General features: G+C 42.3%; 2 protein-coding genes across 2 annotated transcripts; both read right to left on the bottom strand.

Annotated features, from left to right (window-relative positions):
- Positions 1-111,360: 111,360 nt before the first annotated feature.
- LOC126474266 (uncharacterized) lies at positions 111,361-220,168 on the bottom strand. The gene is made up of 7 exons (XM_050101731.1): positions 220,157-220,168; positions 217,751-218,476; positions 201,729-202,271; positions 159,623-160,147; positions 139,643-139,879; positions 113,600-113,737; positions 111,361-111,651 (listed from the first exon to the last, which is right to left on the bottom strand). Exons 1-7 carry the CDS (start codon positions 220,166-220,168, stop codon positions 111,361-111,363), a joined length of 2,472 nt encoding a protein of 823 aa, XP_049957688.1.
- A 19,376-nt stretch (positions 220,169-239,544) lies between these two features.
- Positions 239,545-288,094, bottom strand: LOC126474265 (uncharacterized). The gene is made up of 5 exons (XM_050101730.1): positions 288,083-288,094; positions 285,423-285,638; positions 275,140-275,361; positions 257,044-257,265; positions 239,545-240,300 (listed from the first exon to the last, which is right to left on the bottom strand). The coding sequence occupies exons 1-5, from the start codon at positions 288,092-288,094 to the stop codon at positions 239,545-239,547; spliced, it is 1,428 nt and encodes a 475-aa protein (XP_049957687.1).
- Between the last annotated feature and the right edge of the window lie 264 nt (positions 288,095-288,358).

Genomic DNA, 288,358 nt, shown 5'->3' with positions numbered 1-288,358 from the left:
GGAACCACGGTGTTGGCCGTCGAATGGCGCTAGCTGCGCAGCATTTGTGCACCGCCGCCGTCAGTGTCAGCCAGTTTGCCGTGGCATACGGAGCTCCATCGCAGTCTTTAACACTGGTAGCATGCGGCGACAGCGTGGACGTGAACCGTATGTGCAGTTGACGGACTTTGAGCGAGGGCGTATAGTGGGCATGCGGGAGGCCGGGTGGACGTACCGCCGAATTGCTCAACACGTGGGGCGTGAGGTCTCCACAGTACAACGATGTTGTCGCCAGTGGTCGGCGGAAGGTGCACGTGCCCGTCGACCTGGGACCGGACCGCAGCGACGCACGGATGCACGCCAAGACCGTAGGATCCTACGCAGTGCCGTAGGGGACCGCACCACCACTTCCCAGCAAATTAGGGACACTGTTGCTCCTGGGGTATCGGCGAGGACCATTCGCAACCGTCTCTATGAAGCTGGGCTACGGTCCCGCACACCGTTAGGCCGTCTTCCGCTCACGCCCCAACATCGTGCAGCCCGCCTCCAGTGGTGTCGCGACGGGCGTGAATGGAGGGACGAATGGAGACGTGTCGTCTTCAGTGATGAGAGTCGCTTCTGCCTTGGTGCCAATGATGGTCGTATGCGTGTATGGCGCCGTGCAGGTGAGCGCCACAATCAGGACTGCATACGACCGAGGCACACAGGGCCAACACCCGGCATCATGGTGTGGGGAGCGGTCTCCTACACTGGCCGTACACCACTGGTGACCGTCGAGGGGACACTGAATAGTGCACGGTACATCCTAACCGTCATCGAACCCATCGTTTTACCATTCCTAGACCGGCAAGGGAACTTGCTGTTCCAACAGGACAATGCACGTCCGCATGTATCCCGTGCCACCCAACGTGCTCTAGAAGGTGTAAGTCAACTACCCTGGCCAGCAGGATCTCCGGATCTGTCCGCCATTGAGCATGTTTGGGACTGGATGAAGCGTCGTCTCACGCGGTCTGCACGTCCAGCACGAACGCTGGTCCAACTGAGGCGCCAGGTGGAAATGGCATGGCAAGCCGTTCCACAGGACTACATCCAGCATCTCTACGATCGTCTCCATGGGAGAATAGCGGCCTGCATTGCTGCGAAAGGTGGATATACACTGTACTAGTGCCGACATTGTGCATGCTCTGTTGCCTGTGTCTATGTGCGTGTGGTTCTGTCAGTGTGATCATGTGATGTATCTGACCCCAGGAATGTGTCAATAAAGTTTCCCCTTCCTGGGACAATGAATTCACGGTGTTCTTATTTCAATTTCCAGGAGTGTAGAAGGGCTGAAAATGCGTAAGCAGCCTTTGCTGCTCCGGATAACGCTCAAATTTCGTGGAATGGTTCTGAACGCTCCCTAGTGGTTACTGCCTGTACATGAGAGCAGAAATCGCGGTTGCGCTTCTCTCTAAAGAGGGTCGATGCCGTTCATTGGGGATGCAGCACGACAATGTCCTTAGGGTGGAGTTGAAACGTTCCTCCCAGTTGTGTACAAGATTGACAAAAATATCTTTCTGTTATTCACCACAATGCAATGTGTCGATTCCGACCGCGGTCTGTGTGGGAATCAACGGCCCAGGGAAAGGGGTCGTTTCATTGACGCCGCTTATGCCATCCCCTGAGGACCCTTCGTTTCGATTCTGACCGGTGGTGTGTCTGAAATGACACCTGTAAGAAAATCGCTTCATTTCGACAGTGGTTGTCGGGTTATGACCTCCTTCGCAGAGACTTCAATAGAAGGGATGAAATGTGAATTAGAGGGGGTTGTCACTACCTCATCACCGTGTGACATGTCCACCGTGGCACTGGGCAGAATTGTGGTGAAATTTGCTGCCAATGTGGCATCAGTAACCCACCTTACACTCAGATGAACTTCCCGGCAGTGGCTTTTTTTCACCATTTGTCGACAACTTGCCGTCCGATGCGTGGCCGAGACCGAGGATGACGTCACAGGGCGCCACGTCTGCACCATTACAGAGGGATATGCTACGCACCTTCGAGCCAAATTTCAAATTTCCGCGTTGCAGTGGAATGCAGTTACATGGTTTCTAAAAAGTGGTCCTTTCATTCTGTTGCACTGTGTAATTTGCGAGTGATTTTCCTGTGGCTGGCCTAATACACCTGGCGTGTAAGCGCTTGTTTGCATCTGTATTGGGCTATCTCTAGCTGTTTTTGGCATGTTTCGCGACTTCTGGAGGACGTGAGTTAGCCATCAGATTTACTGTTTTCATACTGCTGAATGGAGTGGTCTGTTAGTGTTTGTGCATACTCCTCGTTTTATTATTGTCTAGGGAGCTGCATGCTCGACTAATTTCTCTACAACTTTCTTGATGGTTGTATTTCTTGTACTCGCCAACGTGGCCCCACTAGTGGGTGCCCGTGTTTTCTTGATTTTATGGTGTAGAATGTATGCAGTTTGTATATTGCAGGGTAGCTGATTGTTATTTCATAATTGTTGTACTGAATTTAAGAGGAACCCCGAAGCAACCTTGCTGTATTGTTCTGTCTGTCTACGAATGGAAATACGTTCAGAGATACTTTTGGAAAAAATAGGTTAAAAGATTCACTACAGGGTATGTTTAATCCCATATACACCATTAGACAAATGCATTATACGTCTTTGTGGCCATCTAATTTCATGTATGTACTTCGGTATAAGTTGTTTACTGCTGCACTACGTTTGATAATAGTCGCCTCGTGAGCTGTTATCGCGTTGCGTGATTGTCTCCCTCTGTTACCCCGGAGAGCTTAAATGATGTATTTAGTGTTTGTATTACTGGCTGTAGACATCTAACTGTTTGAACTGTTAGTATCTCTAATTGGGCACTAAACGCAGTTTTTTTGCCTCAAGGTGGTTCTGTTTTAATTTTATGGCGCTAGCAGGCGATCTTTTGCTATGATGTCTGATAGTGCTCACAGTTGATTTTATAACTGTATTAATAATTACTGGTATTATGGTTAATTATTCATGCCTGTAACGTCAAGTCCTGCCGTTAAAGCTATTTGTGAACATCTTTGAGAGCGCCAACTCCATTTGCCGATGGCAGAGTATTTTAAATTGTAAAGTCAATTTCACGTTCACATTTGGTCTCATCTGTAGCTAAATTCATTACTCGAGAGATATCACTTATTACAAATATCTGATCGACCGTTAGCCAGGAAATAAACTGTGTTGAAAAAAAAAAAAAAAAAGTAATCAGTCCGCCAGCTGGGGTGTATTTGGATTAATATGATATACATATTTATGGGGGGCATTCTTGTATTCTAGTGAACTATTTTGTAACAACCTTATTAGACCTAGGCCACTTATTATTATTATTCAAATGGTTCTGAGCACTATGGGACTTAACATCTGAGGTCATCAGTCCCCTAGAACTTAGAACTACTTAAACCTAACTAACCTGAGGACATCACACACATCCATGCCCGAGGCAGGATTCCAACCTGCGACCGTAGCAGTCACGCGGTTCCGGTCTGAAGCTTCTAGTACCGCTCGGCTATCGCGGCCGGCTTATAATTAAAATAATTATTATTATAGTTATTATTATTATTATTATTGTCGTTCGACTAGAAGATGTTGGTCGAAAATTGCTAATGTTGTCTTAAATTGTTTTTGTACGTATATTATTTCAGGGCGCTGCCCTGCTCTTACATTTCTTTTGTGCTTTTAAAATTGTGAAAATTGTACTTCGTTGTGTCTGAGTTAAAATTTTGCGTAATGGATACTGACTCTCGCAACTTAACTGCTATTCTTTGTTGGTAACAGACTGTTTTGCTTAAGATATAATAAATTGTTATTATTGAAATGTCATTTAATTTGCCCAGCCCCTTACGACAACCCAGCCAGCTCATTACCACTTCAACTGTGTGTACAGGGTGACAATAACTATATGAAGAAAATCGTACATTAGTAACAAACTACGACGTGCACAAACTTTATTCAACACAGACATTCGGATTTAGATTATGACATGTCCGATAATTGTCACCCCGTATGTACCTTTTATCAGTCATTTAGCGAATGGTTCGTGCATAATACGCACCACCATCGGTTTTTAAAAAATTTTGAGCTACATAGGACATGGACATATAGCCTACAAGGAGAATGTGGACATGTGAGTAAGCAAATCTGATGTATATTATAAAACCGTTGGTCATTTTATTCAGAGTAAAATCAACACAGAATCCAGAAAGCTGGATCAGGTTTTCTCCATTCCTGTTATTACGTTGCTGAAGCATGTGCTCACATTCATACTTTGTTTTAACATGCACCGCACTTTGCTAAATAACAAAACACTGTCTTCACAAGGACTCTTAGTTGATGAATACTTCTCAGAAACACAGCAAAATTATGTCTGGGACAAGTTAGTTACGAGTAGCCAACATTACAGGAAGTGGTATTGGAGCAAAGTTGATAGTATCTTTTAATGTACTCAGAGATGCAGCACTAACAGGGACACCGGCCAAGTTAATGGTGTGTGGATACCAGCTGAGTGGTGCTGCGGCGACTTGCGCCCCTGGGTGAAGAGCGACTCCACCGGAGTTGACTTTGCCAGGGTACTGGCTCACTGGCATGGCTGCGGTCTGCACAGCTCCGAACACAGGGACTCCAGCGACGTTTATGGTGTAAGGATACTGGCCCACTGGTGCGTCCTGGGGCTGCACACTGCCGTAGACAGGGACACCACCGAAGGTGACGGTTTCTGATGACGAAGATCCTAGTACAGCTGCTGGTCCAACCTGGATGGCAGGCGAAGGCACCGTGACGGCAGTGTTTGTGGTGCCAGGCTTACCGAGGTTTGTTACCTGCACAGAGATTTCCGTACATATAGATATCTGTTGGCACTCCACTAAATCTGAAAAAGGCGGCCATGATTAAGCTCTGAAGTATTTCATATAACAAGCAGGCAGTTGTAGGTAGAGGCGATCTGAAAGAGACATCAGTTCACCAACAATTAGGCTCACTTTGCAAAAGGCTCAGTGGTTTGTCAGTGAAATGAAGATGCTCTTACAAACTATAGTGTACGGAACGGCTAATGACCAAAAAAAATGAGACAAAATATATGATTTACCAGTATGTGAACCACCTGCATGTTGAAGGAAAAAAGATAAAAGTTTAACGTCTGAACAACGAATGGATCATTGGCGTGAAGAAGGAAGTAATATGTTTTACCAGTAAGTGAACCACCTGTATCTTGAAGGAAAAAAGATAAAAGGTTAACTTCTGAACAACGAAGTGATCATTCGAATGAAGAAGAATCCCCGATTGGGGAAGAAAGAGAAAGCAACCGAACCATGCTCTTTGAAATGAACCATCGTCGCACTCGTTATATGTGGTACAAGGAAATCAACTAAAACTTTAATCTCGATGTTACGGGGAGTTGAACCACCCTCATCCTCAACACAATTCCTGTGTTTCAATACTTCAACACTTCGCGTGGTATTTACATTTTAGATAGCTAAGTATCATCCAGTGACGACAGCTATCCTATTACTACTGTTGTTTAGGTAGACCAGCACAACTATCCAGAGTGACAACCACATAAAATTAATATTGGGAAAAGCTGATGCCAGATTCACATTCACAGGAAGAATCTTGGTTCCACCGATTCTTGGTATTGTTCTTCTGTCTGAGACACCTACCATCCAACCAAAAGAGGTGCGTTTCGTCATGGGATCGTTTTGCCGGTGCGAGAGCGTTTCGGTGACGCTCAACAAACTCCATTCGCAAAGGGACGCGTCGTGCATCACGGGGAGATTTACTACACAAATTTCAAGAGAGCACTTTTCGGGAAGCGACGGACAACACATTACTTACCCCCACACACAACTCGCGTAATGCCCACGAGGAGAAAATTCCACAAAGTAGAGCAAAGACAGAGGCTTAGCGACAATTATTCTTCCCACTCGGTATTCACGAGTGTAACAGAGTTGGAGAGCTGAGTTAGCGGTACGAAAAATATCATCCGTCACATACCATTAAGTGACTTGAGGTGTATGACGTAGACCGACATTTTTTCGATTGTTAACTGTCGTTTCAAAACGTCTGTTTGTAGGAAACGAAACAATACTCAACGTATACACGTGCCAGCACACACACACATACACACACATATGTTCAAATGCAGGCACATACGCATACGCAACAGGCCTTTCGGTATTAGTCTTTGAATTCACGATCAGTTTTCTCGGTAGACTATTGATTTATGTGATTAGGGTTAGATGACTAAGACAGACGTTTAGGATTCCCTGAATACAGACCGGATAGGTGTAACATTTCGCCGCTTTTAGTTTCAAAATTAACTTTACAGAGTTAGTTACTGAACGTAACAAGCGAAACATTTCCTCTTTCCATCAGTTCCTCAGAAGTATCGTACTCGTATTTCACACCATTACTTGATTACATAGAACGCCAGAGACCCTGTGATTGACAATGATTAACTCTGGTCAGTGCTGTCTCACATTTACACTTCACTCTGTCGACAAAAGATTAAAAACAATATCTAAAGGACGTCAAGCCAGTTGTCTGCAAATGTTGGTGTATTATACAGGTGATTAGTAAAATCAAAGAACGTCTTAAGTAGCCATGTTATGAAAACATAAAGATAGAAATATGTCACTCAAAAAGTCTCAAGTATTCTCAAACATGTAAGAATGAGGTTAGTTGTGCAGAAAGAAGTTACACATTATTTTCAGAATCCACAGATAGTACAGAAATACACCAGTGAAAAAATTTCGTACCTTATACACTTCATTAAGCTGCAGTTGTTGAGGAACACCTGCATAGGTGGTATGCCAGTTATTGAGGACTGCTCCTTGTTCAGTGTTGATGGTATTCAAGGAGTCAGGCCGAAGAAGAGAGACAAAGGGAGTACCAATAAAAGAACTGACAGGGAAGTTGACACTGGAACTCTGAATAGGGAGACAGTACCGAGCAATTGCATCGGTTTCGCTGGGAAGGGGAAACGCGGGCAGGGGAGTGAAGGGCGGGTATACGCTAACGCTGCTGCCAGGAAAGTTGTAGGATAGCTTACTGCAGAGGGACACGATGTCGGCACTGGTCCAAGGAAGTGAGGTAAGTGGGTTATTTTCAGGTACAGTAACTTGGATGGATTTGTCAGAGGGTTTAGTGCCAGTCATTTCAGTCAGTCGTGGATTGACTGGTTCAGAGTGTTGGAGTTTAACTGGTACGGCAGGTTTACTTTCTCCACTGTCGGCTGCCTTATCCTCGAGGCTGACAGCGAGGGATGTTTCGGCCGATGTTTCACACTCAACTTCAGCGTCGACAGGAATGGCGACGGCTAGGGCGAGCACTGCACTCAGGATCACCTGTGACAGAACGAGTCGACAAATTTCGTTACAGATTTTTGTATAATGTTTTGTTTCCAAAGTGAAAGCGACATTCATCATTTCATTGTCATAATAATGGTTGCTTTGGCTGTCAGCGGAACTACTATCTGTTACGTAGAGGTACAACTGACTTCATGTTAATTCAGTCTACAATGGAATGGGGTGTATATTAAGTGTTGTGTTAGACTTTCAAGTCTTTTCATGCGTGAACAAATGCATAACACATGTACAGTGGTTTCCCAAAATGAATGCACAAGAATAATAATTTTGTCAAACGTGAACGTAAAATAATCTTAGTGGAAATTTATATAAGTTTCGAAGCCTAAATGCTTACATTTTATTGCCTATGACGACATAAAAGTAAAATATAAGCACGCTCTACATTTTATTTCCTTCTGTTTCCGAAGCACAGGTTGTCGGAATTTGTTTTGTCTGCTGTGTCTTTATTTTTATGCATACGTAGTTTTCACACCAATTATGCCAAAGAGGTGAAACGAACTAGCTTAAAATTCTTCGTTTTTTAATATTTGGTTCATTTGTCTGTTATAGACTACTTCCTATTTGTTTAATAAATTTTGTTTATGTTATTAAACTGTGGTGGGTGCGATGGGGAGGTTCCCTTGTTAGGTTTAAGTAGTTCTAAGTACCAGGCGACTGGTTACCTCCGCTGTTAAGTCCCATAGTGCTCAGAGCCATTTCTTGATGACAAACAGCTGGAGGCAACGTCTTCCGTAAAATATCTAGGCGTAACTGTCCAGAAGGACACTTAAGTGAAATGCCTACTTAAAACGGATAGTGCGAAAATCAGACACTAAACATAGATTGATCGGAAAAATATTAAGGAAATGTAACTCATCCGCGAAAGAAGTGCCTAATAACGCGCTTGTTCGACCGATTCTTATTGGTTAAAAAGGTTCAAATGGCTCTGAGTACTATGGGACTTAACATCTGAAGTCATCTGGCCCCTAGATTTAGAACTACCTAAACCTAACTAACCTAAGGCATCACACACATCCACGCCAGAAGCAGGATTTGAACCTGCAACTGTATCAGCACTGTGGTTCCGGACTGAAGCGCCTAGAACCGCTCGGCCACCACGGTCGGCTGACTCATATTGTTCATCTATCTGGGATCCCTGTCAGGTAGGACTGATAGAGGAGGTAGAGAAGATCCAACGAAGACCGGCGCGTTTCGTTACGGGATCGTAAAGCTGGCGAGAGACCGTTACGGAAATGGTAAACAAACTCCACTGGCAGACGTTACAAGAGAGGCCTTGTACGTCACGGAGAGATTTACTACTGGAATTTCGGGACAGAACTTTTCAGGAGGAGTCAGACAACGAATTACTTTCGCCCACATACATCACGCATATTGACCACGAGGAGATAATTTGTAGAAATTGCAGCCAGTACAGACGCTTACCAGAAATCATTCCTCCCACTCACTATTCGCGAGTTTGAAAGGATCAGATCGCGGTACCGAAAGTACCGTCCGCCACACACAATTAGGTGGCTTGCAGAATATGATGTAGATGTACATGTAGATGTATAAGCCAGCGTGAGTAAACGTCTGTCGGTACTGCCACTGATTCACTTCACGCCCCGACGTATATTTACCGCTCACTCAGCATTGCTCTCGCATCCTGACGGGTATCGACCTAGAATTTGCCGTGCCTCTGTACTTCTGCATCACCATGTATGTGGCTAAGTCAGACCGATATATAGGGCGGTCCATTGATCGTGACTTGGCCAAATATCTCACGAAATAAGCGTCAAACGAAAAAAACTACAAAGAATGAAACTTGTCTAGCTTGAAAGGGGAAACCAGATGCCGCTATAGTTCGCCCGTTAGATGGCGCTACCATAGGCCAAACGGATATCAACTGCGTTTTTCTAAATAGGAACCCACATTTTTATTATATATTGGTCTAGTACGTAAAGAATTATGAATGTTTTATTTGGAGCACTTTTTTCGCTTTGTGATAGATGGCGCTGTAATAGTCACAAACATATGGCTCACAATTTTAGACGAAAAGTTGGTAATAGGTAGGTTTTTCAAATTAGAACGTAGGTACGTTTGAACATTTTATTTCGGTTGTTCCAATGTGATACATGTACCTTTGTCAACGTACGCTGTTACAGCTTGATTACCTGTAAATACCACATTAATGTAATAAATGTTCAAAATGACGTCCGTCAACCTCAATGCATTTGGCTATACGTGTAAATACATTCCTCTCAACAGCAAGTAGTTCGCCTTCCGTAATGTTCGCACATGCATTGACAATGTGATGTCGCATGTTGTCAGGCGTTGTCGGTGGATCACGATAGCAAATATCCTTCAACTTTCCCCACAGAAAGAAATCCTAGGACGTCAGATCCGGTGAACGTGCGGGCCATGGTATGGTGCTTCGACGACTAATCCACCCGTCACGAAATATGCTATTCAATACCGATTCAACCGCACGTGAGCTATGTGCCGGACATCCATCATGTTGGAAGTACATCGCCATTCTGTCATGCATGAAACATCTTGTAGTAGCATCGGGAGAACATTACGTAGGATATCAGCATACATTGCACCATTTAGATTGCCATCGATAAAATGGGAGCTAATTATCCTTCCTCCCATAATGACGCACCATACATTAACCGGCCAAGGTCGCTGATGTTCCAGTTGTCGCAGCCATCGTGAATTTTCCGTTGCCCAATAGCGCATATTATGCCGGTTTACCTTACCGCTGTGGGTGAATGACGCTTCGTCGCTGAATAGAACGCATGCAAAAAATCTGCCATCGTCCCGTAATTTATCTTGAGCCCAGTGGCAGAACTGTACACGACGTTCAAAGTCGTCGCCATGCGATTCCTGGTGCATAGAAATACGGTACAGGTGCAATCGATGTTAATGTATCATTCTCAATACTGACGTTTTTGAGTTTCCCCATTCTCGCGCAGTTTGTCTGCTAATGATATCCGGCGAACGGTCCGGAGACTTGGATGATGTCCAGGATACCGAGCAGCATACGTGGCACAGGCCCGTTGGGCATTTTGATCACAATAGCCATACATCAACACGATATCGACCTTTTCCGCAATTGGTAAACGGTCCATTTCAACATGGGTAATGTATCACGAAGCAAATACCGTTCGCACTGGCGGAATGTTACGTGATACCACGTACTTACACGTTTGTGACTACTACAGCGCCATCTATCAAAAAAGCGAAAAAAGTGGTCCAACTAAATTATTCATATTTCTATGCGTACTACACGAATATGTAATAAAAAATGGGGGTTCCTATTTAAAAAATCGCAGTTGATATCAGTTTGACCTAAGGCAGCGCCATCTAGCGGGCCAACCATAACGCCATCTGGTTTCTCCCTTCAAGCTAGAGAAGTATCGTTCGTTGTAGTTTTTTCGTTTGACGCTTATTTCGTGAGATATTTGCCCGGTCACGATCAATAGACCACCCTTATTTACTGGCGGTTAGTTATCAAAAGTGTCCAGACACCTTTTAGCGGCCATTAATATGGCGTGTGTTTTCCTGTCGCCTGTATGGCGGCTTGAATTCTGCTGTAGACACTTTCAATGAGATATCTGAATGTTCGTTGACGAATGACAATATTATTGGGCACACGTTTGTTGGGGGTGCAGCACCACAATGACCTTAGGGAAGAGTTGAAACGTCACTGCCAGCAGTGTACAAGATTGTCAAGAACGTCTTTCTGTTACTCATCGCACTGCGACGTGTCGTCTCCGACCGCGGTCTGTTTCAGAATCAACGGCCCAGGAAAAGATGTGGTTTCATCGATGTCATTTGTGTCGTCCCATACGGAACTTTCGTGTCGATTTTGACCGACGGAGTGTCTGAAATGACACCTATAACAAAACCGCGTCATTTCGACAGTGGTTGTCACGGTTCTGACCTCCTTCGCAGAGACTTCAATAGAAGGGAAGAAATGTGAATAAGAGGTGGTTGTCACTACCTCCTCATAGTGTGACATGTCCACCGTGGCACTGGGCAGAATTGTGGTGAAATTTGCTGCCAATATGGCATCAGTAACCAACCTTATACTCAGATGAACTTCTCGGCAGTGGCCTTTTTTCCGCGTTTGTCGACAACTTGCCGTCCGATGCGTGGCCGAGACCGAGGATGACGTCACAGGCCGCCACGTTTGCACCATTACAGAAGGATGTGCTAGGCACCTTCGAGCCAAATTTCAAATTTCCGCGTTGCAATGGAATGCAGTTACGGGGTTTCTAAAAAGTGATCCTTTAATTCTGTTGCACTGTGTAGTTTGCGAGTGATTTTCCTGTGGCTGGCCTGATACACCTGGCGTGTAATCGCTTGTTTGCATTTGTATTGGGCTATCTCTAGCTGTTTTTAGCATGTTTCGCAACTTCTGGTGGACGTGAGTTAGCCATCAGATTTACTATTTTTATACTGTTAAGTGGTGTGGTCTGTTAGTGTTTGTGCAAACTTCGCGTTTTAGTATTGTCTAGGGAGCTGCATGCTCAAATAATTGCTCGACAACTTTCTTGATGGTTGTATTTCTTGTACTCGCCAACCTGGATTCACTAGTTGGTGCAAGTGTTTTCTTGATTTTTATGGTCTAGGATGAATGCAGTTTGCATATTGCAGGGTAGCTAATTGTTATTTTACAATTATTGTACTGAATTTAAGAGGAAATCGGAAGCAACCTTGCTGTATTGTCCTGTCTGTCTACGAATGGAACCAAGTTCAGAGATAATTAAAAAAAAAAAGAAAGGTTAATAGAGGCACTACAGGGTATGTTTAATCCCTTATACACCATTAGACAAAGGCATTATACGTCTTTGTGAAACAGCTGGCCATCTAATTTCATGTATGCACTTCGTTATAAGTTGTTTACAGGTGCACTACATTTGAGAGTGGTTCCCTTTTGTGCTATTACCGCGTTGCGTGTTTGTTGGTCTCGCTCTCTTACCGCAGAGAGTTTAAAGCGGTGTATTTAGTATTTTTATTGCTGACTGTAGACATCCACTAACTGTTTTAACGGTTAGTATCTCTAATTGGGCACTGAACGCAGTTTTTTGCCTCAAGGCGGTTCTGTTTTAATTGTAAGGCGCTAGTAGGTAATCTTCTGCTGTAATGTCTGATAGTACTCCCAGTCAATTCTACAACTTTATTAATAATCTGAATTACTGGTATTATGGTTAATTATTCATGACCGTTAGAGTCAAGCCTTGTGGCACAAGCTAATTGTGAAAATCTTTGACAGCGCCAACTGCATTTTCCGATGGCAGAGTGTTTTAAAATGTAAAGTGAATTTCACGTTCACAGTTGGTCTCATCTGTACCTAAGTTCAGTACTCGAGAGATTTCACTTACTACAAATATCTTATTGACCGTGAGCCAGGAATTTATCCGTGTTGAAAAAGAACTTGTAACCTGTCCGCCAGCAGGGGCGTATTTGGATTAATATTATACACATATTTATGGGGGGCATTCTTGTATTCTAGAGAACTATTTTGTAACAACCTGATTAGACCTAGGCCACTAATTTAGTAGTGCAAGATTATTCAGCAACACGATAAATCAGTCTAATCTAAAAGCTGTAAATTCAACTAAATACCTAGGTATTACAGTTGCGAACAACATAAATTGGAAAGAACACACAGAAAATGTTGTGGGGAGGGCTAACCGAAGACTGCGTTTTAAAGGCAGGACACTTAGAAAATGTAACAGAACTAGTAAGGAGACTGCCTATACTACGATTGTCCGTCCTCATTTCAAATACTGCTGCGTGGTATGGGATCCTTACCAGATAGGACTGACGGGGTACATCGAAAAAGTTTAAAGAAAGGCAGCACTATCGCGAAATATGGGAGAGAGTGTCACAGAAATGAAACAGGATTTGGGCTGGAAATCATTAAAAAAAAGATGTTTTTCGTTGCGACGGAATCTTCTCATGAAATTCCAATCATCAACTTACTCCTCCGAATGCGAAAATATTTTGTTGACACCGACCTGAATAGGGAGGAACGATCTCAACGATAAAATAAGGGAAATCAGAGCTCGTACGGAAAGACATAGGTGTTCATTCTATCCGCGAGCTATACGAGATTGGAATAACAGAGAACTGTGAAGGTGGTTCGATGAACTCTCTGCCAGGCACTTAAATGTGATTTCAAGAGTATGCATGTAGATGTACATGTAGACTATTATTATTATTATTATTATTATTATTGTCGTTGGACCAGAAGATCTTGGTCGAAAATTGCTAATGTTGTCTTGACTTGTTATTGTATATTATTTCAAGGCACTGCAATACTCGTACAGTTGTTTTCTATTTAAAAATTGTGAACATTGTACTTAATTGTTTTTTAATTAAAACTTTTGGTTAATGGATATTGACTCTTGCAACTTAATTGCTATCCCTTGCTAGTAACAGATTGTTTTGTTTAAAATATAATAAATTTTTATAATAGAAATGGCATTTAATTTGTCAAGCGCCTTACGACAAACCAGCCACCTCATTATCACTTCAATTGTGTGTGTGCAGGGTGACAATTATTGAACTATATCAAGAAAAGCATAAACTAGTAACAACTTACGACGTGCACACACCTTATTCATGTAAACGTCACTACAGATATTTGGATTTAGATTATGGCGTGTTGGATAATTGTCACCCTGTGTGTACCGTTTATCAGTCATCTAGCGACTGGATGGTGCAGAATTCGAACCAACATCGTTTTAAAAAAAGTTTAAGCTACATAGGGCATGGAGATATAGGCTACAAGGAAAATGTGAACATGTGTGTAAGCAAATCCGATGTATATTATAAAACCGTTGGTCATTTTATTCAGAGTAACATCAACACAGAATCCAGAAAGCTCATCAGGATTTCTCCATTCCTGTTATTATGTTGTTGAAACATGTGCTCACATTCATACTGTGTTTTAACATCCACCACACTTTGGTAAACAAGAAAACACTCTCTTCACAAGCACTCTCAGTTGATGAATACTTCTCAGAAACACAGCAAAATGATATCTGGGACATGCTAGTTACGACTAGCCAACATTACAGGAAGTGGGATTGGAGCAAAGTTGATCGTATCTTTTAATGTGCTCAGAGATGCAGCATTAACAGGGACACCGGCGAAGTTAATGGTGTCCGGATACCAGCTGAGTGGTGCTGCCGCAACTTGCGCTCCTGGGTGAAGTGCGACGCCACCGAAGTTCACTTTGTCAGGATACTGGCTCACTGGCAGAGCAGTGGTCTGCACAGCTCCGATCACAGGGACTCCAGCGACGTTTATAGTGTCCGGATACTGGCTCACTGGTGCGCCCTGGGGCTGCACACTGCCGTAGACTGGGACACCACCGAAGGTGACGGTTTCTGAAGACCAGGTCCCTGGTACAGCTGCTGGTCCAACCTGGATGGCAGGTGAAGGCACAGGGACGGCAGCGTTTGTGGTGCCAGGCTTACCGAGGGTTGTTACCTGCACAGAGATTTCCGTACGTATAGATATCTGTTGGCACTCCAGTATATCTAAAAAAGGCGGCTATGATTAAGCACTGGAGTATTTCATATAACAAACAGGCAGTAGTAGGTAGAGATGATCTGAAAGAGACTTCTTATCAGTTCACCAACAATTAGGCTCACTTTGCCAAAGGCTCAGTGGTTTGTCAGTGAAATGAAGATGCTCTTACAAAGTATACTGTAGGAACGGCTAACGACCAAACAAAAATAACGGAAATAATATGCTTTACCAATGTGTGAACCACCTGCATGTTGAAGGAAAAAGAGATAAAAGTTTCACTCCATGAAGAAGGAAATAATACGTTTTACCAGTAAGTGAACCACCTGCATGTTGAAGGGAAAAAGATAAGAGGTTAACGTCTGAACAACGAAGGGATCATTAGAGTGAAGAAGAATCCTCGATTGGGAAAGAAAAAGAAAGCAACCGAATCATGCTCTTGGAAATGAACCATCGTTGCATTCGTTATATGTGATACAATACAAGGAAATGAACTAAACCTTTACTATCAATATTACAGGAGCTGAACCACCCTCATGTCCAATACAGTTCCTGTGTTTCAATACTTCGACACTTCCCTTGGTATTTACATTATAGATACCTACGTATCATCCAGTGACTACAGCTATCCTATTCCTACTGTTGTTAAGGTAGATCAGCACAACTATCCACAGTGACCTTAAGTGGAATGAACACATAAAATAAATATTTGGAAAAGCACACACCAGACTCATATTCACAGGAACAATCTTAAGGAAATCCACGAAGGAACTGGCATGTAAGGCGTTTGTTCCACCGATTCTTGGTACTGTAAATCTGTCTGTGACCCCCACCAGGCAGGACTGATAGAAGAGATAGAGAAGATCCAACTAAAAGCGGTACGTTTCCTTATGGGATCGTTTACCCGGTACGAGAGCGTTTCTGTGCTGCTCTAAAACTGCATTTACAAGGGAGGCGTCGTGCATCGCGGGGATATTTACTATTCTGATTTCAAGAAAGCACTTTTCGGGAAGCGACGGACAACATGTTACTTACCCCCACATACTACTCGCGTAATGTCCACGAGGAGAAAATTCCAGAATTTAGAGGCAATACACAGGTTTAGCGACAATTATTCTTCCCTCTTGGTATTCTCGAGTGGAACAGGGTTGGAGAGCTCAGTTAGTGGTACGAAAAGTACCATCCATCACACACCATTAGATGGCTTGAGAAGTATGACACAGATTTAGACGAACATTTTTTTGATTGTTAACTGTCGTTCAGAAGATTTTCTTTGAAGGAAAGGAAACATAATACTCAATTTATTCACGCGCCAGCACACAAACACAAACACACACAAACAGACATACACACACACACACACACACACACACACACACACACACACACACACATGCAAACATACGAGGGTTATTCCAAAAGTAAGGTCCGATTGATTGCCAAATTGAAACCACAGTGAACATCAGAAATGTTTTACTTGTAACAATTAGCTACACCTTTCAGTTACTTCTCTACGTAGTCGCCGTTCTGACTTAGACTTTTGTCATAGCGTTGTACCAACTTTTCAATAGCCTCATCATAGAAGGCAGCCGCCAGTGCTTTCTGCCAATTCTCCACGCTGGCCTACACCTCGTTGTCTGTGTCAAAATGTTGTCCTCAAAGACAGCGGTTCATGTGACCAGAGATGCGGCTGAGAATTGTCGTGAAGACGAAACAGCACGACAGTTATGTAATGTTGGCTGCATAGCTTCAGGCGAAATTTCTCACCAGGCCCTCGTACTTGGCGGCAGACACTATTTTATAGACATCTTTACGCACTCACTGCGAGCTCAGAAATGAGAAGAGCGACGTGATGCTAACTGGGGTTATACTAGTGACACTACCCAACACATCTGTGCAAAGCTTTATCGGATTTTCATAGTCGTTTCCATTTCGCGACCGATCGGACCTTACTTTTGGAATAAACCTCGTATGTTCAACCACAGGCACATACGCAAACCCAACAGGCCTTTCGGTATTTGTCTTTGAGTTCACCACCAGTTTTTTCGGTTGACTATATATTTGTGTAATTAGGGCTAGATGACTAGGACGGGCGTTTAGGATTCCCTGAATACGGACTCAATAGGTGCAACATTTCGCAGCTTTTAGTTTCAAAATTAACTTTACGGAATTAGTTACTGAAAGTAACAAGCAAAACATTTCCTTCTTCCATCAGTTCCACAGAAGTATCGTACTCGTATTTTACACCAGTACTTGATTACATAGAACGCCAGAGACCCTGTGATTGACAGTGATTAACTCTGGTCAGTGCTGTCTCACATTTACACTTCACTCTGTCGACAAAAGGTTAAAAACAAGATCTAAAGGACGTCAAGCCAGTTGTTTGCAAATGTTGCTGTATTATACAGGTGATTAGTAAAATCAAAGAACGTCTTAAGTAGCCATGTTATGAAAACATAAAGATAGAAATATGTCACTCAAAAAGTCTCAAGTATTCTCAAACATGTAAGAATGAGTTTAGTTGTGCAGAACAAAGTTACACATTATTTTCAGAATCCACAGATAGTACAGAAATACACCAGTGAAAAAATTTCATACCTTATACACTTCATTAAGCTGCAGTTGTTGAGGAACACCTGCATAGCTGGTATGCCAGTTATTGAGGACTGCTCCTTGTTCAGTGTTGATGGTATTCAAGGAGTCAGGCCGAAGAAGAGAGACAAAGGGAGTACCAATAAAAGAACTGACAGGGAAGTTGACACTGGAACTCTGAATAGGGAGACAGTAACGAGCAATTGCATCGGTTTCGCTGGGAAGGGGAAACGCGGGCAGGGGAGTGAAGGGCGGGTATACGCTAACGCTGCTGCCAGGAAAGTTGTAGGATAGCTTACTGCAGAGGGACACGATGTCGGCACTGGTCCAAGGAAGTGAGGTAAGTGGGTTATTTCCAGGTACAGTAACTTGGATGGATTTGTCAGAGGGTTTAGTGCCAGTCATTTCAGTCAGTCGTGGATTGACTGGTTCAGAGTGTTGGGGTTTAACTGGTACAGCAGGTTTACTTTCTCCACTGTCGGCTGCCTTATCCTCGAGGCTGACAGCGAGGGATGTTTCGGCCGATGTTTCACACTCAACTTCAGCGTCGACAGGAATGGCGACGGCTAGGGCGAGCACTGCACTCAGGATCACCTGTGACAGAACGAGTCGACAAATTTCGTTACAGATTTTTGTATAATGTTTTGTTTCCAAAGTGAAAGCGACATTCATCATTTCATTGTCAAAATAATGGTTGCTTTGGCTGTCAGCGGAACTACTATCTGTTACGTAGAGGTACAACTACTTCATATGTGTTTAATAAATTTTGTTTATGTTATGAAGAGATTATATCGGAGGAAAAATAATTTTAAGTCCATTAACATTGCAAATAAAGCTAGTATCTGCAAGTACATCTGGATACTTGACTATAATAACAAAAAACAATACAAATAATCTTTGTAAGCAACCAAATCGAAAGCGATGTGATGGTGGATATTGTATGAAACAAATAGAGAAATTTACAGTTACATATGATGACAATGCCTAAACTCGTACGTGTCTTCAGTAAAGGTGAAACTGAAAGCTTATATTAGTTGTTTAGAGTACCTAGATATTTCGTAGTTGAGAATACTGAGTTGGAGAAAACTTCTCAACTACGAGAATCGTCTCTGGCAAGTGTATCACGTTGTAGAGGATCCCACAAACTTATTAACAAAGGAAATGAATATCTGTATGAGTCTGCGATCATTGCGGACCTTTCGTGAACTTCTCAATTAGGCATATGTTTCAGTACTGACACAAACTCTTTTTCTGTATTTATAAGCCTTTTCGTGATTGTACCTTTAAAAATATTTTTAACCTTACAATTAGTTATCTCTTATTAGCTTGTCGTTACGTTACAAAGGGCTAACTCTCAGTGTGTTCCTGTCATCTTAATCTGGTGATGGAAGTAGCCGAAACGTCGCAAAAAAACAAAAAAGTATTTTAGTAAGCGATCTAGACGTTCCTCTTCACCACTAAGTTAAAACTGAGCTGTAGTGTATTCCTCGGTTCTTCACTCACCAGAGTCCTCATGTCTGCTGGTGTGGAATTCCTGCACTGTGCTGCGTAGCCTCCTGTGATGGCTTAAATAGCTGCGGAGAAGGGGGAATCACTGTCCGGTGTGTTATCTCTCACGTCCCCCTACCCTGTTATCACAAACACAGTCAGATGTACGTCTCGTATCGTAGCATTAAGAATGTGCACGTACCGTTGATAATGCCTACCTCCATTCCACTTTCTCGTCCGACTGAAACCGACGTCCACGCATAACTTTCTTCAGGTCGCAGAAGGTGCGAAAATCCTACGGTAAAAGATCCGGGCTGTACGGAGGATGTTGAATCGTTTTCCAACCAAATCAGTGAAGCATAGCCTTCACCCGACTGGCAGTGTGGGGGCGGGAGCTATCGTGCAAAGGGATGATTCCGTCCGACAGCGTTCCTGGGCATTTTGACTTTTTGGCACATCGCAGTATTTGGAAAGTGTTTTCATAGCGCTGCGCATACGTTGTGGCTGCACGCTCTAGAAACTCGACCAACAGAGGGCCCCTGCAGTCGAAGAAAAAGGTCATTATTACCTTACGAGAACTTGGGGAAACAGCGTTGCATTTCTTTGGCGGGGAAAGTGTGGTATCTTTCCACTGTTGGCTTTCCCATTTGGCCTCTAGCTGTTGGGATGCCGTCGGAAGGAATCACCCTGTCACACGGTAATGGCCGCCCCCACACTGTCAATTGGACGAAGGCTACGCTTCTGCGATTTGCTTGGGAGACCCTGCAACATCCTCTGTGCAGCCAGGATCTTTCAGCGTGTGATTTTCACGTCTTTGGCGACCGAAAGAAAGACATGAGTGGATGCTGGTTTCAGTCGGACGAAGAAGTGCAAGAGTTGGGGCCGTTGTGGATACCTCAGCGGCCGACAGAGTTCTACGAAACAGTGGTTGATACTCTCGCCTCCAGGTTGGGTAAATGACTTAACGCGTGCTGGGACTACTTTTTAATGGAACTATTCCGTAGTCCATTGTGGTGAGTGTTTGGTTTTCATTTGACTGCCCCTCATAGCTATTTTAAGTCATTACGGTAGAGGTTGTTACTGTCAACATCACATGTAATGTGCTCTTCATACAAGTTCAGTTTACTCTCATTTTCAAAGCAATTAAGTACAGATTGTTGTCTATGGAATCGAAACCAGAAATATCATATTTTAATCAAACTGAACACCGCTAGTACCTTATACATATACAGGGCTATTACAAATGATTGAAGCGATTTCATAAATTCACTGTAGCTCCATTCATTGACATATGGTCACGACACACTACAGATACGTAGTAAAGCTCATAAAGTTTTGTTCGGCTGAAGCCGCACTTCAGGTTTCTGCCGCCAGAGCGCTCGAGAGCGCAGTGACACAAATTGGCGACAGGAGCCGAGAAAGCGTATGTCGTGCTTGAAATGCACTCATATCAGTCAGTCATAACAGTGCAACGACACTTCAGGACGAAGTTCAGCAAAGATCCACCAACTGCTAACTCCATTCGGCGATGGTATGCGCAGTTTAAAGCTTCTGGATGCCTCTGTAAGGGGAAATCCGTGCGGGCAAGTTTCACGCGTAGCCCGCGGAAGTCGACGAATAAAGCAAGCAGGGAGCTAAACGTACCACAGCCGACGGTTTGGAAAATCTTACGGAAAAGGCTAAAGCAGAAGCCTTACCGCTTACAATTGCTACAAGCCCTGCCACCCGATGACAAAGTCAAACGCTTTGAATTTTCGGCGCAGTTGCAACAGCTCATAGAAGAGGATGCGTTCAATGATAAACTTGTTTTCAGTGATGAAGCAACATTTTTTCTTAATGGTGAAGTGAACAGACACAATGTGCGAATCTGGGCGGTAGTGAATCCTCACGCATTCGTGCAGCAAATTCGCAATTCACCAAAAGTTAACGTGTTTTGTGCAATCTTACGGTTTAATATTTACGGCCCCTTTTTCTTCCGCGAAAACAACGTTACAGGACACGTGTATCTGCACATGCTAGAAAATTGGCTCATGCCACGACTGGAGACCGACAGCACCGACTTCATCTTTCAACAGGATGGTGCTCCACCGCACTTCCATCATGATGTTCGGCATTTCTTAAACAGGAGATTGGAAAACCGATGGATCGGTCGTGGTGGAGCTCATGATCAGCAATTCATGTCATGGCCTCCACGCTCTCCCGACTTAACCCCATGCGATTTCTTTCTGTAGGGTTATGTGAAAGATTCAGTGTTTAAACCTCCTCTACCAAGAAACGTGCCAGAACTGCGAGCTCGCATCAACGATGCTTTCGAACTCATTGATGGGGACATGCTGCGCTGAGTGTGGGAGGAACTTGATTATCGGCTTGATGTCTGCCGAATTTTTAAAGGGGCACATATCGAACATTTGTGAATGCCTAAAAAAGCTTTTTGAGTTTTTGTATGTGTGTGCAAAGCATTGTGAAAATATCTCAAATAATAAAGTTATTGTAGAGCTGTGAAATCGCTTCAATCATTTGTAATAACCCTGTATGTATATATCTATAAAAAGAGGTTATCATTTCCCCAACGGACACCAAGCTCGTATTTCTCAAGCATAATATTGAAAATTTAGGCGAACTTTCGAACGCGAAATGAAATTTTGAATTTATTCTTGCTGCCATAACAATCTAAGCGGAAAATGAAGTGCTAAGGAAAACGGAAAGATTATTAGGAAGAAAGGAAGGTGTCATACGTTATGTTTCATTTAAATGATTTTGTTGGCTGTAAAGTTCTTTCCTAATCATTTAGATTTAGATTCAAATGACATTGTCCAACTTAAATGTGCCATCCTTGTGACACCTGTAGTAGAAAGAAGTTATTCGAAGTACAAAGCTTTGTTGGCTGAGCTCTTTTAAATTTGAAAATATGCTCAGGGTCTTGAGTGTATATTGCAAGTCAGAGCTTGTAAATTTGATAGAAAATGAGGATGTGAAAAAAAATTTGTTCTGATTACGTTAATAAAAAGCGAGATACAATATCAAATTTCGTAGTATAGCTTGCTTCTCATTTTTGTTCATATCGCGATCATTTTAGGTCATAAAAATCATGACCCTACTGATCAGCACTAATAACACGTACGGTGACGTAACATGTACTGAATAACCTCACTCAGCAGTGCTATCTGTCGCCAGATTTTGTGTAGCAGTACTTACGACTGATGAAATAACGAACACCGTGGTTACATGAAACATAAATAGAACACGGAAAATATGATCACTTACTTTAAATATTCTACGTCACTATGCATTGTCAATATTTTGAAGTTACTTTCTTATTGTGCCCCGTATTCTGTGATCATCAGAGACTGCATTTAGAACCGCTGCATTGTAACACGAATTTGAGTAGTTGTCAATGCTTCTCGCAGCTGAATCAATTGACTTCCATTTTAAATTTAAAATGAATTTTATCTGTTCTACTACTTCATCATACTATGTAGTGCAGGTCCATTCCTGCCTTTATTTTCTGCATCAGTGGCAGGGCGTTCATAAGAAGAAGAACAACACCAAAAATGCAACAGGAGTGTAATATGTAAGAAACTGTCCACTCAACCTGCCACTGATGATGCCTTGCAGAAAATAAAGGCGAAACGCGTATGGCACTAAAATTGTTTTTTTTTTCAGTTGCTGTCAGACGGTCCCCCAAGTAAAAATTATCAATATACCGCAATATTACACGCAACTGAGGAAGACAGGACTACAAAAGTTGAAGATGTCAATGCATTCCCTCTTCGCGCGTATGAATTCCGTCATTACAGCATTGTGTGTGAATGCTTCGTTACACGTATCCATTATACTTATTCAGTTAATGATAATTGCTGACTAAATATTAAAATACTTTTATCTTCAGAAAAGAAAATTAAAATTGCAGAAGTAAATGAAGTTTGGGGGCATTGTGAGTGCTTTATTTATATTTACTGTACTATAACTACGATTTGCAAAAGCCCGATTTAAGCATCCATAGAGCATAATAAAGAAGAGATGTGAAGCTGAAAGTGAATAAGTGTAGAACTGGTTATGCAACACAGTGGAGCTAGATTCTTATCGTGGACACGTGCACGCTCTTTACGCTACGATACTAGAGAGGACTAAAGTTGGTAATCATATCATGTCCGCTGACGCAGCAGGTGCACACCTGTCTGTATATGTGATAGCAGGGTAGGTGAACGTGAGAGATAACATACCAGGCAGTACATACCCTTTCTCTGCAGCTATTTAAACCCTCGCGTGAGGTGACATAGTATAGGGCTGGTACCTCCCGCCAGCAGAGTGAGTGAGAACCGAGGAGCATGTTTCTTCTCGGGATTTTAGGATGATTCTCAACGATGTGTAGCTCTTACCAGAGCGAGCTGTCGTAGCTCAGGAGTTTTTACAAGCTCAGTTTTCCTATCGAAGGATTATTTAGCTGATTTACACAGCGTATTTGAACTTTCGATTTCATTTTCTCACAACACTCAAATAACTTCCAGTATTGGAAACAAGATTTTTCTCTTCGATTCATACATCACATTCTGTTCAAATGGCTCTAAGCACTATGGGACTTTACATCTGAGATCATCAGTACCATAGACTTAGAACTACTTAAACGTAACTAACCTAAGGACAGCACACACATCCATGCCCGAGACAGCACGATACCACCGTTCATCGAGAGTACTGACTGGCGTATTGTGACGAGCTAGTTCTCGCCCACCATTGACCAGACGTTTTCAATTGGTGAGAGATCTGGAGAATGTGCTGGATAGGGCAGCTGTCGAACATTTTCTGTACAGGACCTGCAACATGCGGTCGCACATTATCTTGCTGAAATGTAGCGTTTCGCAGGGACCAAATGAAGGGTAGAGCCACGGGTCGTAACACATCTGAAATGTAACGTCCACTGTTCAAAGTGCCGTCAATGCGAACAAGAGGTGACCGAGACATGTAACTAATGGCACCCCATTCCATCACGCCGGGTGACACGCCAGTATGGCGATGACGCATACAGGCTTCCAATGTGCGTTCACCGCGATGTCGCCAAACACGGATGCGACCATCATGATGCTGTAAACAGCACCTGGATTCATCCGAAAAAATGATGGTTTGCCATTCGTGCACCCAGGTTCGTCATTGTGTACACCATCGGAGGCGCTCCTGTCTGTGATGCTGCGTCAATGGTAACCTCAGCCATGACCTCCGAGCTGATAGGGTCCATGGTGATGCAAACGTCGTCGAACTGTTCGTGCAGATGGTTGTTGTCTTGCAATCGTCCCCTTCTGTAGACTCAGGGATCTAGAGGTGGCTGCACGATCCCTTACAGCCATGCGGATAAGATGCCTGTCTTCTCGACTGCTAGTGATACGAGGCCGTTGGGACTCAGCAGTGCGTTCCGTATTACCCTCATGAACCCACTGATTCCATATTCTGCTAACAGTCATTGGATCTCGACCAACGTGAGCAGCAATGTCGCGATATGATAAACCGCAATCGTGATAGGCTACAATCCGACCTTTATCAAAGTCGGAAACGTGATGTTACGCATTTCTCCTCCTTACACGAGGCATCACAACATCGTTTCGCCAGGCAACGCCAGTCACCTGCTGTTTGTGTATGAGAAATGGGTAGGAAACTTTCCTCATGTCAGCACGTTGTAGGTGTCGCCACCGGCGCCAACCTTGTATGAATGCTCTGAAATGCTAATCATTTGCATATCACAGCATCTTCTTCATGTCGGTTAAATTACGCGTCTGGAGCACGTCATCTTCGTGATGTAGCAATTTTAATGTCCAGTAGTGTGTCAGGGAATAAGTAATCGAGCTTAGGAGCTAAAAGCGTTCGGTCACGCCGCCATTCTGTCTGCATCTTCAAGCGTCAAGAATGGTGGGCTTTTGAGTTGCAGAAAAAGCAAGACCAACTTTTGGTGATGGAAGTCGCTAGGCAACCTGTCTGCTGATTAACTCATCGAGTTCCACCACGAGGCTCGCCATACTTGTGCATGGCGGCTGCAGGAGCTGGGGAAGTTTCACCAATGCGGGGAGCTGGTATCTAGCCAGCCTCTGCCCTCTGAGCGACTTCAGCCGACGGTCTTCAAACTGTCCACTATCCGGGTGGAGGAAACGCAACCTCGCGGCCTCCCAGCCACCTAGACTTCTTCAGGCGCCGTCCCGGTCGGCGTAGGAGGCGACTAGGACGTCGCTGCTCGCCAGCGGGACATCCAGCGCCGGCTAACGCACGCAGGCGCACGACATGGGGCAGCGAGTACGCACAGGATGCTCACCGCACACGACTCCGCAGGGCCTGGGCAGCCGGCGCGCGACTTTGCGCCTGGCGTCCCACGGGCGCCGCGATAACAGCCACAGCGACCCAAGACAGGCGTGCGTGGACCTGATCGAGGCGGCAGCGCATTCCGCAGTCGGCTGTGTCTGCATGCACACACTTCTGCTCTGAGGCTGGACGTAGTGGTGTGCGTACACAGGAAAAGAAATCCACTGCTGTACAGCTGCACTGTTGATGACAGGCCGGCCGGAGTGTCCGTGCGATTCTAGGCGCTTCAGTGTGGAACCGCGCGACCGCTACGGTCGAAGGTTCGAATCCTGCCTCGGGCATGGATGTGTGTGATGTCCTTAGGTTACTTACAAGGGAACCTCCCCATCGCACCCTCCTCAGATTCAGTTATAAGTTGGCACAGTGGATAGGCGTTGAAAAACTGAACACAGATCAATCGAGAAAACAGGAAGCAGTTGTGTGAAACTATGAAAAAAATAAGCACAATATACAAACTGAGTAGTCCAAGCGCAGGATATGCAACATCAACGATAATCTGAGCTCAGGAGCGCCGAGTCTCCGTGGTTAGCGTGAGCACCTATGGAGCGAGAGGTCCTTGGTTCAAGTCTACCATCGAGTGAAAATTTAATTTTTTGTTTTCAGACAATTATCAAAGTTCAGGCACTCACACATAATCAACTTCGCTCTCCAAAATTCCAGGACATGTTCAGATTTGCTTGGACACACGCAGGATTTGACGGTCTACACACGGAAAAAATTGAAAACGTTAAAAACGTACGTTTTGACAGAGCACAGGTAAAACTGTGCGACTGTGAAACTGTTGCATTCATTTGTTGCTGTGTATGTGACAAACTCTTATGTTTTCATCACTTTTTTGGGAGTGATTATCACATCCACAAGAAAACCTAAATCGGGCGAGGTAGAAGAATCTTTTTACCCATTCGCCAAGTGTACAAGCTAGGTGGGTCGACAACATATTCCTGTCATGTGAAGCACATGCCGTCACCAGTGTCGTATAGAATATATCAGACGTGTTTTCCTGTGGAGGAATCGGTTGACCTATGTCCTTGCGATCAAATGTTTTCGGTTCCCCTTGGAGAGGCACGTCCTTTCGTCTACTAATCGCACGGTTTTGCGGTGCGGTCGCAAAACACAGACACTAATCTTAATACAGTGAACAGAGACGTCAATGAACGAACGGACAGATCAAAACTTTGCGAAAATAGAGAAATTAAAATATTAACTCGAGGGAAGACTTGAACCAATGACCTCTCGTTCCGCAGGTGTTCACGCTAACCACGGGACCACGGCCCTAATGACCTGTAACTATCCTTGATGTTCCTTATCTTGCGCATGCACTACCCAGTTTGTATATTTTGCTTATTTAATTCATGGTTCCACACAACTTCTTCCTGTTTTCTCGATTGATCTGTGTTCAGCTTTTCAAGGCCTATCCACTGTGCCAACTTATAACTAAATCTGAGGTGGGTGCGATGGCGAGGTTTCATTGTTAGGTTTAAGTAGTTCTAAGTTCCAGGCGACTGATGACCTCCGCTGTTAAGTCCCATAGTGCTCAGAGCCATTTGTTGATGACAAACAGAAGGAGGCACCGTCTGGCGTAAAATATCTAGGCGTAACTGTCCACAGGGATCTTAAGTGAAATGCCTACTTAAAACGGATAGTGCGAAAATCTGACACTAAACATAGATTGATCGGAAAAATCTTAAGGAAATGTAACTCATCCGCGAAAGAAGTGCCTAATATCGCGCTTGTTCGGCCGATTCTTATTGGTTCAAACGGTTCAAATGGCTCTGAGTACTATGGGACTTAACATCTGAGGTCATCTGGCCCCTATATTTAGAACTACTTAAACCTAACTAACCTAAAGCATCACACACATCCACGCCGGATCAGGATTTGAACCTGCGACTGTATCAGCAGTGTGGTTCCGGACTGAAGCGCCTAGAACCGCTCGGCCACCACGGCCGGCTGACTCATATTGTTCATCTATCTGGGATCCCTGTCAGGTAGGACTGATAGAGGAGGTGGAGAAGATCCAACGAAGACCGGCGCGTTTCGTCACGGGATCGTAAAGCTGGCGAGAGACCGTGAAAGGTGGCTACACTGAGCCACTGCGCCAGAGATTGCGCCAAAGAGTATTATTCTGCCGCCTCCACAGTGCTTGGAGAGAACTCGTAGCAGTCAGTGCCTGTTAAGAACTCGTAGCAGTCAGTGCTGGTCGAGAGCTCGTAGTAGGCAGTGCCTATCGAGGACTCGGAGTAGTCTGTGCTGAGATGTTGTAGCAGAGGGTGTTTGTTGAGATGTGTTATTAGGCAGTGCTTGCTGAGATGTGATATTGGAGAGTTCTGGTTGAGATGTGATAGTAGAGAGTCGGTGTGAGATGTAATGTAAGGATTATAGTGATTTTCATCAATATAAATGAGGTAATAAACTCCGTTTCTTTTTATTTCAGTATCCTATCAGGTTCAGTCAACAAAGCATCTGGCGTGTGTTCTTGTATTAGAGTTTAATTCTGCTTTCCTTACGCAATTATAGTATTTGTAATTTTCTATGGTAGCGCCATCTAACGGGCGAACTATAGCGGTATCTGGTTTCCCCCTTCAAGTTAGACAAGTTTCATTCTTTGTAGTTTTCTCGTTTGACGCTTATTTCGTGAGATATTTGGCCAAGTCACGATCAATGGACCACCCTGTATATCGGTCTGACTTAGCCACATACATGATGATGCAGAAGTACAGAGGCACGGCAAATTCTAGGTCGATACCCGTCAGGATGCGAGAGCAATTCTGAGTGAGCGGTAAATATACGTCGGGGCGTGCAGTGAATCAGTGGCAGTACCGACAGACGTTTACTCACGCAAGCTTATACATCTACATCTACGTCTACATCTACATCATATTCTGCAAGCCACCTAATTGTGTGTGGCGGACGGTACTTTCGGCACCGCGATCTGATCCTTTCAAACTCGCGAATAGTGAGTGGGAAGAATGATTGCTGGTAAGCCTCTGTACTGCCTGCAATTTCTTCAGATTATCTCCTCGTGGTCAATATGCGTGATGTATGTGGGCGAAAATAATACGTTGTCTGACTCCTCCTGAAAAGTTCCGTCCCGAAATTCCAGTAGTAAATCTCTCCGTGAAGTACAAGACCTGTCTTGTAACGTCTGCCAGTGGAATTTTATTACCATCTCCGTAACGGTTGCATGGGGGCTTAATTAAATATGATTGAAAATACTTTTAGTTTTTAATAGCTGTATGTCCGATTACGCTGTGTCTCGTAATCGGTTGGCCCTGACTAGTACTATTACGCAATCTGACTGCATAGAACAACAACAAAGAATGAAATGAAAATTTTCGTTAACACAATTAGTTAATTAAGTCCCCAGCAACTATAAAACCTACAAAACCAAAGCACAAATGTAATTGTTCTGTTTGTGGGAGTGTGACTCAACGTACACATCTGGCACGGTTCTTCTTCAACAAGACAAGAAATTTCAAATACCATTTATACTGACGTGATAAAAGAAAATTACAAATACTATAATTGCGTAAGGAAAGCAGAATTAAACTCTAATACAAGAACACACGCCAGATGCTTTGTTGACTGAACCTGTAATGACGCATTATTTAGGATACTGAAATAAAAAGAAACGGAGTTTATTACCTCATTTATATTGATGAAAATCACTCTAATCCTTACATTACATCTCACACCGACTCTCTACTATCACATCTCAACCAGAACTCTCCAATATTACATCTCAGCAAGCACTGCCTAATAACACATCTCAACAAACACTCTCTGCTACAACATCTCAGCACAGACTACTCCGAGTCCTCGACAGGCACTGACTACTACGAGCTCTCGACAAGCACTGACTGCTACGAGTTCTTAACAGGCACTGACTGCTACGAGTTCTCTCCAAGCTCTGTGGAGGCGGCAGAATAATACTCTTTGGCGCAATCTCTGGCGCAGTGGCTCAGTGTAGCCACCTTTCATATGCCCCTCCTCCACAGGCCAGAATTTGATGGTATTTTTGCCAGCATTGGTGGTGAAAATACCACCAAATTCGTCCACAAAAATACAGACAAAAATAAAAGATAATATTAATACCTAAATATCACATAATTAGTTAAAATTTTGGCTTTGCACTGACCTTTCAATAACCTAATATATAAAATACAGTAGGCAACACAAATTCTTTTCATACATGTGGCTTTACATAATAGTTTGCACAATACACAGAAAATCAGTTTATACAAATGTTCACATAAAATACTTTTAATTGTTCAAAAAAAAAACAAATAGTTGATAATTCCAGCCCAGCAATGGTCAACAGGTGCAAACACCAACAAGTGACATCATTTCAGCCGAAACAGTCCATCAGTTGCACCCAGCAATGTTGAGAGCAGGTGCAGACACCAACAAGTGACATCACTTCAGCAGAAGCAGTCCATCAGTTGCACCCAGCAATGTTGAGCAGGTGCAGACACCAACAAGTGACATCATTTCAGTAGAAGCAGTCCATCAGTTGCACCCAGCAATGTTGAGCAGGTGCAGACACCAACAAGTGACATCATTTCAGTAGAAGCAGTCCATCAGTTGCACCCAGCAATGTTGAGCAGGTGCAGACACCAACAAGTGACATCATTTCAGTAGAAGCAGTTCCATCTGTGGCACCCAGTAAAGTTGAAGAGGTACACACAGCAACAAGTCACATTAGTTCAGTAGAAGCAGTCCATCAGTGGCACCCAGTAAAGTTTAGCAGGTGCAGACAGCAAGAAGTAACATCATTTCAGTAGAAACAGTTCTAACAGTGGCATCCAGCAATGTTGAGTAGGTGCAGACACCGGCAAGTGACATCATTTCCATAGAAGTAGCTTCATCTGTGCACCCAGTAATGTTGAGCAGGTGCAGACACCAACAAGTGACTTCATTTCCATAGAAGTAGCTTCATTTGTGCACCCAGTAATGCTGAGCAGGTGCAGACACCAACAAGTGACTTCATTTCAGTAGAAGCAGTTCCATTAGTGGCACCCAGCAATGTTGAGTAGGTGCAGACAGCAACAAGTGACATTATTTCAGTAGAAGCAGTTCTAACAATGGCACCCAGCAATGTTGAGTAGGTGCAGACACCGGCAAGTGACATCATTTCCATAGAAATAGCTTCATCTGTGCACCCAGTAATGTTGAGCAGGTGCAGACACCAACAAGTGACATCATTTCAGTAGAAGCAGTCCATCAGTTGCACCCAGCAATGTTGAGCAGGTGCAGACACCAACAAGTGACATCATTTCCATACAAGTAGTCCATCAGTTGCACCTAGCAATGATGAGCAGGTCCAGAGAGCAGTCCATGATATTCACTATCACTGATCACACTGTTCATCAGAGTATATAAGCACAAATTAAACATGTCCTAGTGGCACCAATCATGTAGAAAAAGCACAAGTAACAGTCCATAATATTCACTATCCCTGATCACACTGTTCATCAGCAGAAATTAAACATGTCCTAGTGGTACCAATCATGTAGAAAAAGTACAAGTAACAGTCCATAATATTCACTATCACTAATCAGACAGTTCATCAGCAGAAATTAAACATGTCCTAGTGGCACCAATCATGTAGAAAAAGTACAAGTAACAGTCCATAATATTCACTATCACTAATCAGACAGTTCATCAGCAGAAATTAAACATGTCCTAGTGGCACCAATCATGTAGAAAAAGTACAAGTAACAGTCCATAATATTCACTATCACTAATCAGACAGTTCATCAGCAGAAATCAATCATTCCTAAGTGTCACACATTATGTTGAAAAAGTGCAGGTAACAGTTCATAATATTTACCATCACTAATCAGACAGTTCAGGCATGAACAATAGTTTGAATGCACATACAAATGCTTTTACACTAAACATACAAATCATAACAAACACACAAATGATGTCAGATAATTTTCATATTAACTATTACAAATACTCAAATATCAGTAAACCTATAATATTTATGGGTGTCAGTGCAAGCCACAACAAACAAATAAAATAATATTTAGGAGATAGGTGGGTAGGATTAGGAAAGGAAAACACACAAAACACACTCACTCATCTTTCATCCACATTAAGTACTACTGTGTAATTGAATAGTGTTAACTGTGTAAATGCAATTCTGTCAAAATCTGATGTTCATCATGTGTATCAAGTAGTAGTGACATCAATGTATAACAGTCAATAATAGTTAAGTCAACGTCATAGTCATCATGTCAAGACCAATGTTTGCCAAGCCAGATCAAATGTACTGTTGTTGAACAACTGTCAGTGACCCAAGATATGCAAATACTTCCTCTCTTCAAAAAAAAGTATATACTGCTTAGTGATTTAACAAAGTGTGTGTATAGACTATCTTCCTTCTACTTTAGTGTTCTAGTCTGCTATCTTCATCCTCCTTGTTCCATAAGACCAACAAAAAAAAAAAAAATATGCTCCTCACTTACTTTACCTCTTATATACCTAAACTCCAATAATCATCAGCATCACATAATCTCAATACTTCAATAATACCTCTTACGTCGATACATATAAACCTTATTATCAATATCATTTACCTTACCTCTTGTCCACAAAAACTCCAATAATCATCAACTTCACATAATCTCAATAATACCTCAATAATACCTCTTCAATACGTCGACACATATAAACCTTATTACCAATATCATTTCACTTCCATAACAACTCTTTCCTCTAGTCAGTCTCCTCGAACAAGTACAGATAAAATCCTAATGCAAACCTCATCATCCCATACAATCCGAAAACACATTGTCAACACACAACCTCTGTGTAATCCGTCTGACCCAAATCTTCTACTCATTATGAATTATAAACAAAAGAAATGCATACATGACCTCTGACAGACTTAGTTCGAATAACTTTCAGTAATTAAGTACGATTACGGAGTGTGAATGATCATAATATTTCACAGTGTGTACACCACTTCAAGAATTATGGCAAACAGAAGCAAACATGTGGAGTATTTCTTGTGTCAAGTGTCACTTCCTATTTCAATTGCTCACGAAAAATGCAGTGTAATAATTGTCAATGGTCTAAACCTAGTTTCGGTATGTCATGTCGTTAGCTTCCTTCCTATTAGCATAAATTTATACAGCTTCCATAAAACCTCCAGCTCATGTGACTTCAACGAAGTTCTTTGTACCAATGTCGTTCGTCGAATTATAGCAGTTCATTTTCTTATCTTAAAAATATAAGGCACTGAGCGTAAGCAAAACAAGCAATAGCGAGTAAATATACCAGTAGAGAACAGAATGTCAACAAGTGGATGCAGCACAATCCTTACAACGAGGCTCTGTCAAGCGAACAATCTATAATTAACACCATACTGTGGCCTAAACTCCATGTTCGCACATCTTACATCAGCATTTCTATATACCAAATTAAAGAGCAGTTATGACAACAAAACATAAATGTGTAAATATGCAATCCATACACATAGCAGCAAACAGGTCATTAGCATCATATCAGCATAAGCAAATAAGTGTTCATATGTCATCTTAATAAGTAAACATGAAGGCGCAAGCAGATAAATCACAAAGTATAACTTACATACATAATCACAGTCAGCACAATTAATCAGGTGACAATTATAATTTAAATAAGTAAGCACAGCAGGCACATAATTAAAAAGTATGACATCAGTGAAAAAGCAGTGCAGCCAAGCGATGCATAATATACACAAGTTACAACCCAGTTCATTAATAATCATTGTCAAAATCAGTTAACGTACGCAAGCACGTGGCTTCACAAGTAAATTCATAGAACATGAAATTAGCACAAAGTATGAATCACGTAATTGCGAGCAGCAAATTACGTCTAAAGTACGTACCCAAGTGGAAATATGTCACGTGAAAAAATAAACTCAATTAACAGTTACCTTTTTTTTAGTTTATTAGTTTCTTCTTCCTGAAAATTTCTCGATAGCAAGTCCTCTTAACGTCGGAGACACACAGAATTTACCTGAAGTTCTTAAATATTTTATACAACCGTATCCTGAAAAATACTGAATGTTAATAACATAATTAATCAAGTCACTATAGCTTTATACTGAATTTAATCGGAGAAATTAAACTGTGTATTTGTTTACGGCTGTCAGTGCATTCGCACTGAGCGCTCGATCAGCTGTAGGCGCGTGACGTAGGAAGCAGTTGTTTGCGGTCAACGACTGCCTTGTGCGGCGCGCAGACTTGACTGTTGCTTTGAGTATGTGCCGCCGCCAAAACACAGCGCGGTATCCTTGTACTCTCCGCATGTTTACATCTAGCTGTGAGTTTCTCACAAGTATGTCATTCCACAAAAATTTTTACGTTAGATATATGATGTATTCCTTTAGAGCGTCGTGATTTAAGAGTTTCTACTTCAACAGTGTTATCATGTATAATTTTGCGAATTCTATATGGCCCGTTATAAAGCAGAAAAAATTTGCGACACAAGCCTTTTCCTTTGTGAGACAAACGGTGGGACTTAATTAACACCTTCTGACCAACTGACAAGATTTTTAAACGACCAGGACGCTTAGCTGATTTCTCTCTTCTAGCAGCCGCAGATGCAATATTTTGCAGAGCCAGGTTGACAACTTCAGAATGCCGCAGTTTCCGTGAAGGCGGAAAAGGAACGATTTCAGATATGCGATTTGTCGGTGCTTTGTTTTTTAATATCAGTAAAGGCGGTAAAGAAGTTGAATCATTAGGGAGTTCATTCAGAATGTTTTGAAAAATATGAAGATACTGATCCCAAGTTCTGTGATTCTGATGACAATAAAGTCGACACAATTTATTGATTTCCTTCATCCATCTCTCTGAAGCGTTAGATTGAGGGTGAAAAAGTGAAATGAAGATTGGTTTAATTTTACGACGCTGTAGAGTACGAAGCCAAATTTTAGAACGAAACTGTGATCCATTATCTGATATAACCTTATCAACATGACCAACTTCTTTAAGAAAATGTTTGATGAAAGCGTTAGATACTAAACGAGCTGTTGCTTTGCGTAAAGGTGTAAAACACACATATTTTGACGTCAACTCCACTGCTACGAAAATGTACGCAAAACCATTAATAGAACGAACCACTGGACCGAACAAATCGACTGCAGCCATCTCCTTTAATTTCGGTGGAATGATAGGAAACAACGGTGCTCTGTGAGAAACTGTTGGCGGCTTAGCCTTTTGACATAATTTGCATTTGGCCAGAACAGATCGAATACGTTTTTCCATATTACTGAAATAACAATTTTCTCGTAATTTATGAAAGCATTTTCTGGGACCAAAGTGTGCATAACTGAAATGCGTATACCAAATCAGCTTATTAACCCACTCATCAGGAATACAAACTAACCAAACAGAGTTGTCGACCGATTTTCGTTTAAAAAGAATGTCATTGCGGACTAAATAATGCTGTCTAATCGCTACGCTTTCCTTTCTCCTCCACTTCTCCTTAATGTCCTTCCAGATTGGATCCTTATTTTGCTCCTTAGCAATGTCCTGGAGCGAAGACGAAATAAAGTTCTCGAACGCAACACCTTGAACATACATCAAACAATAATTGTTTACCTTGCAGTCCTCTTCAGCACTTTGTTTCAAACCCATAGGTGCACGTGATAAAGCATCGGCAACAATATTTGAAGAACCCTGTATGTAAACAATACTAAAATCAAATTCCTGTAGGTACAGCGCCCATCGTGACAATCTGCCGTGAGTTAATTTTGTTGACATAAGAAATTCCAGAGCTCGATGATCGGTGTAAACCTTAGTATGTCTGCCAAAAAAAAAATGTGCGAAATTTTGTAAAAGCCCAAACAACAGCCAAAGCTTCAAGTTCCGTAATCGAATAATTCTTTTCTGATTTAGAGAGAACACGACTTCCAAATGCAATAGTCTTCTGTACTACAACGCCGTTTTCTTCTATTTCTTGAAATCAGTGTGCACCTAGGCCCTTGTATGATGAGTCCGTCGCCAAACAAAAATCTTTAGATAAATCCGGATGTGGAAGAAGTGGAGCAGCAACTAAAGCATCACGAAGTTGTTCAAATTCTGACTGAGCTTCCTCATCCCAACAAAAAATTAGATTTCTTTCCAGATAGTTCACATAAACGAGGTGTGGCCAAATCGTCCAATTTAACAAAGCGTCGCAGAAAATTACAGACACCAAGGAAACTACGAACATCACGTTTTGTAGTAGGAACAGCATAGTTACGAATAGCGTCTAGTTTTTCTGGATCAGGGAGAATACCTTCTGTAGAAATAATGTGACCGAGAAATTTCACCTGAGAACGACCAAATTCAGATTTTTCTAAGTTCACTGTAATGCCAACTCTTGCAAAAATACGCAATAATGAATTCAAAATTTTGTTATGCTCACTCCAAGAATGTTTAGCAATAAGAATATCGTCAACATATGAAGTAATATTATCACGAAGATAAACAGGTAAAATTTCGTTTAAACTACGAATGAATGCTAATGAAGATACAGTAAGTCCAAACGGTAATTTCCGAAGTCACTTTTAGGTAAATTAGTCATATCCGGTTATTGTTTACTTACTCACTAGATAGATTGATAGTCGAAGAGTTGGTTTGACAGATGCAAAGAATAGTAAAAGAGTAGGCAGTGGTACAGAAAACTAAAAGAGAACTAGCACCACTACAGCTCGGGGCCCTATGCTCGCTACGGCACATATTCACTTAGAGTAGTGAATCCCCTGAGGACCTTAATAGCCGCACACAATTTCAAGTTTGTGACTTAGTGACAAATCTGGCGGAAGTGCGTACATAAATTGATCTAACCATGCACATGGATGTATGTCATTCTTAGAATTGCGAAATATCTTAATCTTCCGAACAGTTAAGAAGTGTTTATAGTCAATGTTTGCGCCTCGTGGCGACAAAGACCTACCGCGTCTGTCCCAGTCCCAATGACGATTATTGTCAAGTTCGCGCGCCTGGCGCTCTCTTGTCGCATCCCGTAAATGAAACAAATTATTTTCTTCAAACCCCTCTGATATGTGTGATTCCAAATTTCTTTTGCTGTCTTTTCCTACAATTTCGCCTTCGATCTGTTTGACTTACTTTCGTAATGCCTCAACTTCCCTTTTAACGCGTTCATTATATTTTCCCTGGTTTTCAACATGTTTATTTATGTTCTGGTACTCTTCGGTTTCTGCGAATGGTAATGGAGCTGTATCATCCGAATCTCTGTCCCCATGCAAACTAAGATTTGTCAATTTATCTGATATCTCCTCAACTCTTTCCGCTAAATCACCTATTTTTTCTTTCTGTTTATTTACGTCTTCCGTAAGTGTCGCGACTCGGGTTTCAGTATTGACACATTTGGTAGTTAACTGTTCATATTGTTGTGTTAGATTATTTATTCTGTCATTTGGTACGATTCCTCGATTCTCTCAAATATTTCTTTCTTATCGTGTGCACGTTGTAAATTTAACTCTGAAAATTTTTGTACTATCACGCGATCTCTTTCTTCCTGTTCTCTATCCTGTTCCCTTTGTCTAATCTCTACTGCAATTAATCTATTATTGTGAGAATTCAAAATCGGTTGTACTTCTTCTCTGATTTCTTTCTTTAATTCATCTTTCATATTTTTGAAACATGTCCCTATTCGTGAATCTAACCGTGTTTCCATTGTTTCCATCTCTTATTCTAAACGTGTTGCCACTGTTTTTAATTCAGATCCCAAAGTTCTCATCTCTGTTTTAATTGTTCCAATCTCTGTTTTAAATTCAGATCGAAACTGCTCCATTGTTCCCCTATCTGTTTTTAATTCAGATCGTAATTGTGATCCCAGTGAGTCTAACCGTTTTTCCATTGTTCCCATTTGTGAGTCTAACCGTGTTTTTAATTCTGATCCCAAATTTAATATTACACCCATCAACTGCTCCATGTTAAATGGTTCAGAATTCTTTTCGCCCCTAACATTTCCCGCAAAACTAACTTCCTTCTGCATAGCCATAAGGCTATCTGTGTTCGATACTATTCCAGAATATTCTGTCGTTAATCTCGGATTCTGTGAATTTTCTGACTGAGAAAAATTTTGAAATGGTTCCGGACTATTTTCCCGACTTATTACATTGTTTTCCACTTCATTATCCATCATACTGTTTTCCTCTGTTGGCGAGTTCGCCATGTTAACAATTTCGTCATTCTCACTATTCATCATTTTCGCCTTTTTCATTGATCGCGTAATCATTTACAAAACATAAAAAAATTCGTCACTGTTCGAAAATCACACACAATGACTCCTCATCTTCAACAATACCATTCACACGAAATATTTCCCTCAAACACGATTAATCGAACAATTGAAATAATTGCACTAAATTGTCAAACGCGTATACAAGACCACAAATCAAATTCTGAGGAAAAATACCATTAGAAGAATGACAATTACCAAATCTACACATGCAAAATAGACTACAATAACTAAACTCCAGATTACTACAACAATACTACTGTCTACTATTTTTACAATCAGAAGAATTTCAAGGGACAATCCGAACAGGCGGTCGCCACGTGCATGAGGGCTTTATTAAATATGATTGAAAATACTTTTTTTTGTTTTTTGTAGCTGTAAGTCCGATTACGCTCTGTCTCGAAATCGGTTGGCCCTGACTAGTATTATTACGCAATCTGACTGCAACAAACAATGAAAGAAAATTTTCGTAACACAGTTGATTAAGCGTCAAACGAGAAAACTACACAGAATGGAACTTGTCTAACTTGAAGGGGGACACCAGATACCGCTATAGTTCGCCCGTTAGATGGCGCTACCATAGGTCAAACGGATATCAGCTGCGTTTTTCTAAATAGGAACCCACATTTTTATTATATATTGGTCTAGTACTTAATGAAATATGAATGTTTTATTTGGACCACTTTTTTCGCTTTGTGATAGATGGCGCTGTAGTAGTCACAAACATATGGCTCACAATTTTAGACGAAAAGTTGGTAATAGGTAGGTTTTTTAAATTAGAACGTAGGTACGTTTGAACATTTTATTTCGGTTGTTCCAATGTGATACATGTACCTTTGTGAACGTACGCTGTTACAGCTTGATTACCTGTTAATACCACATTAATGCATTAAATGCTCAAAATGACGTCCGTCAACCTCAATGCCTTTGGCTATACGTGTAAATACATTCCTCTCAACAGCAAGTAGTTCGCCTTCCGTAATGTTCGCACATGCATTGACAATGCGATGACGCATGTTGTCAGGCGTTGTCGGTGGATCACGATAGCAAATATCCCTCAACTTTCCCCACAGAAAGAAATCCTAGGACGTCAGATCCGGTGAACGTGCGGGCCATGGTATGGTGCTTCGACGACTAATCCACCCGTCACGAAATATGCTATTCAATACCGATTCAACCGCACGTGAGCTATGTGCCGGACATCCATCATGTTGGAAGTACATCGCCATTCTGTCATGCATGAAACATCTTGTAGTAGCATCGGGAGAACATTAAGTAGGAAATCAGCATACATTGCACCATTTAGATTGACATCGATAAAATGGGAGCTAATTATCTTTCCTCCCATAATGACGCACCATACATTAACCGGCCAAGGTCGCTGATGTTCCACATGTCGCTGCCATCGTGGATTTTCCGTTGCCCAATAGCGCATATTATGCCGGTTTACCTTACCGCTGTTGGTGAATGACGCTTCGTCGCTGAATAGAACGCGCGCAAAAAATCTGTCATCGTCCCGTAATTTATCTTGAGCCCAGTGGCAGAACTGCACACGACGTTCAAAGTCATCGCCATGCAATTCCTGGTGCATAGAAATATGGTACAGGTGCAATCGATGTTGATGTAGCATTCTCAACACCGACGTTTTTGAGTTTCCCCATTCTCGCGCAGTTTGTCTGCTATTGATATCCGGCGAACGGTCCGGAGATTTGGATGATGTCCAGGATGCCGAGCAGCATACGTGGCACAGGCCCGTTGGGCATTTTGATCACAACAGCCATACATCAACACGATATCGACCTTTTCCGCAATTGGTAAACGGTCCATTCTAACATGGGTAATGTATCACGAAGCAAATACCGTTCGCACTGGCAGAATGTTACGTGATACCACGTACTTACACGTTTGTGACTACTACAGCGCCATCTATCACAATGCGAAAAAAGTGGTCCAACTAAATTATTCATATTTCTATACGTACTACACGAATATGTAATAAAAAATGGGGGTTCCTATTTAAAAAATCGCAGTTGATATCAGTTTGACCTAAGGCAGCGCCATCTAGCGGGCCAACCATAACGCCATCTGATTTCCCCCTTCAAGCTAGAGAAGTTTCGTTCTTTGTAGTTTTTTCGTTTGACGCTTATTTCGTGAGACATTTGCCCGGTCTCGATCAATAGACCACCCTTATTTGCTGACGGTTAGTTATCAAAAGTGTCCAGACACCTGTTAGCGGCCATTAATATGGCGTGTGTCTTCCTTTCGCCTGTGTGGCGGCTTGAATTCTGCTGTAGACACTTTCAATGAGATATCTGAATGTTCGTTGAGGAATGACAATATTATTGGGCACACGTTTGTTGGGGGTGCAGCACCAGAATGACCTTAGGGAAGAGTTGAAACGTCACTGCCAGCAGTCTACAAGATTGTCAAAAACATCTTTCTGTTACTCATCGCACTGCGACGTGTCGTCTCCGACCGCGGTCTGTTTCAGAATCAACGGCCCAGGGAAAGATGTGGTTTCAGCGATGCCATTTGTGTCGTCCCATACGGAACTTTCGTGTCGATTTTGACCGACGGTGTGTCTGAAATGACACCTATAACAAAACCGCGTCATTTCGACAGTGGTTGTCACGGTTCTGACCTCCTACGCAGAGACATCAATAGAAGGGAAGAAATGTGAATAAGAGGTGGTTGTCACTACCTCCTCATCGTGTGACATGTCCACCGTGGCACTGGGCAGAATTGTGGTGAAATTTGCTGCCAATATGGCATCCGTAACCCACCTTATACTCAGATGAACTTCTCGGCAGTGGCCTTTTTTCCGCGTTTGTCGACAACTTGCCGTCCGATGCGTGGCCGAGACCGAGGATGACGTCACAGGCCGCCACGTTTGCACCATTACAGAAGGATGTGCTAGGCACCTTCGAGCCAAATTTCAAATTTGCGCGTTGCAATGGAATGCAGTTACGGGGTTTCTAAAAAGTGATCCTTTAATTCTGTTGCACTGTGTAGTTTGCGAGTGATTTTCCTGTGGCTGGCCTGATACACCTGACGTGTAAGGGCTTGTTTGCATTTGTATTGGGCTATCTCTAGCTGTTTTTAGCATGATTCGCAACTTCTGGTGGACGTGAGTTAGCCATCAGATTTACTATTTTTATACTGCTAAGTGGTGTGGTCTGTTAGTGTTTGCGCAAACTTCGCGTTTTAGTATTGTCTAGGGAGCTGCATGCTCAAATAATTGCTCGACAACTTTCTTGATGGTTGTATTTCTTGTACTCGCCAACCTGGCGTCACTAGTTGGTGCATGTGTTTTCTTGATTTTAAGGTCTAGGATGAATGCAGTTTGCATATTGCAGGGCAGCTAATTGTTATTTTACAGTTATTGTACTGAATTTAAGAGGAACTCCGAAGAAACCTTGCTGTATTGTTCTGTCTGTCTACGAATGGAACCAAGTTCAGAGATAATTTTAAAAAACAGAAAGGTTAATAGAGGCACTACAGGGTATGTTTAATCCCTTATACACCATTAGACAAAGGCATTATACGTCTTTGTGAAACAGCTGGCCATCTAATTTCATGTATGCACTTCGTTATAAGTTGTTTACAGGTGCACTACATTTGAGAGTGGTTCCCTCTTGTGCTATTATCGCGTTGCGTGTTTGTTGGTCTCGCTCTCTTACCGCAGAGAGCTTAAAGCGATGTATTTAGTGTTTTTATTGCTGGCTGTAGACATCCACTAACTGTTTTAACGGTTAGTATCTCTAATTGGGCACTGAACGCAGTTTTTTTGCCTCAAGGTGGGTCTGTTTTAATTGTAAGGCGCTAGTAGGTAATCTTCTGCTATAATGTCTGATGGTACTCCCAGTTAATTCTACAACTTTATTAATAATCTGAATTACTGGTATTATGGTTAATTATTCATGACCGTTAGCGTCAAGTCTTGTGGCTCAAGCTATTTGTGAAAATCTTTGACAGCGCCAACTGCATTTGCCGATGGCAGAGTGAATTTCGCGTTCACAGTTGGTCTCATCTGTACCCAAGTTCAGTACTCGAGAGATTTCACTTACTACAAATATCTTATTGACCGTGAGCCAGGAATTTAACCGTGTTGAAAAAAAAGTTGTAACCTGTCCGCCAGCAGGGGCGTATTTGGATTAATATTATACACATATTTATGGGGGGCATTCTTGTGTTCTAGAGAACTGTTTTGTAACAACCTGATTAGACCTAGGCCACTAATTTAATAGTTCAAGATTATTCAGCAACACGATAAATCAGTTTAATCTAAAAGCTGTAAATTCAACTAAATACCTAGGTATTACAGTTGCGAACAACTTAAATTGGAAAGAACACACAGAAAATGTTGTGGGGAAAGCCAACCGAAGACTGCGTTTTAAAGGCAAGACATTCGGAAATTGTAACAAAACTGCTAAGGAGACTGCCCACACTACGATTGTCCGTCCTCATTTAAAGTACTGCTGCGCGGTGTGGGATCCTTACCAGATAGGCCTGACGGGGTACATCGAAAAAGTTCAAATAAAGGCAGCACTATCGCGAAATACGGGAGAGAGTATCACAGAAATGAAACAGGATTTGGGCTGGAAATCATTAAAAAAAAGATGTTTTTCGTTGCGACGGAATCTTCTCATGAAATTCCAATCATCAACTTACTCCTCCGAATGCGAAAATATTTTGTTGACACCGACCTGCATAGGGAGGAACGATCACCACGATAAAATAAGGGAAATCAGAGCTCGTACGGAAAGACATAGGTATTCATTCTATCCGCGCGCTATACGAGATTGGAATAATAGAGAACTGTGAAGGTGGTTCGATGAACTCTCTGCCAGGCACGTAAATGTGCTTTCAAGAGTATGCATGTAGATGTACATGTAGACTATTATTATTATTATTATTATTATTATTATTGTCGTTGGACCAGAAGATCTTGGTCGAAAATTGCTAATGTTGTCTTGACTTGTTTTTGTATATTATTTCAAGGCACTGCAATACTCGTACAGTTGTTTTGTATTTAAAAATTGTGAACATTGTACTTAATTGTTTTTGAATTAAAATTTTTGGTTAATGGCTATTGACTCTTGCAACTTAATTGCTATCCCTTGCTAGTAACAGATTGTTTTGTTTAAAATATAATAAATTGTTATAATTGAAATGCCATTTAATTTGTCCAGTGCCTTAAGACAAACCAGCCACCTCATTATCACTTCAACTGTGTGTGTGCAGGGTGACAATTATTGAAGCGTAAATTAGTAACAACTTACAACGTGCACACACCTCATTCATGTAAACGTCACTACAGATATTTGGATTTAGATTATGACATGTTGGATAATTGTCACCCTGTGTGTACCTTTATCAGTCATCTAACGACTGGATGGTGCAGAATTGGAACCAACATCGTTTTAAAAAAAGCTTGAGCTACATAGGGCATGGAGATATAGGCTACAAGGAAAATGTGAACATGTGAGTAAGCAAATCCGATGTCTATTATGAAACCGTTGGTCATTTTATTCAGAGTAACATCAACACAGAATCCAGAAAGCTCATCAGGATTTCTCCATTCCTGTTATTATGTTGTTGAAACATGTGCTCACATTCATACTGTGTTTTAACATCCACCACACTTTGGTAAACAAGAAAACACTCTCTTCACAAGCACTCTCAGTTGATGAATACTTCTCAGAAACACAGCAAAATGATATCTGGGACATGCTAGTTACGACTAGCCAACATTACAGGAAGTGGGATTGGAGCAAAGTTGATCGTATCTTTTAATGTGCTCAGAGATGCAGCATTAACAGGGACATCGGCGAAGTTAATGGTGTCTGGATACCAGCTGAGTGGTGCTGCCGCAACTTGCGCTCCTGGGTGAAGTGCGACGCCACCGAAGTTCACTTTGTCAGGATACTGGCTCACTGGCAGAGCAGTGGTCTGCACAGCTCCGAGCACAGGGACTCCAGCGACGTTTATAGTGTCCGGATACTGGCTCACTGGTGCGCCCTGGGGCTGCACACTGCCGTAGACTGGGACACCACCGAAGGTGACGGTTTCTGAAGACCAGGTCCCTGGTACAGCTGCTGGTCCAACCTGGATGGCAGGTGAAGGCACAGGGACGGCAGCGTTTGTGGTGCCAGGCTTACCGAGGGTTGTTACCTGCACAGAGATTTCCGTACGTATAGATATCTGTTGGCACTCCAGTAAATCTAAAAAAGGCGGCTATGATTAAGCACTGGAGTATTTCATATAACAAACAGGCAGTAGTAGATAGGGATGATCTGAAAGAGACTTCTTATCAGTTCACCAACAATTAGGCTCACTTTGCCAAAGCCTCAGTGGTTTGTCAGTGAAATGAAGATGCTCTTACAAAGTATACTGTACGGAACGGCTAACGACGAAACGAAAATAACGGAAATAATATGCTTTACCAATGTGTGAACCACCTGGATGTTGAAGGAAAAACAGATAAAAGTTTCACTCCATGAAGAAGGAAATAATACGTTTTACCAGTAAGTGAACCACCTGCATGTTGAAGGGAAAAAGATAAGAGGTTAACGTCTGAACAACGAAGGGATCATTAGAGTGAAGAAGAATCCTCGATTGGGAAAGAAAAAGAAAGCAACCGAATCATGCTCTTGGAAATGAACCATCGTTGGATTCGTTATATGTGATACAATATAAGGAAATGAACTAAACCTTTACTATCAATATTACAGGAGCTGAACCACCCTCATGTCCAATACAGTTCCTGTGTTTCAATACTTCGACGCTTCCCTTGGTATTTACATTATAGATACCTACGTATCATCCAGTGACTACAGCTATCCTATTCCTACTGTTGTTAAGGTAGATCAGCACAACTATCCACAGTGACCTTAAGTGGAATGAACACATAAAATAAATATTTGGAAAAGCACACACCAGACTCATATTCACAGGAACAATCTTAAGGAAATCCACGAAGGAACTGGCATGTAAGGCGTTTGTTCCACCGATTCTTGGTACTGTAAATCTGTCTGTGACCCCCACCAGGCAGGACTGATAGAAGAGATAGAGAAGATCCAACTAAAAGCGGTACGTTTCCTTATGGGATCGTTTACCCGGTACGAGAGCGTTTCTGTGCTGCTCTAAAACTGCATTTACAAGGGAGGCGTCGTGCATCGCGGGGATATTTACTATTCTGATTTCAATAAAGCACTTTTCGGGAAGCGACGGACAACATGTTACTTACCCCCACATACTACTCGCGTAATGTCCACGAGGAGAAAATTCCAGAATTTAGAGGCAATACACAGGTTTAGCGACAATTATTCTTCCCTCTTGGTATTCTCGAGTGGAACAGGGTTGGAGAGCTCAGTTCAAAAATGGTTCAAATGGCTCTGAGCACTATGGGACTTAACATCTGTGGTCATCAGTCCCCTAGAACTTAGAACTACTTAAACCTAACTAACCTAAGGACATCACACACATCCATGCCCGAGGCAGGATTCGAACCTGCGACCGTAGCAGTCGCGCGGTTCCGGACTGAGCGCCTTAACCGCGAGACCACCGCGGCCGGCGAGAGCTCAGTTAGTGGTACGAAAAGTAACATCCATCACACACCATTAGGTGGCTTGAGAAGTATGACGCAGATTTGGACGAACATTTTTTTGATTGTTAACTGTCGTTCAGAAAATTTTCTTTGAAGGAAACGAAACATAATACTCAATTTATACACGCGCCAGCACACAAACACAAACACACACAAACAGACACACACACACACACACACACACACACACACACACACACACACACACACACACACACACACACACACACACACACACATGCAAACATATGCTCAACCACAGGCACATACGCAAACGCAACAGGCCTTTCGGTATTTGTCTTTGATTTCACCACCAGATTTTTCGGTTGACTATATATTTGTGTGATTAGGGCTAGATGACTAGGACGGGCGTTTAGGATTCCCTGAATACGGTCTCGATAGGTGCAACATTTCGCAGCTTTTAGTTTCAAAATTAACTTTACGGAATTAGTTACTGAAAGTAACAAGCAAAACATTTCCTCCTTCCATCAGTTCCACAGAAGTATCGTACTCGTATTTTACACCAGTACTTGATTACATAGAACGCCAGAACCCTGTGATTGACAGTGATTAACTCTGGTCAGTGCTGTCTCACATTTACACTTCACTCTGTCGACAAAAGATTAAAAACAATATCTAAAGGACGTCAAGCCAGTTGTTTGCAAATGTTGCTGTATTATACAGGTGATTAGTAAAATAAAAGAACGTCTTAAGTAGCCATGTTATGAAAACATAAAGATAGAAATGGCTGACATCGAAATAAGTGTCCAAGGAATAGAAAAGCAATTGGAATCACTCAATAGAGGAAAGTCCACTGGACCTGACGGGATACCAATTCGATTCTACACAGAGTACGCGAAAGAACTTGCCCCCCTTCTAACAGCCGTGTACCGCAAGTCTCTAGAGGAACGGAGGGTTCCAAATGATTGGAAAAGAGCACAGATAGTCCCAGTCTTCAAGAAGGGTCGTCGAGCAGATGCGCAAAACTATAGACCTATATCTCTTACGTCGATCTGTTGTAGAATTTTAGAACATGTTTTTTGCTCGCGTATCATGTCATTTCTGGAAACCCAGAATCTACTATGTAGGAATGAACATGGATTCCGGAAACAGCGATCGTGTGAGACCCAACTCGCCTTATTTGTTCATGAGACCCAGAAAATATTAGATACAGGCTCCCAGGTAGATGCTATTTTTCTTGACTTCCGGAAGGCGTTCGATACAGTTCCGCACTGTCGCCTGATAAACAAAGTAAGAGCCTACGGAATATCAGACCAGCTGTGTGGCTGGATTGAAGAGTTTTTAGCAAACAGAACACAGCATGTTGTTATCAATGGAGAGACGTCTACAGACGTTAAAGTAACCTCTGGCGTGCCACAGGGGAGTGTTATGGGACCATTGCTTTTCACAATATATATAAATGACCTAGTAGATAGTGTCGGAAGTTCCATGCGGCTTTTCGCAGATGATGCCGTAGTATACAGAGAAGTTGCAGCATTAGAAAATTGTAGCGAAATGCAGGAAGATCTGCAGCGGATAGGCACTTGGTGCAGGGAGTGGCAACTGACCCTTAACATAGACAAATGTAATGTATTGCGAATACATAGAAAGAAGGATCCTTTATTGTATGATTATATGATAGCGGAACAAACACTGGTAGCAGTTACTTCTGTAAAATATCTGGGAGTATGCGTACGGAACGATTTGAAGTGGAATGATCATATAAAACTAATTGTTGGTAAGGCGGGCACCAGGTTGAGATTCATTGGGAGAGTGCTTAGAAAATGTAGTCCATCAACAAAGGAGGTGGCTTACAAAACACTCGTTCGACCTATACTTGAGTATTGCTCATCAGTGTGGGATCCGTACCAGATCGGTCTGACGGAGGAGATAGAGAAGATCCAAAGAAGAGCGGCGCGTTTCGTCACAGGGTTATTTGGTAACCGTGATAGCGTTACGGAGATGTTTAATAAACTCAAGTGGCAGACTCTGCAAGAGAGGCGCTCTGCATCGCGGTGTAGCTTGCTCGCCAGGTTTCGAGAGGGTGCGTTTCTGGATGAGGTATCGAATATATTGCTTCCCCCTACTTATACTTCCGGAGGAGATCACGAATGCAAAATTAGAGAGATTAGAGCGCGCACGGAGGCTTTCAGACAGTCGTTCTTCCCGCGAACCATACGCGACTGGAACAGGAAAGGGAGGTAATGACAGTGGCACGTAAAGTGCCCTCCGCCACACACCGTTGGGTGGCTTGCGGAGTATCAATGTAGATGTAGATGTAGATGTAAATATGTCACTCAAAAAGTCTCAAGTATTCTCAAACATGTAAGAATGAGTTTAGTTGAGCAGAAAGAAGTTACACATTATTTTCAGAATCCACAGATAGTACAGAAATACACCAGTGAAAAAATTTCATACCTTATACACTTCATTAAGCTGCAGTTGTTGAGGAACACCTGCATAGCTGGTATGCCAGTTATTGAGGACTGCTCCTTGTTCAGTGTTGATGGTATTCAAGGAGTCAGGCCGAAGAAGAGAGACAAAGGGAGTACCAATAAAAGAACTGACAGGGAAGTTGACACTGGAACTCTGAATAGGGAGACAGTAACGAGCAATGGCATCCGTTTCGCTGGGAAGGGGAAATGCAGGTAGGGGAGTGATGGGCGGGTATACGCTAACGCTGCTGCCAGGAAAGTTGTAGGATAGCTTACTGCAGAAGGGCACGATGTCGGCACTGGTCCAAGGAAGTGAGGTAAGTGGGTTATTTCCAGGTACAGTAACTTGGATGGATTTGTCAGAGGGTTTAGTGCCAGTCATTTCAGTCAGTCGTGGATTGACTGGTTCAGAGTGTTGGGGTTTAACTGGTACGGCAGGTTTACTTTCTCCACTGTCGGCTGCCTTATCCTCGAGGCTGACAGCGCGGGATGTTTCGGCCGATGTTTCACACTCAACTTCAGCGTCGACAGGAATGGCGACGGCTAGCGCGAGCACTGCACTCAGGATCACCTGTGACAGAGCCAGTCGACAAATTTCGTTACAGATTTTTGTATAATGTTTTGTTTCCAAAGTGAAAGCGACATTCATCATTTCATTGTCAAAATAATGGTTGCTTTGGCTGTCAGCGGAACTACTATCTGTTACGTAGAGCTACAACTGACTTCATGTTAATTCAGTCTACGATGGAATGGGGTGTTGATTATGTGTTGTATTAGACTTTCAAGGCTTTTCATGCGTGAACAAATGCATAACACATCTACAGTGGTTTCCCGAAATGTATGCAAGAATATTAATTTTGTCACACGTGAACGTAAAATAATCTTAGTGGAAATTTATATAAGTTTCGAAGCCTAAATACTTACATTTTATTGCCTATGACGACATAAAAGTAAAATATAAGCACGCTCTACATTTTATTTCCTTCTGTTTCCGAAGCACAGGTTGTCGGAATTTGTTTTGTCTGCTGTGTTTTTGTTTCTATGCATACGTAGATTTCACACCAATTATGCCAAAGAGGTGAAACGAACTAGCTTAAAATTCTTCGTTTTTTAATATTTGGTTCATTTGTCCGTTATAGACTACTTCATATGTGTTTAATAAATTTTGTTTATGTTATGAAGAGATTATATCGGAAGAAAAATAATTTTAAGTCCACTAAAATTGCAAATAAAGCTAGTATCTGCAAGTACATCTGGATACTTGACTATAATAACAAAAAACAATACAAATAATCTTTGTAAGCAATCAAATCGAAAGCGATGTGATGGTGGATATTGTATGAAACAAATAGAGAAATTTACAGTTACATATGATGACAATGCCTAAACTCGCACGTGTCTTCAGTAAAGGTGAAACTGAAAGCTTAAATATGTTGTTTAGAGTACCTAGATATTTCGTAGTTGAGAATACTGAGTTGGAGAAAACTTCTCAACTACGAGAACCGGCTCTGGCAAGTGTATCACGTTGTAGAGCATCGAACAAACTTATTAACAAAGGAAATGAATATCTGTATGAGTCTGCGATCATTGCGGACCTTTCGTGAACTTCTCAATTAGGCATATGTTTCAGTACTGACACAAACTCTTTTTCTGTGTTTATAAGCCTTTTCGTGATTGTACCTTTAAAAATATTTTTAACCTAACAATTTGTTATCTCTTATTAGCTTGTTGTTATGTTACAAAGGGCTAACTCTCTGTGTGTTCCTGTCATCTTAATCTGGTGATGGAAGTAGCCGAAACGTCGCAATAAACAAAAAAGTATTTTAGTAAGCGATCTAGACGTTCCTATTCACCACCAAGTTAAAACTGAGCTGTAGCGTGTTCCTCGGTTCTTCACTCACCAGAGTCCTCATGTCTACTGGTGTGGAATTCCTGCACTGTGCTGCGTAGCCTCCTGTGATGGCTTAAATAGCTGCGGAGAAGGGGGAATCACTGTCCGGTGTGTTATCCCTCACGTCCCCCTACCCTGTTATCACATACACAGTCAGATGTACGTCTCGTATCGTAGCATTGAGAATGTGCACGTACCGTTGATAATGCCTACCTCCATTCCACTTTCTCGTCCGACTGAAACCGACGTCCACGCATATCTTTCTCCAGGTCGCAGAAGGTGCGAAAATCCTACGGTAAAAGATCCGGGCAGTACGGAGGATGTTGAATCGTTTCCCAACCAAATCAGTGAAGCATAGCCTTCACCCGACTAGCAGTGTGGGGGCGGGAGCTATCGTGCAAAGGGATGACTCCGTCCGACAGCGCTCCTGGGCATTTTGACTTTTTGGCGCATCGCAGTATTTGGAAAGTGTTTTGATAGCGCTGCGCATACGTTGTGGCTCCACACTCTAGAAACTCGACCAACAGAGAGCCCCTGCAGTCGAAGAAAAAGGTCATTATTACCTTACGAGAACTTGGGGGAACAGCGCTGCATTTCTTTGGCGGGGAAAGTGTGGTATGTCTCCACTGTTGGCTTTGCCGTTTGCCCTCTCGCTGTTGGGATGCTGTCGGAAGGAATCATCCTGTTACACGCTAATGCCCGCCCCCACACTACCAATCGGAGGAAGGCTACGCTTCTGCGATTTGCTTGGGAGACCCTGCAACATCCTCTGTACAGCCAGGATCTTTCAGCGTGTGATTTTCACGTCTTTGGCGACCGAAAGAAAGACATGAGTGGATGCTGGTTTCAGTCGGACGAAGAAGTGCAAGAGTTGGGGCCGTTGTGGATACCTCAGCGGCCGACAGAGTTCTACGAAACAGGACTTGATACTCTCTTCTCCAGGTTGGGTAAATGACTTAACGCGTGCTGGGACTACTTTTTAATGGAACTATTCCGTAGTCACATTGTAGTGAGTGTTTGGTTTTCATTTGACTGCCCCTCATAGCTATTTTAAGTCATTACGGTAGAGGTTGTTACTATCAACATCACATGTGATGGGCTCTTCATACAAGTTCAGTTTACTCTCATTTTCAAAGCAATTAAGTACAGATTGTTGTCTATGGAATCGAAACCAGAAATATCATATTTTAATCAAACTGAACACCGCTAGTATCTTCTACATATATGTATATATCTACAAAAAAAAGTTATCATTTCCCCAACGGACACCAAGCTCGTATTTCTCAAGCATTCATACCTAATATTGAAAATTTTGGCGAACTTTCGAACGCAAAATCAAATTTTGAGTTTATTCTTGCTGCCATAACAATCTAAGCGGAATAGGAAGAAACGAAGGTGTCATACGTTAAGTTTCATTTAAATGATTTTGTTGGCTGAAAAGTTCTTTATTAATCATTTAGATTTAGATTCAAATGACATTGTCCAACTTAAATGTGCCATCCTTGTGACACCTGTAGTAGGAAGAAGTCATTCGAAGTACAAAGCTTTGCTGGCTGACAATAGGAGCTCTTTTTAATTTGAAAATATGCTCAGGGTCTTGAGTGTATATTGCAAGTCAGAGCTTGTAAATTTAATTGAAAATGAGGATGTGAAAGAAAAATTTGTTCTGCTAATAAAAAGCGTGATATAATATCAAATTTCGTAGTATAACTTGCTTCTCATTTTTGTTCATATCGCGATCATTTTAGGTCACAAAAATCATAACCCTACAGATCAACACTAATAACACGTACGGTAACGTAACATGTACTGAATAACCTCACTCAGCAGTGCTATTTGTCGCCAGATTTTGTGAAGCAGTACCTACGACTGATGAAATAACCAACACCATGGTTACATGAAACATAAATAGAACACGGAAAATATGATCACTTACTTTAAATATTCTGCGTCACTATGCATTGTCAATATTTTGAAGTTACTTTCTCACTGTGCCCCGTATTCTGTGATCATCAGAGCCTGCATTTAGAACCGCTGCATTGTAACACGAATTTTAGTAGTTGTCAATGCTTCTCGCAACTGAATCAATTGACTTCCATTTTAAACTGAAAACGAAATTGACTGTTGTACACTTTCAACTTACTATGTGGTCCAGCTTCATGCCTGCTGACTCTGATAATGCATTCCATCTTCGCCCGGAAGTATTCCCCTGTTACAACATTGTCTGTGAGTGCTTTGTTATACATATTCATTATACTTCTTCAGTTAATGGTAATTGCTGACTGAATATTAAAATACTTACTTTTGCCTACAGAATATAATGATAATTGCTGACTGAATATTAAAATAATTACTTTTGTCTACAGAATATAAAATTAAAATTGCATAAGTAAATGAAGTATAGGGGCATTGTGAGTGCTTTAAATATATTCTCTGTACTATAACTACGATTTGCATAAGACCGATTTAAGCATCCATAGAGCATAGTAAAGAAGAGATGTGAAGTTGACAGTGAATAAGTGTAGAACTGGTTATGCAACACAGTGGAGCTGGATTCTCATCGTGGACACGTGCACGCTCTTAACGCTACGATACTAGAGAGGACTAAAGTTGGTTATCAGATCATGTCCGCTGCCGCAGCAGGTGCACACCTGTCTGTATATATGATAGCAGGGTAGGAGAACGTGAGAGATAACATACCGGGCAGTACATACCCTTTCTCTGCAGCTATCTAAACCCTCGCGTAAGGTGACATAGTATAGGGCTGGTACCTCCCGCCAGCAGAGTGAGTGAGAACCGAGGAACACGTTTCTCCTCGGGATTTTAGGATGATTCTCAACGATGTGTAGCTCTTACCAGAGCAGGCTGTCGTAGCTCAGGAGTTTTTACAAGCTCAGTTTTCCTATCGAAGGATTATTTAGCTAATTTACACAGCGTATTTGAACTTTCGATTTCATTTTCTCACAACACTCAAATGTCTTCCAGTATTGGAAACAAGATCTTCCTCTTTGATTCATACATCACATTCTGTTCAAATGGCTCTAAGCACTATGGGACTTTACATCTGAGGTCATCAGTCCCCTAGACTTAGAACTACTTAAACGTAACTAACCTAAGGACAGCACACACATTCATGCCCGAGGCAGGATTCGAACCTGCGACCGTAGCGGTCGCGTGGTTCCAGACTGTAGCGCCTAGAACCGCTCACCCACAAGTGGCGGCCGAGTGCATTAAAAGACACAATCAACTTCGTTCGAACCCCTCTTCTTCTCAGGGCGGCTAGCCGTAACTAGTTGTCACAGATATGTTCCTCTGGTTTTATAAGTAATCAAAAGCTAAGGGTGCGTGCGAAAACAGTATTTTTGTTGTTTAGCCAAATTTTGATACTGTTAACGCACAGTGTGAAAGACAGCATATATTCCATCAAGATAATAATAGAAATGGAGGAGACCTGTTACTTTTTTCTGGATTCTGTGCGGATATTACTCTGAATAAAATGACAACGATTATGTAGCATATATAAATCTTGCCGGATATTACATGGACATTTTCTTGTAACCTACCTTTCCCACTTCTTTTACTCAGATATTGACCGAAAATGGTTGATAAACTGATAACATTGTGAAATACAAAAGGGAGGTATTGAAATTAGTATAAGAGTTGCACATGTACAGAATTATAGTTACTAAAGAATAAGAAATATGAAAATGACAAACTAACTGAGACGTAATTGTCTGTGGTTAGAGATGCTAAATCGTAGTGTCCAGATAGTTTCAGTGAAGGCCATGGCAAATTCTCCCAGTATCACAGAATGTTCAAAAGGCTGTCGGTATAATCAGTTGAAACCATAAAGTCTGTAAATGAGTCTGCCATCATGTTATGGTACTTTATTTGAAAAGATCCGTGTTGATGACGTAAACTGTAGATTTCATAATTACCGGTTTCGCTATTGCTTCGCAAATCTGTTACAATTAGAAACTATCTAAGTTCCATTAGCTGAAGCAAAATTTAAAACAGGCCAAGAGATACATAACAAAAATGAGATACGATTATCAGCTATGCGTACGAGCCATACATAAAATACAAGTATTTTGGTGTAGGTATCAACGTAAAAATCTAAATATCTAGGTACACACTAAGTGCTGATGGTGGGCTGGATCCGTCCAGTATTTATACATTTAATTGGGGCCCAGTTTGGGGCACTAATTAAAGTTTGTGTGGCCAATATGTATCGTAAATTCAGTAGTTAAAATGCATTGTGCATAGTCGCAAATAATATTATTTCTTACGACAAAATGAGAGTCTTACAGTAAAACACCGACTTAAATAAAATATCTGAAAAGCAAACCAATACTGAAACACACGTGAAACGTGTAAAGATTAATAATATAAAGCTGCTAGCTTGGCAGCGTAAATAACAGATAACTGTATGAAAGCCGTCCACAGCTCGTGGTCTAGCGGTAGCGTTCTCGCTTCCCGTGTTCGATTCCCGGCGGGGTCAGGGATTTTCTCTGCCTCGAGATGACTGGTGTTGTGTGTCTATCATCATCATTTCATCATCATTAACTCGCAAGTCGCCGAAGTGGCGTCAGCTAAAAAGGACTTACAAAACGGCGGCCGAACAACCCGACATTGGGTCTTCCGGCCCGCAATGCCATACGATCATTTCATTTCATTTTTTGTGTAAAAGCCAGAAAAAACTTATCCATATGTGTAAGATAATTAACAAAACAGTGACCCTTAATTAAAATCTCGACTGTAGAAGACACAGTCGAATAGGAATCCCAGTGGCGCAACCACGAGGCTTCTCTGTAGGAAGTTTTTGTTTTGCTGTAGGGGAGCTTACAGAAGAAGGCCTAGTCTCCCCAAAGCTGGTGGCCGGCGCACACCACCGCACACCAAGCTGCTGAAACGATGGATTCTGCTTAAACTAGTAGGTTTCTGAATCTATCAGAATAAGTATTCAAGTTCAACTCAATCTGTTCATTCAGCAGTAATTAGGTTTGCCTCTTTCTATGTACGTAAATCCCCATTTCTTCCTGTAGGATCAGTAACTGTTCTTTTGGCGCCTTATATTATCTTCTAAATTCCCTTCTATCAGTTTTTTATTTATGCACAATGTACGTAATATGTATATTCTGTAAAATGCGTCCGGAATTTTCTTCTTGTCTGACAATATAAAACTTTTCACAGACTTGGCAGTTCATCTTGTAGACACTCAATTCTAAATATTGGTTGCTATTGTTGCCAACATTGTTACATGGCCTACAACCAGCTGTCCTTTAGTTTGAAATAAGATGTTTACTTTTGTTTTTCTTAAGGCTTGTGCAACTCTGCGTGAAACTGCACCATTGTATTACATAGCGAGAAGAAACTTCAAGCCCACTGTATCTATTGTCTCCATCTTGCCAAGAATTTTTCGTTTTAGTTTGCTATAAAGGTTCGTTACATCACGATCCCTATACCCGTTTGTCCTGGCTATTTGTTTAACGCATTTAATTCTTCCCCTTTATTGTTATGGGAGAATGTTAGATTTAACATCCTGATGATCACGGCTCTGAAGTACGCCCGTTTAGGCTTCTTAGCATGACAGGATTTCGCGTTTATAATCGTGTCAGTAGCGTCGTCTTCCTAGATATGCTAATCTTATACCTTCTGTCACTTCTAGTTAACCTAAGATCCAAAAATATCAGTACTTCCTTCTTCTCTCAGTACCACTGTGAAATTAAATTTTTCGTGCACCCTACCCATTCATTCTGCTACCTCACGTATTTCATTTTCATTACCTTTGTACAGTAGTATGATGTCGTCTACATAACGGCATCTTTCTCCGTTTGCTCTTCGCCGCTCACTCTGTTCGTCTACAGCACACCCCCTCTCTCAGTATCCATTTCCTTCTCCCTCCTCTCTCTGTTTATCTCCTTCCCCCTCATCTTTCTGTCCAGTTCCTTCTCTCGCTCTCCCCCTCTGTCCATCCCCTCCTCCCCTCTCTGTCAATCTCCTCCTCCCCGTCTGTCTCTATCTCCTCCTTCCCTCTTCGCTTTCTGTCCATCATATTGACTGCCTACCTTCTCTGTCCATCTCCCTTTGTGCTCCATTCTTCTGCCTGTTGATCTCCTCTTGAACCCTCTCTCTGTCCATCTCCTCCTTCTCCTATTCCTGACCATTTCCTCCTTCCGTCTCTGTTCATCAACACCTTGCCCCTCTCTCTCTACACATCTCTTCCTCTCGTGTTCTCTCTGCCTATCTCCTCCTCTTCCCTATCTCGCTGTCCGTTTCTTTCTACCTCTCTGTCTATGCGCCTCCTCTTCACCATCCTCTCTCCATCCATCTCCTTCCGATCCCTTTTTGTTTGTCCATCTGTGTCTTAGTCCACACCATCCTCAGACTATCTGTCCATCTCCTTCACCGCATTTTCTCTATATCTCCTGCTCTTCACCTCTCTCTATAACCACCACCTTCTCCTCGCTGTCTATCTGTCCATCTCCCTTCCCTCATACCTCTGTCCGCTTCATCCTCACCCTTCCCTCAGTGTTCATCACCAGCCATCACCCCTCACTCTGCTCAGCCATGCCCCTCCGCAGATGTAACCATTGCAAGCGGTATGTGTACCGTATTTTGTTGACAATGAGGCAGTGTTTTCGGAGGAGATATTGAACATATACATATACATGTATACCTCTAGTTTTATACATACAAGAATAAAGATACTATTAAATTTTACTTACGAATTAGTTCTGCTATTTATCACACCAACAATGTTTACAGTAGGTGTACACAAGAGTTGCCTTATAGATTGATTGACGATCTTTCTGTTTACTGCACCACAAAAGCATTTGGCACACGAATGCTGAATTTTTAAGGTTTTATACCTACACGCTGCCAGGCAGTATTTACCAGTTCAGCCGATATGCTACTCGAGAAATCCACTTGACGGTATTATTGGCACTATGACTAAACACTTCGGGCAGTCGGGACTTCGCGATACCCGTCCATGGTAGAGTGCATGGAACCGCTAACGCAGTCTGCCCTAGAGTGAGGTAATAGTTTAAACATGGGTACTTACGTATTACCGATAAAATCCCACGTTTCGAATTTAAACGGTCCTGGCAACTCGTTCCGAAGCAAAGGAGGCCAGGAAAAGCAGACGGGACAAGTACATTGAAGCTGACTTACTCGTCCCCCTCCAGTAGGACTACGTTAGATGCGTGGCTACACTACTGGCCATTAAAATTGCTACACCAAGAAGAAATGCAGATGATAAACAGGTATTCATTGGACAAATATATTATACTAGAACTGACATGTGATTACATTTTCACGCAATTTGGGAGCATAGATCCTGAGAAATCAGTACCCAGAACAACCACCTCTGGCCGTTATATCGGCCTTCATACGCCTGGGCATTGAGTCAAACAGAGCTTGGATGGCGTGTACAGGTACAGCTGCCCATGCAGCTTCAACACGATACCACAGTTCATCAAGAGTGCTGACTGACGTATTGTGACGAGCCAGTTCTCGCCCACCATTGACCACACGTTTTCAATTGGTGAGAGATCTGGAGAATGTGATGGCCAGGGCAGCAGTCAAACATTTTCTGTATCCAGAAAGGTCCGTACAGGACCTGCAACATGCGGTCGTACATTATCCTGCTGAAATGTAGGGTTTTGCAGGGATCAAATGAATGGTAGAGGCACGGGTCGTAACACATCTGAAATGTAACGTCCAGTGTTCAAAGTGCCGTAAATGCGAACAAGAGGTGACCGAGACGAGTAACCAATGGCACCCCATTCCATCACGCCGGGTGACACGCCAGTATGGCGATGACGCATACAGGCTTCCAATGTGCGTTCACCGCGATGTCGCCAAACACGGATGCGACCATCGTGATGCTGTAAACAGCACCTGCATTCATCCGAAAAAATGAAGTTTTGCCATTCGTGCACCCAGGTTCGTCATTGTGTACACCATCGGAGGAGCTCCTGTCTGTGATGCTGCGTCAAGGGTAACCTCAGCCATGATCTCCGAGCTGATAAGGTCCATGGTGATGCAAACGTCGTCGAACTGTTCGTGCAGATGGTTGTTGTCTTGCAAACGTCAACTTCTGTTGGCTCAAGGATCGAGAGGTGGCAGCACGATCCGTTACAGCATGCGGATAAGATGCCTGTCATCTCGACTGCTAGTGATACGAGGCCGTTGGGACCCAGCACTGCGTTCCGTATTACCTCATGAACCCACCGATTCCATATTCTGCTAACAGTCATGGGATCTCGACCAACGTGAGCAGCAATGTCGTGATACGATAAACCGTAATTGTGATAGGCTACAATCCGACCTTTATCAAAGTCGGAAAAGTGATGGTACGCATTTCTCCTCCTTACACGAGGCATCACAACAACGTTTCGCCAGGCAACGCCAGTCAACTGTTGTTTGTGTATGAGAAATCGGTAGGAAACTTTCCTCATGTCAGCACGTTGTAGGTGTCGCCACCGGCGCTAACCTTGTATGAATGCTCTGAAAAGCTAATCATTTGCATATCACAGCATCTTCTTCATGTCGGTTAAATTTCGCACCTGTAGCACGTCATCTTCGTGGTGTAGCAATTTTAATGGCCAGTAGTGTGTCAGGGAATAAGTAATCGAGCTTAGGAGCTCAAAGCGTTCGGTCACGCCGCCATTCTGTCTGCATCTTGAAGAGTCGAGAATGGTGGGCTTTTGAGTTTCGGAGAAAGCAAGACCAACCGCTGGTGATGGAAATCGCTAGGCAACCTGTCTGCTGATTAACTCATCGAGTTCCAGCACGAGCCTCGCCATACTTGTGCATGGCGGCTGCAGGAGCTGGGGAAGTTTCACCAATGTGGGGAGCTGGTATCTAGTTAATCAGTGCCCTGTGAGCGACTTCGGCCGACGGACTGCAAACTGTCTACTATCCGGGTGGAGGAAACGTAACCTCGCGGCCTCCTAGCCACCTAGACGTCTTCAGGCACCGTCCCGGTCGGCGTAGGAGGCGACTAGGACGTCGCTGCTCGCCATCAGGACATCTAGCGCCGGCTAACGCACGCAGGCGCACGACATGCCGCAGCGAGTACACACAGGATGCTCGGCGGACACGACTCCGCAGGGCCTGGACAGCCGGCGCGCGACCATGCGCCTGGCGTCCCACGGACGCCGCGATAACAGCCACAGCGACCCAAGACAGGCGTGAGTGGACCTGATCGACTCGGCAGCGCATTCCGCAGTCCTCTGTGTCCGCATGCACACACTTCTGCTCTGAGGCTGGCCGTAGTGGTGTACATACACAGGAAAAGAAATCCACTACTGTACAGCTGCACTGTTGATGACAGGCCGGCCGGTGTTTCCGTGCGATTCTAGGCGCTTCAGTGTGGAACCGCGCGACCGCTACGGTCGAAGGTTCGAATCCTGCCTCGGGCATGGATGTGCGTGATGTCCTTAGGTTACTTACAAGGGAACCTCACCATCGCACCCCCGTCAGATTCAGTTATAAGTTGACACAGTGGATAGGCGTTGAAAAACTGAACACAGATTGTTGTGGACTGGCAAGACAGCCAATCCACAATGACGGGTAGCCGAAAGGCACGCGTTTAAGCTCACGCAGACTGGCGAGAGGTCTGGAACAGGTAAGGGAATTTATAGTAGCAAAGAACGTAAGTAACTACTGGAATACTTAACTTTAATTCATAATTGGTGAACAGCGGTCTGACGGTACATGCATCACAAGATAAATAGCAATTGATAATGGCGCCTTGCTAGGTCGTAGCAAATGACGTAGCTGAAGGCTATGCTAACTATCGTCTCGGAAATAAGAGCTTATTTTGTCAGTGAACTATCGCTAGCAAAATCGGCTGTACAACTGGGCGAATGCTAGGAAGTTTCTCTAGACCTGCCGTGTGGCGGCGCTCGGTCTGCAATCACTGTCAGTGGCGACACGCGGGTCCGACGTATACTAACGGACCGCAGCCGATTTAAAGGCTACCACCTAGCAAGTGTGGTGTCTGGCGGTGACACCACACAGATCAATCGAGAAAACAGGAAGAAGTTGTGTGGACGTATGAAAAAATAAGCACAATATACAAACTGAGTAGTCCAAGCAAAGGATATGCAACATCAAGGATAATCTGAGCTCAGAGGCGCCGTGGTCCTGTGGTTAGCGTGAGCGCCTACGGAGCGAGAGGTCTTTGCTTCAAGTCTACCCTCGAGTGAAAATTTAATTTTTTGTTTTCAGACAATTATCAAAGTTCAGGCACTCACACGTAATCAACTTCGCTCTCCAAAATTCCAGGACATGTTCAGATTTGCTTGGACATACGCAGGATTTGACGGTCTACACAAGGAAAAAATTGAAAACGTTGAAAACGTATGTTTTGACAGAGCACAGGGAAAACTGTGCGACTGTGAAACTGTTGCATTCATTTGTTGCAGTTTATATGACAAACTCTTATGTTTTCAACACTTTTTTGGGAGTGATTATCACATCCACAAGAAAACCTAAATCGGGCGAGGTAGAAGAATCTTTTTACCCTAAAATATTAACTCGAGGTAAGACTTGATCCAAGGACCTCTCGTTCCGCAGGTGTTCACGCTAACCACGAGACCACGGCGCTAATGACGTAAAACTTTCCTTGATGTTCCTTATCTTGCGCATGCACTACCCAGTTTGTATATTTTGCTTATTTTTTTCGTAGTTCCACACAACTTCTTCCTGTTTTCTCGATTGATCTGTGTTCAGTATTTCAAGGCCTATACACTGTGCCAACTTATAACTAAATCTGAGGTGGGTGCGATGGGGAGGTTCCCTTGTTAGGTTTAAGTAGTTTTAAGTTCCAGGCGACTGATGACCTCCGCTGTTATGTCCCATAGTGCTCAGAGCCATTTGTTGATGACAAACAGCTGGAGGCACCGTCTGGCGTAAAATATCTAGGCGTAACTGTCCAGAGGGATCTTAAGTGAAATGCCTACTTAAAACGGATAGTGCGAAAATCAGACACTAAACATAGATCGATCGGAAAAATCTTAAGGAAATGTAACTCATCCGCGAAAGAAGTGCCTAATAACGCGCTTGTTCGGCCGATTCTTATTGGTTCAAATGTTTCAAATGGCTTTGAGTACTATGGGACTTAACATCTGAGGTCATCTAGCCCCTAGATTTAGAACTACTTAAACCTAACTAACCTAAGGCATCACACTCATCCACGCCAGAAGCAGGATTTCAACCTGCAACTGTATCAGCAATGTGGTTCCGAACTGAAGCGCCTAGAACCCTCGGCCACCACGGCCGGCTGACTCATACTGTTCATCTATCTGGGATCCCTGTCAGGTAGGACTGATAGAGGAGGTAGAGAAGATCCAACGAAGACCGGCGCGTTTCGTCACGGGATCGTAAAGCTGGCGAGAGACCGTTACGGAGATGGTAAACAAACTCCACTGGCACACGTTACAAGAGAGGCCTTGTACGTCACGGAGAGATTTACTACTGGAATTTCGGGACAGAACTTTTCAGGAGGAGTCAGACAACGTATTATTTTCGCCCACATACATCACGCATATTGACCACGAGGAGACAATTTGTAGAAATTGCAGGCAGTACAGAGGCTTACCAGCAATCATTCTTCCCACTCACTATTCGCGAGTTTGAAAGGATCAGATCGCGGTACCGAAAGTACCGTCCGCCACACACAATTAGGTGGCTTGCAGAATATGATGTAGATGTAGATGAAGATGTATAACCCTGCGTGAGTAAACGTCTGTCGGTACTGCCACTGATTCACTGCACGCCCCGACGTATATTTACCGCTCACTCAGCATTGCTCTCGCATCCTGACGGGTATCGACCTAGAATTTGCCGTGCCTCTGTGCTTCTACATCACCATGTATGTGGCTAAGTAAGACCGATGTACACGGCGGTCCATTGATCGTGACTTGGCCAAATATCTCACGAAATAAGCGTCAAACGAAAGAGACTACAAAGAATGAAACTTGTCTAGCTTGAAGTGGGAAACCAGATGCCGCTATAGTTCGCCCGCTAGATGGCGCTACCATAGGTCAAACGGATATCAACTGCGTTTTTCTAAATAGGAACCCACATTTTTATTATATATTGGTCTAGTACGTAAAGTAATATGAATGTTTTATTTGGACCACTTTTTTCGCTTTGTGATAGATGGCGCTGTAATAGTCACAAACATATGGCTCAAAATTTTAGACGAACAGTTGGTAATAGGTAGGTTTTTTAAATTAGAAGGTAGGTACGTTTGAACATTTTATTTCGGTTGTTCCAATGTGATACATGTACCTTTGTGAACGTACGCTGTTACAGCTTGATTACCTGTAAATACCACATTAATGCAATAAATGCTCAAAAAGACGTCCGTCAACCTCAATGCATTTGGCTATACGTGTAAATACATTCCTCTCAACAGCAAGTAGTTCGCCTTCCGTAATGTTCCCACATGCATTATCAATGCGATGACGCATGTTGTCAGGCGTTGTCGGTGGATCACGATAGCAAATATCCCTCAACTTTCCCCACAGAAAGAAATCCTAGGACGTCAGATCCGGTGAACGTGCGGGCCATGGTATGGTGCTTCGACGACTAATCCACCCGTCACGAAATATGCTATTCAATACCGCTTCAACCGCACGTGAGCTATGTGCCGGACATCCATCATGTTGGAAGTACATCGTCATTCTGTCATGCAGTGAAACATCTTGTAGTAACATCGGTAGAACATTAAGTAGGAAATCAGCATACATTGCACCATTTAGATTGCCATCGATAAAATGGGAGCTAATTATCCTTCCTCCCATAGTGACGCACCATACATTAACCGGCCAAGGTCGCTGATGTTCCACTTGTCGCAGCCATCGTTGATTTTCCGTTGCGCAATAGCGCATATTATGCCGGTTTACCTTACCGCTGTTGGTGAATGACGCTTCGTCGCTGAATAGAACGCGTGCAAAAAATCTGCCATCGTCCCGTAATTTATCTTGAGCCCAGTGGCAGTACTGTACACGACGTCCAAAGTCGTCGCCATGCAATTCCTGGTGCATAGAAATATGGTACAGGTGCAATCGATGTTAATGTAGCATTCTCAACACAGACGTTTTTGAGAATCCCCATACTCGCGCAGTTTGTCTGCTATTGATATCCGGCGAACGGTCCGGAGACTTGGATGATGTCCAGGATGCCGAGCAGCATACATGGCACAGGCCCGTTGGGCATTTTGATCACAATAGCCATACATCAACACGATATCGACCTCTTCCGCAATTGGTAAACGGTCCATTTTAACATGGGTAATGTATCACGAAGCAAATACCGTTCGCACTGGCAGAATGTTACGTGATACCACGTACTTACACGTTTGTGACTACTACAGCGCCATCTATCACAAAGCGAAAAAAGTGGTCCAACTAAATTATTCATATTTCTATACGTACTACACGAATATGTAATAGAAAATGGGGGTTCCTATTTTAAAAATCGCAGTTGATATCAGTTTGACCTATGGCAGCGCCATCTAGCGGGCCAACCATAACGCCATCTGGTTTCCCCCTTCAAGCTAGAGAAGTTTCGTTCCTTGTAGTTTTTTCGTTTGACGCTTATTTCGTGAGATATTTCCCCGGTCTCGATCAATAGACCACCCTTATTTGCTGACGGTTAGTTATCAAAAGTGTCCAGACACCTGTTAGCGGCCATTAATATGGCGTGTGTCTTCCTTTCGCCTGTGTGGCGGCTTGAATTCTGCTGTACACACTTTCAATGAGATATCTGAATGTTCGTTGAGGAATGACAATATTATTGGGCACACGTTTGTTGGGGGTGCAGCACCAGAATGACCTTAGGGAAGAGTTGAAACGTCACTGCCAGCAGTGTACAAGATTGTCAAGAATGTCTTTCTGTTACTCATCGCACTGCGACGTGTCGTCTCCGACCGCGGTCTGTTTCAGAATCAACGGCCCAGGGAAAGATGTGGTTTCAGCGATGCCATTTGTGTCGTCCCATACGGAACTTTCGTGTCGATTTTGACCGACGGTGCGTCTGAAATGACACCTATAACAAAACCGCGTCATTTCGACAGTGGTTGTCACGGTTCTGACCTCCTACGCAGAGACTTCAATAGAAGGGATGAAATGTGAATAAGAGGTGGTTGTCACTACCTCCTCATCGTGTGACATGTCCACCGTGGCACTGGGCAGAATTGTGGTGAAATTTGCTGCCAATATGGCATCCGTAACCCACCTTATACTCAGATGAACTTCTCGGCAGTGGCCTTTTTTCCGCGTTTGTCGACAACTTGCCGTCCGATGCGTGGCCGAGACCGAGAATGACGTCACAGGCCGCCACGTTTGCACCATTACAGAAGGATGTGCTAGGCACCTTCGAGCCAAATTTCAAATTTCCGCGTTGCAATGGAATGCAGTTACGGGGTTTCTAAAAAGTGAACCTTTAATTCTGTTGCACTGTGTAGTTTGCGAGTGATTTTCCTGTGGCTGGCCTGATACACCTGGCGTGTAATCGCTTGTTTGCATTTGTATTGGGCTATCTCTAGCTGTTTTTAGCATGTTTCGCAACTTCTGGTGGACGTGATTTAGCCATCAGATTTACTATTTTTATACTGCTAAGTGGTGTGGTCTGTTAGTGTTTGCGCAAACTTCGCGTTTTAGTATTGTCTAGGGAGCTGCATGCTCAAATAATTGCTCGACAACTTTCTTGATGGTTGTATTTCTTGTACTCGCCAACCTGGCGTCACTAGTTGGTGCATGTGTTTTCTTGATTTTAAGGTCTAGGATGAATGCAGTTTGCATATTGCAGGGCAGCTAATTGTTATTTTACAGTTATTGTACTGAATTTAAGAGGAACTCCGAAGAAACCTTGCTGTATTGTTCTGTCTGTCTACGAATGGAACCAAGTTCAGAGATAATTTTAAAAAACAGAAAGGTTAATAGAGGCACTACAGGGTATGTTTAATCCCTTATACACCATTAGACAAAGGCATTATACGTCTTTGTGAAACAGCTGGCCATCTAATTTCATGTATGCACTTCGTTATAAGTTGTTTACAGGTGCACTACATTTGAGAGTGGTTCCCTCTTGTGCTATTATCGCGTTGCGTGTTTGTTGGTCTCGCTTTCTTACCGCAGAGAGCTTAAAGCGATGTATTTAGTGTTTTTATTGCTGGTTGTAGACATCCACTAACTGTTTTAACGGTTAGTATCTCTAATCGGGCACTGAACGCAGTTTTTTTGCCTCAAGGTGGGTCTGTTTTAATTGTAAGGCGCTAGTAGGTAATCTTCTGCTATAATGTCTGATAGTACTCCCAGTTAATTCTACAACTTTATTAATAATCTGAATTACTGGTATTATGGTTAATTATTCATGACCGTTAGCGTCAAGTCTTGTGGCTCAAGCTATTTGTGAAAATCTTTGACAGCGCCAACTGCATTTGCCGATGGCAGAGTGAATTTCGCGTTCACAGTTGGTCTCATCTGTACCCAAGTTCAGTACTCGAGAGATTTCACTTACTACAAATATCTTATTGACCGTGAGCCAGGAATTTAACCGTGTTGAAAAAAAAGTTGTAACCTGTCCGCCAGCAGGGGCGTATTTGGATTAATATTATACACATATTTATGGGGGGCATTCTTGTGTTCTAGAGAACTGTTTTGTAACAACCTGATTAGACCTAGGCCACTAATTTAATAGTTCAAGATTATTCAGCAACACGATAAATCAGTTTAATCTAAAAGCTGTAAATTCAACTAAATACCTAGGTATTACAGTTGCGAACAACTTAAATTGGAAAGAACACACAGAAAATGTTGTGGGGAAAGCCAACCGAAGACTGCGTTTTAAAGGCAAGACATTCGGAAATTGTAACAAAACTGCTAAGGAGACTGCCCACACTACGATTGTCCGTCCTCATTTAAAGTACTGCTGCGCGGTGTGGGATCCTTACCAGATAGGCCTGACGGGGTACATCGAAAAAGTTCAAATAAAGGCAGCACTATCGCGAAATACGGGAGAGAGTATCACAGAAATGAAACAGGATTTGGGCTGGAAATCATTAAAAAAAAGATGTTTTTCGTTGCGACGGAATCTTCTCATGAAATTCCAATCATCAACTTACTCCTCCGAATGCGAAAATATTTTGTTGACACCGACCTGCATAGGGAGGAACGATCACCACGATAAAATAAGGGAAATCAGAGCTCGTACGGAAAGACATAGGTGTTCATTCTATCCGCGCGCTATACTAGATTGGAATAATAGAGAACTGTGAAGGTGGTTCGATGAACTCTCTGCCAGGCACGTAAATGTGCTTTCAAGAGTATGCATGTAGATGTACATGTAGACTATTATTATTATTATTATTATTATTATTGTCGTTGGACCAGAAGATCTTGGTCGAAAATTGCTAATGTTGTCTTGACTTGTTTTTGTATATTATTTCAAGGCACTGCAATACTCGTACAGTTGTTTTGTATTTAAAAATTGTGAACATTGTACTTAATTGTTTTTTAATTAAAATTTTTGGTTAATGGATATTGACTCTTGCAACTTAATTGCTATCCCTTGCTAGTAACAGATTGTTTTGTTTAAAATATAATAAATTGTTATAATTGAAATGCCATTTAATTTGTCCAGTGCCTTACGACAAACCAGCCACCTCATTATCACTTCCACTGTGTGTGTGCAGGGTGACAATTATTGAAGCGTAAATTAGTAACAACTTACAACGTGCACACACCTCATTCATGTAAACGTCACTACAGATATTTGGATTTAGATTATGACATGTTGGATAATTGTCACCCTGTGTGTACCTTTATCAGTCATCTAACGACTGGATGGTGCAGAATTGGAACCAACATCGTTTTAAAAAAAGCTTGAGCTACATAGGGCATGGAGATATAGGCTACAAGGAAAATGTGAACATGTGAGTAAGCAAATCCGATGTCTATTATGAAACCGTTGGTCATTTTATTCAGAGTAACATCAACACAGAATCCAGAAAGCTCATCAGGATTTCTCCATTCCTGTTATTATGTTGTTGAAACATGTGCTCACATTCATACTGTGTTTTAACATCCACCACACTTTGGTAAACAAGAAAACACTCTCTTCACAAGCACTCTCAGTTGATGAATACTTCTCAGAAACACAGCAAAATGATATCTGGGACATGCTAGTTACGACTAGCCAACATTACAGGAAGTGGGATTGGAGCAAAGTTGATCGTATCTTTTAATGTGCTCAGAGATGCAGCATTAACAGGGACACCGGCGAAGTTAATGGTGTCTGGATACCAGCTGAGTGGTGCTGCCGCAACTTGCGCTCCTGGGTGAAGTGCGACGCCACCGAAGTTCACTTTGTCAGGATACTGGCTCACTGGCAGAGCAGTGGTCTGCACAGCTCCGAGCACAGGGACTCCAGCGACGTTTATAGTGTCCGGATACTGGCTCACTGGTGCGCCCTGGGGCTGCACACTGCCGTAGACTGGGACACCACCGAAGGTGACGGTTTCTGAAGACCAGGTCCCTGGTACAGCTGCTGGTCCAACCTGGATGGCAGGCGAAGGCACAGGGACGGCAGCGTTTGTGGTGCCAGGCTTACCGAGGGTTGTTACCTGCACGGAGATTTCCATACATATAGATATCTGTTGGCACTCCAGTAAATCTAAAAAAGGCGGCTATATTAAGCACTGGAGTATTTAATGTAACAAACAGGCAGTATAAGTTAGAGATGATCTGAAAGAGACTTCTTATCAGTTCACCAACAATTAGGCTCACTTTGCCAATGGCTGAGTGGTTTGTCAGTGAAATGAAGATGCTCTTACAAAGCATACTGTACGGAACGGCTAACGACCAAACGAAAATAACGGAAATAATATGCTTTACTAATGTGTGAACCACCTGCATGTTGAAGGAAAAAAGATAAGAGGTTAACGTCTGAACAACGAAGGGATCATTAGAGTGAAGAAGAATCCTCGATTGGGAAAGAAAAAGAAAGCAACCGAATCATGCTCTTGGAAATGAACCATCGTTGCATTCGTTATATGTGATACAATACAAGGAAATCAACTAAACCTTTACTCTCAATGTTACAGGAGCTGAACCACCCTCATGTCCAATACAGTTCCTGTGTTTCAATACTTCGACACTTCCCTTGGTATTTACATTATAGATAACTAAGTATCATCCAGTGACTACAGCTATCCTATTACTACTGTTGTTAAGGTAGATCAGCACAACTATCCACAGCGACCTTACGTGGAATGAACACATAAAATAAATATTGGGAAAAGCAGACACCAGTCTCATATTCACAGGAAGAATCTTAAGGAAATCCACGAAGGAACTGGCATGTAAGGCGTTTGTTCCACCGAATCTTGGTACTGTAAATCTGTCTGTGACCCCCACCAGGCAGGACTGATAGAAGAGATAGAGAAGATCCAACTAAAAGCGGTACGTTTCCTTATGGGATCGTTTACCCGGTACGAGAGCGTTTCTGTGCTGCTCTAAAACTGCATTTACAAGGGAGGCGTCGTGCATCGCGGGGATATTTACTATTCTGATTTCAAGAAAGCACTTTTCGGGAAGCGACGGACAACATGTAACTTACCCCGACATACTACTCGCGTAATGTCCACGAGGAGAAAATTCCAGAATTTAGAGGCAATACACAGGCTTAGCGACAATTATTCTTCCCTCTTGGTATTCTCGAGTGGAACTGGGTTGGAGAGCTCAGTTAGTGGTACGAAAAGTAACATCCATCACACACCATTAGGTGGCTTGAGAAGTATGACGCAGATTTAGACGAACATTTTTTTGATTGTTAACTGTCGTTCAGAAGATTTTCTTTGAAGGAAACGAACCATAATACTCAATTTATACAAGCGCCAGCACACATACACAAACACACACAAACAGACACACACACACACACATACACGCACACACACACACACACACACACACACACACACACACACACACACACACATACAAACATATGTTCAACCACAGGCACATACGCAAACGCAACAGGCCTTTCGGTATTTGTCTTTGATTTCACTACCAGTTTTTTCGGTTGACTATATATTTATGTGATTAGGGCTAGATGACTAGGACGGGCGTTTAGGATTCCCTGAATACGGACTCGATAGGTGCAACATTTCGCAGCTTTTAGTTTCAAAATTAACTTTACGGAATTAGTTACTGAAAGTAACAAGCAAAACATTTCCTCTTTCCATCAGTTCCTCAGAAGTATCGTACTCGTATTTTACACCAGTACTTGATTACATAGAACGCCAGAGACCCTGTGATTGACAGTGATTAACTCTGGTCAGTGCTGTCTCACATTTACACTTCACTCTGTCGACAAAAGATTAAAAACAATATCTAAAGGACGTCAAGCCAGTTGTTTGCAAATGTTGCTGTATTATACAGGTGATTAGTAAAATCAAAGAACGTCTTAAGTAGCCATGTTATGAAAACATAAAGATAGAAATATGTCACTCAAAAAGTCTCAAGTATTCTCAAACATGTAAGAATGAGTTTAGTTGTGCAGAAAGAAGTTACACATTATTTTCAGAATCCACAGATAGTACAGAAATACACCAGTGAAAAAATTTCATACCTTATACACTTCATTAAGCTGCAGTTGTTGAGGAACACCTGCATAGCTGGTATGCCAGTTATTGAGGACTGCTCCTTGTTCAGTGTTGATGGTATTCAAGGAGTCAGGCCGAAGAAGAGAGACAAAGGGAGTACCAATAAAATAACTGACAGGGAAGTTGACACTGGAACTCTGACTAGGGAGACAGTAACGAGCAATTGCATCCGTTTCGCTGGGAAGGGGAAATGCGGGTAGGGGAGTGAAGGGCGGGTACATTCTAACGCTGCTGCCAGGAAAGTTGTAGGATAGCTTACTGCAGAGGGACACGATGTCGGCACTGGTCCAAGGAAGTGAGGTAAGTGGGTTATTTCCAGGTACAGTAACTTGGATGGATTTGTCAGAGGGTTTAGTGCCAGTCTTTTCAGTCAGTCGTGGATTGACTGGTTCAGAGTGTTGGGGTTTAACTGGTACGGCAGGTTTACTTTCTCCACTGTCGGCTGCCTTATCCTCGAGGCTGACAGCGCGGGATGTTTCGGCCGATGTTTCACACTCAACTTCAGCGTCGACAGGAATGGCGACGGCTAGCGCGAGCACTGCACTCAGGATCACCTGTGACAGAACCAGTCGACAAATTTCGTTACAGATTTTTGTATAATGTTTTGTTTCCAAAGTGAAAGTGACATTCATCATTTCATTGTCAAAATAATGGTTGCTTTGGCTGTCAGCGGAACTACTATCTGTTACGTAGAGCTACAACTGACTTCATGTTAATTCAGTCTACGATGGAATGGGGTGTTGATTATGTGTTGTATTAGACTTTCAAGTCTTTTCATGCGTGAACAAATGCATAACACATCTACAGTGGTTTCCCGAAATGTATGCAAGAATAATAATTTTGTCACACGTGAACGTAAAATAATCTTAGTGGAAATTTATATAAGTTTCGAAGCCTAAATGCTTACATTTTATTGCCTATGACGACATAAAAGTAAAATATAAGCACGCTCTACATTTTATTTCCTTCTGTTTCCGAAGCACAGGTTGTCGGAATTAGTTTTGTCTGCTGTGTTTTTATTTCTATGCATACGTAGATTTCACACCAATTATGCCAAAGAGGTGAAACGAACTAGCTTAAAATTCTTCGTTTTTTAATATTTGGTTCATTTGTCCGTTATAGACTACTTCATATGTGTTTAATAAATTTTGTTTGTGTTATGAAGAGATTATATCGGAAGAAAAATAATTTTAAGTCCACTAAAATTGCAAATAAAGCTAGTATCTGCAAGTACATCTGGATACTTGACTATAATAACAAAAAACAATACAAATAATCTTTGTAAGCAATCAAATCGAAAGCGATGTGATGGTGGATATTGTATGAAACAAATAGAGAAATTTACAGTTACATATGATGACAATGCCTAAACTCGCACGTGTCTTCAGTAAAGGTGAAACTGAAAGCTTAAATATGTTGTTTAGAGTACCTAGATATTTCGTAGTTGAGAATACTGAGTTGGAGAAAACTTCTCAACTACGAGAACCGGCTCTGGCAAGTGTATCACGTTGTAGAGCATCGAACAAACTTATTAACAAAGGAAATGAATATCTGTATGAGTCTGCGATCATTGCGGACCTTTCGTGAACTTCTCAATTAGGCATATGTTTCAGTACTGACACAAACTCTTTTTCTGTGTTTATAAGCCTTTTCGTGATTGTACCTTTAAAAATATTTTTAACCTAACAATTTGTTATCTCTTATTAGCTTGTTGTTACGTTACAAAGGGCTAACTCTCTGTGTGTTCCTGTCATCTTAATCTGGTGATGGAAGTAGCCGAAACGTCGCAATAAACAAAAAAGTATTTTAGTAAGCGATCTAGACGTTCCTATTCACCACCAAGTTAAAACTGAGCTGTAGCGTGTTCCTCGGTTCTTCACTCACCAGAGTCCTCATGTCTGCTGGTGTGGAATTCCTGCACTGTGCTGCGTAGCCTCCTGTGATGGCTTAAAAAGCTGCGGAGAAGGGGGAATCACTGTCCGGTGTGTTATCTCTCACGTCCCCCTACCCTGTTATCACATACACAGTCAGATGTACGTCTCGTATCGTAGCATTAAGAATGTGCACGTACCGTTGATAATGCCTACCTCCATTACACTTTCTCGTCCGACTGAAACCGACGTCCACGCATATCTTTCTTCAGGTCGCAGAAGGTGCGAAAATCCTACGGTAAAAGATCTGGGCAGTACGGAGGATGTTGCATCGTTTCCCAACCAAATCAGTGAAGCATAGCCTTCACCCGACTAGCAGTGTGGGGGCGGGAGCTATCGTGCAAAGGGATGACTCCGTCCGACAGCGCTCCTGGGCATTTTGACTTTTTGGCACATCGCAGTATTTGGAAAGTGTTTTGATAGCTCTGCGCATACGTTGTGGCTCCACACTCTAGAAACTCGACCAACAGAGGGCCCCTGCAGTCGAAGAAAAAGGTCATTATTACCTTACGAGAACTTGGGGGAACAGCGTTGCATTTCTTTGGCGGGGAAAGTGTGGTATGTCTCCACTGTTGGCTTTGCCGTTTGCCCTCTCGCTGTTGGGATGCTGTCGGAAGGAATCATCCTGTTACACGCTAATGCCCGCCCCCACACTACCAATCGGAGGAAGGCTACGCTTCTGCGATTTGCTTGGGAGACCCTGCAACATCCTCTGTACAGCCAGGACCTTTCAGCGTGTGATTTTCACGTCTTTGGCGACCGAAAGAAAGACATGAGTGGATGCTGGTTTCAGTCGGACGAAGAAGTGCAAGAGTTGGGGCCGTTGTGGATACCTCAGCGGCCGACAGATTTCTACGAAACAGGACTTGATACTCTCTTCTCCAGGTTGGGTAAATGACTTAACGCGTGCTGGGACTACTTTTTAATGGAACTATTCCGTAGTCCCATTGTAGTGAGTGTTTGGTTTTCATTTGACTGCCCCTCATAGCTATTTTAAGTCATTACGGTAGAGGTTGTTACTATCAACATCACATGTGATGTGCTCTTCATACAAGTTCAGTTTACTCTCATTTTCAAAGCAATTAAGTACAGATTGTTGTCTATGGAATCGAAACCAGAAATATCATATTTTAATCAAACTGAACACCGCTAGTATCTTCTACATATATGTATATATCTACAAAAAAAAGTTATCATTTCCCCAACGGACACCAAGCTCGTATTTCTCAAGCATTCATACCTAATATTGAAAATTTTGGCGAACTTTCGAACGCGAAATCAAATTTTGAGTTTATTCTTGCTGCCATAACAATCTAAGCGGAATAGGAAGAAACGAAGGTGTCATACGTTAAGTTTCATTTAAATGATTTTGTTGGCTGAAAAGTTCTTTCCTAATCATTTAGATTTAGATTCAAATGACATTGTCCAACTTAAATGTGCCATCCTTGTGAGACCTGTAGTTGGAAGAAGTTATTCGAAGTACAAAGCATTGCTGGCTGACAATAGGAGCTCTTTTTAATTTGAAAATATGCTCAGGGTCTTGAGTGTATATTGCAAGTCAGAGCTTGTAAACTTAATTGAAAATGAGGATGTGAAAAAAAAATTTGTTCTGTTTATGTTAATAAAAAGCGTGATATAATACCAAACTTCGTAGTATAGTTTGCTTCTCATTTTTGTTCATATCGCGATCATTTTAGGTCACAAAAATCATAACCCTACTGATCAACACTAATAACACGTACGGTAACGTAACATGTACTGAATAACCTCACTCAGCAGTGCTATTTGTCGCCAGATTTTGTGAAGGAGTACGTACGACTGATGAAATAACCAACACCATGGTTACATGAAACGTAAATAGAACACGGAAAATATGATCACTTACTTTAAATATTCTGCGTCACTATGCATTGTCAACATTTTGAAGTTACTTTCTCACTGTGCCCCGTATTCTGTGATCATCAGAGACTGCATTTAGAACCGCTGCATTGTAACACGAATTTTAGTAGTTGTCAATGCTTCTCGCAGGTGAATCAATTGACTTTCAGTTTATTCCATTTTAAACTGAAAACGAAATTTGACTGTTGTACACTTTCAACTTACTATGTGGTCCAGCTTCATGTCTGCCGACTCTGATAATGCATTCCATCTTCGCGCGGAAGTATTCCGCTGTTACAACATTGTCTGTGAGTGCTTCGTTATACATATTCATTATACTTCTTCAGTTAATGGTAATTGCTGACTGAATATTAAAATACTTACTTTTGCCTACAGAATATAATGATAATTGCTGACTGAATATTAAAATACTTACTTTTGTCTACAGAATATAAAATTAAAATTGCATAAGTAAATGAAGTATAGGGGCATTGTGAGTGCTTTAAATATATTCTCTGTACTATAACTACGATTTTCATAAGACCGATTTAAGCATCCATAGAGCATAGTAAAGAAGAGATGTGAAGTTGACAGTGAATAAGTGTAGAACTGGTTATGCAACACAGTGGAGCTAGATTCTTATCGTGGACACGTGCACGCTCTTAACGCTACGATACTAGAGAGAGACTAAAGTTTGTTACCAGATCATGGCCTCCGCCGCAGCAGGTGCACACCTGTCTGTATATGTGATAGCAGGGTAGGAGAACGTGAGAGATAACATACCGGGCAGTACATACCCTTTCTCTGCGGCTATTTAAACCCTGGCGTAAGGTGACATAGTATAGGGCTGGTACCTCCCGCCAGCAGAGTGAGTGAGAACCGAGGAACATGTTTCTTTTCGGGATTTTAGGATGATTCTCAACGATGTGTAGCTCTTACCAGAGCAGGCTGTCGTAGCTCAGGAGTTTTTACAAGCTCAGTTTTCCTATCGAAGGATTATTTAGCTAATTTACACAGCGTATTTGAACTTTCTATTTCATTTTCTCACAACAGTCAAATGTCTTCCAGTATTGGAAACAAGATTTTTCTCTTCGATTCATACATCACATTCTGTTCAAATGGCTCTAAGCACTATGGGAGTTTACATCTGAGGTCATCACCCCCCTAGACTTAGAACTATTTAAACGTAACTAACCTAAGGACAGCACACACTTTCATGCCCGAGGCAGGATTCGAACCTGCGACCGTAGCGGTCGCGTGGTTCCAGACCGTAGCGCCTAGAACCGCTCACCCACAAGGGGCGGCCGAGTGCATTAAAAGACACAGTCAACTTCGTTCGAACCCCTCTTCTTCCCAGGGCGGCTAGCCGTAACTAGTTGTCACAGATATGTTCCTCTGGTTTTATAAGTAATCAAAAGCTAAGGGTGCTTGCGGAAACAGTATTTTTGTTGTTTAGGGAAGTGTGGATCCTGTTAACGCACAGTGTGAAAGACAGCATATATTCCATCAAGATATTAATAGAAATGGAGGAGACCTGTTACTTTTTTCTGGATTCTGTGCGGATATTACTCTGAATAAAATGACAACGATTATGTAGCATATATAAATCTTGCTGGATATTACATGGACATTTTCTTGTAACCTACCTTTCCCATTTCTTTTAATCAGATATTGACCAGAAATGGTTGATAAAACTGATAACATTGTGAACTACAAAAAGGAGGTATTGAAATTAGTATAAGAGTTGCACATGTACAGAATTCTAGTTACTAAAGAATAAGAAATATCAAAATGACAAACTAACAGAGACGTAATTGTCTGTGGTTAGAGATGCTAAATCGTAGTGTCCAGATAGTTTCAGTGAAGGCCATGGAAAATTTTCCCAGTATCACAGAATGTTCAAACGGCGGTCGGTATAATCAGTTGAAACCATAAAGTCTGTAAATGAGTCTGCCATCATGTTATGGTACTTTATTTGAAAAGATCCGTGGTGATGATGTTAACTGTAGATTTCATAATTACCGGTTTCGCCATTGCTTCGCAAATCTGTTACAATTAGAAAATCGATGGATTAACTTTCTAAGTTCCATTAGCTGAAGCAAAATTTAAAACAGGCATAGAGATACATAACAAATACGAGATACGATTATCAGCCATGCGTACGAGCCGTACATAAAATACAAGTATGTTGGTGTAGGTATCAACGTCAAATTCTAAATATCTAGGTACACACTAAGTGCTGATGATGGGCTGGATCCGTCCAGTATTTATACATTTAATTGGGGCCCAGTTTGGGGCACTAATTCAAGTTTGTGTGGCCAACATGTATCGTAAATTCAGTAGTTAAAATGCATTGTGCATAGTCGCAAATAAAATTATTTCTTACGACAAAATGAGAGTCTTACAGTAAAACACCGACTTAAATAAAATATCTGAAAAGCAAACCAATACTGAAACACACGTGAAACGTGTAAAGATTAATAATAGAAAGCTGCTAGCTTGGCAGCGTAAATAACAGATAGCTGTGTGAAAGCCGTCCACAGCTCGTGGTCTAGCGGTAGCGTTCTCGCTTCCCGGGTTCGATTCCCGGCGGAGTCAGGGATTTTCTCTGCCTCGAGATGACTGGTGTTGTGTGTCTATCATCATCATTTCATCATCATTAACTCGCAAGTCGCCGAAGTGGCGTCAGCTAAAAAGGACTTACAAAACGGCGGCCGAACAACCCGACATGGGGTCTCCCGGCCAGCCATGCCATACGATCATTTCATTTCATTTTTTGTGTAAAAGCCAGAAAAAACTTATCCATATGTGTCAGATAATTAACAAAACAGTGACCCTTAATTAAAATCTCGACTGTAGAAGGCACAGTCGAATAGGAATCCCAGTGGCGCAACCACGAGGCTTCTCTGTAGAAGTTTTTGTTTTCCTGTAGGGGAGCTTACAGAAGAAGGCCTAGTCTCCCCAAAGCTGGTGGCCGGCGCACACCACCGCACACCAAGCTGCTGATGCGATGGATTCTGCTTTAACTAGTAGGTTTCTGAATCTATCAGAATAAGTATTCAAGTTCAACTCAATCTGTTCATTCAGCAGTAATTAGGTTTGCCTCTTTCTATGTACGTAAATCCCCATTTCTTCCTGTAGGTTCAGTAACTGTTCTTTTGGCGCCTTATATTATCTTCTAAATTCCCTTCTATCAGTTTTTAATTTATGCACAATGTACGTAATATGTATATTCTGTAAAATGCGTCCGGAATTTTCTTCTTGTCTGACAATATAAAACTTTTCACAGACTTGGCAGTTCATCTTGTTGACACTCAATTCTAAATATTGGTTGCTATTGTTGCCAACTTTGTTACATGGCCTACAACCAGCTGTCCTTTAGTTTGAAATAAGATGTTTACTTTTGTTTTTCTAAAGGCTTGTGCAACTCTGCGTGAAACTGCACCATTGTATTACATAGGGACAAGAAACGTCAAGCCCACTGTATCTATCGTCTCCATCTTGCCAAGAATTTTTCGTTTTAGTTTGCTATAAAGGTTCGTTACATCACGATCCCTATACCCGTTTGTCCTGGCTATTTGTTTAACGCATTTAATTCTTCCCCTTTATTGTTATGGGAGAATGTTAGATTAAACATCCTGATGATCACGGCTCTGAAGTACGCCCGTTTAGGCTTCTTAGCATGACAGGATTTCGCATTTATAGTCGTGTCAGTAGCCGTCGTCTTCCTAGATATGCTAATCTTATACCTTCTGTCATTTCTAGTTAGCCTAAGATCCAAAAATATCAGTGCTTCCTTCTTCTTTCAGTACCACTGTGAAATTAAATTTTTCGTGCACCCTACCCATTCATTCTGCTACCTCACGTATTTCATTTTCATTACCTTTGTACAGTAGTATGACGTCGTTTACATAAGGTCATCTTTCTCCGTTTGCTCTTCGCCGCTCACGCTGTTCGTCTCCAGCACATCCCCTCTCTCAGTTTCCATTTTCTTCTCCCTCCTCTCTCTGTTTACCTCCTTCCCCCTCATCTTTCTGTCCAGTTCCTTCTCTCGCTCTCACCCCTCTGTCCATCCACTCCTCCCCTCTCTGTCAATCTCCTCCTCCCCGTCTGTCTCTATCTCCTCCTTCCCTCTTCGCTTTCTGTCCATCATATTGACTGCCTACCTTCTCTGTCCATCTCCCTTTGTGCTCCATTCTTCTGCCTGTTGATCTCCTCTTGAACCCTCTCTCTGTCCATCTCCTCCTTCTCCTATCCCTGACCATTTCCTCCTTCCGACTCTGTTCATCAACACCTTGCCCCGCTCTCTCTGCACATCTCTTCCTCTCCTATTCTCTCTGCCTATCTCCTCCTCTTCCCTATCTCGCTGTCCGTTTCTTTCTACCTCTCTGTCTATGCGCCTCCTCTTCACCATCCTCTCTCCATCCATCTCCTTCCGATCCCTCTTTGTTTGTCCATCTGTGTCTTAGCCCACACCATCCTCAGACTATCTGTCCATCTCCTTCACCGCATTTTCTCTATATCTCCTGCTCTTCACCTCTCTCTATAACCACCACCTTCTCCTCGCTGTCTATCTGTCCATCTCCCTTCCCTCATACCTCTGTCCGCTTCATCCTCACCCTTCCCTCAGTGTTCATCACCAGCCATCTACCCCTCACTCTGCTCAGCCACGCCCCTCCGCAAATGTAACCATTGCAAGCGGTATGTGTACCGTATTTTGTTGACAATGAGGCAGTGGTTTAGGAGGAGATGTTGAACATATACATATACATGTATACCTCTAGTTTTATACATACAAGAATAAAGATACTATTAAATTTTACTTACGAATTAGTTCTGCTATTTATCACACCAACAATGTTTACAGTAGGTGTACACAAGAGTTGCCTTATAGATTGATTGACGATCTTTCTGTTTACTGCACCACAAAAGCATTTGGCACACGAATGCTGAATCTTTTAAGGTTTTATACCTACACGCTGCCAGGCAGTATTTACCAGCCCAGCCGATATGCTACTCGAGAAATCCACTTGACGGTATTATTGGCACTATGACTAAACACTTCGGGCAGTCGGGACTTCGCGATACCCGTCCATGGTAGAGTGCATGGAACCGCTAACGCAGTCTGCCCTACAGTGAGGTAATAGTTTAAACATGGGTACTTACGCATTACCGATAAAATCGCACGTTTCGAATTTAAACGGTCCTGGCAACTCGTTCGGAAGCAAAGGAGGCCAGGAAAAGCAGACGGGACAAGTACATTGAAGCTGACTTACTCGTCCCCCTCCAGTAGGACTACGTTAGATGCGTAGCTACACTACTGGCCATTAAAATTGCTACACCAAGAAGAAATGCAGATGATAAACAGGTATTCATTGGAAAAATATATTATACTAGAACTGACATGTGATTACATTTTCACGCAATTTGGGAGCATAGATCCTGAGAAATCAGTACCCAGAACAACCACCTCTGGCCGTAATATCGGCCTTCATACGCCTGGGCATTGAGTCAAACAGAGCTTGGATGGCGTGTACAGGTACAGCAGCCCATGCAGCTTCAACACGATACCACAGTTCATCAAGAGTGCTGACTGACGTATTGTGACGAGCCAGTTCTCGCCCACCATTGACCACACGTTTTCAATTGGTGAGAGATCAGGAGAATGTGATGGCCAGGGCAGCAGTGAAACATTTTCTGTATCCAGAAAGGTCCGTACAGGACCTGCAACATGTGGTCGTACATTATCCTGCTGAAATGTAGGGTTTCGCAGGGATCAAATGAATGGTAGAGGCACGGGTCGTAACAAAAATGGTTCAAATGGCTCTGAGCACTATGGGACTTAACATCTATGGTCCTCAGTCCCCTAGAACTTAGAACTACTTAAACCTAACTAACCTAAGCACATGACACAACACCCAGCCATCACGAGGCAGAGAAAATCCCTGACCCCGCCGGGAATCGAACCCGGGAACCCGGGCGTGGGAAGCGAGAACGCTACCGCACGACCACGAGATGCGGGCTCGGGTCGTAACACATCTGAAATGTAACGTCCAGTGTTCAAAGTGCCGTAAATGCGAACAAGAGGTGACCAAGACGAGTAACCGATGGCACCCCATTCCATCACGCCGGGTGACACGCCAGTATGGCGATGACGCATACAGGCTTCCAATGTGCGTTCACCGCGATGCCGCCAAACACGGATGCGACCATGATGATGCTGATGATGATGATGATGAGCGTTTGGCGTCATTGGCCAGGAGGCCCCTCGCGGGGCAGGTCCGGCCGCCATATCGCAGGTCTTATTACATTCGGCGCCACATTGGGCGACCTGCACGCCGGATGGGGATGAAATGATGATGAACACAACACAACACCCAGTCCCTGAGCGGAGAAAATCTCCGACCCAGCCGGGAATCGAACCCGGGCCCAGAGGACGGCAATCCGTCACGCTGACCACTCAGCTACTGGGGCGGACATGATGATGCTGTAAACAGCACCTGGATTCATCTGAAAAAATGAAGTTTTGCCATTCGTGCACCCAGGTTCGTCATTGTGTACACCATCGGAGGAGCTCCTGTCTGTGATGCTGCGTCGAGGGTAACCTCAGCCATGATCTCCGAGCTGATAAGGTCCATGCTGATGCAAACGTCGTCGAACTGTTCGTGCAGATGGTTGTTGTCTTGCAAACGTCCCCTTCTGTTGGCTCAAGGATCGAGAGGTGGCAGCACGATCCGTTACAGCATGCGGATAAGATACCTGTCATCTCGACTGCTAGTGATACGAGGCCGTTGGGACCCAGCACTGCGTTCCGTATTACCTCATGAACCCACCGATTCCATATTCTGCTAACAGTCATTGGATCTCGACCAACGTGAGCAGCAACGTCGCGATACGATAAACCGTAATCGTGATAGGCTACAATCCGACCTTTATCAAAGTCGGAAAAGTGATGGTACGCATTTCTCCTCCTTACACGAGGCATCACAACAACGTTTCGCCAGGCAACGCCAGTCAACTGTTGTTTGTGTATGAGAGATCGGTAGGAAACTTTCCTCATGTCAGCACGTTGTAGGTGTCGCCACCGGCGCGATCCTTGTATGAATGCTCTTAAAAGCTAATCATTTGCATATCACAGCATCTTCTTCATGTCGGTTAAATTTCGCGCCTGTAGCACGTCATCTTCGTGGTGTAGCAATTTTAATGGGCAGTAGTGTGTCAGGGAATAAGTAATCGAGCTTAGGAGCTCAAAGCGTTCGGTCACGCCGCCATTCTGTCTGCATCTTGAAGAGTCGAGAGTGGTGGGCTTTTGAGTTTCAGAGAAAGCAAGACCAACCGCTGGTGATGGAAATCGCTAGGCAACCTGTCTGTTGGCTAACTCATCGAGTTCCAGCATGAGGCTCGCCATACTTGTGCATGGCGGCTGCAGGAGCTGGGGAAGTTTCACCAATGTGGGGAGCTGGTATCTAGTTAGCCAGTGCCCTGTGAGCGACTTTGGCCGACGGACTGCAAACTGTCTACTATCCGTGTGGAGGAAACGTAACCTCGCGGCCTCGTAACCACCTAGACGTCTTCAGGCATCGTCCCGGTCGGCGTAGGAGGCGACTAGGACGTCGCTGCCCGGCATCAGGACATCCAGCGCCGGCTAACGCACGCAGGCGCACGACATGGGGCAGCGAGTACACACAGGATGCTCGGCGGACACGACTCCGCAGGGCCTGGACAGCCGGCGCGCGACTTTGCGCCTGGCGTCCCACGGGCGCCGAGATAACAGCCACAGCGACCCAAGACAGGCGTGCGTGGACCTGATCGAGGCGGCAGCGCATTCCGCAGTCGTCTGTGTCCGCATGCACACACTTCTGCTCTGAGGCTGGCCGTAGTGGTGTACATACACAGGAAAAGAAATCCACTAGTGTACAGCTGCACTGTTGATGACAGGCCGGCCGGAGTGTCCGTGCGATTCTAGGCGCTTCAGTGTGGAGCCGCGCGACCGCTACGGTCGAAGGTTCGAATCCTGCCTCGGGCATGGATGTGTGTGATGTCCTTAGGTTACTTACAAGGGAACCTCACCATCGCACCCCCCTCAGATTCAGTTATAAGTTGGCACAGTGGATAGGCGTTGAAAAACTGAACACAGATTGTTGTGGACTGGCAAGACAGCCAATCCACAATGACGGGTAGCCGAAAGGCACGCGTTTAAGCTCACGCAGGCTGGCGTGAGGTCTGGAACAGGTAAGGGAATTTATAGTAGCAAAGAACGTAAGTAACTACTGGAATACTTAACTTTAATTCATAATTGGTGAACATCGGTCTGAAGGTACATGCATCACAAGATAAATAGCAATTGATAATGGCGCCTTGCTAGGTCGTAGCAAATGACGTAGCTGAAGGCTATGCTAACTATCGTCTCGGCAAATGAGAGCATAATTTGTCAGTGAACCATCGCTAGCAAAATCGGCTGTACAACTGGGCGAATGCTAGGAAGTTTCTCTAGACCTGCCGTGTGGCGGCGCTCGGTCTGCAATCACTGACAGTGGCGACACGCGGGTCCGACGTATACTAACGGACCGCGGCCGATTTAAAGGCTACCACCTAGCAAGTGTGGTGTCTGGCGGTGACACCACACAGATCAATCGAGAAAACAGGAAGAAGTTGTGTGGACGTATGAAAAAAATAAGCACAATATACAAACTGAGTAGTCCAAGCAAAGGATATGCAACATCAAGGATAATCTGAGCTCAGAGGCGCCGTGGTCCTGTGGTTAGCGTGAGCGCCTACGGAGCGAGAGGTCCTTGCTTCAAGTCTACCCTCGAGTGAAAATTAAATTTTTTGTTTTCAGACAATTATCAAAGTTCAGGCACTCACACGTAATCAATTTCGCTCTCCAAAATTCCAGGACATGTTCAGATTTGCTTGGACATACGCAGGATTTGACGGTCTACACACGGAAAAAATTGAAAACGTTGAAAACGTATGTTTTGACAGAGCACAGGGAAAACTGTGCGACTGTGAAACTGTTGCATTCATTTGTTGCAGTTTATATGACAAACTCTTATGTTTTCAACACCTTTTTGGGAGTGATTATCACATCCACAAGAAAACCTAAATCGGGCGAGGTAGAAGAATCTTTTTACCCTAAAATATTAACTCGAGGTAAGACTTGATCCAAGGACCTCTCGTTCCGCAGGTGTTCACGCTAACCACGGGACCACGGCGCTAATGACGTAAAACTTTCCTTGATGTTCCTTATCTTGCGCATGCACTACCCAGTTTGTATATTTTGCTTATTTTTTTCGTAGTTCCACACAACTTCTTCCTGTTTTCTCGATTGATCTGTGTTCAGTATTTCAAGGCCTATACACTGTGCCAACTTATAACTAAATCTGAGGTGGGTGCGATGGGGAGGTTCCCTTGTTAGGTTTAAGTAGTTTTAAGTTCCAGGCGACTGATGACGTCCGCTGTTATGTCCCATAGTGCTCAGAGCCATTTGTTGATGTCAAACAGCTGGAGGCACCGTCTGGCGTAAAATATCTAGGCGTAACTGTCCAGAGGGATCTTAAGTGAAATGCCTACATAAAACGGATTGTGCGAAAATCAGACACTAAACATAGATTGATCGGAAAAATCTTAAGGAAATGTAACTCATCCGCGAAAGAGGTGCCTAATAATGCGCTTGTTCGGCCGATTCTTATTGGTTCAAACAGTTCAAATTGCTCTGAGTACTATGGGACTTAACATTTGAGGTCATCTGGCCCCTAGATTTAGAACTACTTAAACCTAACTATCCTAAGGCATCAGACACATACACGCCGGATCAGGATTTGAACCTGCGACTGTATCAGCAGTGTGGTTCCGCGCTGAAGCGCCTAGAACCGCTCGGCCACCACGGCCGGCTGACTCATATTGTTCATCTATCTGGGATCCCTGTCAGGTAGGACTGATAGAGGAGGTAGAGAAGATCCAACGAAGACCGGCGCGTTTCGTCACGGGATCGTAAAGCTGGCGAGAGACCGTTATGGAGATGGTAAACAAACTCCACTGGCACACGTTACAAGAGAGGCCTTGTACGTCACGGAGAGATTTACTACTGGAATTTCGGGACAGAACTTTTCAGGAGGAGTCAGACAACGTATTATTTTCGCCCACATACATCACGCATAATGACCACGAGGAGACAATTTGTAGAAATTGCAGGCAGTACAGAGGCTTACCAGCAATCATTCTTCCCACTCACTATTCGCGAGTTTGAAAGGATCAGATCGCGGTACCGAAAGTACCGTCCGCCACACACAATTAGGTGGCTTGCAGAATATGATGTAGATGTAGATGTAGATGTATAACCCTGCGTGAATAAACGTCTATCGGTACTGCCACTGATTCACTTCACGCCCCGACGTATATTTACCGCTCACTCAGCATTGCTCTCGCATCCTGACGGGTATCGACCTAGAATTTGCCGTGCCTCTGTACTTCTGCATCACCATGTATGTGGCTAAGTCAGACCGATATATAGGGCGGTCCATTGATCGTGACTTGGCCAAATATCTCACGAAATAAGCGTCAAACGAAAAAAACTACAAAGAATGAAACTTGTCTAGCTTGAAAGGGGAAACCAGATGCCGCTATAGTTCGCCCGTTAGATGGCGCTACCATAGGCCAAACGGATATCAACTGCGTTTTTCTAAATAGGAACCCACATTTTTATTGTATATTGGTCTAGTACGTAAAGTAATATGAATGTTTTATTTGGACCACTTTTTTCGCTTTGTGATAGATGGCGCTGTAATAGTCACAAACATATGGCTCACAATTTTAGACGAACAGTTGGTAATAGGTAGGCTTTTTAAATTAGAACGTAGGTACGTGTGAACATTTTATTTCGGTTGTTCCAATGTGATACATGTACCTTTGTGAACGTACGCTGTTACAGCTTGATTACCTGTAAATACCACATTAATGCAATAAATGCTCAGAATGACGTCCGTCAACCTCAATGCATTTGGCTATACGTGTAAATACATTCCTCTCAACAGCAAGTAGTTCGCCTTCCGTAATGTTCGCACATGCATTATCAATGCGATGACGCATGTTGTCAGGCGTTGTCGGTGGATCACGATAACAAATATCCCTCAACTTTCCCCACAGAAAGAAATCCTAGGACGTCAGATCCGGTGAACGTGCGGGCCATGCTAGGGTGCTTCGACGACTAATCCACCCGTCACGAAATATGCTATTCAATACCGCTTCAACCGCACGTGAGCTATGTGTCGCACATCCATCATGTTGGAAGTACATCGCCATTCTGTCATGCATGAAACATCTTGTAGTAGCATCGGGAGAACATTACGTAGGAAATCAGCATACATTGCACCATTTAGATTGCCATCGATAAAATGGGAGCTAATTATCCTTCCTCCCATAATGACGCACCATACATTAACCGGCCAAGGTCGCTGATGTTCCACTTGTGGCAGCCATCGTGGATTTTCCGTTTCCCAATAGCGCATATTATGCCGGTTTACCTTACCGCTGTTGGTGAATGACGCTTCGTCGCTGAATAGAACGCGTGCTAAAAATCTGTCATCGTCCCGTAATTTATCTTGAGCCCAGTGGCAGTACTGTGCACGACGTTCAAAGTCGTCGCCATGCAATTCCTGGTGCATAGAAATATGGTACAGGTGCAATCGATGTTAATGTAGCATTCTCAACACAGTCGTTTTTGAGAATCCCCATACTCGCGCAGTTTGTCTGCTATTGATATCCGGCGAACGGTCCGGAGACTTGGATGATGTCCAGGATGCCGAGCAGCATACATGGCACAGGACCGTTGGGCATTTTGATCACAATAGCCATACATCAACACGATATCGACCTTTTCCGCAATTGGTAAACGCTCCATTTTAACATGGGTAATGTATCACGAAGCAAATACCGTTCGCACTGGCGGAATGTTACATGATACCACGTACTTACACGTTTGTGACTACTACAGCGCCATCTATCACAAAGCGAAAAAAGTGGTCCAACTAAATTATTCATATTTCTATACGTACTACACGAATATGTAATAGAAAATGGGGGTTCCTATTCAAAAAAATCGCAGTTGATATCAGTTTGACCTATGGCAGCGCCATCTAGCGGGCCAACCATAACGCCATCTGGTTTCCCCCTTCAAGCTAGAGAAGTTTCGTTCTTTGTAGTTTTTTCGTTTGACGCTTATTTCGTGAGATATTTCCCCGGTCTCGATCAATAGACCACCCTTATTTACTGACGGTTAGTTATCAAAAGTGTCCAGACACCTGTTAGCGGCCATTAATATGGCGTGTGTCTTCCTTTCGCCTGTGTGGCGGCTTGAATTCTGCTGTAGACACTTTCAATGAGATATCTGAATGTTCGTTGAGGAATGACAATATTATTGGGCACACTTTTGTTGGGGGTGCAGCACCAGAATGACCTTAGGGAAGTGTTCAAACCTCACTGCCAGCAGTGTACAAGATTGTCAAGAATGTCTTTCTGTTACTCATCGCACTGCGACGTGTCGTCTCCGACCGCGGTCTGTTTCAGAATCAACGGCCCAGGGAAAGATGTGGTTTCATCGATGCCATTTGTGTCGTCCCATGCGGAACTTTCGTGTCGATTCTGACCGACGGTGTGTCTGAAATGACACCTGTAACAAAACCGCGTCATTTCGACAGTGGTTGTCACGGTTCTGACCTCCTTCGCAGAGACTTCAATAGAAGGGATGAAATGTGAATAAGAGGTGGTTGTCACTACCTCCTCATAGTGTGACATGTCCACCGTGGCACTGGGCAGAATTGTGGTGAAATTTGCTGCCAATATGGCATCCGTAACCCACCTTATACTCAGATGAACTTCTCGGCAGTGGCCTTTTTTTCCGCGTTTGTCGACAACTTGCCGTCCGATGCGTGGCCGAGACCGAGGATGACGTCACAGGCCGCCACGTTTGCACCATTACAGAAGGATGTGCTAGGCACCTTCGAGCCAAATTTCAAATTTCCGCGTTGCAATGGAATGCAGTTACGGGGTTTCTAAAATGTGAACCTTTAATTCTGTTGCACTGTGTAGTTTGCGAGTGATTTTCCTGTGGCTGGCCTGATACACCTGGCGTGTAATCGCTTGTTTGCATTTGTATTGGGCTATCTCTAGCTGTTTTTAGCATGTTTCGCAAATTCTGGTGGACGTGAGTTAGCCATCAGATTTACTATTTTTATACTGCTAAGTGGTGTGGTCTGTTAGTGTTTGCGCAAACTTCGCGTTTTAGTATTGTCTAGGGAGCTGCATGCTCAAATAATTGCTCGACAACTTTCTTGATGGTTGTATTTCTTGTACTCGCCAACCTGGCGTCACTAGTTGGTGCATGTGGTTTCTTGATTTTAAGGTCTAGGATGAATGCAGTTTGCATATTGCAGGGCAGCTAATTGTTATTTTACAGTTATTGTACTGAATTTAAGAGGAACTCCGAAGAAACCTTGCTGTATTGTTCTGTCTGTCTACGAATGGAACCAAGTTCAGAGATAATTTTAAAAAACAGAAAGGTTAATAGAGGCACTACAGGGTATGTTTAATCCCATATACACCATTAGACAAAGGCATTATACGTCTCTGTGAAACAGCTGGCCATCTAATTTCATGTATGCACTTCGTTATAAGTTGTTTACAGGTGCACTACATTTGAGAGTGGTTCCCTCTTGTGCTATTATCGCGTTGCGTGTTTGTTGGTCTCGCTCTCTTACCGCAGAGAGCTTAAAGCGATGTATTTAGTGTTTTTATTGCTGGCTGTAGACATCCACTAACTGTTTTAACGGTTAGTATCTCTAATTGGGCACTGAACGCAGTTTTTTTGCCTCAAGGTGGGTCTGTTTTAATTGTAAGGCGCTAGTAGGTAATCTTCTGCTATAATGTCTGATAGTACTCCCAGTTAATTCTACAACTTTATTAATAATCTGAATTACTGGTATTATGGTTAATTATTCATGATCATTAGCGTCAAGTCTTGTGGCTCAAGCTATTTGTGAAAATCTTTGACAGCGCCAACTGCATTTGCCGATGGCAGAGTGAATTTCGCGTTCACAGTTGGTCTCATCTGTACCCAAGTTCAGTACTCGAGAGATTTCACTTACTACAAATATCTTATTGACCGTGAGCCAGGAATTTAACCGTGTTGAAAAAAAAGTTGTAACCTGTCCGCCAGCAGGGGCGTATTTGGATTAATATTATACACATATTTATGGGGGGCATTCTTGTGTTCTAGAGAACTGTTTTGTAACAACCTGATTAGACCTAGGCCACTAATTTAATAGTTCAAGATTATTCAGCAACACGATAAATCAGTTTAATCTAAAAGCTGTAAATTCAACTAAATACCTAGGTATTACAGTTGCGAACAACTTAAATTGGAAAGAACACACAGAAAATGTTGTGGGGAAAGCCAACCGAAGACTGCGTTTTAAAGGCAAGACATTCGGAAATTGTAACAAAACTGCTAAGGAGACTGCCCACACTACGATTGTCCGTCCTCATTTAAAGTACTGCTGCGCGGTGTGGGATCCTTACCAGATAGGCCTGACGGGGTACATCGAAAAAGTTCAAATAAAGGCAGCACTATCGCGAAATACGGGAGAGAGTATCACAGAAATGAAACAGGATTTGGGCTGGAAATCATTAAAAAAAAGATGTTTTTCGTTGCGACGGAATCTCCTCATGAAATTCCAATCATCAACTTACTCCTCCGAATGCGAAAATATTTTGTTGACACCGACCTGCATAGGGAGGAACGATCACCACGATAAAATAAGGGAAATCAGAGCTCGTACGGAAAGACATAGGTGTTCATTCTATCCGCGCGCTATACGAGATTGGAATAATAGAGAACTGTGAAGGTGGTTCGATGAACTCTCTGCCAGGCACGTAAATGTGCTTTCAAGAGTATGCATGTAGATGTACATGTAGACTATTATTATTATTATTATTATTATTATTGTCGTTGGACCAGAAGATCTTGGTCGAAAATTGCTAATGTTGTCTTGACTTGTTTTTGTATATTATTTCAAGGCACTGCAATACTCGTACAGTTGTTTTGTATTTAAAAATTGTGAACATTGTACTTAATTGTTTTTTAATTAAAATTTTTGGTTAATGGATATTGACTCTTGCAACTTAATTGCTATCCCTTGCTAGTAACAGATTGTTTTGTTTAAAATATAATAAATTGTTATAATTGAAATGCCATTTAATTTGTCCAGTGCCTTACGACAAACCAGCCACCTCATTATCACTTCCACTGTGTGTGTGCAGGGTGACAATTATTGAAGCGTAAATTAGTAACAACTTACAACGTGCACACACCTCATTCATGTAAACGTCACTACAGATATTTGGATTTAGATTATGACATGTTGGATAATTGTCACCCTGTGTGTACCTTTATCAGTCATCTAACGACTGGATGGTGCAGAATTGGAACCAACATCGTTTTAAAAAAAGCTTGAGCTACATAGGGCATGGAGATATAGGCTACAAGGAAAATGTGAACATGTGAGTAAGCAAATCCGATGTCTATTATGAAACCGTTGGTCATTTTATTCAGAGTAACATCAACACAGAATCCAGAAAGCTCATCAGGATTTCTCCATTCCTGTTATTATGTTGTTGAAACATGTGCTCACATTCATACTGTGTTTTAACATCCACCACACTTTGGTAAACAAGAAAACACTCTCTTCACAAGCACTCTCAGTTGATGAATACTTCTCAGAAACACAGCAAAATGATATCTGGGACATGCTAGTTACGACTAGCCAACATTACAGGAAGTGGGATTGGAGCAAAGTTGATCGTATCTTTTAATGTGCTCAGAGATGCAGCATTAACAGGGACACCGGCGAAGTTAATGGTGTCTGGATACCAGCTGAGTGGTGCTGCCGCAACTTGCGCTCCTGGGTGAAGTGCGACGCCACCGAAGTTCACTTTGTCAGGATACTGGCTCACTGGCAGAGCAGTGGTCTGCACAGCTCCGAGCACAGGGACTCCAGCGACGTTTATAGTGTCCGGATACTGGCTCACTGGTGCGCCCTGGGGCTGCACACTGCCGTAGACTGGGACACCACCGAAGGTGACGGTTTCTGAAGACCAGGTCCCTGGTACAGCTGCTGGTCCAACCTGGATGGCAGGTGAAGGCACAGGGACGGCAGCGTTTGTGGTGCCAGGCTTACCGAGGGTTGTTACCTGCACAGAGATTTCCGTACGTATAGATATCTGTTGGCACTCCAGTAAATCTAAAAAAGGCGGCTATGATTAAGCACTGGAGTATTTCATATAACAAACAGGCAGTAGTAGATAGGGATGATCTGAAAGAGACTTCTTATCAGTTCACCAACAATTAGGCTCACTTTGCCAAAGCCTCAGTGGTTTGTCAGTGAAATGAAGATGCTCTTACAAAGTATACTGTAGGAACGGCTAACGACCAAACAAAAATAACGGAAATAATATGCTTTACCTATGTGTGAACTACCTGCATGTTGAAGGAAAAAGAGATAAAAGTTTCACTCCATGAAGAAGGAAATAATACGTTTCACCAGTAAGTGAACCACCTGCATGTTGAAGGAAAAAAGATAAGAGGTTAACGTCTGAACAACGAAGGGATCATTAGAGTGAAGAAGAATCCTCGATTGGGAAAGAAAAAGAAAGCAACCGAATCGTGCTCTTTGAAATGAACCATCGTTGCATTCGTTATATGTAATACAATACAAGGAAATCAACTAAACCTTTACTCTCAATGTTACAGGAGCTGAACCACCCTCATGTCCAATACAGTTCCTGTGTTTCAATACTTCGACACTTCCCTTGGTATTTACATTATAGATACCTACGTATCATCCAGTGACTACAGCTATCCTATTACTACTGTTGTTAAGGTAGATCAGCACAACTATCCACAGCGACCTTACGTGGAATGAACACATAAAATAAATATTGGGAAAAGCAGACACCAGACTCATATTCACAGGAAGAATCTTAAGGAAATCCACGAAGGAACTGGCATGTAAGGCGTTTGTTCCACCCAATCTTGGTACCGTAAATCTGTCTGTGACCCCCACCAGGCAGGACTGATAGAAGAGATAGAGAAGATCCAACTAAAAGCTGTACGTTTCCTCATGGGATCGTTTACCTGCTACGAGAGCGTTTCTGTGCTGCTCTAAAACTGCATTTACAAGGGAGGCGTCGTGCATCGCGGGGATATTTACTATTCAAATTTCAAGAAAGCACTTTTCGGGAAGCGACGGACAACATGTTACTTACCCCCACATACTACTCGCGTAATGTCCACGAGGAGAAAATTCCAGAATTTAGAGGCAATACACAGGCTTAGCGACAATTATTCTTCCCTCTTGGTATTCTCGAGTGGAACAGGGTTGGAGAGCTCAGTTAGTGGTACGAAAAGTACCATCCATCACACACCATTAGGTGGCTTGAGAAGTATGACGCAGATTTAGACGAACATTTTTTTGATTGTTAACTGTCGTTCAGAAAGTTTTCTTTGAAGGAAACGAACCATAATACTCAATTTATACAAGCGCCAGCACACATACACAAACACACGCAAACAGACACACACGCACACACACACACGCACACACACACACACACACACACACACACACACACACACATACAAACATATGTTCAACCACAGGCACATACGCAAACGCAACAGGCCTTTCGGTATTTGTCTTTGATTTCACTACCAGTTTTTTCGGTTGACTATGTATTTATGTGATTAGGGCTAGATGACTAGGACGGGCGTTTAGGATTCCCTGAATACGGTCTCGATAGGTGCAACATTTCGCAGCTTTTAGTTTCAAAATTAACTTTACGGAATTAGTTACTGAAAGTAACAAGCAAAACATTTCCTCCTTCCATCAGTTCCACAGAAGTATCGTACTCGTATTTTACACCAGTACTTGATTACATAGAATGCCAGAACCCTGTGATTGACAGTGATTAACTCTGGTCAGTGCTGTCTCACACTTCACTCTGTCGACAAAAGATTAAAAACAATATCTAAAGGACGTCAAGCCAGTTGTCTGCAAATGTTGCTGTATTATACAGGTGATTAGTAAAATCAAAGAACGTCTTAAGTAGCCATGTTATGAAAACATAAAGAAAGAAATATGTCACTCAAAAAGTCTCAAGTATTCTCAAACATGTAAGAATGAGTTTAGTTGAGCAGAAAGAAGTTACACATTATTTTCAGAATCCACAGATAGTACAGAAATACACCAGTGAAAAAATTTCATACCTTATACACTTCATTAAGCTGCAGTTGTTGAGGAACACCTGCATAGCTGGTATGCCAGTTATTGAGGACTGCTCCTTGTTCAGTGTTGATGGTATTCAAGGAGTCAGGCCGAAGAAGAGAGACAAAGGGAGTACCAATAAAAGAACTGACAGGGAAGTTGACACTGGAACTCTGAATAGGGAGACAGTAACGAGCAATTGCATCCGTTTCGCTGGGAAGGGGAAATGCGGGTAGGGGAGTGGTGGGCGGGTATACGCTAACGCTGCTGCCAGGAAAGTTGTAGGATAGCTTACTGCAGAGGGACACGATGTCGGCACTGGTCCAAGGAAGTGAGGTAAGTGGGTTATTTCCAGGTACAGTAACTTGGATGGATTTGTCAGAGGGTTTAGTGCCAGTCATTTCAGTCAGTCGTGGATTGACTGGTTCAGAGTGTTGGGGTTTAACTGGTACGGCAGGTTTACTTTCTCCACTGTCGGCTGCCTTATCCTCGAGGCTGACAGCGAGGGATGTTTCGGCCGATGTTTCACACTCAACTTCAGCGTCGACAGGAAAGGCGACGGCTAGGACGAGCACTGCACTCAGGATCACCTGTGACAGAACGAGTCGACAAATTTCGTTACAGATTTTTGTATAATGTTTTGTTTCCAAAGTGAAAGCGACATTCATCATTTCATTGTCAAAACAATGGTTGATTTGGCTGTCAGCGGAACTACTATCTGTTACGTAGAGGTACAACTGACTTCATGTTAACTCAGTCTACGATGGAATGGGGTGTTGTTTAAGTGTTATGTTAGACTTTCAAGTCTTTTCATGCGTGAACAAATGCATAACACATGTACAGTGGTTTCCCAAAATGTATGCACAAGAATAATAATTTTGTCAAACGTGAACGTAAAATAATCTTAGTGGAAATTTATATAAGTTTCGAAGCCTAAATGCTTACATTTTATTGCCTATGACGACATAAAAGTAAAATATAAGCACGCTCTACATCTTATTTCCTTCTGTTTCCGAAGCACAGGTTGTCGGAATTTGTTTTGTCTGCTGTGTTTTTATTTTTATGCATACGTAGTTTTCACACTAATTATGCCAAAGAGGTGAAACGAACTAGCTTAAAATTCTTAGTTTTTTAATTTTTGGTTCATTTGTCTGTTATAGACTACTTCATATGTGTTTAATAAATTTTGTTTATGTTATGAAGAGATTATATCGGAAGAAAAATAATTTTAGGTCCATTACAATTGCAAATAAAGCTAGTATCTGCAAGTACATCTGGATACTTGACTATAATAACAAAAAACAATACAAATAATCTTTGTAAGCAACCAAATCGAAAGCGATGTGATGGTGGATATTGTATGAAACAAATAGAGAAATTTACAGTTACATATGATGACAATGCCTAAACCCGTACGAGTCTTCAGTAAAGGTGAAACTGAAAGCTTAAATATGTTGTTTAGAGTACCTAGATATTTCGTAGTTGAGTATACTGAGTTGGAGAAAACTTCTCAACTACGAGGACCTGCTCTGGCAAGTGTATCACGTTGTAGAGCATGGAACAAACTTATTAACAAAGGAAATGAATATCTGTATGAGTCTGCGATCATTGCGGACCTTTCGTGAACTTCTCAATTAGGCATATGTTTCAGTACTGACACAAACTCTTTGTCTGTATTTATAAGCCTTTTCGTGATTATACCTTTAAAAATATTTTTAACCTTACAATTTGTTATCTCTTATTAGCTTGTTGTTACGTTACAAAGGGCTAACTCTCTGTGTGTTCCTGTCATCTTAATCTGGTGATGGAAGTAGCCGAAGCGTCGCAATAAACAAAAACGTATTTTAGTAAGCGATCTAGACGTTCCTCTTCACCACCAAGTTAAAACTGAGCTGTAGCGTGTTCCTCAGTTCTTCACTCACCAGAGTCCTCATGTCTGCTGGTGTGGAATTCCTACACTGTGCTGCGTAGCCTCCTGTGATGGCTTAAATAGCTGCGGAGAAGGGGGAATCACTGTCCGGTGTGTTATCTCTCACGTCCCCCTACCCTGTTATCACATGCACAGTCAGATGTACGTCTCGTATCGTAGCATTAAGAATGTGCACGTACCGTTGATAATGCCTACCTCCATTCCACTTCCTCGTCCGACTGAAACCGACGTCCACGCATATCTTTCATCAGGTCGCAGAAGGTGCGAAAATCCTACGGTAAAAGATCCGGGCTGTACGGAGGATGTTGCATCGTTTCCCAACCAAATCAGTGAAGCATAGCCTTCACCCGACTAGCAGTGTGGGGGCGGGAGCTATCGTGCAAAGGGATGACTCCGTCCGACAGCGCTCCTGGGCATTTTGACTTTTTGGCACATCGCAGTATTTGGAAAGTGTTTTCATAGCGCTGCGCATACGTTGTGGCTGCACGCTCTAGAAACTCGACCAACAGAGGGCCCCTGCAGTCGAAGAAAAAGGTCATTATTACCTTACGAGAACTTGGGGGAACAGCGTTGCATTTCTTTCGCGGGGAAAGTGTGGTATGTCTCCACTGTTGGCTTTGCCGTTTGTATTCTAGCTGTTGGGATGCTGTCGGAAGGATTCATCCTGTTACACGCTAATGCCCGCCCCCACACTGCCAATCGGACGAAGGCTACGCTTCTGCGATTTGCTTGGGAGACCCTGAAACATCCTCTGTACAGCCAGGACCTTTCAGCGTGTGATTTTCACGTCTTTGGCGACCGAAAGAAAGATATGAATGGATGCTGGTTTCAGTCGGACGAAGAAGTGCAAGAGTTGGGGCCGTTGTGGATACCTCAGCGGCCGACAGAGTTCTACGAAACAGTGGTTGATACTCTCGTCTCCAGGTTGGGTAAATGACTTAACACGTGCTGGGACTACTTTTTAATGGAACTATTCCGTAGTTCATTGTGGTGAGTGTTTGGTTTTCATTTGACTGCCCCTCATAGTTATTTTAAGTCATTACGGTAGAGGTTGTTACTGTCAACATCACATGTAATGTGCTCTTCGTACAAGTTCAGTTTACTCTCAGTTTCAAAGCAGTTAAGTACAGATTGTTGTCTATGGAATCGAAACCAGAAATATCATATTTTAATCAAACTGAACACCGCTAGTATCTTATACATATATGTATATATCTACAAAAAGAGGTTATCATTTCCCCAACGGACACCAAGCTCGTATTTCTCAAGCATTCATACCTAATATTGGAAATTTAGGCGAACTTTCGAACGCGATATCAAATTTTGAATTTATTCTTGCTGCCATAACAATCTAAGCGGAATAGGAAGAAACGAAGGTGTCATACGTTAAGTTTCATTTAAATGATTTTGTTGGCTAAAAAGTTCTTTCCTATTCATTAGATTTAGATTCAAATGACATTGTCCAACTTTAATGTGCCATCTTTGTGACACCTGTAGTAGGAAGAAGTTATTCGAAGTACAAAGCTTTGTTGGCTGACAATAGGAGCTCTTTTTAATTTGAAGATATGCTCAGGGTCTTGAGTGTATATTGCAAGTCAGAGCTTGTAAATTTAATTGAAAATGAGGATGTGAAAGAAAAATTTGTTCTGTTAATAAAACGCGTGATATAATATCAAATTTCGTAGTATACCTTGCTTCTCATTTTTGTTCATATCGCGATCATTTTAGGTCACAAAAATCATAACCCTACTGATCAACACTAATAACACGTACGGTAACGTAACATGTACTGAATAACCTCACTCAGGAACAGTGCTATCTGTCACCAGATATTGTGAATCAGTACCTACGATTGATGAAATAACCAACACCATGGTTACATGAAACATAAATAGAACACGGAAAATGTGATCACTTACTTTAAATATTCTACGTCACTATGCATTGTCAATATTTCGAAGTTACTTTCTTATTTTGCCCCGTATTCTGTGATCATCAGAGAGTGCATTTAGAACCGCTGCATTGTAACACGAATTTTAGTAGTTGTCAATGCTTCTCGCAGCTGAATCAATTGACTTCCATTTTAAATTTAAAATGAATATTATGTGCTGGATGTTTTCATCGTACTATGTAATACAGGTACATGCCTGCTGACTCAGATAATGCATTCTATTATATTGATAATTTTTGTTTATGGATCGTCTGACAGCAACTGAATAAAACACAATATTAATGCCATACGCGTTTCGCCTTTATTTTCTGCAAGGAATCGTCAGTGGCAGGGCGTTCATAAGAGGGAGAACAACACGAAAAATGCAACAGGAGCATAAAATGTAAGAAACTGTCCACGCAACCTGCCACTGATGATGCCTTGCAGAAAATAAAGACGAAACGCGTATGGCACTAAAATTGTGTTTTATTCAGTTGCTGTCAGACGGTCCATAAGTAAAAATTATCAATACACCGTAATATTACACGCAAAATGAGGAAGACAGGACTACAAAAGTTGAAGATGTCAATGCATTCCCTCTTCGCGCGTATGAATTCCGTCATTACAACATTGTGTGTGAATGCTTCGTTACACATATCCATTATACTTATTCAGTTAATGATAATTGCTGACTAAATATTAAAATACTTTTATCTTCAGAAAAGAAAATTAAAATTGCAGAAGTAAATGAAGTTTGGGGGCATTGTGAGTGCTTTAAATATATTTACTGTACTATAACTACGATTTGCAAAAGCCCGATTTAAGCATCCATAGTGCATAGTAAAGAAGAGATGTAAAAGTGAATAAGTGTAGAACTGGTTATGCAACACAGTGGAGCTAGATTCTTATCGTGGACACGTGCACGCTCTTAACGCTACGATGCTAGAGAGGACTAGCGTTGGTTATCAGATCATGTCCGCTGCCGCAGCAGGTGCACACCTGTCTGTATATATGATAGCAGGGTAGGAGAACGTGAGAGATAACATACCGGGCAGTACATACCCTTTCTCTGCGGCTATTTAAACCCTCGCGTAAGGTGACATAGGATAGGGCTGGTACCTCTCGCCAGCAGAGTGAGTGAGAACCGAGGAACATGTTTCTTCTCGGGATTTTAGGATGATTCTCAACAATGTGTAGCTCTTACCAGAGCAAGCTGTCGTAGCTCAGGAGTTTTTACAAGCTCGGTTTTCCTATCGAAGGATTATTTAGCTGATTTACACAGCGTATTTGAACTTTCGATTTCATTTTCTCACAACACTCAAATGTCTTCCAGTATTGGAAACAAGATTTTTCTCTTCGATTCATACATCACATTCTGTTCAAATGGCTCTAAGCACTATGGGAGTTTACATCTGAGGTCATCAGTCCCCTAGACTTAGAACTACTTAAACGTAACTAACCTAAGGACAGCACACACATTCATGCCCGAGGCAGGATTCGAACCTGCGACCGTAGCGGTCGCGTGGTTCCAGACTGTAGCGCCTAGAACCGCTCACCCACAAGGGGCGGCCGAGTGCATTAAAAGACACAGTCAACTTCGTTCGAACCCCTCTTCTTCCCAGGGCGGCTAGCCGTAACTAGTTGTCACAGATATGTTCCTCTGGTTTTATAAGTAATCAAAAGCTAAGGGTGCTTGCGAAAACAGTATTTTCGTTGTTTAGCGAAGTGTGGATCCTGTTAACGCACAGTGTGAAAGACAGCATATTTTCCATCAAGATAATAATAGAAATGGAGGAGACCTGTTACTTTTTTCTGGATTATGTAACATATATAAATCTTGCTGGATCTTACATGGACATTTTCTTGTAACCTACCTTTCCCATTTCTTTTAATCAGATATTGACCAAAAACGGTTGATAAAACTGATAACATTGTGAACTACAAAAAGGAGGTATTGAAATTAGTATAAGAGTTGCACATGTACAGAAATCTAATTACCAAAGAAGAAGAAATATGAAAATGACAAACTAACAGAGACGTAATTGTCTGTGGTTAGAGATGGTAAATCGTAGTGTCCAGATAGTTTCAGTGAAGGCCATGGAAAATTCTCCCAGTATCAAAGAATGTTCAAAAGGTTGTCGGTATAATCAGTTGAATCCATAAAGTCTGTAAATGAGTCTGCCATCATGTTATCGTACTTTATTTGAAAAGATCCGTGTTGATCACGTAAACTGTAGATTTCATAATTACCGGTTTCGCCATTGCTTCGCAAATCCGTTACAATTAGAAAACCGATGGATTAACTATCGAAGTTACATTAGCTGAAGCAAAATTTAAAACAGGCAAAGAAATACATAAAAAACAAAAATGAGATATGATTATCAGCCACGCGTACGAGCCATACATAAAATAAAAGTATGTTGGTGTAGGTATCAACGTCAAAATCTAAATATCTGGGTACATACTATGTGCTGATGATGGCCTGGATCCGTCCAGTATTTATACATTTAATTGGGACCCAGTTTGGGGCACTAATTAAAGTTTGTGTGGCCAACATGTATCGTAAATTCAGTAGTTAAAATGCAATGTGCATAGTCATAAATATAATTATTTCTTATGACAAAATGAGAGTCTTACAGTAAAACACCGACTTAAATAAAATATCTGAAAAGCAAACCAATACTGAAACACACATGAAACGTGTAAAGATTAATAGTAGAAAGCTGCTAGCTTGGCAGCGTAAATAACAGATAACTGTATGAAAGCCGTCCACAGCTCGTGGTCTAGCGGTAGCGTTCTCACTTCCCGGGTTCGATTCCCGGCGGGTCAGGGATTTTCTCTGCCTCGAGATGACTGGTGTTGTGTGTCTATCATCATCATTTCATCATCATTGACTCGCAAGTCGCCGAAGTGGCGTCAGCTAAAAAGGACTTACAAAACGGCGGCCGAACAATCCGACATGGGGTCTCCCGGCCAGCCACGCCATACGATCATTTCATTTCATTTTTTGTGTAAAAGCCAGGATAAACTTAGCCATATGTGTAAGATAATTATCAAAACAGTGACCCTTAATTAAAATCTCGACTGTAAAAGACAGTCGAATAGGAATGCCAGTGGCGCAACCATGAGGCTTCTCTGTAGGAAGTTTTTGTTTTCCTGTGGGGGAGCTGACAGAATAAGGCCTAGTCTCCCCAAAGCTGGTGGCCGGCGCACACCACCGCACACCAAGCTGCTGAAGCGATCGATTCTGCTTAAACTAGTAGGTTTCTGGAACTATCAGAATAAGTATCCAAGTTCAACTCAATCTGTTCATTCAGCAGTAATTAGGTTTGCCTCTTTCTATGTACGTAAATCCCCATTTCTTCCTGTAAGTTCAGTAACTGTTCTTTTGGCGCCTTATATTATCTTCTAAATTCCCTTCTACCAGCTTTTTTTTTTCATGCACAGTGTACGTAATATGTCTATTCTGTAAAATGCGTCCGGAATTTTCTTCTTGTCTGACAATATAAAACTTTTCACAGACTTGGCAGTTCATCTTGTAGACACTCAATTCTAAATATTGATTTCTATTGCTGCCAACTTTGTTACATGGCATAGAACCACCTGTCCTTTAGTTTGAAATAAGATGTTTACTTTTGTTTTTCTTAAGGCTTGTGCAACTCTGCGTGAAACTGCACCATTGTATTACATAGGGACAAGAAACGTCAAGTCCACTGTATCTGTTGTCTCCATCTTGCTAAGAATTTTTCGTTTTAGTTTGCTATAAAGGTTCGTTACATCACGATCCCTATACCCGTTTGTCCTGGCTATTTTTTTAACGCATTTAATTCTTCCCCTTTATTGTTATGGGAGAATGTTAGATTTAACATCCTGATGATCACGGCTCTGAAGTACGCCCGTTTAATCTTCTAAGCATGACAGGATTTCGCATTTATAATCGTGTCAGTAGCGTCGTCTTCCTAGATATGCTAATCTTATACCTTCTGTCACTTCTAGTTAACCTAAGATCCAAAAATATCAGTACTTCCTTCTTCTCTCAGTACCACTGTGAAATTAAATTTTTCGTGCACCCTACCCATTCATTCTGCTACCTCACGTATTTCATTTTCATTACCTTTGTACAGTAGTATGATGTCGTCTACATAACGGCATCTTTCTCCGTTTGCTCTTCGCCGCTCACTCTGTTCGTCTACAGCACACCCCCTCTCTCAGTATCCATTTCCTTCTCCCTCCTCTCTCTGTTCATCTCCTTCCCCCTCATCTTTCTGTCCAGTTCCTTCTCTCGCTCTCCTCCCTCTGTCCATCCCCTCCTCCCCTCTCTGTCAATCTCCTCCTCCCCGTCTGTCTCTATCTCCTCCTTCCCTTTTCGCTTTCTGACCATCATATTCACTACCTACCTTCTCTGTCCATCTCCCTTTGTGCTCCGTTCTTCAGCCTGTTGATCTCCTCTTGAACCCTCTCTCTGTCCATCTCCTCCTACTTCTATCCCTGACCATTTCCTCCTTCCGTCTCTGTTCATCAACACCATGCCCCTCTCTCTCTACACATCTCTTCCTCTCGTATTCTCTCTGCCTATCTCCTCCTCTTCCCTATCTCGCTGTCTGTTTCTTTCTACCTCTCTGTCTATGCGCCTCCTCTGCACCATCCTCTCTCCATCCATCTCCTTCCGATCCCTCTTTGTTTGTCCATCTGTGTCTTAGTCCACACCATCCTCAGACTATCTGTCCATCTCCTTCACCGCATTTTCTCTATATCTGCTGCTCTTCACCTCTCTCAATAACCACCACCTTCTCCTCGCTCTCTATCTGCCCATCTCGCTTCCCTCATATCTCTTTCCGCTTCATCCTCACCCTTTCCTCAGTGTTCATCACCAGCCATCACCCCTCACTCTGCTCAGCCATGCCCCTCCGCAGATGTAACCACTGCAAGCGGTATGTGTACCGTATTTTGTTGAAAATGAGGCAGTGGTTTAGGAGGAGATGTTGAACATATACATGTACATGTATACCTCTAGTTATATACATACAAGAATAAAGATACTATTAAATTTTACTTAAGAATTAGTTCTGCTATTTATCACACCAATAATGTTCACAGTATGTGTACACAAGAGTTTCCTTATAGACTGATTGACGATCTATCTGTTTACTGCACCACAAAAGCGTTTGGCACACGAATTCTGCATCTTTTAAGGTTTTACTCCTACACGCTGCCAGGCAGTATTTGCCAGCCCAGCCGATATGCATTATGACTAAACACTTCGGGCAGACGGGACTTTGCGCTACCCGTCCATGGCAGAGTGCATGGAACCGCTAACGCAGTCTGCCCTAGAGTGAGGTAATAGTTTGTAACATGGGTACTTACATATTACCGAGAAAATCACACGTTTCGAATTTAAACGTTCCTGGCAACTAGTTCGGAAGCAAAGGAGGCCAGGAAAAGCAGACGGGACAAGTACATTGAAGCTGACTTACTCGTCCCCCTTCAGTAGGACTACGTTAGATGCGTAGCTACACTACTGGCCATTAAAATTGCTACACCAAGAAGAAATGCAGATGATAAACGGGTATTCATTGGACAAATATATTATACTAGAACTGGCATGTGGTTACATTTTCACGCAATTTGGGAGCATAGATCCTGAGAAATCAGTACCCAGAACAACCACCTCTGGCCGTAATAACGGCCTTCATACGCCTGGGCATTGAGTCAAACAGAGCTTGGATGGCGTGTACTGGTGCATCTGCCCATGCAGCTTCAACACGATACCACAGTTCATCAAGTGTAGTGACTGGCGTATTGTGACCAGCCAGTAGCTCGGCCACCATTGACCAGACGTTTTCAATTGGTGAGAGATCTGGAGAATGCGTTGGTCAGGGTAGCAGTCAAACATTTTCTGTATCCAGAAAGGTCCGTACAGGACCTGGAACATGCGGTCGTACATTATCCTGCTGAAATGTAGGGTTTCGCAGGGATCAAATGAAGGGAAGAGCCACAGGTCGTAACACATCTGAAATGTAACGTCCACTGTTCAAAGTGCCGTAAATGCGAACAAGAGGTGACCGAGACATGTAACCAATGACACCCCATTCCATCACGCCGGGTGACACGCCAGTATGGCGATGACGCATACAGGCTTCCAATGTGCGTTCACCGCGATGTCGCCAAACATGGATGTGACCATCATGATGTTGTAAACAGAACCTGGAGTCATCCGAAAAAATGACGTTTTGCCATTCGTGCACCCAGGTTCGTCATTGAGTGCACTATCGGAGGCGGTCCTGTCTGTGTTGCTACGTCAAGAGTAACCTCAGCCATGGTCTCCGAGCTGATAAGGTCCATGCTGCTGCAAACGTCGTCGAACTGTTCGTGTAGATGGTTGTCGTCTTGCAAACGTCCCCATCTGTTGACTCAGGGATCGAGACGTGGCTGCACGATCCGTTACAGCCATGCGGATAAGATGCCTGTCATCTCGACTGCTAGTGATACGAGGCCGTTGGGATGCAGCACGGCGTTCCGTATTGCCCTCCTGAACCCACCGACTCAATTTGCTGCTATCAGTTATTGGAACAGGAATGTCACGATACGATAAACCACAATCGCTATAGGCTACAATCCGACTTTTATCAAAGTCGGAAAAGTGATGGTACGCATTTCTCCTCCTTACACGAGGCAGTATGAGAAAGCGATTGGAAACTTTCCTCATGTCAGCACGTTGTAGGTGTCGCCACCGGCGCGAACCTTGTATGAATGCTCTGAAAAGCTAATCATTTGCATATCACAGCATCTTCATCATGTCGGTTAAATTTCGCGTCTGTAGCACGTCATCTTCGTGATGTAGCAATTTTAATGGCCAGTAGTGTGTCAGGGAATAAGTAATCGAGCTTAGGAGCTCGAAGGTCACGCCGCCATTCTGTCTGCATCTTGAAGAGTCGAGAGTGGTGGGCTTTTGAGTTTCAGAGAAAGCAAGACCAACCGCTGGTGATGGAAATCGCTAGGCAACCTGTCTGCTGATTAACTCATCGAGTTCCAGCACGAGCCTCGCCATACTTGTGCATGGCGGCTGCAGGAGCTGGGGAAGTTTCACCAATGTGGGGAGCTGGTATCTAGTTAATCAGTGCCCTGTGAGCGACTTCGGCCGAGGAACTGCAAACTGTCTACTATCCGGGTGGAGGAAACGTAACCTCGCGGCCTCCTAGCCACCTAGACGTCTTCAGGCACCGTCCCGGTCGGCGTAGGAGGCGACTAGGACGTCGCTGCCCGGCATCAGGACATCCAGCGCCGGCTAATGCACGCAGGCGCACGACATGGGGCAGCGAGTACACACAGGATGCTCGGCGGACACGACTCCGCAGGGCCTGGACAGCCGGCGCGCGACCATGCGCCTGGCGTCCCACGGACGCCGCGGTAACAGCCACAGCGACCCAAGACAGGCGTGCGTGGACCTGATCGACTCGGCAGCGCAATCCGCAGTCGTCTGTGTCCGCATGCACACACTTCTGCTCTGAGGCTGGCCGTAGTGGTGTGCGTACACAGGAAAAGAAATCCACTACTGTACAGCTGCACTGTTGATGACAGGCCGGCCGGAGTGTCCGTACGATTCTAGGCGCTTCAGTGTGGAACCGCGCGACCGCTACGGTCGAAGGTTCGAATCCTGCCTCGGGCATGGATGTGTGTGATGTCCTTAGGTTACTTACAAGGGAACCTCCCCATCGCACCCCCCTCAGATTCAGTTATAAGTTGACACAGTGGATAGGCGTTGAAAAACTGAACACAGATTGTTGTGGACTGGCAAGACAGCCAATCTACAATGACGGGTAGCCGAAAGGCACGCGATTAAGCTCACGCAGACTGGCGAGAGGTCTGGAACAGGTAAGGGAATTTATAGTAGCAAAGAACGTAAGTAACAACTGGAATACTTAACTTTAATTCATAATTGGTGAACATCGGTCTGACGGTACATGCATCACAAGATAAATAGCAATTGATAATGGCGCCTTGCTAGGTCGTAGCAAATGACGTAGCTGAAGGCTATGCTAACTATCGTCTCGGCAAATGAGAGCATAATTTGTCAGTGAACCATCGCTAGCAAAGTCGGCTGTACAACTGGGCGAGTGCTAGGAAGTCTCTCTAGACCTGCCGTGTGGCGGCGCTCGGTCTGCAATCACTGACAGTGGCGACACGCGGGTCCGACGTATACTAACGGACCGCGGCCGATTTAAAGGCTACCACCTAGCAAGTGTGGTGTCTGGCGGTGACACCACACAGGTCAATCGAGAAAACAGGAAGAAGTTGTGTGGAAGTATGACAAAAATAAGCACAATATACAAACTGAGTAGTCCAAGCGCAGGATATGCAACATCAAGTATAATCTGAGCTCAGGAGCGCCGTGGTCCCGTGGTAGCGTGAACACTTACGGAGCGTGAGGTCCTTGGTTCAAGTCTACCCTCCAGTAAAAATCTAATTTTTTGTTTTCAGACAATTATCAAAGTTCAGGCACTCACACATAATCAACTTCGCTCTCCAAAATTCCAGGACATGTTCAGATTTGCTTGGACATACGCAGGATTTGACGGTCTACACACGGAAAAAATTGAAAACGTTAAAAACGTATGTTTTGACAGAGCACAGGGAAAACTGCGCGACTGTGAAACTGTTGCATTCATTTGTTGCAGTTTATGTGACAAACTCTTATGTTTTCATCACTTTTTTGGGAGTGATTATCACATCCACAAGAAAACCTAAATCGGGCGAGGCAGAAGAATCTTTTTACCCATTCGCCAAGTGTACAAGTTATGTGGGTCGACAACATATTCCTGTCATGTGAAGCACATGCCGTCACTAGTGTCGTATAGAATATATCAGACGTGTTTTCCTGTGGAGGAATCGGTTGACCAATGGCCTTGCGATCAAATGTTTTCGGTTCCCCTTGGAGAGGCACGTCCTTTCGTCTACTAATCGCACGGTTTTGCGGTGCGGTCGCAAAACACACACACTAAACTTATTACAGTGAACAGAGACGTCAATGAACGAACGGACAGATCAAAACTTTGCGAAAATAGAGAAATTAAAACATTAACTCGAGGGAAGGCCTGAACCAAGGACCTCTCGTTCGGCAGGTGTTCACGCTAACCACGGGACCACGGTGCTAATGACCTAAAACTTCCCTTGATGTTCCCTATCTTGCGCATGCACTACCCAATTTGTATATTTTGCTTATTTTTTTCATAGTTCCACACAACTTCTTCCTTTTTTCTCGATTGATCTGTGTTCAGTTTTTCAAGGACTATCCACTGAGCCAACTTATAACTAAATCTGAGGTGGGTGCGATGGGGAGGTTCCCTTGTTAGGTTTAAGTAGTTCTAAGTTCCAGGCGACTGATGACCTCCGCTGTTAAGTCCCATAGTGCTCAGAGCCATTTGTCGATGACAAACAGCTGGAGGCACCGTCTGGCGTAAAATATCTAGGCGTAACTGTCCACAGGGATCTTAAGTGAAATGCCTACTTGAAACGGATAGTGCGAAAATCAGACACTAAACATAGATTGATCGGAAAAATCTTAAGGAAATGTAACTCATCCGCGAAAGAAGTGCCTAATAACGCGCTTGTTCGGCCGATTCTTACTGCTTCAAACGGTTCAAATGGCTCTGAGTACTATGGGACTTAACATCTGAGGTCATCTGGCCCCTAGATTTAGAACTACTTAAACCTAACTAACCTAAGGCATCACACACATCCACGCCGGATCAGGATTTGAACCTGCGACTGTATCAGCAGTGTGGTTTCCGCACTGAAGCGCCTAGAACCGCTCGGCCACTAAGGCCGGCTGAATCATATTGTTCATCTATCTGGGATCCCTGTCAGGTAGTACTGATAGAGGAGGTAGAGAAGATCCAACGAAGACCGGCACGTTTCGTCACGGGATCGTAAAGCTGGCGAGAGTCCATCACGGAGATGGTAAACAAACTCCACTGGCAGACGTTACAAGACAGGCCTTGTACGTCACGGAGAGATTTACTACTGAAATTTCGGGACAGAACGTTTCAGGAGGAGTCAGACAACGTATTATTTTAGCCCACATACATCACGCATATTGACCACGAGGAGATAATTTGTAGAAATTGCAGCCAGTACAGAGGCTTACCAACAATCATTCTTCCCACTCACTAATCGCGAGTTTGAAAGGATCAGATCGCGGTACCGAAAGTACCGTTCGCAACACACAATTAGGTGGCTTGCGGAAATTGATGTAGATGTAGATGTAGATGTAGATGTATAAGCCTGCGTGAATAAACGTCTGTCAGCACTGCCACTGATTCACTGCACGCCCCGACGTATATTTACCGCTCACTCAGCATTGCTCTCGCATCCTGACGGGTATCGACCTGGAATTTGCCGTGCCTCTGTACTTCTTCATCACCATGTATGTGTCTAAGTCAGACCGATATACAGGGCGGTGCATTGATCGTGACTTGGCCAAATATCTCCCGAAATAAGCATCAAACGAAAAAACTACAAAGAATGAAACTTGTCTAGCTTGAAGGGGGAAACCAGATGCCGCTATAGTTCGCCCGCTAGAGGGCGCTGCCATAGGTCAAACGGATATCAACTGCGTTTTTCTAAACACGAAGCCACATTTTTATTATAGATTAGTCTAGTACGTAAAGAAATATGAATGATTTATTTGGACCACTTTTTTCGCTTTGTGATAGATGGCGCTGTAATAGTCACAAACATATGGCTCACAAATTTAGACGTACAGTTGGCAACAGGTAGGTTTTTTAAATTAAAATGCAGAACGTAGGTACGTTTGAACATTTTATTTCGGTTGTTCCAATGTGATACATGTACCTTTGTGAACTTACCATTTCTGAGAACGCACGCTGTTACAGCGTGATTACCCATAAATACCACATTAATGCAACAAATGCTCAAAATGATGTCCGTCAACCTCAATGCATTTGGCAACACGTGTAACGACATTCCTCTCAACAGCGAGTAGTTCGCCTTCCGTAATGTTCCCACATGCATTGACAATGCGCTGACGCATGTTGTCAGGCGTTGTCGGTGGATCACGATAGCAAATATCCTTCAACTTTCCCCACAGAAAGATATCCGAGGACGTCAGATCCGGTGAACGTACGGACCATGGTATGGTGCTTCGACGACCAATCCACCCGACACGAAATATGCTATTCAATACCGCTTCAACCGCACGTGAGCTATGTGCCGGACATCCATCATGTTGGAGGTACATCGCCATTCTGTCATGTATGAAACATCTTGTAGTAGCATCGGTAGAACATTACGTAGGAAATCAGCATACATTGCACCATTTAGATTGCCATCGATAAAATGGGGGCTAATTATCCTTCCTCCCATAATGACGCACCAGACATTAACCGGCCAAGGTCGCTGATGTTCCACTTGTCGCAGCCATCGTGGATTTTCCGTTGCCCAATAGTGCATAGTATGCCGGTTTACCTTACCGCTGTTGGTGAATGACGCTTCGTCGCTGAATTGAACGCGTGCAAAAAATCTGTCATCGTCCCGTAAATTATCTTGACCCCAGTGGCAGAATTGTGCACGACGTTCAAAGTCATCGCCATGCGATTCCCGTTGCATAGAAATATGGTACAGGTGCTATCGATGTTGATGTAGCATTGTCAACCCCTACGTTTTTGAGATTCCTCATTCTCGAGCAGTTTGTCTGCTATTGATATCCGGCGAACGATCCGGAGACTTGGGTGATGTCCAGGATGCCGAGCAGCATACATGGCACACGCCTGTTGGGCATTTTGATCACAATAGCCATACATCAACAAGAAATCGACCTTCTCCGCAATTGGTAAACGGTCCATTTTAACACGGGTAATGTATCACGAAGCAAATACCGTTCACACTGTCGGAATGTTACGTCATACCACGTACTTACACGTTTGTGACTACTACAGCGCCATCTGTCACAAAGCGAAAAAAGTGGTCCAACTAGAATATTCATATTTCTATACGTACTACACGAATATGTAATAAAAACGGGGGTTCCTATTTAAAGAATAGCAGTTGATATCCGTTTGACCTATGGCAGCGCCATCTAGCGAGCCAACCATAACGCCATCTGGTTTCCCCCTTCAAGCTAGAGAAGTTTCGTTCTTTGTAGTTTTTTCGTTTGACGCTTATTTCGTGAGATATTTGCCATGTCACGATCAATGGACCACCCTGTATAATAACCTTATTTACTGACGCTTAGTTATCAAAAGTGTCCAGACACCTGTTAGCGGCCATTAATATGGTGTGTGTCTTCCTTTCGCCTGTATGGCGGCTTGAATTCTGCCGTAGACACTTCCAATGAGATATCTGAATGTTCGTTGAGGAATGACAATATTATTGGGCACAAGGCATCTTTATGCATCTGTTGCTTAACGAGGGGGTCCATTTTAATCTGAAATAAACAGTAGTCGCCTGCAAACGATTCCTCAACTGTATGCAGCACACTACGGTGTAGAACGTGTTTGTATCTTTCCACATTTATAATATTCTTAAGCTCAATAAGGTGACCACACCCTAACCGAGCAAAACACCGTATACCGTAACATCACATTCTTTATACTTCACTTCTGGCACGACTCACTATGGCAGGTAATGTTCTCTTGGCATTCGCCAAACTTGAAGCCTTTCATCGTATTGCGACGGCATATAGCGGAATTCGTCCAAAGGCCGATGGCGCTGCAGTTTACACCAGCTCTACCGTCGCTTAATACTGACTACAGGAAGATTTCAAACACTATCTCTTGTTATTGCTGTCTCTATGCGCACAATCGTTACTGTTGCTGGACTGCTGGTAGCACTTTGGATCTCACCATTAATTCCTCGTGCTTATTTCGTGCCATTATTTACTGTCATCCTCCGCAATAATCGACGGTCTCTACCAGTTAGTACATGAGGTTATCTGCTCGTAGTTTAATTGCTGTTATACCTATGCCTGTCCTATGGTCTAGGGATGCCGGCATGGTAGCTCAGCGTAATCGGTGGGAGGGTTATCTGCTCTCTGTAATAAAAAGAACTGAGTGAGCGGATCAACGATGAACTTCGACAGCTGTCATGGGACGTCCTTCACGAACAAATGCAAAGAGAAAAAAAGGAGTGAGGTTGCGCCTTTCATTAGTAATCAAGACGTCCTCGGTCCCGGGTTCGAATCCTGCCACTGCTTAAATTTTGACTAATAATCAGCATGTACGGCTGAAGACTTCCGGCATAATAAGTCACCCTCATTCTGTCAACGGACTTGTCAAAGAGAGCGGAGGAGCGGAAAGAGGTTCACGGCGCTCTCTTGTCCTAGGGGTGAGAAACAGCTCCTAAAGGCGGAAGTATCAGCAATGATCAACGGCATGACTAAGCAGAAGGTAGTGGAAACCGCTGCATTAAAGAGACGTAACGCGTATCCACAGGACATGTGGCCTGTAATTGAAGAAAAAGTGTCATGATGGTCTCTCCACTGGCAAACGATTCTGGAATAGTCTCCCATTCGGATCTCCGGGAGCGGAACGCCAAGGGGGAGTTGACCATGAGTAAAAGACTGAATAATCAACGAAAGTTTAACGTTCTACTAGTTGGGGCGTGGAATTTCAGAGGCTTGACCGTGGTAGCGAAACTAAAAAATCTGAAAAGGACAATGCAAAGGCTCAATCTAGATATAGGTGGGGCCAGTAAAGTGAGGTGGAAAGAAGACAAGGATTTCTTGTCAGATGAGTATACGGTAATATCAACAGTAGCAGAAAAATGATATAACAGGAGTAGGATTCGTTATGAATAGAAAGGCAGGGTAGAGAGTGGGTTAATGTGAACAGTTTGTAAGGGGTTCACCACCCTGCTGGAGCAAATTTAATCTCAATCTATTCCTCATTCGCTAGAACGACAATTCACAGTCGCTGCCTGAGACATAAAATATCTTTGCCCCTGTTAAAAGAGAGCTGCAATAGAGTCGCACGTGACAGCACACTATGCCGCAGTTGCAGTCGCTCGCTGCTACAGTGTAGTTGTACTCTGTCGCTCGTACAGCGGAGTTAATAGTTAGTAGTTGTTAAAGTCACAATGCAGAACAAATTCTAAAATTTTATTACAAGGAACTGAATAATAATTGTGATCAGCCGCAGAGCCAAATGATACCATGGAATGAGATGATGGTGAACAAATAAATAATTGTTAGTGTAATGAAAAATCAACAGTGTAATTAAGTCATCCATCTATTGTAAGGTAAATTTTATTATTTTTATTGGCATGCGCGTAGTTAAGTCACTTTTCTGAGATGTTAATATGTATTTGTTTCAATCTTTTCTTTTGTGATTTGTCAGCACCAGTTGACTCAGATTTGTAATATATTCAATTTTCCCGTGGAATGGATAGTACATCTTTATCTATAACGTAAAAAAAGTTTTTAGAATATAATTGTTTTTCCCCTTAAGTCATTGCCAGTCCCGATCCAGTCATTTATCTAAATCAAAATATTCCAGAATTTTTGTCAGATCATAGTCACGTGTTCCTTAGTAATCATACGAGCAACTGTGGAGCTGTGTCACTAACTAAAGTTAGTTTTTTTAATAATTCAGATCTCAGGCAAATGTCATCCAGTATTAGTTGATAGGCCAGCATTGCACTAAGCTGTCCCATTTACGAGCATATATCAAGACAGCGTTATCCGGCGACACCATGACGAGGTAAGAATTTTTCAGTTTATTTCTCTCGGACGGATTCAGATTGATTTCACAGAGCCGTGGCATAGCGCTGCTAACGTCAAAATTTATCAGTTTTTCATGAGTTAAGATTTACCGGTTTTCATAGGTCAGAATTAAATTATCCAAATTTAATTGTCTTTATTTTTCATTTTCTGTTTGAGAAGGTTACACATGATTATTTAACGTCTAATGAGTACAGAATATGAACTGACAGTAAATCGAGGAAAGACGAAAGTAATGAGAAGTACCAGGAATGAGAACAGCGAGAAACTTAACATCAGGACTGATGGTCACCAAGTTAGATGAAGTTAACGAATCCTGATACTTAGGCAGTAAAGTAACCGATGACGGACGGAGCAAGGACGACATCAAAAGGAGACTAGCAATTGAAAGAAGGGCATTCCTGGCCAAGAGAAGTCTACTATTATCAAACATAGACCTTAATTTTGAGGAGCAAATTTGTGAGGAAGTACGTCTGGAGCACAGCTTTGTACAGTAATGAAACATGGACTGTGGGAAAACCAGAAGAGAAGAGAATCGAAGCATTTGAGATGTGGTGCTACAGACGAATGTCGAAAATTAGGTTGTCGACGGGACGTTAAACACTAACCACCACCACCACCTCGAAAATTAGGTGGACTGGTAAGGTAATGAATGAGGAGGTTCTGCGTAGAAACGGAGATTAAAGGAATATGTGGACCTTAATTTTTTTGCTGGGGGTTCACAAATAACAATTGGCGATTTTTGTAATGTACTTATGTCTGAATTGGATGCAGTGTATTAATTACTACCAGTATAGGCTTTTTCTTTCTTTTGATAGCCTGTATGTTGTGTTCGACAGCGTTATGTTTTGATATGGTTTTGTGGATCAAAGTCACTGAAATATTTCGTGATGCCTCTAAAAATTATTAATAATGATATCCTTCTGAACTTTCTTCGGTAGTGAAAGAATTTTCCATAGTCTTAAATGAAACCATCTGGACATTCCGGTTTACCTTCTGTCGCCGCAGAATGTCTCTATTAGATTGTTATCATTTTTATTTCTCCTCTTTTAATAAGTATCATTCTGCATGTGTTTCTAGATATTACTGTCTTGTTAACATCTCCTTTTTGTAATTCCCACTGTTGTCGATCTTATCACCCTTTTTTTGATCAAATCTTGGGTAAAGAGGAATTGGAGACATTGGTTACGTGTAACAAGAGTAATTAAAATGTATGTGCTTTACAAAATGGTTCGTCATTTTATTCAGAATAGCATCAACACAGATACCAGAAACCTGAGTCAGTACTACTCCATTTCTATTGTTACGTTAATGGAATATATGCTTACATTCACACTGTTAACAAGAGCCAAACTTAAATAAACAATAAAAACTGTCTTCATAAGACCTTTGGGTTTTGATTGCTTCTCAAAACCAATGGAAAAGGATACCTGCGACAATCTAATTACGACCAGCTGACATGACGGGCAGAGGGATTTGACCAAAGTTGGTCACATCTTTTAATGTGCTTGAAGATGCAATTTTAACAGGGACACCAGCAAAGCTAAAAGTGTCTGGATACAAGCTGAGTGCTGCTGCGGGGCCTTGCGCTGGAAGCCGAACTGGAACGCCCCCGAAGGTGATGGCTTCTGGAGACCAAGTCGCTGGTACAGCAGTTGGTCCACCCTCGATGACACCTGGCGTCTCTGTGACGGCGGCTGCTGTCATCCCTGGCTTCCCGAAGGTTATTACCTGCACAGAGATTTCCATTCATACAAATGCATGTTGCCATTCCACTAAATAGAAATAAATTTGGAAAGGCGAAAAAATTAGCTAACCAATTGAGTAACAAAAATTGTTAGAACGCTTGACCTAGCTTTCTATCATTATAAAATTATCTTATTCAGAAGGATATTGTGGCGCTTGTTATATAACTTTATCATTATTGAAACCAAGGTCAAGAGTTCCAATAAAGCCATGTTTCGCAACTGGTTGGCTGATTTTTGTCACCCTTTCTAAGAATATCACTTTGCAGTTGCTGTTTACAGCCATATTCAAGGTTTAAAATAGAAATAAGATTGAAATGATTGTGCACTGGAGTATTTCATACACCACACAGCTGAAAATAGTTAGAGCCGATTTGTTCCCCACCAAACATCAATCTCCCTTTAGAAAAAACTCAGTGGTTTGTGACTCAAAACCAATACGCTCTTGGATATCACACATGACAAAACTACTAACGAGGAAACTTATGTGACGGAAATAATATGCTCCACCGGAATGTGAACCATCTACTCTTTGAGGGAAAAAAGACAAAGGTTTAACGTGTGAACAGCGAAGGGATCATTAAACTAAAGAACAATCTCCGACTGGGGAAGAAAGAGAATGGAACAAATCAGTGCTCTTTGAGATAAGGCATCGTTGCTTTCGTTCTATGTGATATGCGGACATCAATTAAAACTTTATTTTGCATGATGTTACAGGAATTTGATCCACCCTCATCCCCAATACGAATTTAGTGCCTTACCTTACCACAACATCTGACTTGGTATTTACACTATGAGTAAGCATCATCCAATGAAGCCAGCCATCCGATGACTACTGTTGTTTAGGAAAAGTAGTATAATTTTTGGCCCGCTAATGGGCAGTTTCGAAACTTTTGTCCGAAGGCAACGAAAGAAGATACTCAGCACACACCCCCCCCCCCCCACACACACATATATATATATATATATGTGTGTGTGTGTGTGTGTGTGTGTGTGTGGCTTTTCAGGTATAACATTTCGTTGAGATTTCTTTTGGTATGTAAATTAGACATTCAAATTAACGCGATACAACATATGACTTAACAACCTGCACATACCCTCTTTCCTCTTATAATCATAATAATTTATAACATTTTTTGATTACATGTGACGCCAGATAACTTGTGTTTGGCACTGATTAATTCTGGGCAGTATTGTCAGTTATAAGGACAGAAGGTAAGAGTCTGTCAAGAAAAGATTAAAAGTAATGTTTAAAGAACGCAACCCAGATCTTCACAAATTTAGTTATACATATAGCTGTTTAGTAGAACCAATGAACGCTATATCTATGTTTTAATGATACAAATATATAAATCTGTAACGAAAAAAGCCTCAAGCGATCTAACAAGAGAGAGGAAAAAGTTTACTCATGTAAAACAATTTACTGCCAATCTTCGAAAGGAAGAAATAGTACAAAAATATATCAGTGAAAAATTCCATACCTTATACACTTCATCAAGCGGCAACTGTTGTGGAACACCTGCATAGCTGGTAGGCCAGTTTTGGAGGACTGCTGCTTGATCAGTGTTGAGGCTATTGAAGAAGGACTCAGGCCGAAGAACAGAGGCAAAGGGAGTGCCAGTCATAGAACTGACAGGAAAGTTTACTCTGGAAGTCTGAATGGGGAGACAGTAACGAACAACTGCATCGGTTTCTCTGGGAAGGGGAAATGCGGGTAGGGGAGTGAAGGGCGGGTACATTCTAACGGTGCTGCCAGGAAAGTTGTAGGATAGCTTACTGCAGAGGGAGACGATGTCGGCACTGGTCCAAGGAAGTGAGGTAAGTGGGTTATTTCCAGGTACAGTAACTTGGATGGATTTGTCAGAGGGTTTAGTGCCAGTCATTTCAGACGATCGTGGATTGACTGGTTCAGAGTGTTGGGGTTTAACTGGTACGGCAGGTTTACTTTCTCCACTGTCGGCTGCCTTATCCTCGAGGCTGACAGCGCGGGATGTTTCGGCCGATGTTTCACACTCAACTTCAGCGTCGACAGGAATGGCGACGGCTAGGGCGAGCACTGCACTCAGGATCACCTGTGACAGAACGAGTCGATAAATTTCGTTACATAAGTTACTATATACAATTTTGTTTTCAAAGTGAAATCTTCACACATCGTATTTCGTGAAAAGGATAGTAGCTGTTACTGTAAGTGGAATTCCTGTAAGTGGAAATACAAAAGTAATATACATAACTTGATGATTGCTAAGGAACAGAGACATGGATGGACAGGATTAATCAAGGCAGTGATGGAGGAGATGAAAACCACAGTACATACGTAAGAGAGGTGAAGTGGTAAATATACAACGAGAAATGGTACAGATTTCACCACATGGGAAAGCAGGATAGCAGTCATAAATAATGTTCGTGTTTGACACAGATTAGACACCCAACACAAAGGCCAATATCAGACTCTCAGTAAGGAATATGTTCCCCCCGGACACTAATGTACATTTTATACCTGTTATCCATGTTGGCTACCAAACTGTTAATGAGTCCAGAATGAGATTTTCACTCTGCAGCGGAGAATGCGCTGATATGAAACTTCCTGGCGGATTAAAACTGTGTGCCTGACCGCGACTCGAACTCGGTTCAAATGGTTCAAATGGCTCTGAGCACTATGGGACTTAACTTCTGAGGTCATCAGTCCCGTAGAACTTAGAACTACTTAAACCTAACTAACCTAAGGACATCACACACATCCATGCCCGAGGCAGGATTCGAACCTGCCGGCTCGAACTCGGGACCTCTGCCTTTCGCGGGCAAGTGCTCTACCAACTGAGCGACCCAAGCACAACTCACGCCCCGTCCTCACATTTTCACTTCTGCCAGTACCTCGTCTCCTACCTTCCAAACTTTACACAAGCTCTCCTGCGAACCTTGCAGATCTAGCACTCCTGAAAGAAAGAATATTGCGGAGACATGACTTAGTCACAGCCTATGGGATGGTTCCAGAATGAGATTTTCCCTCTGCAGCAGAGTTTGGAAGATAGTAGACGAGGTACTGGCAGAAGTGAAACTGTGAGGACGGGGCGTGAGTCGTGCTTGGGTAGCTCAGATGGTAGAGCGCTTGTCCGCGAAAGGCAAAGGTCCCGTGTTGATGAGTCGTTTTGGAAGGCAGTTTTCCTTTCTTGCACGGTTTAGGGAAGGGTATTAATGGGAAAAGACGCCTGCAGAAAGCATCCTAGACATGCTTGACATGGTTCCGATCCGGGGAGTACGCAGGGCGTTCCAACTTTCAATACCTTCACTTTCCGGTGTGTCCGACAACTCGGCCCTCTTGTGTGGTCGAGCATTGTCGTCCTTAGACAGACTGTCGGGATTTACCGCAGTTGTAAACTGGCGGCAATGGTCCAGAATAACCTCCCTACAATAGCACTCTGCTGTAAAGGAACCTCTCACAAAAATATGCAACAGTGTTCGGGCATTAGGCATAATGCTTGACCAGATCATGACCCTTAGGCCGTACCGAAGACGTTCATGTGCATTCTGTGGTGTGTAACGTGCTGCTCTTTCTCTCCACATCAACTGGTGGCGAAAATTACTTTCCACAGTCAAACGGGGTTTGTCGGTGAACATCGCTCTGGATCACTGTTGCTGATCCCAACCAATATGCTCCCTATACCAGTGAACCTTTTTCTCGACGATGACGATGTTGAAATGGGATGCATTTAACAGGTTTTCGAGTGAATAGGTTATGGCAGACAAGTGCGCCGGTAGCGGTTGCAAGGTCTGTGCAATCTGCCTCAGTGGTCTGTTGCTTTTCGCCACCAGGGCTACGTATCGATCACCTCGTGGTGCGGTGGTCCGTCTACGAGCACCGCCTTTTTTTCTCTTAGCATTCCCAATTTCGGCTGCCTCTTTCGATAGCAACATGTAATTGTCGTATGACAAGAGCCTCCCGTCGGGTAGACCGTTCGCCGGGTCAAGTCTTTCGATCTGACGCAACTTCGGCGAGGTGCGCGTCGATGGGGATGAAATGATGGTGATTAGGACAACACAACACCCAGTCCCTAAGCGGAGAATATCTCCGATCTAGCCGGGAATCGAACCCGGGCCCTTAGGATGGACATTCTGTCGCGCTGACCACTCAGCTACCAGGGGCGAACTTTTTTGATAGTGAGATGCCACTTTAGGATATACTCATCACTGTGGCTGACAATCCCGACACTATGATCAGCTTCGAGCCGTCCAACATCTCGTCCAAGACCGTAAGCTCTCAAATAATGTCTTGCAGACATGTTACCGCACCACACGAAATGTGACAGTAATCAGTTCAACAAGAACCGTTGTCAAACAATGTACTTCATGAACTGTAGAATGAATAAAGGACCTTCGTGCACAGGCTTTGCTTCAGTTAACATGTCCCGCCCTCTACATGGTCGAGCGTTCCGTAGGAATCAGATGTTGTTCGTAAGCAGTTGTGATGTAGTGTGTATACCTCATGGCATGCTTCATGCTTCTCGTTTAATTAACTTCAGTGCCTGACCTGACTTTGATTGATTCTACGTAGGTAATATTAATAATTAAGTGCGTAAAACATCTACTCCAATTTTCCGATATGTACACGTACAAATAATTATTATACGCAAGAGTTTTATCAATAATGAACGTAAACTCATGTAACTGATAATTTCATGGAAGGTTTCAGGACTAAATGTATATACTTTAAGGACTATGAGGACATGAAACTATCACATAACCAAACTGTGTATTTTATTTCCTTTTGTATATTTTATTTCCTTCTATTCCCGAAGGGCACGTTACAGAAATTCACTGCATTGTTAGTGCTTTCTGTTTTGTGTATACGTTATTTTGTCAGTTTGTCTATTATAGACCGTATTATACTGAGGACATAATAGTCATGGGGTAGCGATATGCACATACACTGAGGGCGGTAGTACTGTGCATACAAGGTATGAAAGGGCCGTGAAGTAGCGGAGCTATCATTTGTACTCAGATGACCCGTGTGAAAAAGTTGCCTACGTGGTTACGACCGCGCAACTGAAATTAACAGACTTTGAACGTGTAATGGTAGTCGAAGCTAGGCTAATAGGACTTTCCATTTCGGAAATCGTTAGCGTAATCAATATTCCGAGAGCCAAAGAGAAAAGAGTGTGCCGAGAATACCACATTTTAAGCATTACCTCTCGCCACGGACAACTCAATCTCCGATGGCCATCACCTGAACGAGAGCAGCGGCGTTAGCGTAGAGTCGTCAGCGCTAACAGATAAGCAACGCTGCGTAAAATAATCGCAGAAATCAGCGTGGGCAAACGACTCACGAGGACAGTGTGGGGAAATTTGTGGTTAATGGCGTATGGCATCAGACGACCGACGCGAGTGCTTTTGCTAACAGCACGGCATCTGTAGCACCTCTCCTGGGTTTGTCGCCATACCAGTTGAACGCTCGACACCTGGAAAACAGTTGTCTCGTCAGATAGGTCCCGATTTCAGTCGGTAAGAGCTGTTGGTTGGGTTCGAGTATGTTGAGACCTCCAGGTTGTAAACCGTTCACTGACTGTAAACGGTATTGTTCGCCTACTTGGAGAGCATTTGAAGCCATTTGTGGACTTCATTTTCCCAAACAACGAAGGAATTTTTATGAGTGACAATGCGCCATACCACTGAGCCACAACTGTTCGCGATTGGTTTGCAAGACATTCTGGACAATTCGATCCAATGATTTGGCCACCCAGACCACCCAACATGAATCCCATCGAACATTTACGGGACATAATGGAGAGGTCCGTTCGTGCACAAAATCCTGCACCGGCAAGAGTTTCGCAACTACCGGCGCCTATAGAGGCAACAGGGCTCACTACTTCTGTAGGGGACTTCCAGTGACTTGTGTAGTCCATGCCACTCGAGCTACTGCATGCACTACGTCGGGCAAAAGAAAGTCAAACACGATATTCGGAGGTATTCCACGACTTTTGACACCTCAGTGTACGTGTATTTTACTAATTCCAATCCCAAAGAAAGCAGGTGTTGACAGATGTGAAAATTACCGAACTATCAGTTTAATAAGTCACAGCTGCAAAATACTAACACGAATTCTTTACAGACGAATGGAAACACTGGTAGAAGCCGACCTCGGGGAAGATCAGTTTGTATTCCGTAGAAATGTTGGAGCACGTGAGGTAGTACTGACCTTACGACTTATCTTAGAAGAAAGATTAAGGAAAGGCAAACCTACGTTTCTAGCATTTGTAGGCTTAGAGAAAGCTTTTGACAATATTGACTGGAATACTCTCTTTCGCATTCTAAAGGTGGCAGGTGTAAAATACAGGGGGCGAAAGGCCATTTACAATTTGTACAGAAACCAGGTGGCAGTTATAAGAGTCGAGGGACATGAAAGGAAAGGGAAGGGAGTGAGTCAGGGTTGTAGCCTCTCCCCAATGTTATTCAATCTGTATATTGAGCAAGCAGTGAAGGAAACAAAAGAAAATTTTGGTGTAGGTATTAAAATCCATGGAGAAGAAATAAAAACTTTGAGGTTTACCGATGATATTGTAATTCTGTCAGAGACAGCAAAGGGCTTGGAAGAGCAGTTGAACGGAATGGACAGTGTACTGAAAGGAGGGTATAAGATGAACATCAACAAAAGCAAAACGAGGATAATGGAATGTAGTCGAATTAAGTCGGGTGATGCTGAGGGAATTAGATCAGGAAATGACAAACTTAAAGTAGTAAAGGAGTTTTGCTATTTGGGGAGCAAAGTAACTGATGATGGTCGAAGTAGAGAGGATATAAAATGTAGACTAGCAATGGCAAGGAAAGCGTTTCTGAAGAAGAAAAATTTGTTAACATCGAGTATAGATTTAAGTGTCAGGAAGTCGTTTCTGAAAGTATTTGTATGGAGTGTAGCCATGTATGGAAGTGAAACATGGACGATAAATAGTTTGGACAAGAAGAGAATAGAAGCTTTCGAAATGTGGTGCTACAGAAGAATGCTGAACATTAGATGGGTAGATCACATGACTAATGAGGAGGTATTGAATAGAATTGGAGAGAAGAGGAATTTGTGGCACAACTTGACAAGAAGAAGGGACCGGTTGGTAGGACTTGTTCTGAGGCATCAGGGGATCACAAATTTAGCATTGGAGGGCAATGTGGAGGGTAAAAATCGTAGAGGGAGACCAAGAGATGAATACACTAAGCAGATTCAGAAGGATGTAGGTTGCAGTAAGCACTGGGAGATGAAGAAGCCTGCACAGGGTAGAGTAGCATGGAGAGCTGCATCAAACCAGTCTCAGAACTGAAGACCACAACAACAACAACATACTGGCGTTTTGAAATGACTGTATAGAAAGCTCCAGCAAAAAAGTAATTTTAGGTGCATTATAGTTGCAAATTAATGTAGTATTTAGAAGTACATATGAAGGCTTGACGCATAACAACACAACAACAGTAATGTTTGTAAGCAACCTAACGGAAAGCTATGTAACTGCAACTTATGATTCAAAGAGAGAAAGTTTCAATTTAATATGGTTATGAGATCTGAACACATCTAAATATGCTGTAAGGCTGAGTACGGTCGTTTAAGTATTCTGTAGAGACTGGTTAAATACATCGTAGGTAGGAAACATAAATTGGTGAATACGCCAGGACCATGATGTCTGTGTTTGTTAGGCGCTGCAAGTCGTAGGGAATCAACCTAAAACCTGAGCTGCAACATATTCTCCTGTTCTATGAGGTACTCACCAGAATCTTCATGTTTGCTAGCGGCAAATAGCGGCACTATACTGTGCCACCTTCCGTGAGGGCTTAAGTAGGCGCAGGCAGGAACAAACCACGGTCCGGTGTGTTATCTCTCACGTTCTCCTACCCTGTTATGAGATATACTGACAAGTTTACGTCTGATACGCAGTCTGAAATGAACGATAACGAACATTATTCCTCTCCCGTATCATACACCTAAGACTGTGCACGTATCACTGATAAGTGTCTCCCTCCATTCCGTTACATGTCGAGTTATGTAGTTATTCATTTCCAGCTTGATTTCTCTCCTTCACCCTCACGGACACACGATGGAGGCAGTATGTCTGAGTTTGCAAACCATTGTTGTAATACACAGACCACGTCCCTAATCTCACTCCACAAGTTTCACTTACTCTCATCTCCACTCTGAATCTGTGATCTCATTCCGTGAACTGTATATGGCATGAAAACTTCAAGACATTCGATTAAATCTCGCTAATCGGTCCTGTGCCAGTGCTTCCGTATTGTGATTACATGGAGAATAATTTTTTCTCAGCTTTAGCGGTATAATTCAAACAAAGAAAGAAGAGGAAATGCCGCGTTAGGAAAAGAACTTCGTCTTTTAATGTTCTTTCCCATCGTTGTTTTCACTGATTCCATAGCACCTCCACCTCTTCTGCTTCGAGCTAGGCATTTAATTTTTCAGCTCTAACATATCGCAATACGATTTTACGTATCCTATCTTTACATCATTACTGTCCCTATTATAGGTTAAATCTTCAGCTGCTTCTTGGTGTGCAAACATTGATAATTCATTAATACTTAACAAATGTCAAAGTAAACGGACACTCAGAATTATCAACTAATACAGCAACTACCCTTCACCAGGAAAATGTATTAGTTTGAAAACTAACTATGAATTTTTTTGACAGATGTAACTTTACCTTGTAAAATTCCAGAACACTGAGAGAGGGCTGAATGGCTTTCAGGTCTAAAGCCATAAAATTTGAAGTAAACAAGAAGTCATCTTCGGAGATGCAGTGAAGAAATGTTCTCGATATTAAGTCAATATAGCAACTATCGTAACTTGTGGCGTTCACAACGAAATTCTGATTTTCATATGTGTATGTTAACCTGTAGAAAACTGAAAACGGGTATGCAAAGGCTCAATCTAGATTGAGTATGCGTTAGTGAAGTGAAATAGATTACAGGTGAAGCAATAATTAGGTGTTCGTCATACATAGATAACACTTTTTGATTTACCTAGCTCAAGATTTGTTTGTACTCTTGTCTGACTTCCTGCTTCATGTTGTGTATCATACTATACAGGATTTTATCGTCTGCTGGTAGCAACGTTCTCAGTTTCATTGATAGTTTTACAGCCATACTTGTAGCTTCAATAATTTAGTAGTCCTCAACTGTCCCCAGGAGCCGCTGAGGAAAATTTTGTTGAAGTTGTTTTCGGCGACTCGATCTCAGTAGTAGGACAGAAGCGTATTTAGTCGATACAGGCTGTAGCGGAGCAATTCGTGGATTGCTCATAAGTTTCGCCAGCAACATTTATATATATATTTTTTGTACGTCAAGACTTTTTGGTTAATCAGAGACACCTGTTGCGTAATGTCCTACATTGCTTCTCTAAGACACTTGTAATCCGCCATTCCTCTCACATTTCGTTTGGGTCCTGATGGTATGAGCAAGTCATACTGAGATAGTTTGTTGTATTTCATTGTTACGCCGAAAACTCTGTAGCTTCAGTTAGAACATGACAGTACTTTAATTCGGGCTTGAAATCCTTTTTTCTCCGATTCTGAAGCTTTAAAACTATAATGTTTTATATTTTTCTTTCTACGGTAGTTTAACAGTATTAGCAACGCTGTGAGTGTAAGAGAATTAAAAGCTTTTAGTTCAGATACATGGATAAATGCTGATGCTGGAATTTTAAATATGACTCCACATTACGATACACAGCCGAACTATTGTAAGTACCACCTACACAGTTTTTATCATTCGAAAAACAGGTGGAAATCAATCTTGAGGGAAATGCAGTCGGATGAATTTTTACTGGCATATGTTTATTAATTTCGATGTAGGTAAAAGACAAGTGTACAAGTACGTCAGGCAGTTGTACTTAGGAACCGTGCATGGATACTTTGTATTTTTCTTGATGGTCATTTTGTACACGCAAAACTCAATAACCGTTTCCATGATGACGTATAAGAAGAGTCAAAGTTTTGTATAATCTGACCTCTCCAAACAATCGGGATTTATTTCCTAGTGTACCATGGAAGACTGAAGTTGTATTTTTAAACTGTTTTTCATCGTGTTCTTTCCCATTGCGTGGATGATTTTGACTTTCCATACAGATGCAAGATGAAAGTTATCAGGTGTGGACATACAGATTAAATTATCTCCTAAAGTTACCTTCATAATTTTGTGGTTATCTTCAAGAAATGTCTCCAGTTCTGGTATCATTTCCCGCATCACAAACGCGGAGAACGTCACAAGAGAGTGCAAAACAAAATGGTGTAACCAATTGATAAGGTGGAACACCGTGAAATAATTCGTTTTCCGCAACTGAAGTGTAGCAGCTCTACAAAAAATAATGTTGATATGGCAGAATTACACTCCTGGAAATTGAAATAAGAACACCGTGAATTCATTGTCCCAGGAAGGGGAAACTTTATTGACACATTCCTGGGGTCAGATACATCACATGATCACACTGACAGAACCACAGGCACATAGACTCAGGCAACAGAGCATGCACAATGTCGGCACTAGTACAGTGTATATCCACCTTTCGCAGCAATGCAGGCTGCTATTCTCCCATGGAGACGATCGTAGAGATGCTGGATGTAGTCCTGTGAAACGGCTTGCCGTGCCATTTCCACCTGGCGCCTCAGTTGGACCAGCGTTCGTGCTGGACGTCCAGACCGCGTGAGACGACGCTTCATCCAGTCCCAAACATGCTCAATGGGGGACAGATCCGGAGATCTTGCTGGCCAGGGTAGTTGACTTACACCTTCTAGAGCACGTTGGGTGGCACGGGATACATGCGGACGTGCATTGTCCTGTTGGAACAGCAAGTTCCCTTGCCGGTCTAGGAATGGTAGAACGATGGGTTCGATGACGGTTTGGATGTACCGTGCACTATTCAGTGTCCCCTCGACGATCACCAGTGGTGTACGGCCAGTGTAGGAGATCGCTCCCCACACCATGATGCCGGGTGTTGGCCCTGTGTGCCTCGGTCGTATGCAGTCCTGATTGTGGCGCTCACCTGCACGGCGCCAAACACGCATACGACCATCATTGGCACCAAGGCAGAAGCGACTCTCATCGCTGAAGACGACACGTCTCCATTCGTCCCTCCATTCACGCCTGTCGCGACACCACTGGAGGCGGGCTGCACGATGTTGGGGCGTGAGCGGAAGACGGCCTAACGGTGTGCGGGACCGTAGCCCAGCTTCATGGAGACGGTTGCGAATGGTCCTCGCCGATACCCCAGGAGCAACAGTGTCCCTAATTTGCTGGGAAGTGGCGGTGCGGTCCCCTACGGCACTGCGTAGGATCCTACGGTCTTGGCGTGCATCCGTGCGTCGCTGCGGTCCGGTCCCAGGTCGACGGGCACGTGCACCTTCCGCCGACCACTGGCGACAACATCGATGTACTGTGGAGACCTCACGCCCTACGTGTTGGGCAAATCGGCGGTACGTCCACCCGGCCTCCGCATGCCCACTGTACGCCCTCGCTCAAAGTCCGTCAACTGCACATACAGTTCACGTCCACGCTGTCGCGGCATGCTACCAGTGTTAAAGACTGCGATGGAGCTCCGTATGCCACGGCAAACTGGCTGACACTGACGGCGGCGGTGCACAAATTCTGCGCAGCTAGCGCCATTCGACGGCCAACACCGCGGTTCCTGGTGTGTCCGCTGCGCCGTGCGTGTGATCATTGCTTGTACAGCCCTCTCGCAGTGTCCGGAGCAAGTATGGTGGGTCTGACACACCGGTGTCTATGTGTTCTTTTTTCCATTTCCAGGAGTGTATACGGCACAACGTACCATCATGTGACATTGTGGCTAACCGGTGCTGCCTCCTCCAGAGCGGTCAAACAAATCTAAATGTCGACGAACGAAGTGGCGGACCATCTTCAGTGCAGAACCTGGCGACCTTGGTGCTCTAAAACCGACCTGTCGTTATCAAGACGATAGTGCAAAAACATGAAAAACAGTCATCGACCATTTTTAACATCTTGTATGATATTTTGAATATGGAAAACGTTATCGCCTGATGAGGTACACGTCAGCCGCATCCTTTCAGAAACAATGCCAAACCGAGACAACACATGAAGTATTGCAGCTACGTCAGGCGAAACAAGCTAACTTCCTTAGCCTCTCAATCACCCTGGGTGAGTGCTGAATGTATCACTACGATCTCAAAACAATGGCGCCATCCAAGGAGTGGAAACAGGTGTATTCACCACCGCCGAAACAGACGAAGACCTAACGTAATCGAAAAATGAAGATATGATGCCTTTGGAGACCGTCATGATAGTAGATTGATACATTATCTGACAGTTCTTGGCCTGTATCCTACGTAACTTTACAAACTCGAATACAAATGAGTGATTGTTGTGCCTGCAGCAGTGTGAGCACTTAGGAGAACACTCTATGGGATTTTGCGCTGTTCGAACATGGAGCGGATAGTGGGCCTGAGGCATTAAAGACGCTGAATCGCAAAGTAGCTCTGAGAAACGAATAGATGTGATGCATGTTGAACGATACTGGAGCGGTAATATCCACGATGGCCGAGGAACCTCGCAAGACGTTCAACTATTAGATAGCATGTTACCATCCCAACAAGTGAAGATCCCTTACGCATAGAGGGTAAGCGAGCACTGAACGAAAGAACGTCACGACTGTTCATTGTTTTACTGAAAGTGATTATGGAAATGTGGATTGGAAGAAGTTACAGTGAATCGTGAAGTCAGTTGTCACAGTGGAAACGCTACTGACGTGTTGCCCTATGACCAGTGAATTCAGCATATTGTAGCAGCACCACCGTTTAGGATGGGGAAAGTTAGTTTTGTCCGATATTCGGAGCACGAGTTACAGCCAGGTGCGGGCTGGATTGCAGTAAGTTACGCATACCAGCAGTTGCGAAGGCAAATAGAGGCCCCGGGGGGCGTAGAACTGCTGGAGGGGGCACACAGCAGTTTTCCTGGCGCAAGTCACAGGCAGATGAGGGCCACTGGCAAACCTAAGTGTTATGCATACGTGATGTGAAGCGACACACTTGAGAAAACAGGGGCACACAGCCGAGTATAAATAGGTATCGTTTTCTAACGAGATTCATTGAAGTGTGACAGCTCTCCTCGATAGTGGGGCGTGTCACACCACATGCTACACGCAGAGCAGATGGGGTGCCAGCATTCCAGTCCACAGTGGGTCACTGGTTCGACCGTCTGAGGCTGATGCGGGTACCACAGCTAGCCAGGGCGGGCCACTCTTCGGCTCGCTGCCACAGACAGTCGTCTCAGTTCCCAACACACGCCGGAGACTTCCGAGGCGAGGGCCGCAGATTCGGACGCTGTATTGCGGGCGGACTTTGCCACTGCGTTCTCAGCTACGATAGCGAGGAAGAATCAGCAGTGGCGCTGGCCTACAGCTCCCGGGGGAGCAGTGCGGAGTCAACATGGATGGTGGCCACTGAGTTGGTTGCTGGTACAGCCATCCTGACATCATTGGAACTCAGTGGGCCGGCCAGGGCCGCCATGACACAGCGTTGCGTTGCACAGGCCGCTGGGGTGCTTCCTCAGCATTGTGGGGCCCAGTGACACATACCAAGGTGAACCGAGCACTGTAGTGGAAGCAAATAAATCATTTGGAAAGTTCTCGCTAAGTTTCAGTATGCCACATTTGGCATATGATAGCACTGCAATGCAGATGTTTTGACAGCAGCAGTTCGTGAATAGTTCCAGTTGCAGAAACAACCTTCTGTAGTTGAGATGTATTAAGTCTACAAGAACGATGGTCCCAATGTATAAACAAAAAGAGAAAAGTACCGATTTCAGCTTTGAAGAACTAATCTCAGGAATGTTATTAGTAGACGAGTAGTTTGTTAAGGGATTGACAGGAAGTTTCGTAGTAGTCGAAGTAGTACTTTTCCATATGTTTTTGTTGAGGTATTCTTTTTTCTTTGTAGTATTAGTATGAGTAGTGTTATAATCTTTTTCTTCGTAGTATTTCTAAAACCAAGTAATAATAATTATCATACACGCTTTATATTACCTACAAAAATATTTATGTGCTAGATAACAGCCTTAATTCTGAAGAATGAGGTAAATGCTTTTGAACACCATTCGAATCATTCCAGGTACTTCTATTAATGTACTGTCGAAGGTGCATTGCGCTGTGTTGCCAACTGAGAAAAAGATTCGGGCCAACTGTGATAGTAGTCGATGCTCCATCAAAAAACTGCAGGCGTTGCTAGCCGGCAGTGTGGTTGCAGTACTCCTAGTTACTGTTCTGCAGCCGCTAGCTGGCTGCTCTTCTGATGCGGCAGCCACAACACTGTACCCGGCAGACCACTGGAGCCAACAGCTGAGCAACTTCCTTACAGCATCGATATCAATACCGATACACCGCTGATGCCTTAAATTTATTATCATGGACCATTTCTTGAAATATCTAGAACAACATCTTAAGTGAAAGGCAAGACTTGTTGTCATTCTGTGGTGTGTCAGTATTATTCTGAGTTCAGAAACTACTGTTCTTACGGTGCATAGAATGTTCCGTTGATATTTGCATATTTAGTACCACAACTCTTTCAATACACACGAAATTGATCCTTAATTGCTTTCATTGTATTTGCAAATTTATAAATCTCTGCCAATCTATGTTTGGATTTTGTATCAATTGAATAATTTATTACATTTTTTTGTAAATGCTGTCGCAGAAGCCGCATAGTAATTATTAGGTCAGTGCGTACGTTCGTAGTGCTCTTGTTTTGGATGTTGGTATTCTGGTTGCTATGGATTGCTTTATTGAATGCCTTTTTTATTTGTAGTTTACCGTTGCTATTGAAGTTTGCATATCGAGATAGTGAGTGTAGCTGTGGACGCTAGAAAATAGAGTGCCTATGGACAAATCGGAACATTTCCTACACAATGCTGTTTTGTCTAAAACTGACATGGTGAGAACTTGGATGTGTACAATTAATGCAGGTTAATTCTTACAAAGAAGAAAACAGCAACCAGCCACTGGCTGCGCCTTTGGACAGAGTACAGGAAGTATATGATTTTTTCGTTTTGACGTTGGTTGCTCTCCACCTTCAGGATGACTTTCGCGGTTTGATGATCGTTTAAATGCATTAATCCACAAATGTCCACGTCAGTGTACTCGAGAACTGACAAATCCGATGAACTGTGGTCATTACACCATCGTGCTACATTTGCATGCAAAGGGGGAGGTTCGAAATTTGGGTGTGTGGGTACCAACCACATGCTCTAAGCCAAAATCACAAAAATCAGCAGGTGACCATGTGTGCATCTCTGCTTGATAGTCATAAATTTGCTCATAAACAACACCGACCATTCCTATCCTATCTCTTTACTGATGACAATAAATGATTGTCTCTGTGCTAACATTGGGATACGAAAGAAATGAGTCTGCCCAAATGGTGTAGCAACTACGTATACATAGACCTGCGCGCATCCACAAAAGGTAATGCTATGCATATGGTGTAACAGCGACTCTGTGGTGCATTACGAATGCTTCCACGAGGTGTAAGCATAAGTGGCAACAACTATTGTTAACAACTGAGACGTCTTGCAGATGCAATTCAAGAAAAAAGACCAGGAAGAGTGGCTGAATTGATGCAACTCCACGACAATGGCCTCAATCATTCTGGCACACTGACAATAACAACAATACAGGACGTCGGTTGGGAAGTCACACCTTATTCACCTGGTTTTGCGCCATCAGATATTCACCATTTTCGGCACTCTATCGAACAACCTTCAAGAAGCATACTTTCGGGATGAGAATGCTCGACGAATTCTTCGCCTCAAAAGCCTGTGATTTCTATAGTCACAGAATCGAAAAGCTACCCTAGCGTTGGCAGTATGTTGTAAATAGTGAACGAGACTACATTATTGACGAGTAAAGCCTGCGTTGTTCATCTGTTGTGTCTAGCAAAGTTAAGAGAAAACGCCACGAACTTATCCACCAAACCAATATGTAGCCTCCTACATACGCTTTCATAAATCATTTTGTCTTGTTTACATCTCAGATAATTATTTCATTTAATGTTCTTGTTTTCTAATAAATAAATGAGAATAAATAATAAAGTCATTATTTAGGAGTAGAAATCCGCATGCAAACGTAAATAACACATATATCATAGAGAAATGTGAAAATACTTTTATTCAGAACAGGATACAGACAAAAAATTCAGTCTTTTTTTGGTTCTTTCAGCTTCATGTTAAACGAGGGAAAGGACTGACTTGACAATTTAGTATGAAGGAGCTCCCAGAACACGAATAGGAACACCGCCAAAGTAGATCAAGTTTGGTGAATGGCTGCTCACTGCTGCGTCTTGTTGGATTCTAGCGCCGACGGGGACACCACCGAAATTCATGGTGTTGGGATACAGGGTGAAAGGAGCAGCAGAAGTCCGTAGTGCGATGCGAGACTCGAGGCTGTCTGCAGGCTGGCCAAGTGGCAGAGACACAGGTCTGGCCTCGGCGCTCGAGTCTCTACTTGCGGACTCGACGGCGTCTGTGGCGGCGTCTGTGGCAGCGGCGGTGGAATCGGCGGCGCCGGCTTTCGCCGTGTTAATCGCTGTGTTGGATGCCAAATCCTATGCAGATTATAAGAGTTTCCGTTACCTACAGGTGCATGGTGACTTACCAGCCAAGGTACTGAGCACATCGTAGAAGAGCTCTGTAGCAAGTTCATGGTCTTAATTTAATGTTGGAAGGAAATAACATAATGTAATCTGTATGAAAACTGCGAGACAGAGAAATTAAATTCTTTGCAATAATTAACAATACGTGATACACTGATATCCCTGGGACACTGGCAGGTAGTTGTGACCCTCACTCAGTACATGCTCAGCAAACGCGGAGTCTGAATTCTGCAACCTCCAGCTCTTCATGTTCAGCCAGCCTACTTGCTATGTCTCTGCCTGACTGACCGATGTAAAATTTGTCACAATCACGACAGGTGATTTTGTATACCCCACTGTTGGGTAATAACTGGATCATCTTTGCCATTAAAGTACGCTGGGTTGTCGTGTTCTTAACATAGTAGGAAAGCCTAAACTTGCAGGCTTTCAGTATTTTAGCTACAATCTGTGATCCCTCACCTAGATATGGTAGGGTACACCAATTCTTGCAAGTAGCGGATGGGGAAGCAGATGGGGCACAGGGGAGGGGTACAATTTTCCGTTTTTGTTTCCTGTGCAAGATCTGGTCAATAAGAACTGGATTGTAGCCATTGGCTGTGCCAATAAATTTTATTGCATCTACCTCTGCTTTAAAATCATCTCTGGACATAGGGATAAATATGTGACGGTATACCATTGAGTAGAAAGCTGTAAGTCTGTGAGCTATAGGGCGTTTTGAGCAAGAAGGTATTACTGTGTCTGCAGTTGTAGTTTTTCTATAAATTTTGAAATAATTTGTGTGTGTACTGATGTCAGTAGTGGGATCTAAGAACTTTATGGGTATGTTGCCAGTCTCCATTATGAACTGAATATTTTTATGTTAACTGCTTAGGTTTTTCAAAAATGTGTTGAATTGTCTTGTAGTACCAGCCCATATACACAGACAGGACATCATCTACTTATCTAAACCAGTATTTGATATTTGCACTCCAGGTTTCCGTTTTTTGGAAATTTTGTTCAAAACGGTCGGCCAACACTGGACTAAGAGGGTAACCCACAGCTAAGCCATCTAATTCTTTATAAAGAGTCCTTTGGAACTGAAAAGCCAAGCAAGTCTGTGTGGTCAGTCTCAAGTCATTCAATTCCACAGGACTGACATTAGACTTCTGCAACAGCTCTGTCAGAATATCAATGCATTCCACCACTGGTATGTTGCAAAACAAAATGCAAACATCAAAGGATACTAATTTATCACTTTGTGAGACAGTGTGCCCCTGCCACCTTTGAAACAGAGTATTCGAGTCAACATTGTCAAAAGCTTTCTGTAAGTCTACAAATGCAAGAATCGTAGGTTTGCCTTTCCTCAACCTGTCTTCTAAGACGTAGGGCCAGTATTGCCTCACATGTTCCAACGTTTCTACGGAATCCTAACTGATCTCCCCGAGGTCGGCTTCTACCACCTTCTCCATTCGTCTGTAAAGAATTCGTGTCAGTATTTTGCAATCGTGACTTATAAACCGGTAGTTCAGCAATTTCCCCACCTCTCAACACCTGCTTTCTTTGGGATTGGAATTATTATATTCCCTTTGAAGTCCGAGGATATTTCATTTGTCTTATACATGTTGCTCACCAAATGGAAGAGTTTTGTCAAGGTTGGCTCACCCAAAGGTATCAGTTGCTCTAATGGAATGTGGTCTGCTCCCAGGGCCATGATTTGACTTAGATCTTTCAGTGCTCTGCCAAATTCTTCACGCATTATCATATCTCCCATTTCATTTTCCTCTGCGTCCTCTTTCATTTCCATCATATTGCCCTCAAGTACATCACCCTTTTATAGACCATCTATATAGTCCTTCCAACTTCTTGCTTTCCTTCTTTGCTCAGAACTGGTTTGCCATCTGTGCTCTTGATATTTATACAGGTGGTTCTGTTTTCTCCAAAGGTCTCTTGAATTTTCCTGTAGACAGTAACTATCTTACCCCTAGCGATATGAGCTTCTACGTTCTTACATTTGCTCTCTAGCCATTCCTGCTTAGCCATTTTGCCCTTCCTGACGATCTCATTTTTGAGACGTTTGTATTCTGTTTCATTTGCTTCATTTACTGCATTTTTATATTTTCTCCTTTCATCAATTAAATTCAATAAATTTGTACTAGACCTCGTCTTTTATATACTTGATTCTCTGCTGCCTTTACTATTTCATCTGTCAAAGCTACGCATTCTCCTTCTACTGTATTTCTTTCCCCTGTTCTTGTCAATCCTCTCCTAATGCTATCTCTGAAACTGTCTACAACCTCTGGTTCTTTCAGTTTATCCAGGCCCCATATTCTTAAATTCCTACCTTTTTGCAGTTTCTTCAGTTTTAATCTACGGTTCATAACCAATAAATTGTGGTCAGAGTCCACACCTGTCCTTGGAAATGTATTACAGTTTGAAATCTGGTACCTAAATCTCTGTCTTACCCCTGAATAATTTAATTGAAACCTTCCAGTGTCTCCAGGCCTATTCCGCGTATACAACCTTCTTTCAGGATCCAAGTGTTAGCTATGATTAAGTTGTGCTCTGTGCAAAATTCTACCAAACGGCTTCCTCTTCCATTTCTTACCCCAGTCTATATTCACCTACTACTATTCCTTCTGTTCCTCTTCCTACTATCGAATTCCAGTCCCCCACAAATATGAAATTTTCGTCTCCCTTAACTATCTGAATGACTTATCTTATCGCATCGTACGTTTCTTTAATCTCTTCATCATCTACGAAACTAGTTGGCGTATGAACTTGTACTACTGTTGTAGGCGTAGGCTTCGTGTCTGTCTTGGCTACAATAATGCGTTCACTATAATGTCCATAGCAGCTTATCCGTGTTCTTAATTTTTTATTCATTATTAAACCTATTCGAGCATTACTGTTATTTGATTTTGTATTTACCCTATATTCACCTGACCAGAAATCCTGTTCCGCCTGCAACCGAACTTCACTAGTTCCCATTATATCTAACTTTAACCTACCCATTGCCCTTTCTAAATTTTCTGAGCTACCTGTCCGATTAAGGGATCTGACATTCCACGCTCCGATCCGTAGAACGCCAGTTTGAGTTTCTCCTGATAATGACATCCTCCTGAGTAGTCCCCGCCCGGAGATCCGAATGGAGGACTGTTTTACCTTTGGAATATTTTACGCAAGAGGATGCCATCATCATTTAACCATGCAGTAAAGCCGGATGCCATCGGGAAAAATTACGACAGTAGTTTCTCTTTGCTTTCAGCGGTTCGTAGTACAAGCACTGCAAGGCCCTTTTCGTTGATGTTACAAGGCCAAATCAGTCCATCATCCACACTGTTGCGCCTGAAACTACTGAAAAGGCTGCTGCCTCTCTTCAGGAACCACAGGTTTGTCTAGCTTCACAACAGACACCCCTCCGTTGTGGTTGTACCTACGGTACGGCTATCTGGGTCACTGCGGCATGCAAGCCTCCCCACCGACGGCAAATTCCATGGTTCATAGAGTCAGTGGGCTTGGGGGTGGTGAGAGGGGGAGTGGGGGAGTGGGGGAGCCACGCATATCTGTATCATTTCCGTAGTGAAAATTATATTGCCCATTTATATATATTTCTGCAACGTATAAGAGGTATATATGATATTTATACACCACTTTGCAGCTTAAGTTCTAAGCTAAATACCAATGCTTCGTATTTTGAGGGATACTGACATCGTTTTCCACAGGGAAGTCGAACCTATATGTGCGAACTGTCACAAGGACTGGTGATTAATACTCATTGATATTACAAAAGAAATAAACTTAGTAGGGAACATTCCACCTTTTTGCAATGAATTACTTAAAACTTACTGAGTAAAACGAATATAACGACGACATTGCAATTAATTACTCATAGGTAACAAAATTAAGGCAAATAGACCAGGAATATGGTCTTTGGAGTGACAGAAGAGTTTTCGTAAAAGAAGGAAGAGGGTTGTACAATCTTTGACGGAACGTTAGCTTTTAAGAGATTCGAACGAAATGCCACAGACCGGTGACACAGATACGTGAAACACGCCAACTTTGGAGAAGGAAATTCTCATTATTAAGTCATCTGTACTGGCAGTTATCTCTTACGATTTTGTAAAAAACGAGGAAAGGCTAATCTGGATGATCCTGTCCAATAAAGAGAGCAAGGCAAGATCAAGTAAGTATGAAACTAACATATTCTGTGGTTAACGCTAAATCGTCGTTTGAAATTACTATTCACTATGTCTGTGTCTGAGTATTGGAATACATTTGAGCCTAATTCATTCATTTGAGCGACATTTATTTATTTACTGTTCCGTGGGACCAAATCTCCATGGTCATGGAACGAGTCAATACATGAAATTATAACACGATAGTAGAAACAGATAACATGAAATACAAGAAACGTATTCAGGCGACAATTCGTAAGATTAAATATAGAAAATCAACAATGGAACACTGGAATTTGCTTAATTTTTCAGCTCTTCCAGGAGCTCCTTGACAGAATTGAAGGAGTGAGCCATGAGCAAACTCTTCAGTTTAGACTTAAAAGCGTTTGGGCTACTGCTAAGATTTTTGAGTTCTTGTGGTACCTTATTGAAAATGGATGCAGCAGAATACTGCACTCCTTTCTGCACAAGAGTCAAGGAAGTGCATTCCACATGCAGATTGGATTTCTGCCTAGTATTAACTGAGTGAAAGCTGCTAAGTCTTGGGAATAGGCTAATATTGCTAACAACAAACGACATTAAAGAAAATATGTACTGTGAGGGCAATGTCAGAATTCCCAGACTATTGAATAGAGGTCGACAGGAGGTTCTCGAACGTACACCACATATAGCTCGAACAGCCCGTTTTTGAGCCAAAAATACCCTTTTGGAATCAGAAGAATTACCCCAAAAAATAATACCATACGACATAAGCGTATTAAAATATGCGAAGTAGATTACTTTTCGTGTTGAAACGTAACTTATTTCAGTTACTGTTCTAATGGTAAATAAAGCAGCATTTAGTTTCTGAACAAGATCCTGAACATGGGCTTTCCACAACAGCTTATTATCTCTCCGAACGCCTAGGAACTTGAACTGTTCCGTCTCGCTTATAATGCGCCCATTCTATCTGATCAAAATATCAGTTCTTGTTGAATTGTGGGTTACAAACTGTAAAAACTGAGTCTTACTGTGATTTAGCATCAAATTATTTTCCACAAACCACAAACTTATTTCATGAACTACATTATTTGATAATGTTTCAATATTACACACAAGATCCTTCATTACTAAGCTGGTGTCACCAGCAAACAGAAATATTTTTGAATCACCTGTAATACTAGAAGGCATATCATTTACATAAATAAGAAACAGCAATGGCCCCAGCACCGACCCTTGGGGAACACCCCACTTAATAGTGCCCCATTGGGACTGAACATCTCTACCACTCTCAATATTGCGGAGAATTACCTTCTGCTTTCTGTTCTTAAAGTAAGAGGCGAACCAATTGTAAGCTACTCCCCTTACTCCATAATGGTCCAACTTCTGCAGTAATATTTTGTGGTTAACACGGTCAAACACATTCGTTAAATCAAAGAAAACACCTACTTTTCGCAACCTTTTATTTAATCCATCCAAAACCTCACTGAGAATACAGCATTTTCAGTTGTTAAACCGTTTCTAAATCCAAACTGTACATTTGACAGCAAATTATGTGAATTTAAATGCTCCAGTAACATTGTATATACAACCTTCTCGATAACTTTAGCAAACACCGATGGTATAGAAATAGGTCTATAATTGTCAACATTATCCCTGTCTCCCTTTTCATAAAGTGGCTTCACTACCGAGTACATTAATCGGCCTGCAAACCGAACACTCCTAAAGGAAAAGTTACAGATATGACTAAGTACTGGGCTAACATACATAGAACAATACTTCAGTATTCTGCTAGATACCCCGTCATATCCATGAGAGTTCTTGGTCTTTAGTGATTTAATTATTAACTCAATCTCCCTCTTGTCAGTGTCATGGAGGAGCATTTCAGGTAATAGTCTCGGAACACTTTTTTCTACGAGCGCTGTATGATTCCCTGTTGGGACAAGGTTTCTATTTAGTTCACCTGCTATATTCAGAAAGTGATTATTAAATACTGTACATATATGCGACTTACAGGGTGTCTAGAAAAGGACTCCCTGATTTCAAAATTAAATATCTCAAAAACAAAGTTCGATAGAGGAATGCAGTAAACGGTATGTTTATTGTGAAAGCTGTAAGAAGTTTATACAGCAGTTTGAAATAATAGTTACAAAAGCTGCTAACAGATGGCGCTGTACGCTGTACAGCTCATATCAGCATACATAAGTGAAATAATCGTATGAAAACAATCTTAGCAAACAATCACGTCACAATGTTTTCAAAATGTTCACCATTAGCACTACAGAGGTGGTGCAAACGAAGAATGAAATTCGCCAATCACATTTCGTAGTGTCTCAACCGAAATGGATTCACATGCCACAGAGATCGCCGATTGAAGCTCGTCCAGCGTGGCGGGATGCTTCTGGTAGACCATGTCTTTCACTGTGCCCCACAAAAAAAAAAAAGTCACAGGGAGTCAAATCCGGCGAATATAGAGGCCAATCCATGCCTGCACCAGTGAACTTGGGATATTCCAAAGCAATTACTCGATTCCCGAAGTATTCCACAAGAAAGCGAAACCCTTGTTCGGTCCGATGTGGTCTGGCCCCATCTTGCATAAACCATTCAGTACCTGGTAGATCCTGTAACGCTTGCTGTGTGGCGACAAATTGTTCCAAAATTACTACGTAACGTGCATCAGTGACCGTTTCTCGAATGAAAAAAGGGCCAATAATGCCTCTGCTGCATACTGCAGCCCACACAGTAACTTTAGGAGAATACAGGGGTTTCGCTTCACACCAATATGGCTTTTCGGAACCCCAAAATCGCCAGTTCTGCTTATTCACGTATCCATTCAGGTGGAAGTGTGCTTCATCTGTAAACCAGATGCAGCCAACATCAAATCCTTCACTATCAATCATTATGAGCATCTGATTAGCAAAGGCAACCCTTTGTTGTACAGCTCGTACGGGTATGGCCCAGTGCGTTTCAATTTTGAATGGAAACATGTGTAGGCTCTTTCTCAGTATTTTATGCGTGCTGGAACGCTTCAAACCAGTCTCAGATGCAATTCTACGGACGGATGACATTGGATTTCGCTGAATAATTCCAGAAACTGTGGCGATATTTTCAGGCGTAACTGCGGTTTGCTTGCGGCCAACATGCCCCACTAGATCATCAGTTACGCTGCCTGTTCGTTGAAATTTTGCGAAGAGCGTACGAATGGTTTTCGCATCGGGTCCTTTTGGAACATTAAATCGTGCGTGAAAACTTCGCCTTGTTGCCGTAGGACTCTCTTCTAACCCGTGGTACTCTAGCACCAGAAAAACACGTTGTTCAATGGAGTACATGGTTTTAATCTCTTCCTTCGGTACGCTAACCTCCTTTCACTTTTCAATAGTGGAACTGATCGCTCTGGGCTTCGGATCACTATTTATACTAGGCATTACGTATGGCGATTGCAGCGCCATCTGTTAGCAGCTTTTGTAACTATCATTTCAAACTGCTGTATAAACTTCTTACAGCTTTCACAATAAACATACCGTTTACTGCATTCCTCTATCGATCTTTGTTTTCGGGATATTTAATTTTGAAATCAGGGAGTCCATTTCTGGACACCCTGTATCAGTAACACGGACATTCCCACTACGCACTGATTCTATATCCTCGACCTGTCTCTGCAGACCAGCCACATCCTTTACGACTGACCATATGGTTTTAATTTTATCCTGAGACTTAGCTATTCTATCTGCATACCACATACTTTTTGCCTTCCTAATAACTTTTTTAAGCACCTTACAATACTGTTAGTAATGGGCTGCTGCATTTAGATTTTGACTGTTTCTAACGTTTTGATATAATTGCCAGTTTGTTCTACAGGATATTCTTATCCCTCTAGTCAGCCACCCAGGCTACCTGCTTGTGCTAGTACCCTGTTTTGTACATTCTAACGGAAAGAAACTTTCAAAGAGCACGAGAAAAGTCTTGAGGAAAGCATTATATTTATCGTCTAATGTATCAGCACTATAAACGTCTTGCCACTCTTGTTCCTTGATAAGGTTTACAAAGGTCTCTACAGCAACTGGATCAGCTTTCCTAAAGAAGTTGGTAACTATATTTAACATGTGTTACAGCACAAAAATCTTTTAGAGTAAAACTTGTGCATCATGATCTGAAAGGCCTTCACTTATTTGCTTACAGAATGCCCTTCTAGTAATGAGGAATAAACAAAAATTTTGTCTATGGTTGATCTACTGTTCCCATGCACTCTCGTTGGAAAGAATACGGTTTGCATAAGATTATATGAATTAAAGAGGTCTACCAGCATCCTTTTCCTTGCACAGTCACTTATACAATTAATATTGAAGTCACCACATATAACTAACTTTTGTATTTCCTATAAAGTGAACCAAGAACCTCCTCTAGCTATAGCAAAAATGTTGTGAAATCGGAGTCTGGGGATCTATAAATAACAACAGTTAGAAGTTTAACTCCACTAAATTTAACCACACCTGCACAACATTCAAACGCCATTTCAGTGCAGTACTTTGAAACATCAATTGACTCAAATGGGATACCGTTTTTCACCTACATGGCTACTCCCCCATACCGCAAAGAGCTCCTAGAAAAGTTGCCAGCCAACCTGTATCCTGATAAAGGAAGCCTCTGAATTATCTCCTTATTTAAGAAGTGTTTAGATATAATAAAAATTTCAGATCAACATCTATAAGCAGTTCACTAATTTTATCTCTAATACCTTGTATATTTTGATGAAATATACTAATTCCCTCGTTACTCGGATACCTAAGCTTTGTCGAAAGTGGTTTCTTTGTTAGAGAGACTTCCCTTAAGCAGGAATACCACCTATCAGCTGACTTCAATCTAAAAAAGGTACAGCTCTAACACCCACTACTACTGGAATTTTCCCATGAGTGATCCCACCACCCCCACCTATTCTGTCACTTATAAATTTTGCCAACCTCCCCTTTCCACACCTGTTGAGGTGCAGGCCATGTCTAGTGAAACCCGTCCTGCTGATAGACTCCACCGACACCATTGAAATGTGACACATGCCTTCTGTCATCAGCGCACCCCCAAGTCTCATGTTATTACGTTTCATGGCTGTATTAAGACGAGGCCGATCGTGACGCTGAAACAGTTCCACGAAATGGACATTCGTGTTACCAGTCTGAGTGGCTATCTTTTCCAGGTCACCATCTATGTCATACTCCCCATCCCTATCAATACTATTACCATCCCCACCCACAATCACTACCTGATCCTCTTTAGTAAAATCCCTACATAACCCCCCTATGTTAACAGTCACCTGAGCCAATCCTGCGTTAGGCTTCACAATGCTGGTGACCTGGTACTCACTCCCCAACACTTCCTGCAACTGCTGGCCTACACCTCTACCATGAGAACTACCTAACAGGAGAACCTTCTTCTTTCTCTTAGACTTTGCAACTGTCCTAGCCACCGTAACTGCTGAGGTCTGCGGCATACTTCTTACATCTACAGCTACTAGAGATTCCTCTCCACTAGACTCTGACAGTTGGTCATATCTATTGCAAACACCAATAGTAAAATTATCTTAAAATCTCCTTCTCCTAGCAGATCTCTTGCCAACAGCCAGCTCCCATTCCTCAACCCCCTTCTCCCTCCTCATCCTATCTAGCTCCTCCTGTGCGTTTTTCAACTGCACCTGAAGGGCACAGATCTTACGCTCCTGCTCCTCTATCAACTTACTCTTGCTACCTAACCTGCAGTTCCAGGAGAGGATCTCACCAGAATGCCCACTGCATTCCCCCCAGTGAAAATACCTCGAACAAGTCTCACACCGAAATCCACTACTCACGAACCTATGGTAAAGCCCACACCTCTCACTCATGGTAAAATTTTACAGTTATTGAAACAAGAAAACTACTTTATCGAAGTTCCGCTAGTACCATAAGAAGATTTTAGAAAGCTGACTACAATAATCACAAAATTACTCTACAAGGGAAGTTACTACTTTTATTAACAGTATTAATAAACAGCAAATGAGAATATAACAAAAGACTAACACAGAAAAAAAATCAAACGTCTAATGACACAGTAACGAAACTGAAAACAGTTCACAAAAATTTCTTCTGAAATTATTTCACCAGAAAACACCAAGAATACCGGTTGAAGACTACTAAAGTTCCTAAATAAACCACTATACACAAACAAATAATTAGAACTTAGCTGTCGATGCGCCACTGTAGCTGCAACTGGTCAGCGCGGAATGTAAACACAGGTAAGAGGTTAAGTTGCTCGATACGAAACACTCACAAATATCAGGTCACAACACAAGAAAGGCGGAGGTGAATGAAGAAACCACTAATAAGTCACTTATATAGTAAATATTACCACAAAAACCGTTAAAATATGTATCTGAAACCTAAAAATATATGAAAACTTAGAGAACGATCACCCACGTAGTCACGCGCTTATCACGTCACATGATGATTCCTAGATAGTTTTGTTAGTTGAATTTTGGAAGCCATCTTATAATTGTGTTCTTCACCAAAACACGAATTAGGAGGGATATTCCTCGCAGGAACGGCTGAAATCAATCTAGCAAATGTCACAACTCGGCTCAGGACTTCAGTTTATTCTGATCTCTCTCTTTCTAAAGCACTACCACACCCATCCTGTCGCAGGATAGCCACAGGTAATTATAACAACCAAGCAAATTCCTAAGATACACCAATTTCTACAAGTAAATAGACAAAAAAAATCAATTTTCAAAGTATAATGTGATCTATTTAGCAGGGGCGAGACAGAGAAAAAAAATTCTTTGCAGGAATTAACAATACGTGATACATCGATATCCCAAGTTAATAATCTGAAAAATGTCTTCCACATGGAAGAAAGTTCATGCTGATTTTAATTATCGTACCTTACTAAGATCGTTGAGTGACAAATATTCGGGAGCCGATACGTAGATGGTAGGCCGATTAAGCATAACTGCCTCTTGGGCAGTATTCATCACGTTGCCGAAGAAACCGCCGTTGTCAGGTGAGACAAAAACAGGGTGCAGACCAGTAACTGGGTTTCTCATCGGGTAACCATGTTGCGGACTCGTGACAACGGAACTCAGAACAGGATACGTGGAAGGGACGCCAACATCGGAAAGGAAACAGAGTACAGATGAACTAAATGGAAAACTTAAGTCCCCACTGCTGACGGGAAGGCTGCTAGGTGAAGTGTAAATAGGTAACTGGGTAGACTTGACGGTGTGGAACGGGTAATAAGGATTCGGATAGACAGGTAGGTTGCTAGATGCAACGCCGATGAGGGATCTGTCCTGAAGGTCTGCACTTCCGGATGTCTTCACGTTTGATACCTGCGGCGTCGCACTGGGCACATCATCAAGGATGTTAGGTCTGGCTGCAGCAACTGCGAACAATGCCAGCAGGATTCTCTGTGAAAAAAAAAAATACAATTTGCTTCATTAATCTCGATGAACTTAAAAGTCTCCAAGTACACTGCCATCACGCATTACTGTTGCCATCTCTGCTTACTGTACAAAGGGGAGGCAACTAGTAACTACTGCGTTCTTGTAACTGGTCGTGATTACTGCCGACTGAATCCATTCCATGGACACATGTAGTCCAAACACACACAGTCACGTACAAGCCAACTTATTCACCGCGCGCAAAAACACATACACACTCACTCACACACACACACACACACACACACACACACACACACACACACATGCGCACTCTCGCACAGTAAGAAGTATGCAGCTCTGTTTAAACTAATAACAGTTAATTTAAAACTGAACCAACAATTTACTACTGACAACTTTACTACATCAGAAAGAGCATAATCATTAGATCATTATGTCAATGATGTCGGAATTTTGAAACGTGTAAAAATTGTTTAAAATGCTGTAATTAGATACAGCTAACATAAATTTCAAAGAGGAATACTGGGGTATGAAAGTAAAGCCAATAACACACGGCATTCTGAGTACTGCGTCTGTTGATAAATGTAATTAAAATAGTTTACTGCTTCACTCACTCGTTTATTGTACCACTACGGTTAGGATAGTTCACACTATCGTGTTCCGGAATGTAGCAACACAAATTTCGATATTATCTGTAAGTCTAAAGTAGTGTTCTCAACGATCCTTTACCTTCGAATCTATTAATGCAGCAGTAGGCTGTGACTGGCAATAAATGGTTTCTTAAGTGCAGCAAGATTGAAAACATTCTGCACCGTCTATAGCCAATGTATAAAAGGTGAGGGAAAATATAAGCGAGTTAAATTAGCAGCTGTATCTCTGTTGGGTAGGGACATTACAGAAAATAACATATCGTAGAAACGAACATGTTAAGAAAAAGTGTGATCAGGAAGACACTCTGCCTTAACGAAACTGCACCAGGTGTGAAAATGTTCAGTGAAGCCGATGGTGTCTTCAAGATCCAGAGTATCTCTACGTTAAGGATAAATTTACTTCTTCGGACAATCTCGTGTTTTTTGTACGCTGATGAAATTACTGCCCCAAGTGGGAATAGGAAAATTTATTTTAATGACAAGATACATGGGATATAAGCCGTTACTGAATTTATTAATTGTAATTTTGTGACCTACTGATGCAGTCATATCAGAAAGAAACAAATACGCAGCTGAAATTGAGATATTACACAACTGCGCAAGGTACTCACCAGAGTCCTCATGTTTGCTGACGAAGTGTAACAACGCTGTTCTGTGCCGCTGAGTCGCTGACCTGAGAGCTTAAATAGTCGTGGACGGGGATGGCGCACTGCCCGGTGCACCATTATCTCTCACGTCCTGGTTCCTCTTTATCTCGTTCACAGCTAGGTCTACGCAATCTGTAGTTTCGCACATGAGCTGATAAGCTACGTTTCCCCACGCTCGTATGGCAGAAATCTGCACGTATGAGTGATAAGCCTCTGACATCAGAGTTTCAATTCATCTGTTAACTTCGTCACATAACTCTCCCTACCTCATTCGCTATTAGTGTTATGATCTCCGAGTGCTTCCACTCACCGGAGAAATAATCAGCTAAATGTGTTCGTCGTTTATTCGTAGATTACAGAACACCACCTGTCTGCTTTGTTTTGCAGTTCTTTACTTTTGTCAGTACAGATATACACCAATGTGATACGTCGCTTTCTTAAGTCCGTATTTTCCGGTCTTAACTTTCTTGTTGACTATGTGATTGACTATAGGAATGAGTGAGGTGGCATTAGCTATATGACTCGTTTCTTAGTGAATCAGATTTGAATAGGCCGTCATCTTGATTTCCGTCTTAGCTGTTCTCTTAAATCATTCTCTTCAGCTGAAAGGGACTCTCCGCTTCTTTCCCGTCAATAACTTTCTGTGTTACTATGAAACTGTGATCTGTTTCACCAGCTTCCCAAACAAGCTACAAATCGTAGTGGTTCAGAGCTTCGCGGTCCGGAGTATTAATGCAAATAGATGGCTGTAACCCAGCATTATTATGGTATGAAGACAGTAAGTATGATGAGCCCTGATGGCCTGAAACTTCCATTATAACAGAACGCACTAATTCCGCTAACAACTGTGTTAATTCTTTACATAACAGCATATACAGTGTATCCCCAGAGCCTTAGCGTCAAGCCGAGACGCAGTAGCTGATCCACTGCTGAGTTATGCACGGTTGAAAACGAATGTTAGAGGAGGTGCTGGGTCTTGATTGCGACAGAAACTTTGGAATTATTGAGTGCAGTAGAAAAATTTCAGAAAGGGGTACTTACGTTCCTCAAGACTGGATTGATGTACCCACCAAGGCGTCAAGACGGTTTGAGGAAGTGAAAGTGGGTGACAAGGATTTTGTCACACTAGACGTGATTGAACAATTTTTTCTAAAATCTGTATAGGGAATTCAAAAAATGCTGTGGTTGCACTTCAAAAAAGATGAACCATGGATATTGTTTTACAAATGTATCTTCAATGAAGATTTTGGATTCTACACCTACAATATGAAAGCAAAAAGCATTGGGAGATATGTTCAGATACTCCCAAGACTAACTCACAGAACAACTCCGCCAAAAATTAAGGAAAAAAAGTACAAAGACTTACTGAACCGTCTACCATTTGTGCCTCCTGCGCATCATAGTCTTTACACAGAACTCAGTTCTGCAATCCCTCCACAAGAGGAAAGAAATCGATTAATCATGCAGAGGGAAACCACAAGAGAAACCAATAAGTGTCGGTCCTTGTCAGGAGCACGTGCAGCACACCATCAAGAACAGTCGATAATATTGAGTGATAACTCGGAAGGTGAAAATGACAATATTTTTGACAGTGATTCAGATTTAGAGTGCAATAATAGAAGAAAATTATTATAGTTGCTTCCATTACTTTCCATAATTTATTTTTTTTAATCAAAAGGAAAGATTAGGCATTTTCAGTTTTCCTATAATTTGCAAAGAACCATTTTTCTAGATTTTTTCAACATTAATTATTGCTGTATTTAATGTGCATAATGTATTATGATTCATAATAAATTAAATAATCTGAAAATACTTTTAATATTTCTTTGAGATCATACCTTTCTAACTCTCACTTGAAAGCCTAGGGGTACAAATTATCAATGACAATTGTTAAATGACAAATTTTTTGGTGTAGAAATATGAGGGACACAAACATAAATCTATATCTTCAAATGATATGCAATTATGTTTTCTATATTTATGTCCTAGAATTAACTATTCAACTTTAACTTTAAACTTTATTAACTCAAAACTAACTTTTTGTCTCTTGTACCCCTTGGCCTCTCACCTCCTCATATAATAACAGAAAAATAAGTATACAAACAACATTTTAACATATCAGTATTTTAGTTGGAATACGTTTTGCCTCTGAAACAAGGCTCCAGTATGACAACTTGTAACGCAACGGCGATACATTTTCGTTGTCATAGTATGTTGGCAATATCTGAGATTAATAATTATTTCGTTGTGAATATGCGAAGAGTGACACTATAAGATCATCTAGAAGAATATTGTGAATAGCAGTTGAAGACATTCTTTCGTTGCTATACGCTTCCGTACGTAAAACATTCATATTTGTCAAGTGTGGTCTCTTCCCGAGGAAACAATAATGTTCTATATTGAAAAGAGTGGTATTCAGATATGATATTGCCACGCCGTTAGGCCTATGAACTGACGTACTTTTTTCGTGGCCGTTTCAATTTGTGGAACGCCTTTCCTTCAGGAGAGACCAAAGAGACGGTGTAAAGTTAGCAGGTGGGCTGGTTGTTTCCGTTTCCGGCACGCCTTTTCTTTTGAATGGGGAGTGCGGTAGCAATCTGAAGTGGGAGAAGTAGCCAGCTAGCAGTGATTGAGTAAAATGATGGAATGGTGTATTCTTCAAAACTTTAATGGTTTGTGCTGCCATTGGTGAAATTTATGGAGGAAGGTGATAATTAGTACTTCTGCAGTAATAAGTCCTCTCACGTAAATTTTAGCTATAGATCCAAGATATTTCCGAGCAAAATTATGGTGCTGTAATAAATGTATCATCTTATTTCAAGAATGGTTCCCAAAATTAGACAATATGCTCTGTCTAAGCAATATGAGACGTGAAGGTACGGTGGATGCAATTTTGCACCACATTCTCATCTGCATTGTTCTTCACAGGAGCTACTGACAGTTAATCTGGTAACACACAATGAAGTTTCCACTCTTGAGGAGTATGCGCTGATATGAAACTTCCTGTCGGAGTAAACTGTATGTCGGATTGAGACTCGAACTCGGGACCTTTGCCTTTCAGGAGCCAGTACTCTACTGCCGGAGAACGTCTGCGATGTTTGGAAGGGATGAAATGAAGCACTGATGGAAGTAAAGCTGTGAGAACGGGTTCTGAATCTTGTACAAACGTTCATGTGTGTGGATTCCTAAGCGACCAAACTTCTGAGAGGTCATCGGTCCCTAGACTTACACACTACTTACACTTATTTAATCTAACTTATGCTAAGAACAACACACTGTAATATAATAAAAATATTTTAAAAAATTTAAATGATGGAATGACATTGCCTCGTCTATTGTAGACATTGTATCGCCAAGGTTATTCTGTTGTGGAGCGTCGCTATCGTTTGTCACTCTGCGACACTCATCTTTGATCTACTTAAACTTTCTGCAGTATGCATGCATGGCGCCTGAACTTCAATTGTTCGATCTCGCAGTTCTAATCCATCTTGGCTGGTTGCGTTTTCGCCATCGCTATCAACAATGGGCATATATTTTTCGGCCGTGTTATATGAATTTGCAAAAAATGGAAATTTCACAAAAATGTTAAAAATTTCATACACTAATTATTACACTTGATAAATGTAAATTCCGTAATGTCAAAACCTGTTTTACGCCTATTATGATGCTCAAACTATTGTGTCACAAATCTTGTATGTTTTACTGTCAGTGCGTATCATACTGAAAAATTTCTCTAAATTTTTCGCCAGTAAAATTCAAGGAAGGAAATAATGAGGAAATGGTTTCTATCTACATCAAAAGAGGCGTTACGAAGCATAACCATTCAAGCAACTTGCGTAGCCGTCCTACCTTTGCTGCGCCGAATAAAACAGCTTAGTACGGAAAATTTTACGTGATCTGGTTCCAATTCTCACTCCTTTCGAAATGTTTCTCCTCGATTTTAGCCTTTTTGTAGTACTTGTTCATAGTCGTGATTCATGCAAACAGAAAATACAGACAATTAGTTTTTATGACTAATAAAAATGTCATAGAAATTTCTTACGATAACAATACTTAACAAACCCTACTTACAACTGGGTTTCTGAAGTCGTGGCACTTAGGTCGACTGCAATGAAGAGAGAATATTAGTGCAATTGCATTATTGTGAAATGTTCAGCGCGAACAAAATTAAAATTGTGCTATTGTTCATTCACTTTGCCTTGGGTCGTTACTTTTTCTGTGTCCATATATATATCGTCTTCTGAAATCTTCATCTTCTGTTAATTTTACGAAAATATGACCGCGGACTTCTTTTCCTCCATTTCAATTGTAGATGCAGGCAGCCGACTCCAGGGAACACCAGTAACTCCCAAGATGATACAAAATATGAAGGAATTTTTCTTGACTTGGTTCTATTTCATATTAATAAAAATGCTCAACACTGTTATTAAGCCGTCTCTTATTCACAAACACATATGATAGAAAAGACTCGTAGCCCATCATACTCCGAGCAGTACAGCGTAACAAAAACTTCTATATGCGAGAGAGGCTAACTGAGTGTGTCTAAAAAACGAAATCATATACAAATAATTGAATGAAAGTCCCTTCATTTGTCTGCGCCCCACCGCGCATTCACTATTAACGTCTTTGCTAATGCTTATGATCGATCGGTGTTTCAATATTTTCTTTTTTTTTAATATAAATATTAACTTAACGGTATCCTAGGGGTCCTTCGTCACGTACCTACACAACACACACACACGTGCCCGAGGGAGGACTCGAACCTCCGGCAGGAGGGGTCGCGCATTCCGTTTCATGGCGCCTCAAACCACTCGGCCACTCCGCGCGGCTGTGAATCGTGCTTGGGTAGCTCAGTCGGTAGAGAACTTGCCCCCGAAAGGCAAAGATCTCGAGTTCGAGTCTTGGTCCGGATCGTAGCATTAATCTGCTAGAATGTTTCTATCTCCCAATAACCTGTGTAACAAGGAAGTCAAACTTTTGTGAAGAGTGCCTTATTTCGAGACCTCGCGTCCTTGGCAAGACGGGGCGTGCAAGAGGTGTGGTCTGTGAAGACGTTGGGAGGCGACTTGGACGTAGAGATACTTGGAGGGAGGACAGGGAAACAAAGGCGGCTTAACAACGCCGGAGGGTGACGGTCGCCTCGGCCTGTGGTGCGCCCGTTCTGTGGATCCTGAGGTCCGTTGCCTGGTGTGTAACCCGAGCAAGTGGGGCGCGCTTCTGTGGCGGGTAATTCAGGCAACGTAAACGGATCAAGGTGGAACCGCCAGACAAACAGGAAGGCATTGGTCGTCAGTGTCCGTGGAATTCTTCCGCCAGACATTCCTTTGGGGAGCAGATCCATTACACGCACTCAGGAGGACTCTGGAGGATGCAGACTTCTTGTCTGACTTTTCAGCATTATGCCTGGTGCGCAACTGTCAGAATTTTCCTACCTGGTAATGCCTCGTACTCAGTGTGTAAAAGTCCATGGTAATATAGTTGTGCGGGTGTGTGCCTGTTTCTTTTCTGAGACCGTTCCCAAGATGGTCACTCCGTCCTATATCGATGTGTGCTGAGAGCTGTTTATTACGACCCACCGAGGATTTGGTAGTAAAGGTATTAACAATCAGATCACAATCATCGCTCAGCCATCCTAGCTTGAAGTGCCATCCCTGCGAATTTTTCTGAATAGTATTTAAATTTAGTGTTCCTTTTCTTTAAAGACCGTTGCAGTAAATAAATGCCGTGTGGCTAGGGCCTCCCGTCGGGTAGACCATACGGCGGGTACAAGTCTTTCGAGTTGCCGCCACTTATTGCGACTTGCGCGTCGATATGGATGAAATGATGATGATGAAGACAACACAACACCCAGTCCATGAACGGAGAAAATCTCCAACCCAGCCGGGAATCGAAATCGGGCAGTTAGATATTCCGTCACACTGACCACTCAGCTATCACGGATTGGCACCGTTGTGATGCTGATAGTGTATTTTTCTATTTAAACGTGTATTTCTTTAACACTTTAGGTCTTGAAGAAATTTTACTAGTAGTTTATTCCTTTGGTAATGATGTTAGTAAACACGCTTGTATCCTAAGTGTGGGGCTGCGCTAGTTCTATTTTATCACCATGGAGCCCCAAACTATTGTCTCCACCCTTCTGTCGGGTTTACCGCCTTTAGATTGTTCTCTACAAAGTATTTATTGGGCTGTCTTAAGGTATTTGAGTGAGCCATTACACTGTGCTGCCTTGTCTGTTAGAAAGCTGTTATGCCAGCGTTTACGGCTCTAACTTTAATTAGGAATTAATAATCATCTGTTTTCTGTAGAGTATTTTTAGACTTTTTTAAGTTTGCAAAGAGTTCTGGACTACCTCTTTGTATAAGTTAATCTTCATTTGTTACATCTTGTTATTTGCCCGAATGTTATGCCGATCTTTTTTGGGAGGGGAATTATCCTGTGTTTATCATAACCTTTTACTTAGTACGTTTTGTCTTGTTAAGTTTTGAAAATGCTCTTGAACCATCATTGTGTTTTAAGATGATTACTACAGTGTGCTGTTTTGTTATATGAGAGAGCGTGACGCCGGCCCAGCAACTGCGGGTTTCCGTAGTGGTTTACCACAGTAGCTCCTTTTTCGCAAAATTTCTTGGCACACTTAATTTGGTCAATGAAATAACAGCCGCTCACCCTGCCGCGATCCCTACAATGGGCTTAATGTGTCGCTTTGTAATACAAGTTGATGCGCACCAGGTTAATTGTTTGTTCCGGCATGAACTTTAACGAAAGTTGCTAGGGTTCTGGCATTGCTGGCTGTTTAATCATCTAAAACTAACCAGATATTGCGACTGAGCCTGAAATGTCAGTAAATGTTCATGTGTGTGAGGATCTGTTCGGGTGTTCTAGAGAGATGTAGCCTGTGTACTTGGGGTGCCGTTTTTGCGGCGTCAAAATTTTTTCGAGACGTCGAGGCATGTCATCAGACACTGAGTGGTTTGTTTATAGGTTGTTATATGTGTGAATGCTTCCTTTCCTGTTAAAGTGCTTCTTTACAAGTAATTTTCTCCAACCCAAGCACTGATGTTTTAACAGTTCGTTTAGACTGGTATTGGTATCGCTCAGCACTTAGTTCTAAAACTGGGACTAATGTTTTCTAGTAGCTTTACTTAAAGCAAACGCAGAAAGTTGATAACCTGTTCAGACACGTAGTAAAATTTTCAAATAAATTATTTCAAATCAAGGATTAATATTATTGTAATGTACCATAAAGCAAGCTTTCGTGTGACCCGCTACTATTTGATCCAAAACAAAATTAATGTTTTTTGTAATTCTTTCAAAGGAAAGATGAATATTTTGTATTAATTAGCCTGAATACAAGGTTTAATAAATACAGTTAAAAGTTGGTTGAGTCTCTAACGATATTCACTACCCTGTTCACCCAGACCTTCCGTTCCCAAGGGAACCAGGCATGGAAGTCGTGTATTATTTTGTCAAAAAAAAAACTGTGGTTTTTGTCCTCTTGGCTTAAGTACAGTAACAGTTAATGCTCAAAAGTATTGCCTTCATATTTCAATTACGTTATATTTACTTTGATTGAATCCTATCTTGATATCATTATTTGTGAAGTTGAAAAGTAACTGCATGTTTATGTTGTTCGATTACTTGAAAAAGTGGGTATGCAGAACGTTGATGGGACAAATTGTAACAGTAATTGATTTAATTTATTTGCTTCGTTTCTCAGACTGGAGTAAATTCGCCCTGGAAGAAATAACTAGCTACATTTATGTTTTAAAAATTTCGTAAAGTGATTGTTCAAAAGGAAGTTAAATTTTTTTATTATGTACAGGTGACCAGTATTAAAAGGCAGAACTATTTATCCCGAAAAAAATTCTTTAGGTGGGTTGGTTTTGGTTCCTGATTCTATGATAAATACTGGCACCCTATTTTAGTGCGAAACGTTACACGTAGAAACAACAGTTAAAGGTGAGGAGTGAAGTGATGTGTCAAACCATGTTTCCGGATAGAACGATAATCCAGTTTTACAGAAAATGCTCCGGAATAAGTAACACAGCCGAAATAATATTCAAACACGTTTACATATGGTTATCAGGTCTCTGAGGCGTAAACAGTCACAAATGTAAAACGTGAATATGACACTTTTGGCCGGGAGACCCCTTCTAGTTGTGTATTGCCAACTAGTACATGTCTTTTTGACTGACATCACTTTGGCTATTTGCTCGTCGATGAGATGAAATGATGATGACAACACACACGTACACACACACACACACACACACACACACACACAGTCTTGAGCAGAAGAAAATCCCAGACACGGCGGAGAATCGAACCTGGGGACCTGTAATCGACAGATACCAACGCTAACGATTAGACTATGGGTACATGACTACCGCAATGTGAATTTCGTTACTTTTTACGATTCCGTAGTTTGACGATGTAAAATCCATTTCATGTTGCTAAAACGTCATGCAGTTTTGCGGATGCGACCAGCCACTCGTAATAAATTGCGACAGAAGTTCACTGTACTTACGAACAGAGTAGAATTGTGTTCAGCAGCGTAGCGTCGTTGTAAATTATCTGCAGCAGCAGATGTCGTGAGATGAACAAAAAGACATTTTACTTAGGTTTCTGCACTAATTTACAAATGACTTGAATATTCTGCTGGAAAACTGATTTAATTCTTTTTCTCTTCTGTTAAGGGAGTCATTCTTTCGAAATGTGGTGCTACAGAAGAATGCTGAAGATTAGGTGCGTATATTACATAACTAATGAGTAGGTATTAAATAGAATTGGGGAGAAGGGGAGTATGCGGCACAACTTGACAAGAAGAAGGGACCGGCTGGTAGGACATGTTCTGAGGCATTGGAGGGCAGCGTGGAGGGTCAAAATCGTAATCAAATGATGAATACACTAAGCAGATTCAGAAGGATGTAGGTTGCAGTAGGTACTGGGAGATGAAGAAGCTTGCACAGGATAGAGTAGCACGGCGAGCTGCATCAAACCACTCTCAGGAGTGAAGACCACAACAACAACACCATGGGAGTCATTAGCCTCAGTCGTTTTCATATATCAAGACCCAGACCAATCACCAGCATGAGGCCCAGACCAATCACCAGCATGAGGTGAGAGTCTGGTGGTGAGAGTGTATTGGCTTTCTTTGGGGTGCCGGGAGAAAGTCCGGGCCTTTCTTCGTGCCTGGCTGAAAGGAAAACTCTTAGCGACTTAATCCAGCCTTCTCGCCATTTTTGAAACAGCGTTAATTGACTGGCTCTGCAGCATCGATTTTTCTAGAGCTTTCAGGAACTTCTTATTGTTCAGAGAAAACCTGAGAGCAACTGATGGCCGCGCTTCTTGTACTGTTCTGGTTAGCTCATCGGCCCTCATTTTTAAGAGATGCTGGGCGTTGGCTAGTTGCTGGCCTTCCATAAACAACGGATCCAGAACAATCACACGGGTGGTAGGGGGTGGGGGGGGGGTGGATTTAAGGGGGGCGGAAGTAGTGAAACTTTTGCGAGCGACGCTTGGAGACAGCAGCAGCCAGTGAGTATACATGTTTCTGATGGATAGTGTTAGCTTTTAAATTGGAATGTACACATGCTGTACAGTGGGGCGATCAGTATGGTAGAAAATGAACACACTTGCGATCGCAGTTTAGACACTTTTATTGTTCCAAGGTCACCGGTTTCAACAGTCTTACGTTCCCATCATCTGATCTTATGCAACATGCTGTAAAGCAGTCATATTACTAGGGCAGTTCAATAAGTAATACAACACATTTTTTTCTGAAACAGGGGTTGTTTTATTCAGCATTGAAATACACCAGGTTATTCCCCAATCTTTTAGCTACACAACACTATTTTTCAACGTAATCTCCATTCAATGCTACGGCCTTACGCCACCTTGAAATGAGGGCCTGTATGCCTGCACGGTACCATTCCACTGGTCCATGTCGGAGCCAACGTCGTACTGCATCAATAACTTCTTCGTCATCCGCGTAGTGCCTCCCACAGATTGCGACCTTCATTGGGCCAAACATATGGAAATCCGACGGTGCGAGATCGGGGCTGTAGGGTGCATGAGGAAGAACAGTCCACTGAAGTTTTGTGAGCTCCTCTCAGGTGCGAAGACTTGTGTGAGGTCTTGCGTTGTCATGAAGAAGGAGAAGTTCGTTCAGATTTTTGTGCCTACGAACACCCTGAAGTCGTTTCTTCAATTTCTGAAGAGTAGCACAATACACTTCAGAGTTGATCGTTTGACCATGGGGAAGGACATCGAACAGAATAACCCCTTCAGCGTCCCAGAAGACTGTAACCATGACTTTACCGGCTGAGGGTATGGCTTTAAACTATGGCGCCACTCCATTGATTGCCGTTTTGTTTCAGGTTCGAAGTGATGAACCCATGTTTTATCGCCTGTAACAATCTTTGACAAGAAATTGTCACCCTCAGCCACATGACGAGCAAGCAATTCCGCACAGATGGTTCTCCTTTGCTCTTTATGGAGTTCGGTTAGACAACGAGGGACCCAGTGGGAACAAACCTTTGAATATCCCAACTGGTGAACAATTGTGACAGCACTACCAACAGAGATGTCAAGTTGAGCACTGAGTTGTTTGATGGTGATCCGTCGATCATCTCGAACGAGTGTGTTCGCACACTCCGCCATTGCAGGAGTCACAGCTGTGCACGGCCGGCCCGCACGCGGGAGATCAGACAGTCTTGCTTGACCTTGCGGCGATGATGACACACGCTTTGCCCAACGACTCACCGTGCTTTTGTCCACTGCCAGATCACCGTAGACATTCTGCAAGCGCCTATGAATATCTGAGATGCCCTGGTTTTCCGCCAAAAGAAACTCGATCACTGCCCGTTGTTTGCAACGCAGATCCGTTACAGACGCCATTTTAACAGCTCCGTACAGCGCTGCCACCTGTCGGAAGTCAATGAAACTATACGAGACGAAGCGGGAATGTTTGAAAATATTCCACAAGAAATTTCCGGTTACTTCAACCAAAATTGGCCGAGAAAAAAAATGTGTTGCATTACTTATTGAACTGCCCTCGTACATTCCATTATATCAAAGCATAACAGGCCCTCCCCCGTGTACATATCTTGATAAAATTCCAGCTGATAAAAGACACACAGCTGGTAAAACGCACACGGATGCAAAAAGCAGACAGTTGAAATTTCGTATCACTCAAGCATGCCGGTGGCGAACATCATATAATCCAGCGACACAGCACTACGCTCATATCTGAGTCCTAAGCTCAGTGTAGTGCTGTTCGCCAAGTTATTGACGTGTGAAATTGTTGCGGCAAGTGAGGCCGTTGGCTTGCTAAGTGATAAAGCTGCTGCATCAACCTCGGACAGGGACAGAAACCGGAAATCTTGTGCGACTTTTTGAACATGAAAAATGTTGTCACTCCTAAGTTCCTCAACAACTGACACCCTTTCAAAAACTCCGCCAAACCGAGGCAGCAGATGAATTGTTGCAGCTATATCAGGTCAATCAAAGTGTTTTCCTTAGCTTTCCTAACACCATGGAAAAGTGCTCAATGTATCGCTATGACCTCAAGACAAAGGAGAAATACAAGCAATGGAATCAGCTGCATTCACCATGGCAGAAAGAGACGAAGACCTAACATAATCGGAAAAGGAAGAGGCGATGTCTTACGGTACTGTCTAGATTAATACATTATGTGACAGCTGGTCTTGGCCCGTATGGTGCGTAATTGCATAAAATCAAGAGACAAGTAAATGATAGCTGGGCCTGCAGAAGTGTGAGCACGCTGAACACACGCTGTGGGTTTGTGCGCTCTTTGAAGGTGAGACACGTATTAGGTGTCAGTCGTTAAGGACGCTGAATCCAAAATCGCGCTTAGAAACGCATAGACATGGTGCATGTTGGGATATACTGCAGCAGCAATATCCAAGGAACACTATACAAATAAAAAAAACACTTACATAAGTAAGTACTAATGGAAACTATTCGAATTATTCCAAGTACTTCTATTTTCATAACGTCTAAGGTGCATTGCGCTGTGTTGCCAAATAAGGAAAAAATGCGTGCTCATCTGTGATAGTACCCGTTCTTCCAACAAAAAATTCCAGGTAGTCTTAATTGCAGCAGTCCTAAACTGTGCTACCGCCACTGAGCTGGCTTCTCATACGGCAGCCACGACACAGTACTCAGTAGACGATTGGAGGTAGCAGAACTGCAACTTCCTTATAGCAAAGATACCAATACCGATACATCTGTGATGCTGTAAACTTATTATCTTGGGCAATTCTTTGAAATATCTGGAACAACAGCGCAAGTGAAAGGCAAGAATTCTTGTCATTCTGTTGTGTGTCAGTATTAGCCTGACTGTATCATCTGCTCCTCTTACACTTCATACAGTCTTCCTCTACTTCAGTAACACAGTACTGGCTGCAGAAACCAGAACCACATGATGTCATTGAAGACTTTTGCATATTAAGCTCTCCACATGAAATCAATCCTTGATTGCATTCACTGAAATTGCAAATTTATCAATCTGTATGAATCTGTTTTTGGATTTTCATCTCGATTGAATAACTTATTACTCTTTTTATTGGTAAGTGCTGTCGCAGCAACCGCATCGTATTTATAAGGTCGGCGCGTACGTTGGTAGCGCTTTTGTTTTGCTTGTTGGTTTTCTGGTTGCTGTGGATTTATTTATCGAATTCCTATTCATTTGTAGTTCACCAAATTGGTTCAAATGGCTCAGTCGCCTAGAACTTAGAACTACTTAAACCTAACTAACCTACGGTCATCACACACATCCATGCCCGAGGCAGTATTCGAACCTGCGACCGGACTGAAGCGCCTAGAACCACTCGGCTACAAAGGCCGGCCTGTAGTTCGCCATTGCTAGTAATGTTTACATATTGAAATAGTCAATGTAGCTGTGGACGTTAGAAAATGGAAGGCCAAATTGAGAAATCGGAACGTTTCCGACATATTCTTCTGTTTGAGTTGAGTGGAGCGGTAACAACAGCACGGACAGCCAGAAACGTATGCGCCTTGAATGGACATGATGCATTTAGGCAGAGCACGGCCAGTATATGATTTTTTCGTTTTGACGTTGTTGTCTCTCCACGTTTAGGAAGACTTTCGCGGTTTCATGAAGATCGCTTAAATGCATTAATCCACAATGGTCTACGTCAGCTTACTCGAGAACTTGGAAATGCGGTGAACAGTGATCATGCCACCCTGTTGGTACATTTGCATGCAATGGGGAAGGTTCGAAATTCGGGTGTGTGGGTACCCCATGTTCTAAGCCAAAATCACAAAAATCAGCAGGTGGGCATGTGTGCATATCTGCTTGCTAGTCATCAATTGGCTCGTAAACTATACCGACCATTCCTATCCCATCTCGTTACTGGTGACAAGAAATTGTGCCTCTATGAGCCCAAACTGAGTAGCAACTCCATATACAAAACCCTGCGCGCATCCACAAAAGAGAATGTTGGGCATGTGGTGTAACAGCGACAGTTTGGTGTACTACGGATTGCTTCCTCGAGGTTTAATTATCACTGCTGACAATTATTGTCAACAACTGAGACGTCTTGCAGACAACGACCAGGAGGACTCGATTAAGTGATGGTACTCTACGATGACGCCCTTCTGCACTCTGCTAGACTGGCAGAAACGAGTACACAGCTGTTGGGTTGGGAAGTTATTTCGCGCCCACCTTATTCACCTGATCTTGCCCCCACAGATTTTCACCTTTTTCTGTCTCTATCGGACAACATTCAACATACTTACTTTCTGGATGAAAACGCGCTCGGAACATGAGTCGACTAGTTCCTCGCCTCAAAATCATGTGATTCCTACAGTCGCGGAATCGAAAAATTAGCACACTGTATTAAATAAGTAAGCAGTACATATTATTGATAACTAAAATCTATGTTCGCCTTGGTTTGTGTTTATTAAACGCAACGAACTTATGCAGCAATCCAATATTTTGTATCCCACCTGGAAGGCGGGGCGTTCGTCTACTCCTGAAAACTGTGGGTAGGACGAATGTAGGAAGCTAGGAGGAGCAGGTGAGGTAGAACACTTGGTACGGCTAATAAAAATAGCTTTACTATGTACTTAACTTTGCCTGACTTGAGCACGTAGGTGCAAAGCCGTACAGCAAATCTAACAGCTACTACACTTCTGGCCATTAAAATTGCTACACCAAGAAGAAACGCAGATGATAAAAGAGTATTCACTGGACAAATATATTATACCAGAACTGACATGGGATTACATTTTCAGGCAATTTGGGTGCATAGATCCTGAGAAATCAGTACCCAGAACAACCACCTCGGGCTGTAATAACGGCCTTGATACGCCTGGGCATTGAGTCAAACAGAGCTTGGATGGCGTGTACAGGTACAGCTGCCCATGCAGCTTCAACACGATACCACAGTTCATCAAGAGTAGTGACTGGCGTATTGTGGCGAGCCAGTTGCTCGGCCAACATTGACCAGATGTTTCCAATTGGTGAGAGATATGGAGAATGTGCTGGCCAGGGCAGCAGTCGAACATTTTCTGTATCCAGAAAGGCCCGTACGGACCTGCAACATGCGGTCGTGCATTATCCTGTTGAAATGTAGGGTTTCGCAGGGATCGAATGAAAGGTAGAGCCACGGTTCGTAACACATATGAAATGTAGCGTCCACTGTTCAAAGTGCCGTCAATGCGAACAAGAGGTGACCGACACGTGTAACCAATGGCACCCAATACCATCGCGCCGGGTGATACGCCAGTATGGCGATGACGAATACACGCTTCCAATGTGTGTTCACCGCGATGTCGCCAAACACGGATGCGACCATCACGATGCTGTAAACAGAACCTGGATTCATCCGAAAAAATGACTTTTTGCCATTCGTGCACCCAGGTTCGTAGTTGAGTACACCATCGCAGGCGTTCCTGTCAGTGATGCAGCGTCAAGGGTAACCGCAGCCATTGTCTCCGAGCTGATAGTCCATCCTGCTGCAGAGGTCATCGAACTGTTCGTGCAGATGGTTGTTGTCTTGCAAACGTCCCCATCTGTTGACTCAGGGATCGAGACGTGGCTGCACGATCCGTTACAGCAATGCGGATAAGATGCCTCTCATCTCGACTTCTAGTGATACGAGGCCGTTGGGATCCAACATGGCGTTGCGTATTACCCTCCTGAACCCACCGATTCCATATTGTGCTAACAGTCATTGGATCTCGACCAACGCGAGCAGCAAAGTCGCAATACGATAAACCGCAATCGCGATAGGCTACAACCCGACCTTTGTCAAAGTCGGAAACGAGATGGTACATATTTCTCCTCCTTGCACGAGGCATCACAACAACGTTTCACCAGTCAACTGCTGTTTGTGTATGAGAAATAGGTTGGAAACGTTCCTCATGTCAGCATATTGTAGGTGTCGCCACCGGCGCCAACCTTATGTGAATACTATGAAAAGCTAACGTTTTGCATATCACAGCATCTTCTTCCCGTCGGTTAAATTTCGCGTCTGTAGCACGTGATCTTCGTGGTGTAGTAATTTTAATGGCCAGTAGTGTAGTAGTTGGACAAACTATCGTTGAGGTAACAAAGTCAGTTATGCTAGCCCCCTATGAAGTACAAACAATGTTGCTTGGTCGTCTCCTCGGAATCAAATGGGCTGAATCCCGAGCGACGCTCGTAGAGCTCCACAGCGCCGGCCATAGGGCGCTGTCGTCGGTGTCTCGTAGTGCCAACTTATGAACTTGCGGCTACGCCGTGGCATCGTTGCTATCGATGCCACACAATATGTGACCACCAACGTACCCTTTCACAAATCGTTTTATTGTGTTTACAATGTAGATAATTATTTCCTTGAAAGTTCTTGTTTTCTAGAAAATTAATCGGAAGGTAAAATACAACATACTTCATTGAGAAATAACAAAATACTTTTATTGTTAACAGTACGAACAAGGGATGTAGACAAAATGTTCATTGCCTATTTTCGGTTATCTCAGCTTCTTGGGAAAGGGGAGAAAGGACTGACTTTATAAACTAGCATCAAGGAGCTGCCAGAACACGAACAGGAACACCGCCAAAGTAGATTATGTTTGGCGAAGAGCTGTTTGGTGCCGCGTCTTGCGTAACAGCGCCGACAGGAAAACCTCCGACAGCCATGGTGTTCGGATACAGGCTGTAAGGAGCAGTAGCATTTCGGAGTGCGATGCGAGACGAGAGGCTGACTGCAGGCTGGCCGAGTGACAGAGGCACAGGTCTGGCCTCGGGGTTCGATTCTCTGCTTACGGACTCGACGGCGTCTGCGGCGGCGTGTGTGGCAGCGGTGGTGGAGGCGGCGGCGCCGACTTGGGCCGTGTTACTCGCTGTGTTGGATGCCGGAGCCTGTGCAGATAATACGAGTTTCCGTTAGCAACTGGTGTATTGGGGCTTACCAGCCAAGGTACTGAGCACTTTGTAGAAGAGCTTTGCTGCATATTGATGGTGTTGCTTTAAAATCCATTGTAAACATTAGAATTGTGTCCAACAGTGATATCATCTATGAGAGCCCTCCTCCCACGACTGGCTCTGTCGGGTTTCAACAGTGCTGATGCAAAGTTAGCAACGTATTACAATAGTAAATAACTGTTTTTCCCTGAGACGTTGAAGTCTCTTCATTATCTACGATCGAAGCAAAAGAAATGAATTAAAACTTGTACTATGACCTGGACTCGAACACGAGTCTTCTGGCTTGTTAAACAGAAATGCTAACCAATACACCACCGCAGTACAATGGTCAACATTCCTGCACCAACTACCCAAGATGATTGGCCTCCCCAACACAAACTTCAGTTCATATCTTCTGCTTATTTCCCTTTACTCTGTCAGTAGTGGCAGTAGTGACAACGTAAGGGGAAATAAGCAGAAGAAATGAATTGAAGTTTGTGTTGTGGAGGGCAATCAACTTGGGAAGTTCGTGCAGCAACATTGGGGATTGTACTGCGGTGGTGTAATGGTTAGCATTTCTACCTAGCAAGCCAAAAGACTCGCCCTCTGTAATAAAAAAAAAACTGAGTAAAGGAATCAACGATCAACGTGAACGGATGTCTTGTGAGGTCCGCCCTGACCAAACGGAACGAACTATATCGAACAAAAAAAGTCCCGGCCGTAGAATAAATTTTAATTCATTTCTTCTGCTTGGATCATTATCACATTAAGTTTGATTCAGCGTGGGTGCTTATACTATTCTCTTTATTTGACGTAGAAATCACATCAAAGCCCATACATCCGTGTCACTTCCGTTGCGATAAATACATTGCCCGGTTTCATACGTTTATTTTAACATATAAGTGGTACATGTGATATTTTTATACCACTTTGCGGCTTACGTTGTAAGCTAAGCAAGTCTACTATGTAATTTGCGGGATATCGACAACTTTGTCCACAAGGAATTCGAACCTATATGTGCTTATTGTCGTAAGGACAGGTGATTAATCCACATTCATACTAAAAAACATACGAGTAGAAAGTTGGTAACGACGGCAAACATATTAATTACTCACAGGTTGAAAACAGCAATACCATCTTTGGAGCAACGGGAATGTTTTCGTAAAAGAAAGAAGAGGGTTATACAGTATTTGATCGCGTCGTTGCTTTCGGAGATTCGAACTAAATGCCACAGACTTGTGACACAGCTGCGTGTAACATACAAGATTTAGAGAAGGAAACCGTCCTTCTTACTATCAAGCGAACCATGCTAGCAATTAACTTTTATGATTTTATAAAAAAACAAGGAACGTCTTTTCCGGATGACCCGACGGGTATTTTACCCTCCGCACTCTACAATTCTGGTCCTGCGTGTAAACAATTCCCCACCACATTCCCTTTTAGCTCACCGGATCTTCTTCAAGAAAGAGAGCCAAGCAAAATCAAGTATGAATTTTAAAATTACTATTGGTTATTCCTATGATTGATCACTGGCATAAATTTAAGCCTAATTTACTCATTTGAGTGACATGACTATGCCTAGACACCTTTGTTCACCGCATTTTCTGAAGCCATCATATAATTACAAGCTGCACCCGAACTCTAATTGAGAATGACACTTTTCGTATTCATGGCTGATATCAACAGAGAACGTGTCACAACTCGGTTGAACCTCTGTCTCTTCTGAGTTTTTTCTTTCTAAAACGCTACCAAATCCATCTAGGCGCAGGCCAGCCACAGGTAATTTTCAAGATACACAAATTTCTACAAATAAATTGAGAAAAAAATCAGAGTATAACGTAATCTACATACAAAGGGCGAGGCAGAGAAATTAAATTCTTTGCAATAATTAATAATACGCGATATATCGATATCCCAGGTTAATAGATCTGTAAAATATCTTAGTTCCTATAACGGAGGCGATTCTGAGACAGCACTCCATATGGAAGGCAGTTCATACTAGTTTTAAATATCGTACCTCACCAAGATTGTTGAGTGACAGATATTCTGGAGCGAAGACATAAATGGAAGGCCGATTAACCATAACTGCCTCTTGGGCAGTATTCATCACGTTGCCGAAGGAACCGCTGTTGTCAGGTGAGACAAAAACAGTCTGCAAACCAGTAACTGGGTTTCTCATTGGGAAACCGTACTGGGGACTCGTTACAACGGAGCTCAGAAAAGGATACGTGTATGGGACGCCGACATCGGAAAGGAAACAGAGTGCAGATGTACCAAATGGGAAAGTTGTGTCCCCACTGCTAATGGGAAGGCTGCTAGGTGCAGTGTAAATAGGTAACTGGGTAGTCTTGACGATGTTGAACGGGTAATAAGGGTTCGGAAAGACAGGTAGGTTGCTAGATGGAACGCCGATGAGGGATCTGTCCTGAAGGTCTGCACCTCCGGATGACTTCACATTTGTCTCGTGCGGCGTCGCACTGGACAAATCATCAAGGATGTTAGGTCTCGCTGCAGCTACTGCAAACGCTGCCAGCAGGATCGTCTGTGAAAAAAAAAAAGAAAAATACACTTGTTTTATAATTCGCATTGAACTTAAAAAGTGTCCAAGTACACTGCCATCACCCATACTGTTGTCATCTCTCCTGACTGTAAAAAAGGGAGGCAACTAGTAACGCACTGCATTCTTTGAACTTGTCGCCATACTGTTCCAATCCTTCCATGGATTCAAGCACACAGACACATACAGACACGCAGAAACCAACCTATTCAGCCAAGCATATACGCACGCGTGCGTACGTACGCGAATACGCGCTGTCTCTCTCTCTCTCTCACACACATACACAACACACACACACACACACACACACACACACACATACGCACAGTAAGAAGTATGCGGCTCTGTATAAACTAATAACAGTTGATGTAAAACTTTAGCAACGTTTTCCTACTGACAGCTTTGCCACATCAAGAAGTCCGCTCACGTCTGTTTACATTTTCCACCTACAACATCTGCTTTGTTTACTATTCAAGATGTTCGGCTACTTATTTTCTCATTTATCCTGATTGTAGTTTTCGTCACATCTTGATGGCAACATGCTGGAACTTAAATGAAATATCTAAAACAGCGTAACAATTACCGTATTTACGCGAATCTAGTGCAGATGCCGGCCGGAGTGGCCGAGCTGTTCTAAGCGCTACAGTCTGGAACCGCGCTACCGCTACGGTCGCAGGTTCGAATCCTGCCTCGGGCATGGATGTGTGTGATGTACTTAGGTTAGTTAGGTTTAAGTAGTTCTAAGTTCTAGCGGACTGATGATCTTAGATGTTAAGTCCCACAGTGCTCAGAGCCATTTTATTCTAGTGGAGACTTTTTTTTGCTATACGAAGTACACAAAATTGGGACGCGCATAAGATTCGATGGCGCATCGAATACAAGCTTTAACCGTTCAACGGTATTTCTTACCCTTTGTGATACGAAGCGGCAACACATTTATTAAACTCTAGCAAGAAAATATAGGAACGGGATCGGTAAATTAAATAAATGAAGATTCTGTTTGCAGGCGTTACAACAAAATCCGTTACTGCCACGATTCGAAATTTTCTTTAGTCGTCGGTTCAAATTTTTTTTAATCGTTGAAATTTAGGTAGGATCCTGTACAGTATAACGCATTGTTGTACTTCTCGACCTCATTTCATTATTGTTGGCCTACTACAGTACTTCGCATTGTGTTGGCATTAGGTAGTCACGAAATGGAATGCAAGCAGAGAGGAATATCGATGAAGCTACTTTCAAGCGTAAAGTAATTCTTTTTTCTGAAAAATATCGTAACAGAAGGGCAGGAAGAGGGTTCAATGTAGGTGAGAGTAACATTCGCTTATGGAAGAAACAGAAATTTTGACTATTTGCAACTATCACTAGTAGAAAGAAATTTACTGGAGCTCGCAGAGGAAGACATCCTGACGTTGAAGTAAATGTTTTGGAATTCGTCCGAGAAAGGAGGAGTAATGGACAACCTGTGACAAGTAACACCATAATAAAGAAAGCAAAAGAGGTGGTATCAACTGTTAATATACCGAAGCAAGAGTTTAAGGGCAGCCGTGGATGGATTGAACGCTTTATGAAACGAGCGGGCCACGCCATGCAACAATATGCCGAAAGCTACCACAGGATTTTGAGAAGAAACTTCAAGAATTACAGCGGTATGTTATTACACTTCGGAAAGACAAGAATTTATCGATGGGCCAAATAGGCAACGCTGATGAGATTCCAATTTCGTTTGATATGCCACATAATTGCACGATTGACGAGAAGAGTACAAAAGAAGTTACCATCAAAACGTGGGTGTGGAAAACAGCGCGTAACAGTAATGCTGGAAATCACAGAAGATGGGAACAAACCTCCCCCTTTTTTAATCTTCAAGCGAAAAACATGCCCCAAGACTCCAAAAAATAAAAAGCTACTCCCTGATGACGTCATTATTCGGAGTCAAGAGAAGGGACGGATGACTGAAACTTTGATGCTTGACTGGCTCCAAAACGTATGGGAACTCCGTCCTGGTGGACTTTCCAAGCAACGATCAATGATTTGTGTTGATGCATTTCGTGGTCATCTCACTGACGACGTATAAAAGAAGATGCACAGCCTACCCAGTGACCTTGGTATTATTCATGGAGGAATGACTTCCGTATTACAACCCCCGAGCGTTAGTATAAATAAACCTTTCAAAGGTAACCTTCAGGAACGGTACGAAAAATAATGTTGTGAACCAAATCGTGAACTGACTCCGACAGGAAACATTAAGCGTGCTGCACCCTACATTATGGCTCACTGAGTAAAGCTTGTCGTTTACAGTATGTTTCTTTGTGTGTCATGTAGGTAATCAAGTTAGGCGATCTCTTTTAATAGAGAAAATGTCACTTATTACCGTAATGAGTAACTTAATAAATTATTGTGGTTTTTATAGTTCATGTATACATTCCTATTGTTTGAAATAAAGTTAGCATTGTAAAATCAATGTCAGCAATACAGAAATACCTTACCAGCGATGCGCCAAAATTCCTTCTTTTTACTAATTTAATTTTTTTAAATGGTGTGCGCATTTCATTCGATGGCGCATTAGATTCGCGTAAATACGATATTTGCCATACATTCCCTCCATCGGCCTTTTTGTAATTATGTCAATGTAGTCGGACTGTGGAAACGTTTATGGTATTTTTCCAAATGTTATAATTAGATATAAGTATCAAATTTAAGAGAGGAATACTAACGTATGAAGATATGGTCAATAAAGGACGGCATCATGGGCAATGCGACTGTTGATAATTGTAAATAGAACAGTTTACTGCTTCGATCACTCGTTGGTTTTATCACTGGCGATTCCATGGTTGGCAGTATCGTTCAAATGGCTCTCAGCACTATGGGACTTCACTTTTGAGGTCATCAGTCCCCTAGAACTTAGAACTACTTACACCTAACTAACCTAAGGACGTCACACACATCCATGCCCGAGGCAGGACTCGAACCTGCGACCGTAGCGGTCGTGCGGTTCCAGACTGTAGCGCCTAGAACCGCTCGGCCACCCCGGCCGGCTGACAGTATCGTGTTCAGGAATGTAACATCACATTATTTCTACATCTAAGTGAGGGAAAGCATAAGTGAATTACAGTAGTGGTTGCACCTCCTGGGTAGTGAAATCACTGAAAATCAGTCGTAGAATTGAACGTTTTAGGAAAAAGTGCGTTCAGTAAGGTATTATGCCTTAATGAAACTGCTCCAGGTGTAATAATACTACAGAGGTGCCGATAGTGTCGTCAGAAGCAAGCGTACCTCTACGTTAAAAATAAATTGGCTTCTTCAGATATCCTCGTCTGTTCTGTACGCTGATGATATTGCTGACCAAATGCACATACCAAAGTTTATTTTAATGCGAGATACGTTGGAAATAAGACATTGCTCAATAAGAAACTGGTAATTTTGTGACTTACTGAGGCAGCCCAACAAGAAAGAAACAAATAAGCAACTGAAATTAAGATACTGCTCAACAGTAGAAGTTACTCACCAGTCCCCTCATTTCTGCTGCTGAAGTGTACCGAATGGGTTCTGTGCCGCTGAGACGCTGACCGGAGGGCTTAAATAGTAGTGGACAGGGATGGCGTATTGACCGGTGGGTTATTATCTCCCACATTCCGGCTCCTCTTTATCACGGTCACAACAAGGGCTAAGCAGTCTTCAGATCCGCTTACGAACTGATAAGCTACGTTCCCTCACGCTCGTATGACAGAAATCTGCACGTCTAAGTGATAGGCATCTGACTTCAGCGTTCCATTCATCTGTTTACTTCGTCACACAACTCTGCCTTTCTCATTCTCTCTTAGCTTTACGGACTACGAGTGCTTCCACACACCGGAGAAATGACCAGCTAAATGTGTTCGTCGTTTCTTCGTAGATCACATAACGTCCGCCTGTCTCCTTTACTCTACAGCTCTTTACTTTTATAGTCCAGATATACACAAATATGATACGTCACTTTATTTAGTTAGTATTTTCTGGTCTTAACTTTCTTGTGGAGTACCGGACCGCGTGAGGCGGCGTTAGTTACATGTCTCATTTCCGGGAGAATCACATTTAAACATACCGGCGAGTCATCTTCATTTACGTCAATTGAAAGGGATGCTCTGTGTCGTCTTTCCCGTTCAGAACTTTCTCTGTTGCAATGAAATTGCAATTCCTTTCACTAGTTCCCTAAACTAGCTACAAATCGTAGTATTTTTCGGAAAGGTCGCTCAAACCCACTGCTTTCTAAGTTCTAAAGAGAAGAAGTAAGATGTGTCCTGGCGGCCTAAGGTTTCCATTATAAGAGGACGCACACGTTCGACTAATGATTGCGTCAGTACAATAGAGAACGGCATATAGAGTGTGCCGAGTTGAACTCACGAGGGCATAAGCCAGGTGGTATTACACTCAGCAGACCCATCAGTCAAACAAATCAGTAACAGTTTGCACTGTACGTGCTTGAGCACTGTCCTGCAAAATGTTGGTCAGGTCCTGCAAAACGTGTCATCACTTCTGTCTCTATGCTGTTCATTTTTGGCACACAACCTACGACCAGCTTAGAGACAGAAGTAATGACAGTTTCTGCAGGACCTGACGTGACCATCATTTTGCAGAACAATGCTCAAGTACGTACAGTTCAAGCTGTTACTGATTTCTTTGACTGATGGGGCTGCTAAATGCTATTCACCTACTGCACTCCAATGACTTTAGCCCTCGTGAGTACAACTCGATTTCTACAAATTCGTCGGGCAATAGACCACGCCGCTCGAACTGTCAACACAACTGGCACTGCTAAGAGTATCCTAAGACTTCCACATCGCTGGCAACGTGCTATACACAATGCTAGTAAGTCAGTAAAACTTTGAAACGCGTATCTATTTTGTACGAGCTGTAAATAAAAAGTTGCCTCTATTAAAGTTCCAACCCTTGTATTTGATCCCAAATACGATTTACGTCTTTTATAATTGCTTCAAAAGGAAGATGAATATTTCGTATTAACTAGCCTGAGTACAATGTTTAATAAATGAGATTAAATGTTGGTTGAGTCGCTAATGATGTTCAGTACACAGTTCACTCAGTCCTTCCGATACCAAGGCAACCAGGCACGCAAGCCATGTACCACTCTGACGACGAAAACTGTGGTGATTGTCCTCTTGTATTCGTATTAATTCGTAGTTAATAGTCAAACTGTAACGTTCTCATTTGAAGTTCGTATATTTACTTTGATTGAAACCTATCTCGAGATTATTGTTTGTGAAGTTGAAAAGTAATTGAATTTAATGCTACATTCGTGTGGCTCAATTACTTGAGAAATTGCCGATACAAATCTTTGATGGGTCACATTGTAACAGTACTTGATATAATTTATTTGCTTTGTTTCTCAAGACTGAAGTAAATTCATCCTGGGAGAAATAATTAACATCATTTCTATATCATAAGTTTCTTAAAGGGATTGTTTAAAAAGGAGTTAATTTTTTTCCCCTCAGAACTGGAGCCCGGTATTAAAAGGCGTGCTTATTTATCATTGCTAGCAAGTTCTCTGCATAAGTTGGTACTGGTTCCTACTCTATGGTAAATACTGACACCGTGTTTTAGTGCGAAACTTTACATGTACAAACTGTAGTTATAAGCGAGGAATGATGTGAAATGATAGACGTCGTTTCTGGATAGAACGACACTCCAGTTTTGCATTAAATGCCCGAGAATGAAAACCGTAACCTAAACAATATTCAAACAGGTTTAGACGTGGTTAGTAGTTATCTGACAATTCAGTTCGAATTCGAACAGTCACAACACGTAAAACGTCGGTACGCCACTTTCGACAGAGTGATCCCTTATGCGGGTGTTTGGCGAATTAGTGGGGGTCTTTTTATTTGACACCAGTTCCGTCGATGATGATGGCAACACACATGCAGCCAGTCTCAAGTAGAGAAAGGGCCCCGTACCTGCGGGGGATGGAACCCGGGCCCCGGTAACCGAGACACAGCAACGCTAACCAGAAGTCCACGGGCGGCTGACTACGACAATGGAAAGTTTGTTGTACTTTACAGTTCCGTAGTTATACACTGCAAAATCTATTCAACGCTGCTACAAGGTTATGCAGTTTTGCGAGTCCGAACAGCCGCTCGTAATGGTTCAAATGGCTCTGAGAACTATGGGATTTAACATCTGAGGTCATCAGTCCCCTAGAACTTAGAACTACTTAAACCTAACTAACCTAAGGACATCACATACATCCATTCCCGAGGCAGGATTCGAACCTGCGACCGTAGCTGTCGCGCGCTTCAGGACTGAAGCGCCTTGAACCGCTCGGCCACACCGGCCTGCCGACTAGTAATAAATGACGATAAAAGTACGCTATGCTTACTAACAGAGTAGGGTTGCGTAAAGCTGTGTACGGTCATTGCAAACTACCTACAGCAGCGTCTGACGTTAGTTGGATAAAAAACATTTTATTTAGGATTCTACAGCATTATTCAAATTACTTGTAGTTTCTGCTGGACAACTGGCTTTAATTTATTTTCCGTTGTGTTACAGGAGTCAGCAGTTTCGGTCCTTTTCAAAACCAAATACCAATCGAGTCTCCGGTGTGAGGTTATTAGAATCTAGAAATTAATGGTAATTCTGAGTAAGTATGTTCTGCAGGTGGGTTATTTTGTAATTTATTATTGACCTTATTAGGAAATACGGGGTCATCTATATCAATAAATTTAATTTCATTGTTGAGAGTATGGTGGCTTTCTTTGCAGTGCCAGGGCGAAGTTCAGTAACCGTCCTGTGTTCCTGGCTGACAGGAAAAATTCTTAACGGCATAAGCCAGCTTTCTATCCATTTTTAAAACTGCGTCCATTCAATGGCCCTGCAGAATCCCGCAACGAATGTTTTAAGACTTTATACCTCTTATTATTGGTCAGAGAAATACCGAGGACAACTGCTGCTTGTACGTTTTCAGCTGTCCTGGTTAGCTCAACGGCTCGTATTTCGTAACAGATGCTAGGCATTGTCTAGCTGCTGTACGTGCAAATAGAATTGATCCTGAACACTGCATGCGAGGAGATGGGCAGCAGCCAGAAGATTCACATGGTTCTGATGGAAAACTGTGTTAGTTTTTAAGTTGGAAAGTACACTTGCTGTGCTGTCCTTTTACTGTTCTGAGATAACCAATTTCAATAGTCTTACCCTGTCATCATCTAATCTTATGGGACTTGCTGTGCAACTACCATGATACATTAGATGAAGTCACAGAATAAAAGGCACTGCACTGTAAAGGTGTCTTGATAAAAGTTCAATTGATAAAACGCAGACAGCTAGTAAAATGCACACGGACGATAAAAAGCGCACAGTTCCAATTCTCGTAGCGCCCAAATCCAGCGGTGTCGAACATGATTCTCAGAAGGTGGGCGCACAGCAGTACGCTCACATCTGAGGCCTTTTTTTTTTTTTTGGTCATCAGTCTACTGACTGGTCTGATGCGGCCCGCCACGAATTCCTTTCCTGTGCTAACCTCTTCATCTCAGAGTAGCACTTGCAACCTACGTCCTCAATTATTTGCTTGACGTATTCCAATCTCTGTCTTCCTCTACAGTTTTTGCCCTCTGCAGCTCCCTCTAGTACCATGGAAGTCATTCCCTCATGTCTTAGCGGATGTCCTATCATCCTGTCCCTTCTCCTTATCAGTGTTTCCCACATATTCCTTTCCACTCCGATTCTGCGTAGAACCTCCTCATTCTTTACCTTATCAGTCCACCTAATTTTCAACATTCGTCTATAGCACCACATCTCAAATGCTTCGATTCTCTTCTGTTCCGGTTTTCCCACAGTCCATGTTTCACTACCACACAATGCTGTACTCCAGACGTACATCCTCAGAAATTTCTTCCTCAAATTAAGGCCGGTATTTGATATTAGTAGACTTCTCTTGGCCAGAAATGCCTTTTTTGCCACAGCGAGTCTGCTTTTGATGTCCTCCTTGCTCCGTCCGTCATTGGTTATTTTACTGCCTAGGTAGCAGAATTCCTTAACTTCATTGACTTCGTGACCATCAATCCTGATGTTAAGTTTCTCGCTGTTCTCATTTCCACTACTTCTCATTAGCTTCGTCTTTCTCCGATTTACTCTCAAACCATATTGTGTACTCATTAGACTGTTCATTCCGTTCAGCTGATCATTTAATTCTTCCTCACTTTCACTCAGGATAGCAATGTCATCAGTGAATCGTAACATTGATATCCTTTCACCTTGTATTTTAATTCCATTCCTGAACCTTTCTTTTATTTCCATCATTGCTTCCTCGAAGTACAGATTGAAGAGTAGGGGTGAAAGGCTACAGCCTTGTCTTACACCCTTCTTAATACAAGCACTTCGTCCTTGATCGTCCACTCTTATTATTCCCTCTTGGTTGTTGTACATATTGTATATGACCCGTCTCTCCCTATAGCTTACCCCTCCTTTTTTCAGAATCTCGAACAGCTTGCACCATTTTATATTGTCGAACGCTTTTTCCAGGTCGACAAATCCCATGAAAGTGTCTTGATTTTTATTTAGCCTTGCTTCCATTACTAGCCGTAACGTCAGAATTGCCTCTCTCGTCCCTTTACTTTTCCTAAAGCCAAACTGATCGTCACCTAGCGCATTCTCAATTTTCTTTTCCATTCTTCTGTATATTATTCTTGTAAGCAGCTTCGATGCATGAGCTGTTAAGCTGATTGTGCGATAATTCTCGCACTTGTCAGCTCTTGCCGTCTTCGGAATTGTGTGGATGATGCTTTTCCGAAAGTCAGATGGTATGTCGCCAGACTCATATATTCTACACACCAACGTGAATAGTCGTTTTGTTGCCACTTCCCCCAATGATTTTAGAAATTCTGATGGAGTGTTATCTATCCCTTCTGCCTTATTTGACCGTAAGTCCTCCAAACGTCTTTTAAATTCCGATTCTAATACTGGATCCCCTATCTCTTCTAAATCGACTCCTGTTTCTTCTTTTATCACACCAGACAAATCTTCACCCTCATAGAGGTTTTCAATGTATTCTTTCCACCTATCTGCTGTCTCCTCTGCATTTAGCAGTGGAATTCCCGTTGCACTCTTAATGTTACCACCGCTGCTTTTAATGTCACCAAAGGTTGTTTTGACTTTCCTGTATGCTGAGTCTGTCCTTCCGACAATCCTATCTTTTTCGATGTCTTCACATTTTTCCTGCAGCCATTTCGTCTTAGCTTCCCTGCACTTCCTATTTATTTCATTCCTCAGCGACTTGTATTTCTGTATTCCTGATTTTCCCGGAACATTTTTGTACTTCCTCCTTTCATCAAATAACTGAAGTATTTCTTCTGTTACCCATGGTTTCTTCGCAGCTACTTTCTTTGTACCTATGTTTTCCTTCCTAACTTCTGTGATGGCCCTTTTTAGAGATGTCCATTCCTCTTCAACTGTACTGCCTACTGCGCTATTCCTTATTGCTGTATCTATAGCGTTAGAGAACTTCAAACGTATCTCGTCATTCCTTAGTACTTCCGTGTCCCACTTCTTTGCGCATTGATTCTTCCTGACTAATGTCTTGAACTTCAGCCTACTCTTCATCACTACTATATTGTGATCTGAGTCTATATCTGCTCCTGGGTACGCCTTACAATCCAGTATCTGATTTCGGAATCTCTGTCTGGCCATGAAGTAACCTAATTGAAATCTTCCCGTATCTCCCGGCCTTTTCCAAGTATACCTCCTCCTCTTGTGATTCTTGAACAGGGTATTCGCTATTACTAGCTGAAATGTGTTACAGAACTCAATTAGTCTTTCTCCTATTTCATTCCTTGTCCCAAGCCCATATTCTCCTGTAACCTTTTCTTCTACTCCTTCCCCTACAACCGCATTCCAGTCGCCCATGACTATGAAATTTTCGTCCCCCTTTACATACTGCATTACCCTTTCAATATCCTCATACACTTTCTCTATCTGTTCATCCTCAGCTTGCGACGTCGGCATGTATACCTGAACTATCGCTGTCGATGTTGGTCTGCTGTCGATTCTGATTAGAACAACCCGGTCACTGAACTATTCACAGTAACACACCCTCTACCCTACCTTCCTATTCATAACGAATCCTACACCTGTTATACCATTTTCTGCTGCTGTTGATATTACCCGATACTCATCTGACCAGAAATCCTTGTCTTCTTTCCACTTCACTTCACTGACCTATAGCTAGATTGAGCCTTTGCATTTCCCTTTTCAGATTTTCTAGTTTCCCTACCACGTTCAAGTTTCTGACATTCCACGCCCCGACTCGTAGAACGTTATCCTATCGTTGATTATTCAATCTTTTTCTCATGGTAACCTCCCCCTTGGCAGTCCCCTCCCGGAGATCCGAACGGGGGACTATTCCGGAATCTTTTGCCAATGGAGAGATCATCATGACACTTCTTCAATTACAGGCCACATGTCCTGCGGATACACGTTACGTGTTTTTAATGCAGTGGTTTCCATTGCCTTCTGCATCCTCATGTCGTTGATCATTGCTGATTCTTCCGCCTTTAGGGGCAATTTCCCACCCCTAGGACAAGAGAGTGCCCTGAACATCCGATCCTCCGCCCTCTTTGACAAGGCCGTTGGCAGAATGAGGCTGACTTCTTATACCGGAAGTCTTCGGCTGCCAATGCTGATTATTTATCAAAATTCAGGCAGTGGCGGGGATCGAACCCGGGACCGAAGACATTTTTGTTTATGAATCAAAGACGCTACCCCTATACCACGCTCAGTATAATGCTGTCCGGCCACCTAGTCACGTGTGTAGTCTTCGCTGTGGGCGATGTCGATGGCTCGCTAAGTGCACGTGTTAGGAGAGAGGCGCTGCATCAACCTCGGACGGAGTCAGAACCGTAAAATTTGCATCTTGTGCAACATTTTCAACATGGAAAATGTTGATTACTCTCAGTTCCTCGAAACCTGACAACCATTCAGAATCCCAGCCAAACGGAGAAAGGAGATGAAGAGCTGCAACTATGTCAGGCGAATAAAGTTTAGTTCCTTAGCTCCCGAACCACCATGGCTGACTGTTGGATGTATCACTATGGCCCAAAACAAAGGAAAAGTGCATGCAATGGAAACAAGTGTGTTGTTAATCGTCGATAAAGACGAGGACGTAACACAATCGGAAATGGAAGGAATGATGTCTTTCGGAAATGTCAAAAGGTGTAGATTAATGCACTACTGGCCATTAAAATTGCTACACCACGAAGATGACGTGCTAAAGACGAAAATTTAACCGACAGGAAGAAGATGCTGTGATGTGCAAATTATTGGCTTTTCAGAGCATTCACATCAGGTTGGCACTGGTGGCGACACCTTCAACGTGCTGACATGAGGAAAGTTTCCAACCGATTTCTCATACTCAAACAGCAGTTGACCGGCGTTGCCTGGTGAAACGTTGTTCTGATGCCTCGTGTAAGGAAGAGAAATGCGTACCATCACGTTTCCGACTTTGATAAAGATCGGATTGTACCCTATCGCGATTGCGGTTTATCGTATCGCGACATTGCTGCTCGCGTTGGTCGAGATCCAATTACTGTTAGCAGAATGTAGAATCGGTAGGTTCAGGAGGGTAATACGCCGTGCTGGATCACAACGGCCTCGTATCACTAGCAGTCGAAATGACAGGCATCTTATCCGCATGGCTGTAACGGATCGTGCACCCACATCTCGATCCCTGAGTCAAAAGAAGGGGACGTTTGCAAGACAACAACCATCTGCACGAACAGTTCGACGACGTTTTGAGCAGCGTGAACTATCAGCTCGGAGACCATGGCTCGGTTACCCTTGACGCTACATCACAGAAAGGAGCGCCTGCGAGGGTGTACTCAACGACGAACCTGGGTGCACGAATGGCAAAACGTCATTTTTTCGGATGAATCCAGGTTCTGTTTACAGCATCATGATGGTCGCATCCGTGTTTGGCGACATCGCGGTTAACGCACTTTGGAAGCGTGTATTCGTCATCGCCATACTGGCGTATCACCCGACGTGACGGTGTGGGGAGCCATTGGTAACACGTCTCGGTCACCTCTTGTTCGCATTGGCGGCACTTTGAACAGTGGACGTTACATTTCAGATGTGTTACGACCCGTGGCTGTACCCTTCATTCGATCCTTGCGAAATCCTGCATTTCAGCGGGATAATGCACGATCGCATGTTGCAAGTCCTGTACGGGCCTTTCTGGATACAGAAAGTGTTCGACTGCTGCCCTGGCCAGTACATTCTCCAGATCTCTCACCAATTGAAACGTCTGGCCAATGGTGGCCGAGCAACTGGCTCGTCATAATACGCCAGACACTACTCCTGATGAACTGAGGTATCGTGTTGGAGCTGCATGGGCAGCTGTACCTGTACACGCCATCCAAGCTCCGTTTGACTCAGTGCCCAGGCGGGTCAAGGCCGTTATTATGGCCAGAGGTGGTTGTTCGGGGTACTGATTTCTCAGGATCTATGCACCGAAATTGCGTGAAAATATAATCACATGTCAGTTCTAGCATAATATATTTGTCCCATGAATACCCGTTAATCATCTGAATTTCTTCTTGGTGTAACAATTTTAATGGCCAGTGATGTACTTTATGTGACTGGTCTTGGCACATATGCTATGAAACTATACAAAACCGGAACACAAGTAATTGGAAGTTGGGTCTGCAGCAGTGTGAGCATTCAGGAGCACACGCTGTGCGTTCATCGTAAATTCAGCGGGTACTGGGTGACAGGCATGAAGGACGCTGAATCCCAAAATGGCGCTGAGAAACGAACAGACAAGGTGCATGTGGGACGATACTGCAGCCCCAATAACCATGACTGCCAAGGAACACTACAAGAGACATTCAAACGCACGATAGCATGTTGCCATCCCTGCAAGTGAACATTCCGAACAGATGGAGGGTAGGAAACTGAGGTCGGCGACCACTGAATGAAACGGTCTTCAAGATTGTTCATTGTGTTACTGAAAGTTCAAATGGTTCAAATGGCTCTGAGCACTATGGGACTCAACTGCTATGGTCATAAGTCCCCTAGAACTTAGAACTACTTAAACCTAACTAACCTAAGGACATCACACACATCCATGCCCGGGGCAGGATTCGAACCTGCGACCGTAGCGGTCGTGCGGCTCCAGACTGTAGCGCCTTTAACCGCTCGGCCTATTGAAAGTAATTACGGAAATGTGCATCCCAAGAAATTACAATCAATAGTGAAATCGATTGTCACAATGGAAATGCTACTGCTCTCCACCCAGGGAATTAAAGCATACAGATGTGACAGAAGCAGTTCGTGAAAGGAACGAGTCGCAGAAGCAACCTTCTGTAGTTTAGATGCATGAATTCTGGAAGAAACGACAGCCGTAATGAATAAACACAAAGAGAAGTGAAGGAATTTTAGTTTTACAATAAGTAATATCAACAATATTATTAGTAGTCGGGTAGTTTCTGAAGGGATTGAGAGGAATGTGCCGGCCGAAGTGGCCGAGCGGTTCTAGGCGCTTCAGTCTGGAACTGCGCAACCGCTACTGTCGCAGGTTCGAATCCTGCCTCGGCCATTGATGTGTCTGGTGTCCTTAGGTTGGTTAGGTTTAAGTAGTTCTAAGTTCTAGGGGACTGATGACCTCAGATGTTAAGTACCATAGTGCTCAGAGCCATTTGAACCATTTTCCTGAACATGGAGAATCACCATTGTCAAAACGATCCTCCCTAAAACGAGAAAGCCATATCGTTGCCGTGCTGTCAAATGGCAATGTCCCCATACATAGCATATATGTTTCTTGCTGCCTCATCTGCTGTCACCCCACTATTGAACGCAATCAGAAGAATATGATGGAACTGTTCCTGTTTCTCTATTTGGCACTCCGTTTTCTAGCTTTCACAGCTGCATTCAAGATCTCCTGATAACAAAATTACAATACGTATACTTAAACAAAAATATTTCGCTAAATATGAAGAGAGACATTTGATAAATAACCAATAGTAAAGAGAATATCAACAAGCAAAACAAAAACGATACGAACTTACGCGCCAACCTATTACGATAAGCTGCTACAACAGAAGCAATAATCTTATTATGCAGAAGGGATTTGGAGTGTCCATCACTTACCCAAAAATTTAATAAATAGTTCCATCTATACGAAATCCAAATATACACTCCTGGAAATTGAAATAAGAACACCGTGAATTCATTGTCCCACGAAGGGGAAACTTTATTGACACATTCCTGGGGTCAGATACATCACATGATCACACTGACAGAACCACAAGCACATAGACACAGGCAACAGAGCATGCACAATGTCGGCACTAGTACAGTGTATATCCACCTTTCGCAGCAATGCAGGTTGCTATTCTCCCATGGAGACGATCGTAGAGATGCTGGATGTAGTCCTGTGGAACGGCTTGCCATGCCATTTCCACCTGGCGCCTCAGTTAGACCAGCGTTCGTGCTGGACGTGCAGACCGCGTGAGACGACGCTTCATCCAGTCCCAAAGATGCTCAATGGGGGACAGATCCGGAGATCTTGCTGGCCAGGGTAGTTGACTTACACCTTCTAGAGCATGTTGGGTGGCACGGGATACATGCGGACGTGCATTGTCCTGTTGGAACAGCAAGTTCCCTTGCCGGTCTAGGAATGGTAGAACGATGGGTTCGATGACGGTTTGGATGTACCGTGCACTATTCAGTGTCCCCTCGACGATCACCAGTGGTGTACGGCCAGTGTAGGAGATCGCTCCCCACACCATGATGCCGGGTGTTGGCCCTGTGTGCCTCGGTCGTATGCAGTCCTGATTGTGGCGCTCACCTGCACGGCGCCAAACACGCATACGATCATCATTGGCACCAAGGCAGAAGCGACTCTCATCGCTGAAGGCGACACGTCTCCATTCGTCCCTCCATTCACGCCTGTCGCGACACCACTGGAGGCGGGCTGCACGATGTTGGGGCGTGAGCGGAAGACGGCCTAACGGTGTGCGGGACCGTAGCCCAGCTTCATGGAGACGGTTGCGAATGGTCCTCGCCGATACCCCAGGAGCAACAGTGTCCCTAATTTGCTGGGAAGTGGCGGTGCGGTCCCCTACGGCACTGCGTAGGATCCTACGGTCTTGGCGTGCATCCGTGCGTCGCTGCGGTCCGGTCCCAGGTCGACGGGCATGTGCACCTTCCGCCGACCACTGGCGACAACATCGATGTACTGTGGAGACCTCACGCCCCACGTGTTGAGCAATTCGGCGGTAAGTCCACCCGGCCTCCCGCATGCCCACTATACGCCCTCGCTCAAAGTCCGTCAACTGCACATACGGTTCACGTCCACGCTGTCGCGGCATGCTACCAGTGTTAAAGACTGCGATGGAGCTCCGTATGCCACGGCAAACTGGCTGACACTGACGGCGGCGGTGCACAAATGCTGCGCAGCTAGCGCCATTCGACGGCCAACACCGCGGTTCCTGGTGTGTCCGCTGTGCCGTGCGTGTGATCATTGCTTGTACAGCCCTCTCGCAGCGTCCGGAGCAAGTATGGTGGGTCTGACACACCGGTGTCAATGTGTTCTTTTTTCCATTTCCAGGAGTGTATATTCATACAGAATGATAAATTACAAATCCAATGAAACCTATTAAGACTCGATTTTCGTGTGTATTAAAATTGTTGGAAAACTTAATGTGCAGCTCTCTTTTGTAAAATCAATGTGGTTCTGGATTCTTCACCCAGTGACGTGTTTCTGAGGTAAATACTGACACACAACAAAATGACCATAGTTCGAGCATCGTACCTAGAATTTTCGACAAATTGGCCAAGATAATACACTACTGGCCATTAAAGTTGCTAAACCACGAAGATGACGTGCTACAGACGCGAAATTTAACCGACAGGAAGAAGATGCTGTGATGTGCAAATGATTAGCTTTTCAGAGCATTCACACAAGGTTTGCGCCAGTGGCGACACCTACAAAGTGCTGACATGAGGAAAGTTTCCAACCGATTTGTCATGCACAAACAGCAGTTGACCGGCGTTACCTGGTGAAACGTTGTTGTGATGCCTCGTGTAAGGAGGAGAAATGCGTACCATCTCGTTTCCGACTTTGATAAAGGTCAGATTGTAGCATATCGCGATTGCGGTTTATCGTATTGCGACATTGCTGCTCGGGTTGATCGAGATCCAATGACTGTTAGCAGAATATGGAATCGGTGGGTTCAGGAGGGTAATACGGAACGCCGTTATGGATCATAACGGCCTCGTATCACTAGCAGTCGAAATGACAGGCATCTTATCCGCATGGCTGTAACGCATCGTGCACCCACGTCTCGATCCCTGAGTCAAAAGATGGGGACGTTTGCAAGACAACAACCATCTGCACGAACAGTTCGACGGCGTTTTGAGCAGCGTGAACTATCAGCTCGGAGACCATTTCTGCGGTTACCCTTGACGCTACATCACAGACAGGAGCGCCTGCGATGGTGTACTCAACTACGAACCTGGGTGCACGAATGGCAAAACGTCATTTTTTTTCGAATGAATCCAGGTTCTGTTTACAGCATCATGATGGTCGCATCTCTGTTTGGCGACATCGCGGTGAACGCACATTGGAAGCGTGTATTCGTCATCTTCAAACTAGCGTATCACCAAACCTGATGGTATCGGGTGCCATTGCTTACATGTCTCGGTCACCTCTTGTTCGCATTGACGGCACTTTGAACAGTACACGTTACATTTTAGATGTGTTACGACCCGTGACGCTACCCTTCATTCGATCCCTGCGAAACCCTACATTTCAGCAGGATAATGCACTACCGCATGTCGCAGGTCCTGTACGGCCCATTCTGAATACAGAAAATGTTTGACTGCTGCCCTGGCCAGCACATTTTCCAGATCTCTCACCAATTGAAAACGTCTGGTCAATGGTGGCCGAGCTACTGGCGCGTCACAATACGCCAGTCACTATCCTTGATGATCTGTGGTTTCGTGTTGAAGCTGCATGGGCAGCTGTATCTGTACACGCCATCCAAGCTCTGTTTGACTCAATGCCGAAGTGTAACAAGGCCGTTATTACGGCCAGAGGTGGTTTTCTGGGTAGTGATTTGTCATGATCTATGCACCCAAATTGCGTGAAAATGTAATCACATGTCAGTTCTGGTATAGTATATTTGTGGGATGAATACCCGTTTATCATCTGCATTTCTTCTTGGTGTAGTAGTTTTAATAGCCAGAAGTGTAAATGTAAGGCATGGGCGGTGTATCGGTATTGGTACCAGGCTTGTAGCAATGAGTTCGCCTGGTGGCTCCGGTCCTCTGTTGAACTCAGAATGGTGGTTGGACAGCCACATCAGAAGTGCAGCCAGCGCAGCAGGCGCCGGCTGCCGGCCATCACTACATGGATATTTTTGTCGGAGCGCCGGGAACCATCACATTTGGCACGCATCTCTGCAACAGAGCTCAATGCACCTCAGACGGTACGTCAAAAGAATTATCTGGAATGATTCCAATAACGTTTAACAGTGCTTAAGAAATAAGTACTTTTTCCATTCTTCAAAATTACAGGCTTCCATCTGGCAAGCTAGAAATGTTGTGGGGTAATAAGAAGCGTGTATGATAATTATTATAACTAGGTTTTAGAAACACTACGAAGAAATACTTCAAAGAAAAAAGAGGAATATCTCAACCAAAGACAGAAAAAGTAAAAATACTAGTTTCCACTACTATAAAAAGTTCTGTGAACGCCTTAAAAAATAGCCGACTGCTAATAATATTGTTGATACTACGCCTTTTAAGACCACACTTCTCTCTTTGTTTATTCATTAGGTCCGTCGTTCCTTGCAGAAATAATACGTCTAAGCTACAGAAGGTTGCTTCTGCAGCTGTATCCTCTCACAAAACTGCTCCTATCGCAACAACTATATGCTGAACTCCCTGGGCATAGGGCCACATGTCTGTAGCGTTTCCATTTTGGTAACAGATTTCATGATTCATTGTAATTTCTTGGAAGCCACATTTCCCTATTCATTTTCAGTAACACAGTCAACAGTACTGAAGACCGTTTCATTCCGTGGTCGCCGACTTCACTTTGCCACCCATGACCTCCATCTGTAGAGAATGTTCGCTCATAACTATCGTTTACCTGTCGGTTGCTTCTTTACATAGCATACAGGCCAAGAGCATTCAGAGAATGTACTAATCTACAGGTTACGACAGTCCCAAAAGACATATTTTCTGCCTTTCCCGATCAAGTTAGTTCTTCGTCTTTTTCGGCTATGGTGAACGCACTCGTTTCCAGTGGCTGGATTTCTGCTTTGTCTTGGGCTCATAGTGGTACATCCAGCAGTCATTCATGGTGGTTGGGAAGCTAAGAAAGTGACTTTGATTGGCCTGACGTAGTTGCAATTCTTCATCTGCTGTCTCTGTTTGGCGGGGATTTTGAATAGCTGTCAAGTTTCGAGGAACTCAGGGGAATCAACATTTTTCATGAAACTTTCTGGCAGATTAAAACTGTGTGCCAGACCGAGAGCCGTGCATAGTTGCCGAGCGCTTCAGTCTGGAACCGCGCAACCGCTACGGTCGCAGGTTCGAATCCTGCCTCGTGCATGGATATGTGTGATGTTCTTAGGTTAGTTAGGTTTAGTTGTTCTAAGTTCTAGGGGACTAATGACCTCAGATGTTAAGTCCCATAGTGCTCAGAGCCAGACCGAGACTCGAACTCCGGACCTTTGCCTTTCGGGGGAAAGTGCTCCACCACCTGAGCTACCCAAGCACGACTCACGCCCCGTCCTCACTGCTTTACTTCTGCCTGTACCTCGTCTCCTACCTTCCAAACATTACAGAAGCTCTCCTGCGAACATTGCAGAACTAGCACTACTAGAAGAACGGACATTGCGGAGACATGGCTTAGCCACAGCCTGGGGGATGTTTCCAGAATGAGATTTTCACTCTGCAGTGGACTGTGCGCTGATATGAAACTTCCTGGCAGATTAAAACTGTGTGCTGGACCGAGAATGAAACTCGGGACCTTTGCGTTTCGGGGGAAAGTGCTGTACCATCTGAGCTACCCAAGCACGACTCACAATTTTACTTCCACCAGTACTTCGTCTCCTACCTTCCAAACTTCACAGAAGTTCTCCTGCGAAACTTGCAGGACTAGCACTACTGGAAGAAAGGATCTTGCGAAGACATGGCTAAGCCACAGCCTGGGGGATGTTTCCAAGCTCATATGGTAGTAGAGCACTTGCCCGAGAAAGGCAAAAGTTCCGAGTTAAAGTCTCGGTCCAGCACACAGTTTTAATCTGCCAGAAAGTTTCATATCAGCGCACACTCCGCTGCAGAGTGAAAATCGCATTCTGGAAACATTTTTCATGTTCAAAATGTCGCGAATATGATGCGAAAATGTCCGGATTGTCGACAATCAGATAATTATTTCCATTATTATTCTTGTTTTCCAGAAAATAAATCGAGGGCTAAAATAATTATTTAGGAGTAAAAAACACATACAAGGGTAAAAAATATATATTTCGTTGAGAAGAAAATATTTTTAATCCGAACAGTATGAACAGGAGATACAGACACAACACCAGTGTCTTTTTCGGTTTAAAAAAAAAACAATAAAAGACTGACTTTACAACCTAGCATCAAGGAGCTCCCAGAACACGAATAGGAACACCGCCAAAGTAGATCACGTTTGGTGAATGGCTGCTTGGTGCCGCGTCTTGTTGGATTCTAGCGCCGACGGGGACACCACCGAAATCCATGGTGTTGGGATACAGGCTGAAAGGAGCAGCAGCAGTCCGTAGTGCGATGCGAGACGCGAGGCTGTCTGCAGGCTGGCCAACTGGCAGAGACACAGGTCTGGCTTCCGCGCTCGATTCTCTGCTTACGGACTCGTCGGCGTCTGCGGCGGCGTGTGTGGCAGCAGTGGTGGAGGCCGTTGTACTTGCTGTGTTGGATGCCGGATTCTAGGCAGATGAAAAGATTTTCCGTTACCTACAGGTGCACGGTGGCTTACCAGCCAAGGTGCTGAGCACATCGTAGAAGAGCTTTGTAGCAAGTTCATGCCGTTAGTTTAACCTCTGAAGTAAACAACGTAATGTAATCTGTATGAAAATTGCGAGACACAGAAAAATAAATTCTTTGCAATAATTAACAATACGTGATACACTGATATCTCAGGCTAATAGATCTGAAAAAGTCTTAGTTCCTGTAACGGAAATATTACTGAGACAGCATTCCACATGGAAAGCAGTTAATACTGAACTTAACTGTCTTACCTCACGAACATCGTTGAGTGACAGATATTCGGGAGCGAATACGTAGATGGAAGGCCGATTAAGCATAACTGCCTCTTGGGCAGTATTCATCACGTTGCCGAATGAACCGCCGTTGTCAGGTAAGACAAAAACAGACTGCAGACCAGTAACTGGGTTTCTCATTGGGAAACCATATTGGGGACTCGTAACAACGGAGCTCAGAGGAGGATACGTGGAGGGGACTGCGGTATCGGAAAGGAAACAGAGTACAGGTGTACCAAATGGGAAACTGATGCCCTCATTGCTGATTGGAAGACTGCTAGGTGCAGCGTAAACACCAGACTGGGAACTCTTGCCGATGTTAAAAGGATAATAAGTGTTCGGAAAGAAAGGCAAGTGGCTGGGTGGAACGCTGATGAGGGATCTGTCTTCAAGGCCTGCACTTCCGGATGTCTTCACGATCGGCACGTGCGGAGTCGTACTGGGCACATCATCAAGGATGTTAGGTCTGGCTGCAGCAACAGCGAAAACTGCCAGCAGGATCGTCTGTGAAAAAAATTCAATTTTTTTGAAAAGTCGCGTTCAACTTCAGAATCTCTAAATGCACTACCATCACCCAATACTGCTGCCATCTAGCAGACAGTTAGTAATCCACTGCGTTCTTGGAAGCGCTTGCCGGTACTGTTCACCACATGGACACAAGAAATCCAGACCCAAAGACACGTACAAACAAACCCATTCACCCAACCACACACAGACGCGCGGTTAAGCCCGCACACACACACACACACACACACACACACACACACACGTACGCAAAATAAGAAGTGTTCTGCTCTGTTTAAACTAATAACAGTTAATTAAAACTGTACTAATGTTTTCCCCCTGACAACTTTACTACATCATTAAGTGCGCTTATCTGTATTTACTTTTTTTTTACCTATAACGTGTGCTTTATTTACTACTGAAGATACACGCAAACTTATTTTCTGATTTAACCTGGTAACAATTTTCATCAAAACTTGACAACAGCATGCAGGAACCTTTAATGAATCATTTGAAATAGTTCACATTATTTACCACACATTACTTCCACCAGTCTTTTTGTAATTATATCAATGCAGTCGGACTGATGAAACGCTTGGATATTTTTTCAAATGTTGTAATTAGATACATGTAACAAAATTTAAAAGAGGAATAGTAATATATGAAAACATTGTGAAAAAAAGGAGGCATGATGAGTACTTCGACTGTTGGAAAATGTAAATGAAACAGTTTATTGCTTCACTCACTCGTTTTTTGTACCACTTGGGTTTCGATGGTTCACACTATCGTGTTCCGGAATGTAATATCACAAATGGCTTTGTTATAAGATAGTTTTCTCAAAATTTTCTGAATGATCCTTTACCTTCAGAGCTACGAATGCAGCAGTATGTGTGATTGGCAATAAACGGCTACCTAACGACAGCAAAATTGGGAATATCCTGCACCGTCTCTTACCAATGTATAAAAATGAGGGAAAGCGTAAGTGAATTAAAGTAACAGTTGTATCTGCTAGGTAGTGAAACTACGGAAATAATGAATCATGTAAATGAACATGTTAGGAAAAAGTATTTACAGTAAGATTTACGATTTAACGAAGCAGGTCTAGGTATGAAAATATTACAGTGAAACCGATGGCGTCTTGAAAAACAAGTGTACCTCTGCGTTAAGAATAAACTAATATTTACAAAATCCTCGTGTTTTTGAACACTGATGATATTACGGACCAACATAGGAAATAAGACTTTACTTGATATGAAACTGGTAAGTTTGTGACAGTGATGCAGCCAAGTCAGAAAGTAACAAATACGCAATTGAATCGCAAATATTGCACAGCTGCGGAAAATACTCACCAGAGTCCTCATGTCTGCTACCGAAGGGTACCGAAGGGTTTCTGTGTAGCTGAGCACCGACCGGAGGGCTTAAATAGTCGTGGACGGAGATGGCGCGCTGACCCGTGGGTTATTATCTCTCACGTTCTGTCGTCTCTTTATCACGTCCACAGTCAGGTTTACGCAGTCTGCAGTTTCGCACGTGAAATGATAAGCTACGTTTTCGCACACTCCTATGACAGAAATCTGCACTTGTAAGTGATACGCGCCTGACCTTAGAGTTTCATTTCATCTGGTACATTTGTCACATAACTCTCCCTAACTCATCCGCTCATAGTTTCATGGATTATGAGTGCTTCCACACACCAGAGAGATAGCTAGCTAAATGTGTTCGTCGTTTCTTCGTAAATCCCCTATTGTCCGCCTGTCTCCTTTTTTCTGCAGTTCTTTGCTTTTATTAGTACAGACGTACACAAATATGACACATCACTTTTTTGAGTGCGTAGTTTCTGTTCTTTGTTACTGAACATGGGATCGCGTAAGGCGGCATGAACTACGAGTCTCGTTTCCGCGAGAATCAGATTTAAACATGCCACTGAGTTACTTTGATTTACGTCTACCTTATTCTCTTAGTTCACTCTTGTCAATTGAAAGGGATGCTCTTTGTCTTCTTCCCCGACGGGAACTTTCTCTATTGTTATGAATTCGGAATCCTTGTCACAAGTTTCCTAAACTATCTGCAAATCGTGGTGGTTCGGAGGTTGGTGGCTTTGAGTATTCACTCAAAACGAAGGCTCTAGCCCAGTAACTACTATGGTCGGTCTAACGAAAGAAGTAGGACGAGCACAGCCATTATGAGAAATCGCACACATTCCAGTAATGGCATACACAGTGAGTTCCAGAGCCTTTGCATCAAAGAAAGACACAGTATCTGATCCAGTGCTTAGTTTTATTATGTGTTACGAACTATTCAGAACGAATATTTGTGGAGGCACAAGGTCTTGGCTGAGGAATGTGGGTGAGCTTCATGGCTGCAAACTGCTTACGCTTCATTACAAACAGGAGCTCCCATTTCAGTATAGACGGTGCATTGTCGACACGCTACACGTACTGGTCTCTGAGGTGTCCACGATCGTATTTAAGACTCCCAATTGTTTCCGAAGACTGAACATTACGGTTTACATGAACTAGCGGAAGTTCACATAACATCAGGAAAACGGAAAGTGTAGAATGGAAAGTCTCGCACTGAACGTTATCCAAATTGCAAGAAATTTATTTTCATGGACTAAAACTTCCAGCATATGGGACAGCTCGAGGAACAATCATCTAGCGAAGGTCCTAAGCGAATAATTTTTTCCATTGTGAAATTTAAAAATACTCTGTAAGAACATGCGAGATCAATAAGCACAAGATAACTTGTGTCAATAAGCACAAGATAACGAAATGCACACCTGGACAAACATATGAAATTTGGCGCAGTTGTAATTACACTCCTGTTATGAAATGAGGGAGCGCTGCTCAGTGAAGGAAACCTCGGTATCTAAAGAAATTGTAGGATTCTCAGTCTTGGTAATGATTTATATTATCTGAATATGTAAATGGTATCGGGCATACAGCGCGCAGAAGGACGAAAAAATGACATTATCTATTTGTGAAACATAAACATCAAATTCATACGTACAAGAGGAAAAACAAGTAAGCTTATTACCTTACAGGCCAGTGACAAACTGAATCGTACTATATATCTGAATGATAATATACCTGATAGTTAAATAGCCGTAAAAAATTACAAAGTTTTAACTCCTACCGCAGCTGTTAGGAGTGGGAGATTTGAGTGAATATTTACTGACAGTAATAAAATGTCGTAAACTGGAGCTAAAATTAAGTGGGGAAGATGAACCAGAGGCTTATTTTTTGCTGGAAGGACCCTTAGAAGGTGAAACAAACGTACTTAAGATGCTGCTTCACTACGCTTGTCCTACTTCTTAAGGAGTATCTTTGTGCGGTTTGGACCGTTAACAGATAGGATTGACGGAAGACCTCGAAAAATATTAATGAAAGGCACCTCGTTCTGTGTTGTATATTACTCAAATAGGGGTGTCAGTCATTAAAACGAAGTCGTTTTCCTTTGCACCGCGATGTTTTCACAAAATTTCAATCAGCAGATTCTTTCCTTAATGCGAAACTATTTTGTTAACCTGCACCCAGATAAGGAGTAACGACCATTATAATAAAACAAAAGATATGAGAGCTCACACAGAAGTAATGTGTTCTTCTTGCCACGTGTTATTCGAGAGTGAAAGGAAGAGAAATAGCCCGAAACTGGTTCTACGCAACATTTCCCAATTACTTACGTGTGAATTGCAGAGTAGCCATACAGAGGCAGATGTAAAAATGGAGTAAATACATTGGCTTACTATAGGGAACAAAAGTTCAATAAAATAAGACCATGTACTGGAACTAGCGTTTCTGAATTACACATTATAACAGACAATTTCGTATTCAGACAACATTTCAACATACAATTTTAGTTGAAATGGGTTTCAGATCCGAAACAGATATTCTGTTCAAATGGCTTTGAGCACTATGTGACTTACATCTGAGCTCATCAGTCCCCTAGACTTAGAACTACTTAAACCTAACTAACCTAAGGACATCAGACACGTCCATGCCCGAGGCGGGATTCGAAGGAGCAGCTTGGTTCCAGACTGAGGCGTCTAGAACCCCACGGCCACAGCGGCCGGCAGGCCTTCTGTATGACAACTTGTAACGGAACAGCGTTGCATTTCCATTTCCATAGTCGGTATCTGAGATTAATGATTATTGCGATATGATAATGGCAAGAGAGCTGTAATGAGACCATTGCAAAAGTATACTGTGAACAGCAATTGAAGATATTATTTCGTTGTTATACACTTATGTATGTAAAACAACCAAATTTGTGGAAAGTGTTCTCTTTTCGAGGAAGCAATGAGAGTGGTATTCAGATAACGGTAGTGGTACGCTGTTAGGTCTACTAACTGACAAACCTTTTCCGTGAGCGTTTACATTTGTGGAACGCCTTTTCTACGTTAGAATTGCTCAGTAAGCTGACCCAGATTACAGCGAAGTTATAGGATTAGCAGGTGGTCTAGCTGTTTTCGCTTCCGGCACGCCTTTCCTTTGGAATGAGGGGTGCGGCAAGCAGACTGAAGTGAGAGAGGTAGCCAACTAGCAGTGATTGAGTGAAATCGTGGAATGATGTGTTCTTCAAAATTTTTATAGTTTATGGATGCAAGATATTTGCCAGCAGAATTATGGTGGTGTAAGAATACTATCATCTTCAAGAACGGTTCCCAAAGTTAGACAATATGCTCTGTCTAAATAGTAAGAGATGTGATAGTACTGTGGAATCATTTTTGCACCACATTTTTAGCTGCATTGTTCTTAGCAGGAGCTAATGTCAATCTCGTAACAAAGAATGAAATTTTCACTTGTTTACGGAGTATGCGCGGATATCAAACTCCCTCGCAGATTAAAATTGTCAGCCGGATTGAGACTCGAACTCGGAACCTTTGCCTTTCACGAGCAAGTGCTCTACTACAGGAGAATTTCTATGATATTTGGAAGGGATGAGTCGAGGTACTGGCGGAAGTAAAGGTGACAGGACGAGTCGCAAGTTGTCCTTGAGTAGCCCAGTCGGTAGAGAACTTGCTCGCGAAAGCAAAGGTGTCCAGTTCGAGTCAGCGTCCAGCACACAGTATCAATCTGACAGGAACTTTCAATCTCCTAATAATATATGTAACAGGAAAGTCAGACTTTTGTGAATCGTGCCGCGTTTCTAAAGCTCGCTTCACGCTCGGAAGTGATTATATTTGTCCACAGGGAGCGGGGCGTGAGGCGCGGTCTGTGAAGACGGCGGGAAGCGACTTGGACGCGCAGGTGCTTGGACTGAGGATGGGGAAACTATAGTTCAATTCTTTTATCTTGGCGGGAGATTGCTGCGTTGCCAGTTGCACGCGCCAAGTGAAGCAGTGCCATAGTATAGTATAGTTCACAAACTTACGTTTAGGGTGGAGCGCGCAGTTTATGTAGTAAAGCTACCACGGCCGCATTAACCCTTTAGCTGCTACAGAGACGTGCTCCCCGCATTCCGCGCTGTGCGCGATTTTGTCATCACTGCACTGCTCGCCTGTGCTGACACATTGTGTTCCGACTGCTTTGATACACTTATCATTCGATTTCACAAAAACTATTTGGCCCAAAAATTTGATTTTTACACATCTTCTTGACTGGTACCTTCCCCCCCACAAATGACTTAATATTGTTTCATGTTCAACGCAGTCATTGTGCAGCATTAAATGTAGTAAACCATTGCACGAAATTTTGGTGAGTTTGCAGTGGTGAAAGTCCACAGCGTATACTTTCCATATGGTCGATTTTGGTTCCCACTAGAAATTTCAAAAAGTTACAGTCAAACGAATAAAATTCATGAAGTAAGACACTTTGATATTGTTTTTAAATAAAGGAAGTATGAAGCACCGAAAAAGATTTGAACTCAGAATCTTTTGCTTAGTAGCCAAACACCTTAACCGTTACACTACCACAGCTCGTCGTTCATTACAGTTCCTGGAGTACTTTAAACAATGAAGCAAAATACTGACAAACACTGTTGGTATGACTATGAGCTATTCACGTTTCGTCGAAGTACAATAGGAAATAAACAATTACCACTGTTCTTTATTACGAAAAAGCGGTTAGTGGGAATGAATTTCCTTGCTATCGCCTGAATTAGGAGGCTTATTGCTCGTTTGATTTAATTAATTAATAGAATTTGAAACAGTTGGTATAAAGAATCCTTTTTCCAAACTTTCTTTTTTAGAATGTCTGCTATCAAGACATTGCTTTTGTTCAATTACTTTATTTATGACTGAGCGTTTCTAAAACTAAAGACACTCGTCCATGCTCTGTACTGCAGTCGAACTCTGGCAACGTCGTTCTCTGTTCATTGGCTGACTGTGTTTTGTGACGTAAGATGCGCAGAACGAACCTAAACTCGGCCGCCGTCATAAATGGCGCGCACTTTGGTGCGGCCCAAGGACGACGGACAGCGACGATCGGGTCGGTCTGTGTTGCGGCCGCGTGGGCCACATCCGTGGATCCTGAGGTCCGTTGCTGGTGTGTAGCCCGAGCACGTGAGGCGTGCATCTGTGGTGGTTAGTGGAGGCAACGTAAACGGATCAAGATGGAACCTCCCGACTGGCAGGAAGATATTGGTCGTTAGTGTCCGTGGGATTCTCACGCCAGACATTGCTTTGGGGAGCAGTTCAATTAGACGCATGCAAGACGCTGGGGGCTGCAGGCTTCTTCCTCCCCCCCCCTCCCCTCCCCCCAGTGAACTTTCTACATTAAGAATTTTTAACATCGTGCTTTCTGCATTAAGTCTGGTGAGCCACTTTGAGAACTTAACTTTTTATACCTGGGATTCACAGTCACGTAGAAATTTATAAAACACATAATATTTACGCCAGTGACTGTAACACTTTCCTTGTTTCACAATTGCAATTTCGGCCTTAGGACATTATCAAGTGCAGATTTTTGTGGCTTTACGCCATGTCACAAAAATCTACACTTGATAATGGCCTAAGGCCGAAATTGTAATTGTGAAATAAAGAAAGTGTTACAGTCACTGGCGTAAATATGATGTCTTTTAGAGTGTTGAGAACTGTCCTCGCCGGCCGCGGTGACCGTGCGGTTCTAGGCGCTACAGTTCGGAACTGCGGGACTCCTACGATCGCAGGTTCGAATCCTGCCTCGGGCATGGATGTGTGTGGTGTCCTTAGGTTAGTTAGGTTTAAGTAGTTCTAAGTTCTAGTGGACTGATGACCTAAGATGTTGAGTCCCATAGTGCTCAGAGCCATTTGAACCATTTTTTGAACTGTCCTCGACTTTAAGACTTCGTGCTCACCTTGTAAAAGTCCGAGATAATATAGATGTGCTCGTGTGTGCCTGTGTCTTTTTCCAAGATGGTCACTCAACCCCATTTCGATTTATGCTCGGAGCGGTTAATTATGCCCTACCGAGGATTTGGTAGTGAAATTATTGACGATCAGGTCGCTATTATCGCTCAGCCATCTTAGCTCCAAGTGCAATTGATGTGCATGTGTGTGAAGAGTATTTAATTTTAGTGCCCACCCCTGGTAGCTAAGTGGTCAGCGCGACGGAATGTTAAACCTAACGACCCGGTTCGATTCTCTGCTGGGTCCGGGATTTTCTCCGCTCGGGTTCTGTGTGTTGTGTTGGCTTTATCATCATCACATCATCCCCATCGACACGCAAGTCACCAAAGTGGCGTCAACTCGAAAGACTTGCGCCAGGAGAACGGTCTACCCGACGGGAGCCCTATCCACACGGCATTTCCATTTAATTTTAGTGTTCCTTTCCTTTAAAGACCGTTGCTGTGCGGTTTGTGTATTTTCCTATTTTAAGGTGTTTTTCCTTAACGCTTTAGGTCTTGAAGAAAATTCGCTGGCAGTTTATTCCTTTCCTAATGAGCTTAGTAAATACGCCTGTACCATAACTGGGCACTGCGTGGGGCTGCACGAGTTGTATATCATCACCGTGGAGTCCCAAATTATTGTCGTACCTTTTTGTTAGGTTTATTGCCTTTAGATGGTTCTGTATCAAGCATTTATTGGGCTGCCTCAAAGTATTCGAGTGAACCATTAGACCGTGTTGCCTTGACGGTTAGTAATCTCTTATACCAGCATTAACGACTCTAGCTTCCATTACGAATTAATAATCTCCTCATTTCTCGAGAGTATTTCGAGGTGTTTTTAAGTCTGCAAAGAGCTCTGGACTACCCTTTTGTATAAATTAATCATCTTATGTTTGGTCTAGTTATTTGGCCGCGTCTTGTGTTTTATGGGATGGGCGTCACCCTCTGTTTAACAACCACCTTTCACTTAGTTTGTTCTGTCTTGTTAAGCTTTGAAAAGGCTACTGAGCCTTCCTTGTGTTTTAAGATGGTTATTACGGTGTGTTGTCTTGTTGTATGAGAGAGCATGATGCTAACGCTGTAATTGCGGGTTTCTGCAGTGATTTATCACTGTAGCTCCTTTGTCATAAATTGTTATAGTACACTTAATTTGGTCGTTGGTATAACTGCCGCTTTTCCTGACCCACCAATTGGCTTATTGTGTCGCTGTGTAATACATGTGGATGCGCACCAGCCTAACTGTTCCTTCTGACCTGAAGCTTGAAGAAAGTTGCCACATTTCTGCCTTTGCTCGCTCTTTAGTCATTTAAAGGTAAGTGGATATTGCGACCGAGCCTGCACTGTCAGTAAGTGTTCATGTGTGTGAGATATGTTTGTTGTATCAATACTCTAGAGAGTCGGAGCAAGTGTAAAGGTGGTGGTAGTGGGGGGGGGGGGGCATATTTGCGCGGCGTCCGAATTTTCTGGTGACGTTGGGACATGTTATCAGCCACTGCATGGTTTCCTTACGAGTAAAGTTTGTTGTGTTTTTGAATGCTTCACTTCCCGTTAAGCTGCTTCTTTACAAGTATTTTTTTTCAATCCCAAGCACTGACGTTTAATAATTCGTTTGGACAGGGATTGATGTGTCTGACCAATTTGTTCTAAAACAGTGAATTAAGGTTTTCCAGTAACTTTCGTTAAAGCAAGTACTGAAATTTGATAATTTTCTGACAAGTATTCACCTCTTTAAATAATTTGTTTTAAATCACGGATTAATATCGATGGGATTTACCGTACAGCAATATTTCTGTGCCCTGTTAATATTTGATTCCAAAACAGATTAATGTCTTTTATATTTGCTTCAAAGGAAAGATCAATATTTTGTATTAACTAGCCTGAAGACAATGTGCTATAAATGCGATTATGGTTCGGTAGGATCACTAATGATGTTCTGTATCGTGTTCACGCAGACCTTCCGATAACAAGGCAACAAGGCATGGTAGCCGTGAACCATTTTTTCAACAAAAACTGTGGTGATTGTCCTCTTGTATTATACAGTAATAGTGAATGCTCAAACTGTTACGTTCTTATTTCAGATTCGTATATTTACTTTGATTGAATCTTACCTAGAGATAATTATTTGTGAAGTTGAAAAGTACTTCCATTTAAAGCTATGTTCGTATGGTTCAATTACCCAAGAAAGTGGGGACACAGAAATTTGATCTTACACATCATAACAGCGCTTGATTAAATTTGTTTGCTTAGTTTGTTAGACTGCAGCAAATTTGTCCTGGATGAAATAACTAACTTCATTTTTATATTAAAACTTTCTTAAAGGGATTGTTTAAAAATAATTTAAATTTTTCCTTTGAGGACTTGCACCAGGTATTAGTAGGCATAATTATTTATCTTCAAGGGAAAGTTGTGTTGGTAAGTTGGTACTCGTTTATGACTCTATGGTAACTACTGGCATCGTGTTTTAGTGCGGAACATTACATGTAGAAACAGTAGTTACAGGTGAGGAATGATGAGACGTGTTAAACGTCGTTTGTGGATAGAACGACACTGCAGTTTTTCATCAAATGCTCCAAAATAAATACCGTAGCCTAAACAATAGTGAAACAGGTTTACACGTGATTAGCAGTTATCTGACAGTTCAGTTCTAATTTAAACAGTCACAAAATGTAAAATGCGAGTACGGCAATTTCGACCGGGAGACGCCTTCTGCGCATTTTCGGCCAATTAATGCAGGTCTTTTTATTTGACAGCATTTCGGCGGTTTGTTGAAATGATGAAGACAACATACAAGCACCCAGCCCCAAGCAGAAGAAAATCACGAACCAGACTGGGAACGCTACCCAGAAGACCACACCTAGCTGACTATCACGATGTGAAGTTTATTATTCTTTACGATTCCGTAGTTAGACGATGGAAAATCCATTCAACATTGCTACAAGATCTCCCAGTTTTGAGGGTGCGACCAGCGACTCGTAATAAATGGCGATTAAAGTACACTGAACTTACGAACACAGCAGAATTGGGTGTAGCTGGGTAAGGTCGTCGTAAAGTTTCTGCAGCAGTGACTGACGTTAGTTGGATACAAAGACGACTTCACTTAGGATTCTGCACTAACGTACTTTTTACTTGGATTTTCTGCTGGAAATTTGATTTTACTTTAATTTCTGTTTTGTTATAGGAGTCGGAAGCCTCAGTCCTTTGCATGTACCAAGCCCCAGGCGAGTCACCTGCGTGAGGTGGCAGCATGGTAGTGAGATTATAGTGGTTTCTTTTGGAGGAGCCGGCCGGAGTGGCAGAGCGGTTCTAGGCTCTACGGTCTGGAACCGTGCGACCGCTACGGTTGCACAGGTTCGAATCCTGCCAGGGGCATGGATGTGTGTGTGATGTCCTTAGGTTAGTTAGGTTTAAGTAGTTCTAAGTTCTAGGGGACTGTTGAGGAGGAGGAGGAGGAGGAGATTAGTGTTTAACGTCCCGTCGACAACGAGGTCATTAGAGACGGAGCGCAAACTCGGGCGAGGGATGGATGGGGAAGGAAATCGGCCGTGCCCTTTCAAAGGAACCATCCCGGCATTCGCCTGAAGCGATTTAGGGAAATCACGGAAAACCTAAATCAGGATGGCCGGAGACGGGATTGAACCGTCGTCCTCCCGAATGGGACTGTTGACCTCAGCAGTTAAGTCCCATAGTGCTCAGAGCCATTTTTATTTTGGAGAAGCCATGGCAAAGCTCGGTGGCCTTTCTTTGTGCATGGCTGGCAGGAAAAAGTCTTAATGGCATAAATCTGCCTTCTTGCCATTTTTGAAACCGCGTTCAATGATTGGCCCTGTAGAATCTCGCACAGATTTTTCTAGAACTTCCAGCAACATCTTATTGTTCAGAGAAAGCCTCAGAGCAACTGCTGCCCACCTCAGTGGCCCACATTTTTTTTAACAGATGATAGGCGTTGGATGGTTGCTGTGTCTACATGAAGAATTGACCCAGAACACTATACGCATGGCGGAGGGGGGAGGGGGGTTGCGGTGAGGGGGTAAGGGCGGTAATGATATTTTTCCGAGCAACGATAGGAGATGGGCAGCAGCCACAGGCTACGCACGTTTCCGGTGGAAGGTTGTGTTGGCTTATGAGTTGGAAGGGGCACGCGCTGTGCTTGGGGTGTACAGTGTGGTTGAAAATGAACATACTTGTTTACTCTGCAGTCGCAGTGTAGACACTTTAGTGTTTTTACGCTGCCATCATCTGATCTCATGGAACTTGCTGTAAAACTACAACGGTACATTAAATGAGGTCAAAGCGTAAAAGGCGCTCCACCATATACACGTACTGATAAAAATCAAGCTCATAAAATACACAGAGATGATAAAAAGTACACAATTAAAATCTCGTATCGCCCATGCATGCCGGTGGTGAACACGAGTCGCACAAACCTGCCACACGGCACTGAGCCCAGATCTGTGGCCTACACTCTGCGTTGTCCTGTGCGGCTGGCTTGTGAAGTGTGAAAGTGTTGGCCGCGAGTGATGCCGATGGCTCGCCAAGTGCACATGTTAGGCCACACGTCAACCTCGGAAGGAGTGTGAACCAGAATCTTTTAACATATTCTACGACAATTGGCACATGAAAAACTTTGTCACCTCTGGGTTCCTCGACAGCAGACACACATTCAAAAACCCCGCCAAACCGAGAAAGCAGATGAAGAGCTGCAGCGATGTATCGCGTATCAAGGTGACTTCCTTAGCTTCCCAGGCATTATGGACGAGTTCTGGATGTAACGCTATGACCTTCAGACAAAGAAGAAAGCCAAGCATTGGAAAAAGATGTATTCGTCACCGCTGAAAAAGACGAATACTTAACATCATCGGAAAATGAAGTGATGGTGTATGTTTGGATTGTCATGATATGTGGATTGATACATTATCTGACTGCTCTTGGCCCGTATGCTACATAAGTCTGCAAAATCAAAAGACAGATAAATGATTGTTGCGCCTGCAGCAGTGTGAGCACGTTATGAGACTTTGCGCTCTTTGAAGATCCTGCGGGCCATTAAGGACGCTGAATCGCAAAATAGCGCTGAGAAACGAATAGACGTGGTGCATGTTAGATGATACTGCCGCCGCAATATTCACGGCGGCCAAGGAACTACAGGAGACATTCAACCTCACTAATGCCATCCATATAAGTGAACATTCCGTGCACGTGGAGGGTAGGGAAGAAAGGCTGTCGACCACTGAATGAAACGGTCTTCAGAAGTATTCATTGTGTTACTGAAAGTGATTAGGGAAATGCGGATTCCACAAAATTCTAATGAATCATGGATCGGTTGTCACAGTATAAACGCTACTGACATGTTGCCTTACGCCCAGAGAATTTAGCATATAGATGTTGTGACAGGAGCAGCCTGGAGTAGGATCCAGTTGCAGAAGCAATCTTCTGTGGTTTAGATTGTAATGCATATGTGCATTCCCTTCACGTGGTCAAGCCATGTATTATGCATATTTATGCGATCGGGAATGCTCAGTAGCAGCCAGGCTACATGTACATTTAACAATTAAGCGTCAACAAGGAGCATTAGTGATGAAATCTTAGGGGGCAATGTTGTGCAACCTTAGTAGGGACAAGATCCGACTATTTAGGTGTAGGATGTTACAATCTGAGACAGTGTTACGATACAAACTTCCGTCACAATGTCCGCAAACGTGACGTCAAATCCGCCTAGCAACAGCGATCTGAACGCCCATTGGCTGAAAGTTTGGATGTATATATATACGTAGGAAACGAGAGAAGTGTCCTTATTGGCTGAGGGATAAAGGTGGGGTGGTCTCTCTTGTCCTTCGGGAAGATAGGGCGAGTGAGTCGCGAGGAGCCACGCGAAACGCACGGTCGAGTAACCGGGGCGGCTCTAAGAGAACGGTCGAGAGTGCATAGTTCAGATGTTATATAGTGAAGTTATTAGTTATCAGAACACCACGTGTCGTGGGCAGTGTCTATTGTTATGTAAAGTCAGAAAACTGTGTTAATGTGTTGCAAAGGGTCGAATGTAACGGCGTAGCCCAGAGCCGCCGTATTGCAAATTCTAATTCTGTGGCGTGTGTGACAAAGCAATTTCTTTATTAAAACAAGTACAGTACAAACGTTGTTGACAGTTAACATCTGACACCCCCAAGCCCTCCACTTCAGCAGGATCGCCACCTAAGTGGAACCTGGCGACTGAGCGCTACTACAGTGCTACGAGGGACTTACAAAAGTAGCAAGACACCAGGTTGGAGATATCGCCCAGAGAAGTACATCCTTCTCGCTTCAATGCCAATGAGGGTGTTGTAACATGTATTAATATTGCAAGGAACGAAGGTGCTAAGGAATAAACAGAAAGAGGAGGGAATTATGGATTCCACAAAATTCTAATGAATCTTGAGATCGGCTGTCACGTTACAAACGGTACCGACGGGGAATTCAGCACATAGATGTTGTGACAGGAGCGGCCGGGGAAAAGATCCAGTTACAGAAGCAATCTTCTGTGGTTCAGATGCGTTAATATTGCAAGGAGCGAAGGTCCTAAGGAATAAACAGGAGAGAAGTGTACCAATTGTAGTCTTAGAAGAAGTAATGCCAACAATAGTATTAGTAGTCGGGAAGTTTATTAAGGGGTTAACATATGTATTAATAGTATTGCAAAGCAGTACTTTTCCTTTCTCTGTTTTTTGGTTGAGGTATACTTCTTTATTTGAAGTGTTTGTACTTTTTCCTTATAGTGTTTTTAAAACCAAGCAATAATAATTGACATACATGCTTTTTAGTACATACAAAAATTTTTGCTTTCCTGATACTACCCTTTAATTCTAAAAACTAAAAAAATAATTAAATACATTAGCACCGTTCAACACTATTCGAATCATTCCAGGTACTTCCATTGACGCACTGCATAAAGGTGTGTGGCGCTGTGTTGCCACTTAAGGAAAAGACGAGTCGAACTGTGATGTAGCCGACGCTCCAGCAAAAAAATATCCAGGTGGTCGTGTGGTCGTGATCGGCAGGCTGGTTGCGGTGGACCCGGTTACTGTGCTGCGACCGCCGTGCCGGCTGCTCTTCTGATACGGCTCTCCAGCAACTTCTCTCTATACAGCATATGATCGGAGCCAGCAGACAAATGTCCTCCTTACAGCATCGGTACCGATATTGATACGCTGCTGACACCTTACATTCATTATCTCCGACAACTTCCCGAAAATTTTAGAACAATCCCAGTACAACGCAACTGTGGTCATTCTGTTGGGTGTCTGTATTATTCTGACTTTATCATCTGTTGTTCTTACACTTCATACAATGTTCCTGTACAGCAGCAACACATCATTGGGCATAGACTCCTGAACCAATTTGAATTTCTTGGAAGACAAATGGCTCTGAGCACTGTGGGACTTATCATCTATGGTCGTCAGTCCCCTATAACTTAGAACTACTTAATCCTAACTAACCTAAGGACAGCACACAACACCCAGTCATCACGAGGCAGAGAAATCTTGGAAGACAATTGCATACTAACTTTTCCAACTCTTTTAATACGCTCACAAACGGTCTTTGGTTGGTATCGTTTCATTTGTAATTTGCCAGTCCGTACCAGTACTACGTCTGGATTGAATTATTTATTACTCTCTTTTTTGGGAAGTGCTGGAGTAGACAGAAAACTTTCGGGGTTCGATGAAGAGCGCTTAAACGCATTAATCCACAACCGTCCACGCCAGTGTACTCGAGAACTGCAAATGAGGTGAACTGTAATCATTCCACCATCGTGCTACAGTTGCATGCAGTGAGGAATGTTAAAAAATCGGGTGTATGGGTATCGCACGCTCTAAGCCAAAATCACAAAAATCAGCAAGTGGCCATATGTCCATCTCTGCTTGCTTGCCACGACATTCCTCGTGATCAGCACCCACCATTCCTATCCTGTATCCTGTGACGTCACTGTCTCTACGCTAACATAAGGAAAAGAATGGAACGGATGAGGGCAGAGTAGCAACTCGCAAGACCTGAGCGCATCTGGAGCAACAACTACGGTCTACTATGAATTGCTTTCCCGAGGTCTAACAATCGCTGCTAACAGTTATTGTCAAAAAATGGGAAAATTTGCAGACACAACCCCAGAACAACGACCATAAGGCTGCATGAAGTGATGCTAATCCACGATAACGCCCTCCTGTATTCTGATACACGGACAGGTACCACTATACAGAAGTTTGGTAGAGAAGTCATCCCTCACTCACATTATTCACCTGATCTTACGCCCTCAGATGTTCACCTTTATCGCTCTCCATCGAATTAGCCATCAAGAAACTTACTTTCCGGATGAAAATGCGCTCCGAACATGGCTCGAAGAGATATTACCCTCAAAACCCTGTGTGTGAGGAAACGAAAAATTATCCTACCGTTAGCAGACTGTTTTAAACACGGAAGCAGTATATAGAGGGTGACACAGAATAACGGGAATGTTTTGAAATTAGTAGTGGCAGTCATGGGCAGGTGGCAGCACTGCGGTTTCGTGACAGCGAGTAAACAGTCCGCCATTTCAGTAATCATGGATCAGTGGAACGGGCAACAGCGTGCGTTAGCCGTAAAAATGATTTATAAATGGTTCAAATGGCTCTGAGCACTATGGGACTTAACATCTGAGGTCATCGGTCACCTAGACCTTAGAACTACTTAAACCTAACTAATCTAAGGACATCACACACATCCATGCCCGAGGCAGGATTCGAATCTGCGACAGTAGCGGTCGCGGGGTTCCAGACTGAAGCGCCTAGAACCACTCGGCCACACTGGCCGGCCAATGTTTTGTAAAAACAGTGGTGGTTTGGTAGCGGCGCAAAGGGAGTTTCGACGTTTTTACAATTTAGGACGTCATGATGCCTTTCCGTCGAAACACACGACAAAATGTAGGATTGATAACTTTGAAGAGACTGGATCTGCCCTCAAGAAGAAACCAACAGGACGACCAAGAAGTGTGCGTTCTCCAGCGAACAGTGATGTTGTACGCGAGTCTGTCTTACGGAACACACGGCGTTCAATTCGTAAACAAGCAGCAGTGGTCTGAATGTCCCGGGAGAGTGTTCGCAGAATTGTTCATCTTGATTTGAAATTTCATCGGTACGAACTGCAGATGGTTCAGCAATTGAAGGACAACGATTACCGGTTACTATTAGGATTCTGTAAACAAATTATAAAAATAAACAATGACTATGAATTTCTAGACAAGTTGTGAATATCAGACAAGACATATTTTCATCTCACAGGTTATGTGAATAAACAGAACTACCTTCACTGGACAAACGCAAATTCTAATGACGTTCATGAGAGCCCTTTACACGCTAGTGAAGTGACAGTATGGTGTGGTGTTTCATCACATGGAATTATCGGACCGGATTTTTTCGCAAATGAACATGGACACAATGCCAATCGTTGTATGGAGATGTTACGAACTTTCATCACACCGTCATTGAACAACTTTTCAAACGTTCAAGAAGCCTGCTTTCAATAGGACGAAGCGACATCACACACTGCATGACAATCAGTGGCATATGTCGAGAACTGTTTGGAAACCGTGTGATCTCACGATTCGGTAACATTCCCTGGTCCCCTAAATCTCCAGATTTGTCCGTTTGTGATTTTTTCATGTGGGGCTACCTCAAGAGCAAAGTCTACACGACTCGACCAAGAACCCAGGATGAGTTAAAACAGAGAGTTCGGGATGCAATTCACAGTACCCCAGCTGAGATGCTGCAGCGGTCAATGAGGAATCTCAACAGCAGATTTCACGAATGTATTCGTATAGGGGAACTCCATCTAAAGGATGTAATTTTTAAAAATGTTAAATGCCATGAACGTTTCGTAAGTGCCGAGGTTGTTAGGTTTTAATTACTATGAATGCAATTTCTTTCCTTTATCACCTCTAGTTTTATTGGATAGTGGAAATTTTCCCGTTTTTCTGTGTCACCCTTGTACTACAGACGACTAATGTCTGTGTTCGTCTATTTGTTGTGGTTATGAAACTTGTGAAGAGAACGCTACGAACTTACGAGCCAATGCATACAGCTTCTCACATACCATTTCCTAAATAGCTTTGTCTTGTTTAAAACTCAGATAATTATTTCCTTTAATGTTCTTGTTTTCTAGAAATAAATCGAATGCTAAAATAATTATTTAGGAGTAGAAAAACACATGGGAGATAAATAATATATATTTCATTGTGAAATAGGAAAATGCTTTTATTCGGAACGATATGAAAAAGGGACATAGACAAAAAGTTCAGTGACCTTTTCCGGTTATTTCAGCTTCTTGGTAAACGAGAGAAGGCTCTGACGTTACAATCTAGTATCGAGGAGCTCCCAGAACACGAACAGGAACACCGCCAAAGTAGATCATGTTTGGTGATGGGCTGCTTGGTACTGCGTCTTGTTGGATTCTAGCGCCAACAGGAACACCACCGAAAGCCATGGTGTTGGGATACAGGCTGAAAGAAGCAGCAGCAGTCCGTAGTGCGATACGAGACGCGAGGCTGCCTGCAGGCTGGCCGAGTGGCAGAGACACAGGTCTGGCCTCGGCGTTCGATTCTCTGCTTACGGACTCGACGGCGTCTGAGGCGGTGTCTGTGGCAGCGGCGGTGGAGGCGGCGGCGCCGACTTTGGCCGTGGTGCTCGCTGTGTTGGATGCCAGATCCTATGCAGATGAAAAGAGTTTCCGTTACCTACAGGTGCATGGTGACTTACCAGCCAAGGTACTGAGCACATCGTAGAAGAGCTTTGTAGAAGGTTTATGGTGTTACTTTAAAATTAGAAGTTAACAACGTAATTGTGACACGTACTCATATCACCTACAAAAGCCTTCGTCCTCCCATGGCTGGCGTCTGTCCTATTTCAACAGTGCTGATACGACGATAGCAGCTTATTACATTAATTTGTTTCGATATAGGATGTCATAGTATTCTCCTGATCTGACGCGGAAATCACTTCAAAGCAAGTATATCTGTGGCATTTCCGTTGTGAAAATTACCTTGCCCATTTCCATGTATTTCTGCCAAGATATAAGCGGTACATGTGGTATTCTTATACCACTTTGCGGCTTAAGATCTCATCTAAATACCCCAGGTATGTATTTTGCCGGATATCGAAATCTATGAAACTTCCTGGCAGATTAAAACTGTGTACCGGACCCAGACTCGAACTCGGGACCTTTGCCTTTCACGGGCAAGTGGTCTACCATTGGTAAGAAGTTTCATATCACCGCACACTCCACTGCAGAGTGAAAATCTCATTCTGGAATCATCGACATCTTTGTCCACAAGTCGAACCTATACGTGCGTACAGTCACAAGGACGGGCGATTAATGCACACTGACATTATTAAACAAATTAACTTAGTAGGCAACATGCCGACTTGGTCAAAATACATTATTTAAAATTTACTGATCTAAACAAATACAACGACGACAAATTATTAATTACCCGTAAGTATCAAAACTATGACAAATAAAATAGTTACATCGTCTCGGGAGCCACGGAAACGTTTTCGTGGAAGAAAGAAGAGGGTTACACAAAATTTGACAGAGTCGAACGAAATGCCACAACTTTGTGACACAGATGTGTGCAACAAGCAAGTATTGTGGAAGGAAATAGTTCTCGTTATTATCAAGTGCACAGTGCTATCAATTACCTACTGCGATGTTGGAAAAACCAGGAAAGCCTAATCTGGATGACCGGACAGGTATTTGAGACGCCACACTCAGGAATTCTGGGTCAGTGCGTCACCAGTTCCCCACATCATTCGCTGTTAGCTCACTTGGTGTTGCTCAATAATGAAATCAAGATAGAATCAAGTAAATTTGAAACTGACGTGCTTTATAGTTAACGCTAAATCGTCGACTGAATGTACTATTGATTATGTCTATCTCTCATCACTGGAATATATTTGAGCCTAATTTGAGTGTCATTAGACAGGGTTGTAGCCTCTCCCCGATGTTATTCAATCTGTATATTGAGCAAGCGGTGAAGGAAACAAAAGAAAAATTCGGAGTAGGTATTAAAACCCATGGAGAAGAAATAAAAACTTTGAGGTTCACCGATGACATTGCAATTCTGTCAGAGACATCAAAGGACTTGGAAGAGCAGTTGAACGGTATGGATAGTGTCTTGAAACGAGGATATAAGATGAACATCAACAAAAGCAAAACGAGGATAATGGAATGTAGTCGAATTAAGTCCGGTGATGCTGAGGGTATTATATGTCATGTATATATGTCATGTATTGGAAAATTTGACACGTTTCACATCATTACGAAATATCGTACTCATGATCCATGGAACTAGTATTAATCGAATCTAATCTAATCTTAATCTAATTATGGAATGAGACACTTATAGTAGTAAAGGAGTTTTGCTATTTGGGGAGCAAAATAACTGATGATGGTCGAAGTAGAGCGGATATAAAATGTAGACTGGCAATGGCAAGAAAAGCGTTTCTGGAGAAGAGAAATTTGTTAACATCGAGTATTGATTTAAGTGTCAGGAAGTCGTTTCTGAAAGTATTTGTACGGAGTGTAGCCATGTATGGAAGTGAAGCACGGACGATAAATAGTTTGGACAAGAAGAGAATAGAAGCTTTCGAAATATGGTGGTACAGAAGAATGCTGAAGATTAGATGGGTAGATCACATAACTAATGAGGAGGTGTTGAACAGGATTGTGGAGAAGAGAAGTTTGTGGCAGAACTTGACTAGGAGAAGGGATCGGTTGGTAGGACATGTTCTGAGGCATCAAGGGATGACCAAGTTAGTATTAGAGGGCAGCGTGGAGGGAAAAAATCATAGAGGGAGACCAAGAGATGAATGCACCAAGCAGATTCAGAAGGATGTAGGTTTCAGTAGGTACTGGGAGATGAAGAAGCTTGCACAGGATAGAGTAGCATCGAGAGCTGCATCAAACCAGTCTCAGAACTGAAGACCACAACAACAACAACAACAACAACAACGACTATTCCTAGATACTTTTGTTTACTGTATTTTCTGAAGCCGTCAATTAACTATGTGCTGCACCAGAACTCATATTAATAATGATATTTTCGTAGGAATGGCTGATATCAACCGAGCACTTCTCACAGCTTTAGTCTATTGTGATTTCTCTCTGTCTAAAACAATACGAAACCCGGTTCCTCGCAGGCCAACCACACGTAATTATAACAACCAAACACATATTCAAGATACACTTTTTTCCAACGGTAAATTGAGAACGAAATCAGAGTTCTGAGTATAATGTAATCTATTGAAATAGGGTGAGACAGAGGAATTAAATTCTTTGCAATAATTAACAATACATGATACATTGATATCTCAGGCTAATGGATCTGAAAAAGTCTTAGTTCCTGTAACGGAGATATTACTGAGACAGCATTCCGCATGGAAAGAAGTTAATACTGGACTCAACTGTCTTACCTCACGAACATCGTTGAATGACAGATACTCGGGAGCGAAGACATAGATGGAAGGCCGATTAACCATAACTGCCTCTTGTGCAGTATTCATGACGTTGCCGAAGGAACCGCCGTTGTCAGATGAGAAGTCAATAGCGTACAGACCAGTAACTGGGTTTCTTATTGGGAAGCCATACTGGGGACTCGTAACAAAGGAGCTCAGAGGAGGATACGTGTATGGGACGCTGATGTCAGAAAGGAAACAGAGTGCAGATGTACTAAATGGGAAAGTTGTGTCCCCACTGCTAAAGAGAAGATTGCTACGTGCAGTGTAAATAGGTAACTGGGTTGTTTTGGCGGTGTTCAACGGGTAATAATGGTCTGGAAGGTGTTCAACGGGTAATAAGAAAGGTAACTGGCTAGACGGAACGTTGATAAGGGATATGTCCTCAAGGTCTGCACTTCCGGATGTCTTCACGTTTGGCACGTGCGGCGTCGTGCTGGACACATCATCAAGGATTTGAGGTCTGGCTACAGCAACTGCGAACACTGCCAGCAGAATCGTCTGTGAAAAAAGAAATCAGTTTGTTTCATAGATCGCGCTGAACTTAAAAAACTCCAAGTACACTGCCATCATCCAATAGTGTTAACATCTCTCCTTGCCGAATGAACGGAACACAATTAGTAATCCACTGTGTTCTTGAAAAAGCGCTCTAGTGCTGTTGACTGTACTAACTCCGAGGGTACAAGAACTCAGGACATCTACAAACAAACCCATACTCTCAACCACGCACAAACACTAACACATACACGCACACACACACGTTTGCCCATGCACATGCGCGCGCTCACACACACACACACACACACACACACACAGTAAGAAGTATGCAGCTCTGTTTAAACTATTAGCTGTTAACGTAAAACTGTACCAATGTTTTCTTATTGACGACCGTACTAGATCAGAAAGGGCTCTCATCTGTATTTACTTTTTTCATTTACAACGTCTGCTTTATTTCCTATTCAAGATACGTGCAAACTTATTTTCGCATGTAGCCTGATTATAGTTTTCATCACAACTTGATTAAAGCATGCTGGAAACTTTAATGAATTACTTAAAAGAGTTTTACAATTACTTGCCATACATTACTTCCATCGCTCTTTTTGTAATTATATCAGTGATGTCGGACTTTTGAAAAGTGTAGGTATTCTTTCTAATGTTGTAATTAGATACAAGAAAGGAAAATTTCATACGGAAATACTAAGGTGTGAACATACAGTCAACAACGGATGGCATCTTGAGCGCTGCGAATATTGGTAAACTTAAATAAAACGATTTATCGCTTGTCACTTGTTTATTTTATCGATGGGTATTCGATGGTTCACACTATCGAGTTCCGGAATGTAACAACACAAATGTCAACCGTATTTATAAGTCTAAGGTATTCCGAATTATCCTTTGCATTCGGAACTACGAATGCAGCAGTAGGCTGTGATTGGCAATAAACGACTACTTAAGTGCAACAAAACTGAGAATATCCTACACCGTCTATTAACAATGTACGAAAAGTTAATGAAAGTATAAGTGAATTAAAGTAGCATTTGTATCTCTGTTGGGTAATGAAATTACAGAAAATAATATATCGTAGACATGAAAATGTTAGAAAAAGTGTGTACAGTAAGATACGGTGCCTTAACGACACAGCTTCAGATGTGAAAAAAATACAGTGAAGCCGAGGGTGCCTTCAGCCCTGGTCCGTTTTGTAGGTTGATGATTTTACTGACCAAAATCAGCATAGAAAAATTAATTTTAATCAGAAAATACACTGCAGAAAGCCGTTACTCGGTATGAAACTGTTATCTTTGTGCCAATGATGCAACCAAATCAGAAAGAAACAAATGCACTGCTGAAATGCAAATATTTCACTACTGAGGAAGGTACTCACCAGAGTCCTCATGTCTGCTGCCGAAGTGTACCGACGGTATGCAGTGCCGCTGGTCCGCTGACATGAGGGTTTAAATAGTCGTGGACGAGGGGGGTGATGCATTTCCTGGTGCATTATTATCACTCACGTCATGGTGCTTCTTTATCACGCTCACAGTCAGGTCTCAGCAATCTTCTGTTTCTCGCATGAACTGATAAGCTTCGTTTCACCACGGTCGTATGTCAGATGTCTGCACGTATAAGTGATAGGCGTTTGACGTCAAGGTCTCAATTCATCCATCCATTAACTTCGTCACAGATCTCTCTCGCTCTTAGCTTTATGGACTCCGACTGCCTCCACACACTGTAGAAAATAACCAGCTAAATACGTCCATCGTTTCTTCTTAGTCTACAGAATGTCTGACTGCCTCTTTTTCTGCATTTCTTTACTTTTATTAGTCCAGATATACACAAATATGATGCATCGTTTTCTCATGTTCGTATTTTCTGGTCTTAATATTGGAACGTGTGAGTTTCCATGAGCTATATCACTTGTTTTTGAGAGAATTAGATTTAAACATGCCGACAAACCACCTTGTATTTACGTTTTCCATGTTCTCTTAAATCACTCTCGTCAGTTTTTTCCGTCCAGAACTTTCACTGTTGGTATGAAACTGCACTTACTTTCACTGCTTTCCTGTACTAGCTACAAAACAAAATATTTCAGAAGGTGGCGACTTTCAGTATTTTTTTTTTTTCAAAAAGATGGTTAAAATCCATTAACTACTATGATCTAGAGAGGGTAAGTATGGTGAGTCCTGACAGCCGAAACTTTCGTTATAAGAGAACGCATACATTCCGCTAACGGTGTCGTTAATACTTTAGGGAACAGCACATACAGTGTATCCGCAGAGTCTTAGCACCGAGCGAGAAACAGTGGCTGATCCAGTGCTGAGTTTTGTTAAGCGTGTGCACGGCTGCAAACGAATATTTGAGAAGGTACTAGATCTTGACTGAGGAATATTCATGGCTGACGATTGCTAACTGGTTACCTTTCATTACAAACAAGAGCTTGCACTGTGCCGGAATTGCGATTACAAGTGTCCACCTACCTAGCATTAAGGTTTACATGAACTAGCAAAAGTTCTTTTAACATCATGAAAACGGGAGAGTGCACAGAGGAAAGTTGCGCAATGATGATTATCCAAATTGCAAGCAGTTTGTTTTATTGGTCAAAAACTTCCATCAAACTGGGTAGTTAAAGGAAAAGTCAGCTGTCGAATGTCCTGAACGAAGAATATTTTTACTTAGTGAGCTTTAATAATACTGTGTTGTTCAAGGGACATTAATAAATACAAAATAAGCATTTCACCAAATGCACATCTAGAAAAATATATTGTGATGAGATCGGTAGTTCAACTTCGGTCATGAAATGAGGGTGCGCTACCCAGTGAAGGACATCTCGATATCTAAAAAAATCGTTGAGATCTCGGTGTTGGTGATGTTGTGTATCATCTGAATAGGTAAACAATTTTAGGAAAAAAGTGATATTACAGAAGTTGTGAAGCATGGACATTAAATTCATAGATACAAAAGGAAAAACAAGTAAGCTTTATACCTTAGAGGTTAGCGACAAAGGGGATCGTACTATATAACTGAACTGATACGTGATAGTTAAACAGGCGTTAAAAATTACAAAATTTTAACCCCTGTTGTAGTTGTTACGAGTGAGGCGTATGTACTGAGAGTAATTAAATTCATAAAGTGGAGCTAAAAATAATGTGGGGAAGGCGAACCAAAGACTAATTTCTTATTAGTAGGACTATTAGAATATGAAACAAATCTATTAAAGATGCTGCCTCACTACGCTTGTCTTTCCCCATATGGAGTGTTACTGGGATCTTCACCAGACGAGAGTGACGGACGAAATCGAAAAATATTGATGAAAGGCACCTCGTTTTGTATTGTATGATACGCGATTAGGGGTGACAGTCACTAAAACAAAGGCGTCTTCCGTTGAAGCGGGACATTTTCACAAAATTTCGATTAGCAGCCTTTTTATGAATGAGAAATTATTTTGTTAGCATGCACCTAAATAGGGAGAATGACCATGATAGTAAAACAAGAGATATCAGAGCTCACATGGAAATAATACGTGCTGATTTTGTCACATGGAACGAAGAGAAATATCCTGAAACTGGTTCTACACAACCTCTGCCAAGTACTTAAGTATGAATAGCAGAGTTGCCACGCATAGGAAAATGGAACATTGAAGTTTATACTTTTGCTTACTAAGGGAAACAAATACTTCAATAAAATACCACAACGTTCTCGAACGAGCGTGACTGAATTACATATAATAACAGACAATTACGTATGAAAACTATATTTTAACATAGAAGTGTTTTAGTTGCAATCGGTTTCACATTCGGAATAGGTTATCTGTATGACAACTTGTAACGGAACAGCGTTGCATTTCCCTTTCCATAGTGTGTCGTCATTAATTGAGATTAACTATTATTTCGATGTGTATATGAGAAGAGAGATGTTTTAAACTCTCTGTAAAAATATATTGTGCTTAGGTACTGAAGACATTTATTCGTTGGTATACACTTATCTATGTAAAACATTCAAATTTACGAATGGTGGTCCCTTCCTGAGGAAGCAGTAATTTACTAACTGAAAAGAGCGCTATTCAGACAACGATGGTGGCACGCTGTTAGGCCTATGATCTGACAAGCTTCTCCCTGGCCTTTTCTGTTGGTGGGATTCCTTTTTTAAAGGAGAAATATTGAGTAGACTGATCCAGACCGTACCGACAGTACAGGGTTAGCACGTGGACTGCTTGTTTTCGTTTCTGGAAAGCCTTTTCTTTGGAACGAGGGGCAGACCGAAGTGGAAGACGTCACCAGCTAGCAGTGACTGAGTGAAATAATGTAATGGTGTGCTCTCCAAAATTTTAATAGTCTATGCTAACACTGAAACAATTTTTTGAGAAAAGTAATAATTAGTACTTCTACTATAAGAAGTCTTCTCACGTAAATTTTAGCCATGGATGCAAGATATTTTAAAGCAAAATTATGGTGAAGTAAGAATGGCATCATCTTCTTTCAAGAATGATTTCCAAAGTTAGACAATATGATGTTCATTCTCTCTTTAACTAATGAGAGGCATGAAAGTACCGAGGAAGCATTTTGGCCCTTTGAAATAATTTGTAAAACCGAACCTTTAGCCTTGCCAAGACGCCGTTTAGTTGGAACAATTGCTTATAACTTAAATGAAACATTATATATATATATATATATATATATATATATATGTACTAATGGTGCTGTGCCAGATAACTATCTGCAGTGATAGCAGATATGAATCCGGGCAGGATGGCTTCCAGAACAAAAAAGGTGCCGTCTTCTTGGCAAGACAAGTGAACCGCGTAATTATTTTAATGTTTCAGCGGTTGCACGCCACGAACGATACAACCGCTTATACTGATATCTTATGTAATTCTTTACTTATATTCTGAACTTATATCTACACTACTGCTATACATCCACGCCCATCCTGCAAATGTGCCATTAAATGTTGCTTTCCTTTAAAGATTTCTGCTGTGCGGACTGGTTATTTGTCTGTTTGAAGGTGCGTTTCCTTAATGCTTTAGGTATTAAAGAAATTTTGCTAGTAGTTCATTCCTTTGGGAATGAGCTTCGTAAACACGCTTGAAGTCTGTGCGTCGCGCGTGGCTATACGAGTTGTATTTTATCACGCTAGAGCTCCAAATTATTGTCGCCACCGGTTTGTTATGTTCGCCACCCTTAGATGGTTTTGTAAAAACAGTATTTATTTGGTTCTCTTAAAGTATTTCAGTGAACTCTTACACTGAGTGGCCTTGTCGGTTATCAAGCTGTAATGCTCGCACCGGCGATTCTAACTTCCATGAGGAATTGAAAATCATCTCTCTTTTCTAGAGTATTTCTAGGTGTGTTTAACTTTGCGAAGAGTAGTGGACTGCCCCTTTGCATAAATTAATCTTGATTTCTATGTCCTTGTTATGCCTGTCTTTTATGGGAGGAGCATTATCCTGTGTTTAATACCTATTCTTTACTTAGTACGTTTTGTGTTGATAAGTTTTCAAAAGGCTACTGATACTGCCTCGTGGTTTGGAGGATTATTACATTGTGTTGTCTTGTTGTATGAGAGAGTGTGACGCCAATCCTGTAATTGCGGGTCTAACATAGTGACATACCACAGTAGCTCCTTTGTCGTAAAATTTCGTAGCACACTTAATTTGGTCAGGGTGGGCGGTCCCACCAATGGGCTTATTTTGTCGCTCTGTAATACACGTGGATGGGCACCAGCTTAAATGTTTGATCTGACGTGAAACTTGTAGAAAGTTACCAGGGCTCTGGAGTTGTTCGCTCTTTAGTCATTTAAAGGTAACTCAGTTTTGTGACCAAGCCTGCAATGTCAGCAAATATTCATGTGTGGGATATCTGTTTATGTCTGTGTTATAGAGAAGCGGAGCCCACGTACTTTGGGAGCCCGATTGTGTGTCGTCCCAAATTTTTCTGGAGACGTCGGGGCATATTATCAACCCCTGGGTGGTTTTTTTTTATGAGGGCAATATATTGGATGTGTTCATAATCCCCCTCCTGTTGAAGTGCCCCTTGACCAGGAATTTTCTCTAACCCAAGTACTGATGTTTTAATAATCCGTTTATACAGGTATTGTTATCCCTGAGCAACTTGTTATAGAACAGTGATTAATGTTTTCTAATACCTTCCCTTAAAGCAAGCATTGAAATTTAACAATTTGCTGAGACAAGTATTAACGATTTTAAATAATTTGTTTTAAATCAAGGTTTAATATTGTTGTAATTTACCGTAACAGAAGCATTTGTGTGTTGTTGTATTCAGTCCAAAGAGTAGTTTGTTAAGCAGTTAAACTGTCTTTGTCAACCAGGATCCGCCCAGTGGAGTGGTAAATGACGTGTTAGTTGTTTATGGTATTCAATCTATAACTTATTTAGTATAATTTATGTCTTGTTTGGGAAAATAAATTTTGCCAACATTCTCAATCATTTAAATAGTCCCACCAGAGTTACCTTTCACAGTCCACATACACTCCGCATGGTTATGAATTTCCTCCTGTACTTTAGTGTGCTATTTTTCTCAGGATAGTTCTCTACCTATTCAGTGACAGGTGTAGGGCTAGACAGACTATATGAGTACTGAAAAAAAGTATACGTATCTTTCACAGAGCGCGAAAATCCCATGCTTCTCATGATCTCTTGCAAAAGCTTGAAATTTGTAAAGCCAATAAGAAACACGATTTTGTACCCAGGGCATACTTTTCCTTGTTTGACAATTTTTGCACTGACGATTAAGCACCTCTCATAAGTATAACTTGCCCTGTTGCTATATAGTATAGACTGCATCAGTTGCACGGGGTAGCCGTATGGTCTGAGCCGTATGGTCTGATGCGTCTTCCTGTTTATAAATTATGCTATGAGCACATCAGTCCTATAAAATTATCGTCAGCAAAGTAAATTGCATGAAACAACGGCATCTTATGTGGAAATAGACAAATGAAAAACCTCGGTGTTTGATATGTGAAATTACGCCCTGTGCAGCGCTACTTCCGTGAACAGAACACAGTCTCTTTCACATACAATTACTGTGAAGCAATTATGTACACATGGATTGCAGTAACTCATAGACCCCTACCACTGACTTACAATCACTGCAGTTATGAAACTGAACACTTGATTTATGTCCAAGATGTGGCAGGAAAATGGCTCTGAGCACTATGGGACTTAACTTCTGAGGTCATCAGTCCCCTAGAACTTCGAACTACTTAAACCTAACTAACCTAAGGACAACACACATCCATGCCCGAGGCAGGATTCCAACCTGCGACCGTAGCGGTCGCGCGGCTCCAGACGGTAGCGCCTAGATCCGCTCGGCCACTCCGACCGGCTGTGGCAGGAAAACAGTGTATTTTGCATATCCGTTCGTTCGTCTAGAGCAAGGTGCCGATATAGGTTTTCCATCAAATTGGTGGACATGAATCATCATACACGTCTTGGAAGTCCTCCGCTGACCGTGATATGAGGAGGTTTGCTGTTAAGGACTGGAGGTAGATACAGCTCTAACTCACAGCCAAAACAAACAATTGTATACGAGTCGAACGCAGACTATACCACACAACCGGTACATCCCAAGATAAAAACGGAAAAAAGGTTAAATGTGCGATACATGACCTGCCGCAACATCTCCTTCTCCCTAGAATCAGTTTACCATTAAATTCTACCTCGTTACAACTCATCTCAAACGATTGCTCCATCTACATTCTGTCATCTTTTAACACAGATTCCTGTCAATTTAGAGGCAGGTGGTTCTCTTTTCTAGGAGAGCATCGAAGACTGCAGACAGCTTTCATGTATTCCTATTACCACTGTAGACATACAACAGAATGCACCAACTGTTCTGTTAGCTGACACCGCATGCTTGTGATTGATAGTGCATACAGAGAAGCTCGCTTCACATTTGCTAATCCGACGCTGTCTCTTTTCGTCGGCTCCCCACGTCTGCTCACAGCTCTTTGCCATAGCCTGGGTGCTCTGCCCAGCGCCAAATCTGACTCAACAGGCCCAACCATATCGCAGCAATTTGCTAGCATACACCGCTCAACCAAATATTCTGCATTTACACTGATGGGTCGGTCGTAATATCACAGAGCAGGGAATAATAATACAAGAGTACAGGACAATGAGTATGACAATTCGTGCGTGCAGTTTTCTGATAAAAATAATGTGGGAAAGAATAGAAAGATAACTTAGAGTTAGATAATGATCATTTGGGCTTTGCAAAAGGTAAAGACACTAAAATCATTGGTCTCTCTGTACAACAGAAATCAGATCAAACTTTTGTCGACGTAGAAAACGGTTGGTCAATGTATAGTATTACACCATGTTTGAAATCATCCGATAAAATTATATGCGCAGTAGATGACGACGTGTAATGTGAAAAAAGGCGGAACAATAAGAGTGAAAAACCAAAATAAAATTGATTGCTTGAAGCATTAGATAGGGATACTACTCTCCTCTTCCCCTGTGCAGTTTATAGCGAGAGAATGGTTGCTGCGTTCGGTTTTAGCACATGATCTACCTGGCCATTGAACACTTCTTATCCCCACTCCAATGGAATATTGCAATAGGTGACATCTGTCTCCAGCTGAACGAACTTCAGACAAGCAACTGTGCCCAAGGCCTCTAACGCATGAGGTGTGGCAGGAACGATAATCATTTTCAGACACGTTTCCATCTCATCCTGCGCAAGATCTGTCTACATAAAGTCTGCCTGCTGTAATGTTGTGACTGTAGATATCGAAGACGTGGATATAGGTCACATGTGCTGATTTATTTTTCAGAAGTGCAGCTTCTTACTGTGTTATATTAAATACATGCTTATTTTGTGAGATTCGTGAAGGATTAATCGTTTGCCGAGGGCCAACATTAACTATACTGAATAAGTCATATGTGATTTCAGCATGAACGTACTTCAAGCACGGAATTTGCTTAAAACGCTTGTACAAGACTGTTTGTTGACGGATAATACTAAAATCAGCTATACGAATTTATGTCTGATCTGAGACTAGCAGCTCCATCACCAAAACTTAATTACGATTTTAGGTCACATTTATGCTCCTCGCAAAGAGTAGCTATTCCTATTATTCCACTTAGATGTATCTCTGGAACTGTTGTTTATGACGTCGGTCGGCTTAACAGAAAAGAAGGAAGGAAAATTTAATGTTTGATTACCCCTTATTATACAAGGTCATTATCGGCAGAGGCATAGTACACACACACACACACACACACACACACACACACACACACCACACACATGCGCGCACTCACAGACACAGATTGTGGAATCGACCATCCCAACATTTGCCATTAAGCAATTTACGGAAACCACGAAATATTTCAATCAGTCCTTGATTTCAGCTGGTGTTGAAATGTCCCCTTAGAACAATTATGAATGACTGTGCTGGTAAACTTTTACGTTATTTGATACAAAGACAGCTGCGTAAAACTGAACGTACTCAGACAGTTCTCTCTTTACTTATTCTGATCATCACTAAACTGACACACAATATTTTTTTGCGCAACGCAATCTGACTTTCAATAATCCCTACAAAAGAAGCCCTGACTAACAATAACCTATACCTTCCATGAATCACTTACCTCACAAAAATCTTCGTTACTCTAACTACTGCAGTACAGCTAGCGCCAACACTGCCAGCTAAATAAAAGATTCTAACTACTGAAGGCACTAACTACTGGTAGACATGGTTAGCAAATGAAAGATTTTGATAGAGAACAAACAATGTATTTACCTTAATAGCGTTCAAAAGTCTGTACAAAATTTTATGATATCCAATGAAACAAATTTCCTTTCTCTAACGGACACAAGTCCATATCGTCCGCTCAAAACTCTGCCATCTCTCTCCCCACATCCACCACTGCTGGCGGCTGACCTCCAACTGCCCAACGCCACTCCCTGTTCACATCCAACAGCCCAACACTACAATAGCGAATATTCCAACAATGAGTCCAACCAGCCATGGACTGCACACAGCACAGTCAGTGATTTTCAGCGCTACGTGACGTTACCAACATAAAAACCTAAACAGCCTACTTGCACTGTATTTACGAAAACGAGTCAACTCATTGTGTATTTCCAGGTATAAAGCTGAAATGTTCTTTCTGTTTTATGCACAATATTTCTAAGAGCGACCCTGTCGTCCTTTTCGATGCTGGGGTTTGTGCTGCTGTGTTTACTCGCTACCTGGACACCAACCAGTCTTGTTGTAGTCCCAGCCGTTAACGTATAATGACGTCCTTCATCATTAAGCTGTATTAAAGTGTTTAACACTTTCAACTTTCTCCTACATTTCAAGATTATAGCTTCTGATGTTGTCAAAGAGTGACATGATAATTAGTTCTATTTTCCATGCTCTTGCATTATAGACTTATACAAGCTCTTTGAAATGTAAAGTTGTCTGACTTTCAGCTCTAAAATTATTTCTTTAAGTGTTCATCATTCTACAGTGAATAATTCGAAAGTTAAATGATTATTAAGAAGTACAGTGGAAATGAAGGTATAAATAATTAAAACTCAATAGTCAAATGAAAGGCACTTTTATTCAGAATGACATTAACACAGGATATTGACAACTAACTCAGTGTTGGTTAACTTATTTCAGCTTCTTGGTAAACGAGGTATTCTACTGGCTTCACAAGTTAGCAGCAAACAGCTCCCGGGACGTGAACAGGGACACCACCAAAATAGATAGTGTTTGCTGATAAGCTACTTGGAGCTGCGGCTGGTTGTGTGTCGGTGCCAACAGGAGCTCCACCGAAAGTGACTGCGTTTGAGTACAGGCTGAAAGACTCAGCGCGATTATGTAGTACAGTGGGAGAGGGGACGACATCTGCGGACTGGAGGAGCGGCAGCGGCGCAGGTCCGGGCTCGGCGCTAGAAGCTTGGTCTACAGCGGCGACGGCATCTGAGATGGAGGCTTCAGCCATATTACTCTCTCTGTCGGATGCCGGAGACTGTGCAGACATTACAGTTTACATTGGTTGCTGGGGTTTGGTGAATTACACTACTGGCCATTAAAATTGCTACACCAAGAAGAAATGCAGATGATAAACGGGTATTCATTGGACAAATATATTATACTACAACTGACATGTGATTACATTTTCACGCAATTTGGATGCATAAATCCTGAGAAATCAGTACCCAGAACAACCATCCCTGGCCGTAATAACGGCCTTGCTACGCCTGGACATTGAATCAAACAGAGCTTGGATGGCGTGTACAGGTACAGCTGCCATTGCAGCTTCAACAACACGATACCACAGTTCATCAAGAGTAATGACTGGCATATTGTGACGAGCCAGTTGCTCGGCCACCACTGACCAGACGTTTTCAATTAGTGAGAGATCTGGAGAATGTGCTGGCCAGGGCAGCAGTCGAACATTTTCTGTATCCAGTAAGGCCCGTACAGGACCTGCAGCATGCGGTCGTGCATTATCCTGCTGAAATGTAGGGTTACACAGGATGGAATGAAGGGTAGAGCCACGGGTCGTAACACATCTGAAATGTAACGTCCACTGTTCAAAGTGCCGTCAATGCGAACAAGAGGTGACCGAGACGCGTAACCAATGGCACCCCCTACCATCACGCAGGGTGATACACCAGTATGGAGATGACGAATACACGCTTCCAGTGTGCGTTCACCGCGATGTCACCAAACACGATTGCGGCCGTCATGATGCTGTAAACAGAGCCTCGATTCATCCGAAAAAATGACGTTTTGCCATTCGTGCACCCAGGTTCGTCGTTGAGTGCACCATCGCAGGGTCTCCTGTCTGTGATGCAGCGTCAAGGATAACCGCAGCCATGGTCTCCGAGCTGATGGTCCATGCTCTTGCAAACGTCGTCGAACTGTTCGTGCAGATGATTGTTGTCTTGCAAACGTCCCCGTATGTTGACTCAGGGATCGAGACGTGGTTGCACGATCCGTTTCAGCCATGCGGATAAGATGCCTGTCATCTCGACTGCTAGTGATACAAGGCCGTTGGAATCCAGCACGGCGTTCCGTATTTCCCTCCCGAACCCACCGATTCCATATTCTGCTAACAGTCGTTGGATCTCGACCAACGCGAGCAGCAATGTCGCGATACGATAAACCGCAATCGCGATAGGCTACAATCCGACCTTTCAAAGTCGGAAACGTGATGGTACGCATTTCTCCTCCTTACACGTGGCACCACAACGACGTTTCTCCAGGCTACGCCGGTCAACTGCTGTTCGTGTATGAGAAATCGGTTGGAAACTTTCCTCATGTCAGCACGTTGTAGGTGTCGCCACCGGCTCCAACCTTGTGTGAATGCTCTGAAAAGCTACTCATTTGCATATCATAGCATCTTCTTCCTGTCGGTTAATTTCGCGTCTGTAGCACGCCATCTTCGTGGTCTAGAAATTATAATGGCCAATAGTGTATTACCTAAGGAAATGAGTATATAGAGTAAGAGCTGTGCGGCGAATCGGTGATGCACATTAAAATCGGTAGTAAGGCAAGTAATAGTGACCGTCACACCATCAATAAAAACATTTCTCCTTCTGAAGCTGGCATCCATCGCATTTTAACAGCGCTTATGGAGAGGACCAATTAATTTTTTTATTCAGTGTAGAATATCATAGTACTTTCCTTCCCCGGTAGCTGAGTGGTCAGCTCGACAGAAAATCAATTCAAACGGCCCGGGTTGGTTCCCGGCTGTGTCGGAGATTTTCTCCGCTCAGGGACTGGGTGTTGTGTTGTCCGAATCATCATCATTGCATACCCATTGACGCGAAAGTCGCCGAAGTGACGTCAAATCGAAAGACTTGCACCCGATGAACGGTGTACCCGACGGGAGGTCCTAGTTACACGACATTTATATTTATTTATCATAGTACTCTCCTATTTCGAATCGGTCTGTCACTTAAAGGCAGCCATATCTATGTTTTTTCCAGTGTGAAAGTTACCTTGTCTGTTCTCGTACGATTGTTGAAGCATTCAAATTGTACGTTTAGTATTCTTATACGGTTTTGTACTTCAGGTTCTAAGCTAACTACGCCTGCCACGTATTTTGCGGAATAACGACAGATTTTTCGGCTCTAGAAGACCGACCTAACACATGCGTACTGACAAAGACGGGTGTTGACTGAACGTTGACAGCATGAACTACATAAAAGTGGTATGCCTTCTGCGTATTTTTCGAGTGTAATTTTTAAAAATCGTCAGGCTAAATAGATATATTACTATTAAAGTTATTAATTACTCAGAAAAATAAAAAATACGACGAACAGATTTGTAATATCGTCTCTGGACGGGCAGAAAACTTATCATTAAAGGAATAAAAACTTTATGAAGCTTTTGACCGAGCCACCAATTTAAAACCAACAAAATGATGCGAATCGACTTGATACACAGACGCTTGCAACATACACGCTTTGGAGAACGAAATGATCAGCGTTCTTATCATCTGAATTGTCCCGGCAGTTACCTTATGCGATTCTGGACAAAATGGGTTAGCCTAATCCGGATGACGCGATAGCGTTTCCACCCAGCGCCCTGCTCAGTTCTGATCCCGTACCTCAGCATTGCTCCAACTCATTCCCTATTAGCTTTTCGGATCTCGTGCAAGAAAGGGGGCAAGGTAAAACGTGTAACTATGAAACTCGTGTGCTTTGTAGTTAACACTAAATCATGATTCAAAATTTCTATTGATTATGTCTCTACCTGACCACTGGACTTAATTTCAGCCAAATTTAAACATTTGTGTGACCTTTCATGGTTATCCTCTGCGTTCTGTTGCCATCTTAAAACTACGTGCTGCGCCACAACTCGAAATCAGAATGAGTCCTTTCATGGCAATCGCTGGTAACATCTGAGGACGTATCACAACTGGATTTAAAAGTTCGCTCTATTCCTTCCTACATCTCAGTGAAGCAGTAACGCACCTATATCGTTGCTGGTCTGCCATAGGTAAATCCAACACAGAATGTTTTCAAGATGCAACGGTTTTTACAAGTAAACAGATAAACAAATGAGTTTTTTGTTAAAAAGATAGTCTATTTCAAAAAAGGTAAGACATGGAGAAATTAAAACCACTTGAAATAATTGGCAGTTAACGATATATTGGTACACTATGTGATCAAAAGTATCCCGACACCCTCAAAAACATACGTTTTTCATATTAGGTGCACTGTGCTACCACCTTCTGCCAGGTACTCCGTGTCAGCGACCTCAGTAGTCATTAGACATCGTGAGAGAGCAGAATGGGGCGCTCCGCAGAACTCACGGACTTCGAACGTGGTCAGACGACTGTGTGTCACTTCTGTCATACGTCTGTATGCGAGATTTCCACACTCCTAAACATCCCTAGGTTCACTGTTCCCGGTGTGATAGTGAAGTGGAAACGTGAAGGAACATGTACAGCACAAAAGCGTACAGCTCGATCCCGTCTGTTGACTGAGAGAGACTGCCGATAGTTGAAGAGGAGCGTAATGTGTAATAGGTAGACATCTATCCACACCATCACACAGGAATTTCAAACTGCATCAGGATCCACTGCAAGTACTATGACAGTTAGTTGGGAGGTGAGAAAACTTGAATTTCATGGTCGAGCGGCTGCTCATAAGCCACACATCACGCCGGTAAATGCCAAACTATGCCTCGCATGGTGTAAGGAGCGTAAACATTGGACGATTGAACAGTGGAGAAACGTTGTGTTGAAAGACGAATCACGGTACACACTGTGGCGATATGATGTCAGAGTGTGGGTATGGCGAATGCCCGGAGAACATCATGTGCCAGCGTGTGTGGCGCCAACAGTAAAATTCGGAGGTGGTGGTGTTATGGTGTGGTCTTTCTCTTCATGGAGAGGGCTTGCACCCCTTGTTGTTTTGGGTGGCACCATCACAGCACAGGCCTACATTGATGTTTTAAGCACCTTCTTGTTCCACGCCGTTGCAGAGCAATTCGGGGATGGCGACTACATCTTTTGACACGACCCAGGACCTGTTCATTACGCACAGCCAGTGGCGAAGTGGGTACACGACAATAACATCCCTGTAATGGACTGGTCTGCATAGAGTCCTGACCTGAATGGTATAGGACACCTTTGCGATGCTTTGGAACGCCAACTTCGTGCCAGACCTCGCTGACCGACACTGATACCATCTCCTCAGTGCAGCACTCGGTGAAGAATGGCCTGCCATTCGCCAAGAAACCTTCCAGCACCTGATTGAACGTATGCTTGCGAGAGTGGAAGCTGTCGTCGAGGCTAAGAGTGGCCAACGCCATACTGAATTGCAGCATTACCGATGGAAGGCGTTACTAACATGTAAGTCATTTTCAGCCAGGTGTCCGGATACTTTTGATCACATAGTGTATTTCTTGCCAATCGACCATAAAAAAGTCTTAGATACTGAAACGCTGATGTTACCGACACAGCGTTCCATGTAAGAGTCAGTTTATACTGAGATTACATATCGTACCTTACTAAGATCGTTGACTGAGGAATATTCGGGAGCGAATGCATACACGGGATGCCGAACAGTCACAAGAGAACCTTGGGCAGTGTTCATCACGTTGCCAAAGGAGGCGCCAGCAGTCGACAGACTGGTGACTGGGTCTGTTGTTGGGAAACCCTGCTGGGGTCTCGTAAGAACAGAACTGAGAGGAAAGTACGGGGAGGGGAAGCCAGCACTGAAAGGGAAGCAGAGTACAGTTGTGCCAAAAGTAAAACACACGTCCTCGCCTATGGGAAGACTGCTAGGTACGGGGTAGAAGGGAAAGTGGGAACTCTTGAAGATACTTGAAGGGTAGTACATGCTCGGAAAGATGGGCAGGTTATTAGGTAGAAAGTTGACGAGGGGTAAGGATCCAGGTGACACAACTGTGGGCTTGTCGAGTACTTGGACGGTACTGGAAGTATCCACGTTCTTAGGGGTTGCTGGTGTCAGGGAGACAGGAAGTGCCGTGGATGTCTCTGGGTTAGCAGGAAAGGGAGGCACCTGAACTGAGACTGTGGGTTTTCCTGCTGGAGGCACCTCTGGACTGGATGGTGTGGTGGGCTCATTTTGTCTGCCTGCAGCAGGTTTCTCTCCTGGGTCTGCAACTCCAGACGTCTTCTCCTTTGTCACGCACGGCGTCGGACTGGGCACTCCATCATAGACCCTAGGTCTGGCGGCAGCAACTACCAACACTGCCAGCAGGATCACCTGTCAACAAAAGGTTACTATTAATTTCACAAGTTGCGATGAAACGTACATGCACACTTCCGTCTCTCGTAATTGTGTGAACAGGAGCCAACTACTAATCCACAGTGCGCCATATTTCCTTCTAGTATGAGCAAGAGGCATTACTCGTCTTTGGTACCACTTGCCAATAGTGTTGACTGAATTCATTCGGTAGATACGTACACACAGGCAAACGCTACATACTCGCCCACACGTTGTCAAATATGCAGCCCTGTTTTAACTAGTAGCCCTTATTCAGACATCATACAAACGTTTTTCTACTGACAGATTCACCACGTTTAAAAGTGCACCACTCTTTATTTTCTCTTTCTCACCTACAACATCTACTTCATTTACTAACTTAGCTATGATTTCAGTATTTTAAACATAGCTGCACAACAGCAACGGTTCCACGTAATAAAATTATAAACAGCCGACCAGTTGCAATGGATAAAGAATTCTTTACCCAGGTTTCAACAAATTTAAATTTGTCTTCTTCAGAAGGTGGCAATTTTACATTAGTAAGAACTAATATACCATCGCCGTTTTTACAAATGTCGGCATAGATTCATTTGCCAAAATTAAAATATAGCCCTAGAAATAGGGTTTGTCACGTAAATATAAATTAGTACATGGATGTTGCAGCCCTATTTCTAGGACTATATTTTAATTTTGACAAATGGATCTATGCCGACATTTGTAAAAACGGCAATGGTACATTAGTCCTTACTAATGTAAAATTGCCACCTTCTGAAGAAGACAAATTTAAATTTGTTGAAACCCAGGTAAAGAATTCTTTATCCATTGCAACTGGTCGGCTGTTTATAATTTTATTATTTAGCTATGATTCCTCTTGCTTCCTTATAGTCCTTAATCTTACTATAACCTTCATCACAACAGGATTATACCATATCGGAAATGTGAATGTATCTCTACTATAGTGTGAAAATCAAGCAGTTAACTGTGATGTATCATTTCCGTCGCTTATTGTATCTGTAATAATATAATCAGACTATAGATGCGTTTAGATGTTTCTTGAATTTTGTTATTACATTAGAATTGCACCAATCAAAAGAGCAGTATTAGGGAGGTTTTCTAAACCATCCTTGACTAATACGAATGCAGCAATACGTTATGAACGGAGAAAACCAACCACGTAATAACAGAGGAACTGAGAATATTAAACAGCGTTTATAAGTAAACTTAGTTACAAAAAGTGAGGTTTAGGCTAATAATTAGCAACTCTCTCTTTCGTCAGCTGAACAAGTGGTAATAGTTTTGAAATCAGTACATTATCGAAAAATGGGTTTAATAAAACAGTATGCACAGTATCACATTAAAAATGCATTGATCAAGCGTACCCCAAAGTCGAGTTAAACCAAAGAGAAGAAAATATTATGCTTTTATGAAATAAATGCCAGACGTGGGATAGCTAAAGTGCATAATGGGACGCTTTCGTCTATCCTTCTCCTATTTTCTGGACAGCAATGTAATTCAAAACAAAAAATGCATAGGAAATAAAGGAAAAGAAGGATGCTAAAAATTGGAACCAAGCTGCTACTCGAACTAAAATTGGTAAATGACTTATTGATGCCACCATGTAAGATGGAAACAATTACACAGCTCAAATGCAAGTATTCCCCAACTGTGGAAGGCACTTACCAGGGTCCTCATGTCTGCTGCTGAAGAATAATGACGCTGTTCTGTGTCGCTGATCTGAGGGCTTAAATAGTCGTGGACGATGGTGTCGCACTGCCCGGAAGATTATCTCTCACGTTCCGGGCGCCTCTTTATCACGTTCACAGTCAGATCTAAGTGGTCTGCAGTGTGGCACATGAACTGATAAGTTATGTGTTTCCGCATGCTCGTATGGCAGGTGTCTGCATACATACGTGATAGGAGTCTGACTTCGTGCTTCCATATACCTGCTGACTTTGTCACATACACTGATCAGCCAGAACATTGTGACCACCGACGTAGTATCGATATAAACATGTCCAGGCGATAGCAGCGTCACCTGGCTTGGAATGACTGCTAGTCAGACACAAGCACGTTGCATGTACTATCGGTGAGCGTGCTGCCCGTGTGTAGAATGGGGAAGGTGCGCGCTCTATCTGAGGTTGACCGAGGATAGATTCACGGCTCGGAGGATCGGCATGAGCATTTCGGAAACTGCAGAACTTGTAGAGTGTGCGAGGAGTGCAGTGGTGAGCGTCTTCAACCGGCGAAGCCAAGATGAAACCACGTAAAGACGTCGGGGCGGCCAAATGTAGGGTTGGGTTGGGTTGTTTGGGGGAGGAGACAAGACAGCGAGGTCATCGGTCTCATCGGATTAGGAAAGGATGGGGAATGAAATCGGCCGTGCCCTTTCAAAGGAACCATCCCGGCATTTGCCTGGAGCGATTTAGGGAAATCACGGAAAACCTAAATCAGGATGGCCGGACGCGGGATTGAACCGTCGTCCTCCCGAATGCGAGTCCAGTTCTCAAGCCCCTGTTCCACCTCACTCGGTCCAAATGTAGGACTAGTAAAACAAGACAGTCGGCAAACTGTCCCGGAACTAACATCAGGCTGTAATGCCGAGCACAGTGCAAGTGTGTCTGAACACCCAGAACACAGAACGCTCCTAACGATGGGCCTCCACAGCCAACCACACATGCATGTGCCGATGTTAACTCCACAAGGTCAGCAAGTACGACTGAAATGGGCACGTGGCCATCGGCACGGGACCTTGGCGCAATGGCAGAGCGTGGCACGGTCTGATGAATCACGGTACCTCCTTCGTCATGGCGATGGGAGGGCCAGAATCAATCTTCTTCCAGGGGAACAGCTAATTGATACCTGTATTGCGGGATGGAGACAAGCCGGCTCCATTTTGCTCCAGGCAACATTCGTGCGGCCATCCGTTGGTCCAGGTGCAAGGCACCATGGTGTCCAAGGGTTATCGTACACTAGTTGTAGACCACGTACACCCCTTGATAACGATCATGTTTCCCGACGGCAGTGGCTTTTTCCAACAAGATAATGCGCCATGTCACAAGGTCAGAAGTGTGATGGAGTGGTTCGAGGAACACAGTGACGAGTTCCAATTGATGTGCTGGCCCCACAACTCGGCAGATCTGAACCCGATCGGAAATATCTGGGATGTGATTGAACTTGGCGTCAGAGCTCGTTTTCCCCCTCCCGGAATTTACAAGAATTTGGTGACCTTTGTGTGCAGGTGTGGTGCCAACTCCCTACAGTGACCTACCAAGGTCTCATTACTTCCATGCCACGACGCTTCGCCCCTATTATCTGTGCCAAAGTTGGACACACCGGTTATTACGCAGATGGTTATAGTGTTCTAGCTGATCAGTGTAATTCACCCTGTGTTATTTGCTCCCAACTCCATGGACGCCGAAAGCTTTCACAGACCTGAGTAATAACCTGGAAAATACTTTCCTCAGTTCCTTCGTAGCTCAGACAAGCTATGCCATCTCATTTTATCTGGAGTTCTCTTAATCCTTCGTATTTTCGACTCTCAATATTCTCGTTGGAGATTGCTCCGTGTTAAGTGACAATAACTACAGAACTTTTTTCGGGGAGAACCGGATTTAAAACGGTCGACCAGCTATCTTGATTTAAGTTTCCCACCTTCTCTTATATCACTCCTGTCAATTGATGGGCCCTTGTCCTTTAAAAGGGATGCCCTCAGTCTTTTTTCCAACCCCGGACCTTCTCTGTGATTATGAAATCGTAATCCATTTACGAGGTTCCTACGGTTTCTAGAGATTGTAATGGTATGGAAGTTATCGTCTTTTATCATTCACGTCAAGATCTCCGTTGTAAGATTCTGCTAACGGCTCGTCGAAATGTTACAGACGATCAAAACTCAGAACTAGACATAGATTAGTACCCTTTATTGAATTTTGTTTTGAGAGACGAATATTTGTAAACGAGAATTTCAAGAGGAATGCGAGGCATGTGTTACAAACAGATTACGTTTGATTACAAACAACAGAACATTCCTGCAATTTGGATGATGCAGTGTTTAAACGCTGTGTACCATCGTCTTTGAGGTTTCCATGGTCGAGTTTAACACTGCTAGCAATACACGACTGGTTTTCACAGTTGGAGTATTAGGCATTACGCGAACTTTCAGAAATACCTATAATATCAGGAAAATCAAGGAGGACAAAGAAAATTTATGTAATTCATGCTTCCTTTTCTTTGCCAAACATACTGACGGTGCACTTATTCTTGTTTGCTTTGTCGTGTAGCTTCTGCACAGGAGCGCTGTGGCTCTGAGCACTATGGGACTCAACTGCTGTGGTCATAAGTCCCCTAGAACTTAGAACTACTTAAACCTAACTAACCTAAGGACATCACACACATCCATGCGCGAGGCAGGATTCGAACCTGCGACCGTAGCAGCCCTGCGGTTCCGGACTGCGCGCCTAGAACCACTAGACCACCGCGGCCGGCACAGGAGCGCTGTGGTGGAAGGATCCTCTAGTATTACGGATAACTCTGAATTATTTCTGTTTGCTGATGACACTGGCTTGTTAGTAAAGGATGTAGTGTGCAACATTGGTTCGGTTTCAAATAGTGCAGTTCATGACAGAGGTTCATGGAATGTAGTAAATAAAGTAACGCTAAATCACACTAAGACTCAGTTTTTATAGTTTTCAACACACAATTCAACGAAACTTGACGTTTTAATTTCACAGAATGGGCAAATGATTAGTGAAACTGAACAGTTCAAATTTCTAGGTGTTCCGATAGTCAGTAAAAGAAAGCCCACGTAGAGTATCTTCTTCAAAGACTTAAGGCTGCCATTTTTGCTTTTCGAACGGTATCTGAAGTCACTGATCGTTCGAGATGGAAAATAGTCTTCTTTGCTTATTTTCATTCGCTTGTGTCGTATGGTATTATATTTTCAGGTAACTCTTCCCATTCTAAAAGGGTATTTTTGGCTCCGAAACGGGCGGTTCGGGCAACGAGTGGTGTAAGTTCACGAACGTATTGTTGACCCCTGTTTACGAGACTGGGTATTTTCACATTGGCCTCTCAATATGTCATTTCTTGCTAACAGTATTAGATCATTCCCAAGAATAAGCAGGTTTCATTCAGTTAATACTCGGAAGAAATCAAACCTGCATTTGGATCGGACTTCCTTAGCCCTTGTTCAGAAAGGTGTGCAGTATACTGCTGTATCTATTTTCAGTAAGCTACCACTAGAATTCAAAAATCTTAACAGTAATCCACGCGCTTTCAAATCGAAACTGAAGAGTTTCCTCATGAGTCATTCCTTCTATACTGCCAAGGAGTTCCATGAAAAATTAAACTGATTCTTGTTGTACTGTTGATTGCGTTTACTTAAAGGTATGACTTTTTTCAGGTTCATAAGCATTTTATTTTTATCTGTTATTACTCTTATGTTGTAATTTTATGTACTGACACTTTCCACGACCTTGGATTTGGTCCTCAGTTTGGTCCTATGGAACTTGACGTGTAAATACGAGGGCTATTCGGAAAGTAAAGAACGATAGGTCGCGAAACGGAAACCACAAAGAAAATCAATCTGTTTTATTTGCAATGGTTAGCTATAACTTCCAGCTTCTTAAGTCGCCGATCCGACTTAGAGGTTTGTCGTATCGTTGTACCAACTTTCCAATAACCTCTTTATAGAAGGCACCCGCCAGTGCTTTCCGCCAATTCTCTACGCTGGCCTACATCTCGTTGTCTGTGCCAAGATGTTGTCTTCATAGCCAGCGGTTCATGTGAGCAGAGATGAAACTGAGAGGGAGACAATTACGGGTTTTATTGTGGGTAATCAAACGTTTCCGACTGAAAACGATACAGATGCATCTTCATTGCCCCTGCAGAATGTGGCTGAGAATTATCTTGAAGAAGAAAACGCATCACAGTTATGTAAAGTTGGCTGCATAGCTTCAGGCGAAATTTCTCACCAGGCCCTCGTACTTGGCAGGAGACACTATTGTTCTAGGTATCTTTATGTGCTCCCTGTGTTCTCGCAACTAAAAAGAGCGACGTAATGCGATCCCGGGCATATTAGAGACACTGCCCAACACACCTGTGTAAAACTTCATCAGATTTTCACTGTGGTTTCCATTTCGTGATCGATCGTTCCTTACTTTCCGAATAACCCTGGTAGATAAATGAAAACAAAATGTGGGAAATTTTAGAAATTTGTGGTGAGTTCCTATGAGACCAAACAACTGAGGTCATCGGTCCCCAGACTTACACGCTACCTAATCTGACTTAAACTAACTTACGCTAGAGAGAACATACACATACTCATGCCCGAGGGAGGACTCGAACCTCCGACGCGGGGAGCCGCGCGAACCGTGGCAAGGCGCCTCAGACGGCGGGCCTAACCCTCGCGCCTAACAAAACGTGGGGATATTCATCATGAGATTGAAATTCACGTTTCATACCCTTGTTTACTTACAATTAAATTTGATTTTGGATAGTTATCACATTGAGCAAACAATCTTTTCCAGATATGTTTCCCTTAGCACCATGAAGGAGGACATCAAACAGAACACCCCTTCAGAGACCTATAAGACCGTTGCCATTACATTACCGGGTGAGGGGGGTGACTTTCAACTTTTTCCTGGGAGGAGAGGTGGTGTGATTCCGTGGACTGCCATTTTGTTTCAGGTTCGAAGTGATGGATGCCTGTTTCGTCGCCTATGACAATGTTAGACAAAAAAAGATTTCACTATCAGCCTCGTAAAGAGCGTGCAATTTCGCTCAGATGGTCTATCACTGCTCTTTATGCTCTGCCGTTGAGAGCTGTGGAGCTCATGGAGCACACACCTTTGAGTACCCCAACTGGTAGACCGCCAGGTTAGCCATGCGATTTAACGCACGGCTTTCAGGGCTGGGAAGGAGCAGCTGGTCCGCGGCACTAATCCGCCCGGCGGAGTTGGGTTGAGGACCAGTGAGCTGGCCAGTCTGTGCATGGGTTTTAGGCGGTTTTCCATCTGCCTCGGCGAATGGCCGGCCGCGGTGGTCTAGCGGTTCTAGGCGCGCAGTCCGGAACCGCGCGACTGCTACGGTCGCAGGTTCGAATCCTGCCTCGGGCATGGATGTGTGTGATGTCCTTAGGTTAGTTAGGTTTAAGTAGTTCTAAGTTCTAGGGGACTGATGACCACAGTAGTTAAGTCCCATAGGGCTCAGAGCCATTTGAACCATTTTGAGCCTCGGCGAATGCAGGCTGGTTCCCCTTATTCCGCCTCAGACATACTATGAAGGCGATTGCTGCAAAAACAAGTTCTCCACCTATGCATACACCACCATTACTCTACCACGCAAACATAAGGGTTACACTCGTCTGGTGTGAGACATTCCCTCCGGGGAAGGGGGGGGGAGGGCAGTGGCTCGGTGTGGGGCCGCAGAGGGGTGAAGTAGTGGACTCCGGCAGTCGTTTTGGGGTTGTGGACCACCGCGGCTGCAGCGGGGACGGAGTCTCTCCGCCGTTTCTAGGCCCCCGTTAACAACCGATACATGCAATACAAACCAGAGCTGGAGGACAACTTGTGTCGGCGCTGCCAGGTCAGACTTCCAGTCGTGCAGCAAGGTGTTTGATTGTGATCCGTCGATCACCTGCAGTGAGGGTGTCCGCACGTTTCAACATTGCAGGAGTAGCAGCTGTGTGCTGCCGGCTGGCGCGCGGCAAATCGGAAGGGTTTGTGCGACCGTGTTTTTGTTCACTACCAGGTCTCCATAGACGCTTTGCAAGCGCCTATGAATATCCGCGATTCTCTGGTTTTCCGCCAAAAGAAACTCAATGAGACATATCTGCTTGTATCGCAACTCCGTTACAGACACCAGTTTGAAGGCTATGTATAGCGTCGCCACCATGGGAACTTCGTGAAACTACAGGGGCCTTAACGAGAATATTGTACGATATACCACAACAAATTCCGAATTTTTTCAACCGAAATTGTCCAAATGGTTCAAATGGCTCTAAGCACTGTGGGACTTAACATCTGAGGTTATCAGTCCCCTAGACCTAGAACTACTTAAACTTAACGAACCTAAAGACACCTCACACATCCATACCCGTGGCAGGATTCGAACTTGAGACCCTAGCAGCCTCGTGGTTCCGGACTGAAGTGCCTAGAACCGCTCGGCCACCACGGCCGGCTTCCGAAATTGTCCGTGAAAAAATGTGTTGCATTGCTTGCTGACCGTCCCATGTACACTCAATTCACATCCATGGTCCGACAAAAAACAGCATTTATGGATATCATGTTCAGGAACACTTCTCTTTAAGTTAGAAAATCACTTGACTGGGCCTGTTGTATAACCACATTAATTTACAGCGCACCATTTTCTGGATTCTTTTTGAAAAGGAGCTTTCAGCATTATTAGAAGAGCTTCTTATGGCTTCAAGGATGGATATTTCGTTCCAGAAATAAGAGGCCGCTGCAAATTCTTGTAGTCAGGTCACACACCATCTACACCAACAATCTGAACATTAAATATTGTGAGGAAATTATGTATAGAAGCACTGTTTCATTTAAAAAGAAAGCATTAAGATAATAACATTGTAGGAGCAATGGGATCCACATGTTCCAAATGACAATAGCCTATCGCACTGCTTGCCGTTGGCTTCTGCCTGACCAATATCGATGGTTTAAATGACTCTGAGCACTATTGGACTTAACATCTGAGGTCATCAGTCCCCTAGAACATAAAACTACTTAAAACTGACTAACCTAAGGACATCACACACATCCATGCTCGAGGCAGGATTCGAACCTGCGACCGTAGCAGCTTCGCGGTTCCGGACTGAAGCCCCTAGACCGCTCGGCCACAGCGGAAAGCAATGTCGAAGGTTTAAGGAAATCAAATACATCTGTACTTCCTTATGTTAGTTAGATTAAAGTAGTTCTAAGTTCTAGGGAACTGATGACCTCAGATGATAAGTCCCACGGTGCTCAGAGCCATTTGAACCATTTGAAAACCTTGGTGCTGTAAGTGAAGAGCAGGGCGAAGATTCCACCAAGACATGAAAGAAATGGAAAGAAGATATCAAGGAAGATGGAACGTCAACATGATAGCGGACTACTGCTGAATGATAAAAAGAGATGATCCTCAACGAATCCACAGCCAGAAAAGCAATAAAATAAGCTGTGACACAAAGCGAAAGTGTTATTATAAGGACTTACGAGCTTAAAGAGAAATGAAAGTGTACTGGAAATGTAGTTCAGTACATGATGTACAAATAAAATAAAATTTTATAACGTTGGAAAAAATGTTATAAATTGCTTAAATTTTGTTATTATACACAAAAATACTCCCGTTTTTGTGAGAAAACCTGACGCGATAGAGAAAAAATGGATTGCATTTTTGAAATCAGCGCTGAAAAGTACATAAAAGTCAGTTATCAAATTTCAAACAACTTTCAAAAAATGCTTTTTTGCAGACCTGTGTAATGGACAAGTTCCACTGGTCCGGCCTCACTTGTTTATCCCATATTTCAACGAAGAGCTGGTGGAAAAGACTCGTCAGAACCCCCCCCCCCCCTCCAACCCCCCACCCCGCTACCGTTGATCATCATCTGTGCTGCAATTTTATCATTCCCTGTTTGTATTTACGTTTGCACATTTTGATTCCAGTGTTTATTTTAGGCAGGCCTTGTTGAATTTTATATCAAGTCATGATTTAAGAAAAGTTTATCGCTTGATTATGAAGCCATATCAACTACCATGAGACAATCTGCAGTCTTCATACGTTGTGTCATCAGTCACAGTAACGAGACATAGTTCCACGCCAGTAGAGGACTACAATGTACATTGATATGATGACGCACTGCTCACACTCCCTTCTAAATACCCCAGAATAATCCAGCAGGAGAACAGTAAACAGAACAATTCTAGATTAAATTGCGCCTATCGTCCGCGACTCTTCCGCAGTGTCAAAGCGTAATCTCATGCTGCTACTTCGCCTGCATATTGAAGACGTCGGTCCACAAGCTTTCAGCTGAACCGCTGCCGTAGCAGCCTTGCTCGCCGAGCTTACAACGGGAGTCAGCGGAATTCCTCCATGTCACTTGAAAGAGGCTTCTGCCGAGGCTGACGAGAATACACGGAACTGTAAAACAACCGAGTAAATATTAACTTGCTCATCACTTTTGATTAGCGCCGAAAAACACTCTACAAATTCCGCAACTCCATCTTGACAAAGGAGAGCAGACTCCACTCGGCAAGTCTACAATGCTTTAGAATTCTTATGGCAACACCACGTATACCTTTTCTGCGGTCGTCTTGACGATCTTTAATGGGGGCAGCACTATTAGTAATCCAAACACTCAGTTCGTCACTTGTGTTTATGTTTCCTCTCTTGACTGCCCGACACACAGAAATATAAAGGTATACATCTACATCTACATCTACATGACTACTCTGCAATTCACATTTAAGTGCTTGGCAGAGGGTTCATCGAACCACAATCATACTATCTCTATACCATTCCACTCCAGAACAGCGCGCGGGAAAAACGAACACCTAAACCTTTCTGTTCGAGATCTGATTTGTCTTATTTTATTTTGATGATCATTCCTACCCATGCAGGTTGGGCTCAACAAAATATTTTCGCATTCGGAAGAGTAAGTTGGCGACTGAAATTTCGTATATAGATCTCGCCGCGACGAAAAACGTCTTTGCTTTAATGACTTCCATCCCAGCTCGCGTATCATATCTGCCACACTCTCTCCCCTATTACGTGATAATACAAACGAGCTGCCCTTTTTTGCACCCTTTCGATGTCCTCCGTCAATCCCACCTGGTAAGGATTCCACACCGCGCAGCAATATTCTAACAGAGGACGAACGAGTGTAGTGTAAGCTGTTTCTTTAGTGGACTTGTTGCATCTTCTAAGTGTCCTGCCAATGAAACGCAACCTTTGGCTCGCCTTCCCCACAATATTATCTATGTGGTCTTTCCAACTGAAGTTGTTCGTAATTTCAACACCCAGGTACTTAGTTGAATTGACAGCCTTGAGAATTGTACTATTTATCGAGTAATCGAATTCCAACGGATTTCTCTTTCTTTGGATCACCTCACACTTTTCGTTATTTAGTGTCAACTGCCACCAGCCACACCATACAGCAATCTTTTCTAAATCGCTTTGCAACTGATACTGGTCTTCGGATGACCTTACTAGACGGTAAATTACAGCATCATCTGCGAGATATTCTTGCTTTGCGAAGTTCAGCAATGGGAAAAGTAAATCTCTGTTTATGTAAACATATATAGCTTCGAAATCAGCAAGAGCAACAATTTATATATGTGTTCCCAGTCCACTACGCCAATTCTTTATATAATTTGTGGATGATGAGCCGCAACTATCAGTTAAATCGGCAGCTATATAGGTACTATAGGCAACCAACCAATTTATGAATTTCAATCGATTTATTCAATCACATTATTTGTTGGTAAGATTTGTCCGTGTCAAGTTCTACTCAGCCGAGTCACGGTAGAAACGTGTATGAGTGATAAATCCAAGGCCACGGGTTACCGACTGCACTGCTAGTATAGGATATTAGTTACAAGAAGTTGGGGTATATTACGCGACGTTAGCCTCTTTCTTTGTCTGAGCGGACGAGTATCTCAATACTGTGTCTAATTTTCATATAGTCTTACAACCTTTGGGTCCTCATTTGTGTTTTTCTGCAACTAGTCACATGTAATTATTTTATTTAAACATTAAAAGCGTTTCAATCGTATTTTGCTCATCATCAGGTGTTTGTACAGACGGATGTGACTCAAAGCCAAAATATGGCCAGAAATCAGCGCCCAGAGTTGTCTTCTGCTGGAATGGAGTAGTTGTGATTGATGACAGGCCTGTACAGGGTGCCGGTAGTTTTACATCAGCTGTTATGCTGTGATAATCATGTGATATGTTTGTTTTTCACTTAGTAATTTGATGTTCCTAAGTTTCATCTGCATCGTTGTTACACTGGTGGAGCCGTTTTTCTTCATCACCTGTTTTTCATCATAATGGCCAAGCTCCACTGATACGGCATCACTTGTTTTTCCCTTGTTTCAACGAACAGCTGGTGGGTAAGACCTGTCAGAATTTCATTCGCCCCCCTCCCCCTTCCCTTGATCATCTCTACTGCAATGTTACAGTTCCCTGTTTGTCTTCATACGTTTTAGTACCAGGTTTTCTTTTAGGTAGATCTTGTTGAACTTTATTTCAAAACATGTTTTAAGTAAAATATATCATCTGATTATGAACCCATATCAATTAATATGACACTATCAGCATCCTACATACGCAGTGTTATCAGTCACAATAACGAGGCATACTTCGAAGCCAGCAGAGGACAACACAGGACATCGTCCTAGTGACGCACTATTCACACTCTCTGCTAAACACCTCCGAATAATCCAGCAGCAGAAATTAGACTAGTTGTATGAGATTTTGTCATTAATATCTCTAGTGAAAAACACCTGATCATGAGTAAAATATGTTTGTAACGTATTGTAATGAGTTAAATTGAAGACAAAATAAACAAATGAGACTGTCAGAAAATAATTAAAAATAATTATCCCACACAGTCACACTTCCTTAAGTTAGCCAACATGCCCACCGTTCACACTGAATACCTGTCCAAATCGAATCTCGACAGGTATTTTGTTGGATCTGGCCCATTCGTCGTTTATAGGGTGCCTAAAGGATGCTGCATTCTCGGAATGCTATACAACTATTTAAACAAATAACATTAGTAGTTTTATTTCTATAAATCAAATTGAAAATACCTAACTTGTATTAACAAAGGTGTCGCAAGCAACATACAAACAGTAATATTCTTCGTTATAGACAAAGTTCCTGCAAGTTGCACACGTCACTGACAACTGACGTCCGCGATACTAGTGGTAGTAGTAGTAGCTTTATTCATCTGTAAATCTCTTTTTACAAGGATATAGGACATATCAAAGAATTTACATGTTTAGACCAATTTAAAATAATATTAATTCGTATACGCATACATTTAAGGACTTGTAGTTAGAGACAATCATTAGATTTAGTCCTGGTGTACAATCCGTTTTTTCAAATAACTTATTAAATAATGTAGTGCCGCATTGTTCACTCATATCTTACTATCAGTCACTCCACACACTATACGCACATTCCAGAATACGCACATTGTTTCATAACACTACACTCACTACACACACACACACACACACACACACACACACACACACACTGGTGATCTCTGGGCCATTTTCTGTACCGTAACTTCCCATTTTCTATCCTGAAAAACTGAGTCAGCAGCCCTACATAATAAGTGAAATGTTGAGCTCAGAAAGAGGAAGAGGTGTTGGTATTGAGCAATGCATAGTCTGGGAGTAAGTTTTTCTAGAAAAGAAAAAAAGAAGGAAAAAACGTAGCGTGAAGGTGTTATGTGGAGTGTTGAATGTTTTATTATCATTATTATTATTTATTTCTATAACATTTTTTACGAAATCCATACTCTGTTTTATCTCAGTAATCCTTCAATGTATAAAATGTATTGAATAATAGGTACTTTTTAGCTGCCTTTTGAAATAAGCGTATTTTTGCAATTTTTCGTCTCTTTTGGTGATTTATTGTTAAGTTTTATTCCTTGGTAGAAATTGCTGTTTTGAGTTTTATGTTTATTTTTTCTTGGGAAATATAAGTTGAGCCCAGCTCTTGTTCCATGGTCATGGATAGAAATGTTTGTAGAGCAATTACCAATGTTATTTTTGATGTGTACAACTGACTTGTAAATGTATTCACACAGTGCAGTTAAAATCCCCAATGGTTAGAACAAATCTTTACAATGAGCTCGACTACCATCTTTGGTTATGATTCTTATATCTCTTTTCTGGAGTCTGAAAATTGTGTTCATATTTTGTCATTTGTTCCACAAAAAAGAATGCCATAGCTAAGAATTGAGTGTACATATGAATAGTACGTAACTAAAAGCCATTGCATGTTACATACTGATGATAGGATTCTAAGGGCATAACATGCTGATGACATTCTGTTTGCAAGTACCTTTGTGTGTTCACACCACTTCAACTGAGAATCAATATTCATTCCCAGAAATTTCGTATTTGTTACACAGTCTATAGAGGTGCCATCTACAATTAATTTAACATTGTCAGTTTCCATCTTCAAACTGAAATTCATGGCATTAGTTCTCTTTATGTTCAATGTCACTTGATTGCTTATTGACCAATCGTAAACTTCCTTGAGAGCTTCATATGATTTCTCTGCAAGGAGTTCTCTTGTTTTCTCAGTGACTATAATATTGCTGTCACCAGCGAAGAGAATTTTTTCACTATGAGTAACACTTCTGGGAAAGTTATCGATGTATATCAGGAACAGTATTCGTCCTAATATGCTACCTGGCAGAACCCCTATATTAATGTATATAAGTGTTTTACTAAGTGTTTGGATCTATTCGAAGTATGTGTTATCTCTACTCTTCGCACCCTATCTGCTAGGTATGATCGAAACCAGTCATTAGCTACCCCTCTTATTCCTAATGCTTATAATTTATTTAACAAGAATCTTGTGGTCAGCTGTATCAGAGGCCTCAGAAAGATCCAAAATATGCTTGTGACACATTCATCTTTGCCAAGAGAATCAAGTACAACCTTTGTGAATTCTAATAAGGCTGACTCCGTATTTTTGCCACTTTGGATACCAAATTGTTATTTGCTTAAAATATTGTATTTATTCAGGTAATTCATTAATCTCTCTTTCATAATTGCTTCTATTATTTTTGAGAATGGTGACAGAATGGAAATGGGCCAGTAAATTTCTTTGTCTTCTGCGTTTCGTTTCTTAGGCAAAGGTACAACTCTTGCCTGTTTTAACTGCTCTGGAAATATCCCTGATGTGAAGGATTCATTTATCATATTTGTTAAGGGGCCTTGTATAATCTCTAAGCATTGTTTCAGTACACACAGTGGTACTTCGTCTAAGCCTTCTGACATTTAATTTCTTAGTTTTTGAACAGTTTTATTGACTTCATTTTCTGTGGTTGGAAGCAACATCGTTGTATTTAGTGCAACATTATTTACAAGTGTTACATTGTTTCAGGGAATTTTTGCTATAACTTCTCTGCAATACCTGAAAAATGCGCATTTACATAGTTTGCCAAGTGTTGTGGATCATTTATTACCTACCCCTCTCCCTTAGCAATATGATATTCTGCTTTTCTTTGCCTCTCCCTGTTTCCATTTTAAAACATCCCGGACTGCTTTGCATTTATTCTCTGGATGATATATTATTTTGTCATTAAATGACTTTTTTGCAGCGATCAGCACATTCCTAGAGATATTTCTGTATCTATGATAGAGATTTAAGATTTCTAGATCACTGCGGCTTTTTGTCGTGGAACTGAGGTATTTAAGTGTTTCAAATGACTTCTTTATACCTGCTGTTATCCATCTGTTTTTGTGCGATGTTGATACGGACATGCATACTTTTGGAAATGCCTTTTCAAAGTTCAATTTAAATAATGTGGAGAATTTATAGAATTTCATATTCACGTTGGTTCCCTTGGACACTTCATCCCAGCTTAGCTTTGCTAGTTCCTTTGAAAAACCTTTTACTTTGATTTCTGATAGATTTCGTTTGTAGGCTTGTAGTGCCGATCTGAGCTGCCAAGGCTGGCAGGAGCGGCACTTGTGTTAACTTGTTGCAGAGGGCGCTCCTGGCGCGGCTCGGTCCTTGTCAGCGGCTACTCGCTGACGTTTCCTTACCGGCTTCTCCGGTCTTCCGTTCTGCATCTTGGTTCCGGCGCTTGTGGTTACTCCAGAACATATATGGACTGCCCAACAAAGTTATTTCCATGTTTTATGGTGTCATTATGTTTCCCATGTAAGAGGACATCCTAGCCAATTACCGGGAGGTTTTTGATTCGTAAGCTGCCGAAATTACCGGTGTAAGTTTTGTGGTTAAATAGGCATCTCTTGCGAAGTACTTGCGATAAAACCTACGGTGCTATCAATTGATCATTCAAGCTCCCTGTGAACTTTATAGCACCCTCTTACTTCAATGCAGTTTATTTTATTGCGTTCTTTTCCTTCGGCCGTAGTAGCTCGAATAACTTATCAGTTTAACATTTTAATCAGATTTAGCCTTAAGGAACACACGATCACGTATTTCATAGTTCGTTTATGCCCACTGCCCACGTGTACTAAGCGTAATGATATAAGTTGCACTCCGTTATCTGGTCATTGCACAACATATTAATTAAAACAGTGCAGCTGGAGACTGATTAGTACGACCGAAGTACAGAATGTCGGACGTTCCACTCCTAAGATTACGATACTTTCTCTCATGTAGCGCGCTACGTGGAATCTACTCCTTATTTCGCTTTCAATTTCTAAGGCAGATGCAGAACGTAGATCAGTTCTACAGAGAGACTGTCTAGTGCCAGTAGCCATTGACTGAACACGTTATTTAATCTAAGTTCTGTTTTTAGTGAGATGTGGTGCGGAAACAATTCACATACAAACTTCATCGACTGGTAAATCTGGTATCTATTTTAAGTAATTTAAGGTGTCTCTTTCCCGTAATATGAGACCAAAGAGAACGTCCATAAAGGCTACGCTGGGTCATATCGTTTCACTGGAACTAATCGTAGAGGCAGCTGTCAGTGCCGTGCTCGAAATTGCAATGGTCACTCTGACACTAACGCCATACATTTGGTGCTCGGTTTATTACTCTGCTCCCTTGCTATTAGAGTAGTGTGTGTGACAAATAAACCAAAGACGTTCATTCAGAGCAACTACATACAAGATCCCTCCCGCATGAATTGCTGCAGGCACACTAAGTGCTCTCGCACTAGTGTGGCTGGTCGTAAACAAATGTTTACATCCTGCCACCTTGAAGAAGGTTGGTTCTTATTGTCAAAAATTTAAATGCTACGTAAGATTAAGAGAAAACTGCGGCAGTATTATGTAAAATATACGCGTTCCATTACATCCCACGTCAGGCCTAAACCGTTAGTCGGCGATGCAAATTGTGTATTACCCTACAAGAAACTGAATATCAGTAAACGATAACATTCTTTAATGTACTTAAAGTAACAAATTTCATTAATACGGCTCTAGAAGCAAATTGTTGACATTTAGTAATAAGCTGTGCCTAGCGTGATGTGTGAACAGACAGCTTATACTGTGATTTTACTTCTCATAAGTATACTTACTCATTTTTGTCCACTATGGCGCATGTATGTATGCATTATGTCCTGAGTAAGATATCATTTTGTTCTCCTAATCTGAATGGCTGTTTATGTTGCACACACATTGACCACATAGATTGTCGAGACATCAATCACACATTTTTTTACAAAAAACTATAAACAGGATAAACTTGGATCATATAAATGTATATTAACACTTAGTCCAAATGTTAAGTTACATGTATTGCATGCTGTATGAGCGTGCTGCAATCATAGCAGAGATACCTACTAGCGAGAACCTCCGGCGCACCAAAAGATATACCACTCTGGTCGAGAAAAGGGGCAGGCATGGTTATTAAAACGACTGTAAACCATTAAAAGGCACTACTCTTTCAGTAAAAAAATGTTCTATGTAAATTTTTATACTCAATAGATATTCAGAGCCAGCCACTGGAATTAGGTGAGGTTTAACATTTTACACGTGTATGTTAATACACAGGAAGACAGTAAAACATGCGTGTTCTAATACCCATGACACATAGCGCAGTTTGAGTGTATTTCCCAGAACACTACGTAGAGTCATATTGGGATATTTTTTATGATTGGCCATACGTGGAGAAAAGCCTATTTTGTTTGATGCGTAGGTTGATGGTGGCAGTGACAGTTTAGACTAGCACTGATTTCTTAACTTTTTTCATATGACTAACTATATTAATTTGGAAATATTTCAGGCGAACTGGGATAATTATATATTTTTTTACTCAAAACCACGCCAACTACTATACACGTATACATTAAAGATATAACTCGCCTGATCTAGCATCACTTGTTTGGCATTTGTATTTAGAACAACTGAAATCTCTTGTCCGCTTTGCAATGTTAAAGTCAGCCTAATAACATGAATGTGTTAATGACATTTAAATGACAATAGCGTGAAGGGACGTCTTTAAAAAAAAGATGAAGAAAAGAAAGTTTAAGATAAAGTTTGCAGGTTTCATTACATGCTCTTGCACTAAAACTACAACAAAAATATTTTTTCCGGAGAAACTGGTTGTGCTGTGACATATCATCGTGAAAAATAGTCCTGTTGGGCTTGGCACACGATTAAAAAAATAGCACTGCTCAGAATGCGATAGGACGTTCTTTCTTCAAGTATAAAAAAACCCTCAGATTTGCTGAAAGTTTTTAACGAGTACCCATCGATAAACAGATTCACAAAGGGATTATTAAGTGAAAATTCCTTCGAAACCATAATACTGATCTGGCTACGATTATCTCTATATATGAGATACCACTACCTATGAGATATAAAGGGCCAAAATTATTGATAGGTAGTGCTAGATATTTGACCTTTATTGTCACAGCTGCTTTTCGTACGCGGAAATAAGATAGGAATGCTAAGATACCTGATACATCTTGGCCACTTTACCATGAAATGAAAGAAGATTAGAGTGTAACATGCCGTGCACGACGAGATCATGTTTGACTGAACATGCATACGGTTTGGGGAAAACGTGGGGGAGGTAATTGGCTGTGCCCTTTAAAAAGTAAAGAGGTTGGACGCAAATATGGAAACACAGCTGTAAATGCATAGCTGAACATAACTGCAGGTGTTAGGAAAGCCTACAGGGTGCGCTATTTTTTTTTTTTTCATCACGTACGGCACCCGTGCAGTATACTTATTAGCCTGGAAGTGTCGGTCGTGGTCATATGAGGGCTCTGTTTAGTTGTTAGTTAGGTCGATGTTCCATGAATCACGCCGCACAATAGATCGCATTGATGTGGACTGAGTCATCTTACATTCACGTTGCCAATTAATTTGTACATGTGGCTAAATTCTGAACATTTCATAAAGGAAAAAGGTATACAGATAATGAGTTAGTAATTCCTACGCACCACCTTTTACACATTACAGTAATAAAAATTCTTCTACAGAACAGGCGTAGTTGTCAAGAAGAAACTATCTGCACTATATCGAAGCTCAGTCTATTCGACCGTGGGCAAAATGTTGGTGATCGTGTGCTGGATGTATCCGCAGTCAAGATAGCGATAGTTTTTGGTGTTTCAAGAGGCATCGTATTGAAGATTTATACAGAATACAGGGAAATTGCAAAAACATATCAACTAAGTCATAGCGTGGATGAAATATGTATGTTCAGTGATCTTGACACACGCTCTTTGAAGAAGATAGTGACGGAAAGGAAGGGAAGCTGAAAAAACTGCAGAACTCAATGTTGCAGTCTGGAGCCCAGTCAGCACCAAAACAAAACGAAGGAAGCTCAACAAGCAGGAAATTCCAAGGAGAGCTGCAGCTCCAAAACCGCTAAACGGTAATTTATAAATCCGTAAAATGGATACATGGTGCCAAAGATATAAAAGTTCGAGGGTGGAGCAATGGAATCATTTGATCGGTTGAGTTTTGCCTTCCACCGTTTCAAGGTTATTACTTGGGCAACCGTATCATGGCATTCTAAGGGCCCCACAGTTACTCTACAGATGTCACATTACCGCCAAGGATTATGTCACCCTTTTGGCTCATCAGGTCTAGCCCATGGTTCGGTGTTCGTTCCCCAATGGTGATGCTGTGTTCTACGAAGACATGGACCATGTTCATCCAGGGCTAGTTTTTTGAACACGAGGATGATTTATCGCACCTTTCCTGGCCATCACAATGACAAGAATTCAATAGTGTTCGCCTTTAAGGTTTATTTTGCAGAGGAGAGAGTGTGATCGCTATCGATCTCCATCAGCGTTACCTGAAATTCTCACAGTTTAAGAGGACCAGCGTTTCGTTTAATAACGGAAAACATAAGTCATGATGGTCTGATGTGTATTTTAAACGCTCTCCTCCAGAACACTGTACCACTGAGCTACGACTGAAGTACCTTGCTCGGCACTGCAAAAGAAAATTTTTGATTTTAATTGTGAGACGTTTATTGTGGCAGTTATCATACCTTTGTGTCACTGATAGCACCATTTTCAATTGCAACTGTATATTAACGTCGTAAAAGAGTTTCCATTATATGGAAAATTTAGTAATTTCTTCTCATTTGGCGTTTACTCATTTTAGCTGTGGTATCTGACGGTTAATTTATGGTAAAATATGGTACGTAACGAATTAAACCAGGTAAGAGTGCTATGCAAACGAAAAGTGGAAAAAAATTGTACAGCATTAGTCTAGCTGGTATATAGGATTATATGTTCACTCATTGCAACAATATATTCTACGAACATAAGAATTTCAACTTCCTTCAAAAGCTTCAGTCTCAATTTTTTTTTCTTGCTGCTGTAGTGGAGTTGGTTCTGTTTTTTTTGACCTTCCATTATAGACTTCTGTTTAGTCTTATCGCTCCTAAGAAAATTTTCCTTACTTGAGGTTCATACAATTATATATATATATATATTAAACGAAACGCTGGTCCTCTTAAACTGTGAGAATTTCAGGTAACGCTGATGGAGATCGATAGCGATCACACTCTCTCCTCTGCAAAATAAACCTTAAAGGCGAACACTATTGAATTCTTGTCATTGTGATGGCCAGGAAAGGTGCGATAAATCATCCTCGTGTTCAAAAAACTAGCCCTGGATGAACATGGTCCATGTCTTCGTAGAACACAGCATCACCATTGGGGAACGATTGCCTAATAAATAAACAATAAATTAAAAACTAGTTTATATTCCAACCATATACGCAAAAATATGTACCTGAAACTCCATTGTCAAAGAAGAAAACTGTTTTATTTGATACAGTACGTTCAAAAGTTATGGGTAAGTAATACATTGATCCTTTCAGTTTTTATACATTTTATCGATGAGACAATCGACCGGGTTTTCAGCTGGCAACAAGAGTTGTCAGCTAGCAGCAAGTAGCTTCAGGAACAGGTACTGGGTTACCAGCGACGTCGATCTTGTTTGGTGCTGAGCTGCCTGCTGCTGCAGTCATTTGGAAGAGAAAGTGGTCCGGTGAGATGCCAACAGCAGGCACACTAGTAGCTGGCATGAGTACTGGAAGACCATTTTGGGGACTCTTCATGGCAGCAACAAGAGGAGAGTACAAGGAGGGGACGCCAGCGTTAGAAGGTAAGCAGCGGACCGTTGTACCCAGCCGAAAACACACGTATCTTGTGCTGATTGGAACATTGTTAGGTACAGTGTAGAAGGGGTAGTGGGAATTCTGGACAGAACTGCATGGGTATGAAATGCTTGGGAAGAGAGGTGGGTTACTGGCTGGGAAGTGGCCGTGAAGTATGGATTCGGGTGAGGCAGGTATGTGGCTGTCGACTATGTGAGTCGTACTGGTGGTAGCAGTGTCCCTAGGGGTGGGTGGCGTTTGGGAGACGGGGACTGGGGAGGACGTCTGAGAGTCAACAGGGATGGGAGGTACACTGCCTGTTTTGAGGTCAGCCATGTCTGGTACTTTGGGTTTTCCTTGTGGAGGCAAATCTGGATCAACTGGAACACCGGGCTCATTTGGTCTGCTTGCAGCGACTTTGTCCTCCAATATTCCAACTCTGGAGGTCTTTGCCTTTGTCACGCACGGCTTCGATGTGGTCTTAACGTCGAGGATATCAGGCCTGGCTGTAACAGCTGCACAAACTGCGAGCAGGATCGTCTGAAAAAAAAAAAACAATATTTATTTTTTTCTACTTCGTAGACTGTATTAAGAACTCATTACTAACGACCACTGATTCGCTCTAAACTGACACTCACATTCACACAGACACAGACACACACACACACACACACACACACACACACACACACACACACACACACACACAAACAAACACACTAATAAAATCGTTGCTCTGTTGAACCTAGAAACAATATTGTAATAAGTCACTAAACCGTTTTACTGACAACTTTAACACCTAGGAAATAAACATTGGGTCATTTCATCTAATTTACCTACGTCATCTCTTTCGATCAAATGAAAAGCACAATAATCCTGTACAATGTACACAATATCGTGCTTTTCATTTGTAGTTCTATTGTTCTACCAACAAACGACAGAATAATCCGTTAATATACCTCATTTTATGTTAAAACTATGAAAGCTGTTGTCTTCTGATAGTACTTAAAATGGGAGAATGGCCATCGTAACTGGAAAATAACTTATTCAAATTGATAATGCAGTTTTTCGTTTTTTAGATTTTCGGAATACAAACACTTAATTTGGAAACCGTGGCCTCCAAGGATCATTTTGTGTAAGTTACAGTCTACTTTGACTGTTGTCACATTTAGACATAAACTATTTTGGATTTTTATAACTACATACAAGAGGGACCTTGCGTGATGTTCCTCTACATTCGGAACATATCAAAGCAACAATACTCGTACACTGTGGATGATGTTAATCGGCAGCGTAACTGCAGTGAAAGATTGAATAAACTGCACTGTCTGTTGACTGAATTTAATCAATGGGAAACGAGAAGATCGATATTTTAACCGAATGATGAGATGGGTTGTATCTTTGGGAAATCTAGTAGGAGCAATTAGTGTAGAAGGCTACATTTTAGCGTACATGTCCTAATGTCAAAATGCTAAATTCGAAGAAAACATGGACGTCTTCATTATCTCCCTCTTGTTAGACCATCAGCAAGGATATTTTTTAAGAAAATGTTCACATTCGTATCTCATGGAAATAATTATGAGCATGGGGGAAATTAGAATTACACCGTTACTTGATGTATTGGGTTCGACTTCATTTCGTAGCGATTTTCCATAAGTTTTATAAACAAAACAGATACACGTAGCATTGATGTATTCATCAATAATACATTCTCCTTCACTGTTAACTACAGTATGTGAACGTTGAGTTACTTTTCAGTTCCGTGGCTGTAGAAATCAGTTGTTTTTGAGACGAAGAACTCGTCGAGCTATGTGCGGAGCGCATTTTCATCCGGGAAGGAAGTTCCTTGAAGGTTGTTCGATAGACAACGGCACAGGTGAAAATACGAGGGTGCAAGATCAGGTGAATTATTTACGTGCGAAATGACTTCCTAATTCAACTCCTGTACAGTATATTTTGTCAGTGTAGCGCAATACAGGAGGGTGTTATTGTGGACTAGCTTCATTTCACACAGTCGTTGTTCTTGGTCTGCGTCTTCCAGACGTCTCAGTTGTCAACAGTGATGGGTACACCTTGGGGATGCGGTGAGTTACTGCTGAATTAGGGCTCAAGCTTTCCTTTCTTTTCCTTACGTTAGCATAAAGAAACTATTTATCGTCACTAGTAACAGTACAGTATAGGAATGTTCGGTGTTGTTCATTAGGCAGTTGATGATGAAAAATATTGATGCATATGTGGACACCTACTGATTTTTCGTTATTTTGGATTAGAGCATGCGGTAACCACACACCCGGTTTTTTAACGTTTCCTGTGTCATGCGAACGTCGTACCATGGTGGAATGATCACATTTCATCGCTTTTAAGAGTTGTCGAGGACACAGACGGGAACCACTGTGGATTAATGCTTTTAAACGATGTTCATCAAACCCCTAACGTCTACCTGAACGTGGAGACTTAAGTATGTCGAAACCGTCATGCTTAAAATGAGAAAATCATTTTTAGTCGTTCTCTGTTCAATGGCAAATGTTTCTGGGTGCCTTTGCTGCTGTCATCCCTCTGCTGAACTCAAACGTAAGAATATATCGGTAGTGTTCCGATTTTTCCACTTTCTAGCTTTCACAGCTCCACTCACATTCTCCAAATAACAAAATGACAATATGTAAAATTAAACAGTGACCTACAACAAAAAAAGGAAAATTAAGCCATAGCAACCGAAATACCGACGTGCATAACTGGAACTCTACCAATATGTATAACCCTAATGAAACTGGTAATGTGAGTCGATGATACAGTAAAATCAGAAAGAAGAGGTTATACAGCCGAAGTTCAAGTGGTCCGTCTAAATGAAGGTACTCACCAGGATCTTCATGTCTGCAGACGGAGAATCCAGACGGTGTTCTGTGCCGCTTACCTGACGGCTTATATAGTCGTGGAGGAGGGTGACCCGCTGCCGGGTTCATTATCTCTCAAGCTCTGGTGTCTGATTATCACACTCAAAGTCATATCTCAGCAGTCAGCAGTTTAGCACTTGGCGCTGCCAGCAAGCTACATTACTCCACGTACGTATCACAGGTATCTGCACGTGTAAGTGATAGGCACATGCCTACAGATTTTTCATCCACCTATTTACTTCTTCAAGTAATTCTTTCCGCCTCATTCTCCCTCATCTCTCTGGATCTCGATTGCTTTGAGAAGCATAAGCAATAAACAGAAAAACTGATTGGTGTTTCTTCGTACATCTTAATCGTTCCTTACTTCGCTGCCGATTTGCACACAAATGCCATTTACCTGTTTCGTAGATAGTATTTAACGTCTTAACATTCTTTTTGTTGAACGGAGGTGGCATATGCTACAGAGCCCGTTTCCGGGATAAATATAGGGAATCCCACCTCAAACCTTTTCATTTGGGTTTTCCGTGTTTCAATAGTTGGCTTCAATATAACAATATTTAGTTCGCTCGAAAGATTATCGCTCTATCTTTTTTCAGCGTTGACTCTGGACATGAAATCGTTATCGCGGTTAATATACGCTTAAACTTTCATTACATCGTAGTGGTGAAGAATTTTACGTTTTTTACTGCTTTATAGTAGTATAGGGGGCTCTATCCAGGTCACTGTTAAGGTATTTTTAAAATCAAAATGATTAGTGATGACTGGTAAACACAAACATAATAAGAGATCGCCCATATTCCGCCGAAACCTGGCACTAAAGCACATACAATTTTCCTCAAGGCCTTCGAGTCAATATTAGAGAGACAGTTATCGGGCAATTATTAATTATGTAGCGTACTGAAGTATTGTTGTTAAAATGTCTTGAGTTAGCCTAAAAGAGGAAGACGCTGTTGCTCTATTGTTTATTGCAGCAGTGTAAATATTACGAATAAAAGTTGCTATGTTATGATGAAAATATTACGTAATCCAAATTCTTGTTTTTTCAGTTTTTCTTAGTCGGTTTACACATTGCGGACCGACCTGACATCATTTCTTTATTCCTTTCTAAAGTAATTCAATCTTCGTCTAGACGGATCCATCCATAGCGATTGTTATCTCTCCTTAACATAATGTGAAGAGATATTCCGATAATCTTTGTTCAGTTTGACCATCCATTTACCTTCCGCTGTTCTTCATTATCTTCTGCCTTGCAAATTGATGTCTTCTCAAATATGTGGGGAGGAAACGGGGCCGGCTGGAGTGGCTGTGCGGTTCTAGGCGCTACAGTCTGGAGCCGAGCGACCGCTACGGTCGTAGGTTCGAATCCTGCCTCGGGCATGGATGTGTGTGATGTCCTTAGGTTAGTTAGGTGAAATTAGTTCTAAGTTCTAGGCGACTGATGACCTCAGATGTTAAGTCCCATAGTGCTCAGAGCCATTTTAACCATTTTTGAGGAAACGGGATGATAACTTCTTCTATAATGGAAGCATAAGGTTACCTTTTTGCGCATTGTGAGATATTCAGCAGACTCAACATCTCAAAGGCATAAATTCAGCTCTTGCAATAGTATCCGCAGTCCACATTTTGCAGCCGTACAAAAACACAAATGACACCAATGATTTCACCAAGCGCATCTTCGTTGCCTGCGAAGGTGATCGGGTCTGTAAGGTATGATCTTAGTAAGTTTAACCAAGGAAGATTCGTAATTTCGTTTAGTTATTGCAGATAGACTGTTATTTGACTTGCCACCTATTTTTTTCACTTTTGGGTACTTTTATGTTTAAACAGAGCCTTTTGCCGATCACAGACAGCATATTATCTATCCCACGAGAATTCAACAATACTAATTTAGAATAGGGATGTCCTCTTTACAAATGCTGTGCTCTCAGGCCAAACCTTATTTGTCTCTAAGTGAATTACATTACACTAAACTCACACTCTGTCAGCTTTCACTAAACGGTTAATAGAGATTACAAGAAGAATTTAAAATATCAAATTATCTATCTTTATCAACGTTGCCTGTGTTCATTTGTCTCTGTGGAATTCACAAAATAATTCAAATTTTGTTTCTGACTGAGTTTATCTTTCAACAAATTATCTAAAAATCGAAAGTACGTCAACGTGTTAGCTGGCTTTTGCTATTAAGACATGTGGAACTGATTAGCTGAATATAGTTGCAGAATTTAATCTTGTTTTTCAAAATTAGGTTATATTGCTTAAGAAAACTCGTATACCACGAAATAATTTTAAAATTTTGCAAGCAAATAAATCAGCTACACAGTCCAAAAGATTAAAATTACAGTTAAATTAATATGGAATAAGGACGGAAGCTGGTCATGAGCAGAGCCCAGATTTTTAACCAGTATCAAATTGTAAAACATGCATACGTTCATGCAGCATTATACCCAAAATGACCTTCTTACTTCAAGAGAAGTGACAGTGCGTAGTGCAATGAAGAAATGTCGGACAAAGACAGATCCAGTTGAAAGTGTTTTACATGTTTGCCACAATACATTTTGTTACAATTTCATAAACTCAGACTCGGAATTTGCACAGTTAATGTCGTTGGTCTTACCCTTTTCTGCAACTCTCACCTCTCCATACGATCACATAAACGTAATTAAACCCCTTCAATAATTGTCATAGATTCCAAGAGTTACCTCTGCTTCCTACTTCGTTATTGTCGCAGGAAAACGTGCAACATTTTATTTGTTGTAAATCAGTTCTGGTTTCATACGTCTTTTTCTAGGGCGCTACTTCTGTGTTTTCAACGCAAGCTGCATTAGTGGCTTCTAAAGTTTCTATGATCCAAAACACAGAAAGAAAGTTCCGGATCAGTAATTGAGGCTTGTGAATAGAAAAAGCAAGCAGATGTTAAATTCAACAAACTTTGTCAGAATTTAAGGTCTCTTTCCGAACCAATTTCATGAGAAGTATCATAGTAAAAGATGGCAGTACTTAAGTAGATACCCCTTCATGTTAAAGTATGTTGTCGTTGCAGGATATCTCTAAATGCGGTAAAATGCATACGTGTCTTCAATGGTAACTTCTGTAGGAGGAAAAACCTTGTTTGTGTACGACATCAGCGTGTTCACATTATCATATTTTAGATGAACTGCTTCAGCTACACGATGTTGTTTAAACATGTAACGTGCTTTAGGTCAGGATAAAGTATTTTAATTGCATTCTCGGCCTTCATCTGTATGGAGAATAATCGCTTACCAATAATAGAACGCTGTGTTATTTAAATTTGTTGGCACAAAATAGAGGGTCTTTATAAATTAGTTACACGAAAATAACGTTTAATTGTGCGAAGGGTAAATAATTTACGGAAAGGTTTAATACTTCAGTGAATGCAGTATGCCTTCAAGATTTATTCCCTCACATTACTGTTAGGTACAGAGGTTTTCGCTAGGTGGCATTCGCAGATGAGTTATGCCAACAGTCATCATGGAGTCGTAAAATCCGCTTCTATAGTTCAGGGACCATTCAAGACACCACCTCAAAAAAACTGTTATTAACTGGTACAATTATTTCACCGAAGCTGGCTGTGCATCACATAAGGACGCTGGGTCATGATGGCTAGCAATCCCTGATGCAGTAATTGAACAAGTTCGGCAGTCTTACATTTGTAGTCCAGGTACATCAAAGAGATTTTCCAGGGTCGAACTGAATATGTTTATTATTACAATACTGAAGGTAGCAGAGAACAATAGCGGATACAGAAAAATCCCAAGGGTAGCGGGGGGGGGGGGGGGGGGGGGGAGGCGGAGACTAAAAGTATCTTGAGCTATCTTTAGTGTACCATAATTAAAAATTATCAAGTCACATGCGAAGTTTAAGGAAGTTTTATTTAAACTGATTATACACATATAGATGACAATCCGCCTGGTTAGCTGAGTGCACTAACGTGCTGCTTCCTGGACTCGGGTAGGTGCGCTGGCCCCGGATCGAATCAGCCTGGCCGATTAACGACGGAGGCCGGTGTGCTGGCCAACCTGGCTGTGGTTTTTAGGCGGTTTTCCACATCCCACTAGGTGAATACCGGGCTGATTCCTAAGTCACGCCACAGTTACATGGCTCGCAGATATCTGAACACATTTGCAATATTCCATGGATTACACTCTACACAGACAGTTGGCGTACGCTAAATCCCTCCCAGGGGGTATGGGGTGGTGGAAGGAAGGGCATCCGACTACCCCTTAAATTAACCTTGCCAAATCCGATTAACCATGGCGACCCTGCATCATTGCGGGAGAAAGGCACAAGCGAAAGAAAGAAAGAAAGACACATATAGAAGACAATGCGATCTTATGATACAACAAACTTACTATTGTGATTCACAACCTTAAATGATGAATTCTATCCTCCTATTCTTTCTGGCAAATTGGTTAATTACATCGTCAATAGGACAATCAATGTGAGGCTGAGTGTTCAACAGAGCTAAGACATTAAATCGATCCAGCTTCATTGTCGTCCTCAGCCATGCCTTTGTACGCCGCATAGTTGACAAACTTCTTTCTACCGTAGCAACAGAAGCAGGTGGACAAGCAAATATTTAGTACAGCGTGTGCAAAGTAGGATAGTCAGATCTAGGATAATCAGACAACGTTTGCATAGCAGAATCATGATCATTAAGGGTGTTTATGCTCGTTTGCTTTTAGAGAAGAATGTCTCCCATCAGACTCATTTTAGTCACAAAGAGTGATTCTTTTGCAAATAACGGTCGTTTGGTAAACAACTAATTAATTTTATGTGCCTGATCATTACTGTCATGTTTCAGTTGTTGTGAGGGCAAATGTATGTTGAATTTTAAATGATAAATATTTTCTTCAGCAAGCCGTCCTCTCATGTCAGTCGTAACGTAGTCCAGTGTGCGAGCTAACACCCCAAACCAGTTCGGGCACACATGCGATTCCTCTTCGTCGAAATGTCTTGGCTCAGACTTCAATGACAGTCAAATGGTTTTAACTCACAAGCAGTTCTTTTCCAATATGTCATAGCATCTGTCATTAAGATCGCAGTTTTCCCTGTGTCTTTGTCTGCCTGTAAGACGAGGAACACTCATCTCCTCGTCTAACTCTTCCGTAACTGCCTTCGCCTCTTCAACAATAAGAGCAAAGTGGCTGTCAGCATTAACCTTTATGCCGTCGTATACCTTGCGCGTCGAATCAAATTTTGCTTTTGCCATCGCGACGTCCAAACTAGGATCTTGTAAGATTTCGCCGACTGGATATGTTATGCTCATAATGGTACTCAGTTTAAACAGTCTGATAATGAACACGCAGTTAAAGAGAGCTCGAAGGACAATATTGGCTTTGGCAGCCTTTATTATTTCCCTCAAACACTGTATTTGTTTAAGAACTTCGCAAACTGTTCAGAGATCAGCTGCGAATTGAATTACACAGTCATGTCGGCTCAGCCGATCTCGTATGACAATGTGACTGCAGCGAGTGTTTAGATGACTCTTGAATGTTGCGAACCCCTTGCTAGACCCTGTAAAAAACGACACGACTTCTTCAATATTACCAAGTGAGTTTCTCACACTTTTAGCTTTGCAACTGCGAGAGACAGCTTGTTGAGCTGATGACTTCGACACGGTGCTACTTGCGCGTTGATAGCTTTCTTTTTTGTTGTAGACACAGCTCCTATCAATTCTGACATGTTAACTGAGCAACCACCACAGCCTATGCCCACACAGTTCTGCAGTGACAGAGAAAGATTTTCCATTCTCCGTACAACCGTAGTACCTAATACGTCACCAGCAACGCTATGCTCTTCATCTTGACTCTCTTGAGGTTCACCGTCAAAGTTTCCACTACAATCATTGTCTTTATGGATGTCAACGAAACCAAAAAATATTTCGTGTAATTAGCCGTCACCATCAACGTATCTTGCAGCTAAACTTGGTTGTCAATGCGCGCTATGTCAGTAGTCTCATGAAACATTATGCTGTAATGACGAGAATCTTTGATTTCCTCCAGTATTGTAGATAACATCACTGTTTCAGAGCATGAAATAAGTTCGTTACATATTGTTTTACTTATGTAAGTGGCGTTCGCTTTAGTGGTCTCAAGGTGATGTTTTAGTTGCAAGCCACCAGCGTCAATTCCAATTCTTAGAAGAGCTCTAAAGTTTCCCTCGTTACTCTCTATTCTTTCACGAGCATCCTCGTTTCCTAATAGACTCCCGTCATCTCTATGCCGCCGCAGAGGAAAATTTTGCTTTCCATGAAATATGGTTGTTTTTATTATAGGTACCAGATGGTCTCTGTTTTCCCTAATGCTTTCCACTCTCTGTCTTGACAACTGATTTACGACCTCTAGTTCGTGGTTGTCTATTGTCGCCAGAAATAATGTTGCATCTGTTGACGCTTCAACGTGGTGCTTGAGCTGAGAGTGGGTCTCAAGGTCACCATCTTTACCAGTAAGTTTGGCAAACTTTGTTAGTGGTTCAGTCACATGTTTGTTGGCGATAAAGGATTTCTTTCCTCCAACCATTTTATTACTCACAAAACCTGAACAGTTAATGGAAAGAAGTCCCTTTTTAGCTTGTGAGGTCATCAGCTATGGATACTGTTCAGAGCGATTATGGTACACTTCTCGGCATTCAACCTGTCCCCTCTTGTTGTGCTCGGAAGTAGGGAAGGCATAACCTTTTTCATGTTTCCTTGGAGCTGTGAGAAGCTTGTGTTTTATATCATCACTAATATTTCTTGACCCTAATATATCCAAGTAATTGCCAATATCCGTGAGATTAAAAGAATCTGTCGATGAACTTTGTTGTGGAAGTTTCGACGAAGTGCTGGGCTCTGCCTGTACATTTGCTGGTGTTTACTTTTCTTTTTTCTTATTACATAACGATTCATTTTATTATGTTGTTACAACATAGGTAAAAAAGATGTCAATTATTCTCGAATTAACACTCTATTCGCACTGGAAAATGCAACAGTAGTACAAAATTGGCTCTTAGCACTATGGGTCTCCACTGCTGAGGACATTAGTCCCCTAGAACTTAGAACTAGTTAAACCTAACTAACCTAAGGACATCACAAACATCCATGCCCGAGGCAGGATTCGAACCAGCGACCGTAGCGGTCTTGCGGTTCCAGACTGCAGCGCCTTTAACCGCACGGCCACTTCGGCCGGCAACAGTAGTACACTTAGCACTAAAACACACACAGTCACTTTCTGCGCGTATCTAATATCACTGAGCACAATTCTCACTGAAGACTGTGGTAACAGCCAAGAATCGCAGTTGTTCACTTTTTATGACTTCCAAGTTATCGCGACGATTGTAGCTTTCAAACTGAGTACCTGGCAGCTACTCTGCTTCCCTTACATATGGGGCTCGGTTGTTTCGAGAAAAATCACTGCCAGAATGTTCGCTCCCAGTCTTTAATGGAGTGTGAACAAATACCTACTGTGGAAGCGACAAGCCAATATGTACCTTACGACGTATTACATTAGGGCGAGTTTCATCTGGCAAAACATGTGTGTGAAACTTTTACTGTCGATTCCGTTCCTATCTAGCGCATTCGATAGAGGCCATATATAGTATCAATCAATTCTTGTTAATCTTCTCGAAAGTCACTATTGCCGGAGATATATGCATCAATAGTTTCCCATACTTAACTCGTATTGTTATTGTTACGTTATTACTAAAAATATTATTACAAGTCTCGCAAGAGTTATTGTTATGTTATTACTAAAAATACTATTACGAGTCTCGCAACAATATTTTTAGTGAGAAATTATTAATAATTGCTGTTATTAATATTTCACAATCAAGTGATCACTCTCTCTCTTGACTAATCTTCACACTTGTACTTGCTACAATTAGGACTTTTTACTTATACATTCTTCAGTCTTAATATTTCTGTTTATGAAAGTAAACTGCTTCCTGTTCGGCGAATAGTCCGTATTTATAATGCTACGTATCGAAGGTTCTAAGTACAATAAAATAGTAGCATATTCTCGACTTTTCTCGAACAAGTGCCAGACAGAATAACGTATCGATACGTTACTCTGTCTGGCATTTGTTCGAGAAAAGTCGCGAATACACTTTTGTTATGAACTTTTCGGTCTATAGTTTGTAACCCATTTGCACACAAAACTCAGCGTTTATGTATATATAACATTGAATATCTGTAAGAAAAACATCAAGATATACTGTATTCAGTTCTGTATCAAATATATCTGTACGTTATTTGCTTTTTTCACAACTAAAGGTTACTTTTGTATAACATTTAGAAACAGTTGTACACTGATTTTTATCAACATATACAGGGCTGAGGGCACTTGTGCTCACTATGAAGTTTACAGGCAATACAAAATTCGCTAAATTTGCTTTATTCTCCACTTTCGGCACAATTCATACGAAAAAACCATTAATAAAATATGTTAGCGTGCAAATTAGTAGTAGTAGTAGTAGTAGTAGTAGTAGCAGCTTTATTCATCCGTAGACCTCTTTTTGCAAGGATATAGGACATGTAAAAGAATTAACTAATTTAGATCATTTTAAAATAAGATAATTCGTATACACATATATTTACAGACTTCTAGTTAGAGACAATCATTGTGATTACTCCTAGTATACAAACTTTTTTTTACAAATAACTTATTAAATAATGTAATGCCACATTGTTCACTCATATCTCACTATCAGTGACTGCACACACTATACACACATTGTTTCATAACACTTCACTCACTACACACACACACACACACACACACACGCACACACACACACACACACACACACACACACACACACACACACACACACACACACACTGGTGATGTCTGGGTCATTTTCTGCAATTTGTGCGCTAAGGATAGCAGTCCGCAGCTCGTGGTCGTGCGGTAGCGTTCTCGCTTCCCACGCCCGGGTTCCCAGGTTCGATTCCCGGTGGGGTCAGGGATTTTCTCTGCCTCGTGATGACTGGGGGTTGTGTGATGTCCTTAGGTTAGTTAAGTTTAAGTAGTTCTAAGTTCTGGGAGACTGATGACCATAGATGTTAAGTCCCATAGTGCTCAGAGCCATTTGACCCATTTGACCCAAGGATAGAAAAATCATATCATATGCAGTATAAACGTAGTGCAGTTATGTCGATGAAATGTTTGGAATATGCATTTATTCTCCTAACCGCCCAAAACTACAAACATTTATGCAACACGCATCTGCATTGAAATCCGAGCCCTAGTCATGATGTATCTTCTCAGGTACCTTCCTCGATAATCTGCCATCTTTTTACAACGATATTTTCGATGGATGTGTAATGTGGCACCTTCAGTTCCAATAGGCGAAAAAGATTAGCTATTGTATCGATACATCTCCCGGGCACACACCTTTTATGGACAATTTTGTCCTTCTGAAAACTGGAAAACCCTTTGAAAGAACCACAGTTAGGGTGAAGTTGAGAATTTATCTTTACATAATAGAAAGACTTACTTATTGACACTTCTGCGTATTTATTCCACAAAAATTATGGATCCGCACTGTTACAGTTACTCCACTGAAAAAAGCAGGAAGCATCGACATCACTGCTGTATCCGTTTTCACACATATCTCCCTCTCTTTTCTTGCTTATCTACCTCTCCATCTCCCTCCTCCATTCTCCCTCCCTCCTACTGATCTCTTTCTCTCTCTCTTTTTGTGTGGGTGTCTCTTGTTTTTTTTGGAGGTGGGGTAGAGGGAGGGGTCATTAGCCCTCCGAGTGTTTTGATATCTTCCACGACGACTCAATTCCCAGTGCCAGTCTCTTCATCTTAGAATAGCAGCTACACACCACGGCCTTTGTTGTGTGTATTCCCATTTCTGTCTTGCTCTACAGATTTTAACCCCTGCAGCTCCCCTAGCTGCCATTGTAGGTATTCCCTATTGCCTTAATATGTGTCCTATCATCCTTTCCCTTTCTCTTGGTCCATTTTCTACATATTTCTTTCCTTGCCAGTTCTGCAGGAAACCTTGTAAGGTGGCTAAATTTCGCACCTTACAAGCTCTCATCTACATCGTTTGCTGTGATTTACATCCGCAATTAGGTATCAGTTGATAGATTGTACATCGTATATACACTCCTGGAAATGGAAAAAAGAACACATTGACACCGGTGTGTCAGACCCACCATACTTGCTCCGGACACTGCGAGAGGGCTGTACAAGCAATGATCACACGCACGGCATAGCGGACACACCAGGAACCGCGGTGTTGGCCGTCGAATGGCGCTAGCTGCGCAGCATTTGTGCACCGCTGCCGTCAGTGTCAGCCAGTTTGCCGTGGCATACGGAGCTCCATCGCAGTCTTTAACACTGGTAGCATGCCGCGACAGCGTGGACGTGAACCGTATGTGCAGTTGACGGACTTTGAGCGAGGGCGTATAGGGGGCATGCGGGAGGCCGGGTGGACGTACCGCCGAATTGCTCAACACGTGGGGCGTGAGGTCTCCACAGTACATCGATGTTGTCGCCAGTGGTCGGCGGAAGGTGCACGTGCCCGTCGACCTGGGACCGGACCGCAGCGGCGCACGGATGCACGCCAAGACCGTAGGATCCTACGCAGTGCCGTAGGGGACCGCACCGCCACTTCCCAGCAAATTAGGGACACTGTTGCTCCTGGGGTGTCGGCGAGGACCATTCGCAACCGTCTCCATGAAGCTGGGCTACCGTCCCGCACACCGTTAGGCTTTCTTCCGCTCACGCCCCAACATCGTGCAGCCCGCCTCCAGTGGTGTCGCGACAGGCGTGAATGGAGGGACGAATGGAGACGTGTCGTCTTCAGCGATGAGAGTCGCTTCTGCCTTGGTGCCAATGATGGTCGTATGCGTGTTTGGCGCCGTGCAGGTGAGCGCCACAATCAGGACTGCATACGACCGAGGCACACAGGGCCAACACGCGGCATCATGGTGTGGGGAGCGATCTCCTACACTGGCCGTACACCACTGGTGATCGTCTAGGGGACACTGAATAGTGCACGGTACATCCAAACCGTCATCGAACCCATCGTTCTACCATTCCTAGACCGGCAAGGGTACTTGCTGTTCCAACAGGACAATGCACGTCCGCATGTATCCCGTGCCACCCAACGTGCTCTAGAAGGTGTAAGTCAACTACCCTGGCCAGCAAGATCTCCGGATCTGTCCCCCATTGAGCATGTTTGGGACTGGATGAAGCGTCGTCTCACGCGGCCTGCACGTCCAGCACGAACGCTGGTCCAACTGAGGCGCCAGGTGGAAATGGCATGGCAAGCCGTTCCACAGGACTACATCCAGCATCTCTACGATCATCTCCATGGGAGAATAGCAGCCTGCATTGCTGCGAAAGGTGGATATACACTGTACTAGTGCCGACATTGTGCATGCTCTGTTGCCTGTGTCTATGTGCCTGTGGTTCTGTCAGTGTGATCATGTGATGTATCTGACCCCAGGAATGTGTCAATAAAGTTTCCCCTTCCTGGGACAATGAATTCACGGTGTTCTTATTTCAATTTCCAGGAGTGTATATGAATATTTAAAGAAGACTGACATTATCACACACACCTTGTAAATAGTTGTTAACACTTATTTGATTAAAGGTGATGGAGTGTCTTTATTATCAAAATGGCATAATGAATGATTGCCTATATTGGTAGAGGTTGGAACACCAGTGGAAATGAAACGACAGCTGTAACAGAAGCTTGCGCAGGTTTGTTAGTCCTGCTTGATACAGGAATTTGCCAAGACAGATGGTCGGGACACCTGAGTATTGAAGCACAATACTTCGGCGGCTGGCCAGTGTTATAGCAGGGCCGAAAAGATAACTCTGAAAATCTTGGACGCAGCAGACAGGACCGAGGAAGCGTTACCACAGAAATCACGCACGCTGGGTTATTTCCGAGGATTTTTACTCTGAGTAGTATACCATAGTATATATTCATAATTAATGGGGATAGGTATTTCCTTGCAAACTTTCGGAATTAGAGAACAAAAGACTAAATGTGCACAAATTAATAATTTGAATCTTGTGTGCATTATTCTCAAAAAATACCTGTGTTCTGTGAGTGCTAGAAGCCATATCCTGCCAAGCAGTCCCTTTCGTGTGGTTTAAAACGTGTTATTTTGCGTCAGGCATTGATCTAGCGTCTGATATCACAGCATAAAATGTTTTTCAAAATGGCTACCGAGGGACGTCATTTGCAGTAACGGCGACCGTCCGGTAATACATGAATAGCATGTTGACGATCTACTAAATGCAGTACTTCCAATGATATTATAGTTAATCCACCTAGAGACTGTGCAGTTCTTTATGGCTTAAGATTTTCGAATGTGTATGTTTTTAAGCACTAAGCCATGTAGTTCACTCATTAATTTGTTGGTTGATCTGATGAATTTTTGGTTGTGTCCTAACTTAAAGGGTCGAGGAATTCATTACAAATAGCTCTATACCCCATTCATAGTGAAGAGGAAGTTTGTGTTGATGGGAAATTTGCTGTTGTGGGACTTTTATCCGCTCTTACTGCCAGGGCATCGTGTATTATGTTTCGTTACTGATGGATTTAAGTATAATTATTCGTAATTATTTGTTTTTGTTGCTTTAATGAGGATGTTTCTTGCATAATTTTAGTAGCTTTGTGGTCTACTGCTGTTTGTACACTGTGGGTAAATTTTGCAAAATGTACTGCTGTCTTTAGTGACTATACGGTGTCTTTTATGTTGCTTCGATTCTTATTTGGATTTACATTGCGCTTGATACTCTTATTTTGCAGCGTACTTTCATTTTGATTTGACTGGGTTCCAGTTGTATTTAAAAGACTTGGGAAAAAAGTTTTGGGGCTTGCTGGCCTTATTTACATATTTAAATAAAGGTAACTTGTTTGTCTTTTTCAAATTATTAAGCATCGTCTGCCGAATGCTTTATTTTTTCCTCATAAGCACTTCTTATTAAGTTTTATTATGTTTATAGCATCACGAGGAAATAGTATCTGTTCTGCATGTACTACTAACTTTAATTCAGGATTAGGGAATTTTGCTCTGTGATAATCACAGCTCACCGGAGCGCGCCTGTTCCCATCTTTTCTAACGTGGTTCTGTCTGGGGTGTTCATTGTCTGAGTTCTCACTACAGTAGCAGCAATTAATGTTGGGTTGGCTGGTTGTTTCTCTTAAAATTTGAGTTGCAAGGAATTGGCTCCACATACCATTTGGTCATAAATGTCACAATCTACTTTATGGACAACTTCACCTTCACAGCATTTGTTTGAGTATGCAATTTGATTGTAGATGTTTCATATGTTTTGTTTATTATTTTGAGTTAGTCATAACAAATCAAATTCTTACTTTGGACACAAATTTCATTATGTTGATCGGTAGAGCAACACTTTCATTTCTCACTATGTTAATGAAACTTTCCTTTATCAAATTAAATTATTACAGGTGCCAAACTCTTTTCTACTGCACTTACAGGGTCGATTACTGTCAGTTCGCATTTCTTCTTAATTCATATGCAACAGCAAAAGTCGGAGTTAGAAAAGGGGGGCTTAGAGCATCATCTCCATAAGATTATTCTAGAAGAATCTAGTGTTAAATACACTGCTAGCCCCGGCACCTCACAACTATCATGTGATTGCCTAATAAAAAACCTATAAATCAAAAATTAGTTTGGATTCCAAACATATACGCAAAAATATATAACTGAAACGCCATTGTCAAATAAGAAAACTGTTTTATTTGATACAGTATGTTCAAAAGTTACGGATAAATAGTAGATAGTTTCTTCCTGTTTTTATACCCTTTATCGATGAGACAATCGACTGAGTTTTCAGCTAGCAGCAGGAGTTGTCAGCTAACAGCAAGCAGCTTGAGAAACAGGAACCGGGTCACCAGCGACGTCGACCATGGTTGGTGTTGAGCTGCCTGGTGCTGCAGTCAGTTGGAAGAGAAAGTGGTCTGGCGAGATGCCAACAGCAGGCACACTAGTAGCTGGCATGATTAAAGGCAAAACGTGCTGGGGACTCTTCATGGCAGCAACAAGAGGAGAGTGCAAGGAGGGGAAGCTGACGTTAGAAGGTAAGCAACGGACCGTTGTACCAAGTGGAAAACATATGTATCCTGTGCTGATGGGAAAGCTGTTAGGTACAGTGTAAAAGGGAAAGTGGGAATTCTGGACAGAATTGCAAGGGTAAGAAATGCTTGGAAAGACAGGTAGGTTACTGGCGGGGTTGTTGACGTGCAGTTTGGGCTCGGGTGAAGCAGGTATGTGGCTGTCGACTATGTGAGTCGTACTGGTGGTAGCAGTGTCCCTAGCGGTGGGTGGTGTTTGGGAGACGGGAACTGGGGAGGAAGTCTCAGAGTCAACAGAGAAGGGAGGTGCACTGACTTTTTTGAGGTCAGCCATGTCTGGCACTTTGGGTTCTTCCTGTGGAGGCACTTCTGAATCAACTGGAACACCGGGCTCATTTGGTCTGCTTGCACCAACTTTGTCCTCCAATATTCCAACTCTGTAGGTCTTTGCCTTTGTCACGCACGGCTTCGAAGTCGTCTTAACGTCGAGGATATCAGGCCTGGCCGTAACAGCTGCACAAACTGCGAGCAGGATCGTCTGAAAAAGAATAACGTGTTTTTTTCTGCTTGATAGATTGTGTTACGAAAGTCTTACTAACGGTAACTCAATTCATTATAGACATACCCACCCACCCACCCACACCCACCCACCCACCCACCCACCCACACACACACACACACACACATACACACACACACACACACGCACGCACACACACACACACACAAATAAATTCTTGCTCTGTTGGAACTAGGAACAGATATTGTAATAAGGTACTAAAACTTTTTACTGACCCCTTTAACATCTTGGAAAGTAAACACAGGTACATGTCATCTAATTTACATACGTCATCTATTTTGATTAAATTATAAGCTCAATAATCCAGAAGAACGTATACAATATTGTGCTTTTCATTTGTAATTACGTTGTTCTACCAATAAATGACAGAAGAATCAGTTAACATACTTCATTTGATGTTATTAATATGATGGTTCTTGTCTTCTTAAAGAACTTAAGCTGATAGAATGGACATCGTAACTGGAATATAACTTACTCAAATTGATAACCCAGTGTCGTTTATTAGATTTTGAGAATATTCCGTAGCGCAGCGGTAGCGTTACCATCTACCGCGCAAGGGGCCTGGGTTCGATTCCCGGCGGGGTACTGGGTGTTGTATGTCCATCATCGTCATTTTCAGCACACTGACTCGCAAGTCGCCGTTGTGGCGTCAACTAAAAAGGACTTGCAACAGTGCGGCCGAACTTCCCCAAATGGGGCCTCCAGGCCAACAATGCCATACGCTCATATCCATTTCTTTCCATTGACATATTTAGACATAAACCATTTTAGATCTTTATAACTGCATAGAAGAGGGAGCTTTCGTGATGTTCCTCTATATTCGGAAGATATGGAAGCAATAATACTTGTACACTGTGGATTATGTTAATCAGCAGAATCACAGCAGTGAAAGTATGTGTACCCTGCACTGTTGACTGAATTTAATCAATAGAAAAAGAGGAGAGCCAGATGATAACCGAATGATGAGAGCAGCTGTATCCTTGGGAAATCTAGTTGGAGAAAGTAGTGTAGAAGGATACATTTCAGAGTAAATGGCCTGATGTCAAACTACTATATCCGAAGAAAAAATGGGCACATTCACTATCTTCCTTTTGTTAGACGATCAGCACGGATATTCACCTTCACCAGTGCAAGTAAATGTCGTACAATGGTGGCATGAGCAAAATCTGTCGGATTTACTAGCTGCCAAGTATATATACGGGAACCACAGTGCATTAATACGTTTAAACGATGTTCATCAAGCCACTAACGTCTTCCTGAATGCGGAAACTCACCAATGTCATAACTATCATCATTAAAACGTTATATCATTTTTTGTCGTTATTTGTTCAACGGAATTTATCCCATACACACCACAAATGTTTGTGCCTACTTCCGCCGCTGCCAACCCCTCAATTTAACTCAAACATAAGAATACGTCGAAAATGCTCAGACTTCCCCATTTGACACTCCATTTTATAGCGTCCGCAGCTCCACTCACTACCTTCAAATCACAAAATGACAGAATGTAAACTGAAAAAGCAACAGTGAACTACAAATGAAAAAGACACTCGATAAATAAACCCACAGCAACCGAAATACCGACGTGCAGAGTAAGAACGCTACGAATATGCACCACCCTAATAAAACTTGTAAAGTGAATTATTGATGTAGCAAAATCCGAAGGATACGATCATACAGCCGAAGTTCAAATAGTCCACTTATATGAAGGCACTCACCAGGGTCTTCATGTCTGCAGACGGAGAATACCGATGCTGCTCTGTGCCGCTGATCCGACGGCTTAAATTGTCGCGGAGAAGGGTGACCCGCTGCCGGGTTCATTATCTCTCAAGCTATGGTGTCTGATTATCATGCTCACAGTCATATCTCAGTTTTACACTTGCGCTGACAGTAAGGTACGTTACTCCACGTTCGTATCACAGGTATCTCCACGTGTAAGTGATAGGCACCTGCCTACAGACGTTTCATCTACCTTTTTACTTCTTCAAGTAATTCTTTATGTCTCATTCTCTCTCATCTCTCTGTATCTCGACTGCGTTGAGAAACATAAGGAATAAACAGAGAAAGTGGTTTGTGTTTCTTCGTAGATCCTAATCCTTCCTTAATTTGTTGCCACATTTGTACACAAATGACGTTTACCTGTTTGGTAAGGTAGTACTTCCCCTCTTAACATTCGTTTTGTTGCAGAACAGAGCATGTACGGTGGCATGAGCTACAGAATTCGTTTCCTGGCTAAATATATATAATCCCACCTCCAGACATTTGGGTTTTTCGTGTTCCCCTAATTGGCTACAATCTAATCATATTTCACTCCCTTGAAAGAATACCGCTATATCTTAGAAACTCGCCAGGTTAGCCAAGCGCGCTAATGCGCTGCTTCCTGGACTCGGGTAAGCGCGCTGGCCCCGTATCGAATCCGCCCGGCAGATTAACGACGAGGGCTGGTGTGCTGGTCAGCATGGATGAGGATTTTAGGCGGTTTTCCACATCCCCTATGTGAATACTGGGCTGATCCCCACGTCCCGCCTCATTTACACGGCTCGCAGACATCTGAACACTTTCGCACTATTCCATGGATTACACTAGTCGCAGACCATTGGGGTACGCTAATTCCTTCCTGGGGGGGAGAGGGTGGGGGGCGGCAGGAAGGGATACCGGCCAGCCCTTCAACTAACATTGCCACATCCGATTAACCATGCCAACCCCGCGTATCCACAGGATGAACGGCACAAGCAAAAATAAGAAAGAAACAATATCGCTATATCTTCTTTCCCATATTCCGCTTTAGTTGTGGCAATGAAATCGTTATCTCATTTACTAGATGCTTAAACTTTAATTAAATCGTAGTGTTGAAGAATTTTGCGTTGACTACTTCATAGTGGTATAGTGGGCTCCATCCAGGTCACTGATAAGCTCTTTTAAGAAATCAAATTGATTTTCGATGAGTGGTAAACACTTCCATAATAAGAGATCGCCCATATTCCACCATTACATGGCGGTAAAGCACATAAGTCTGCCTCAGGGCCTTTGAGAAAATATTAGAGAGACAATTATCGAGCAGTTACTAATAATGTTTCGCACTAATGTCTTGCTGTTAAAACGTCCAGTGCTAGCTTGTAACAGGTAGACGCGGTTGCTCTAATATTTATTCTGTGAAGCCATTTAAATATTAAGAATGAAAGTAGCTATGTAATGATGAATATATTACATAATCCAAATTCCCCTGTTGTCAGTTTATCTTACTCATCATTAGTCGGTTTACTCATTGCTGAGTATCTTGACCTCATTTCTTTATTCATTTGTATAGTAACTTAAATCTTCGACTAGACATGTCCATCCACAGCGATTGTTTAGCTCTTCTTAACACAAGTGATGAGGTAATCCGGTAATCTTTGTTCACTTGGATCATCCATTTTCTTACTGGTCTTCCTCATTGTGTTCTGCCTTGCAAGTTGTTCTCTCCTCAAAAATGTGGGGAAGAAACTTGAACTACTTTTGACTGACACGGGAAGAAAACCTCGTGATGCTAACCGCATCTATAATGGAAGCATTGGTTCTTCTTTCCGCCCATTGTAAAATATTCCCCAAATACCACATCTCAAAGGCATAAATTCGGCTCTTACACTAACATCCACATTCCACGTTTCGCTGCCATACAAAAATGCAAGGGACACCAATTATTTCACCAAGAGCATCTTCGTTATTTTGGAAGGCGCTCTGTTCTGTCAGATACTATGTTAGTGAAGAAGATTCGTCATTCCGTTTCTTTATAGCAGATACATAGTTATCCAACTTGCTACCTATTTTCTTCAGAATCGGATACTTCTATCTTTAAACACCGCATTGGCAGCATGTGTTCTTTCCCACGAGAATTCTACAGTACTCTGTAGATCAATAAACAGATTTTGAATAGGCATGTCCCTTTTACAAATGCTGTGCTCCCAGGACCAAACGTTACTTTTCTCTAAGTGAATTACATTACACTAAACTCACACTCTGTCTCCTATCACAACACCGTTAATACAGAGTCCGAACAGAATAAGAAAATCAAATTATATACATATAACAACGTCGCATCCGTTCATGTCTCTCCGTAGAATTTACATAAAATTCAAATTTTGTTTCTTACGGAGTTTGTTTTTCAAAAAAGTATCGAATAAACGAAAGTATTGGTACGTGTTACATGAATTTTCGTATTAAGGTATGTGGAGCTGATTAGCTGAATATGGTTGAAGAAATTAATCTTGTTTTTCAAAATTAGGTTGCGTTGTTTAAGAAAACTCTCCTACCACGAAATTATTTCGCAGTTTTGCTATCGAATAAATCACCTACACAGTCCTAACTGATAAACCTCCCTTCGACGGGGGGAACCGCGCGGACCGTGACAAGACGCCTGCGACCACTCGGCTACCCAGCGCGGCCCCTAACTTATAAAATTACTGTTAAATTCGAATGGAATAATGGCGGAATGTGGTCATGAGTAGACCCTAGATTTTCAACCAGTATCAAATGGTAAAACAAGCATACTTTCATGCAGTGTTATAACATCGAACATGCGCAAAGAAATACAAATATGTGTTATCAAAATTCAGTTCTGTTTACACAACGACCTACTGCTCCAAACTTTCTTCACTTAGGCTCATGCGTTTGTCAGACAGAATGTTTTTGTTCATATGAAATGACATTTTTACTTCAAGGGAAGTGACAGTGCGTAGTTCAGAGAGAGATTGAAAGTGTTTTACATGTTCGACACTATACATTTCCTTAAATAATTCGTAAGCTGAAAATCGTGGTTTGCACAGATAACTTCGTTTGTCTTATCTTTTTCTGAAAATCTCGCTTCTCCATAAGGTGATTACAAAAGTATTTCAACCCCTACAATAATTGTCAGAGATTCCAAGAGTTACCTGTGGCTTCCTGATTCGTTATTGTCGCAGGAAAACGACCAAAATTTGATTTGTTTTAAATCAGCTCTTGCTTCACATGCATTTTCTATCACGCTACTTCCATATCATTAACGCAAGCTGTGTTAGTGGCTTCCAAAGTGTCTACGACCCAAAACGGAGTAAAAAAAGGTTTGGGAGCACAAATTAAGGCTTCTCAATAGCACGAAGCAAACAGATGTTAACTTCACCCATTTTTTCCGGAATTTGCGGTCTCTTTCCGCCCTAATTTCATCAGGATTATAATAGTAAAAGATGGCAGCACTTAAGTAGGTACCCCTTCATGTTAAAATAGGCTGTGCTGGCAAAGCTACATCTGGAGGTGTACCTCTAAATGCGGGAAAATGGGTAGGTGCTTTCAAGAGTAACTTCACTAGGAGGAAAAGACAGCATATGACTTACTGTCCGAATTATCAGACCTTTCTACTTTGTGGGTCCACTTGCCTTGTTTGTGTACGATATCAGCGTGTTTACATTATCATATTTTAGCTGAACCGTTTCAGCTACACGATGTAGCGCTTGTGTTAAACATGTAACGTGCTTTAGGTCAGGATAAAATATTTCAATTGCATTCTTTGCCTTCATCCTGTACGGAGAAGGATGGCCTGACAATAGTAGAGCGCTGTTTTATTTGAATTTGTTGGCACAAAGTACAGGCTCTTTATAAATTAACTATACAAAAATAACCTTTAATTGTGCGAAGGGTAATAATTTACGGAAATGTTTGATACGCTTTCTTTATAGTTTGATGTATGTAAATCCGCTACTACAGTTCAGAGACCGTTCAAGTCACCACCTCAAAAACTACTATTAACTGGTACAATTATTTCACCGAAACTGGCTGTGCATCACATAGGACGCTGGGTGATGGTGGGTCAGCAATCCCTGACGCAGCTATTGAACAATTTCGGCAGTCTTACTCTCGTAGATCAGGTACATCAAAGAGATTTGCCAGGTTAGAATTGAATATGCCTAGTGCTACAATGTGGAAGGTAGTAGATATACGGCTGTCATTCAAACCCTACAAACTAGTCTGTTACAAGTTTAAAGAGAATATATAAAAATAACGCTGAGTTTTGTGTGTAAATGGTTAACAGAATATACACTGAATATTTCATAATAAAAGTGTATTCAGTGACGAAGACCCCTTTCATACCTGCGGTAAAGTGGATCTGTATAATGTTCGGATGTCTGGTGAGCCGATAGCACGTCATGTAATCGAATGTCTACGGGACTCGCATAGGGTAAGGACATTTTTCGTGTTCCAAAAGGTAGCCACATTGAATATTTGTAAACAAAACATGAAGATATACTACATTCAGTGCTCTATCAAATATGTCTGTAAGTTTTTTGCCTTTCTCACAATTAATGGTTGCTTTTATACAACTAATTTATAAACTCCTTTGCACTGATTTTTATCAGCGTATACCGAACCTAGGGTACTTGTGCTAATTTTAACGTTCACAGGCAATACAAAATTAGCAAAATTAGTTATATTCTCCACGTTTGGCGCAATTCTTACACAAAGAAAACGTTAATAAAAGATGCTAGCATGCTAGTTATTGCCATATGTGCCCTGAAGCTAGAAAAATTATATCATTTGCAATATAAACCCAATGCAGTTATATCAATGAAACGCTTGCAATGTGCATTTACTCTCCCAATGGCGGAAAAGTGCAAGCATTCATGCAACACATCTGCATGGAAATCCAGGCCCTAGTCATGAGTTTGAACTGTATTTTGTGTTGTTGTAGAGTATATACTTCTCGTAACATATCTCAATGTTTATTTCAAGCCTTCAATAAGCCATTGCATTACTAACAACAACCCGATTTTGCACATCTATTTGTCTGTTTAATCTGTTGTTTTTCGTATACAGTGAATGTGGCAGTTTTGTTCAGACGATGACAGCAGCAACGGTCTTACCTTCTCAGCTACCTTCTTCAATTGTATGCCATCTTTTTACAATGATCATTGCCGTCGATGTGTTACATCGATACAGTCCCCAGGCACAAGCCTTTAAATGGACAATTTCGTCCTTATGAAAACTGAAAAATACTAGAAAGAACAGCAGTTCGGTCGAAGAAGATGACTTACATATGGACGATTCTGGTACGTGAACAGACATTGTTTTTTGTATCTGTGTACTTATTGCACAATAATTCTGGCTCCCCACCATTACACTTCACTTAAAAAAAAGCATGTAACATTGGTATCCATTTTAAGACCTATCTCCCACTCTTACGTTTATATCCCTCTCCCCCTTCCTCTCCCATTCTCTGTCCCTCCCACCCTGTCTCCTTCTCTCTCTCTTTGTATGTGTGTGTATTCTTTTTTGGTGAGGGAGGAGGGGTCATTAGTCCTCCAACTGCTTTGATGCGGTCCACGACTCCTCCTCTGCGCCAGTCTCTTCATCTTAGAATAGCAGCTACACACAACGGCCTTTGTTGGACGTATTCCACTGTCTGTCTTGCTGTACATCCACTGCAGCTCCCCCTAGTACCATGGAAGGTATTCCCTGTTGTCTTAACATGCGACCTATCATCTTTTCCTCTTCTCTTGACCGGTTTTCTACCTATTTCTTCCCTCACCGATTGTGCAGAAAATCATCTTATCCCTGACCTCATCAAGCCATCTAATTTTCACAATCTTCTATAGCACCACATCACAAATGCTTCTATCTCTTCTTTACTGGCTTTCTCAAAGCACATGGCTTATTATGATACAATGTTCAAACATGCAGTCTCAGTAATGTCTTCCTCATCTTACGGTCTATGTTTGATGCCAGTATTTCTTCTGAGCAAGGGTGCTTTTTGCCTGCACTAGCCGCTTTCTATGTCTCCCTTGGTTCGTTCATCTGGTGTTATTTTGCTCACAAGGTAGAAGAAATAATTTCGTCTACCTCACACATGCACCTAATTAAAATTACTAACTTATGCATACCATTTTTACAAGAAAGTTCTGCACATCATAAAAGATAAGAACCTACGGATATAACACGTAATTATTAGTACATCGGAAAATTATATGAATTATATCCATAAACTGATATTTGAGATAAGAAGCTAATGAACGGAAATGGATGTTTATGTTGTTGCCATCTATTGATTGAACAATACGTGTGAGGCTCATGTTTATAAAGTGCTTGTGCTTAGTTAAAAGCTAACCCTTCTGCTTCGATGCGGTTGGCACAATCTTGAAAGTCGGTAAACAATCGTCTGTGATGTCCACTGTGGAATCTACTAATGTTTACATTTGTATGCAGGGCAATGTTTACAGCTCATGGCAGATTTTCGAAGATGGATCATTACAGTGTTGGTGAAAGGAACATGGAACGAGGAGGATGTTCATGTCTCCCACTGAGGATCCAAGCTCAGAAAGTACATTAAAAGACGTTCGAAAGAACTTCAGTAGCTTTACAGTATGGATGTTGTAGGGAGATGGACGGAAGGGTGAACTGTGAAGACACTGTTAGCATCATTATATTAACAATTGTCGTAATCAGGTTACCTTCCATTCAAAAGGCTGTTGCACGCTGCAACTGTTATATTGACTTGTATATAATAGATTTCAGCTATCAGTCGTCCTTTTGAAATTTTATTGGCAGTTCTAGATATCAGCTAGAAACCAGCCATTCTCAGTGCTAAGAATACAACATGTACAACAAAAGGTACATAGTTAGGTAATATAAAAAAAGTTGCAAATAAAGCTTTAACTCATATTGTACTTGTATATTACATACCACTATCATTTTTGATCAATGCATGTAATGCCTGTTGGTAGGGCTTCACCCACAGTTCATTGAATACTAATGGTTGCGGAAGGCGGGCTGTGTGGAGAACACATCGATTGGTTACGTAATTTTCGTAATCTTGTTCGAAGAGGATGTATCATGTACGAGGACGAAGTTGGTAAAATAAAATGTATTATGTGATCATTCAAGCTGGTTTTCTAAAGCTAAATTATCAAATAATTATACAGACTACCAGGGGTCTGAAATCATGGACGTTTTTATTCTATGTGTGCAAATTAATAATTTGATTCTTGCGTGCATTATTGTCACAAAAGACTTGTTTTCTGAGAGTGCTACGAGCCATATCCTGCCCAAAAATCCCTTTCGTATAGTTTAAAACTTCTTATTTTGCGTCAGGCATTGATTTTGAGCCTGATATCTCAGGGTAACATAGTTTCCAAATTGTGGTGTCACCGCCAGACACCACACTTGCTAGGTGGTAGCTTAAATCGGCCGCGGTCTATTTAGTACATGTCGGACCCGCGTGTCGCCACTGTGTGATCGCAGACCGAGCGCCACCACAAGGCAGGTCTCGAGATACGATAGAGCACTCGCCCCAGTTGTACGGACGACATTGCTAGCGACAATACGGACGAAGCCTTCCTCTCATTTGCCGAGAGACAGTTAGAATAGCCTTCTGCTGAGTCCATGGCTACGACCTAGCAAGGCGCCATTAGCCTTACCTAGTTTGAGAGTTATCGTATAAATGTCTCAAGAAGAACGTGTAAACCAACCAAGAATAAAGTTAAGTATATTCCAGCTACGTATTTTCTTTATAGCAGTCATAACGTATCCTGTTCCAGAATTGACGCCAGTCGGCGTGTGTGTACGCGTGCCTTTCTTTCGGCTCCCTTCCCAGTGTGGCGTAGCAAGCTTGTTACGCCACAACACAAATGGCTACCGAGGGGTGTGGTTCGCAAGAGAGCTTCTGTAAAGTTTGGAAGGTAGGAGACGAGATACTGCCGGAAGTAAAGCTGTGAGTACCGGGAGTGAGTCGTGCTTCGGTAGCTCAGATGGTTGAGCACTTGCCCGTGAGAGGCAAAAGTCCCGAGTTCGAGTCTCCGTCGGGCACACAGTTTTAATCTTCCAGGAAGTTTCATATCAGCGCACACTCCGCTGCAAAGTGAAAATCTCATTCTGGAAACATCCCCCAGGCTGTGGCTAAGCCATGTCTCCGCAGTATCCTTTCTTTCAGCAGTGCTAGTTCTGCAAGGTTCGCAGGAGAGCTTCAGTAAAGTTTGGAAGGTAGGAGACGAGATACTGGCAGAAGTAAAGCTGTGAGTACCAGGCGTGAGTCGCGCTTCGGTAGCTCAGATGGTAGAGCACTTGCCCGCGAAAGGCAAAGATCCCGAGTTCGAGTCTCGGTCGGGCACACGGTTTTAATCTGCCAGGTACTTTAATATCAGCGTACACTCCGCTGCAGAGTGAAAATATCATTTTCACTTTATTACTTATTGACCAATCGTAAACTTCCTTGGGAGCTTCATATGATTTCTCTGCAAAGAGTTCTCGTGTTTTCTTAGTCATCAGCGAAAGGAATTTTTTCACCACGAGTAACACTACTGGGAAAGTCATCGATGTATATCAGGAACAGTATTCGTCCTAATATGCTACCTTGCGGAACCCATATATTTATGTATTTTGGTTCTGATAAGTGTTTTACTAAATGTTTGGATCTATTTGATGTATGTGTTATCTCTACTTTTTGCACCATATCTGCTAGGTATGATCGAAACCAGTCATTAGCTACCCCTCTTGTTCCTAATTCTTCAAGTTTATTTAACAGAATCTCGTGGTCAGCCTTATCAGAGGCCTCAGAAAGATCCAAAATATGCTTGTGACACATTCACCTTTGCCAAGAGCATCAAGTACAACCTTTGTGAATTCTCTTGCCTGTTTTAACTGCTCTGGAAATGTCCCTGATGTGAAGTATTCATTTATCATATTTGTTAAGGGGCCTTGTATAATCTCTAGGCATTGTTTCAGTACACACACTGGTACTTCATCTAAGCCTACTGACGCTTTATTTTTTAGTTTTTGAACAGTTTTATTGACTTCATACTCTGTGGTTGGAAGCAACATCACTGTATTTAGTGCAACATTATTTACAGTTATTATATTTTTTCGGGGAATTTTTGCTGTAAATTCTCTGCAAAACTTGAAAAATGTTCATTTGCATAGGTTGCTAAGTGTTCTGGATCATTAATTACCTTATACCACTCCCTTAGCAGTATGTTATTCTGCGTTTCTTTGCCTCTCCCTGTTTCCTTTTTTATAACATCCCAGACTGCTTTGTATTTATTCTCTGAATTATATATTATTTTGTCATTAAATGACTTTTTGCAGTAGTCACCACCTTCCTATAGATCTTTTGGTATCTATGATAGAAATTTAAGCATTCTGGATTAATGCGACCCTTTTTCATGGAACTGAGGTATTTAAATGTTTGGGAGTACTTCTTAATGCCTGCTGTTATCCATCTGTCTTTGTTAGATGTTGATACGGACTTGCATACTTTTGGAAATGCCTTTTCAAAGTTCAATTTAAATAATGTGGAGAATTTAGATAATTTCATATTCACGTTGTTTTCCTTGGACACTTCATCCCAGCTTAGCTTTGCTAGTTCCTTTGAAAAACCTTTTACTCTGATTTCTGATAGATGTCGTTTGTAGGGTTGTAGTGCCGATCTGAGCTGCCAAGGCTGGCAGGAGCGGCACTTGTGTTAACTTGTTGCAGGGGGCCTCCTGGCGCGGCTCGGTCCTTGTCAGCGGCTACTGGCTGACGTTGCCTCACCGCCTCCTCTGGTCTTCCGTTCTTCATCTTCGTTCCGGCGCTTGTGGTTACTCCAGAACATATATAGACTGCTTAACAAAGTTATTTCCATGTTTTATGGTGTCATTATGTTTCCCATGTAAGAGGACATCCTAGCCAATTACCGGGAGGTATTTGATTCTTAAGCTGCCCAAATTACCTGTGTAAGTTTTGTGGTTAGATAGGCATCTCTTGCGAAGTACTTGCGATAAAACCTACGGTGCTATCAATTGATCGTTCAAGCTGCATGTGAACTTTGTAGCACCTCTTACTTTTCGATGCTGTTTATTTTATTTCGTTCTTTTCCTTCGGCCGTAGTAGCTCGAATAACTTATCAGTTTAACATTTTAATCAGATGTAGCCTTAAGGAACACACGATCATGTATTTCATAGTTCGTTTTTGCCCACTGCCCACGTGTACTAAGCGTAATGATATACGTTGCACTCCATTATCTGGTCATTTCACTACATATTAATTAAAACAGAGCAGCTGCAGACTGATCAGTACGACCGAAGTACAGAATTTCGGACTTGCCACTCCTAAGATTACGATACTTTCTCTCATGTAGCACGCTACGTGCAATCTACTCCTTATTTCACTTTCAATTTCTAAGGCAGATTTGCTGCAACCCGTGAATACAGAACGAAGATCAGTTCTACAGAGAGACTGTCTACGCCAGTAACCATTGACTGAACACATTATTTAATGTAAGTACTGCTTTTAGTGAGCTGTGCTGCGGAAACACCTCACATACGAACTCCACTGCCTGGTAAAGCTAACAGCTACTTTAAGTAAGTTGCAGTAATCAGTTCTTCTAGAATGTTAAGGTGTGTCTTTCCAGTAAGATGAGACGCTGACAGCCAAAAACCAAAGAGAACATCCATGAAGGCTACGGTGCGACATATCGTTTTACCAGAACTAATCGTAGAGGCAGCTGTTAGTGCCGTGCTCAGAACTGCAATGGTCCCACCGACACTGGGGTCATACATTCAGCGCTAGGTTTATTATTCTGCTCCCTTTCTGTTAGAATAGTGTGTGTAACAATTTACACAAGACACGCATTAAGAGTGACTATATCCAAGGTTTCTCCCGTACTAATTACTGTAGCACACTACGCACACTCATACAAGTGTAGCTGGTCGTAAACAAATGCTTACATGTTGCCTCCCTGAAAGCGGGGGGGGGGGGGGGGGGAGGGGTGTTGGTTCTTATTGTCAAGAGAAAAGTCTACGTAAGATTAAGAGAAAACTACAGCAGTATGACGTAAAATATATGCATTCCATTACATCCCACGTGAGGCCTAAATCATTAATTGGTGATACAAATTGTGTATTACACTACAACAAACTGAATATCAGTAAACGATAACATACTTGAATGTACTTAAACTAACAGATTTCATTAATACGACTCTAGAAGCAACTTGTTGCCATATAATAATAAACTGTGCGTTGTGTGTTGTGAGACTAGAGAGTTCCTACTGTGACTTTACTTCTCATAAGTATACCTACTCATTTTTGTCCACTGTGATGCATGTACGTAAGCATTATGTCCCGAGTAAGTCACCACTTTGTTCTCCAAATCTGAGTGGGTGTTTTTGTTTCACACACAATGACCACGCAGAATGTCGGGACGTCAAGAACACATTCTTTTCCGAAAAACTTTAAAAAGGATAAACTTGGATCTTATAAATGTGTATTAACATTTAGTGTAAATGTTGAGTTACATGTTTAGCATGCTGCCTGAGCGTCTGGGACGATAGCAGAGATACCTACTAGCGAGAACCTGCCGTGTACCAAAAGAAATAGCATCAGAAAACTACGGTCCAGGAAAGGGGGCAGGTGTGGTTATTAAAACGACTGTAAACCATTTAAAGACACTCCTTTTTCAGTAAAAAAAATAGTTCTGTGTAAGTTTTTATAGTCAATAGATATTCGGAAATAGCCACTGGAATTCGGTGAGTTGTAACACTTTTATGTGTATTTTAATACACAGGAAGACAGTTAAAGATACGTGTTCTAATTCTCATGCCACATAGAGGGGTCGACGTACAGTCATATTGCGAGATTTTCTCCACTCTAAGTGGAGAAAAGCCTACTTCGTTTGATGGGTAGGTTGAAGGTGGTAGCAACAGTTTAGACTAGCACTGGTTTCTTAATTTTTTTTAATATCACTGAGCTTAATTTTGAAATATCTGAGATGTATTGGTTAGACATTCTGTTACTCAAAACCACGCCATCTAATATACACGTTTAGATATCCGCCCCTGGTAGTTGAGTGGTCAGCGCGTCAGAATGTCATGCTTAAATTCTTAACAGCCCGGGTTCGTTTCCCGGCTGGATCTGAGATTTTCTTCTCTCAGGGACTGGGAGTTGTGCTGTCCTTATTATCATCATTTCATCCTCATCGACACGTAAGTCGCCGAAGTAGTATTAACTCGAAAGACTTGTTCCAGACGAACAGTCTACCCGACGGGAGGCCCTTGCCACATGGCATTTCCATTTTTTATACACGTTTAGATGAAAGATATAGCTCCTGTGGTCTAGCGTCACTTGACTGGTATTTGTAGTTACAAAAAGTGAAATGTTTTGCCAGCTTTGCGATGTTAAAGTCAGTGTAATAACATGAAAGTGTTAATGACATTTAAACAACAATAGCGTGGGGGGACGCCATTGAAAAAAGAAAGATGAAAAGAAGAAAGTTTAAGATAAAGATGGCAGGTTTCATTACATGCTCTTGCACTAAAACAACAACAAAAATATTTTTTCTGGAGAAACTGGTTGCGCTGTGACATATCATCGTGAAAAATAAACCTGGTGGGCTAGGTGCACGATTAAAAAAAATTGCACTGTTCAGAATGCGGTAGGATGTTCTTTCTTGAAGTCTAAAAAAAGCCCTCAGATCTGCTGAAAATTTTTAACGAGTACGCATCGATCTTTGAATACCTGAAATAAAAGTAATTGATTCACAAAAGAATTATTAAGTGAAAGCTCCTTCGAAACTTAAATACTGATGTGGCTACGATTATCTCTATAGTGATATGAGATACCACTACGTATGAGCTATAAAGGGCCAAAATTATTGATAGCTATTGATAGTTATTGTTACAGCTGCTTTTCGTACGCGGAAGTAAGAAACGAATAATCAGGTACCTAATACCTCACCAGTACCAAGAAATGAAAGAAGATTAGAGTGTAACATGCCGTGCACGACGGGATCATGTTTGAGCGAACATGCGCACAGTTTGGGGAAAACAAGGGGAAGGTAATTGCCGTGCCGTTTAAAAAATGGTTCAAATGGCTCTGAGCACTATGGGACTTAACATCTGTGGTCATCAGTCCCCTAGAACTTAGAACTACTTAAACCTAACTAACCTAAGGACATCACACACATCCATGCCCGAGGCAGGATTCGAACCTGCGACCGTAGCAGTCGCGCGGTTTCGGACTGCGCGCCTAGAACCGCTAGACCACCGCGGCCGGCGCCGTTTAAAAAGTAGAGGGCTTGTACGAAATTATGGGAACACCGCAGGAAATGCCTAGTTGAACATAACTGCAGATGCTAGCCGAGACTACAAGTTCCGCTGTTATATTTCACCACGAACGGCACCCGTGCAATATACTTATTAGCCTGGGAGTGTCGATCGTGGACAGATCAGAGCACTGTCTAGTTGTAAGTTACTTCCATGTGCCATGGATCACTCTGCACGATAGATCATAAAATGTGGGCTGAGTCATTTTAGTCGGCCGGGATGGCCGTGCGGTTCTAGGCGCATAGATGTGTGTGGTGTCCTTAGGTTGGTTAGGTTTAAGTAGCTCTAAATTCTAGGGGTCTGATGACCACAGATGTTAAGTCCCATAGTGCTCAGAGCCATTTGAACCATTTTTTGAGTCATTTTACATTCACATTGCAAATTAATTTGGACACCCGGTTAGATTCTGAACATTTCATAAAGGAAAAAGATATACAGATTAGTAATTCCTACGCATCCTACGCACCACTTTTTACACATTACAGTAATAAAAATTCTTCTACAGAATAGACGCAGTTGTCAAGGAGAAACGTTCTGCACTATATCGAAGATCAGTCTAATCGAGCGTGGGCAAAATGTTGGTGATCGTGTGCTGGATGCATCCGCAGTCAAGATAGCGAAAGTTTTTGGTGGTTCAAAAGTCATCGTATTGAGGAGTTATACAGAATATAGGGAAATTGGAAAAACATAACCGTTAAGTCATAGCGCCGACGAAATATGTAAGTTTAGTGATCTCGATGCACGCTCATTTAAGCAGATCGTGACGAAAGAACAGGGAAGCTGAAAAAAACTGCAGAACTGAATCTTGCAGTCGCGAACCTAGTCAGCTCCAAAACAAAACGAAGGAAGCTCAACAAGCAGGAAATTCCACGGCGAGCTGCAATTCCAAAGTTGCCAATCGTTGAATTACAAGCCCCTAAAATGGATACATGGTGCAGAAGCAATAAAACTTCGGGGATGGAGCAATAGAAGAATCTCATTAGGTCGGATGAGTTTTGCTTTCTACCATTTGCAACTTCTGGCCGAATTTGCGTCCCCAAGAGTGGATCATGGCGGGCGCTCAGTTCTTACCTGGGCAGCAATATCATGGCATTCTAAGGGCACCACAGTTACTCTGCATGGTGACATTGTCACTAACTGTAATATCACCATTTTGGCTGATCAGCTCCAGCCCATGGTTCGGTGTTCGTTCCCCAATGGTAATGCTGTGTTATAGGGAGACATGGACCATGTTCGGCCAGGGCTAGTTTTGAGACCACGAGGACGAATTGACACACCTCTCCGGGTCACCATAATGACAAGATTTCAATAGTGTTTTCCATTCAAGTTTATGTTGCAGAGGAGAACGTGTGATCGCTATCGATCTTCATCATCGTTACCTGAAATTCTCATCGTTTGACAGGACCAGTGTGTAGGTTAATGAGCGGAAACACGCCATGATGGTCTGATGTGTATTTTAAAAGCTGTGCTCCATAACACTGTACCACTGAAGTACCGCTGAAGTACCTTGCTCGGCACTGCAAAAGAAATTCTTTTTATTTTCATTGTGAGACGCTTATTCTGGCAGGTATCGTACCTTTGTGTCATTGATAGCACCGTTTTGATTTGCAACTATATATTAAGATCGTTGATTTCCTGCAGGAGTTCACTTACTTGGTAAATTTAGTAATTTCATCTCATTTGGCTCTTACTCATTTAAGCTGTAGTATCTGACGGTTACTTTTTGGTAGCGTATGGTACGTAACGAATTAAATGAGGTAAGAGTGCTATGCAAAGGAAAAGTGGGAAAAAAATTATACAGAATTTACCTAGCTCATTGCACCACTATATTCTAAGAATATAAGAATTTCAACTTCCGTCAAAAGTTTGCTTCTCACTTTTTTCATTCTTCTGACTGTACTGGAGCTAGTTCTCATTTTTTTGATCTTTCATTATAGACTTCTGCTTGTTCTTTCAGATCCTAAGAAAATATTCCTTACTTGAGGTTCATACAATTATATACTATCATGTGATTACCTAGTAAATAAACCATAAACTAAAAATTAGTTTGATTACAAACATATACGTTAAAATAAGTAACTGAAACTCCATTTTCAAATAAGAAAACTGTTTTATTTGGTACAGTATGTTTAAAACTTATGGGTAAATAATACATTGATCCTCCTAGTTTTTATAGTTTTTATCGACTGGGTTTTCACCTAGCAGCAGGAGTTGTCAGCTAGCAGCAAATAGCTTCAGGAACAGAAAGCGGATCACCAGCGACGTCGATCTTGGTTAGTGCTGAGCTGCCTGGTGCTGCAGTCGGTTGGAAGAGAAAGTGGTCTGGCGAGATGCCAACAGCAGGCACACTAGTAGCTGGCATTATTAAGGGAAAACCATGCTGGGGACTCTTCATGGCAGCAACAAGAGGAGAGTGCAAGGAGGGAAAGCCGACGTTAGAAGGCAAGCAGCGGACCGTTGTACCAAGTGGAAAACATACGTATCCTGTGCTGATGGGAAAACTGTGAGGTACAGTGTAAAAGGGAAAGTGGGAATTCTGGACAGAACTGCATGGGTAAGAAATGCTTGGAAAGACAGGTAGGTTACTGGCTGGGATGTTGACGTGCAGTTTGGATTCGGGTGAGGCAGGTATGTGGCTGTCGACTATGTGAGTTGTACTGGTGGTACCAGCATTCCTAGTGGTGGGTGGCGTTTGGGAGACGGGAGCTGGCGAGGAAGTCTCAGAGTCAACAGCGAGGGGAGGTACACTGACTATTTTGAGGTCAGCCACGTCCGGCACTTTGGGTTCTTCTTCTGGAGGCACTTCTGGATCAACTGGAACACCGGGATCATCTAGTCTGTTTACGGCCATTTTGTCCTCCAAGTCTCCAAGTCTGGAGGTCTTTGCCTTTGTCGCACATGGCTTCGATGTGGTCTTAATATTGAGGATGTCAGGCCTGGCTGTGACAGCCGCACAAACTGCGAGGAGGATCGTCTGAAATAAAAAACAATATTTATTTTTTTCTGCTTCATAGACTGCGTTATAAAAACCTTGTTAACGATCACTGAATTCGTTCTAAACACACACACACACACACACACACACACACACACACACACACACATATATATATATATATATATATATATATATATATATATATATATATATATAAATTCGTTGCTCTGTTGAAACTAGAAATAATACTCTAGTAACGTACTAAATCTCTTTACTGACAACTTTAAGACCTAGGAAAGTAAACACGGATGCATTTCATCTAATTTACCTACGTCATCTACTTCGCTTAAATTAAAAGCACAGTTATTGTGTAGAACACAATATACCTCATTTTATGATATAACTGTGAAGGTTGTTGTACTCTTAGTATACTTAAAATGGTAGAATGGTCATCGTAACTGTAAAATAACTTACACAAATTGATAATGAAGTTTTGATTTTGAGAACAGAAATCGTTAGTTTGGTTACAGTCGCTTCCAAGGATCATTGTCTCATTTAGACATAAACTGTTTAGATCTTTGTAACTACATGCAAGAGGGAGCTAGCGTGATATTCCTCTACATTCGGAACACATAAAAGCAATAATACTCGTACACTGTGGATGAAGTTAATCGGCAGCATCACAGCAGTGAAAGTACGAGTAAACTGCACTATCTGTTGACAGAATTTAATCAATATAAAACGGGGAGACCAATATTACAATCCAATGATGACAGTGCTTGTATCTTTGGGAATCTAGTAACAGAGTGTAGTGTAGAAGGATTAATTCTAGCGTACGTGTCCTGATGTCAAAATGCTGAACTCGAAGAAAACATGGACGCCTTCATTATCTTCCTCTCGTTAGAGGATCTTTTTTAAGAATATCTTCATATTCGTATCTCATGGAAATAATTATGAGCATGGGGGAAATTAGAATTCCACCGTTACTTGATGTATTGGGTTGGACATAATTTCGTAGCGATTTTCCATATGTTTTATAAACAAAACAGATACACGTAGCATTGACGTATTCATCAGTAACATATTCTCCTTCACTATATACAACAATATGCGAACGTTGGGTTAACTTTTCGATTCCGTGACTGCAGAAATCAGTTGTTTTTGAGACACAGAACTCGTCGAGTTGTGTGCAAAGCGCATTTCCATCTGGGAAGGAGGTACCTTGAAGGTTGTCAGACGGAGAAGGGTGCTGTGTAGTATTTATTGTCAGTTTAGCGGAATGCGGGAGGGTGTTGTCATGGATTAGCTTCACTTCACACAGTCGTTGTTCTTGGACTGCGTCTCCAAGACGCCTCAGTTTTTGACAGCAAAGGTCAGCAGTGATGGGTGCGCCTTGGAGATGCGGTGAGCTACTGCTGAGTTAGGGCCTAACCTTTCCTTTATGTGCCTTACGTTAGCATAAAGAAACTACGTATCGTCACTAGCAACAATACAGTATAGGAATGTCTGTCGTTGTTCATTAACCAGTTAATTATGAAAAATATTGATGCATATGTGGCCAACTGTTGATTTTTTGCTATTTCGGCTTAGAGCATGCGGTACCCACACAACCGATTTTTGAACCTCACTCATTTCATGGAAACGTCGCATCATGGTGGAATGATCACATTTCATCGCTTTTACCAGTTGTGGGGGGCACAGACGGGAAAACTCTGAGGATTGGTTGTCCATCAAACCCTAATGTCTACCTCAACGTGGGGACTGGCCAATGTCAAAACGATCATGCATAAAATGAGAAAATCATTTTTCATCATTCTCTGTTCAATGGCAAATGTTTCTGGGTTCCTCCGCTACTGTCATCCTTCTATTGAATGCAAACATAAGAATATGTCGGGAATGTTCCGGTTTCTTCGTATTCTAGCGTCCACTGCTCCACTCACTGTTTCCAAATGAAAAAATGGCCATTTGTAAACTGGAAAAGCAGCACTGAACTCCAAATAAACAAGGACAATCGATAAGTAAACTCATAGCAACCGAAATACCGACATGCGTAACTGAAACGTTACGAATTTATACAACCCTAACGAAACTGGTAATGTGAGTCGATGATACAATAAAATCAGAAGGAAGCGCTTATACAGCCGAAGTTCAAGTGGTCCGTCTAAATGAAGGTACTCACCAGGGTCTTCATGTCAGCAGACGGAGAATCTAGACGGTGTTCTGTGCTGCTTACCTGACGGCTTATATAGTCGTGGAGGAGGGTGACCCGCTGCCGGGTTCATTATCTCTCAAGCTCTGGTGTCTGATTATCACACTCACAGTCATATCTCAGCAGTCAGCAGTTTAGCACTTGGCACTGGCAGCAAGCTACATTACTCCACGTTCGTATCACAGGTATCTGCACGTGTAAGTGATAGGCACCTGCCTACAGACTTTACATCCACCTATTTAGTTCCTCAAGTAATTCTTTCCGCCTCATTCTCCCTCATCTCTCTCGATCTCGACTGCTTTGAGAAACATAAGCAATAAACAGAAAAACTATTTTGGTGTTTCTTCGTACATCTTAATCCTTCCTTACTTTGCTGACGATTTGTACACAAATGCGATTTACCTGTTTCGTAGATAGTATTTAATGTCTTAACATTCTTGTTGTTGAACAGAGGTTGCATATGCTACAGAATCCGTTTCCGGGATAAATATAGGGAATCCCACCTCAAACCTTTTCATTTAGGTTTTCCGTGTTTCAATAGTTGGCTTCAATGTAACAATATGTAGTTCGCTCGAAAGATTATCGCTCTATCTTCTTTCCAATGCTCCGCGTTGACTCTGGCCATGAAATCGTTATCGCGTTTATTAGATGCTTAAACTTTCATTAAATCGTAGTGGTGAAGAATTTTACGTTTTTGACTACTCTATAGTAGCATAGGGGGCTCTATCCAGGTCACTGTTAAGGTATTTTTAAAATCAAAATGATTAGCGATGACTGGTAAACACTACCATAATAAAAGATCGCCCATATTCCTCCCAAACGTTGCACTAAGGCACATACAATTTATCTCAGGGCCTTCGAGTCAATATTAGAGAGACAGTTATCGCACAATTATTAATTATGTTTAGTACTGATGCATTGTTGTTAAAATGTCTAGAGTTAGCCTCAAACAGGTAGACGCGGTTGCTCTATTGTTTATTGCAGCAGTTTAAATATTACGAATAAAAGTTGCTATGTTATGATGAAAATATTACATAATCCAAATTCTTGTTTTTTCAGTTTTTTTTAGTCGGTTTACTCATTGCTGACCGACCTGACCTCATTTCTTTATTCCTTTCTAAAGTAATTGAATCTTCGTCTAGACGGATCCGTCCACAGCGATTGTTATCTCTTCTTAACATAATGTGAAGAGGTATTCCGATAATCTTTGTTCAATTCGACCATCCATTTACTTTCCGCTATTCCTCATTATCTCCTTCCTTGCAAATTGATATCTTCTGAGATATGTGGAGAAGAAACGGGAAGATAATCGTCTCGTCATGATAACTTCTTCTATAAGGGAAACATAAGGTCACCTTTTTAGCCCATTGTGAGATATTCAGGAAACACTACACCTCAAAGGCATAAATTCAGCTCTTGCACTAATATCCACAGTCCACGTCTTGCAGCCGTAAAAAAACACAAGGGATACCAATGATTTCACCAAGCGCATCTTCGTTGCCTTCGATGGTGCTCGGGTCTGTAAGATATAATCTTAGTGAGTTTAAGCAAGGAGGATTCGTAATTTCGCTTATTTATAGCAGATACACAGTTATTCGACTTGCCACCCATTTTCTTTACTCTCGGGTACTTTTAGGTTTAAACAGCGTCTTTTGCCGATCACAGACAGCATATTTTCTTTCAACAATACTAATTTTGAACAGCCATGTCCTCTTTACAAATGTTGTGCTCTCAGGCCATACCTTATTTGTCTCTAAGTGAACTACATTACGCTAAACTCACATTCTGTCAGCTTTCACTAAACGGTTAATAGAGATTACGAACAGAATAAAAAAATCTAATTATGTACATTTATCAACGTCGCCTGTGTTCATTTGTATCCGTAGAATTCACAAATTAATTTGAATTTTGTTTCTGACTGAGTTTATCTTTCAACAGATTATCTAAAAATCGAAAGTACTTCAACGTGTTAACTGGCTTTTACTATTAAGATATATGGAACTGATTAGCTGAATGTAGTTGAAGAAATTTATCTTGTTTTTCAAAATTAGGTTATGTACTTAACAAACCCTTCTACCACGAAATTATTTCTCAATTTTCTTTCAAATAAATCACCTACACAATCCCAACTGCTTAAATTACTGTTAAATTAATATGAAATAATGATGGAATGTGGTCATGAGTAGAGCCTAGATTTTCAACCAGTATCAAATTGTAAAACATGCCTACGTCCATGCAGTATTATACCCAAAATGACCTTCTTATTTCAAGAGAAGTGACACTGTTTAGTTCACTGAAGAAGTGTCGGACAAAGACAGATTCAGTTGAAAGTGTTTTACATGTTCGCAACTATACATTTAGTTACAATTTCATAAACTCCTATTGTCAAAAGTCTGACGTCTATGTAATATTAAGAGAAAACTACAGCAGTATTACGTAATATATATGCATTCTATTAAGTCTCACGTGAAGCCTAAATCATTAGTCTGTGTTGCAAATTGTGTATTACACTACAACAAACTGAATATAAGTAAACGATAACATATTTTAATATAATTAAACTAACGAATTTCATTAACACACTCTCTAGAAGCAAATTGCTGATGTACAATAATAATCTGTGCGTGGTACGTTGTGAGACTAGAGGGCTTCTACTGCGATATTACTCATTTTTGTCCACTAAGGCGCATTTATGTAAGTATTATGTCCTGACTAAGACACCACTTTTTTCTCCTAATATCAGTGGTTGTTTTCGCTTCACAGCTTCCACCACTGAGAATGTCGAGACGCTACTTAAATCTCTGTCTACGAAAAACTTTGAAAAGAATAAACTTGAATCTTCTAAATGTGTGTTGGTAATTGGTGTAAATGTTACGTTACATGTAACGCACGCTGCTTGCGAGAGGTGGGATGATAGCGGAGATACCTACTAGGGAGAACCTGGAGTGCAGATGCTGTCAGGCGCCAAAGATACAGCGCCAGAAAACTCCGATCGGAATAAGGAGGCAGCCATGGTTATTAAAATGACTGTAAATCATTAAAAATGTCTCTGTAAGTTTTTATCATGAGTGTATATTCGCAGCCAGCCACTTGAATTCGGTGACATGTAACATTTTATACGTTTATGTTAACATGCAAGAAGACATTAAAGGGAGCGTGTTCTAACTCCAATGCCACATAGAGGGGTTTGAGTGTATTAGTCGGAACACTATGTAGAATCACACTGGGAGATTCTTTTATGGTTGGTAGGAGTTAACACCTTAAGTGGAGACAAGCCTGTTTTCTTTGGTAGCATGAAATGTGGCGGTGACACTTTAGACTAGCACTGATTTTTTAAATTTATTGTAATATGAGTAAGTTTAATTAGGAAATATGTTAGATATATTGGGAAATCAAGTATTTCTTTTGTTCAAAACCACGCCAACTACTGTACAAGTTTAGATGAAAAATAAAGCTGTAAAGTCCAGTATGACTTGTTTCGTATTTGTAGCTGGAACAAGTAGAATCTCTTGCCAACTATGCAATTTTAAATTCAGTGAAATAGCATTATAACATAACGACAAGTGACGTCATTAAAAAAAGAAGTCATGAGAAACAAGAAAAATTTAAGATAAGAATTGCACGTGTTGTTATATGCTATTGCACTAAAACAACAACAAAAAGTTTTTTTTCTGGAGCAACTGGTTGCTGCGACATCTCAGTTTGAAAATTAATTCTGGGAAGACAGCCGCACAATTAAAAAAATTAGCACTGCGCAGAATGCGTTGGACGTTCGTTGGACGTTCGATTTTTAAGCCGAAAAGAAAAAACTTCAGACTTGCTGAAAATTTTTAACGATTACGCATCGCACTTTGCATATCTGTAAAAAAGTAATATATTCATAAGCAACTATAACGTCAAAGTCCCTTCGATCCTTAATGCTCATCTGCTACGTTTAGCTCTATAGTGGTACCAGAAACCATTAGATATAAGCTACAAAGGGCCAAAATTATTGATAGCTAGTGCAACATATTTGTCGTTTGTCGTCACAGTTGCTTTCAAGGCGCAAATAAGAAAAGAATACTAAGGTATCTGACACATCTTGGCCGGGTTACCATGAAATGAAGGAAGATTAGAGTTTAACATCCCATATATAACGAGATCATGCTTGATCGAATACGCTCACGGTTTGCGGAAAAGAAGGGGAAGGTAATTGGATGTAAATCCTTAAAAGATAATGGGGTTGCGTACAAATATGGAAAAACAGTGGGAAATGCATATGACTGCAGATGCCAGCTAAGTCTACATGTTGCGCAGTTTTATTTGACCATGAACGGCACCTTTGCCATGTCCATAATACGTTTCAAGGGTCGGTCATGGTCAGATTAATACTCTGTGTAGTTTTGGGTAGTTCCATCTTCCATAGATCATTTTGCAAGGTAGATAGTAGAGATGTGGAACGAGTCATTTTGCATTCAAATCGCATGTAGTTACATTTTGGATATTTGTTAAAGAAAATGTATGCAGATGTGAGTTAGTAATTCCCATGCACTACCTTTCGCATTTCACAATAATAGACATTCTGCTACAGAATAGAAGTAGTTGTCAAGGAGAAAATTTCTGAATTACGCCGAGGCTCATTGGATACCAACGTGGGCAAAATTTTGGTGGTCATGTGCTGGGTGCTTCCGCAAACAAGGCAACCATAGTTCTTGTTGTTTCAAGGGGCACCATATTGAAGGGTTATATGCATACAGGGAAATTAGAAAAAACGTATGTATTTAGTCACAGCGCAGACGAAAATAAATGTTCAGTAATCCTGACGTACAGTCATCGAAGCAGATCGTGACGAAAGAGAAGGGCAGCTGTAAAAATAACTGCAGAACTGAATGCCGCAGTCGCGAGCCCTGTCAACACCGAAACAAAAAGAAGGAAGCTCAATAAACAGGGAATTCCAGGGCGAGCTGAATTCCAAAATCACTAATCGCTTATTTCGAAGCCCTTATAATGAGTACCTGATGCCGAAGCCATAATACTTCGAGTGTGGAGCGATAGAAGAATGCTTTTTGGTCGGATGAGTCTTGCTTTCCACGGTTTGCAGCTTCTTCTGGCTAAGTTTTCGTCCTAACAGTGAAACATGGCGGGAGATCCGTTCTTACTTGGGCAGACACATCATGGTAGTCTATGTATCCAATGGCTTCTGTTCAAGGTTCCATTATCGCCAAGGATTATTTCAGTCTTATGGCTGATCAGGTCCAGCCCATGGTTTGGTGTGCGCTCCCCAAAGGTGATGCCATGTTCTAAGAAGACATGGCCCATCTTCACACAGCTCGCAACATCTAGGACTGGCTTTGTGAGCAAGAGCAAGAATTTTCACACCTCTGCTTGCCGCCACAAAGTCTTGTATTCATTACTGTTGAGCCTCTGTGGTTTACTTTGTCGAGGAGACTGTGTGATCGCTATCGATCACCATCATCGTTACCTTAAATTCCCCCTATCTAGCAGAACCAGTGGTTAGGGAAACAACCGACAACATAAGTCAGGATGGGCGGATGTGTACTGGAAACGCTGTCCTCTAGAACACTGGACTACTGAGCTATCATTGAACTACCTTCATTCGCACTGTAAAAGAAAACTTTTGATTTTCATTCTGAGACACTTATTAAGGCGGTTATCGTACCTTTCTGTCACTGATAGCACCGTTTTGATTTGTAACTGTATATTAAGATACCCTCAGACTTCAAGAAGAATATAATAATTATAACTCCAAGAGAAACAGGTGCTGACAGACGTGAAAATTACAGAACTGTCAGTTTAATAAGTCACAGCTGCAAAATAATAACGCCAATTTTTACAGACGAATGGAAAAACTGGTAGAAGCCGAAATCGGGGAAGATCAGTTTGGATTCCGTAGAAACACTGGAACACCTGAGGCAATACTAACCCTACGACTTGTCTTAGAAGATAGATTAAGGAAAGGTAAACCTACGTTTCTAGCATTTGTAGAGTTAGAGAAAGTTTTTGACAATGTTGACTGGAATACTCTCTTTCAAATTCTGAAGGTGGCGTGGGTAAAATACAGCGATCGAATGGCTATTTACAATTTGTACAGAAACCAGATCACAGTTATAAGAGTCTAGGGGCATGACAAGAAGCAGTGGTTGCGAAAGAAGTGAGACAGGGTTGCAGAACTGAGACACTTAAAGTAGTAAATGAGTATAGCTATTAGGGGAGCAAAATAACTGATGATGGACGAAGTACAGAGGATATAAAATGTAGATCGGCAATGGTAAGGAGAAATTTGTTAACATCGAGTATAGATTTAAGCGTTAGGAAGTCTTTTCTCAAGGTATTTGTATGGAGTGTAGCCATGTATGGAAGTGAAACATGGACTATAAATAATTGGAACAAGAAGAAAACAGAAACTTTCGAAATGTGGTGCTACAGAAGAATGCTGAAGATTAGGTAGGTGGATCACATAACTAATGAGGAGGTATTGAATAGAATGGGGAGAAGAGAAATTTGTTGCGCTACTTGAGTAGACGGACATGTTCTGAGGCTTCAAGGGACCACCGGTTTAGTATTGGAGAGTGAGGAGGTACAAATCGTAGATTCAAAAGGATGTAGGTTGCAGTAGGTAGTGGGAGATGAAGAATCTTGCACAGGATAGAGCTGCATGGAGAGCTGCATCAAACCAGTCTCTGGACTGAACACCACAACAACAATAACAGGAGAAACAACATTAAGATCGTTGATTTCGTGCAGGAATTTCACTTACATGGTAAATTTAGTAATTTATTCTCATTTGGCACTTACTCACCTTAGCTCTAGTATCTGACGATTAATTTATGGTAAAATGTGATACGTAACATATTAAAACACGTACATGTGCCATGTAAACGAGAAGTGTAAAAAAATTGTACAGACTTAACGTAGCTGGTGTACAGAATTTTATTCATTCATTGCAACACTATGTTCTAGGAATATAAAAATTTCAACTTCCTTCAACCACGTAAAAGTTTGCTTCTCACTTTTTGCTTTCTGGTACTGTACTGGAGCTAGTTCATTTTTTATCCTCCATTAGAGACTTCTGCATTACAGATCCAAAGAAAATTTTCCTTGTTTGAGTTTCATACAATTATATACTATCATGCGATTGCCTAGTAAATAAACTATCACTTAAAAATTAGTCAGGATTCCAAACAAATACGGAAAAATAGGTAACTGAAACTCCATTGTCAAATAATAAAACTGTTTTATTTGATACACTATGGTCAAAAGTTATGGATAAGTAATACATTGATCCTTACAGTTTTTGAACTTTTTATCGATGAAACAATAGACTAGGTTATCAGCTAGCAGCAAGAGCTGTCAGCTAGCAGCAAATAGCTTCAGGAACAGGAACCAGGTCAGCAGCGACGTCGATCTTGTTTGGTGCTGAGCTGCCTGGTGCTGCAGTCGGTTGGAAGACAAGGTGGGCGGGTGAGATGCCAACTGCCGGCACACTAGTAGCTGGCATGATTAAAGGAAAACCACGCTGGGGGCTCTTCATGGCAGCTACAAGAGGAGAGTACAAGGGGGGGACGCCAACGTTCGAAGGTAAGCAGCGGAACGTTGTACCAAGCGGAAAACATACGTAACCTGTGCTGATTGGAAGACTGTTAGGTACAGTGTGAAAGGGGAAGTGGGAATTCTGGACAGAACTGCATGGGTAAGAAGTGCTTGGAAAGACAGGTAGGTTACTGGCTGGGACGTTGACGTGCAGTTTGGACTCGGATGAAGCAGGTATGTGGCTGTCGACTATGTAAGTCGTACTGGTGGTACCAGTGTTCCTAGGGGTGGGTGGCGTTTGGGAGACTGGAACTGGGGAGGAAGTCTGAGAGTCAACAGAGAAGGTAGGTGCACTGACTGTTTTGAGGTCAGCCATGTTGGGCACTTTGGGTTTTTCTTGTGGAGGCACTTCTGTATCAACTGGAACACCGGGATCATTTGGTCTGCTGGCAGCGACTTTGTTCTCCAAGGCTCCAACTCTGGAGGTCTTTGTCACGCATGGCTTCGGTGTGGTCTTAACGTCGAGGATGTCAGGCCTGGCCGTAACAGCTGCACAAACTGCGAGCAGGATCGTCTGAAAAAGAATAACATGTGTTTTTTTCTACTTGATAGATTGTGTTAAGAAAACCTTACTAACGGTAACTCAATTCATTATAGACATATCCATCCACCCACCCACCCACCTAACAACCCACCCACCCACCCACCCACCCACCCACCCACACACACACACACACACACACACACACACACACACACACACACACACACACTAATAAATTCCTGCTCTGTTGAAACTAGGAACAGATATTGTAATAAGGTACTAAAACGTTTTACTGACCCCTTTAACACCTAGGAAAGTAAACACAGGTACTTGTCATCTAATTTACCTACGTCATCTGTTTTGATTAAATTAAAAGCGCAATAATCCAGAAGAACATATACAATATTGTGCTTTTCATTTGTAATTACGTTTTTCTACCAATCAAAGACAGAAGAATCAGTTAACATACTTCAATTGATGTTATTACTACGATGGTTCTTGTCTTCTTAAAGAACTTAAGCTGGTAGAATGGGCATCGTAACTGGAATATAACTTACTCAAATTGGTAACGTAGTGTTCCGTTCATTAGATATAACGGTTAGTCTTGATACAGTCGCTTCGAATGATTATATTGTGTATTTACAGCCCACTTATACTATTGACAGATTTAGACATAAACTATTTTAGATCTTTATAAGTGCACACAAGAGGGAGCTTGTGTGATGTTCCTCTACATTCGGAACATATGAAAGCAATACTACTCGTACACTGTGGATGATGTTAATCGGCAGCATCACAGCAGTGAAAGTATGAGTACCCTGCACTATCTGTTGACTGAATTTAATCAATAGAAAAAGAGGAGAGCCAGATGATAACCGAATGATGAGAGCAGTTGTATCCTTGGGAAATCTAGTGGGAGAAAGTAGTGTAGAATGGTACATTTTACTGTACATGTCCTGATGTCAAAATGCTAAATCTGAAGAAAACGTGGACACCTTCATTATCTTTGTCTTGTTGAGCACGGATATGTTCATATTCATATCGCTTCACTAAATAATTATGAGCATGAGAGAAATTAGAATTACACCGTTACTTGATGTATTCATAAACAGAACAGATACACGTAGCATTGACGTATTCACCAGTAATATATTCTCCTCCACTATATACAAGAGTATGTGAACGTTGGGTTAACTTTTAGATTCCGTGATTGTAGAAATCAGTTGTTCCTGAGACGAAGAACTCGCCGAGCTGTGTGTGGAGTGCATTTTCATCCGGAAAGGAAGTTGGTTGGTTTGTGGGATTAAAGGTACCAGACTGCTACGGTCGTCGGTCCCCGGAAAGGAAGTATCTTGAAGGTTGTTCGATAGACAGCGGCAGAGGGTGCAAGATCAGGTGACTTATGTAGGTGCACAATGACTTCCCAATGCAACTCCTGTACAGTATTTTTTGTCAGTGTAGCGCGATACGGGAGGGTGTTACCGTGGAGTAACTTCACACACTCGTTGTTCTTGGACAGCGTCTGCAATAAGTCTCACTTGTTGACACCGAATGTCAGCAGTGATGGTTACGCATCGGGAGAAGCAATTCGTAGTACATCACACTGTCACTGTTTCCTGGATCGTAACTTTATCTTTTGTGCATGCACCCAGGTCATTGTACGATGATTTGCTGCTTAGTTTGGACTCGAGCTTTCCTTTATTTTCCTTATGTTAGCATAAACAAACTATTTGTTGTCACTAATAAAATACCGGATAGGAATTGTCGGTGTTGTTCACTAGCGAGTTGATGATGACCAACAGAGATCCACATATGGCCATCTGTTGTTTTTTGTTGTTTTGGTTTAAGGCAAGCGGTACCCAACACCTGGTTTTTGAACCTTCCCCATTGCAAGGAAATGTCGTACTGTGGTGGAATGATCATGATTTGTGGGATTGTTGTCAAGTATACAGACGGGAACCACTGTGGATTAATACGTCTAAACGATGTTAATCAAACCCCGAAGGTCTTCCTGAAGGTGGAGACTCATCAATGTCAAAATGATCATCATTAAAACGAGAAAATCATTTTTTGTCGTTCTCTGTTCAATGGCATTGTCCCCATACACAGCGCAAATGTTTGTGGCTACTTCCGCAGCTGCCACCACTCAATGTTACTCGAACATGAGAATACGTCAGAAATGTTCTAATTTCTCTATTTGGCACTCCAATTTCTAGCGTCCACAGCCCCACTCATTGTCCCAAAATGACAAAATGACAATATTTAAACTGGAAAAGCAACAGTGAACCCCAAATAAAATACTACAATCAATAAATAAACCCATAGCAACCGAAATACTGACGTGCGAAACAAAAACGCAACGAATATGCACCACCCTAATGAAACTGGCAATGTGAATGATTGATGTACCAATATCCGAAGGAATCGGTTATACAGCCGAAGTTCAAATTTTCCTTCTAAATGAAGGCACTCACCAGGGTCTTCATGTCTGCAGACGGAGAATACCGACGCTGCTGTGTGCCGCTGATATGACGGCTTAAATAGTCGCGGAGGAGGATGACCTGCTGCCGTGTTCATTATCTCTCAACCTCTGGTGTCTCTGTTTATCACGCTCACAGTCATATCTCAGCCCTCAGCAGTTTTGCACTTGCGCTGACAGTAAGCTACGTTACTCCACGTTCGTATAACAGGTATCTCCACGTCTAAGTGATAGGCACCTGCCTACAGACGTTTCATTCACATGTTTACTT

This window comes from Schistocerca serialis, chromosome 4 (genome assembly GCF_023864345.2).
Source record: "Schistocerca serialis cubense isolate TAMUIC-IGC-003099 chromosome 4, iqSchSeri2.2, whole genome shotgun sequence".
In the NCBI taxonomy this organism is placed as follows: Eukaryota; Metazoa; Arthropoda; class Insecta; order Orthoptera; family Acrididae; genus Schistocerca; species Schistocerca serialis.
The sequence above is the reverse complement of the archived record's forward strand: the minus strand, read 5'-3'. Positions and strand labels throughout refer to the sequence as shown.

Excerpts from the sequence above, each read along its gene's own strand:
- LOC126474266 (XM_050101731.1), bottom strand. Across the intron at positions 160,148-201,728 it reads CATTCAACGATGTTCGTGAG|ACGATCCTGCTGGCAGCGTT; the intron begins GTAAGACAGTTG and ends TTTTTTTCACAG. Across the intron at positions 113,738-139,642 it reads CTTCACCTAGCAGCCTTCCC|GTGATCCTGAGTGCAGTGCT; the intron begins GTCAGCAGTGGG and ends GTTCTGTCACAG.
- LOC126474265 (XM_050101730.1), bottom strand. Across the intron at positions 275,362-285,422 it reads ACATGGCTGACCTCAAAACA|ACGATCCTCCTCGCAGTTTG; the intron begins GTCAGTGCACCT and ends TTTTTATTTCAG. Across the intron at positions 240,301-257,043 it reads ACATGGCTGACCTCAAAAAA|ACGATCCTGCTCGCAGTTTG; the intron begins GTCAGTGCACCT and ends TTTTTTTTTCAG.